This window comes from Chlorocebus sabaeus, chromosome 8 (assembly GCF_047675955.1).
Source record: "Chlorocebus sabaeus isolate Y175 chromosome 8, mChlSab1.0.hap1, whole genome shotgun sequence".
NCBI lineage: Eukaryota > Metazoa > Chordata > Mammalia > Primates > Cercopithecidae > Chlorocebus > Chlorocebus sabaeus.
In genome coordinates, this window is record NC_132911.1 from 90142399 (window position 1) to 90392166 (window position 249768).

The following is a 249768-nucleotide window of genomic DNA, read 5'->3' on the forward strand; positions in this document are numbered from 1 at the left end:
AAAAAGGAAGACACCAGGAGAGCTTGTTAAGAATGTAAAATACAGCTTCTGTAAAATAAAAACTAATAAGTGCCTAAGACGTCATCACTATGAAGGACAAAGTTCACCTTAATTAAGGTGAGGACAGTAAAGTGTTTTGAGGAGGGGCCTGGTTGTAGGACTTGTGAATCTCTTATAAGTAAAGAACACTGTAGAAGTGACGCAGCTTGACTTTTGAGGCTAGGAGGGAAAAGGCAGTATAGCTTCTGCCTTAGTGGCTGGGATGCTTATCCTTGGGGTCCCGCGAGCTTCTGTGGAAGAAGCCTAACTACCTGAGGCTGTCATAACATGAGGAAGCCCAAGCCACGTGGAGAAGCTGTGTGTAAATGCTCTGGTCAATCATTCTGGAGGGATTAAGGTCCCAGCAAAAAGCCAGCATCAATTTGTCTCCTGGTGATTCCAGCCTCCAGCCATCAGGTCACCCTCAGCTTTCAAGTCTCCTTGGTTGAAGTTCCAGATACTGGGAAGCAGAGACAAGTCATTCCCCTGAGCCCTGTTTTTGTTTCTTACCCACAGAATCCATGGCCATAAGGAGCAGTGTTGTAAGCTACTAAATGTTGGTGCAATTTATTACACAGCAATAGTAACTGTAACATCACTGAAATACATTACATCTCCAGAGGGAAAATATATAATTTTTATGATACAACAATTTTTAAAGGATGTTAAATTGCAAAATATCTTCCCAACTCAAGCTCTAATCTTTCCAAGTTTTGGGCATAGATAAAACTCAGATCTGCTGTATCTTTTCACACGTTTCCCAGGATTTACAAGAAGTAGCTCTTACTATAATTTCCTGTTACCTAATCTCCAAAGCCTATCTTAAACGCTATCTTCTCTCTGAAACCTTTAGTGACCACTTTTGATAGAAGTCATCATTCATTTCTATAAACTCCCCACGTTTTTTTTTTTTTTTTTGGTAAGAAATATATAGCCTATCCTATCAAATAGATCTAACAAATCTGGGGACTCATTTATGTTTCTTTGTATCATACAGATTAACGATCACAGGACACTGTCTATAATACGTGGTCAATAAATATCTGTTTATCTATTGATGATTATTAACCATTAATGCAAATATTATTAGTGGATTTTAAAGCTGATTGTTTTTTCTTGCAACTTAATAAAATTTACTCTTCTTGCTTTTAAAGAAAGAGATTGTGCGCATAGTCATCATATAAAGTATACATCCTCTTAGTGTCTTCAAAAGTTACTTTTGTTAATAGAATATTATTTTCACTTTGATTATGCCACCTAAAGAGACATGTATTTAAAGGATGGTGGTGTCCATGCTAATAAATGCAGTCACACAACATATTGAGAAACATTGGGCCAAGTTGTTGTTTTGTTTCGTTTTTCCCTGTTTTCCTTTTTAGAGACAGGGTCTCACTCTGTCGTGCAGGCTGGAGTGCAGTGGTGCAATCGTAACTCACTGCAATTTGGACCTCCAGGCTAGAGTGTTCCTCCCACCTCAGCCTTCGGGGCAGGGTAGCTGGGACTACAGACCACCATGCCTGGCTAATTTTTTGTAGAGACGGGGTTACATCATGCTGCCCTGGCTGGTCTGGAACTCCTGGGCTCAAGTGATCCGGCCACCTCGGCCTCCCACAACGTTGGGATTAGAGTCTTGAGCCACCACGCCTGGCCTGGACCAAGTTTTTATTCACTCAAACAATTTTCTAAGAATGGAAAAGGAAATTGGGAGAGGAAGGAAGACTGACTCAGCGGGAGGCTGTTTGTTAATTAGTAAACAAGTGCTGTATACATATTGAGCCAAGTGGCTGCTTTTCAAAAAAGCAAAGTACATGAGAAATCTCAGCTGTTTCCTGAAAATATGCTCACTTACACTTCCCTGATGGAGACATGTTTTATTATCTGTGAGAACTGAGGAGTTTGTTTATCAAGAAGAAAGAGACAAAATGGGATTGGGGGGTGGGGTGAGGAAGTTGGAGAGTCATCTCGGCAGCCGGCTGGAGAGAGAAAGTGTTTGTTGCTGAGGCTTGTTCAACAGAAGCAAGCAGATAGCATATTCTTCTTACCAAAAGAACGGTTATTCTTCATTCTTGGAAAATTTGCAATATCAGAGTTGAGGGCAGAATTTGGGTGGGGACTGGGTGGGAAGTCAGGGACAGTTGTTTTCCAGATATGTTTAAAATGTAGACATTCTAATCAAGGACTGTCTGGATCTCCAGGACTCTTACACTGTTCAAAGTCCATGACTGTATCACCAAGTTCATGGCCTTTTGTTTATTTATTCAATAAATATTTACTGAGAACATACGAAAAGCCAGACATTGTTCGACATGCTGAGAACACAGCACTGGGGGAGAAAAACCAGATTAAAGTCTCTACTCTAAAGGAATTTATTTACATTTTACTGGAAGGGGCGGGAGACAGACAATAAGCAAATAAATACAATTTTCAGATGATGATAAGTATCATGAAGAAATTAAACCAGAGTAATGTAATGGAGATTGACCTTGACATTCAGTAAAATGAAATCCTCTTCAAGGTACCAGACTGGCTCCACTGAGTTCTGACCCATTGGAGCCCCTATAGGAATTAGAAGACAATGCATTCATCCTTATTGGACAATAGCTCTGAAGTCTCCTAACTAGTCCTAGACCTCCTTGATAAGAGGTTCTTTAGGAGCCAGAAGGAGGAATGTTGTCCAGCAACTCTGAGCTACTATGAAATTATAGGCCTCTTTCAGCAGACACTCCTTGATTGAAATAATGGCTCCCTCCAAGCGTGCACTGATTTATGGTCTGCTGGATTATTTTTCTTGATTGCCTTAATGTTGTTGATATCAGATTCCATTTAGCTTTGAGCCTCCTCTTCTTTCTCTACTGCCATCCCCAGACTATCCCACATGCTTTCTGTTGCAAGTCAAGCTTGCCTAATCCTCCGCAGGGCCTAACCCTGCCTAGCTGTTGTGAGTTGGATGGAACACGCTGCTAACATGGCCCACAATGATGACATCCATGATTTTTTGCTTTCCTTGTGTCAGCACGATGATTTTGGCCAACATGTCTATTCTTACAAATGTTGCAGCAATGCCTTCTAAATCTATACTACGTGGAATGTTTTGCCAACTGAAGTTAAGATGTTATTATTTGAACACTTGGTGGTAGGTCATCCTGAATAAGATATCTAAACACTGGGCCTGCTAATTGGCAGAGGAAAACTCAGTGCATTACAAAAAATATCAACAGTCTGAGAGGTATAACTGTGGGCACAAGTAGAGGAAGTAGAGGCAGCTGTGGGAATACCTAGTTAAGACCTGTTAGGTCAAGGGCGTGGCCACTCTACCAAAGAGTATAGGATTCCCTGAAATAGCTAAGCAGCTTCTCATTCCAAAACCATTTGCCTGGGGTGCTGAGAAAGACATTCCAATAGACAAGATGAAAAGGGAATTTATTTGAAGGATACATGGAAATCTTACATAATCCAACTGTAAATGCTGCCACTAGGCCTCATAAATGTTGAAAAAAATCTTCAGACAAGCTACTTTCTCTGCTTTTTCTTTCAGGAAACATGATTTCTTTTCTGGATCCCTCTGTACTTGAATTTCATTCTGCTTCATGTAGCCAGACTTCTTTTACCAGGCTCTCATTTCACTTCCTGGGTAAACTTCAGCTTAACGTGAGCCCCTGCCCTGCTGTGAAGCAATTTGGTTCAGACTTGACCAGATGTTACAGCTCCAGCCCACCACTGATTACCAAGTCAAACTCTATGGCTTTTAGTTCAAATTCTTGTGAAAGAGAATCTAATTGGCTCAAGTGAGCTTTGGGTTGTTTTTCCCTGGGTTGTTTTTCCACTTACCTGTGACTAGCCACTGGGCTAGAGAATTTATAATCCTGTGCTACAAACAATAGCCATGTGTGTGGTTGAGAGAACATTTTCTTAGATGGTGAATAGGAAGGAAATGATCAGCATTCAGGTACAGTGAAGCTATAAAGTCTAGCCACCACCCACAACTACCAAAGAGGCCACTCTTTTCAGGCCAACTGCTTGATAGGTGGTAGTTACCATAAAGATTCCGATGCCTCTAAGTTTTTTTAGTTTTTTTTTTTTTTTTTTTTTTTTTTTTTTCGGAGACGGGGTTTTGCCATTTTGCCCAGGCTGGTCTTGAACTCCTGGACTCAAGTAATCCATCTGCCTTGGCCTCCTAAAATGCTGAGATTACAGGTGTGAGCCACCACACCCAGCCACCTCTAACTTATATGAATGTTGGAATTGCTCATTGTTGGGACAGAATGTACTTCTAATTTGTCCACTTTCCAAAGGAAATTAAATTGAAGACATGCTAAAGATAAACATTTTGTAAATCTTGATCTAACAGAATTAGCATAACAAAGCAAGAACTTGTGAAGCGATAGTGAACAACAATGTAAATAAAAAATAGTTGATAGTTTCCAGCTTCATCCATGTCCCGGCAAAAAACATGAACTCATCCTTTTTTATGGCTGCATAGTATTCCATGGTGTATATGCGCCACATTTTCTTTATCCAGTCTATCATTGATGGGCATTTGGATTGGTTCCAAGTCTTTGCTATTGTGAATAGTGCTGCAATAGACATACGTGTACATGTGTCTTTATAATAAAATGATTTATAATCCTTTGGGTATATACGCAGTAATGGGATTGCTGGGTCAGATGGTATTTCTGCTCAGCAAACTGACACAGGAACAGAAAACCAAACACCACATGTTCTCACTCATAAGTGAGAGTTGAACAATGAGAACACATGGACACAGGGAGGGGAACATCACACACTGGGGCCTGTCGGGGGATGGGAAGCTAGGGGAAGGATAGCATTAGGAGAAATACCTAAATAGCTAATGTAGATGACAGGTTGATGGGTGCAGCAAACCACTATGGCACAAATATACCTATGTAACAAACCTGCATGTTCTGCACACATATCCCAGAAGTTAAATATTAAAACAAAAAAATAGCTTATAAGAGGCTAAAAAGGGGAGTCAGGCTTCCTTGCACTTGTACATGCTCCTTAGCATGAAAAACTGAAGTGTTCTCTCTAGCATGCCTTTCCCTTTACCATCTACTTGGCAAAGTCTTATTCATTCTTCAAGAACTATTATAGATTAACCATCACTTCTTGTAGAATGCCTTTTCTTACAGGGTTTACTTTCCTCCCTAATAGGCAAAAAGGATTTCTCTTCTTTTGCCACAGACATTTAGATTGAATTTCTATAGGGCAGAAATCTTGTTTTATTCTTCTTTGAATGCCCCTCACCATATACTACAAAATTTACATGGATTTTTAATGAATACCTATTGATTAAAATTATATAACCAAATGGATGTGGTTAACAACCTCACTTTACACAGAAATTAGGCCAATATACTATAGATAAAGGCTCTAATGAAGTGCTGCACACCTAATTTTAGACAACACACATCACCTACACTATTCCCATTATTTCATCCAGTTGAGAGATATATTATTAAGAGAATAATTCTTATATTTGTCTTACCACAAAGAGTGCAGTTGTTTGTACTCAATAGGATCAAAATAATACAGAATAAAATGAAAATTGTATGAGAAAGTAATTATTATTTCACTCAAGTAATATTTATAGTGTACTTACTTTGTGCCACACATTAGCTATAAATGTTGTATACTAAAGCAGAAAGTGGAGAATGTAAGCTAAGAACTTGCTAAAGTAAACATGTTATATAATCATCAGATAATAATTCATACTGAATAAAGGCTAAAAGAAATTATTACAAACTCTCATAGAACTATTCACGTCTATTTTGCAACAACAATGTGCTTATAAATTATTTGTTGAATATCTGCCTGTTTTTCTCCCTGGGCTATAAGCTCCAGTGGAGCCTAGTCCAGGTCTAACTTGTCAGTATTCTACTCGTGGTGTGTAGCACAATGCCAGCACATAATCAAGTATTTAATAAGCATATGCTGAATAAATAGTGAATAGATGGATGTATAGGGAGAAAAACAACACCAAAACTTGCATTTAAAAAAAATCCCCAAATAGGAAGAATTATAAAAGGTAATATCAAGTTATCCTTTATTGAAGACAATTTGAGAAAAGCAAGTTGTTCAAGAATGTGAGTCTTTAAAAGTAAATTTAAAGAATAATTTGAAGGCTTAATTTATATTGGACGTTGGCAAAGACCAACAAGCTCAATAATTTAGTAATTTGCTTAACAACTAGATGTTGAATCCATACAAAGTGCCAGACATTGTACTGAGTGCTAAAATGCAGAAGAGAATAAGATAAATTTGATCTCTGTTCACATGGAGCTTATAGGAATTCAGAAGATACTATAAGGTTTGTAGATTATTTTCCTAACATGTAAAATAAAGCAAAACTCTAGTATAAAAAATAATGCATATCCGATCAAAAAATACCTATTAGATCTTTGATAATATTTGGACAAATATACTCACTAGTGCCACAGTAGGTTCTATGGTTTCCTGTACAGTCTGTGACTGTTCATACTATTACTCCTTGTTGGAATCTTTTCCCACCTAAGCCTCTCTTTTACTTGTCTAAATCACCCATTCAGCCAGGGTAGTGGCTCACACCTGTAATCCCAGCACTTTGGGAGGCCGAGGAGGACAGATCACTTGATGCCAGGAGTTCATGACCAGCCTGGCCAACATGGCAAAACCTTGTCTCTACCAAAAATACAAAAATTAGCTGGGCATGGTTGTGGACACCTGTAGTCCTAGCTGCTTGAGAATCACTTAAACCCAGGAGGCAGAGGTTGCAGTGATCTGAGATTGTGCCACTGCACTCCAGCCTGGGTAACAGAGTGAGACTCTGTCTCAAAAATAAATAAATAAAATGAATCACTCAACTTTCAAATTTATGAGTCATAGACATAGTCTCCCACCAGCCCCTCCACATCCCCTTAGCTACCATAAGCTTCGTGTACATACCCCATTGTGAGTTTACCATAGTATATTGAAATCATGATTTGTTTGCCTGTCTCTTTTCTGAACTCTAAGCTCCTTGAGGGCAGAGGCTAATTTTCATTGATTTTTGTGTGTATAATGTCTGGTACATAACAGAGGATCAATGTATATGAAGTTGAACTGAAGCCTGTATGTTTTCTCTTTAGAAACCTGTATCTGCCTAATATAAGAGCAAGGGCTTCACCTGATATCCTATATTTCTAAAATTTCTTTAAAAGACATTCTACAATCTAAGTCATCAAGAAAGTTCATCACTGAAAGCATTCACAGGCCCGAATATCTCCTCTCCTCTCCTCTCCTCTCCTCTCCTCTCCTCTCCTCTCCTCTCCTCTCCTCTCCTCTCCTCTCCTCTGCTCTCCTCTCCTCTCCTCTCCTCTCCTCTCCTCTCCTCTCCTCTCCTCTCCTCTCCCCTCCCCTCCCCTCCCCTTCCCTCCCCTCCTCTCCCTGTCTCTTCTTCCTTTCTTCCTTTCTCTTTCTTTCTCTTTCTCTTTCTCTCTCCCTCCCTCCCTCCCTCCCTCCCACCCTCCCTCCCTCCCTCCCTCCCTCCCTCCCTCCCTCCCTCCTTCCTTCCTTCCTTCCTTCCTTCCTTCCTTCCTTCCTTCCTTCCTTCCTTCCTTCCTTCCTTCCTTCCTTCCTTCTTTTTCTTTCTTTCCTTCTTTCTGGGTCTTGCCCAGCTGGAGTATAATGGCACAATAATCATGGCTCACTGCTCACTGCAGCCTTGACCTGGGTTCAAGCAATCCTCCCGCCTCAGCCTCCTGAGTAGCTGGGACCACAGATACGGGCCACCACACCTGGCTGATTTTTTTGTAGAGATGGGCCTCTCTATGTTGCCCAGGCTAGTCTTGAATTCCTGGGGCTCAAGCCATCCTCCCACCTCTGTCTACCAAGGTGCTGGAATTACAGGTATAAGCCACCACACTCAGCCCATTATTTTTTCTTCTTACCCGTAGCTCAAATCCACATGAAAATTTCAGGCAGAGATCATCACTGTCTTTACAGTCCTGATCATGTAAAACTTATTTACATTTTTATACCTTAAATGCTTAAATAATTATACATTAGAAAGTCAGGCCTCTTTCTTGGCAAGCCCAGTGTTAGAAGGAAACATTCTCTGGTACCACTATTGCTCCTGGAATAGTAAAACAAGATGAAAAAAAGCAAAAGGAGATGTAAATACATGAGAATAGGCCAGGTACAGTCACTCATACCTGTAATTCCAGCACTTTGGAGGCAGAGGCTGGCGGATCACCTGAGGTCAGGAGTTCAAGACCAGCCTGGCCAACAGGATGAAACCCCATCTCTATTAAAAATACAAAAATTAGCCAGGTGTGGGGGCAGGTGCCTGTAATCCTAGCTACTCAGGAGGCTGAGGCAGGAGAATCACTTGAACCCGGGAAATGGAGGTTGGAGTGAGCTACGATTGTTCCATTGCACTGCAGCCTCAGCAACAGAGCAGAACTCTGTCTCCAAAAAAATTTTTAAAAATTAAAAAAAAATCTGCCATATATAAATGTTGTCTGTGACTGGGCACCTCACAAACACAGTGAGTTCACCTCATTGATTAATTACTATTTGAGCATCTCTGCATTATCTATGTCTATTGCCACAATAATGCTTGATAACAAACCATTCCAAATTCAGTTCCTTAAAATAATAAACTTATTTAGTTCACTAGATTTTAAATGCAGTTAGCTGGAAAGTTTTTCTGACCTAAAAAAGCTGACTGGCTGTTGGTTGATCTAGGATGGCCCTGGCTGGGATGTCAGGGGTAACTCTGCTTTCTTCCACATCCCTCTCGCATCCTTCCTGCAGGCTAGCCCAGAAGATGTATGTTCTCATAGCATAACAGAGGAAAATAGTGGTCAGGCCCAGTCATACAAGAGTGCAATGAAAAAGCGCATGCCCTTTTCAAGCCTCTGCTAACATCTGTTTTGTTTTTTTTTTTTTTTTTGAGACAGAATGTCACTCTGTTGCCCAGGCTGGAATGCAGTAGTGAGATCTTGGCTCACTGCAACCTCTGCCTCCTAGGTTCAAGCGATTTGCCTGCCTCAGGCTCCCGAGTAGCTGGGATTACAGGTGCGTGCCACCACACCTGGCTAATTTTTTGTATTTTTTTGTAGAGACGGGATTTCACCATGTTGGTTATGCTGGTCTTGAACTCCTGACCTCGGGTGATCCACCCGCCTCAGCTTCCCAAAGTGCTGGGATTACAGGCATGAGTCACTGCACCTGGCCTGGTAACATCCTATTGACCAAAGCAAATCACATGCCCAAGGCCAGAGCAGGGACTGGTTCGCGGGACAGGGGATACTTTAAAGTTATAAGACAAACATTGTGATTTCATGGAGGAAATTAAATGGGGTCATTAACACAACCAATCTGTGGGACATCTGGATTCCTAAAGCTACTATGATACTAAACTTTAACAGCCTGTTCGGGAGAAATAGCATAACATTTCCATATTATAAATTCCAGATACTTCAGAAAGTAGAGTAGTCTAAAAAAATGTAACACAGTGTTTAGAAGTTTGGAATTTTTATTTGGAATTTGGCACCTAGTTTTACAAAACTAGAGAGTTTTTAAAAATATGGATTCAGCATCTGAGGTCCACTCATCAAATATAAGAGTGAAGATAAGCTATGCAATAATAGCAATTGTAAATTGCAACTAATTTTGTTGAACCCATCAAAGTGAACTGATAAGGCGGATAATATAGAGGATTCACTAGAGAAGGAAATAGGAGGTAACATAGCAAAATTCAGCCTACAAAGATAGTGTGTACATGTGCAGACACACACAAGAAGGCTGTAGCCAAATTCTTCAAACAAATCTTTTAAAAAGTTACTGGAAAAATTGAACCTAGCAGCATTTTAGGAGAATAATTCTACTGGTTGGTATTTTTCAGGCAGCAAAAAAGCCATATGTAAGTAATTTCAGCTGATACAGGGGATATATGCAAAATAGTCTCTCCACAGTCATATGACCAGGTCTCCTGAAAGGCTGGAATGACATTCAGGATGCACTGATGCTCCAGAGCTTCACAACTACAGTAATCAGCATGGGAATTCCATTTGTCCTATCATCTCTCACAGCAATTACCTTTTGCTCTCTATTTTTGCTACTCTTCCATATTTGTGGCTAAATGTATCTCTGCTTCTACAGTGTCTGTTTCTGTTTTACCACCACTTCAATCTAACTGTTTTTACTCTTACCCCATGGCTTCTGATTATTGCTTCTCTCTCTTTGTTTCCATGCCAGTCTGTTTTCCATATCTCATTCTGAGTGTCTGATACTGCCAGACTGTCATCTTCCAGGAGAGGGTTGGCAAGCTCTTCTCCCAGGCCCTGTGTTAGGCAACAGGCTGGTTTTCTAAATGAACATCTTTGGGTCAAGAACTCATCACTGCTCTGCTCAGCTGTTGTCAGTGTTGGTGTTATTGGGCAAAAAGGAATCCCAGAGATGGAGGACTACAGGGACTTGGAAGTCTCTCAGATGAGGATGATCTAGCTGTCAAGTGCTTTCCATAGACTGTTTAATATAAAAACCATGACAAACAAGAAAAGACTAATCTAGGAATGCAAGGATAAATCATTATGAGGAAACCTATCAATATAATACAACTTATCAATGAATAAAAAGGGAAAAATTATACATCATCTTGAAAGAGGTTGGAAAAAAGCAATTGAAGTGCTAGTATAGATTTAATATTATTCAATATAGTTTTTCTAGCCAAATTTTTAATATGGTGGATCTATACAAAGAAAAATATAACATTTTGCTGGGGAAATATAAGTGGATGTAATAAATGCCAAGAATACTATGTTTTTTAATGAAGAGGCTGTTAGAAGTGATAGTGAAGCCAGGCATGGTGGCTCACATCTGTAATCCCAGTACTTTGACAGACTAAGGCAAGAGGATCACTTGGGTCCAGGAGTTCAAACCAAGCCTGGGCAACATAATGAGACCTCACCTCTACAAAGAAATAAAAAAATTAGCTAGGTATGCTGGTGCATGCCTGTGGTACCAGCTACTCAGGTGGCTGAGATGGGAGGATTCCTTGAGAGCCCAGAAGGCTGAGGCTGCAATGAGCTATGATTGTGCCACTGCAACACTGCACTCCAGCCCTGTCACTAAAAACAAAAAGAAGTGATAGTGGAATAATTAAGGTGGTATTACAGGACACAGACATACTTAAATCTAGTTGTGGTCCAGACACTTCTTCTTCCTGAAAGGTCCCTGAGGAACATAAATAGATGACAATGACAATGACAAAGATGAGCAAAGTAATACTTTATTGTTAAGGGCCGTCATCGTGATACTAATCCCCAAATATTTTCTGTTTCCCACCGCTTGGACTACCACTAATGTTGCATTAAAGGAAAAAGTAAAAAGAGCAATGAGGAGTGGAAAAATGGAGAGAGAGAGAAAAAAGAACAGTAATGGTATCTAGGCCTGCTCAAAGGAAACTGTGTACACTGACCTTTGAACACACTGTCACCATTTCTGCTCATGAATATGGCCCACTCAGTGTCCTGAAACCCCATGAAACACATTAGCTGCTTTATTCAGGATCATGAGGAAGGAAGGGAGAGGAAAATAGAATGGAGAGTCGAGTATTATAAAATATCAGTTCTTCCCAAATTAAGTTCAGTGCAATCCCAAACACCATCTTGATGAGGTTTTTTTTTTAAAAAAAAAATAGACAAAATAACTAATATAACCAATAATAATAATAATGTGAGAATAAGCAAGAAAAATTTGAAAATAGAGGGTAATGAGAACCTGTACACACACTTATGATCATACACTGTGGTATGTGCCGTGTGCCCTCTTGTGATTGGTCAGTTCATTTGCTCTGATTGGTTTATGGTTGTGCTTAACTAGCTGTTAAACATTTGGTATATCAAGCTTGCTTATAGGTATTAAATTATATAATATAGTTACAGTAATTAATAGTGTGATACTAACAGGTGAAAAAAACAAAAAAGGGCTGGGTGTGGTGTCTCATGCCTATAATCCCAACACTTTGTGAGGCCAAGGCAGGAGGTTTACTTGAGGCCAGAATTTTGAGACTGGTTCACATAACAAAGTGAGACCCTGTCTCTACAAAACTAAAAAAATTAGCTGGATGTGGTGGCACGTGCCTGTGATCCCAGCTACATGGCAGGCTGAGGCAGGAGTTTTGCTTGAGTCCAGGAAGTCAAGGTTGCAGTGAACTATGTTTGCACCACTGCATTCCAGCCTGGTCAACAGACCGAGACCCTATCTCAAAAACCAACCAACCAAACAACAATAACAACAAAGAAGAAGAAGAAAAAGAAAAGGAACAGAATAGATGACCTAGAAATAGATCCTTGTTTTGTGAGATGAAAGAAAGTAATTTTGACATTTTCTGTGAGAATTTCTCTTGGGAAATAAACAATTTTCTTGAGAAAGATATCTTAATATATTTCATGAAAGTAAGAGGCAAGATCCTAGCGGCATAGTTTGCAAGAACATAATGAAACAAAGAGACAAGCAAACTACTCTGCTTAAGAAATAAAAAATAATTTATATGAAAAGAGAGTGAAGAGAAGAAGCAGCACCATGTGTGTGGAGAGAAGCAGCTGGTGAGAAATTCCTGGCCATGGGTTGGCTGAAGGGCTTCTGAAAGCAGGGAGCTCCTAAAGACCACTTTTAAATTGGTTGCATTGCTGTATGCAAATCCCTTTTGTCTCCCCTGTCAGTGGGGAGGATGCTACAAACAAAGAACAACTTTTATAAGTGAGGTTTTCTTTTTGAGGGGATAGGGTGGTGAGAAGAAATTAAAGAGTCTTGAGATTTGTGTCTAGTGTAGAACAGAGAAGAGACCAGCCATGTGGGATGTGTATGTGTGAAAGCAAAAGTTAATTAGGAGCTTATTCACACAGCCAGAAGAGACCATGCGAACATAAGTTTTTGGGAATTCAGAGAGGCTGTAGGAGGGAGAGAGACTAGACTTCCAATGGGCTGTTGGCTAAGGGGTTGGAGCCAATTTTATTTAAATCTCAAGGGGTGGGCCTATGTATGTAAATATATAGCAAATCACACAAAGACATACAATAATCAAACAGTTCAAAACCAATGATACAGAAAAATATTTTGAAAGAAACAACATCAGAATGGTGCGTGTCTTGGTCCATTTTGTGCTGCTATAACAGAATACTTGAGACTGGGTAATTCATAATGAATAGAAACTTATTTGTTTGTGAATCTGCAAGCTGGGAAGTCTAAGATCAAGGTGCTGGCATCTGGGAAGGGCCTTCTTGCTGTGTCATATCATGGCAGAATATGGAAGGATAAAGAGAGAGTAAGAGGGGGGTGAATTCACCATTTTATAAGAGCACCAATCCCATCCATGAGGATAGAGCTCTCATAGCATAATCAGCAACTAAAATTCCCAACTCATTTAACTTACAATGGCAGTTAAATTTCTTATCTTTCTTTTTTTTTTTTCCACTTTTTGAGACAGGGTCTTGCTCGTCACCCAGGCTCAGTGTAGTGATGTGATCATGGCTCACTGCAGCTTCAACCTCCTGGGCTCAAGCAATCCTTGCACCTCAGCTTCCCCAGTAGCTGGGTTTATTTGCAAAACAAGAGGAAATACACCCAAAGTAAGTAGAAATGTAGCAATAATAAAAATGAAAGTCGAAATAAATGAAATAGAAAATAAGCAGACAATAACATTAATGAAATCAAAGCTCTTCTTTGAAAAGATCGAATTGAAATATGTTTAACCAAACTGATCATGTAAAAGAGAATATACAAATTACAAATATTAGGAATAAAAGATTGGACATCACTACAATCCTACAAATATTAAAGAATAACAAAGAAATATGATTAACAACTCTGGGTCAACACACCGGAAAACTTAAACAGAATGGACAAATATCTTAAAAGACAAAATTACCCAAACTGGCATAAAAAAATAGAAAATGTGAATTGTCTTTAATTTGTAAAAGAAATTAACTTCACACTTTAAACTTTCTCAAAAAGAAAACTCTAGTGTAGGTAATAGATAAGGAGGATATACTTCCAAGCTCATTTTATCAGGTCAGTCTCACCATGATAATATAGACAAAGATTTTACAAGAAAACTACAGATCAATATCCCTAATGAATTTGGATTCATTAACATCCTTTAAAACATTAGCAAAAAAAAAAAAAAAAAAAAAAAAAAAAAAAAAAAAAACCAGCAATATATAAAAGGGAGAATGCATCATGACCAAGTGTGGTTTATCCCAGAAAAGTAAAGTTAGTTTGACATTTGAAAATCAAAAAATTTAATTAATCATATTAATAGTCTAAACACAGAAACAAAAAGATCATCTCAATAGATGCCCCCCCACCCCCGACTGCCAAGCATTGATAAAAATTTAGCATTTATTCATGATTTAAAAGTTATCGACAGGCCAAGCACAGTGACTCATGTCTGTGGTCCCAGGACTTTGGGAGGCTGTGGTGAGAGGATCACTTGAGTCCAGAAGTTCGAGACCAGCCAGGGCAACATAGAGAAACCCTGTTTTTACAAAAAATGAGCCGGGTGTGGTGGTATGTATCTGTAGTCCCATGTACTCAGAAGGCTGAGGTGGAAGGATCACATGAGCCCAGGAGATTGAGGCTGCAGTGAGCCATGATCGTGACACAGCACTCCAGGTTAGGTGACTAAGATCCTATCTCAAAAATATAAAAAAAGCTCTCAGCAAACTAAGAAAAGAAGGAAACTTCCTCAATCTCATAAATTACATATATACAAAAAGCCTACAGATAGTATACTTGATGGTAAAACACTGAATGCTTTGCCTGAAAATCAAGAACAAGGTAAGGATGCCTTTCTCATCACTTCTGTTCAACATTGTACTGGATGTTCTAGTCCGTGCAACAGGGCAAGAAAAGGAAATAAAAGTATACAGAATGGAAAGGAAAAAATAAAACTCTTTATTTGGAGAAACATGATTGTATACATAGAAAATCAAAAGACATCTATAAAATGCTACTAGAACTAATAGGTTTTTAAACAAGATCTCAGTGTACAGGACTAATATTAAAAAAGAATTATATTTAAATACCCTATTAATGAACCACTAACAATGAGATATCATTTATAATATGAGGGCACTTCAAAATGTTCATGGAAAAAATTGAATTTAACGATAAAGATAAAGAATATAAACTTTATTTCTCAACATAAGCTCCATCCAGGTCAACCATGGTTGTAAGTGATGATACCAGTCATTTAATCCATCCCTAAAAAAACTGGGAGTCCTGGAAATTCAACCATGTCTTTTTTACATGATTAACTGAAGAAAAATGGGAGCCCTTTGCAGATTTTTTAAGATTAGGAAACAAAAAGAAGTTAGAGCCGAATTAGTACTGTAAGGTGGATGCCTAATGATTTCTCATTGAGAGTCTTACAAAATTGCCCTTGTTTGATGAGAGGAATGAGCAGGAGCATTGTTGTGGTAGAAAAAGACTGTCCAGTGAAGCATTTCCAGGAATTTTTCTGCTAAAGCTTTAGCTAACTTTCTCAAAACACTCTTGTAATAAGCAGATATTATTGTTCTTTGACTCTCTAGAAAGTCAACAAGCAAAATAAGCATCCCCAAAAACTATTCCCATGACCTTTGCTCTTGGCAGGTTTGCTTTTGCTTTGACTGGACCACTTCCACCTCTTGGTAGCCATTGCTTTGACTGTATTTTGTCTTCAGGATTATACTGGTAAAGCCATGTTTTATCTCCTGTTACAATTATTGAAAGAAATGCTTCAGGATTTTTATCTTACTTCTTTAAAATTTCCATTAAAAGCTCTTCTCTTGTTTGCAATTGATCTGGGTACAATGGTTTTGGCACCTGTTGAGTGAAAAGTTTGCTCCACTTTAGTTTTTCAGTCAGATTGTATAAGCTATGAGATTTGAGTTTTCTATGGTGTTGGCTGTTGTTTCTCCTGCTAATTGTCAGGCCTCTTGAATGAGGGTATGAACAAGGTGAATTTTTTCCTTGCAAATTGGTCTTAAAGTCTGTCATTGCAGGCTTCATCTTTTACATAATCTCTTCCCTTCTTAAAATGAGTTACCCATTTGTAAACTGCTGATTGCTTTGGAGCATTGTCCCCATAAATTTTTCATAAAGCATTAGTGATTTTATCATTGTTTTACCCAAGCTTCTCCATAAATTTGATGTTTGTTCTTGCTTCAACTCTAGCAGAATTCATGCTACTCCGCTAGGGGCTTTTTTCAAACTGATGTCTTATTCTTCTTAGTGACTCAAACTACATCCTGTTCATACATGTTATAACAAGTTAGTATGAGTTCATCTGGGGGCAAAAAAATATAAAATTCATACATAGTCTTTTTTCAAAATATGCATATTTCTATGAACTTGTTGAAGATCCCTTGCAGCATCAAAAAGCATAAAATATGCAAAGAACCTGGAAGAGTCAAAATCATTTTGAAAAAGAACAAATTTGGAAAATTTACACTTCCCAATTTTAAGACTTTCTAAAGTTATAGTAATCAAGACAGTGTGATATTTGTGTAAGGATAGACATATGGTTCAATGGAAGGAATAGAGAGTCCAGAAATAGACATAGAGTTTTACAAAAGTTCCAAAGTAATTCAATGGGGAAAGGATTGTCTTTTCAACAAATGGTGTTGAAACAACCATATATCCATTTAGAAAAAAAAATGAACATTGACTCTTTCCTCTCACCATATGCAAAAATTATTTTGAAATAGATTATAGACCCAAATGTAAAAGATAAAGCTATAAACTTTAAGAAACAAAAGTATTAACAAATCTTCACTGTCTTAAAGTAAATAAAATTTCTTAAATATGTCACAATATGATGTGAACTTCTTCAGAATGAAAACATTGACTTTTCAAAACACATTGTTAAGAAAATGAAACTGCAAGTATATTTGTTGTATAAAAAAATTTCTCCAAAACCTAGTAGCTGAAAACAATAATAAAGGTTTATTATTTCTCACAGTTTTTGCAGATCTGGAAAATACGAATTTCTTGGCTAGCTACTTCTGGCATAGAGTGTTACGTGAGACTGCAGTCATCTGAAGACTTGCGAGGGATTGGAAGATCCATTTCCAAAGTGCCACATATGGCTAGCAAATTGCTGCTGTCCATTTATCAACAGCCTCTGTTCCTGTCTGAGGCAAGACAGCAAGGCAAGAGCCTTGATAAGGACTGTCTTTCTCTAGAGCAAGAGTAACCCACGGGGGCAAGGTGGGAGCTGCAATATCTGTTATGATGTAGCCTCAGAAGGCATGTACTATCACTTTTAAAATTTTTTCTTGGTCACACAGGTCAGTCAATAGGGGAAAGTACTGTATAAGAATGTGTACATACCAGGAGTCCAGGATCAATGGGGTCCATCTTGGAGGCTGACTGCCATAGCAAGCCATAATCTGGGAGAAAATATTCACAACACCAATATCTGACAAAGGATAGTATAAAGGACAGAATATACACACCCCAATAATAAGAGGAAAAAAAAAACAATTTGAAGTAGACAAAAGGTTTGAACAGATACTTCTGTTCAAATATGCACATACCCCTTAAGGACAGGAAAAGATACTCAACATGACTAGTTATTATGAAAATGCAAGTTTAAATACAATAATTAAAAACTAGAAAGGATTACCAAGCATTGGAGAAGAAATGGAGCAACTGGAACTCTCATATATTGCTGGTGGAAATGGAAACGGTACAACCACTTTGGAAAATGGTTTGGCAATTTATCATAAAGTTAGATACATGACCATATGACCTAGCTGTTTTACTCTTAGGCATTATTTATCCAAGAAAAATGAAAACATACTTCCACACAAGGACTTTTAACCAAATGTTCATAGAATCTTTAGTCATAGTAGCCAAAAACTGGAAACAAACCAATTATCTATGAATAGGACAAAAATAAACAAATTGTAACAAATCCATACAATGGATCACTACTCCACTAGAAAAGAAGAAATAACTACTACACACAATATTATAAATAAATCTCTAAAATGTGCTGAGCTGAACCACAAACAAGAGAGTATATACTGGATGATAACATTTATATAAAATTCGTGAAAAAGTGGGCCTAGGTGTAGTGGCTCCCACCTGTAATCCCAGCACTTTGGGAGGCTGTGGCAGAAGGATTGCCTGAGGCCAGGAGTTTGAGACCAACCTGGGCAACACTGCAAGACCCCATCTCAACAAAAAGTTAAAGAATTAGCTGGGCCCTGTGGCACATGCCTGTAGTCCCAGTTTCTCGAGGGGCTGAAGTGGGAGGATCCCTGGAGCCCAGGAGATTGAATCTGCAGTGAACTGTGTCCATGCCGTGGCATTCCAGTCTGAGTGACAGAGCGAGACCCTGTCTCAAAAATAAAAAACGAAATTATGTAAAAAGTAGAATAATTCTACAGTGACAGAATGCAAACAAATAGTTACCTAGGACCAGAAGTAGTTGGGGGGAGGGAGGGCTTGAGAATACCTTTTACTGTGTTGGAAATGTTCTGTATAATGATTGTGGTAAATTTACACTGGTATAGTCATTTGTTAAAATTTATTGAACTGTACCATTTAAATGAGGTTAGTTTAGTGTATATAAATAATACCTCATTCAAGTCAATTAAAAAAGAGTATCGCAAAAATATAAATAAAAAGGCTAGGCATGGTGGCTCATACCTGTAATCCCAGTGTTTTGGGAGGCCAAGGTGGGAAGGCCTGAAGTTCAAGACCAGCCTGGGCAAAATAGTGAGACCCTGTGTCTATAAAAATATTTTTAAAATAAAAACAAAGAGTATCACTAAAGGCTGAGTGTGGTGGCTCATGCCTGTAATCCTAGCACTTTGGGAGGCTGAGGAAGGCAGGTCACCCGAGGTCAGAAGTTCAAGAGCAGCCTGGCCAATTTGGTGAAACCCCGTCTCTGTAAAAATATTTTTTAAAAAAGACTATCACCAAAAATAATTTCCTTCATAAGATATAACTACTTTAAAGGCTGGGAACCCCTTAAGACTCATATACCTGATTACTTTGTTTGGTACTTATAGGAAGATAAATAGGAGAGAGGACCCTCAGAAGAGGAGAGGACTGCCTCATGTTAATATTTCACTCCTTCAAAGGAGTTCTTAAGGAAGTCCAGATTGTCCTAAGGGGCACTGCTCTCTATGTTATCTGAGTTTTGGGCTTTGACCAGCAGGGGAGCATGAGAACGAGGAGAATACTAAAGAGCGTTAAGCAACAAGCACTTGTGTGACAGGATCATTTGTACATCAAGCCTCAGTGACACGCAATTTACACATGTAACAAACCTGCACATGTATCCCCTAAACCTAAAAGTAGAAAAAAGAAGAAGAAAAAAAAAAAGAAACAAGTCAAGCAGCATTTAAATGAGTAACGGAAATGAAGCAAACCCCACCTCTTTCACAAGTACAGGTGAAATAGGAAACTTTTAAGGTGCAAGGGAAAATAGGTTGGGGCAGAGTTTCTCAGCTTCAGCATTAATGCCATTTGGACCTAATCATTCTTTGTTTTTTGAGTGGGGTGATCGGGCTGTCTTGTGCACTGTAGGATGTTTAGCACCATCCATCACATCTACCCACTAGATGCTAATGGAACATCCAAACTACCCCCATGAAAAATGTTGTAAGCCATTGCCAAAGTCCCCGGGATACGAAATGGTCCCAAGCTGAGAACAACCGGATTAGTGTATTTGTTATCTATTCTTGGATAGCAAATGATCTCCCAAATTTAGTGACTTAAAACAATAAACACTTATTTTACAGCTATAGTTGCTATGGGGTAAGCATTTGAGAGTAATTTAGTTGGGTGGTTCCGGTTCAAGGTCTTTGATGAGGCTGCAGTCAAGATGCAATCATCCGAAGGCTTGACTTAGGCTGAAGGATCCACTTCTAAGATGTCTCACTCACATGGTGATGGCAGCAGGCCTCAGACTCTGGTGGTTGTTGGCAGGATGTCTCAGTTCCTTGTCATATGGGTCTCTACATAGGGCAGCTTCCTGTGTCTTTGCCATATGGCAACTGAGAATGATCTGAGAGCGAGCGGGAGAGGCTCCATGATGCCTTTCTATGGCCTGGTCTTGGAAGTGACACACTGTCACTTTTGCTATATCTATTAACAACAAGTTACTAATTACAGTCTACATTCAATTTGGAAGAGAATTAGGCCCCACTGGTTTATTTTTTAAAATTTTATTTTATTTTATTTTTTTTTGAGAGGGAGTCTTGCTCTGTTGCCTAGGATGGAGTGAAGTGGCGCGATCTTGGCTTACTGCAATCTCTGCCTCCTGGTTTTTTTTTATTTATTTTTTTTGAGACAGAGTCTTGCTCTCACTCTGTCACCCAGGCTGGAGTACAATCATGATGCACTCATGACTCACTGTAGCCTTGACTTTCTGGGCTCAAGTGACCCTCCCACCTCAGCCTCCAGAGTAGCTGGGATTACAGGTGCACACCACCATGCCCAGCTAATTTTTTTATTTTTAGTAGAGATGAGGTCTCACTGTGTTGTCCAGGCTGGTCTCAAACTCCTGGGCTCAGGCAATCTTCTCACCTTGGCCTCCCAAAGTCCTGGGATTATAGGCATGAACCACTGTGCCTGGCTAGGCTTCACTTTTTGAGGGCAGAAGTATCCACATATTTGAAGACATATTTTATTAAGAAATTAAAAAAATTCTTAAAATTATAATAGAGACAGGGTGTATTAGTCTGTTCTCATGCTGCTAATAGAGACATACCCGAGACTGGGTAATTTATAAAGGAAAGAAGTTTAATTGACTCATAGTTCAGCATTGCTGGGGAGGCCTCACGAAACTTACAATCATGGCAGAAGGGGAGGCAAGCACATCCTTCTTCACATGGTGGCAGCAAGGAGAAGTGCTGAGCAAAAGGGGAAAAAGCCCCTTATAAAACCATCAGATCTTGTGAGAACTCACTCACTATCACCAGAACAGCATGAGAGTAACCGCCCCCATGATTAAATTACCTGACACTGGTCCTTCCCACAACACATGGATATTTATGGGAACTACAATTCAAGACAAGATAAGGGCTGGGGATGGTGGCTCATGCCTGTAATCACAGCACTTTGGAAGGTCGAGGCAGGAGGGTCACTTGAGATCAGGAGTTCGAGACCAGCCTGGCCAACATAGTGAAAACCCATTTCTACTAAAAATTAAAAAAAAAAAAAAATTATCCAGGCGTGGTCGCATGTGCCTGTAATCCCAACCACTCAGGAGGCTGAGGCAAGAGAATCACTTGAACCCAGGAGGTGGAGGTTGCAGTGAGCCAAGATCACACCACTGTACTCCAGCCTGGACGACAGAGCAATAATTCATCTCAAAAAAAAAAAAGATGAGATTTGCGTGGGGACACAGCCAAACCGTATCACGGGGTTTTGTCATGTTGATCAGGCTGGTATTAAGCTTAAGTGATCCAACTGCCTTAGGTTCTCAAAGTGTTCGGATTACAGGTGTGAGTTACAGTGCCCAGCCTGTAGACATATTTTAAAACCACTACAGTTAGAGAACAATTTTTTAAACAAATGGTTTGGGGGAATACCCTGAGCTATTTTTAAAAGAATAAAAGTTCGATCATCATGGCGAAATAAATCTTAGAAAATTAAATTATTTAATGGAAAAAGTAAAATGTCAATCAAGTAGAAAAAAGTAAAGACAGAAGAATTATATAATCTCAGGATGGGAAAGATGTGTGAAGTAAAAAATAACGAAAGAATACAAAAATGGAAACGATCAATAGTTTCACAAAGGATTAATATCTACATTGCGTGAAGCACCCTTTTGTGAAATACCTCAGTAAGAAAATGGACAAAGGACAAAAAATAAGCTACCATGCATATACATATGAAAACATACCGTGATGATTTGGGCACATGGAAGAAGGACAATCACATACTGTCATGTAGTGCTGTGGGAAAATTGATAACCATTTTGACAGTAATTTCTTGATTATGTGCCAGGCTCATGTGTTAAGTAGCACTATGCGTGTTACTTATAGCAATTTATATATATTTTTTACTACAACACGTGGAAGCACTATACTAATTTTCTAGTTGAGGTACAATTAGATTAAGCAATTGGCCAAATCTCTCAGCTCATAGGTGGCAGGTGGGTCAGGTTATCCATTAGGCACAGCAGACACAGTGCCTCAGGCTTATAACACTTTCTGGGGCCCACAAAAATATTTTAATTTCTTTTAAAATCAGAAGGCAAAAAATTGAATGCTTAGGTCAAAGAAAATATTTTAATGTATAATGGTAATATCTTTGTCTTCATACCAATGCAGTAATAAAATATATTATATAGTATTATTTTATGGAAGATGAGGCCCACACAGGTATAACACCTAGGGTCTGTGAAAGTCAGAATGTGGCACTGGGTGGCAGAGCTGTGTTTTGATGCTGGGTGATGTGATACCTGAGCCTATGCTCTTTCTGAAAGGTAGTTGCCAATATGTTTCAAAAGGGCTAAACTTGTTCATACTTTTTTATTACTTTTAATAATTTATCTAAGATAGTGAATAAGGACATGAACAATGGTTATGGAATGCTATTTATAATATTGTTCATTTGAAACCAAACAGATAGTCAATAACAAAAGGCTGGTTAAATATTGGGTGTCAGCTTGGGGACTAGGTGAGTACTAAGAGCTTCTGAACAAGGGAGGAAACTGAGAAATGAGGGGAGCTGAAAGTGAAACACAGAGCAGGAAGCAGGAGGCCTGCATGCATTCTAGAGAAGGAGTCCAGATCCCTGCTGGGGAATACCTAAGGAATTTCTGAGGACGTGTTTGTAAGCACATTATTGCATTTATTTAAAGGGACTGGACAGCAAAAGAAAAAGATGAAGAAAATCTTAGTACATGTTTAAAGCAGAGATGAGTGGGCACATATGGGGCACTGTGAAGAGTTTTTCATAACAGGAGAGAGAGAGCATGTGAGCATCAAAGGAACCTTGAATATCACGTTAATCTTTGTCAGGAGAGGTCCGAAAAGCCAACGAATGATTTCAAGCAGTGGAGTGACACAGATGTACATTTTCGAATGATCTTTGTGTATATAATGTGCACCAAAGTGTGAAACCAGACGGCAAGAACTAATGCATGGAGGTAGGTGGGAATGTGCATTGTTCAGTCAAGATATACTTGTTGAATTCTGTACACACTGATGAAGTGATGGCGCTGTTTTTGGTACACAGTTCAAAAGCTCAGTTAAAATGGAAGGGGAGAGAGAACCACAGGTTTTAAAATCAAGGGAAAATTTAGGACCTAGTCTTAAAACGTGAGTATGGTGAGAGTTGTAGGCAGTGGAGACGGTGAAGTTAAAGATGTGCCAAGGACCGCTCACAATGGGGAGCAGACAGTGGAGAGGGGCAGGGGCATCCGGCCCTAGATAGAAGGAAAACTAGTAAGTCTGGGTGTGGACGTAGATATAATCTATGGGGGTTGGTCAGGTGGTTGGGAAAGCTGTAGAAATCCATGCCTGAAGGCTTCTGCTTCTCTGAAGTAGGAACCGGGTCACCTGGTAAGTAATGTGGTCCCACTGACTTCTATTTGCATATTGACCTCTCTTCTAAAAGCAATACATATAACCAACAGCACTTTTCTAAACCAGTTGACTTTTCTGTAAAACGCAGACAGTAGACGCTACTTTATCAGATTGTTGTGTGCGTTAATTGTGCCGACACCTGTACTTGGTCAGTAAGTATCTGCTTTATCACTGGCCTGACGTGAGTGAGGACTAGGTGGTGGGACTTCCACAGATGAACGTTTTGATTAATAAAAAACGGACTGAAAGTCTTCGGGTATGACCAACGGCTAAATGCAATTATTTACTCTTGCAATGGGTTCGAGGTCAAACACTCAGGTCACGGAGTATTTATGAACAGCCTACTTTTGCCCCCGGATTTTAAGAAGTCCTGTTCCGGGCTCGACCGCGGACCGGAAAGTCAAATTAGCAGTGCCCAGAGCGCGTTTAGAGCAGCCTCTGCCCAAATCTCAGCGGCGGCCCCGCCCCTTCCACAGGTTCAGGCCCCGCCCCTCCCTGCTATTGGCTGTCCCTCCCCCTCCGCTCGACCGCTCGGAAGACCAGGAGGAGCGGAGTTCTCCTAAGGCAGCATCCGAGCGCCCTCGCTGCGCATGCTCGGGGGAGGCGGATTCCGGGTCCGGAGTTGGAGGCTTTGGGTGGCCGCGGCGTAGCGCGCTGTGCCGGGGCCGGCGGGGAGGCGCGCGCTCGGGGCGCGGCGCCGGCGACGCGGCCACGCGGCGCGGTCCCGAGGAAGGGAGGTGTGGGGTCGGCTGGGGGTGGCGCGTGGCCGGGGTGGGGGTGGGGGGAGGGTCGGGTGTCGGCGAGCTCCGCGTGCGGGTTCCGAGTGGCTGCTGGCGGCCTGGGCTGCCGGGGCCGACGCCTGGGTGGCTGCCGCCGCCGCGCCTGCTGCGAGATGGCGATCTTGGGCGCGGAAGGGTGAGGGCGCCCGCCGCAGGAGGAGGTGCCGCTGCCGTGGCCGCCCGGCTGCCGGGAGCCGACAGCTTCGCGCCGGGTAAGGACGGCGCGGCGCGGGGCTGGGGGTGCGGGCGCCCAGGGCGGGAGGGGGCACGGGCCCGGAGCCTTGGTCGCGGTGCTGGGCGCCCGGCGCCGTCCGTCTCCGGGCTGGACCCTCCTAGGGGCCGTCGGGGGACGGTCCGCCCTACCTTGGCTACCTTCTCCAGCCAGGGAGTCCGGAGTTTTCTAGGGTGGGGTCACGGGTCTTACCCGGAGTTCGTCCTGGCACAGGCCTGTGCCAGTGATCCTGGAGCGGAGCGAAGTGTTTCCGTGACTCTGCAGCTGCAGTTCTTAGGCTTCCTTAGCCTTCTCTTCGCCTTCCTCCACCTTTCCCTAACACCTCCCTCAAAACACAAATATATGGACTCATTGCCCGTGCCCTGACTTTAACCCCAATTTGAGCGTTGCAAACCAAGGACTCCAGCCTTGGAACGTCTTTTTCTGACATGTTTTTATCACTCCCGGTTCTTCACCGACTCTGCAGCTCCCCATCCCCCGCCCCCCATCGCAACCCCCACCTCCACCTTTTGTGACCTGGTAGGTTCCAGTGACCTTGCAGATTTTACCAGTCCTTATCTTGTCTGTGACTTACAGACTCTCCTTTCATCTTCGTGTTCTTTTTTAAAAAAATTAATTTTGTAGTTTGCTCCTTACCTTTATGACCTTTAAATGATCAGTCTTGTTCCCAGTCCTTTCTTTGCTCTGTCGATTTGGGGTTTTCTTTGCTCTGGTAAATATATGAAACCTTCATTACCAAAGAAGAGTAGTGTCTGTTATAATTTTGACATTTTTACTCTTCCAGAATAAAAATATTTTTCAGGGGCTTGATTTTGCTTTCTTTTTCTATTTGATAAGTTTAACAAAATTTTGTGTGTGTGTAGGTTAATGTAGAACAAGATTTTGTGTTTCTGCTTTAAAATGTTACTAGTAATAGTAGTGGGGAAAAAAATCATGTCCAAAGTTATATTTGTTTTCCCCATTTGGTGTTTTTACCTGAAATACTTGGTTTACAGTTACCTGCATTTTTTTTTTTTTAAACAAGAGTTCATGTGTAAATCCACTTTACCTGCCTCACCAAATCTGTGTGTATTACGCAAGCAAAATGCACCTTTTAAAAAAGAAAGTCATTCTTTTATTGTGTGACTTGTTTTTAGCCATCAAGTAGTAAATTAGCTGCGACTAGAAATGATCATTTTTTATAAATGGTTAGTATGTTAAAAAATGGAAAGTGTAGTGGCCAAGTGTTGGGAGCTACTCAGATTGGGAATTGTAAAGTATTTGGAATAGTTCTTTGGGACATAGCTTATTAACATTTTCAGATAGTTCTTACCTTAAAATGCGAAACTGCTGGGTTTTGAAAAGCAATAATTATGAGCTACCGGCATAATACAGGATGTCACAGATAAAGTCTCTGCCTTCAAAGAGATGGTAATCTTTGCTGTTTACCCCACGGTGGCTGAAATTTCCTTTACTTCCTTGTACAGTTGTTAAGCATTTACTGCATACTTGTGGGAGGTATTTTGGGGAATACAAAGATGAACCGATTAGCAGTTTCTGCCTTCACACTAATTAGGTAGATAGTGCTATACACAAATGCCTATTTGTCTTTTAATATATAAGTTTCATAAATGGTACCAAAATCCTCTCAGAAGTAAACTTCAAAGAGTAGAGCTCAGATCTTACTTGGCAAGGTAGGGATAAGAGGGTTAGTTTGTAGAGCTTATGGCTTCTGAAATCATGGTTTTGAAGGACGATTATGACTTTGGATAGGCAGGAAAGGTAATCCAAGCAAAGAGGTATCTCTAAGAGAGCACAGAGTTCCTATTTAGGGAGAGGCACGTACTTATGTTTGGGTGGAACATAAGCTTATTTGTACCAGGATAAAGGATGATAAAACTTGAAGGGAAAATTTGAACTAGTTTATGGGTTGTTTTTAATGCCAGGCTTATGACCTTGGATTTACTAGGTGATGGGGCTTCCACAGATGATTTTGAGTTGGGAGTGAAACAATTTGAACACTTTGTTTCAGAAGGATTAGTGGGATAGCGGCCTGTAGTGTGAATTGAGGTAGGGAGAACCTGGAGGTAGAAAGACCTCCCAGTTGTTGTAGTCATGGGTAGTGAGGATCTGAGCTGTGGTGCAGGCGAATGGAAAGGAAGAAAGGAAGTCGAATAGCCAAAATGGATGAGAGGGCCAGTGAAGAAAGTAAAAATAACTGATTCTGATTCAGGTTGGTTGGGAGAACAGTGGTACCATTTTGAGCAAGATCATGAAGCTTTACCCTCAGCATATGTGTGCTACTTTACAACCTTTTGGGATTACTAATTCTTGGTAAAACTTATGCTGGCCTGGAAATTTTCCATATGTGCCTATGCTTCATGGATATAATTTTAGCGGAGTCCATGGGCCACCTGAAGGTCATCCACAACGCTCATCTCGGAATTACTTGGAGCTTTTTTCTATTTTCGAGGCAGGATTTCTTTTACTCCTGTCCCTATGGTTGGAGTGCAGTGGTGCCTTCTAGGTGCATTGCAACCTCCGCCTCCCAGGCTCAAGAGATTCTCCTGCCTCAGTCTCCTGTGTAGCTGGAACTACAGGCACTTGCCACCACACCCGGCTAATTTTTGTATTTTTTTTTTTTTGTAGAGACGGGGTCTCACTATTTTGCCCAGGCTTGTGTTGAACTCCTGAGCTCAAGCGATCAGCCTGCCTTGGCCTCCTAAGTGCTGGGATTACACTTAGGGCGTAAGCCACCATGCCAGGCCTACTGGGAGCTTTTTAAAACAGTAGAACCTTCAGATTCCTCTATGTATTGATAAGAGCTCTTACTGTAGAGATATGCCGTATACCAGGAGTTTAAATGATTTGCCTGAAGCATTATTCAGCTGGTGGGTAAAGTGGAATCAGGAGATTGTTGACAATGATGGTTTTCTTTCATGTATGAAGATAATACAATGGCTTTACCATCAATTAAATATAGTTACTGCCTTTAAGTGACCTTGTCAGTAAGACTAGATGATCCCATAAGATTCCTTCTAGTTTTTGACATTTTGTGATTCTCGGGTCCTAGACTTTCGTCAGAGTATCTGCCCTCCTTGTTTAATATGTGCATGAGAGCTGGTGAGTCTAAGGGATGAATTGGGTAGAGAAGAGCAGTTAGCAATATCAGATGATTTATTTGGATTGTTACTTTCTTTGTATGTCTCACTTTGGGCTGGGGAGTAGGAAGGAGAGAGGTGATGTAAGTGAAATAAGAAACTTTAACAACTTTATCGGGAGGCTGAGGCAGAAGAATGGTGTGAACCTGGGAGGCGGAGCCTGCAGTGAGCCGAGATGGCGCCACTGCACTCCAGCCTGGGCGACAGAGCGAGACTCTGTCTCAAAAAAAAAAAAAAACACACAACAACTTTATCTTCTCTATTCATTTATACCTTCAGAATACTCTTTTCTTTCAGGAAGGCTTTATCAAATAAAAATGGAGACTTTACAAAGTAAATGAAGATTCCTATTCAATTTTTTTTGGGTGGATTAAGTAGCTAGCTAGTATGGTTAAAACATAGTGTGATTGGTAAACAGTTGACCTTTCTGTACCTATAAGATTATCTCCCTGGTAATAGGTTAGCATGTTATTGCATGTTAATACACTTTGATTTCATAATTTTAGAAAGACTGGGTTTTTTACTCTTTGTATAAAAATGTGATACGATTATAATGAGCAGTGGAAAATCCAATAAATTGCCCTTTATAATGGTATCCAAGGAACTAGTTAATAATACTTAATGGAGGAAAAATGATACAAACATACATAGATGAATTTTACTGTTTTTGCTGGCATTAAGAAGAGTGTTATAGCTTATGTTAGTATAGCATTTCACATTTGTAAATAACTATATTTATCGTTTGGTTCTCATGACAACTGATAAGTAAGTGTGTTAGTAATAATTGCTTTATATTTTATTTTATTTTATTTATCTATTTTTGAGACAGGGTCTTGCTTTGTTGCCCAGGCTGGAGTTTAGTGGCGCAGTTATGGCTAAACTACAGCCTCGACCTCAGCCTCCCAAGTACTTGGGACTACAGGTGTTTGTCATGACACCCAGCTAAATTTTTAAATTTTTTTGTAGAGATGGGGTCTTGCTGTGTTTCCCCAGGCTGGCCTCTAACTCCTGGACTCGTGGCCCTCCCACCATGGCCTTCCAAAGTGCTGAAATTACAGGCATGAGCCACCGCTTCTGGCCAGTCATTGCTTTTTAGATGAATATGCTGAGGCTAAAAAAAAAAAGTTTAAAAAGTTACATTTCCAGAGTGGCTAGTTAGTGGCCACAATTAGAACTAAAACTAAAACCTTATTTTTGTTCCTATGTCAGTATTCTTTTCCTACCCGACTTCTTGCTCTTCATGTACAATGGAACATTAGTTAAGAGCTGTATGTGAAGGATTTGAATTTACCTATTTGGATTGTGTTAAACTTTTGTACCGTGTAGAGGTGAACTTGTCAGTTTTTTTCCTTTGTGTTAAAATGGTAATCTCACTGCAGTGGCTACTTACTGGTAGGTGATATTTAAATTTGTAAGCATTGTACCACAGAATAGTTATTCTGTCAAGGATAAAGCAGAAGTTGATTTCTTATCTGGAAAAGTACATTGGTGGAATGTAGATATTTATTTTATTTTGAAAATTTTGAATTCTGTTGCTTTTACAGATGAAGTTTGTGTTTCCCTTTTATAAAAGCTTAGTCTTTGAAAATTTGCATTTTTTGAGCATATGAATCAGGATCTAATTTCCAAAAATATATAAAGTGGGTATCCCTAATTCAAAGTTTGAAATGCTCCAAAATGGGAAACTTTGAGCCACCTACATTACTCAACAGAAACACTCTCTGGAGTATTTCAGATTTTGGATATTTGGATTAGGGATACTCAACCTATATCATGATATTTTATTATTTTTGGTATTAGATCATAAGCTCTACCATTGAAACAAACCCAAAGATATTAAAAAGCCCTCCTTAGTGAGCACTTCAATTCATACGTTTAAACAACTCTTTTAGGGAATGTATAGTGTAAAACCATATGTCAGATGGTTTTTAAGTTATAAGGAAGACTAGCATTTGTTGATTTAGTCTTGACATTTCTTTCTCTTTTTTTTTGAGATGGAGTTTCCCTCTTGCTGCCCAGGCTGGAGTGCAATGGCGCGATCTCAGCTCACTACAGCTTCCGCCTTCCGGGTTCAAGAGATTCTTCTGCCTCAGCCTCCCAAGTAGCTGGGATTACAGGCATGCACCACCATGCCTGGCTAATTTTGTATTTTTACTAGAGATGGGGTTTCTCCTTGTTGGTCAGGCTGGTCTTGAACTCCCGACCACAGGTGATCTGCCCACCTCGGCCTACCGAAGTACTGGGATTACAGGTGTGAGCCACCACGCCCGGCCTAATCTTGACATTGCTTAAACCTGTAGTTCACTCACAGCACATACTGGTGTACCTATTATGTGCCAGACATATTTCTAGGTGCTGGGAGTACAGTGTTGAGATGACAGACATGAAGTCTGTCCTCTTGGAACCTGGAGTTTAGTGGAATCACTGACATTAACAAGGGCATAGGACTTTATCTTCTCAGGTTGTAATTTTGCAGAGTGTAATTAATTGTACCTGTCCTTTTTCTGGGATTTGAAGAAATTATGCAGAACACACAAGGAACCAGGTGAGCGAAGTTTCAGTTATGTGTTGCTGCGTAGCAAACAACCCTAAACCAAGTCACTTAAAACAACCATTTTCTTTGTTACAGTTTTGCTTTCCTGAGTTGGGCTCATTCGGACGGGTTTTGCTGGTGATCACTCTGTGGCTGCTTTTCTCTCCATGTAGCCTTTCCAGAAGAGTTGCTGGCCTTACCTGGTAGCTGATGACTTAGGGCTCACAAGAGTACAAAGCAGAAGCAACCAGATCTTTTGTTTTGAGAGGGAGCCTCACTCTGTCACCCAGGCTGGAGTGCAGTGGCTGAATCTCGGCTCACTGCAACCTCCGCCTTCCAGGTTCAGGCGATTCTCCCACCTCAGCGTCCCGAGTAGCTGGGATTACAGGCGTGTACTACCATGCCCAGCTAATTTTTGTATTTTTAGTAGAGATGGGGTTTCACCCTGTTGGCCAGGCTGGTCTGGAACTCCTGAGCTCAGGTGATCTGCCCGCTTCGGCCTCCCAAAGTGCTGGGATTACAGGAGTGAGCCAACGCGCCTGGTCTGCAACCAGATCTTCTTAAGGTTTAGGCTTATAAGGGACACAGTATCATTTCTACCTCATTATACTGGTAAAAGCAAGTCAGAAATCTAGCCCAGGTTCAAGGGTACAAATATGTGAATCCATTTGGGGCCATCAGTGTAACAGATTACCAGAAATTTTATTTAAGTATAGCATCAGCTTTATTATACCAAAACAGGACTTCCGGAAAACTGTTTTGAAAGCTGAAGCTTAGGCAGCTTACTACTTTCTGCAAATCTGGATTTTGAGTCTGAGCCTGCCACAGGGAAAGCTGAGTCTAAAAAGTGCAAATGACAGCACATCTGGCTTACTACGCAGATGGGAATAGCTGGCACTATCCTTGGTTAGAAAAGAAGAGAACATTTGCGGCCTCTGAGGTTTTTCCTAGTATGCCACCATAATGGGGCAGGATTGACTTGCTTTCTACTTGAGGGCAGTGGATCTAACAAAGTACAGGACCCAATAGTCCACACTACTCGGAAGTAGTGATTTACCCGATCTCGTGAATTGGAGCAGACAGCATCCCATGCAGAGAATGGGCCACAGATGGGCAGAGATCAATTCCCTCTGCCCTTGTGATTGGATTTGAGACCTAGGGGAGCAGGGTGTCTTCACTATCACTCTGGCCTTGACCAGAGTGAGCAGCCTTTCACCCCGTGCTCCCAGCCCCAATGGCATTTTCTGTTTGCAATGTCTTGGAAAAGCTTGGGATAAGCTACTCTTCTTTGAGAGGTGTCGTTATAGTGGAGGGAAATCTCTTTCCTTCTAGAGATTGGAATGGAAATCCTCTCTTATGGAAATACAATGAATAAGGTGCTGCTTCTCCTTTCCAAGAACAGGTAGATTCATTGCTTGCTATCTGGGTTTTTCTCGCTTTATCTCTTAGCCTTATCCATTATTGCTTTATTTTAGTCTCAGCAGTATTTTTTGTTTGTTTGTGTTTAGTTCATGTTGGCTGCAAAGTAATGCCATGGTTAAAGGTGAAATGAAGAAAATGAGTGTTTAGTTTTTATTACATTATAGCTTCTGAGTGGAGTAGTGAGTGCATTTCATTTTGAGAATTTAGGTTATTAGTGCATAGCTGCGAAGCATTTTTGAAGCATTTCGTGTACACTAAAAACGGGCCCCTGCATCCTCATGCAAATCTCTTTGCAAATTTCTGAAAATAGTACATTGGCTGTTGCGAGGAGGAGTTTGGTAATTGGATGTACTGAGAAACATGATTTATAGAAATTGGAAAGGCCGGGGCACAAAGAAGGGCACGGATTGAGTTACATGAAGGTGCTTCTTGATGGCTCTCCTCCCTACCCTAAATTACTTGGGTAGTTAAAAAATATCCTAGCATTAACAATGTAGGTATGATAGCCTTTTAGGAAACAAGGAAAACAAGTTCTTTTGGTAGCTATTCAGTATACTCATAAATCTGATTGACTGGGCTAGGTGGAAGCTGACTGTTGAGTCCTGACTTGAAATTAGGATACTGTGGTTATATATTAGCCCCAACTTGCAAAGATGTCCTATTTTTTGTCTGTGTTTAGTTAGACTGGGGAAGAGAATTAAATGAACCTGTTTTGGATAAAGTAGGATATTCTTTACCTTAGAAGTAAACAAACTAGATTGCTCTTCTCTTTTTAAGTTTTTAACAATAGAGGCACTTTTGGCATATAGGTTGAGAGTTACAGTTTAAAGTCAGGCAGACCTGACTTGTGGTAGTACTGTTTAATGGTAGGATTGACTCAGTTTCTTCTTTTGTAAAATGTAAAGAATACCATCCTTAATGGATTTTTGTAAGGATTAATTGAAATAATGTTTATAAAGCAGAAAGCATGGTGTGGTGGCCAGAACATAAGCCCTTAAAGCAAGTTTATTGCTCGTAATTCAGTATTATTAAGTTGAAAATTCAAACAAGTATTCACTTTGCTGTGAGCTACTCATTTCTCAAAGACAGTTCTAGCTTCGTTTTGGCATGGGCAGAGCTCCTTATCAAATTTTCCACCCCTCACTTTTTTTTGAGACAGGGTCTCTGGCAACTCTGTCTCCCAGGCTAGAGAGCAATAGTGTGATCATGCTTATAACAGCCTTGACCTCCTGGGCTCAAGCAATCCTCCAACCTCAGCCCCACAAGTAGCTGGGACTACAGTTAAGCACTACCATGCTCAGCTATTTTTTTTTTCTTTTTCTGTTTTTAGTAGAGTTGTTGCCCAGGCTGGTCTTGAATTCCTGGGCTCAAGTGATCCCCCCGACCTCGACCTCCCATAGTGCTGGGATTTACACGTGTGAGCCACCATGCCTGGCCAAATAAAAAACAGTTGCTAAAAGGGTAAGCATGAAATCTGGCATACTCACTTAACATGGCTAGCAGTATATCAGGTAGTGATGGTTTTGCTGTGCAGCCTGGGAACAAGAAATCATTAACACCATCATTAGATGAAGTATAGTATAGACCAGTGTTTGTCAAAGTGCAATCCTTGTGTAACAGTCGTTTGGGATGCTTATTAAACATGCTGATTTTGAGTATCCTTTGAGATCTCTGATATGGTCCTTGAGAGTGGAGCTTAGGAATCTTCATTTTTTGCAAATGTCTCAAGAGATTTTATGCACATTAGTTTGAGAACTGTTGGTAGAAACTGAGTTGGTTATTTGGGGTCCTAGTGTGCTCTGTCAGAGGTCATTTTTCTAGCTAGCTAAAATATTCCTTTTTTTTTTTTTTTTTTTGAGGAAAGGTCTTGTTCTGTTACCCAAGGCTAGAGTGCATTGGCAAGATCACGACTCACTGCAACCGTAACCTCCTGAACTCAAATGATCCTCCCACCTTAGCCTCCCTAGTAGTTGGGAGTACAGGTGTGTGCCGCAACACTTGGCTAATTTTTTATTTCTATTTTATTTACTCATTTTTTAAGACAGAGTCTTACTGTCACCCAGGCTGGAGTACAGTGGCACGATCTCGGCTCACTGCAACCTCTGTCTCCCAGGTTCAAGTGATTCTTGTGCCTCATCCTCCCGAGTAGCTGGGATTACAGGTATGTGTCACCACACCCAGCTAATTTTTGTATTTTTAGTAGAGATGGGGTTTTACCATGTTGGCCGGGCTGGTCTTGAACTCCTAGCCTCAAGTGATTCACCTGTCTTGGCCTCCCAAAGTTCTGGGATTGATTACAGCCATGAGCCATCGTGCCCTGCCTAATTTTTTATTTTTTGTAGAGATGGGGGGGGTGGGTCTTACCTTATTGCCCAGGCTGGTCTCGAACTCTGGGACCCAAGTGATCCTCTCACCTTGCCGTCTGTCCAAAAGTGCTGGGATTAAAGTTACGAGCCAGTGTGCCCAGCCCTCAAGTATTCTTTAAGTACACATGTATAATGTAAATACAAAGAGAGCTTAACATCTGAACCTTCCAGACATTTAAAACAGCCTAAGATAATTGCCAAGGACTTGATCCAAACAAACTCTAGAAACTTGATACAGGGTGATTACAGTGAAGAGTAGGCAAGAGAAATGATACCGCAAAGAGACCTCCATTAGGCTTCCTTGTTCAAAACATTTCTTCCGTACTTCTTTCTACAAAAGCAGAAATTATTTTGAGCAAAGCTAATTCTTTTTTAAAAATGCCTACTGAGAGTTCAGCTAGAAGTTATGATTCATTATTAAATAGTCTGATTGCTTTTCGCTTAGCTAAGGTAAGCCACTTAAAAATAGAGATTTTTAACTGAAATGTGTCAAATTTGGAATTTGGTCTTTTGACTAGAAAGTAGGTTGGTTGGGGGCATGATGTGTCCCTTATAGGGAAAAGCCTTTGCTTAGGGTAAGGGCATTGACTTGGAAAGTCGTGAGAAAAGGTTTGAATTTTAAATTAATGAAAGAAACAAAACAAATTTCAAGCTAATCTCTAACTCTTATTTAGGGCCACAGTGATGACACCTACGGGCTCTCTCACTTAAATCCTCCTCAGACCTATGACCAACAGAACCCAAAATCTGATCCTGTCATCAGAAGAGTAGATCTTTTTTCCTGGAAAAACCTAAAAATATGGTTGAAATAAACATAGGTTGCTGTGTTAGTAATTTTGTGGTCAAAAATGTGCCAAACCCATGATTTTTTTTTTTTTTTTCTAAATTTGAGTGGAAAGGATTAGTTGACATTTCTTTTTGAGGAGCCTATTGTTTTTTTGTTTTTTTTTTTTTTTTTCTGAGACAGAGTCTCGTGTTACCCAGGCTAGAGTGCAGTGGTGCAGTCTCAGCTCGCTGCAACCTCCGCCTCCTGGGTTCAAGCAATTCTCCTGCCTCAGCCTCCCAAGTAGCTGGGATTATAGGTACCTGACACCCGGTGGCTAATTTTTGTAGAGGTGGGGGTTTCACCATGTTGACCAGGCTGGTCTCGAACTCCTGTGACTTCAAGTGATCCGCCTGCCTTGGCCTCCCAGAGTGCTGGGATTACAGGCTTGAGCCAAGGCACCTGGCCATGAGAAGCCTATTGTATTTGTGTTTGTTTTCACTGTCTCTTTGAGCCCTTTCTCTCGGGGAAAACAATAGCCATCTCTTTTTGTCTATGCTCTGTGAAATATTGTGTCGATGTTTACAAGTGAATACGGAATGGAAGGTATATATTATACTTGGGAATACCATTTTTCTAGGTTAAAAGTGGTAATTGTAACTTGTTTTAAAACTTTCTTTGTGATTTAATTTTCCATTAATGTATTGGCTATTTAGAGCTTGGGCCTTAAATAAAGTAAGACAAACCTAGATTTGAGTTTTGGCACCCATGGGCTGAGTGATACTGTTTAAGTTAACTTCAGTTTAAGCCCTAGTTGTATCATATGTAAAGTGAGATAATATGCCCAATTCATGGGTTTATTGTGTGACTTAAAGCTGGCACTTGGTTTTCAGTACATATTCACTTGGCTGGGTCTATAATACCTTCTCGCTGATGTCAGATCTATTTCAGAATTTTCTTGAATTTTGGAAACGTAATTCGTTCCACATACTGTTAAATAAAACCCAGTGAAGTCTAGGGCAGTGCCTGTACTTTGTTTGGCAAATGCCTGTGTGTGGATAAGTAAGGTTAATAAATAGCCACATATCAGGTCAGATTTTGTTGCTAAATGAACTTTCAGTTTTTTTTAGTTTTTTGCATTTTGGGTCTATGGATATTGTGTCCCTGTATTTTGGATTCTAATACTTTCCTCTAAGAATGAGGACTATCTGATGAAAATTTATCCTTTACAGCATGCTTTAAAATGCTTAGGAAGAGTATTTGTAAATAGTGAATTAACAATGTGTATCTATTATGTAAATAACTTGAAAATATCTTGAAATTGTGTATTTATAACAGATTTTGTGGCAGTACTGTATTCCTTTCAAGTTCTTAAATGTAATTTCTAATCCTTACTGCAGGTGTGTGAGGGGCTTTCTTTACCTACTTTTCTCTATATGTTGTGGAAGTGTAGAAGAAAAATATTGAGAGTTTCTGTGCCTTAGAGTAATTGAGAGTGTGGTTAGAGTGGTGGTGATCAGGGTGGGATGGGGTTAGGAAATTAACTGTTATTGGGCACCTTCTATATTCCTGATTCTAGAAGAGTTCCACTTTCCCACAGTTAATATTAACACCTTTTTTTTTTTTTAAAAAAAAAAAAACCCTCACAATACTATATTAATTTGGTTTTAGTATCCTCATTTAACAAACAAGAAAACTGAGACTCAAGTTAAATACGCACAAATAGAGTTGAAGTTTGCACGTAGGTCTGTCTGACTTAAAAACTGTTCTCTACATTACATTACCAAAATGTGCTCTTCTCAAACTCGAAATTGGCACTTTGGAATTGAAGAGTTAGGACATCTCCATGGCTGCTTAAATGCTGATAAATTAGAATTCTTAATGTATTAAGAAACAATCAGAAGATGTTTTGAGGTGAACATAACTTCGAGTCATGATATGCTGATGATGAGCACACTGTGGAAGAGTGCTGGTTTCATCAGCAGTTCTGGGTTTGGCCTGCCGTTAAGAAGCTCTGAGTTTCTGAGTAATTCTCTTTAATCACCTCTCATCCTCAGCTCAACTTCGTGACTCTGCTTTCTGCTGCTTCATAAATGCAGCAAGTATATGTGTTTCAGGAATGCCAAAATATTAAAAATTTTAGATTTAAGGAAAAAAGTCAGTTAAGCAAATATACTATTAAAATATCAGTTTGAATCAAGTGACCAATTACTTATGGAAATGTTTGTGTCATTTTGAAATAAGAGATTATACTGAAGTTTGATCTTCATAGAGTGTGAATGTCATGTTGTCCTGAATGCTTTCCCAGAATACATGGAAATTATTTGTTAAGCATGATCTCTAACAGCTTACCTACTCCATTATTTATGTGCTTATACTTTTACACATTTATCTTTTTACGATTAATTGTTCTTTCTCTCTTAACCTTAAGGAAAGATATTTTCAAAGGCTAGCTTAACAGTCCACAAAACCACCTGACGTAAGCTTTAGTTGATAAAATAAGAGAATAGTAACTTCAGATTGATACAGCAAACTTCTCATTTTAAGGCATGGGATTAGCTCAGCATTTCTTATTATATATTTTGTTTCTGCAGTGCATATGTAGTGAAAAGAGCATTAGCTTTGAGCTCAAGAAAATCTGGCTTCAAATTCAAGGTTTTACTAGTTTCATGGCCCTGGGCAATTTACTTCAACCTAATTTTTCTTATCTGTTCATAAGACTATTAATGATGACTCTAATAGATAATTGATAACGTTAGAGAGAATTTTTTTGTAAAGTGACTGACATATAATAGGAGCCCAGTAAATGTTTGCTGCTGCTGTTATATTTTGGAGTTAGAGGCCTGGTTCAGGTTCTGTGTTTAAGACTGGCTATGTTTTCTGCATCACTCAGGTGCCCCACCTGAGTGTATGAGGTCTTGGGCTTTATTAATCTTACCTTTCTGTCTAGCAAGTATCTACGCAGCTCTTTTTATACGTTAACTTACGTTGATTCTGTAAGTTTGGAACCCAAGTTTTAATGTACTTAGTGTTATTTGAATTATATTGTCTTCGGAAACCTGCAGCATAGGAGTGGGAAACCTGTTTCTGATGTTCACTAGGGTAAGGGGAAAAACTATCAAATGCATGCTTTTATATATACACACACACACACACACACACACACATATATATTTACTGTAAAAACTTTGGTGTAATATGCAAACATAATATTGTATAAGAAACTGAGAAATTATAGCAAATTAAAAGAAAAACACTAGCTCATTCTTAGTACTGTACTGACACCATTTAGGTTTATCTTTTGTTGACATAGCTAAATTTTAGTATAAATTATTTTAAGACAGAGAAATAAGAATCTTAAGGATGGGAAAAATAAAGTTCATCAATGCATGATAAGTAAAATTATATTTCGTTCTTTTTAGAGGTGGAGGAGGAGATGGAGCTGGGAGAGAAGGAAAGATCAGTGGGATAATAGAGTAATGATGCCAAAGAAAGCCCTATGTTTTTGTCTTTTAAAGGCCTATAGCTGCTTAGGTTAAAAATTGGAATAGTTGCTGCTAAGTGTGATGAATACATTTTCTTTTCTTTCTAATGTTTTCTAGTAAACATAGTAACTGATATCCTTTCCTGCAATGGAGGAAAACTGTCAATTTCATTTTGGGGAAGTTGGTATAATCTATTTTATTTTTTTAAAAAGGTTCTTTTTATGGTGCAACATCACCACCTTGTGGCTGTCTAGAATATTGTTTCTAAGTTGTTTCCACCACTAAGCATAAATTAAATTGTTCTTTGATGTTGGCCAGCGACTCTATCTAGTTTGTAATGTGTAGCTTTTTACTATAAATAGGGGTGGAGAGAAGAAAATAAAATGATTTGTATACAAGGATTACAACTTTATAGAAGTGTATTTGAGGAAAATAATTGTGTAAATCATTGTGAGGTTGGTATAATTATGGGTGGTTTCTGTGTATTTCATATTTTCTTTCTTTTTTTTTTTTTTTTTTTTTTTTTTTGAGACAGATTCTCGCTCTGTCGCCCAGGCTGGAGTGCAGTGGCCGGATCTCGGCTCACTGCAAGCTCCGCCTCCCGGGTTCACGCCATTCTCCTGCCTCAGCCTCCCGAGTAGCTGGGACTACAGGCACCCACCACCTCGCCCGGCTAGTTTTTTTGTAGTTTTAGTAGAGACGGGGTTTCACCGTGTTAGCCAGGATGGTCTCGATCTTCTAACCTCGTGATCCGCCCGTCTCGGCCTCCCAAAGTGCTGGGATTACAGGCTTGAGCCACCGCGCCCGGCCATATTTTCATGAAATATGCACTATTTTCAGTGAAGTAATTCTAAGCTAAAAATTATCAATATGTTCTATGTTCCAGTTCTCATTTAATAAGAAAACTGAGGCCGAGTGAAGTTTAGATGCCCCATCTCACTCAGCCATTTAATGTAGGACTGTTTGTTGTCTAAAACAGTGTTTTCTAGACTGATGACTCTTGGAAGGATATTTTCTGCATGAATTTTTACACTTTTTTCTTTTTTTTATATGACTGCTAACAGCCAAATACTTTTTTCATTTTGATGATAATTTTAAGGGGACAAATCAGAATGAAAAGTATGATGGTTAATTTAAAAGAGCATCTAGAATAAATAGGCCATTTGGTTTTACTCCTCGTATTTACTTAGTTGTTTGGGGATTTGGGTTGACACAGTATTCTTCAGTAGCAAATATGTATTAAACACTTCCAGTATGCCAGGCTTTGAGGGAGGCAAGTGGTGAGGACTTGCCCTGGCATTCTTGGAATTTAGTATTCAGTGAGATAAATAAAGCTGTTTTATGACAAAAGTTTAATATCAGAGGTTCTGGATAAAAGTAGCTATAATTTGTTTTGTGTTAGGCGTCATGCAAAGGGATTTAGGTACTGCTTTTTAGTCTCAGCAATTGATTTTGGAATTTTGCTTTGATTTTGCAGGAACAGTGTATATGCACACAAATAAATATTGGTGGAAGCCCTGGCATACCCCATGGAATGATGGTTTTCCTCGTCAAGTATGAACAGTTTGGCTGTTCCAGTGGGCTTTCCTGGCTTGGTCTTGCTATCCTGCCACCATTTGTCACATGTTTCTCTGGGAAAATTTGTCTTGTATTCCAAGAAGCCATCTTTTCCTTAAACTTTTGGGGTCTAATGTTTGATAGTTTGGGGTTTAGCATACAACTTCTAAAGTGTTTGGAATGTTTAATTAGGGTTGGGGAGTATCCAAGTGTAATAAGCCTCTGTCCTATATTTTGTTTCTTTGAGTATTTAATAAGTCAAACTAGCATTTTAGATCCTTTATTTTTGTATTGGACGTTTTTCTATTGAGCATTTGTTTTGGGCTGTGGAGGTGAAATATTGGTGAGGTGAGCATGGACTTGAATCTTAGAATTAGGGCAGAGATGGGAGAGGATGTAGGTGGGTATTGTCCCATTTGCATAGTATTTTCTTAATGATATTTTAATTTAAAATTTCAGTTCTGCGCTATGTAGGTATTTTCTTAACCTAACCACTCTAGCCATCTTTTATTGTTGTTTTAACAGTTAACATAATAATATGTTGTTTTGTTAGTTGTGTATCTGTGTGTCTTCATTTAATACACATTTATTGAGGGTTTTTTGTTTTTTCTTTTTTGGAGACAAGATCTAGCTCTGTCCCCCAGGCTGGAGTGCAGTGGTGCCATCACAACTCACCACTGCCTCAAACTCCCCAGGCTGAAGTGATGTCCTACCTCAGCCTCTTGAGTAGCTGGGACTACAGGAACGCACCACCACACCCAGCTAATTTTTTTTTTTTTTAATTTCCTTTATTTTGGGTATATATAATTCTATTTTTTTTGTAGAGACAAGGTTTTACCGTGTTGCCCAGGCTGGTCTCGAACTCCTGGGCTCAAGTGATCCACCCACTTTGGCCTCCCAAGGTGCTAGGATTATGAGCATGAGCCACCCCATGACTGGCCCATTTATGGAGTATTTAGAAAGGGCCAGACATTGGGCTAGAGGCTAGAATTACGATGAAGCTTAGTAATAAAGACTTTAATAGTACAACGGGAGATAGAGAAAAAAACATGGTTAGAATGCTCTGAAGACACATAGCAACTAGTTCAAAATTGGAGAGATGACACTTGAGCGGACAGATGATTAGAAGTGAAGGAGAAGAGCAGTGGAAGGAACATGTGGGAAGTCGTTGGTATCTAAATCTGTGTGAGAATCACCTAGAATGCCCAACACAGACCCCAGGTGATTCTGCCATGCAGCCAGATTGGGGACAATTGGCAATGAATTAGAAATATGTGCGAATAGTGAACTTTTTTTTTTTTCTGGAGAATCATCTTTTTTTCTCTACCTAAATTTTAATGAATGGAGGTGACAGAGGGAGTGTGTATAAATAATGAATTGGAATGACCAGGACTAGTCTGATAATAGTTGGAGTGTGCCCTTTTCTCTTCTGGAACCTATACCCTAAACAACTCTAACAGTTTCATTGTTTCAAATCGTGTACTATTAAAATGAGCTGGAAGAAAGTTCTTGTCTATGGGGATTGGTGCCACTAGTCAGCTGGGTCCAAGTTTCTCCTCTGTCTGCCTCAGATTCCTTACCTTAGTCACATACCTGGTAAAAAGGAATTTTGTCTATTCTCATTGACCGTTGTATTGCCAGTGCCTCAAAGAGTGTCTCCTACTTCTCTGAGAAAATTGGAGACATTAGGGACCATATCCTTAATTTTCTTTCCGGACATTTTTAAAGATACCTGCACCCACAAGCATCCTTTCCTCTTTGAAATCTCAGAGTAAGAGCAGTTTTTGTCTCTACCTGTGTTTAATCTCAGCCAGTTCTGCCTTCTCAGGGATTTTGTATTAGCGGTCATCATCCAGCCAATGACTACAGCTTCTGCTTGCCTGTAAAGAATACTCAGGTCTCTTTCATCATTAAAAACAATCCTCTAAACATGTTTACACTTATGTTTCTCTTTTGTTTGCTAGTCAAAATAATCTGAAAATAAGTTTCTGGTTGTTCTTTTTACTTCATAAGCCGCAGGCTGCTGGTCCTACCTTTCCGTGAAAATTGCTCTTGCTAAGGGCCTGGAAACTTTCACATTGTCCAGTAAACAATTTGCTGTTTTTACTGATCTTACCTTGGTGGGGTTGGTCACTGTTTCCTCCTTCTTGAAATTCTTCCTTGGAGTTTTCTTTTGGTTTTCGTCACCCCTTTTCATAGTTCCTGTCTGCTGTCCAGCTTATTAGTCCTGGGGTTACCTAGGTTCTGCTCTATGCAGTAGGCCTTTCCTGAGTGAGTGCATGTACACTGGGTACCTGTCACAGCATGGCTGGCTTTCAGTTTACTCTCAAGCTCTGCTCATAGGTTGTCATGTGCAGAATATACCTCCAGAATATAGCTCTTTGCTGTGCTGTGTCTCAGTCAGTAACTCCCCAGCCAGACTCTGGCATAGGTTCTAGGAATAGAATGACAAATAAGATAGTCTCTGTCCTCAAGGATCTTATCTTGGCAGAGATGGGAATATGGATAGAAGTGAGAGGACAAAATATGTGAACGTCAGTAATTGAGAATTACTAGGACAGATAAAATAGGGCGAGGTGGTAGAGTTGGCCTATGGTGATCAGGAATTCTTTCTGAAGAGATCATGTATAAGTTGAGTCCTAAGACTGAGAAGGCAGCCAAAGGACTGTTGGATGCAGCAGTGAATGCAAAGACTCCTTAGCAGCACTTGAGGTAATTAGGTTGAGGAATGGCAGGAATGGATACAGAAGAGGAGGAAGAGGTGGGGCAACAGATTATATAGGGCATTTATGAGTTTGGATTTGTTGTAGTTAAAAAGAGAGAACATTGGAAACAGAGTTACCGTGATGTATCCTGCTTTAGAGGGATCAGTCTGACTGCTGGGTAGAGGATGGATCTAGGTTGGGAGTGAAGAGTGGGGCAGGGAGACCATTTAGCAAGCTATGCTTAGTTTGGATGAGAAATTATGGGCTTGGAGATAAGAGCTGTAGTGGTAGTGATGGTAAGAAGTAATTGGCCTAGTCAGAAATCTGGGACGTCTTAACGTCTCCCCTTCTTTTACCCCTGCATCTCATTAGTCCACCTCTTATTATAGATTCTGCTCCTCAATATCTCTGCTTCCTCTTCTCTTGCCCCTAATTTCAGGCCATTTTCTGCCTAGACTACTTTCAGGCTACCCTCACAACACTGCCAAAGGGGTTTTTTCTAAAATACACATATATTCCTTCTCTGCTGAAAATGTAGTGGTTCTGTATGGCTTTCCTGGTATTCTTCATGGTGTAGCTTCTTTCTGCCTTAATAGTTTTGTCTCTTAAATTTCTCTCCCGTACCCTTCCTAACAGAACTACTATTTAACCTGCTTATGTTAGTCATCTCACCTCTCTGGGCACGGAATGTCTTGAAAGCATGTCTTTCCTTTCCACTTCTTTTCTTTTGTATGTGCAGCTGCTGCGTTGGAGTCCTCTACAACTCATCTCAACTGTTACCATTTCTCAGAATTCTTTCCTGATAACTCTTTACCTCTTACCTCCAAATAATATAAAGGTGCTCCCCTTTTGTTGTGTAGTTACTCTCTGCGCAACCTTTTCTGTCAATGAACTTAAAATTGAGTCACTTGTCTGTTTCTGCTACTAAATTTTAAACTCATTGAGAGCAAAGAGCATATTTTATATGGTTTTTATATTTCTAGTGTTTAATATATCACCTCAAAATATGCCTTGTGTGTGTGTGTGTATATATATATATATATATACCAAAAAACTTCATTCAAAAAATTGTTAAATTGCCTAATGCCTAGTTTGTTTAATTATTGATCACCTTTTTTTTTTTTTCTTTTTGCAACATGGTAAATTGATTTACTAGAAAAATTAGAAGCTTATGTCAGTATTTTTCAGGGAGAGAATGGAGGCCACATCAGTGTTTATTAAGTGATTGAATTGTAGTCTGATGGTGCAGACAAGTCCAGGAGAAAGTGGGTATGAGGTGGCCACTGTTTGGCCTTGGAAGAGGAGCGGAAATATTTCAGTAGAGTGGTGAGGGCAGCAACCAAATTGCAAAGGTAGAAGAGTGGGTGACAAAAAAGCTGGACATTATTTTAGGAAGTGAGTTCATCAAAGGAATTTTTTTCTCCCTTTTTCTTGTTGCTCTTGTTTTTTAAAGTAATGCATGAGCCCCAAATCTATTTGATGACCCAAAAAGAAGGGTTTAAATGAGGGAGGAGAAGTGAGGGAAGACATTATCCTAGAAGATGACAGTGTGTAGGTATACCAATTCAGAAAGTAGGAGGGCATATTTAATTTCAAAGACTTAATGCTAGGACAGGATTGAGTGTAGTGTCTTTTTACAGAAATTTTCATCAGAAATTATTTAAAAGCTGGGATTAGTATCTCAAAAGCACCTCAGTGTTTAGAATTAACTGATACAAATCGTATAAATGTAGCAGGACTATTATTTTTCTATAAATGCATTATTTAACTTTCATTATTTAAAATTGTTCCTTGTATTTAATATTATTTAATATTGCATTTTTCATGCTTCGTAATTTAGCATTTATATAGTACTTGATAATTCACAAAGTGCTTATCTAATCTTACCTTGAAGGTATCAAAAAACAAAATTATCACAAATTTAGTTATAGATCTAATTGGCTTTTATTCACAGTCTGTTATAGATCTAATTGGCTTTTATTCCGTTCTACAAAATAGAGTGAGAACTTCTGCTGGGTAGTGGCAGAACACTGGGTTTTGTAAGATGGGGACAAGGAAACAACAACAGAGAAAAAGCTGACTGATTAATGTCAGGATTAAAGCAGAGGGGAATTCTTTATTATGTTGACTCAGACAGACTGTTACCTGTTTTCAGGGAAAGATGGTCTGCTTTGACTATCTGCTTCCTTGAACTTTTAGTTTGATTATGTGGCATTTAGCATGAGTGGCTTCATTTTGTCTTGGTCTGGTATTTTGGGTTCTAATGCAGGAGCTTAGTCCAAAAACAATGGCTCCCCTAAGTTTTGCTTAAGAAAGGCTACTGAAAGAGGTTAAATTATATGTCTATGGGCCGAGCGTGGTGGCTCACTCCTGTAATCCCGGCACTTTGGGAGGCCAAGGTGGGCCGATCACTTGAGGTCAGGAGTTCAAGACCAGCCTGGCCAACATGGTGAAACCCGGTCTCTACGAAAAGTACACACATTAGCCGGGTGTGGGCACCTGTGGCCCAAGCTACTCAGGAGGCTGAGGCAGGAGAATCACTTGAGCCTGGGAGGTGGAGGTTGCAGTGAGCCGAGATCACACCACTGCACTTAGCCTCGGCGACAGAGTGAGACTCCATCTCAAAAAAAAAAAAAAAAAAAAAAAAATTATCTGTGGTCTTGCTCATTTTATTTATTGTGCTTTGTCACTAAAATGACAAAGGTAGTATATGTGAAACACATTTTCCTTGAAAGGGTGGTTAGTTTAGTTTTGCTTTGGGTATGTAACTTTTGTCATTAATTGGAACAAGAACTCTGATAAGAAGAGCACATTAAATTGCTCTGATCATATTTTCTGGTATTACTGAAGCCTTGCTGTGATGCAGGGCTATTTAGAAAGCAAGGACATAGATGGAATTTAAAGTACTCAAAAAGGTACTTGATTAGAATTAATGAGAATGAAAAGAGAATTGAGTTAAATAGTTTCACTAGCTATTGGACTTGAATTTCTGTAAATAAAGTGAATTTTATGTGTTGGTTGCTTTGAGAGAGAGAAATAAATTTGTATTCATTATGTAACTAATAGTTTAGAGTAGATTGATCATAGAGTAATTTTGAGAACAAGGCTTTCATATAGCTTAGAAATGGTTAAAATTGGCATTAAAAAGGGAATCTACAGAAAAATCAAGATTTGGTGCTTCAAGCTCAAAACTGTGATATGTATGGTGCATTTTAATGTAAGAATATTTTTTGCTTACGTTATACATGTTAATGAGAGGTAAATTTTGAGGTAACTTACTATAAAGCAGAGGAGTTTTCTGTGTAATTGTTTGAGAGGAATAAAACTTTAAAAATAAAAAATACTTCAGTGCTTTGGGAGGCTGGGGTGGGAGGCTCACTTGAGCTAAGGAGTTCTGGACCAGCCTGAGTTAAGTGCAGAGAGACCCCATTTCTACACAAACAAACAAAAAAATTAACCAGGCATGGTGGTACATGCCTGTAGTCCCCGAGACTCAGGCAGGAGGGTGGCATGAGCCCAATATTAGACACTGCAATGAGCCATGATCATGCCACTGCACTCTATCCTGGGTGACAAAAGTGAGACCCTGCCTCCAAAGAAAGAAAGAAAATAAAGTAAAATTAAAAATTAAAAATACAATCGAACAGAAGCTTACTTTCTATAAGAAAATGAAGTGGTTGAAAAAGAGGAAGATATTGCATTTATGAAAGGGGAGATGTGAGATATATCTGAAAAAGAAGAGTCAAGAAACAAGGTTTAGATTTATGTTACTGGAAAAGAAGACGTAAAAATTAGAGAGTAAGAGAAAACAGAACTAAAGGGCTCAGAAAAAAATTAATGTATTAATGTTAATTAAAAATTAATGTATTATCTCCCTCTGGCTGAAAATCTGAAATTGGGCGATAATGAATAGTAGGAGTTGGGTATTCATACTTATTCATACTAACTTAGGAAATTGGGCATTTTGAAGAAAAATATATTTTTCTCGCAGAAATACTTCCTAAAGGGCCATATATTGTACACTTAAAGGAACTTTGAAATTGACCAAAAATACAGAAAGATGTAGGAAAGATAGTCGAAATTATTAGATCCTGTGGTTAGATAGGCATTTTTAGGTTAAAATAAACACCCAAATTAAAGTCAGAGGCTAACAAGTACCTGTAGATTCCATGTTTATTTGTCATTTTTCTGGTAGATATTGCAAGTACTCTTCAAGTCACTGGAATGGTACAGCTCAGAAGTGCTATTCTGCAGCACACTTGAAATGATCAAAAGAGGGGCATTCTTGTATTTTGAGTATAAGTGGATCAATCCGTGATATTTATTGGGCGAGGTCAAGTGTGGACAAGAAAGCTTTAATTTTTTGGCTGGTCACAGTGGTTGATGCCTGTAATCCCAACACTTTGGGAGGCCCAGGTGGGAGGATCACTTGAGGCCAGAGGTTAAAGACTAGCCTGGGCAAATAGTGAGACTCTGTCTCTATTTGTATATAAAAAGCCTTAAAAGAAATCAGATAGCTTCTTTCCCAAATAGTTAGATGTATACATTGAGAACACCAAGTTTATTTGAAGGTAGAGACAGAGGCACAATAAAGACAGAACCTGGGAAGAAAAGCCCAATGGGAGATAGAAGTGAAAAGTGATATTAACATGGCACTGGTAAAATTGGAAACAATTGTACTTAGCCTGTTTTCTTGACATAACGTGAAAAGTTGAAACTATGAAGTGCTATGCAAATGTAAAGTATTAATGACATTGCCAGTAGGGCCCTTACAGTGAAGGAGTGTGGGAGAGTGCTGGAGAGACTATAGTTCCTGAGTTAAGCAGACCAATTCTAAGGGAAGAGTGCAGTGGTAGAGATTACTGTTGGGAGATTGGGAGAAGAATAGGACCCATCAAGTCCAGGATGGGGTCATATGAGCTGGTGAATGGAACGGAGGTCAGCAAGATACAGGACAGGTGAGTTGTTGGTATAGATGCATAGGCTGCGATGGCATGGGGTCTGATGGCATGGGGATGATGGATGATGGCATGGGCCAGGGAAGAACAGTAGCACTAGTTGGAAATGCCTTGATTAGAGAGATCAGTGGTGATGATACGGACAGAGAGTCTATTAAAAGTAAATGATTCGGAGGGCTAAAAGGTATTGAGAAAGCCTCTTACTGTTCCCTTCTCCCGACATGCAGTCCCAATGATATGATTTTGAGCCCTAGTGATGAGTCGTTCCTATAAAATTGGTTTTTCCTTTCTGAATTTGCAGGTTGCATGGAAATGAAAAATCTAACAGAATTATACTTTTATAACAGGATTCCACTAGAAAAGTTTCTTTGAGATACATCAAAAGAGCTGTCTAGGCAGTTAGAGCCATTACACTCTTCACTAGGATTATCAAAAACCCCAGTTTGGCCAGAACTGAGAGGTTTCCCAGGATGCAAGATTAAAACCTGATGTTCCTGAGCAAACTGGGACGAGTTGGTCGCCCTCCTGTTTACTGTCTCGTTTTATAAAGTCATTGAAATGACCAACAGTATTTCTATGTAAAAGTAATATTTCTATATTCCTATATATAATTTAACTTAAAATTTAATCCTCTATTTTGTAGTTTACATTTTAATGAAATATTTATTTTATGCTTTAGAGTTGCTGAATCTTAGCCATATTGAGGGGGGAGACTGCGTGGTTCATCCATTTTTATCTTTGCCACATTCATTGAGTTTTACATTTTATGCTTGATAAAATAGCTTTGCCTAAGTGCAGGCTTTCTAACCTTTTAGGTTCCACATTTATTGGACTAAACTGCTCTGTTACGTATCATCCTATCTTGTTACTGAGTTTTTTCTTGTGTATTAGTATTGTCGTCAAAATTAGACTCGGTATTGAAGCCAGGACTTTGTCTTCTACAATTTCTGTATCCTTGCCATACCCACTTTATAAACTATGCAGCCAATAAGTATGTTTATTAATTGATCCAGGCACATAGATATGTGACAGTATTTATTTGACTTTTCCAAAGCTTTAACACTGCAGAATGTGCAGAATGAATCAGATCTGTTCAAATTGGATCTTCCCTTCCCTTCCCTTCCCTTCCCTCCCTTCCCCTTCCCTCCCCTTCCTTCCCTCCCTCTTTCTTTCTTTCACAATTTTGCTTCTGACTTAAGAAAGAGATTTTGAAGTAAGCAGGCAATTAAGATATACCTTCTAAATGAGAATTTGATAGATCTATAACCTGAGTACTGGAAATGTAGTTTATTATCTACATTCAGGACTTTTTTCTGTTCTTTGCAGTTGAATAATAGTGAACCTTTATACAAGCCTGGGGATTTTCATAGGGTTGGACCGACATAATTAGCTTAGATATTACTGACCATACCCTCTGAGAGTAGATTATGACCTAAAACTCAGACTTCGTTTTTTCTTTTGCTAACCCTGCTTTCTAAATTCCTGAGCCTAAATTGATCATACAGTTTTTTTGTCTTCTTATATGCTGGGGACCAAGGACAACTTGATAAAAGTCATACTGTTATGCAGATTGTTGTCCCTGAGGGCCTGTGATAAGCACAGTATTAATAGGGCTCAGCAGAAGTTGATCAGCACTCTCTCATTCTGCTCAATATTCATTCCAAAACATCTCCAGTGTGAACACGCCCGTTGTCATCCATGGAAGTTAATACCACTTACATAAACTGTGACTCCAAAATATTTCTTCCCCATGGACCTGTTTCCTCGACTGCATGCTTTTCTAACTAGCTGTTTATTATACCTGGTTGTTAGCAACTTTCTTTTGAACTGCATATCCAAATGAAACTTGTATTTTTAACCTCCTCCTTCCACAGTAAAAACAATAGGTAGTCTTTATTGAGTCCTTACTTCGTGCTGTATACTCAAAGTGCTACGTCTTTTACATATATTATCTCATTTAATTCTCATTGTAACATGAGATAGATGACTTTGTTTTTCCTATTCTACTGATACAGGAAATGAGCCATGGAAAAGTTAACTTGGTCATACAGCTCTTAAGTGGCAGAACTGGAAGTGAAAAATAGTCTTACTTAGATCCGTAATGGATCTCCGTTCCATTCACTAGCTCATATGACCCCATCCTGGACTTGATGGGTCCTGTTCTTCTCACAATCTCCCACTAGGAATCTCTCCCACTGCACTCTTCCCTAATAGTCAAATAGTCAAATAGTCTTACTTTTCTCTCTGTCCTGGTTAGGGAACCATCATCCACCCAGACAACGGAGTGGGAAATTTTAGTTTTTCAGATTCTTATTTTTTTTGTAACCCTCAGCCATCCTATAGCCATCTGGTCAAAGACCTTACATGTATCCTGAGTTTTTTCTTTCATACTGCCAATGCTCTAGTTCAGATAAGCTCACTATCTTAAATCTAATCCCCACAGCTTCCAAAGTTATTTTTCCAAAATGCAATTCTCATCACTGAAGCCATCAGGATAAACTTTAAAGTACTATACATGGTATATTTTAAATACAATATAAACTATTACATAGGATCCTATGCAGTTTAGACCCTCTTTGTTTGCCTGATCACGTTACACTGTCCTTATGTTCCATTGTGCACTATGCAAGCAGTTGTCTGGACGTTCCGTTCTTTCTCTAATTCTCTCTCGAAGAATTACGCACTTCAAGATGCAGTTCCCTCAGAGGTTATCTTCTCTGTGATCCCTTTCTTGATCCCTGAAGGATGGATTGTCTACTTTCTCTTATGTGCCCCAGATGTAGTACTTTACCTTTTGCATCTGTTTTAGGAATTATCACACTGAAAGCTATTTATTTGTTTACAGGGTTGTCTCCTCACAGACTATGAGCTCCTTGAAAGAGGGAATCGTGTATTACTCATCTTTGTATCCCCAGTGTCTAGCAGTTCCTGATACATAGTAAGTGATTAACGACTTTTTTAAACTAAGACTACATTTAATAATCAGACTTCATACATTTTGATAATTATGTAGACTTAGTAATATGTTGTCATAAAAAATACTATAGACTTCTAATACTCCTGAGACTCAGTTTTCTCATCTCTAAGATGCGTCCCTCCTCACACAGTGTTACTGTAATGCTCAGATGGGAGAATATATGATAGTACATTATCTTTTAAGTGCCATATAACTTTATTAAATGAAGTGTAGAGAATAATTGTTGAAATTGATCATTTTATTTGCTGTATTTCTTCCCTTTTAAGGCAAGATAGTATCATTTTTTGAACCATCTTTCATGGTTTTAGTTTAAATTTGCAGTTACTGGTTACCAGAACGTGTGCTCTTGAGTCTGGGGATTGGGTGATATGAAAGAGTTTATATAGAATAAGGGGAGAAATAGATTGGTGGTGGGGATCAGAGTACACAGAGAGTTTCATGTAATAAAGTGACTAATTTTTTACCTGGTTGGCACTGTTCCCCCGTCTGCAGAGTATTCTAAACTTTTAAGATTTTTCTCAAATAAGTAATCTATGCCTCTTGCCCTTATTCTCAGTAGTTGTCTTTGTGTTTAGTTCCCTAATAAGGGTTTTTGATTTTTTTTTTTTAATCTACCTCCAGATGAATCAATATCTTCACCTATCCTTAAGTCCCTCATTTACTGCCTAGAGGAAGAAGTGTCTTTTTCTTGGAAGACTAAATGCCATCTGTGAAAGCTGTATCTGTCCTCCTTTTGCGTCACAGTCTCCAGTAATCACACTTGATTAATTAGTGATTTATACCTTACTGTGTCTACTTCCGTGCCTTCCATACATTCTTTAAATTAAACAAGAAAAAAAAACATGTAATTTGAATGTACCAGATTATATGTAACATATAGAAGTCAATAATAAAATCCATTTGTGAACCGACTGCTCAACCGAAGAACTAGGTCAATCCCAGTGTGGTTAAAGAACTGTGAAGACCTCTCTGATTCCTTATTCTTACCTTTTCCCAGCCCCTAAAGTAACTGCTATCCTGAACTTGTTTCCATCTTTTTTTTTTTTTAAAATACCACAAATATGATTGTTTGATTTGAGTTTCATAATCATGTTTGTAGGCTTTTTAAAGCTTGCACATATGGTATTTTATTATAGAGGAAAATCTAATTTACAAGTCTTTATACATTTCAAGGAAAGCATTTAAACATCATAAAAGATGTTTGAGCAGACGTAAAAATAGACAAATATCTCAGTAGGCAAATTCAAATTTATAACCAGAAAATAATTGTGAAGACTTATTTTTGGACTCTGTGGATATTGCTATATCATAGACAAATAAACATTTCTGTACACTAGTTTCTTTATTGTGTGCAGAAATGTTACCATGAGATTCACAGAGTACTCCTTGGAAGACTGACAGCTTGTTATTTGGTGGCCGTTTGGACCTTAGCAGTTCTTTACTGGGCTTCCTGTAATTGTTCGTTGGTCAAACTCTTGAGGCTCAGGATCCACAGTACCCCAGGTTTCTGGATTTCTTTTTCAATCATGGAATCATGGTGTTTTCAAAGAAAATGAATAACAAAAGATGAGGTCACGATAACCGTCAGAAGAATTCATTTCTTCTTTGTCTTTAGGAGTTGGAAGAATTTCTTATGACTTCAGTGTAGAATGTTAAATCTTGGAGACAGAACTGAGAGGAAGGTGTTAATGCTCAGAACTCATCTGTCTCTTTTCTATTTACTGTTCTTTTTCTTAGATCCATTCATGTTGTTGCTTATAGCCATATTCATTCTTTTTTTTTTTTTTGAGGCAGAGTCTTGCTCTGTCACCCAGGCTGGCATGCAGTGGCACGATCTCGGCTCACTGCAACCTCTGCCTCCTGGGTTTAAGCAATTCTCCTGCCTCAGCCTCCCGAGTAGCTGGGATTAGAGGCACCTGCCACCTCGCCTGGCTAATTTTTGTATTATTATTATTTTTTTTGGTAGAGGCGGGGCTTCACTGTGTTGGCCAGGCTGGTCTTGACCTCAAATAATCCACCCGTCTCGGCCTCCCAAAGTGCTGGGATTACAGGCGTGAGCCACGACCCCCACCTAGTTCATTCATTCTCACTACTGTATAATGCTCCATTGCATGAGTTAGCCTAATTTATGTAACCATTTTCTACCAATGGACATTTGAGTATTTTTCACTTTTTTTGTTGTTATGAAGAATGCTTATACTTGGTACACAGGTATAAAAAATTTTATAAAATTCAAAATCGCTCATTGAAGGAAATGCAAATGTTTAGCTTTAAATGATAATGCCAAATTGTTTTCCAACAGGATTTTACCATCTGAAATGCCTACCAGCGGTATATAAGAGCCACCACTGTTGCATGTTTTTTGCCATTATTTGGCACTATCAACATTCCTAGTTTTTACCATTCTAATGAATTTAAAAATGACATCTGTGTGGTTTGCATTTCTCTGATGGGCAGTGAGATTTGGCATTGTTTCATCTTTGTTGACCTTAGAAATCTCCTTTTCTGTATAATTACAATTAAGCCTTTTGCCTGATATGTTGTCTTTTTCTTATTTGTAAGTATTATATAGTAGTTTAAATACTAATCTTTAGTTTTTTGTTTTGCAAATTTATTCCAGTTTCTGGCATATCTTTTCATTTTCTTTATGATGTCCTGATAACAGAAGTCTCAATTTCCATGTAGTCAAAATATTCCACTTTTTTTTTTTTTTGAGACAGAGTCTCACTCTGTTGCCCAGGCTGGAGTGCAGTGGTGTGACCTTAGCTCACTGCAGCCTCCACCTCCCGAGTTCAAGTCATTCTCCCTGCCTCAGCCTCCTGAGTAGCTGGGATTACATGTGCCCACCACCACGCTTGACTAATTTTTGTCTTTTTTTAGTAGAGACAGGGTTTTGCCATGTTGGCCAGGCTGGTCTTGAACTCCTGATCTCAGGTGATCCACCTGCCTTGGCCTCCCAAAGTGCTGGGATTACAGGTGTGAATATTCACACTTCTCTTATTTGGTTAGTATGCCCCTGTCACTTAAGAAATCCTTGCATCCTGGGAGGACACAAAACAATAGTTTTCTGCTATAATTTGTTCTAAAAGTTCTACTGTTTCCCTTTCATATTTATGTCATTGGTCGATCTTGAATTGGTTTTATATATGATGTGCAATAGGGGTCCAGTGTCATTTTTTTTCCATATGCATAATTCAAGGTTTATTTAAGTATCCCCCTTTTCTCGTGGATCTGCATTGCTACATCTCTTAATGGCTGTGTCCTTACATGCATTGGTCTGTTTTAGGGCTTCCTATTTTGTTTCATTTTTTTTCCCCTTCATTAGTCTTATCAGACATTTATTTATCTTAGTGTTTTCTAAGAAGTAGCTTTGACTTTGTCGATCCTTTCTGTTACCTTCTTTCTACTTCATTCGTTTCTGCTCTTTATTAACTCCTTTCTTTGGGTTTGTTCTGTTTTTCTCTTTCAGACTTACCAGATGACCTACTAACACATGAGTTTTCGACCTTTCCTTTCCTAGTATGTCTTTAAGGCTATAAATTTGCCTCTAAGTATAACTTTTCCCATACATTTTTATATGTGTTATTTTTGTTTTTCAGTTCTTAGTTTTGTTTTTTTGTGTGTGTGTGTAATTTCCAACATGGTTTCTTTTGATTCATTAAATATTTAGAAGTGTTTTTAAATTCTGTTTATATTTTTCAAGTTTTATCTTTTGTTACTGATTTTTAACTTAATTGTATTACGGACAGAGACTTAGAACAGTTTTTGAAATTTAATGAGCTTTTCATTATAACTCAGTGTATGTTTTTTTGTATGTCACTCATGTCTCATGAGTACCTGAGAAAAATTTTTATTTTCTAATAGTTGGTTGTGAGGTTCTGTTGATGTTATTAAATCCTGCTTGTTCATTATTATTTTTTGTCTGCCTGACTTATGATTAATTGGGATGTGTTGAAATCATCCACAACAATGGCCGAGTTGTCAGTTTCTTCCTGTAGTTTTTACTGTATTTTGAGGCTTCCCACCCACCCCATGTAGATTGTGAGTTTTATTTTGTCTTGTTTGGATACAGATTCTCATTGTTGTTGTTGTTGAGACGGAGTCTCGCTCTGTTGCCCAGACTAGTGGCTTGTTTTCATATAAATTTGATTTTTAAGATTATAGACTCAGACTTGGTTGGTCTTCATCTTGGGTACTCCCAATGGCTTAAATTGGGGTACCTTCCTAAAACATGTATATATATATGCTTCTGCCGTATGTTAGGAGTTTCTACTGACTTGGGCCCTTGCTTAGTATGGGAATCTCAGCTCCTTCCCCTTGTAGCAGGCCCAGTGCTTTGTCTCTGGATCCCAGCGTTCCTGCAGCAGGCATATCCAGGGCAACATTCTAATGTTTATTTTTATTTTTGCTTACTACTCACCATTTTTTCTGTTATTTCAACTAACTTTAGGGTTTGTTTTAATGGGATGGTAATAGGCTTGATAATTTCCCTGTACTTTTTGAGAACTTCTTAGTTGATTTAAAAAGTAGTTTTAATATCTTGAAAATTATTAACTCTTATCTAACACATGAATAAATTCCCTTTTTTAAAAATAGGTTTTAGCTGAATTTTGGGACATGGCCACTGCTTCACCAAGGTCTGATACTAGTAATAACCACAGTGGAAGGTTGCAGTTACAAGTAACTGGTAAGTTATTTTTATATTTAATATGGTGATTCCCTGATAAACTTTTCTTTTGAATACCTAATTCAGCAGACTTATTCCAGAAATATAATTTCTTTTAGATTCATACTATGGCATATTTGTTGCAATAGGCCTCAAAGGTAGATTCCCTCCAAAAGTATGTTATTTATTCAGTAAATATTTATTGAACCTATGCTGGATGAAGAGAAGATACAGCCTCTGTAATGGTGGGAGAATTTGGGCTTTTGAAAAGTATCATTGAGTTGACCCTTAAATGATTAATAGGATGGAGCAGGATGCTAAAGGCCTTCTTACATACATTTAGCCATTTGTTCAATCATCGGGCAAATATTTAAGTGGGATTACACAGTGCTGTAGTTCTCATGGTACTCATTACTGTAAGGTTAGTTGTTTCTGGGAGGTTTCAGTTAACAGCTAGGAAATGTTTATTGTAGAAAGCAAAAAATAAAAAATATTTTAACATCCTTAGTTCATGCTGATATTTCCAATTCGTAATAATAACTGTAGTCTGTAAGTACCATTTTCTACTAAAAGGAAAAAAAATTAAATTAATTTGACTTTATATTTATGTCTTTTTTTTTTTTTTTCTTTTGAGATAGGGTCTTACTCTCTCTCCCTGGCTGGAGTACAGTGGCACAAACATACCTCCCTGTAGTCTGAAACTACTGGACTGAAGTGATCCTCATGCTTCAGCCTCCCAAGCAGCTGAGACTGCAGACGTTCAACACCTTCCCTGGCTAATTAAAAAACAATTTTTTTAGAGACAGGGTCTCACTATGTTGCCCACGCTAGTCTTGAACTCTTTGTTTCAAGCAATCATTTTGCACCACCCTCCCAAATTGCTGGGATTACAGATGTGAGCCACAGTGCCTGACCTGTAACTCTCTTCTCTTAATCAAAAAATCTTCATTCAAAATGACATTATCATATTATCTGTTTTATCCTATCACACCAGTTCAAAATAACATGAAAATTGCCAAAAACAGAGGAAGGAGGAGATGAAAAAAAGGGGGAAAAAAAGGTAATTAAAAAAATTACCAAAAACAATAGGTCCACTCATTGCAGTTTAAGATTTTTTTGTGCGTTTTCCCCCTTTAGGATGTATAATCAAAATACCATGTTTTAAAGTACCTTAGTAATTCTCTATTTGGTTATGTCACTAAATTGATAATTAGTTAAGTTCATTTTTTTTTCAGTGTTTTTTTTGTTTTGTTTTGTTTTTTTAATTTTGTTTTATAACCTTGTAAGACATTTACATAGTCCCAGAGTCAGAACCAAGGTACATTCAGAGAGGTCTGGCTACTTGGTCCCATTTTCCCACTTCTCTCCCTTGCCCTGTAGGTTCACATTTTTTATTAGCTTTGCTTTATCTTTCTGTTGCTTCTTTTTGAAAATATAAGCAGATATGTGTTCAGTATATGTATCTCATCTCTCCTCCTAATCCCCTAATTCTTACATACTTTTCTGTGCTTTGCTTTTTTTAACTTTATAGTATTATTCTGGACTTTGTTTCATGACAGAATATTCTTTTTTATTATTGCACCATACCTTGTTGAATAGATGTAAAAAAGCTGACTAATCTATTGCTGGACATTGGAGTTCCACTGTTTGCTATTACAAATAGTGCTGCAACAAATAACTTCATACAAAAGTTGTTTATTATTTCTGCTCATGTATCAATAGGATAGGATCCTAGATTGCTGGGTCAAAGGGTAAAAACACATGTAGTTTTGCTAGGTATTGCCAAGTTCCTCTCCATGGGGCCTGTACCATTTTGTGTCTACACCAGCTGTACATGAGAGTGCCTGTTTTCCCAAAGCCTAACCAAAATCTATTGTCAAGCTTTGGGATTGTTCATAATTAGATACTAAAGTGGTATCTTAGTGTTATTTAAATAGCATTTCTCTCACTGTAGGTAAGGATGAACTATAAGGGATATTTGTATTTTGTTTTCTGTGAATAATGGGCATGTATTTTTGAAACAGTTCTCTTGATGAAGCTGATAGGTACTTCACTGAAGAACCACTTACATAATTCCTTCTACTTTTGTTCTGTATAAGAAACTTAGAGCCTTATTTTCACCACATTTTCAGTTCATTGTAACTTGCCTAGGACCAATGGACAGTACACCCGAGGTTTAACTTTCAAATGATCTTGATCTATGTGTAAGAGTTCTTAAAGTAAGAAAAACCTAGGCTGGGCATGGTGGCTTATGCTTGTAATCCCAGCACTTTGGGAGGCCAAGGCAGGTCGTTCACGTGAGGCCAGGAGTTTGTGACTGGCGTGGCCAATATGGTGAAACCCATCTCTACTAAAAATACAAAAATTAGCTGGGCATGGTGGCACATGCATGTAATCCCAGCTGGTTGGGAGGCTGAGGCATGAGAATCACTTGAACACTGGAGGTGGAGGTTGCAGTGAGCCGAGATGGCATCACTGCATTCCAGCCTGGGGGATAGAGTGAGGCTCTGTTTCTTTTCTTCAAAAAAAAAAAAAAGAAAAGAAAAAAAAAAGAAAAACCTGATCTGGCTAATTTGAGCTGAAAAAGAACTTATTGAAAGGCTATCAGGTGAATCACATCTGGAGAACCAATTGGAAAATAGATGTGGACCAAGGGAGTCTAAGTAACCAAAACAATGCCACGACAGTATTTATAATTTTGAGCATCAGTTGCTGCTCTCCTTTGAAATACAGTGATCCTCTTGGGAAATAATGATCATGGATCTGTGCTAAATGGCACCAGGTTTTAGTACCTTCTTTTCTTTTTGTCTTTGTCTTTTGTTTTGTTGATCTAATTTTTAAAATAAAAATCACCTTAAAATTCCCAGTCTTACTGATCTCACAATCACTTCTTAAATAAAGATTACGACTCCTGATTTGTCATTGAGGACACTGAGAATCAGAGGGATTAAATTAAGTGCCTTGGGTTAATAATGAGAAACTAACAGAGGTCTTAGGACTCCAAGTTGTTTCTCCTTTTATTAGATTACAATGACCTCTGTATTGATTTTTCTTTTTTTTTGAAATGGAGTCTTGCTCTATTGCCCAGGCTGGAGTGCAGTGGCATGATCTTGGCTCACTGCAACCTCCCGCTCCTGGGTTCAAGTGATTCTCCTGCATCAGTCTCCCAAGTAGCTGAGATTACAGTTGCATGCCAACATTCCTGTCTAATTTTTTTTTTGTATTTTTAGTAGAGACGGGGTTTCACCATGTTGACCAGACTGGTCTCGAACTCCTGACCACAGGTGATCCTCCTGCCTTGGCCTCCCAGAGTGCTGGGATTACAGGCGTGAGCCACCACACCCAGGCTTTTCTTTTCTTTTTAAAAACAATAAGTAACCAGGTTAAGGCCCCTCTAATATTGCAGTCTGGCTGTTTATTGTCTGTAAACTGAGGTACTCTGCCCTAAGCTGAATTATTAAAATCTCCTAATTTATTTTTATTATTAGCATAGTTACTCTTATCCTCATTTCTGTTCTTAACCCTTATCTGATTGGCAGCAACTTATAAGAATAAGAGCATTGATCATGGAACGCAGGGAAACTGATGGAAAAAATAAAACAGAAAACTACCTATTGTCATATGGTGATATACTGTAATGTACCAGGTACTTAAGGATAGTAGCATATAGAAGTGTGTTATCTTCGATATTTTAGATTTTAGACTTTCAACAGGAAAGAGTCAGAAGCATAAAGTGTGCAAGATATATTAAAAGGATGAGATTGAAGAACAAATGGGATGTTATATTCATGTTTATAATTTTTTTTAGCTATTTTGTCTTCTAGAGCATTAATTTCATTTTTTAAAGTAAAAATGCCAAATCATATGCCACTTATTTTTGTATGAGTGGTGTGAATTATAGACTTCATTCTTTTCAAATGTTTCAACATTTATGGACTAATCTATCTTCCCATTGATTTGAAATGCCACTGTTAGGCATTAGTATCTTGCTTGTTCTCTTTACTTCTCTTTTACATCACTGTCAAATCATTTTAATTATTTTCACTTTATGGTGCTTTTTAAAAGACTATTTTGATAAATTTCCTTTTATTACTTTGCATTTTAAAATATACCTTTACTGTTCTCAAATTTTCTTTGGCTTTTGTTTGAATATTTAAGTCTCCCCTCCTTTTCCTCTGCCCCCACCAAAAACACTCAAAACCAATGAGTTGGTGTTTTTATTTTAAAATAATGTATTAAATTGGAGCTAATTGAAATATTTCAGTGTTAAATTTTTCAAATCTAGGAATATATCATATCATTTTTCTTACGTCTTTGTTTCCATTGGTAAAGTTTTATTGTTCTCTTCATGTCACTCTTACGTATTAAGTTTATTACTAGATTTTTTGAAGAGACGTTATTGTGAGTGGGATTTTAAAGTTAATGCTCCCTACCCTCCCACACATGACTCATTTTCTGAGAGTTTAAAAATACTTATATAACCTTAGGGTGGAGGACAGTCTGTGTATAACACCAAAGGAAATTCATTAAATGGGAAAAAAAAAAATCTATATATTCTACTAACTAGAACAACTTTTTGAATTAATAAGATTGTCTTCTAGTTATTTAAAATCACAGTATTGTATTTATATGTACATTTTTGCTAGCATATTTATAAATTCCTCATGAGATTAAAGATTATTATCTTTTCAAAATCTCTTTTCTTACCTTACCCTCTAGTATTGTTGAGTATTTTGCCAAGTAAGGGTATTCAGTGGACGTATTTTGGATGGATCTGCAATGAACTCAGAGAAGAGTTAATACTATATAGTCAGTAGTAATAGAGTAACAGCTACCATTGTTGGATGCCAGGCATTCATTGATGGTGATAGTGCTTTGCATGCCTTCACTCACCAATCCTAAGAATCAGGTACTGCTGTTCTTCTAATTTTTCAAGTAAGGACGGAGAAATTAATTGACTTACTATGGTCAGGCTTTTAGTAAGTGGCACAGTTGAAAAATGAACCCAGATATATCTAACCCTCTGCTTTTAGCACCGTCATATACTGACTTTTCCTTCTTCCAGTCTTCTACTATATGGATAAGACTTACATATACTGAGGAAATATATGAGCACTTTTATTCAAAGAATCTTGGGGAGTTCTTGGGAGAGAGCAAGTCTGGGCCTTCTGTGTTAGTTCAGTGACACTGAACTTAGAGCAGTTTGGAACTGTGAAGGATGGAAATGAGTTTTGCTAAGACCCTGATAGTAGCAGTTCAGACATAACATTGAACACTCTTTAATTGCTATGTTGCCAGTACTTAAATATAGTATTTGTTTTACATCTTGCATTTATCACATTGTATTTCAGTGGTTTATTTGTGTGGCTCTTTATTTAGATCATTATTCTCTCACAATAGAATGGAAGCTTACATAGCTTTGGTTGTTTTTATATCCTTAACATCAGTTGTGTATGACATGAAAGAGGCTTTTCCCTTCCTCATCTCTGACCTAGGGTGTTCATAGGTAATTGGTTATAGAGGTGATCTTGATAAGTTGTTCTTACTGCCTGGTCATCAGTATTTTGCCCAGAAAGTAGATAGTCCCTGATTTCTTCATATGTCAGGTATGTTAGATTTAAAATTCACTTTCTGGAAGGGGTTATGATTAACTTTTATAATGACATTTTGATTTTTAAGTTTTTATTTGAAAATGCAAATACTACTTTTCTTCTTTTCGAAGCTAACTTTCCAGATAAAACATTAAAACATTTTTTTAATGCCACAGTTATGTAATTTCAGAAAGATAAGTTAATAGTACCTGGCAAGGGTGTTAATGGGCATATTGAATCTGAAGACACTTTTCCCTTGATCTTTACTGCAGTTGTTGGGTGAGGATGTGGAGAAATCAGTATATATTGGTGGTAGGAGTATAAAATGGTGCAGCCACTTTGGAAAATAGCCTGACAGTTACTCAACAGAGGGTTATCATACGAGCCAGGAGTTCTACTCCAAAGTATATGCCCAAGAGAAATGAAAACTTACGTCCACACAAAAGCCTGCACACAAATGTTCATAGCAGCTTTATGCACAATAGCCACAAAGTGGAAGCAGTTCATATATTTATCAGTTGATGATAGATAAAATGTCATATACCCATATAATAGAATGTTACTTGGCAATAAAAGGCGTGGAGTACTGGTGCATGTTACAATATGGATGAACCTCAAAAATGTAATGCTGAGTAAAAGAAACCAGTCACAAAAAACCCGACATTATATGATTCCATCTATATGAAATGTCCAGAATAGGCAAATTTAAAGAGACAGATAGTAGGTTACTGGCTGCCTAGGGATGGGGGTGGGGAGAGGGTTGATTGGGAGGAGAAAGAAGGGGGTGACTGCTTAATGGTATGAAGTTTATTTTTGTGGTAACAAAAATGTTTTAAAATTGATTGTGGTGATGGTTGTGCATTCTGAATATAGTGAGACCATTGAATTGAATTGTACAGTTTAAGTGGGTGAATTATATGGTATGTGAATTATAGCTCGATAAAACTGTTTAGAAACATTCAAATGGCTCTCAGGCATTATCAATAGCCCTTTTGTATTGTTCCTTCATTCTGCCAATGAGAAGAGTTCTAGTTGCACAAGAATCACAATTCCATTCTTACTGATTGATTAGTGCGCAGTACTACTTTTTGGCAGCACATACTCACTAGTGAATTATTTGTCTGTTAGTTTCTAGTGCCAAACTTAAAAGAAAAAAGAACTGGTTCGCAACAGCAATATATACAGAAGTAGCTGTAGATGGAGAAATTACAAAAACAGCAAAATCCAGTAGTTCTTCTAATCCAAAATGGGATGAACAGCTAACTGTGTAAGTACCTTATATAAAGGATGGAAAATCTTCACAAGAGAGTATATTTTTTGGAATATGTTTTTTATTTTGTAAAATGACTTCAAAGTAATGAGTGTTTTTTTAAAGTGTGGATCGACAATTTAAAGTATGGAGAAATTTTTGATTAAATTATTTTTCAGGAGAGGATGCATAATAATGCTTGCTTTTGCTTTATAAACCAAATTGTTTCCATATAGACATTTTCTCTGACTGTTCTGACACAGAAATAAATAGTACTGCATATTAGTCATTCTTAATTTTGGCATTTCAAAATAATAATGGCATAAATTTGTGTATAGTAAAAGTATTATGTAAGTCTTTAGACATTTGTTCAAATAGAAACAGTGTTACTGTGAAGTCTTAGTAAGACTCTTGTGTTGGTGTTTTGGCTTGCTAATTCCAAAAATCCTCATCTAGTTATTAAAGTCCTAATGTATTTGAAAGTAAAATATTTTTATTTATGATTCAAGTAGTTTCCTGTTTCATACAATATTTCTTCTCAAATAAATGGAATTCATGGTCTTTAAAACATTACTGAAATAAATGGTTTAATAGGAATTGTTACTTATTAATAGAATAACGATATCTGCTCCTGTGTTTTTGTTATAATTTTACCCTTCCAGAAATGTTACACCACAGACTACATTGGAATTTCGAGTTTGGAGCCGTCACGCTTTAAAAGCAGATGCTTTATTAGGAAAAGCAACGATAGATTTGAAAGAAGCTCTGTTGATACACAATAGAAAATGTAAGTTTTTTGTTCTGACCTTTATTTCCTTATAAGTTTATTTTAGACACTTTGAGCATATCCTGAAGCCTAAAAGCAAAAACATAGTTTTGTATTCATAAAGAACTTCAGTTATTGCTTGTGATTGATTAACTTTGTGGCATTTTATGAAATAGGAAATATTTACCATGGCCTTTCTCCAATCTGCACATTTACAAGGTGATCTAAGTCATCCACAAGTACCCTATTATCAGTGACTGTCAGTCATTTATTATCTGCTTGTTATTATATACTTTAAAACTTGAGAAAATTATCATTACATGACCCTACTCTATTTCGTCACTTGACTAATAACAATTTTATTTGGCTAAAATAAATTGTAACTCTTAAGTTTTCTTTTATTATTATATAATTAGTTTATTGTAAAAAATAAGAAGATAGAAAATTATAGAGTAATATAAAAATTTTCTATAATTTTACTGTCCAAGGATAACCAAGCTTAATAATTTGGTCGCTGTTCTTTTTCATAGACACAAACGCAGATTTCTTTTCTTCTTTGCATCTACTAGTTTATCTTCTGCTTTCTAGAAATTTAACAATATACCAGAAATATTATGTGTCCATGATAGTTTTTCTACACTGGGATTTTTAAGGTAGTTTAGACTTTAATTATTTGTAAACCTCCTATCATCATATGCAAAATATAGGGTTATATACATATATGTGTAATTCTGGGGAGAGGGTTCATAGCTTTTGTCAGATTCTCAAAATGTGTGATCCTCTGAATATTAAAAACCAGGGTTCTGGCTGGGGGCAGTGGCTCACTCCTGTAATCCCAGTACTTTGGGAGGCCAGGGTGGGCAGATCACTTGAGGTCAGGAGTTCGAGACCAGTCTGGCCAACATGGCGAAACTTCGTCTCTATTAAAAATACAAAAATTAGCTGAGTGTGGTGGCATGTGCCTGTAGTCCCAGCTACTTGGGAGACTGAGGCAGGAGAATCACTTGAACCCAGGAGGTGGAGGCTGCAGTGAGTCGATATTGCACCACTGCACTCCCAGCCTGGGCGACAGGGTGAGACTCCATCTCAGAAAAACCCGCAAAAAACCAGGGTTCTAGTTTATGATTTTTAAGTACCATAAAATAATTTCTCACACCACAATTTATTTAGTTTCCTGTTGTCTGACACTTAAGTAGCTTGTAACAGTTCACTAAAAATACACTCTTGCTTAAATCTGTAAATATTTTTGCTCTTCTTACTTCCTTAGAGATTTTCTTATTGATTCCTAAAAGTAGGTTTGCTGAATGAAGTAAAGGATGAAATGCTAATGATGAAAATAGCAAGTTGATCTTTAAAAAAGTTCTTTCTGCAAATCCACATGCAACTTAAAGATCTGTTTTGATCTAGTGTTTGGAAATGAAGAGTTATGAGCTAAGAAAATATAATGTGATTATGGCGTATAATAATTAGAACTAGTAATTAGTAGTTAGTATAAACCATAATAATTTTTATATATTCGGCTTAAAACATTTTTTTTTTCTCTTAAAGCATTGCAAGTTTGATTCTCTGCTGTGCCATGGCTTTTTTTTTTTTCTTTTTCTCAATGAGTCATGCAATTCATCTTGATTCAGAAATAAGTAATAGGTTATTTAAGTATACAGTACCTTGCCTGGATTATTACTATTATTTAACCATATTCCCATTGTTGGACATATAGATTGTTTTCAATTCTGTTATGTTAGACTCTACTGAACCTCCATGTAAAGATAACTATCCACTTATCTGCCAAATGATCTTCTAGGTAGGTTGTGATGTCATTACACTTCGAAATGAAGCCCTCACAAATTGTTAAAACTAAAAATTACCTTGGCCGTGTGCAGTGGCTCACGCCTGTAATCCCACCACTTTGGGTGGCTGAGGCAGGCGGATCAGCTGAGGTCAGGAGTTCGAGACCAGCCTGGCCAACATGGTGAAACCCCGTCTCTACTAAAAATACAAAAATTAGCTGGGCGTGGTGGCGCATGCCTGTAATCCCAGCTACTGAGGGGGCCAAGACAGGAGAATTGCTTGAACCGGGAGACGGAGGCTGCAGTGAGCTGAGATTGTGCTGCTGCCTTCCAGCCTGGGCAACAGAGTGAGACTCCGTCTCAAAAAATAACTAACTAATTAAATACAAATTATCTCTATGATTTAATTGAGTAGGATATGCTCAGGAAAAATAAAATTTAATAAACATACAGTGAGTAGATGGCTTCAGAAATTGTCGTGTCATCCTGCACACCTAAGAAGTCAGTAAATTAGTTTGCAAGGGCTGCCATAGCAAAATACCACAGACTGGGTGTCTTAAACAATGGAAATTGATTTTCTCACATATCCGGAGGCTGGAAGTCTGTGATTAAGGTATCAGTGGAGTTGGTTTCTTGTGAGGCCTCTCTTGGCTAGTAGATGGACATCTTTTCCCTGTATCTTCACGTGGTCTTTCCTCTGTGTATGTATCTGTGTCCAAATTTCCTCTTATCAGGACACCAGTCATTGGATTAGGGCCTACCCTAATGACGTTATTTTAACTTAATTACCTCTTCAAAAATCTAGTCTCTAAAAACGTCACATTTTGAGGTACTGGGGAGTAAAACTTTAACATACTAATTTGGTGGGGGACACAAATCAGCCTCAAAAGGTAAATAAATTTATTTGGAGAATTAATCTCATGATAGTATCATAATCCTTTTATGATAGAAGACATTTATAGGTATTAGTTTTAGTCATTTATAGACAAATGAGTAACAAAATAATTTAAAGTAAAATTAGATTTTAATCTAAGTGAGTTGTTCAAGAGTATACACATAACTTTGGGTTGTGATTAAAATATAAGTTTTCTGATTCTTAGCTGCCTAATTTTGATTAGAAGTAATATAAAATTAATAAGGTTCAAGACAGCCTTGAAGCAATTTATAAATACTTTTATAAATGATAGCATTCTTGGTTGCCTTTGATTCAGTCTGTTAGTTTAGCACTTGGACTCTGAGTTTTAGTTGGGTATCAGTTGAATGAACTCTAGTTAAATTTTGGGGTTATTGTATATTTATCTTTAAAAAGAAGTAAACAGGCTAGGGGTGGTGGCTCACGCCTGTAATCCCAGCACTTTGGGAGCCTGAGGCAGGTGGATCACCTGAGCTCAGAAGTTTGAGACCAGCCTGGGCAACATGGTGAAACCTCATCTCTACCAAAGATACAAAAAATTAGCTGGGCTCTATCAAAGATACAAAAAATTAGCTGGGCACGTGCTTGTAGTCCCAACTACTTGGGAGGCTGAGGTGGGAGGATTGCTTGGGCCTGGGAGTTGGGGGTTGCAGTGAGCCAAGATTACACCACTGCATTCAACTCTGAGTGACAGAGTAAGACACTGTCTCCAAAATAAATAAATAAATAAATAAACAACTGCTAAGAACAAAATAGGTAACCCAAGAAAAACATGACATCCCAGTGATGAATAAAAATATTCAGTACTAAAAACACTTTCTGTTCCTATCCTTAAACTCTGATTTGAGGGGCAAGGCTATTGATAGAGATATTATGTTTCTGAGGTGTGCTCTATACAGAAAATGTTTGATAGTCAGCACCTTGAATAGAATTGTGTATATTTGTGTAGAAGGCTCCAGTGGAGGGATGTTCTGCAGTGTGTCTGTGTTCCTCGTCTATTTGCAGAGGATAGATTTTTTAAGGGATGAAGTGAAAGAGGAATCTCCTGAGAGGAAAGAAAGTAGGCTGAGTTTTTAGGTATTGAGGCAGTGAAAGAAGAGAACAGCGAAAGACAATCCAGCTGTTCAGGAAGAACCCTGGATCTAGCATGCATGAAAACTTCCAGTATGATTTCTGGCAAGACATTTTTTAAAAAAGTTTATGGTGTGAATGAATGGCAGACAGGATTAAAGTCCTTGAAGGCAGGTTACAATATGGAGCAGGTGACTGTTACCAAAAGTATATGTGGGGGCTCTCAAGAGTAGTTTTAAAGGATGAAAGAACATGGTTTGGTGGTAGTGGGAAAGTTATTGTAGGAATCCGAGGTAACATTTGTAACAGTTGTAGACCACAAACAAAATGGAATTAATGAGCAACTTGAATGCAGACACTGTCTTATTCACTTGTGTTTTTTTCAGTGCTTCCCACAGTCCACAGCCAAAGATTTTTTAAAAATGTTAACAGAGAAACTGGCTTATTCAAGTAAAATCTTACCATGGAATCTTATTCTATATAAAAATTTTACTGTATGTAAAACATAAAGCAGTATGGAACAACACAGGCATGCACATGCTCATATGTCCTTACTCTTGTTATCCACAGCAATTCCTGAGTTAATTTCTGGGGGGTACCCTGCTCCTGAAACCAGTTTGAAAATCACTTTTCTATAAGATCAAGTTCAACTCCTGTTTTCAGTGCCTTACAGAGTCTTAGTTCAGTTTGTCTAATTTCCTACCTACACATTCATACCCTGACTGCTGTGTTCAGCTAGTCTTTTCATTATCTTCTGAGTATGCTTTGCTGGGTCTCCTATACTGAAAGCAGCCTATCACTAATCATGTCCATGGTATTTTCAATAATTATACATTTGTTTAGTGTGTTTTTAATTTCATTCTTTAACATAGATGGAATTATTATGGAGAGTGCATAAAAAATTATATCTAAGGTGGCTACTAAGGAGGCTGAGGCAAGAGGACCTCTTGAGGCCCAGAGTTCAAGGCTGCAGTGAACTATCATTGTGACTGTGAACAGCTGCTGTACCCTAGCCTGAGTACACATTTTATCATTTTATGTTCCACTCATATAGCAGGCTATTCTGTCCCTTCCTTTCCTCCTCGTTCTTTGTGTGTGTGTGTTGGGGGGGTGGTCTTGACAATGATGCAGGCCCTGTGGTATATACTCAATTATTTTTGTCTAAGTGCTATTAGAATGTAACTTTTACTTAACTATCCTTACCTTTCAACATAAATGTACTTAAGCCTGCCTAAAATTATTTTTGCAGTGGGTTGGAGGTACAATGAATAATTCCACAAATGAAAACATAAACTAATTGTAATGACTATAACTGAAGAAACTTTGAGTATCATTCAGATGTGGGGATTCAATTTTTTCTGTACTGTCTTACTGCATTTGTGCTGCTATAACAAAATACCTGAGACTGGGTAATTTCTAGAGAACATAAATACATTTATCACAGTTCTAGAATCTGGAAGTCCAAGATCAAGATCAAGATGCCAGGTTCGAGTTTGGAGAGGATCCAGTTCCTGTTTCCAAGATGGCACCTTGTTGCTGCATCCTCTGACGGGGGTGAACACTATGTCCTCACATGGCAAAAGGGACAGAAAAGGGCACACCCACTCCCTCAAGTACTTTTATAAAGGCCCTAATTCCATCCATGAGAGCTGTGCCCTTGTGATTTAATCCCTTCCTAAAGACCCTAATTTTTAATACGATCACAGTAGTGATTAAGTTTCAACATATGAATTTTGTGGGGTGCCATCAGACCGAAGCAGAAGTGGTCCAACTTTTTGTTAAGCTAAATTATTTTTATTAGTTGCCATATATATCTTTTTTTTTTTTTTTTTTTTTGAGACGGAGTCTGGCTCTGTCACCCATACTGGAGTGCAGTGGCCGGATCTCAGCTCCCTGCAAGCTCCGCCTCCCGGGTTTACGCCATTCTCCTGCCTCAGCTTCCCGAGTAGCTGGGACTACAGGCGCCCGCCACCTCGCCCGGCTAGTTTTTTTTTTTGTATTTTTTAGTAGAGACGGGGTTTCACCGTGTTAGCTAGGATGGTCTCGATTTGCTGACCTCGTGATCCACCCGTCTCGGCCTCCCAAAGTGCTGGGATTACAGGCTTGAGCCACTGCGCCTGGCCGCCATATGTATCTTAAATGACCTTTATTTTCACATTCTTTTATTAGCAATGGTCCTGTGTATTAGGCATTTATCTTTTATTGGAAATATATTTATATTAGAACCACTTAAAGGATAAAATACCAAGAATCTTGTGAAAAAGGTAGAAGGGAGTGCCAAAATAGTCAGCCTGTGAATAATAACAGAGATTCTACTTTGTATTACCACTTGTCTTGACCATAACCTTGATTTCTAATCTTTTAAAATATATTCTTTTGTAATCCCAGTACCATTGAATTTTACTGACACAGTCTCTCATATATATATATATATATATATATATATATATATATATATATATTTTTTTTTTTTTTTCCCCCCTTGAGACAGGATCTCACTCTGTCACTCAGGCTGGAGTGCAGGGGTGCAGTCTCAGCTCACTGCAGCCTTTGCCTCCTGGGTTCAAGCAATTCTCCCACCTCAGCCTCCTCATTAACTGGGATTACAGACGTGCGCTACCATGGACCACCATGTTCGGCTCATTTTTGTATTTTTTGGTAGAGACGGGGTTTCACCATGTTGGCCAGGCTGGTCTCGAACTCCTGACCTCAAGTGATATGCCTGCCTCAGCCTCTGAAAGTGCTAGGATTATAGGCATGACCCACCACAACCTAGCTGGTGTTTTATATTTTTATATAATTTTCTTCCGTCTTCATAATGAAAAGTTAGCTTCATTTAAGCACTGTTCAGTAAGGGCTGCTGTCCAATAGAACTTCTGCAGTGATGGTTATGTTCTGTATCTCTGCTCTCCAATATGGTAGCCTTTAGTCATGTATGGCAGTTGAGCATTTGAAATGTGGCATGTAGAACTAAAGGCTTTAGTTTTAAACCTGATTTATTTTAATTAAATTTACATTTAAATAGCCATATGTGGCCACTGGCTACCGTATTGGTCAGTGCAGTATCAGACTCTTTTGTGTTTGAATTGCAAAATCAGAATTTATCTCTGCCTTTTTTTTTTTTTTTTTTTTAATAACTTTGCTTTCTTTCCTACTTACTTTTATATTTCTCTTAGGTAGAGTTTTAATTTTATCACTAGATATCAGGTTGTCTTTTTTTTTCTTTTCTGAATGTTGCCCAGGCCAGTGACTGTTCACAGGTGCTATCCTAGTGTACTGTAGCCTCCAACTCCTGGACTCAAGCGATCCTCCCACCACAGTCTTCTGATGCCACTATGCTTGGCTAGGTTGTCTTTTTTGTAAGGAGCAATTCTGGAAGCTCCTTGAGTATTTTCTTAATTGTTAGTTTGAAATCTGTGTTTGTTTTCTCCTTCATTATGATTTGCTGCCATTTGTCTTTTGTGTTTCTCCTGGCACACTTCCTAATATAATCTAATCGTATTGCCTTATTGCCTTTTCTTCCCCCTAGGTATTTCACTGTGTCATCTGTTTGGTCTGTGTTCTGGTTTTGATTGATACTGTTTGTCATTCCTTTATTTCTTGCTTACAATGTTGTTTTGAAATTTTCATGTTTTCCATTGTATTTTTAGTCTTCAAAATGTCATTTCTTTTATAATAGTTCTTAATAATTTTATTTAAACATCTTGGTAGATTATATTAACCAATAATTCTTATTTTATTTGCCTAAGATTTTAAAAGTTTTTCGTAGAACATAAGGATTTATTCTTTTGACTTCTGCAGTCTTTTAAATCAGACCTGAGTTGCTTTTTAATTTTATATTCCCATTTGCTAACAGCCAGTAGAATTCTCTTCTTATTTATGATTTTTTAAAAATAAAGATGCCTTTGTTGTTTTGATATGTTTGGTTCAAAGCTTCCTATCTTCCAAGAAGTTGCATATCTTACCTCAGATATGCTTTGATAACTTGCTTAAAGTTAGAAACCCTTAAAATTAATTGTATTTTTTACTTTCTTAGATCTGGGACTTTTCTTCATTAAATAAACATTTATTGAATTTTAGGAAGAAACGTACAAAACATAGAAAGAACATGTGGTTCTGACCACTCCCCCTTCTACCATAATGGGAACCCAACAGTCTACCATATCAAAATAGATTTTGCAGTTGTTGAGGCCATTTGTTCCTTTTCAAATTTATAAGGCTAATTTCTTCCTTTGTTCAAGGCTCCCTATCGTTTTCTCCTATATTTCATGGTTTTTCATCTGTCTTTTCTGATATATTTGGGGTAATGGTGGGGGAGCGATTTATATGAATAGGCATTTTTTTCTATTTTTGAAGTTTTTTTTTTTTTATTTCTTCACCCTTGATGGCATGTGTTATTACAACCATTTATAATCTTAAATAAAACCCAAAACTCACCTCACATAAATTATTTGTATTGTTTTCCTCAGAATCCAACTCACTGCGGCTTATTAGGGAGATTGTTCCACTTCTTCACATTTAAGGCCTAGTGAGCTTTCACTGCTTAACCTTCATCTGTTTTGTATAAGCCCCGTTGGTTGATGCCCAAAGCTTTTGCTCCTTTAATCCTCTAATACATTGTCTCAGAACCTTCAGTTCTGTGTTCAGGTCACTTGAACAACATTCCAAACTATGGAAATTATTTATTTGGCTCTGCAGAGATGTGTGGTATTTTTAACTTTCTTTCCTTCATGTCACCAGTATGAGATACTGATATCTGAGGTATGTTTCACTTACTCAGCCTCACTATTTCTTAAAGTACATAGGAAAAAAAAAAAATCCCTTTATTGTCACAGATAAACAAAGCTGGGACACTGTTTAGAGTGGTTAGGACATACTTTAATCAGTAATATGTTTTTGCAATAAGGAAGAGATTCTAGCATGAACCGAACCCAACTTTGATTTGTATAGAGGTTACTGGGTCTTTTAAAAGGAGAATGAAGGAGTGGGGGCGAGGGGTTCAATGGAGGCTCAGTAGAGTCAGCAAAATGAAAAATTACAAAAGCTCGGTCAGTGTAAATGCAATTAGGCCCTTGTGTTTGGTAACTGGCAAATAACAAAGTCAGGATTCTGTCCTCCCACAGAGACAGGGAGACAAAAGCCCTATCCTTCCCAATGATTGCATTTTAAAGGAATGTCTTTCAGGCCCTTGAGAAAGACACTCACATGTTATAGGAGACAGAGGAAGGATTTACCATTGTAAGCCCTTTTTAGTAAAAGCTCTAAGAAAGAGTAGTCGGGGGCCTATCATCAGGTGTTGGCTACAACAGGCAGTAAATTCTTTTGGCAGCCTTAAGTTTTCTCAGGCAGGTGCTTTAAGGGGAGTTAGGGTTATCCCTAAGAGCCTTGAACTGTTAGGAACTATGGTAGTGCTTGTTGAATTCTTCCAGTGTGTGTGCAATGGTGGTCCAAGTGGTGCTTGTGGTAGTGAAGTTGTCGATGAAATAATTTGGGCTGAGTTTGCAGTTTTTCTAGGCCAAGATTGAGGCCTAGTCAAGAAGGTTCTGAGGACCCTGACTAGAGTTTGATTAAAGAGAGAATCTTTGTCACTATACCCATAGGTGAAAACTGTAGGAATAGTATAGCTAACATACACATTAGAGTATATTCAGAACTTCACTTTGTGTTTCAATTTTAAGGCTGAGAGAACCTCTTTAAATATTCCAGAGAGGAGTGAGATGGCTGCCATTCAAATACTGGTAATTAGACTGAGGTTTTTTATTTATTTATTTTTTATGGTGTTAATAGAACCAAGAACTTAGTTTTTGTCAAGGAAAGCATTTTGAAATCCATTAAGGTCTTTTCAAAGTAAATTATGTCCAAAATGATTTATAATGAATAATTCTCTCTTTATATTGAATGGTGGGGAAATACGGCAGAGAAATGTGTCATTTGTGGTACTGGACAGAGCATAATCAAATTTGATTTTATTTTATAATTTTCTTTAGCCTTATTAACTGAGTGAATTTGCTTATTTAGTTTATACTAAGACAAATTTTGTTTTATAAATTCACTTACTATCAACACAAACTCAGACATTTTGAAGTCAAAGCTTTGAATAAACAGTATTTTCACGTTCAGTGATATAAGTGCCTCTTTATTCTTTAGAAATTTTTTTTGTATTGAAATTACTGGGAGGTAAAAGGGAGTGCAAAGTTTTCAGGAAGTTCAGCTGCCTTCCTGAAAAGTTCTGCTAATTTATATACACAATGTAGCATATGGCAATGTCCATTTGTAAATATTTGCCACATTAATAGGTATAAAAGATGATTTTTATTATCAAAGCATTTCTTTGATTATTAATAAGGTCAGATGTTTATTAATCATTCATACTTCATCATTTATGATTGTCTCATGCTCTGTACATTTTTTTATTGGTTTGTTTAGTTTTTTTCTCACTGATTCGTAAGAGCTCTTATTTTTTTTCTCTCAGTTAATCATTAGTTTTTTTATTTTTTAATTTGTATTTATTTATTTTTTTTGAGACAGGGTCTCACTCTGTTGCCCAGGCTGGAGTGCAGTGGCATGATCGTGGCTCACTGCAACCTCTGCCTCCTGGGTTCTAGCCATTCTCCTTGCCTCAACCTCCCCTCAAGGCTCTTAGGGATAACCCTAGCTACTTAACTTTGTGAGTAGCTGGGACTGCAGGCACGTGCCACCATGTCTGACTAATTTTTGTATTTTTAGTTGAGGCAGGGTTTCTTTGGGTTGGCTAGGCTGATCTCGAACTCCTGGCCTCAAGTGATCCACCCACCTCAGCCTCCCAAAGTGCTAGGATTACAGATTTATTATAAATAAATAAGTAAATAAATTCTGAAATTTTTTGTTACATGGTAGGTAGTGGGAGCTTAACTTTGTGAGTTGTTGAACATTGACTCATAGCATGATATAATGAAGAGACTTAGGAATTAGAAAACTTTGCTATTATTGGGACTGTCACTTACAAGCTATGTGACCTTATGTATTCATTTTGTTTCTAAAAATTTGGTTTTTCTCATACTTACGAGTACGTTGGCCAGCCTCTAAAATGGCCTTCAAGCATTCATACCTTCTGGTGTTCCAACACCCTTCTGTAGTCCCCTCCCACACTGTGTCACAGATGATCTGTGTGATCACTAGATTGTGGCAGAAGTGATGGTGTATGACCTCTGAGACTTAGTCATATAGGCATTTTAGCTTTTGCCTTGTTCTCTTGGAGTACTCACCATGGGAAATCAGCAACCATTGGGAAGACTCTCACAAAGCCCTGTGGAGGGGCACTGAGGTCTCCTCTCAGCAGCCAGCACCCCCACCTGCCAGATGTGTGTGTGCCCCTCTTGAATTCTTGGCAATAATGAGTGATTATTGTTATTTTTAGCCAGTAAGTTTTAGGATAATTTGTTACTCAGCAATAGATAATACATTGAGCAGTTTTTAAAAACTGCTTCAGAATGTGGCTCTGAGCTAAATAGAAATCTGTGAAACATGTTTTCAACAAATCCATGATTTATAGAACAAATTACCTACTTATATACCTGCCTCCTCAGAGACTCAAGTTGTTCTGTCTTAAATTGCTAGGAGGTACGAAAAAAATCAGCTTCTGCCTTGTAAGAGTAAGTTCCCCTAGGACAGGACTACCTTAATCACTTAGTTTAAATGTTTCTTAAGCACTTACCTTCTCTCAGCTGCTGAGGATACATCACTGAATTAGTTGGACAAGATCTCTCTGCTCTGCTAGAGATTTCAGTTCGTTTGGGGAGGTCGACTGAAAAACAGAAACATTCTTTTTGTGGTAAGTGCATTGAAGGAAATGAGCAAAGCAGTGGTAAGGAGATCTCCTTTAGGCTAGTCAGGGTTTGTCCTGCTTCTTCCCCAGCTACAGTGCCTGGCACACTGTAGGCACTCAAATATTGAATGGATAAATATGTCTGAGTTGGTTTGTTTATACTATGACAGAATAATATCTTTTTCCCTCTGACACACACATATACATTCACATGTAGATGGGAATTATTTATGTGATTGTCCTTCCAGTTTTATGATCCAAAATGTTATAACTCAATCTTCCATGTTCAGAATTGTGAAATAATATATACTGTAACCCGTCCCACTGCAGAATACCTAGATACTGGATTGAACAAATCTTTGTGGCATTGATGATTTTGCAAAAAGGTAGAGGACTGTTCTTCTTTAAAAAAAAAAAAAAAAAAGCCAGGACATGAGGGGATTGGGGTAAAGAAAACCTCATGAACCAGAATTAGAATAGTCTGCCATACCATTAGCAGATTTAATGATGCTGAGCTTTTGGCTAATAGCCAGAGATAAGGGAGCTGAACTTGAACTCCTCTAGTCTACACTCTTGGGTGTACAATGAAACCACTGTAAAATTAGGGTGTATCATCAAACCACTGGTAAAAATTAGCTTTAAATTAGTTTAAGCTAACGTCAGATAATAAACATAAGGGAATAAGCCACTGTAAGCAGAGGTTTTCCGTAAAGAGACAGATTGTAAACATTTGAGCACGTAGGCCATATATGGTTTCTGTTACACCAATTAACTTGCCATTTTAACGTGAAAGCAGCCATAGAAAATATGTAAATGAATGAGTGTGACTGTGTTCAAATGAAACTTTATTTATGAAAAATAGGTAATGGGCCAGATTTTTGAGGAGATATTTTAAGAGAGAATGGCTGCAAGTTTTTGAACACTAATGAAAAACGTGAGTCCACAGATTCATACTGTCCCAAACAAGAGAGCAAAGAGAAAGTCATGCCTAGTGACCAGGCCACTAGGTGACCAGGTCAGGATCAAACCCTGACCAGCCTAAAGGAGACTTCCTTACCACGGCTTTGCTCATTTCCTTCAATGCACTTACCACTAAAAGAATGTTTTTGTTTTTTAGTCTACCTCCCCATATCATAGTGAAATGCATAATACCAAAGACAAATAATTTTAAAAAGCAGCTGTAGAGAAAAACTGGGTATTTGCAAAGATTTATGAATTAGAATTGCAGAATTAGTAATAGGAGAAGATAGTGGAAAAATATCTTCAAAGAGTTGAGAGGAGATCATTACCAATATAAAATTATATGCCCAACAAGTCTGTCTTTTGAGGATGAGAATGCAGACATTTACAGATAAATAAAATGAAAGAACTTACCAAGAAACACACACTAAAGAGATTTTAAAAGCCCGTTCTTTAGGAATCGGGTCAAACAGCTTCATATTTTCAGGAGAAACCAAATCACCAAATTCCAGACACTTGAAATCATGGGAGATGACAAGAATGCAATTGTATGTCAGTCAATATAGTTTTCTTCAGATACTGATTATTAGAGAAAGCTGAAATTTGTGCTTTTGTAGTTTTCTTTTTTTTTTGAGAAGGAGTCTTGCTCTGTCGCCCAGGCTAGAGTGCAGTGGTGCAATCTGGGCTCACTGCAGCCTCTGCCTCCCAGATTCAAGCAATTCTGCCTCAGCCTTCCAAGTAGCTGGGACTACAGGTGCCTGCCACCACGCCCAGCTAATTTTTTTGCATTTTTAATAGAGACGGAGTTTCACCATGTTGGCCAGGATGGTCTTGATCTCCTGACTTTGTGATCTACCCGCCTCGGCCTCCCAAAGTGCTGGGATTACAGGCGTGAACCACTGTGCCTGGCTGCTTTTATAGTTTTTGTGTGTGTGTGCTTTTGTATTTCCTTTAGTTTTTCTAGTTGTTTAATTGGTGTTTTTTTTGTTTGGTTTTTTTTTTGGGGGATGTAAAGTAGAATTGAGGTCTGTGATGTTACAAATGGTTGGGGTATTCTATAAGGTCTTCTTTTATTACATGGTTTAAACTATTTTTTTTGCAAACAATTTCTTTTTCTTTCCTTCTTTCTTTTTTGAGACAGGGCCTCACTCTGTTACTCCCACTAGAGTGCAATAGTGCATTCATCATTTGCTGCAGCCTTGAACTCCTGGGCTTACAGGATCCTCTCATCTCAGCCTCCTGAGTAGCTGGGAATACAGGCACATGCCACTGCACCTGGCTAATTTTTCATTTAAAAAATAAAATAGAGACAGGGTCTTGCTATGCTGGCCAGATTGGTCTTGAACTCCTGGGCTCAAGTGATCCGCCTACCTCACCTCCCAAAATGCTAGGATTAGAGGCGTGAGCCACCATGCCTGGCCTTAATTTTTAAATTTTTTATAGAGACTAGATCTCACTGTGTTGCTGGTATCGAACTCCTAACTCAAGTTAGGAGGCCTTCTGTGTCGGCCTCCCAAAGTGCTGGGGTTACAAGTGTGAGTCACCAGGCCTAGCCACAAAGAATTTCTGTCCAGTGATTAGTAGTTCTAGATTTTTGTCTTGTCTTTTCTGTACATAGATAACTGTGAACATATTTATTCTGGGCATTTGGTAAATGGAGAACCTCCCCTCCCCGCCCAAATTTGTTAAATATAGGAAAGATCAAATATAGGAAAGATCAAAGTTAAGGACTTCACCTAAAACGTGAAATGTTCCGTAATTGCAAAAACTGCAGAAAGCCACTGAAGATCAGATTGAAGTATTTGGCCTCAGTTTGAATAATAAAGTGATCACTGATAACTTTCTCTTTTAGTTTTTATTTTTAAATTATAAATTGACAAATTGTAGTTGTATATATTTATGGGATACGGAGTGATGTTATGATCAATGAATACAATGTGGAATAATTAAACTAAGCGTATTAACATATCTGTCACCTCAAATACTTATGTTTTTTTTTGTGATGAGAACATTTGGAATTTACTGTTAGCAATTTTGAATGTACCACACATTATTTACTGTGTAAATCACACTGTACAATATCTCAAAGAAACAAAAATTCCTTCTAACTGAAGCTGTATTCTTTTACCTTCATCTCTCCTTTTCTCTAAGCCCCTTCTAATAACTATTAATATATAGTCTAATATATAGAAGTATAATATATCACTTAATACATAGTCTAAATATATAGTCTAACAGAAATTGAAGCAAAATGACCTTGAATTTAAGAAAGAACTAGTTGTTCTAATAATGGGAAGGAAGTATTTATCCTTATATGAAAATGATGATAAACGATTGTCACAATACGTAGCATTTATCGAGCACATAAACTGTGCCTCAGAAGTGGTGCTAGAGCTGTCTGTATGGTTTTGCATTTGGTCCTCAACACTGTCCCTTTAGTTTGAAATCCATCGTCTCCATTTTGTAATTAAGGAACCAAGGCTTAAAGACGTTTGAATAAGTTACTGAATACACGGCCAGTAAGTAGCAGAACTGGAATTTGAAACCAAACTTACCTGACTCTTGCGCAGAAATTTTGCCTCAGCCACAAGAGTCCTCTGTGGTACCTTGAGCTGAAAAGCAAGTTTAGATAATTGCTACACTTATTATTTAGATGTATTTATATGTTCTCCAATATTTATAATATGCACAGAAGCAATTAAAGGTGATATTGAAAGCATGGGATTGAGGGGGAACGAGGAATTACTTAACTAAGTGTCAAAGGCATGCAAAGAATTCCTTCCAAATGTCAAGTACTGAATTAGAGTGATTCTTGAAATGTAATTTTGATTTCTGAAGCATTTTTATATATGGCAAAAGCTTTTAAATTAGAATATTCTTCTTTCTAGTGGAAAGAGTGAAAGAACAATTAAAACTTTCCTTGGAGAACAAGAATGGTATAGCACAAACTGGTGAATTGACAGTTGTGCTTGATGGATTGGTGATTGAGCAAGAAAATATAGCAAACTGCAGCTCATCTCCAACCAGTAAGCTAACTTTATATGTTTGTAAAATTTAAAGGAAAAAGAATGAGCAAGAAGTATATAAAAACCTAGTTTCTTTCTTTCTTGTTGTTCAGTAGAAATACAGCAAAATGGTGATGCCTTACATGAAAATGGAGAGCCTTCAGCAAGGACAACTGCCAGGTAGAATATTTTATTTGAATATGGGTGGCGACATGATGTGGAACGTATTTCCTGAATAAGAAGTTTTATATTTTACCTTAGTTTAGAATTTGCCACAGAATTTAGAAACTTATGTCTAAACATGTCATTTGGTTAATTCTTGTGAAAGTAGCTTTTTAAAAAATTACAGCTTTATTGAGATATCATACATATATCATGAAATTCACTTTTTAAAAGTATGTGTTTTAGTAGTTTTTAATATATTAACATAGTTGTGTTACCTTCTCTACTGTGTGATTTCAGAACATTCTACCCTGAAGAGAAACCATGTATGCATGAGTACTCACTCTCCATTTTTCCCTGTACCCATAAATCTACTTTTTCTGTGTCTGTGAATTGTCTATTCTGGCCATTTTATATACATGGATTCATACAGTATGTGATCTTTTGTGACTGGCTTCTTTTTCTTAGCATGTTTCAAAGTTCATTTATGTTGTAGCATGTACAGTGCTTTATTTCTTTTTATTGAAAATGGCTTTTTGAAATCTGTATTTAGATGTATTTTATAAGTACAGTCAGTTACTATGGATAAATAGGTATCATACCGCTCTCTGGATTGGCATTATGCTATAAATCATGAGAAGGTAAATGCTCCACAGATTGTGGCCTTCTTTCAGACATCATTGTGGCCTTCCCTCAGATATATCATTCTAACATTTCAGAAATACCCTGGCATTCACAGTTCGTGACAATTAATAGAGTTTTTTTTTGTTTGAAGTAATTTAAATTGGAATAAAAGTATATAATAGATCAAATAAAGTGGAATTAGCACCTGAAAATATAAAAATATACTGTTGTAAAACAGACTCATTACCTTTGAAAAAGCATACTGGTATATGACAAAGTGTGACCTTTATTAATCTATAGTTATTAGTATCATTTCTTCTAACTTGCCATTTAGTGATTCTCCTTAGACCACTTGAACAGATAAGTATGCCTTCTGAATGTATATTTGGCTTAAGTAAATATATTTAATGTCCATGTAATTAAAAAAATTTTAGATGGGTAGAGGAGCTTGAATTACTACCAAATATTGTCGATTGCATAGTAAGACTCTTTGAATTAAAGATTAGTTCTATAGTACCAGGAGAAATTCAGATGGGTTATTTTACCTAGACTTCTGAATCACTGATTCTTGCTAGTTGCCTGGGGAGGGGTGTACAAATCACAATCATTTCAGTCTTTACCTGCCCAAACTTCCTAAACACATCTTGTTCCAAATGTCTAGGTGACAAGGGAAAGGAGGGTGGGATTCATTAATCATTTGTTCATTCAACAGATACTTACTGAATGCCTGTTTGATGCCAGATATTAGTTCAGGTACTAAGAATACCAGCCGTGTTCCCATGAAATTGACATTCTGTTGAGATAAAGGTAGATAGTAGGCTGGGCACGGTGGCTCGTGCCTGTAATCCCAGTACTTTGGGAGGCTGAGGCGTGCAGATCATGAGGTCAGGAGTTCCAGACCAGCGTGGCCAACATGGTGAAACCCCGTCTCTACTAAAAATACAAAAAAATTAGCCAGGCGTGGTGGTGCGCACCTGTAATCCCAGCTACTTGGGAATCTGAGGCAGGAGAATTGCTTGAACCCAGGAGGCAGAGGTTGCAGTGAGCTGAGATCACGCCATTGCACTCCAGCTCTGGGCGACAGAGCAAGACTTCGTCTCGGGGGGAAAAAATATATATATACACACACACACACATATATGTGTGTGTATATATGTATATCTATGTATAGTAAACAACAGAAGACATAAATACACTAATTGGACATAGCAATAAGCACTATGAAGTCATTTAAACGGGACAAGATGACAGGAATGGAAGGGAGCCTATTTTTAAGAGATGCCAAGGAATCATCTCTGAGGAAGTGTGATTTGAGCTAAGATTAATAAGCCAAGAATGAACCATCTGTGCAGAGTTCTGAGGGAAGAACTTCAAACTTTTCTGATAATTTCATAGTTATTATGTTTTACCACCTGGCGTATCATAATTTGTAATAAACATTTGAAGACTGTTCAGTATGTTTTTGATATTCAGTAAAATCGATATCTGCTGCAAAGTGAGCAGGGATGAGCTCAGAGAGAAATAGGTTAGAGAGAAGATGGGATAAAGGTGTGGTTGATTTTCAAAAGATTTGTTGGCTAACCAGGAGAGTGACATGATGATCTGGTTTATATTTTTAAAACAATGCTCAGGCTGCTCTGTGGAGAGTAGATATGGGATGACCTGTGTATTTGGAAAAGCACTCCTGGCCACTTACAACTTCCAACTCCTTTAAAATTTTTTTGTTTTGTTTTTTTTAAACACTGTGTCTCACCAAATGGCCCAGCTCCTTCCACTGCCAATAAGACTTAAAATGTTTGATTTTGTTGTTAGAGTTACTTATTTGCTAATGTATATACTACACATTTTTATAGTTCTGGGGTATAATATTTAGCTTTTTTTGATCATCCTGTAGTCATGATTTTAGTGCCTCGTATATGCTAATTTGTAATCAATATCTGAAGACTGTTTTTCACTTATTTTTCAAGATTTAATAAAGTTATAATAGTTTCATGCCAGGTACAATGGCTCACACCTATAATCCCAGCACTTTGGGGGTCAAGATGGGAGGATCGCTTGAGGCCAGGAATTCGAGACCAGCCTGGGCAACAAAGGGAGATCCAATCTCTACAAAAATTTAAAAAATTAGCTGGACACTGTGATGCATGCCTGTGCTCTTAGCTGATCAAGAGGCTGAGGCAGGAGGATTATTTGAGCCTAAGAGGTTGAGGCTGCAGTGAGCCACTGCACTCCAGCCTTGGTGACAAAGTGAGACCCTGTCTCTAAAAAAAAAAAGAAAATTTACAGTAGTTTGTACTTGATTTTTATGATTCATATAATTTCATGAACTTTTTGAAACTACTTTCTTTTAGAGCTTTTAAAATAGATTAATATTAGTCTTAAATATTTAAAATGTACAATTTGAATATTTTTGTGAGAGACCTTATTTATTTTGACTTAGTATGTTTGTATACCTCAGTATTTTTTTATCTGCAGAATGGCTATACTTAGAACTGAAAAGTAATTAAAACTTTAATATAAAACATGTCATATCTTTGTTCATTACCTCTCATTTTACTTGAAATGTAAGAACTCAATTGTTTGGAAATAGAATCTAAAAAATTTTTAAAAAATAAATAACAAAAAAGAAACTTAAGAGAACTCAATAAATAATTCTTATGAAAATTCTCATGAAATGTTGTTGACTTGTACTTAAATGATTGAAATAAGGCATTTTTTTTTCAAGGTTGGCTGTTGAAGGCACGAATGGAATAGATAATCATGTACCTACAAGCACTCTAGTCCAAAACTCATGCTGCTCGTATGTAGTTAATGGAGACAACACACCTTCATCTCCATCTCAGGTTGCTGCCAGACCCAAAAATACACCAGCTCCAAAACCACTCACATCTGAGCCTGCCGATGACACTGGTAAGCAAGGCTATTTTTGACACCTTGTTTAAAGGAAAAGTAAATAAAGTTTATGTATCCATCCATGCCTACACTTCCCTTTTTGTGCAGCCAGTCTTTTTGTGTGTGTGTGTGTATGTGAGATGGAGTCTCACTCTATTGCCCAGGCTGGAGTGCAGTGGTGCGATCTCGGCTCACTGCAACCTCTGCCTCCTGGGTTCAAGCAATTCTCCTGCCTCAGCCTCCTGAGCAGCTGGGACTACAGGCACCCACCACCACGCCCAACTATAAGTTGTTGTATTTTTAGTAGAGACAGAGTTTCACCTCTTTGGCAACTGGCTGGTCTCGAACTCCTGACCTCAAGTGATCTGCCCGCCTCAGCCTCCCTAAAGTGTTGGGATGACAGGCATGAGCCACTGCACCCAGCCTGTGCAGTCTTTCTTAATATTCTGGTCTATGATAGGAATTTAAAAATTGCAATGCCTGAAATTTTTCCTAATAATTTGAAACTTTCTGGATTGTTTAGGAAGATATTTCAAAAATATTTTGGAGGTCAGAACTTTTACTAAGCAAGTGCATATATGAGAGCTAGATTCTTAAGCTTTACGCCACAAAAAGTACTGTGTAATTCATGGTATAAAATATACTTCTGAAAGAACTTTAGTTAATTCATTGATTTCTTAGTAAAAGTGAGTAATGAATGGTTCTTTTATCCCCTCTTTCAGTATATAAATTTATTATTCTTGGCATCTAACTTGGTGGAAAAATGTACTAGGAGTTGAATAGCTCTCAGAAAGTTTATTTTCCAAAAGTAAGCTTTACTGTATTATAGAAGGAATGCCTAAGGAAGATGTCCTCTATAATCCTTAGTGGACTCAGTTATAAGATTCATAAATGTTTTGTTTGGTCATTGTATATTAACTCTTTCAGGTGAGTCTCCTGAAACTTAAACATCTTAGGATGTTTTTAAGATTATTAGCATACATGTTGGGAATTAAGTTGAAATCCTGGTCTTTTTATTCAAGAGCCTGTATTCCTCTCTGTGTTTGTCCATTTCTGGGAAAGTATTCAGAAGTAGAAATACGTAAAGAAGCAATTCAGTATTTACATTAAAATAGATGGACCTTTTTGATAATGAGTCTTTTTTTTTTTTTTGAGACGGAGTCTCACTCTGTTGCCCAGGCTGGAGAGCGGTGGCAGGATTTCAGCTCACTACAACTTCTGCCTCCTGGGTTCAAGAGATTCTTGTGCCTTTAGCCTCATGAGTAGCTGGGATTACAGGTGTGCGCCACCATGTCCCCCTAATTTTTGTATTTTTAGTAGAGACGGGGTTTCATCATATTGACCAGGCTGGTCTCAAACTCCTGACTTCAAGTGATCCACCTGCCTCAGCCTCCCAAAGTGCTGGGATGACAGGCGTGAGCCACTGTACCCAGCCAGTAATAAGTCTTAATTATGTATTTTTATCCAAGGTTGGTATTTGGGGGATGTTTACCAGGAGTTGTCTGAGAGTTTTCGTAAACATTGAGAACTGACACGTGAATGATATTTTTAAAATTTAATTTCTTTAATAATACTCCCCTTAAAAAAAAAAAAAAAAAAAAAAAAGAAGTAGATTAAAAGATGGTTTCCCAAGTACTCACAGTAGGTAGAATTTTTTAGTCTTAATTTAAGGTGGCTAGAAAACAAAGAGAATAGATACAACTATTATGAAATTAATGAGCAAAGTTCATGTATTTTCTGATTTTCACCTACTTTCTAGTAAGAACATTTGTCTCTGAGAGTTCTGTTAGCAAAGCAGAAAAGGGAATATCATCTTGGATTATTCAGATTATTTCTAAATTAAGAACAGATCAGTTAAAATTGCTACTATTTCTAATACAGGTGGAGTATCTCTAATCTAAAAAATCTCAAATCTAAAATGCTCCAAAATCTGAAACTGTTTGAGCATTGGCTTGATGCTGAAATTTCAGAAATGCTCACTGGAGCATTTCAGATTTTGCATTTTTGGATTAGGGATGCTAAACTGGCAAGTAAAATGCACATATTCCAAAACTTAAACAAATATCTGAAATCTGAAACATTTCTGGTTCCAAGCATTTTAGATAAGGGATATTCACCTCGAATATGGATTTGGAGGTTTTGCTCTTATTCCTAAAATATTCAGCTGATTGAATACATCTGTGCAAATATCCATTGACCACTAATTAGTTGTATGTTTTGGCATGTGGATGTATTCAGATGTTGATGTAAAAAGGAGAAGAAATTGAGGCTTTCCTCATCGTAGAATCTTAATTTATACCTCTACAGCTTGTCTGATACTGTATAGATTCTTTCCATTGGTAATAAGTTCAGTTCTCACATTTCTTTCTTATTTATCCTTGCCTAAAATTTTAAGGTAAAAATAAAATGGATGTGAGGAATTAGAAATGAAGGTCTTATCATAATTCTCATGACATTTCATAGTAACTGTAAGGAAATCGATGACAATCTGAAAAATAGTGATAATAGCTCCTATTTGTGCCCTGCATGTTTTAAATAGTATATATGCATTAACAGATTTATCTCTCTCACAATAACTCTTTGAAATAGGTGGTAGTATTTTTCCTTTTCTCTGATGAAGGAACTGAGGCACTGAGAGGGCACAGCTAAGAAACAGAAGAACTGTAATTGACATTCCACTATCTGGCTATTGATTCTGTGCACTTTGCTTTCTTCCTATTCATTTTGATGTATGTGATTTTTATAGGATCTCAAAGCTATACTGTTCATCTTTTATGCTGCTAGGCTTCAAACAGCATTCCCCTAGCCTTTTCACCACCTCTGATTATTGCTGGTGACATCTGACAAAACAATCCAACTGTCATCATTCTATTGGCTGGTTTACAGAGGCTTCCGGAACCTGTTCTGTTGGTAGCAGCCATTTAACTGATGGCTTTTTGGATGATTGTTCATCACTTAATAGGAGGATGAATTCAGGTATCTTTTCAAGGAGTGGGTAATCCCTGTCCTTCTAAGGTGTTGGTGTAAGATGGCATTACTTTTTCTAATTAAGGATTTCAAAAATTAGCTTTTGTTTTTGGAGATGGGATGGAGGTGTGTATATTCTATGTATAACATGTTAAATGTTTTTAATCCCTTAATCTGCAATTCCACAAGTTTGAAATCTCTGAAACCAAAAGGTGTTTGTTTTTTATTTTTATTTATTTATTTTTTTGGTAAGCTCATTTGGTGGCAAAATGACTAGAACTGATGGAAGGCTATTTATGGTTTTTACTTATCATGCTTACTATGCATATCTCTGCATTTTGCTGCTGAAATATTAATGTATTTAGTCATGATGTGTGACCCCTAAACCCCCTCCAGGCATCGTGTAATATACAATATATATGCCTTTACCTTTGTTTGTTTGTTTTTTTGAAACAGGGTCTTGCCCTGACTTCCAGGCTGGAGTGCAGTAACCCCATCATGGCTCACTGTAGCTCCGACCTCCTGGGCTCAAGTGATCCTCCTGCCTCAGCCCCCTGAATAGTTGGGACTACAGGCATGTGCCACCATGCCTGGCTAATATTAAGATTTTTTGTAGAGATGAGGTCTTGCCATATTGCCCAGGCTGGTCTCAATCTCCTGGCCCCAAGCAATCATACCACCTCAGCTCCCCGAATTGTTGGGATTACAGGGGTGAGCTACCGTGTTGTCCACTGCTACCTTTCTAAATTCCAAAAAGTTATGAATTCTGGAACACACCTGGCACTTAAGGTTTCAGATTAGGGATCATGGGCCAGTACTAAGGGGTTTAAGACAAATGATATATTTTTGTCAAAGACAGTATTATACATGAAGGCTTCCCCCTCCCCCAACTCCTGTTCTTTTGAAGCTTAAGTAAGGGGATCCATTTGACAGTTTAGTTGCTATGAAGATTGGCAGGTATTCCAGGTTAAAATGGGAGGCAATCATAATGTAGTAATCCTAGCACTTTGGGAGACACGTGGATCACGAGGTCAGGAGATCGGGGCCATCCTGGCTAACATGGTGAAACCCCATCTCTACTAAAAATACAAAAAATTAGCCGGGCGTGGTGGTGGGCACCTATAGTCCCACCTACTCAGGAGACTGAGGCAGGAGAATGGTGTGAACCCAGGAGGCAGAGCTTTCAGTGAGCCGAGGTCGCACCACTGCACTCAAACCTGGGCGACAGAGCGAGACTCTGTCTCAAAAAAAAGATATAGATTTAGCCTCTGACAGGAGGTAACGTGGTGTCTCAGCTCAACCACTTACCATGTTAACTCTGTAACCTTGGACAAATTTAGCATCCTAAAAATTTATGAAAAGAGGATAATATGCGACTACCTTATAGAACAGTTTTGGAGGTTAAATGAGATAATCTAAAACATAATAGTCCTTGGAGAGTGGTATTTAAGGAAAATATATTCTTTTCTACTTTGTTCCTCTGGTCATAACTTCTAGTGTAAAATAACTTTTTCTAATATGTAGTTATTATTTTATTAATCAAGTAGATCAGAGCTCAGTGTGATAAGTTTCGTAGAGAACTAAATGATATCACAAGTTTATTGTATTTTTTTAGCTCTAAAGTTGCAAAGAAATGTATAGGAAGGTCTCATGCACCCTTCACCAGCCTCCTCCAGTGTTAACATCTTGTACAACTATTTTGTATCAAAATCAGGAAATTTACATGAATATAACCCATAGAGCTTGTTCACATTTCACCATTTCTACCTGCGTGTGTCTGTGTGTTTCTGTACAGTTTTGTCACGCATATGGCTTCATGTACCACCAGTTCAATCCAGATACAGTACTGTACCATCACCAGAAGACTCCTTCATGATGTACCCTCTTTAAAGCCACATCCACTCTCAAGTGTGAACTGAATATTAAAGAAACTTGCTGTGTATATGCAAACAGTTATTTTTCATGTCGTAATTTTAAAATGGAGAAAAAATGGTATTTACTCTAGTATTTCTACTTTTTTCTTCTTTATATTTGAATGTACTTTTAGAGTGAGGACAATTGCATGGTGCTTTGAAATGGATATACCATAAAGTTCATGTGAAAATTAACCTCTCAAAGGCTAAACATAAAGTTAGGAAGATATGTCTTATAACCCAGATGTCATAATGGCTGCAAGTAAGGCTTGGGATATGTTCATTAAGAAACCAAGTCAGTGAGTGTGGTCTTATGTCTTGTGGAGATGAGATGGTTTGCATAAGCTTCTGCTATCATACCTGTTACATAAGATTGTAATTTTTTGCCCCATGTTTCTGCATGAGCAGGGAGCCTACCATCCTGTCCTTCCTCTTTCCTTTTTCTTTCCTTCTTTTTTCGGTTTTATCTGTTCAGTCTTTCTTATATCCATTTGTCAACAGATGTTTATTTTGCAGCTACCATAGGCTGCACACTGCCAGGTGGCTGGGCACATAGGTATCAGAATTTCTCAATTTCAGCACTTGACATATTGGCCCAGGTAATTCTTTGTTGTAGGGAGCTGTCCTGTGCATTATATTAATAGCATATTTAGCAGTATTCCTGACCTGTATGTACTAGGTGCCAGTGACGTCTTACCTTCTTCTAGTTGTGATGACCAAATGCATTTACAGACATTACTAAATGTCTTTGGAGGTGGGGAGAGCAGAATCTTCCCTAGTCAAGAACCATTGATATGTATGAACAGTAATCTCTCCAATCAAATATTATTGTGGCATCTTAATGCAGTTCTGAGCAGTATTGAAGAACAAACATTTGTTGAATTATTGAATAGAAATAATTTGTTTCTAAGCTAGCTTTTTTAAATTAATAGATTTTATATTTTAGAATAGTTTTAGATTTACAGGAAAATTGGGCAGATTGTAGAGTGTTTCCATATGTTCTCCCACCCCACTCAGAGTTTTTCTCTTATTAACATTTTGCATTACTGTGGTATGTTTGTTACAATTAATGAACCATTATTAATACATTGTTATTAACTAAAGTCCGTAGTTTATGTTACCTTACATTAAGGTTCCTTCTTTGTGTTGTACTGGTTCTGTGGGTTTGAGAAATTCATATTGTCATGTTTCATTTATTCATCCCTCAAACCCTTTGCAACCACTGTTTTTAAATACTGTCTCTGTAGTTTTGTGTGTGTGTAGCCTTTTCATATTGGCTTCTTTCACTTAGCAATGTGCATTTAAGGTTTCTCCATGTTTTTTTGTGGCTTGACTTCTCATTTCTTTTTATCACTAAATATTCACTTATTAAGTCTCCTTGGTCACTTCAGTTTTTGGCAATTGTGAAAAACATTGTTATATACATTTGTGTGCAGGCTCTTACGTGAATATAAGTTTTCAATTCATTTGTACTGAGGAGTGAGAGTGGTGGGTTGTTTTTAAAGTATGTTTACTTTTGTAACATATGGCCAAACTGTCTTTCAAAGTGTCTGTACTCCTGCATTCCCACTGCAATGAATGAGAATTTGTAGTGCTTTGCATCTGACCAACATTTGCATTTCAAGGAGAGTTTATTGTGTATTATTATTTTAACAATACTGAATCTTCCCATTGAGAGATATTTTATGTCTGTATTCATTCTGTCTTTTTAGTAATGTTTTTAAAAATGTTTTCTTCATGCTGGGTGTGCAGTGAGTGGCTCATGCCTGTAATCCCAGCATTTTGGGAGGCCCAGGCTGGGGAATCACTTAAGATCAGGAGTTCAAGACCAGCTTGGCCAACATGATGAAACCCTGTCTCTACTAAAAATGCAAAAAAAATTAGCCGGGTGTGGTGGCACATGCCTATAATTCCAGCTACTTGGGAGGCCGAGGCAGGAGAATCACTTGAACCTGGGGTGCTGAGGTTGCAGTGAGCTGAGATTGCACTACTGCACTCCAGTCTGGGTGACAGAGCAAGACTCTGTCTCAAAAAAAAAAAAAAAAATTTTTTTTTTTAATGTAATCTTGATGTTGATCTTGTGGCTGTTCATTTTGCTGAAATGTTTTAGCTCCAATTAATTGGTTCTAATGGGTTTTTAAAAAAATTTTTCTTGTGTGTTCTAAATAAATAATCTATTTGTCATTTTCATTACTAATGAGTTTTACCGTCTTCTTTCCAATGTTGTTATGACTTTTCTTAATGGATTTTCAAATATAATCAATATTGAATTGGCATGGTAATTGTGATCTTCTTTGTTTTGTTGCTGATTTTAATTTACTCTTTTTCTTTTTTTTTTTTTTTTTTTTTTTTCAGATAGAGTCTTGCTCTTTTGCCCAGGCTAGAGTACAGTGGCGTGATCCCGGCTCACTGCAACCTCCACCTCCTGGATTCCAGCGATTCTCCTGCCTCAGCCTCCTAAGTAGATGGGATTATAGGCACACACCGCCACACCCAGCTAATTTTCCTATTTTTTGACAGAGATGGGGTTTCACCATGTTGGTCGGGCTGGCCTCGAACTCCTGACCTCGTGATCCACCCGCTTCAGCCTCCCAAAGTGCTGGGATTACAGGCATGAGCCAGCACGCCCAGCCCTGATTTTAATTTATTCTTGATCTTAATAGAAGTTCTTACAATAGGCTGTAATCCCAGGCATGTAAAAACATGCCTGTAATCCCAGCACTTTGGGAGGCCAAGTCGGGTGGTTCATTTGTGGTCAGGAGTTCGAGACTGGCCTGCCAACAAGGTGAAACCCCGTCTCTACCAAAAAAATAGGAAAATTAACGGGACTTGGTGACAGGTGCCTGTAATCCCAGCTACTAGGGGGGCTGAGGAAGGAGAATCGTTTGAACCTGGGAGGCGGAAGTTGCAATGAGCTGTGATTGCACCACTGCATGCCAGCCTGGGCCACAGAGCGAGGCACCATCTCAAAAAAAAAAAAAAAGAGGTTCTTAAAATGTTTTACAATTATTGTATATTAATGACTATAGGTTTGTGATAGATAATCTAGATTACTTGTGAATTTTTCCTGATTCTTCTTGTCAGGTATTTTACCAAGATTTTCTTGAATGCTTTTGGTTTGTATTGAAAATAATCATATGATGTTTATCCTTTAATCTGCTAACATAGTAGATTTTCTAATGTAGTTTCCTAATATCAAATCATCCTTGAATTTATACATGATGTTAGTCTATAGTCTTCTTGTTCTGTTGTTGTTCAGTTTCAGCTTTGAAAGGTTACATTACATTACCTTCCCAGAATGAGTTAGGACATTCCTTTTCACTTTTTCTCCCCTAATGTGTTATAACACCTTAAATAACGTAGGAATGATCTATCTGATAAAGTCTTCATAGAATTTTCTCAGAAACCTTTCTGAGCCTGGGGCCTTTAGGAGTGATGGTATTAGAACTTTCATCATCTTTTCCATTGCTACTCTGATTTGTCTTTTTTTTCTTTCCTTTGAGCTAGTTTAGCTAATTTCAAACTCATTGATAGCAAATTGTACGTGGTATTTCTAATGTTATTTATATTAAACATGTTTTCTTTATAAAACTTGGAAAGGTATATTTTATGGTTTCTCCAGCTTTCCTGATTAAAAAAATCATATGCATTTGTTGAAAATACAGATCCCCAGGTTCCTCCCTAGAGATTTCCCCTAGAGATTCAATAAGTCTAGTATGAGGACTTAGATATTATATTTTCAGTAAGTTCTTGAGTCATATCAGGTGCATTAGGAAATTCTGATCTTTTTTTTGGGTCTTTTGACCAAAATTCATTTTCTTCTAGTTACTTTTTTCTTTTTTTCTATATCTGGAATGAATTCTAAGCTCTTTTATTACCTTTTTTTCTTACATCTTTGGTACTTCTTTGGCCATGTCCAGTAGCATTTAATCTGAGAGGGTTTTTTTGTCATTAATTCTCCTAAAATTTGTGATTATGTCTCCCTCTGCCGTTTGATATGTGGTTTTCCAGTAGGTTTTATTCTGTAATCTATTCACCCTTACAGTTTTAATTTGACTCATTTTTATAGTGACACATAGTCGAACTAGAGCAATCAATCACACTTAAAATGAAAATTAGGAAAACTGTGTCACTGGATTGCAGTACTGGGTTATTTCTTGAAAAAGTGTAGAACAGGTTGTTGTAACCCCTATAGTGCTATTTTAAGAATTGATGCCATCATATAGTTCCTACTATTGGCAAAACAGTTTGTTTGACGTTAGCTACCATTTACACAAGAGAAGAGCAATTGAAAGGGATCTTTTTTCAAAGTTTAGATGGCCCATACAGACTTCTCAGAATTGATGATTTGGAGGGAAAACATTGGTTATCTTAATGTTGGTGCCTCTCTCCTTAAGGCTGTTATTATTATACATACTTAAATTTTTATCGTTTACATATTTATCCCTGAAATTTGAGCAACAAAAAAAATCTCCATTTTATTTTATGTTACATATTTTGAAAAGATTACTTTGTCTGCTGTTTGGAGAATGGATTGTAGTTGCTTAGTCTGGATTAGGCTCTGAATAAGGGTAGTCAATTGATTAGGTAATTGATGGCTTTATCATTACTTGATAGATTGTTTTATTAATTTTCCCTTCTCAGTTAATGGAGAATCATCCTCATTTGCACCAACTGATAATGCTTCTGTCACGGGTACTCCAGTAGTGTCTGAAGAAAATGCCTTGTCTCCAAATTGCACTAGTACTACTGTTGAAGATCCTCCAGTTCAAGAAATACTGACTTCCTCAGAAAACAATGAATGTATTCCTTCTACCAGTGCAGAATTGGGATCTGAAGCTAGAAGTATATTAGAGCCTGACACCTCTAATTCTAGAAGTAGTTCTGCTTTTGAAGCAGCCAAATCAAGACAGCCAGATGGGTGTGTGGATCCTGTACGGCAGCAGTCTGGGAATGCCAACGCAGAAACCTTGCCATCAGGGTATGTTAAATTTTTTAATGTCTGACTTGCATTTAAGTAGCAACTCTCTGTTAACATATGACTATTGAATGTGTGTATAAAATGTTTTCATTGTTCAGAACTTCAAAATCTAAGTTGGGTTCTGAATCATACTATTTATTTACTTGCTACAAAGAAGTACTTTTTGAAACTAAGAACAATTGCTCATCTGGTTGAAATATATGTAGCATGAAGAGAAAACAAAAAACCTGATGTTAATTAGCAAAACCCTCTTGATTTGATTCTTGGTTTATTTTTACTTTTCATAATAGTGACCATGATGCTCCATATAATATCTTCAGTTCTCTAGCATCCTTGGTGGTCTGTTTCCAGACCTCATGCTGGGGAGGAAATAGCTCTTCTTTTCCTCAGCTAATAAATTGAGTGCTGGAGAGTCACATACCTTGCTGATTGACTATTAAAAACATGGTTTTTCATTGCTGGTTAGTAATTCTTAAGCTCTTTTAAGTTTCTCATTATAATTATTTAGCTCCCCATGATTTTCCTTAAAGAGTATTCTATATGTTTATTCCATTTGGTCATCTCCTCTGTATTCATGTAACAATTTCTTTGACCTTTGGCACTGGTAATACTAATATTAATTAATGATTAATTGTCTCTGCCTTCAAGAAGCTTATGTAGTGATTCACAGTTGTAAACGTGTACAGTATATACAATACGGTCAGAAAGTGCTGCAATAAAAATATGGACACAGTGCTTTCCAACACAGCTTACAGTGATCAGAATGTCAACTCTTGTAGCTGTTGCAACTGCACTTCTAGATGTCTCTACACTATGGTCTTCATTTTCTTACCTCAGTCACTGTTAATGTGCCTTGGTTTTTTTTAGAATTGTTTTTTCTCAGTGCCCCTTACTGGCTCATCTGATGTTGTCCACTGCATAATTATGGTTTCAACCTTTGGTCTTCCTTTGTGTGCTTACCCCAGTAGATCTAGCACTCTCCATTATTATTGTTTTGGAATGGAGTTTCACTCTTGTTGTCCAGGCTAGAGTGCAATGGCACAGTCTTGACTCACTGCAACTTCTGCCTCCCAGATTCAAGTGATTCTCGTGCCTCTGCTTCGTGAGGGGCTGGGATTAGAGGCACCTGCCACCATGCCCAGCTAATTTTTGTATTTTTAGTAGAGACAGGGGTTTCTCCATGTTGGTCAGGCTGGTTTCGAACTCCTGACCTCGTTATCCACCCGCCTCGCCTCCCAAAGTGTTGGGATTACAGGTGTGAGCCACCACACCTGGCCAGTGCCTCCATCATTTTAACTATTAAATCTGTATGTTCAGGCCAGACTTTTCTCTGAACTTATTTTCAACCGCTTTTCCCTCTTCTGTTTCCTGCAAATGTTTCAGCTTTCCTTTCCCTCTCAAGAATCTCTTGTCCTGTGTCCTCTGTCTTTGGTAAATTAGTCATTTATCCTAGTCTCTCATGTAACAGTCACTGTGGCAAAGACATATAAAAAGCTATTCTTAGCCGGGCGCGGTGGCTCATGCCTGTAATCCCAGCACTTTGGGAGGCCGAGGTGGGTGGATCACGAGGTCAGGAGATCGAGACCATCCTGGCTAACACGGTGAAACCCCGTCTCTACTAAACATACAAAAAATTAACCGGGCATGGTGGTGGACGCCTGTAGTCCCAGCTACTCGGGAGGCTGAGGCAGGAGAATCGCTTGAACCCGAGAGACGGAGCTTGCAGTGAGCCGAGATTGTGCCACTGCACTCCAGCCTGGATGACAGAACGAGACTCCATCTTAAAAAAACAAAACAAAACAGAACAAAAACTATTCTTACTGTCAGAAACCTCAGCATCTAAGTGCTGGGGGTGGGGAAGAGGAGTAAACAATCAGCCAGTATACAGTATAATTAAAGCTAATACCAGAGGTAAGTTTACGATGTCATGACAAGGAACACATGCAGAGAAGGAGTGGGAGGAGTCACCTGTGCTGTTGACATCGAAGAATACTTTCTGAAAGCTGTGACACTTCAGTGGATTCTGAAAGAAGAGGAGGAGTTATAGTTAGCACAGTGGTGAAAAGTTTCATTTTCAGTAGAGCCGACTGCACATTCAAATCCCTAGTACCCATGAAAATGAGTATGCTGAACCCAGGAATTATTATTTTGTTATAGTTTGAGTTCAGCATTTGAGGCAGCAAGATATATAATGCTGAAGAGAAAACAGCCCTATGAAGAATTTTGTGTGATTGCGAAGGGTTTTGAACTTTTTTCTGAAAACCACTAATAAGCGTTAAAGAATGTAAAGCAGGGGAGTGACATAATCCTCTGCTTTTATTAAGAACATTTTTACAGTGGTATAGACAGCTGAGGAGTTAAGGAGTTGGGATAGCAGCCAGGCTGTTTTATAAATGAGGGAAGCAGGCATTCCAGTTCAAAACAGTAAGTACATACACCTAATTCTGTCGGGACCAGATAAATGCTTCAGCAGGCTTGTTGCCACCATTTATGATCTTTGTATTAGAATTTTGCAGTAATCTAGATTAGTGTTTTTCAATTTGTAGAGTGCAACCCATTAATAGGTTATGACCAGCATTTGAATAAAGAAATATAGGTGAGAATAGGAAATACTGGAAAATGTTAAATGTAGTAAGAATAAGCATTGTTTCCTGAAAGTTTCTCTCTCTCTCTCTCTCTCTCTCTCTCTCTCTCTCTCTCTCTCTCTCTCTGTCTCTCTCTCTTTCTGTGTTTGTGTGTATGTGTGTGTGTAAGTAAAATCAGTAAATAGCAATCTGGTATACACAGAGATGTTTATATAAAACACACTTCTGTGTAAACTGTGGTCAAAAAAAGTTTAAAAGCCACTAATCCAGGGGAGAAATGAAGAGAGCCTGAAGTGAGGTAAATGCTAATATTTTAGGTTGACGTAAGATGGGTCTTGGTAATAAGTTGTGGGGAGATAGAATAGAAAAGAGTGGAACCAAGGTGGATTCTTCTGGCATACACAGCACTAGGCTGTGTAACCCTTTGAGTTAGCAGTTTTCAACTCCACATCATCTTCCCTCTTTGCTTAAAAATCTTACCTTAGTTCCTGTGTTTTCTTTTGTTTGGTAACTTACTGAGTCATTTAGCTAACAACAGGATAGGATTATGGGTGCCTAAATCCTGTTGATTCTAATGCACAGCCAGGTTGAGAACTGCTACTTCAAGTTGTTTTGTTAAACAACCCTTTACTCTCCATAGTTTTTTTTAATTCACTTTCTATAGAGATATGTAGATGAAATAAAAAAATTCTGTGTATCAAAATCTAATTTAAAGTGCGCATCAGTGAAAAATTGGACAGTGTATTGAGTTACTTTTCAGAGAGATTAAAAATACATTGTGAATCTGCACCCCTCCGCCCCGCCCCTAAATAGTGGTTAGGCACCTGGGTCGTGGCATATTTGACCAAAATAATGATAGAATGTTGGACTTGGGGTAGGAGAGTGAAGAGAAAGCGTTCTGTATTTTGTAGGACATCCGGTTGATATATGTTACCTCATGCCGTATACCAAGGAGGCAGTTATATGTATAGTTCCAAAACTGAAGAAGAGTATTCTAGCCTGGAGATAACATTTGAGTGTTATGCCAAGCATGATTTCACCTAAAGACCTTTCCATGTGCTCTTTTATGTATTCTCAAATATACTCAGGTTTTGTTAAAATGTTACCTCATTCCAGAGGCCTTTTTTGAGTCTCCTGTCCAAATCAAGCCAGTCTCCCCACATTCCCCTACCCTGCCTTATTTTCCCCAACATTTTATGTTGAAAATTTACAAATGTACAGAAAATTATAATTTTGCAGTGAAAACCCATACACTTCCCACTAGATTTTAAAGTTGACACTTTATTGTTCTTGCCTTATCTCATTTCTTCATCTCTTTATCCATCTGATTTTTAGTGCGTTTCAGTGAGTTTCAGACATCAGTATGTTTTGTTCCTCAACACTTCAGCTTGCAAATCATTAACTGGAATTCAATATGTTTTTAAATTTTTTTAGATAAAGATTACAAAGAAAGAAAAACACGAGTCTTGAATGTACCATTTTGATGAATTTTGGCAAATATGTATGTCTTTGTAACTCAAATCTTTATTGAGATATAGAACATTAATATCACCCTAGAAAGTTGTGATTCTGAGGCAATCACTATTCTCATTTTTTCTACTGTAGATTACTTTTCCCTGCTGTAGAACTTACTATAGATGGAGTAAGTATGAACTCTTTTGAGTAGGCTTCTTGCAATCAGCATGATGTAACCTTTATTATTTTTCTTTTTAATATTTCAATTATGTGACACACAGTGTTATTATCTGTTGTCTCTCCACTAGATTGAAGAGGGATTTTATTTTGTCTATTTATATATTCTTCGTGCTCGGAACTGTGCCTGCCATATAGCAGGCACTCAATAAATATTTGTTAAATAAGTGTATTTGTGTTACATTAAATGATTTAGAATGAGCAATTGGGCAAAAGCTCTGACTGGTAAATGCCTCTGGAAGAAATGGTTACCAAGGTCAGAAGCCACTGAAAAATTCTAGTAAGAACTGAAAGGCACTCATTGAACTTAATTACAAAGAGTTTATTTATTGTTGACCTATGACAGAGTGTGGTTTCAGGGAAATAACGAGAGCTGTATTCAACTTGCTATGAGTTGAGAGTGAATGAGAGGGGAGGAAGTGTGATAGAGGACACTTTGGAAGAGTGTGAACTAATGTAGAAAACTTTCTCTGTGAAGACAAAGGGAAGGAGGAATGTTTGATAGAAGTGAGCAAGAGGACATACAGAACTGAGGAGTAGATTGTTTTGTAAAATGGAAGAGACTGACAGTTGATCTGCTGATGGAGTGGGTCGGTGGAGGCAGAGATTGGCCAATACTAGACAGAAAGAGGATTAACTCTGGGATTGTGGTTATGACAAGGCAGCAGTCTTACTGCCAACCCCTGTTACCTAAGTTTGAAGCCAGCAGTTGCCCAATCAGTCACCAAATTTTATTATTTTTATTGTAATATATTTCACAAAATTCTTCCACATTTTTTTTTTTAAGCAAAGTCTTTGTTCAGTACTAGGCTTTGAAAATTTGTATATAATGTTTCAGTGAGACAGAGAAACCATACCTAAATACTAGGCAGAAGAGGGTTGTGGTTGAAGGTGAAGTGTGGCAGTTACAAATTAGAGTTCTATTGAGAATTCTCAGTAATCAGTAATTTGGTGGTTTGCACCTATTTGCGGGGTGTTCATGAATTTTCACTACGGGATTATCTGGTCTCTGGCCAGATCCTGTCCACCACTTTTATAGGGCCCACAGGTACAGCTCTAGCAGGCTGTCACTGTGAGTCATGGAGACAAAGCCAGAGTACCCCCTTTACCCCTGTACCACTTCCCCCTAAAAGTACCTTCCTCCCTTATTGCTGCCCAAGGCCTGCTCTGGTCACCACCAGATTTTGGGGACTCACTCTTGGCAGCTACCAGGTCCCAAGCAGTGGACACATACCCTGGGAGTGACAGCTCAGCATGGTGATTCCCCTTGGGCCAGCTGCCAGGGGAGGAGAGAAGGACACACACAGGTATTCAAGAGTCCCTGGGGCAGACGGTGAAATTGGCCAGGCTGCTCCCTTGTGGACCAGGAACTCTGTGTTCTGAGAATGTTGTCAGCAGAGGGAACTGGGTAGGCAACAGGCCCACAACTCCGGATGCCCCAGCATAGGCAGAGAGGGTGGAGCCGGGCAGGAGTCTCTTTTTATGTAAGTACCTATATAATTGTCTTGATTATATCTTTGGTTCACAAAGCCTGAAATATTTATCATCTGGCTCTTTGTAGAAATTTGCCTACTCCTTATTTAGTGCATTATAGATCTATTAAAGTGCATTCTGTGGGTCTAGAAAATTAGAAATAAGATAACCGAAAGCAGTTCTGAATATAATGTTCTGTGTAGCAAGAAATTTAGTTTGAGAAAGACAAATTCTATTTAGGACAAAAACACTGAAATCTGGAAGTGATCTAACAAGATCAGCGACTAGCATTGTGCTTGGAACGTAAGTGCTTACTGAATATTTGTTAAATGGTAAATTAGAAATACTTGAAGTTAGCTCAGGATAAAACAGAAAAGGGCTTTGTAGCCCATTATATGGATGGAGGGCTTGGTTGTGTTTATTTTTTCCCCCAATATTAAAACTGTTTCTGATTACAAAATTAAGACATGACCAAATACAATATGTAAGTCATATAGAAATATTAATACTTCTTAAACTCACAGTGAAAGTGGTGTCTATATATATTATTCCAGCAGGAAATATTTGAGAGCCTTGTTCTAGGCGTGTGCAGCAGAGCAAGAGAGCCCAAGGCTCTGTTGTGTAGCACCTGTTGTGTAGAGCTTGTATTTCAGTGGGAAGACAAACAGTGGTCTTCTGTAAAAAAACTCATTGAGTAATGTCCGGTAGTGACACGTTCTATGAGACAAGATAAAAGTGGATGAAGAGGCTATAGACCAGTTATATACATTATTATTTTGCATAAAATATTTTCATAAATAGGATCATACTGTGTATAGTTTTTCAGTTGGTTTAAAAAAAAACTTAGTCATATTTCCAAATCAGTACAAATAAATTCACACATTGATCAAATATTTAATTGACAAATATTTATTAAACTCTTTGTCTGTGGCAGCCTGTGTGCTAGGTGCTGTTAGTATACTGATTAGCAAAACAGATGAAGGCCCAAACTTTGTGGAGCGTATGGTCTAATATGTAGGTCTCCCTTAATTCTTTTGACTGGTTTGTAGTGCTTCCTTGTGTATTATTTATTGCTATATAATAAATTACCCCAAAACTTATCTCACATAGTTTCTGAGCATCAGGAATAAGGAAGTGCATTCGCTGGGTGCTTCTACTTGGGGTTCTTACGAGGTTGCCATCAAGCTGTTGGTGGAGGCTGCAGTCATTTGGAGGATGGTTAAGTGCACCTCAGTTAGCAAACCCAAGAGAGCTGGATTCTGGCCTGTCAGTGGGAAAAGCTCAGAATACGCATTGGCAGCATCGGATACCTTTGGAAGTGGTAGTGAAGATGACACTATAAATGGCAAGATTGAATGTTTGAGAAACCCTAATTCCCTTCCCTGCAGCCAGAATTTCTGCTCTGCCTAGGGGTTTCCTCACTGGAGATACTTGACCCTTGGGAACACCAGGCACATTGGACATCAGAAATACTGTCCTAAATCAGCAGACATAAGTGAACTTTTGAAAGGTTAATAAGTAAAGAAGGTTGTAAAGTAAATTTTCAAATACCCAACCCACATCCCAGAATATTGACACCCAGGATTTTACCTCTTCACCCAGGAGACTGACAGTATCTTCTCTTGAAGACCTCCCCAAAACACTGAAAATACTAGTATAGATTGTTCTCTAACAAAACAGCCCCATTATTATCACTCTTTAATTAATCCCGCAATCCACAAGCCCCACCCAGGCACATAAAACTCCCAGTTTTCCGTGCCCTTCTCATTAGACATCTGAGGGAAACCTCTTAATTTGTAAGATAGATATCAAAACAAACAACCTAGAAAATACTGTTTTAAGATACCAGACTAGGGCTGGGCACGGTGACTCCTGCCTGTAATCCCCAGCACTTTGGGAGGCCTAGGCGGGCAGATCACGAGGTCAGGAGTTCGAGACCAGCCTGGCCAATATGGTGAAACCCTGCCTCTAATAAAAATACAAAAATTAGCCAGTCGTGGTGCCACGTGCCTGTAGTCCCAGCTACTCAAAAGGCTGAGGCAGAAGAATCGCTTGAACCTGGGAGACGGAGGTTGCAGTGAGCCAATATCGCACCACTGCACTCCAGCCTGGGTGACAGAGTGAGATTCCATCAAAAAAAAAAAAAGATAACAGACTATTTTAATATCCTCTGAAGGATAAAAGTAGATATGACATACATAAAACAAGAACCCAGTGCTATAAAAATGGAATACTCAAAGGATTAAAAATTCTTGGAAATTTAATTCAGTGGAAAATTTGACTGATAAAGGTAAAGAAATTTGCCAGAGAGTAACACATAAGGATCAGTTCAGATAGTCTGATAAGAAAAGTTCTAGAAAGAGAGAAAATGGGAGGAAGTCCTTAACAAAATAACAAACACAAAATTTCTTTATTGAAGAATAAACACAAATTTCTTATCGAAAAGGCTCACTAAAAATCCAGGATGATAAATGAAAACAGATCTATTTTAAGACAATTGGTTGTGAAAATTTTAGTACATTGGGGCCAATTAAATTCTAAATATTTTCAGAGATTGAAAAAATAAAGCAGGTTTCATAATAATCAGAATGGCATCAGATTTCCTAGAATCAACACAAAAAGCTAGAAGACAGTGGGTCCATGCCTTACATGCTGAAGGAAATTATACCCAACATATAGTTCTGTATCCAGCCACACTGTTTAGTGTTTGCGTAGAATAAATACGTTTTTCCCTATCCTAGGTTTCTAAAAGTTCACTTCCTAAGTCTTCTTTCTTAGAAAGCTACTAGGACTTGTGTTTTCCCAAAACTAGGTAGTGAAAGTAAAAGACGTTGGATGCAGGAATTAGAGGCTCTGCTAGGAGAGGAGTGAAAGGAATGCCTGCACAATGGTAAAGGAAAGCCCAGAATGGCCTCAGACAGCAGACAGTCTAGACTAGAAGCTAATCAGAAGGCAGGTGCAATCATAGAACAGCTAACGATCTTGAACGTTTTAAGAGATTTATGCAACTGGAAAAGTATTTGGGGTTTAACGATAAGAATGTAGACAATAAGCAAATGGAAGTGGAGATAATTTTTCTAGCTAATAGTATTTTTTAAAAAAAGAAATCGGGGTATGTTCTGTGCTCAGCTGTGGGGCGAGTTTACATAGTCATAATGATAACTGTAAGGGAAGGTACAACATAAGTATATATATGGAATGGTTGGGAGGAGGGTAAGTGTAGATGTGTGTGTGTGCAGGAGAGAGACCTGCAGCTTCACCTTTCCTAGTAAAATGTCAATACATTATGTTTGAAATTAAGTTACAATAAGTCAAGGAAGTTAATAAGTAAAAGAAATAAATACCAAAAAAAATGGACTGAAACAAAGTTGAAAATGTTGCCTTGGGGAGTGGAAAATGAAGTGAAAGAGACAGTAAGTACTGTTGTTTTTTGCAATAAGTCTCATAGACTATATGACTCTGTTTAAACTATGTGAAGGTATATGTAATTACATAGCTATGAAGGTATATATTAAACTATCTGAAAGTATATGTAATTTTGATAAAAATTAAAGCTAAATTAAAAATAGTAAAGGATATTTGTGAAGAAACAGTTGAAACCAGGAAATTTTGCTATAGGATAGCAATAAAAATTCAAGGACTGCATGTGAGAATTATTACCTAAAAATAGCAAAAGTGAAACTTGATCAGGTTTTTAGGTATTCATTCGGTTTTGGTAGTTAAGCTTTCATACAGAATAGCCCATTGGTACATGTTAGACATATTCCTGAAAGGCCTTTAAAATGAAATTTTACATTTAACTCCTTTCCCATGAGCTTTTTATATAACCAAATAAAGTAAATCATAACTTTCAGATTGTCTGATTTTAGTGAAATGCTTTATAAGGAATATCTAAGTTTTTACAGTACTGAATATCATGAGTGTTCCAGTGTAGGATATAATAGGCAAGTTTAATAATTTCTGTGATCTTAAGTCAGTTCTGAACTTGGGAATCTTTATTGTTTATGGTTATTACTTAAGCATTTTGTGACTTAGGTTTGTTAGATGCAGACTAAACAAATTTTTTAATTTTTTGTGTGTATTTGTCATTTTAAGTATGTATGTGTTTATGGGTGCAAACTAGGGAGTAGTTTCAGTATATATAGTTACCGTGTATAAAAATAAAGAAAATAACTTCCGCACTCTTAATAAAATAAATTTAATTGGGTTCTTTTTGGGGGGGTTCTCACAGATTGATTTAATATTTGAAAATATAAATTTACCATATTAACAAATAATAGGGACAAGCGATTTGATCCTCTCTCAAAAATTTGCAGATGGGGAAGGAAGGTAGAACGGAAAAGTGCTGGATTCTTTATGGGAGATCCTTGAACCTCCCTCTTGGTGCAGGACAACTTATCAAAACTCACCATTCCAAGTTAGGGCTTCTTGATAAGCACTCACATTAAAAACAGAATCTCTTATTGTGAGACATCACATACACACAGAAAAGTACTTTCCTTCAAAATATATAGATGAAGCTGATTTCTCACAAAATACACATTTGTAACCATCACACAAGTCACGAAAGAACATTGACAGCACCCCAGGAATGCTCTCTCATATCCCTTCTGAAACACTACCTTCTTGAGTTCTTGTGTTAAAGAAAAAGGAAAATATTTTCTAGTTATTCTATTTTAAAATTGAAAACAAGAGTCTTAAACTCAGAAGTACGAGTTTTTGTTTGTTTGTTTGTTTATATTTTATATTTTTAAGACAGAGTCTTACCCTGTTGCCCAGGCTGGAGTGCAGTGGTGCAATCACGGCTCACTGCAACCTCCACCTCCTGGGTTCAAGCAATTCTCATGCGTCAACCTCCCAAGTAGCTTAGATTACAGGAATGTGTGCCACCATGGCTCGCTAATTTGTGTGTGTGTGTGTGTGTGTGTGTGTTTGGTAGAGACGGGTTTCTCCATATTGGCCAGGCTGGTCTTGAGCTCCTGACCTCAGGTGATCCACCCTCCTTAGCCTCCCAAAGTGCTGGGATTACAGGCATGAGCCACCATGCCTGGCCCACCAGTTTTTATTTTTAAAAATTATTTTTCTATACCATATTAAGAAAAGACTGAAGAGAAATTAACAGGAATCACAGAAGAAAAAATGAGAATGGTAGAAATAAGAGATTGAGAGTCTTCAAAATAGAATATGAAAAAGATAAAATGTAATTTCCATAAATTCTGAGACCTACCAAAATGAAAATTGGGATAGATATGCACAAAGAAAAGACACTGTGCATGCAGATGAAAGAATTTTCATGAAACAGTATCACCACATACTTCTTTAAGGCGATTTCGGCTAAAAATCTTTTAGATGGATACTTTTGAAATTATAGCAAAATCAGTATATTACTTCATAGACATTTTGTGCCTTGGATTTAATATTAAGCTGAAAGTTTCTTTATTCTTGATTCAATTTCTGTTTTCTGATAATTTGGAATTCTATAAGTAACTTTTTAAAATGTGGGGTATTGTATTCCTTTTTTGCTAACTATACTTTTTGAGTTTCCAATACTGTAATAAAAAGGGAATAATTAAGAGGTTAAAAAAGTACTAATAATTGAGAAAATGAACACTTATGTATATATATAATAGCCTTTGTATATAGCTGTGTGTGTGTGTTTATAGTCTTTTAATGTAAAGCTTATCTGTAATTTTTCTGATTATAAGGAAGAGTCATTCAGTCATTCTGATTACTAAGAAGATTGTCCTAGTGTGTTGTCTCTTACTGTTATTTTTGTATTTTTATTAAAGGTGGGAACAAAGAAAAGATCCTCATGGTAGAACCTATTATGTGGATCATAATACTCGAACTACCACATGGGAGAGACCACAACCTTTACCTCCAGGGTAATATAGCATCTTTGTGCATCTGCAGTTATATTTTATCACATATGTGGTTTTCAAATTTATTTAGTACAGCATAATTTGATTCTTTCATCCTGCATATATTCAGTTTCTTTAAATTTCCTTGTGTAAATACTGAATGTTCAGTCAATGAGACTAGATAATCTGTAGGGCTTCTTCAAGAGACTGTCAAGCACTGGCATGAGTTACTGAGAGAAGTTGCAAAATTTGGTCAGTTATCAGTCCTTCCTTGTAATTTTTTTAAGGAAAGAAAGGTAATATTTAGGACAGTTTATATGTATGGTCTGCAAGGATAGTGATCTAAAGTATGTTATTTCATAAGATTTAGTGACTTAAATATTAAACTGGCCCAAAACTATAATCTACAAAGGTCTCCATGAGTGAACTTATACCTAAAATTGTAGAAGGTTTTAAATTAATAAAGTTTTCATTACATACTATAATTCATGCTATTAGGCTGTCATTCAAGGCCATTCACAAACGAGTCTTCCTTTACCTTTGTATTTTTTCATAAATGTCTACATAACTGCACTGATAGCTAGTCGAATTGTACTATTTGCATTCATTTATCTCACACATTCTGTGTGTACCTGAAATATATTTCTTAGATACTCAGATTTCCCTTCCAGATTCAATTTAAAGCCCACCATTATAAAACACATTCACAATCTAGAAAATTTAAGGCAGAGAAATGTTATTTTTGTGGGATATTTTTCTCTTTTATGGAACAAAGCACTCAGGCCTTGATTCTACAATATTAAATGAGAACTTATTGGAAAACATGGCGCCGATATTGCAATATAGCAAACCGTGAAGTTCATGTTGACTCTGACAGGATCATCAAGTTATAGTCATTCATTTAGCCCCTTCATTGAGTGCCATGACATGGGGTTTATTTCACTGAAACTGTTGTCCAAAAATTAGGCAGAGGTTGTCTTTATTTTCATCTTTAGCGTCTATTATTCTCTTTGTGACCCCATTGTATTTTTAGTAATAAGTTTAAGGAATTTATAATTGCTTGCTGAAAGGAGTTTACAATCATTTTATAAATTAATGATAAAAATTGGTTTAATAGATCCTACATGTGTAGAACAGGTGGGAGTTGGCGTGAACCCTCGAGGAGGAGTAGAATTCTGGTTGGTAGAGAAATAGGGAAGGGTATTCTGTGAGGCAAAAGCATGACAAAATTCAACTCATGACACCGTTGGAACCAGCAAATAGTTGGTTAGACTCTCACATGAGACCCTTGTAGGATCTCAGGGAGATGAGACTGAAAATGTGGACAGTACATTTTTATGCCATGCCAGTGAGCCATCATGGGTGGAATGACATGGAGTCCACCTGCGTTTCAGGAAGAAAATTGGCAGCAATATAATGGCAGGAAGGTGAGTTAAAAAGTAATAAAAAGAGTTCAGTTAACTCATCCTGAACATGGTATTGGCTATAGAGCAGATTGCTTGGTATACAGCAAGCACTGTCAGTAAATGCTTGTCAAAGAAAGAAGGAGAGGCCGGGCACGGTGGCTCATGCCTGTAATCCCAACACTTTGAGAGTCTGAGAGGTGGGAGGATCACCTGAGATCAGGAGTTCAAGACCAGCCTGGCCAACATGGTGAAACCCCGTCTCTACTAAAAATACAAAAAATTAGCTGGGTGTGGTGGTCTGTGCCTGTAATCCCAGCTACCTGGGAGGCTAAGGCAGGAAAATCACTTGAACCTGGGAGGCAGAGGTTGCAGTGAGCCGAGATCACGCCATTTTACTTCAGCCTGGGTGACAAGAGCCAAATGCCGTCTCACAAAAAAAGAAAGAGAGAGAGAAAAAGGATAGCCAGATTGATACTGAAACTGTTCTTTCAGTGGCCTCTTTTTAGACAGCCTTTAGAAATTATATTAGGGCTAATGCTCTCCCTCCCCTTGAGGGGCTTAAAACCTGTATGATGGGTTAATAGCTGCAGCAAACGACCATGGCGCATGTATACCTGTGTAACAAACCTGCATGTTCTTCACATGTGTCCCAGAACTTAAAGTAAAATTAAAAAAATAAATAAATAAAAATAAGCAACCTCTTCTAGTGAGGGACTAAACATTACAGTGATTAAAGGAAATAAAAAGGTATTAGTGGTAGAATGGGAAGGTAATGTAGCAAAAATAAATAGTTCATAGTTTCGTATGTTTTAGGTATTTTAACATGTCTTGAACTTGATATTTAAAGTGAGTGAAGTAATAACTGCTTTTCATTTTCTTATATTGAGAGATTATTGTTTATTTTTATTATTGTTTATTTGTGGTAGTTGGGAAAGAAGAGTTGATGATCGTGGAAGAGTTTATTATGTGGATCATAACACCAGAACAACAACGTGGCAGCGGCCTACCATGGAATCTGTCCGAAATTTTGAACAGTGGCAATCTCAGCGGAACCAATTGCAGGGAGCTATGCAACAGTTTAACCAACGATACCTCTATTCGGTAATTAGCAAATTATAAGATTGTTTACATAACTTCCTCCCTTATTTGTTTGTCCTTCTCTATTATGGTGATTTTTCTTTTCTTTTCCTTTATTTATTTATTTATTTTTTGCTATCCCTTGACCATACTCACATATTTGTTTTGGTGATTTTTAGAAATGGTATAGACTGTGTTACAAGATATTTTTTAATCTCTAATAAATAGTGTTTCTGATACATATATATATAAAAGCACTTTATAATATTTTAAAATATTCTAGTTTACTAACATAACTTATACACTAAGTTTTATATCCTTACTAAGGGGTAGTTTCATAAATGCAGTTCTTAATAAAATAATATTTTTGCTAATTTTCAATCCTCCATTTTATAATAATTTTGTTTGCTTTCAACAGCATACCAGCATAACCAGTTACCTTATGATTTTACTTAGAGCCAGTCTCGCAGTATTATAGCTATTCTGATTCTCTTCCCAGATTCTAAGAAGCAACGTTCATCTGTTTTGTCCCATAAGAGATATTTCTAGAACTTGAAAGTTTTGTCCAAAAAGTCTAACGCTGTCTGAAAATTTGACCAATTGGGAATTTACTTATTGCCATAAGCAAACATCCGTGAGAGAAGTGGAAAAAACAAAACAAAACTCCTCTGATAAATGGTGTGATCATAGGAGGTAGAAAAGATAAATTTTAAAGTACTGGGCAACTACAGATAGTGTTTTGAGGCACCTTGAAGAAACCTAAAGTGTAGAAGTTAGCAGATAGAAAGGAAGTAGGAAAGAGACACAGAAAGAAAATGTAAGTAACTTCCTCCAAAATCCTGTTACAGTCTGACTCTTTCGACCACATTTTTTTCAGAGGTTAAATAGTAAGTCCTCATTTGCAGGTTGACCTACTCTCCCGGTTATATGTAGCTAGCAGGGAGGGAGTGGGCAGCCTAGTTTCTATAGCGTTTCCTGCTGCCTTCAATTGCTGGTTCTTCCATGACTTGTACAGAAATCAGTGGTAAGGTTCCATAGTTTAGCTATATATATATATAGTAATTATACCGTATGGTATATATAGAAATATATATAGCTATATACATACATAAAAAGTAATACATATAGCTTTGTTTTTGGTTGGACTTACCTGTACACTTGAAAACCTTTGGTGAACAGGGCAGAATGAGGTAACAGATGTGTATCAGAACAATGTTATCTTGCAAGTAATAGAATCTCCTTAAACACATTGAGGTTTAATTATCTCAGTACAACATCAGGTCTGGGGTAAAAGTCTAAGTGCTGCATTGACTCAGTAGTGTCATCAAGGACCTGGGTTCTTTCTGCCTTTTTGCTCTGCCATCCGTATCACACTTCAGGCCTTTTACTTCGTTTATATGGAACTCTACGCTGTGGGCCTCACATCCACAGTCTAGGCAAGAAGAAAGAGAAAGAGGAATTGAAAGGGCAGATGGCTCTGTTGTTGCAAGCCCTTGCCTTTTTTACTTAGTGAAGGATGCCCTTACCATGGCTTCTGCCTATACTTCATTGGCCAGAATTGTTCACTCTACCAGCTCAGCTGCAAGGGAAGGGGGATGGAATGATCTTTATGGCCACGTTTCTACCTCCAACAAAGCAGGGATTTGGTTCTCAAGAACAGGTGGGAGATAAATCTTGAGTATAATTAACAGGGTCTGTTACAAGATTATATTCATCAAGATGCATTTACTTTAAGAAATTATTTTTCAGGTAATGATTTTTACATTTGTCATTATAAAATCCTTGATAGAATGCTTATATTTTCCTCAGAATATATTTCTAGGTTATAATAAGAATGGAGGCATACATAAAAATGTGTTTTTATGTATGTATGAAAATATAAAAGATAATAATTAAAAGTTTATTTCTATAAATGATACTGGAGTTGAGTGTTTTATTAGTGGGCATTTGTTTTAAAGAAAATTGTGATAATTGGTCTATTTTTAAACAAATAATATTGCCTCATTTAAACATCAATTTCCTGTATGTTCTTCTCCCATTTCATCTTCCCTCTATAGTTTAGTATGGAAGGACTGGGAGAGTAAAGTACTGATGCCAGTGTATTATTTTTAAATCATTTTAGAAAAACTAATAATTAATTTGATTAGTTGATAGTCTCCTCTTCATGACGTTTTATGAACTTTGTGTCTTGGCTGGGAGTGGTGGCTTACACCTGTTATCCCAGCACTGTGAGAGGCCGAGGCAGGTGGATCACGTGAGCCTCGGAGTTTGAGACCAGCCTCAGACACATGGCAAAACCTTGTCTCTACAAAAAATACAAATATTAGCCAGGTGTGGTGGTGCATGTCTGTAGTCCCAGCTACTTGGTGGGGCTGAGGTGGGAGGATTGCTTGAGCCTGGGAAGCGGAGGCTGCTGTAAGCTGAGATCACACCACTACACCCTAGTCTGGGTAATAGAGCAGGAAGATCCTGTCTCAAAAAACAAAGAACTTTGTGTCTTGAAATTGCTACATTTCCTTATTATGTAGATCGATCTATCTATCTATCTATCTATCTATCTATCTATCTATCTATCTATCTAATAATATAGATATATTTTTGAGATAGCTTCTTGCTCTGTTGCCCAGGCTGGAGTGCAGTAGTAGTGTGATCACAGTTCACTGCAACTTCCACCTCCTGGGCTCAAGTGATCCTCCCACCTCAGCCTTCCAAGTAGCTGGGACTTTAGGCAAATGTGCCAACATGTCTGGCTAATTAAAAAACAATTTTTTTAATAGAGACAGGGTCTTCCAGGCTGATCTTGAACTCCTGGGCTTAAGTAATCCTCCCACCTTGCCCTCCCAAAGTGCTGGGATTGCAGGCGTGAGCCACTGTGCCCAGCCCCTTATCATATTTTTAGAAAATTATTATAAAATGTGATTCTGCCATGCACTTGGCTTATTTCCACTTCCATATTAAAATACTGTTATTTTATTTCTCTCCCCAATCTTTTCTCCAATCAGGCTTCAATGTTAGCTGCAGAAAATGACCCTTATGGACCTTTGCCACCAGGCTGGGGTAAGCCGTTATGTTTTTGCTAATGATCCGTAAGGGAGAACAGATATCTCCATATATATATCCCTTATTTTATATGTATATCTCCCTTATATATATCCCTTAATATATACCCCTTATAATATATAATATATATTCTATATTATATATAGAATAGATTATATATTGTATATATTCTATAAGACATAAGCAATACATATATCCCTGATATATTTTTATATATATTTATATATAATATATAATATATAATTATATATATTCCTTATTTTATATATAGATCCCAAATAGTTATTAAATATTATGGTCACTTTATATTTCAGAGAAAAGAGTGGATTCAACAGACAGGGTTTACTTTGTGAATCACAACACAAAAACAACCCAATGGGAAGATCCAAGAACTCAAGGGTATGTATATACAGCAGCCTTAAATCATCTTGCATGTATCTGTAGGTAGAATCAACCAACCTTGAATGAGATATTTTTAGTACCTAGAAAATGTTCATCTTGTGATTTTAACTTTATCTTTTAGCTTACAGAATGAAGAACCCCTGCCAGAAGGCTGGGAAATTAGATACACTCGTGAAGGTGTAAGGTACTTTGTTGATCATAACACAAGAACAACAACATTCAAAGATCCTCGCAATGGGAAGTCATCTGTGTGAGTGAAAACTTGAAGTTCTCCTTTAAATGTTGCTTAGTGAGCACATGAGAGTTAGTCTCTAACTTATCCTCAAGTTTAGAAAAATATTTTACTTTTTGGTTCAAGAAAACCTACACAAGTGATACCTTAGTATAGCTGTCTTTGCTCTCATTTGACAATGGATTTGCAGCATATCATTCCTTAATAATAGCAATGGCAACTATTTATGTAGTGATTACTATGTGCCAAGGATTGTTCTAAGTACTTCATAAGTATTAACTCATTTTATCTTCCAATAACCCCTTGAGGTAGATACTATTATTTTTCCCTTTACCAGGTGAGGAGAGGTACAGGGAGTGTAACTAACTGTGCAAAGTTATAAGGCAAGTAATGGAGCTGGTTTCTAACTATCTGACAGTCAGTCTGTCTCTTGACTCTGTGCTCTTAACTGCCACATGACACTGCTGCAATGAGATGGTCAGTGAAACGATTTTCCAGATTTAAAGATACCTTAATTAAGCAGTTGACAGATGTCTCCTTCATTCTTACTCTAAGGTGTAATGTCTTTGCATAACTAAGAAAGTAGAAGCAATCATAAAAGGTCTTTTGCAAATTTGTACCACCATATCTGTGCATCTCCTACCACCTCTCCTCCCTCCTGTTCCTGTAGATGAACTGTCATTGTTATTATCAAAGTCTGCTCCCTCTGCTGGTACATTCCATTCCTACCACCACTTTTCTACTTAATTGCTCCAACAGTTACCACCTTTGTCTTGCATTATCAGGTTTTATTTCTCCACTAAATTATTCTTATCAGCTGTTATTTCTCCTAGATTTAAAAAAAAAAAAAAGCAAAAAAAAAAATTATAACTCTTCCCTTTACCAAACCAATGTGTTCGATTACACAGTTCATTTGTGTGTGTGTTTTTTTTTTTTTTGAGATGGAGTTTCGCTCCTGTTGCCCAGGCTGGAGGGCAATCAATGATGTGATCTCAGCTCACTGCAACCTCCGCCTCCTGGGTTCAAGCGATTCTCCTGCCTCAGCCCCCCGAGTAGCTGGGATTACAGGCACCCGCCACCATGTCCAGCTAATTTTTGTATTTTCAGTAGAGATGGGGTTTTGCCATGTTGGCCAGGCTGGTCTCAAACTCCTGACCTCAGGCGATCCACCCGCTTTGACCTCCCAAAGTCCTGGGATTACAGGCGTGAGCCATCACACCCAGCCCACAATTCATTTTTATTGCTCCCGTTTACAGGAAAGCTGCTTGCACGGTTGTCTCTGTATTGCTGTTCATAGTTTCTCCTTTAAACCAACTCCAGGAAGTTCCTGTGACACTGAATTTGCAAGGGCACCAATGATCTTCCCATTGTTAATCCAGGCATTGGTCTGCAGTCCTGTCTGATTTGACTTATCAGGAACATTTGACATAATACATTTCTCTCTCCTGGCAAAAGTAGTGCTGTGAACCATACTTTCTTGATTTCCCTCTGCCTTTCTGGTCTTTTTTCTTTATTTTGCCAAGTCTTCCTTTTTTTCCTCAGCCCTTTTTTTTTAAAAAAAAAAAAAAAAAAAAACTACATTCATTCTCTTGGTGCATCTTATTCAGTATTACACTTTTAAAACACCTGCCTGCTAATGACTCACAAATTTAGCTCAGACTTCTCACTTGAAATTTTACTTTCTATATTCAGCTGCTTATTGACATCTCCACTTGTAACTCCTTCCTGATAGGTCCTGTAAAACCTGCTCTCTAGCCAGGCATGGTGGCACACACCTGTAATCCCAGCACTTTGGGAGGTTGAGGCAGGTAGATCACTTGAGCCCAGGAGTTTGAGACCAGCCTGGGCAACATAGCAAGACCCCATCTCTAAAAAAAAAAAACCAAAACTAAAACAAAACAATAACAAAAACCCAGCCCTACCTGTGATATTCCCTGTCACACAGTTGATGATAACTCCACTCTAGCATGTACTTGGGTCAAAAATTTTTGAATCACCTGGGCATGGTGGCTCACGCCTGTAATCCCAGCACTTTGGGAGGCCGAGGTAGGTGGATCACCTGAGGTCAGGAGTTCGAGACTAGCCTGGCCAACATGGTAAAATTAGCTGGACGTGATGATGTGCGCCTATAATCCCAGCTACTCAGGAGGCTGAGGCAGGAGAATCACTTGAACCCTGGAGGCAGAGGTTGCAGTGAGCTGAGATTGCACCATTGCACTCCAGCTTGGGCAACAAGAGCGAAACTCCATCTTAGAAAAAAAAAAATGTGGAATCATCCACAACTCCTCTTTCTCTCCTAGCTTACAAACAGCCCATCAAGAATTCTAGTTACCTCAGCTTCAGAGCATATCTAGAGTCCAGCTGTCTCACCACCCCCATTGCCACCATTTTGGTCCAGGCTACCATTGTCTGTTGCCTGGCTTGGTAGCAGAGTCCTCTCCCTGCTTTCTTCCCATACCTTGTACAATGTTGTGTTATTCTCCGTACAGCACAGAGGCTGACTTTCCAAAACAAAAGTTAAATTTAAAGCCATTTGTTTGCACAAAACCCTTCAGTGGTTTCCATCTCAGTTGGAGTAAAAAGCACACTAATGGCCTTACAGGATCTGACCCCTCTCATCTCTTCAACCTCTTCTTGGTTTTCGCTCCTCCTCATTCACCATGTTCCAGTTTCATTGGCCACTAGCTGTGCCTTCAACACCGTCAGCTTCCACCTTGGGTCTTAGCCCTTACACCGTCTGCCTGGTATGCTCTTTTCCCAAATCTCCATATGGCTTATGCCCTCTCCTTCATGTTTTTGCTCAAATGTTGCTTTGTGTATGAGCTCTACTCTTTTTACCCTTTTGAAAATTACAAAATACTTGTCATATCACTCCTTATCCTTTGTCCTTTTAACAATGCCTTTTTTATTGTTTTAGGTCAGGAGTGATAAGACATTTGTACTTTACTTATCTCTTCACTAGTGCATAAGCTCCACAAAACAGGCATTTTTACCTATTAATAAGTAATGCTGTCACTGTCTAGAAGAAAGCCAGGTACCAGCTATCCTTTCAGTAAATGCTTGAATAAGTGAATTCACTTGAACCTGATAATGCAAGAGAACATTTTTCATCTGTTCCAAAGTGTTCCTTAAAATTATGAAAGTGATTTGTGCTTGTCAGGCCCTCAGTCAATAGGCAAGAGATCCAGGCTCTGTTACTGTGAGTCAAACCATATTGTGAAACCTGTATTCCCAGGTGCCATGCCACCAACTCTGCCTTTTCTCTCACTGACCGCCTGATCCGTGTCATCTGGATGACAGTGTTGTTTCTAGGAATTTGATTTTGCTCTGCTTATTATCTCCAGGAATATTTGTTTGAGTTTTAGGTTAGACTTAGGATGGGATAGAATTTCCTTCCACGTCTCTTCTGTCTGGAGCCTCTGTCCTCCTTAGATTTAAGGATTATCAAATATTTTCTTTGAAATAGTCTGTAGTAGACTTTGGTATTTCATTTAACTCACTAACCAAAGACCCAGCATAAATACAGTGTCCCTCTTTGTGTATGTGTGTGTCCTGTTGCTGTAATAGTCCCCATTACTTGAGCTGCTTTTGGCCCACCACGTGTGTATACACTTCTCTCCCAGCAAAAAACTTCCTGTAGTATTTTGTAGGACTTTAGGACCTCTGATTTCATACCGAATACTAAGTATTCAATTTTATTATGAGTTAATTTGGTTTCTTTTTGTTTTTCTTTAGAACTAAAGGTGGTCCACAAATTGCTTATGAACGCAGCTTTAGGTGGAAACTTGCTCACTTCCGTTATTTGTGCCAGGTACTACAGTGGTAAATAAATCTTATACTCAAAATAATTTAGTCTTATCTTTATACAATACATATACTATAACTTAGATGATATTATGATATTGTTTTTGTTTTTAGTCTAATGCACTACCCAGTCATGTAAAGATCAATGTGTCCCGGCAGACATTGTTTGAAGATTCCTTCCAACAGGTAAGGAGGATTTTAGCAGAATAAAATACTATTTGTCTCATTGTATTCTGTACATCTAAAGAAAGTTAGGGTTTTAGAGATTTTTAAACCACCCAGAACACAGCTATAATAATAATGACTGCCACCGCCACTTACTGAGTGCCTTTTTTTTTTTTTTAATAGAGATGGAATTTTGCCATGTTACCCAGGTTCTCGAACTCTGGGCTCAAGTGATCCACCCACCTTGGCCTCCTAAAGTGCTGGGATTACAGGCTTGAGCCACTGCATCTGGCCTGAGTGCCCATTTTAATAATAGTTATACTAAACCCTACCATAAACTGAGTGAATTATCATTTGTAAAACACCGGCATCTTACATTTCTCATTTTATTTCATTCGTCCTCACAGTATCCCTTTGAGATAGCTCTTATTGTATCTCCATGTTATAGGTGAAGGTACTGAGACTGAGAGACAATCATTCTATCATGAATTTAGATGTGTATTTACTAAAATAAAGCCTAAACAGCTTTTGGAATGAGTTGATTCTTGTTTCGACACTTAATACTTGGCTAAGAATTTATTACCTCAAAGTTTTGATAATGCTATCAAATTAAAATTAAATTGGTAGATACTGTATTCCAGCTGAGTATTCCTTTAATAACTGTTTATTCTCACCTTTACGTTTCTGTTTAAATGTGATCTCAGAGAGACCTTCTCTGAGCTTACTATTTTAAGATGGCAGTCCTGCTCTTCTCTCTCACAGTCACATTCCAGCCATTTATGGTGCTTTATTCTTTTTCATAACCACCCAACATAGTGTATTTTGTCTTCCTTACTAGAATGTGACTCCATGAGAGCAGAGACTATTGGTTTACTGCTGTTCTGCCTAGTACCTAGAATAGTGCCTTTGCACATAGAGGGTATTCAATAAATATTTGATGAGCGAATAAATGAATGCAGTATTTCTACCTTTCTTGAATCATCTGCAGAATATTTAAGGATAAATAATCCAAATACTGTATTGTCAGTCTTTTTCCGATGGAGAATTTTTCATAATGAGACGTCTTGTTCCCCCTCTAGTATCACAGTGATGAACCAAATTTTGCTGTGTACTCAGGCATACAGGGACTTTTATTTATACTTTGTACAAGCCAGAATGGAGTAATGATACTCTGAGCCCCAAGAGAATTTCAAGCCATAGCTTAATTTTACTATTGGATTTTAAGCATAATACTTAAACTATTATCAAGTTGATTTTTTTCTTTTGAGTTAATAAATTCTTGGCAAACTAAGTGTAAATAGGTCAACCTCTGTTTGGGTTGATTTTAGTAAGTGTACATCTGAATTCATAGAAGACTTTATTTTGCTTTTTACCCTGTCTTGGTAAGAATCATGGTCTATTTAATGTATAACACTGAGCCCATGACTGCCCTAAAGGAGGCATGCTGGTGAGCTATGCTCCAACCCAGACCTGCCAGTCTTGCTCTGGTCCTGACATATGTGTGAAATGTAATTTATTTCTATCCAAAAGTAAAGCCTACTTGCTAGTAACCTTGATGTAAGCTATTAAAGATTATGAAAATTTGGTATAGGTATTGTTTTTAAGTTATACTAGCCTGTGAATAAATTCATCATTGTATAAATAATTAGTCATTATAGCTGAGTTTCTTTCCTACTGAGAAATGGAATGTTCGGTATAAGCAGGATGCAGAACAAAGTCTTTTGCCTCTAAGTGCTGCTAGTCAGAAAAATTTACAAGTCACATGTTGAAAGATTTTGGTACGGTTTGGGGAAACCAGCAGGGGAGATAATATTTTTAACCTTAAAAGCCTTTTGTGTCAAGCTCTTCCTGTCTTGACGTTAACCCAAAGTAGAACTATCATTTAATACCAGAAGGGGGAAAGAGTATAGTTGACCCTTAAACAACACAGGAGCTAGGAGTGCTGACCCCTTGCACAGTTGAAAAACCACATATAACTTGACCCAAAAACTGAACTACTAATACCTATCATTGACTGGAAGCGTTACCAATAACATAAAGAATCAGTTAACACATATTTTGTATGATATATGTATTATATACTGTATTCTTAAAGTAAGCTAGAGAAAAGAAAATGTTTTTTAGAAAATCATAAGGAAGATAAAATACACTATTCATTAAGTAGAAGTGGATCATCATAAAGGTCTTCATTTTCATTGTCTTCACATTGGATAGGCTGAGGAGGAGGAAGAGGACTTGACCTTGCTTTCTCAGGGTTGGCAGAGGCTGAAGAAAATTCAAGTATAAGTGGACCTGTGCAGTCACCATGTTGACATAAATTCATGTTGTTTACGGGTCAACTGTATGTGAAAGTGAGTCAGGAAAAGCTTAAGAGATTGATATGTATGTCTTTATCTAGTTTGTGAAACAAACCAGTTCATCTCTTCAGTTAAAAGCATTGTATAAGATAAGGAAATCTGTTATTTTGAAAATACAGTTTAAATTTAAATTGTTTTGAAAGGAACTTGTACTGCATGTATTTAATATTCATGTTTTTGTTTTTAATTAGATTATGGCATTAAAACCCTATGACTTGAGGAGGCGCTTATATGTAATATTTAGAGGAGAAGAAGGACTTGATTATGGTGGCCTAGCGAGGTAAAATAAAAAACACATATCTGCCTTGAAATAAGTGTATCTCATATGCAGGGAAAGTATTCTTGAAAACATATGTGTGAATATATTGTATTAAATTTTTGAATTAACAATCCAGAATTTTTCTCAAAAATACACAAGGTAACCATTATTATTATTACTTATCTTGGTTATCATTCTATACATCTTCTTTACATATGTGTAAATTCGTATATATGTGTATTATATATTTGCTGCTTTTTTAACAATCATACAAGTGTACAAAATGCAGGATCTGATTTTGGTTTTTTAATGTAGTGTGGACATCTTTCTATGTTAGCATATATATATGTGTGTACATATATGTGTGTGTGTATATATATATACAGTGAGTGAGTGAATTTATTTCTTTTTTCTTCCTTTTTTTAAAAAAATTTTTAAAGGCTGGGTGCAGTGGCTCACGCCAGCAATCCCAGCACTTTGGGAGGCCAAGGCAGGCGGATCTTGAGGTCAGGAGACCGAGACCATCCTGGCTAACATAGTGAAACCCCATCTCTACTAAAAATACAAAAAATTACTCTGGAGGCTGAGGCAGGAGAATGGCGTGAACCTGGGAGGTGGAGCTTGCAGTGAACTGAGATCACGCCACTGCACTCCAGCCTGGGCAACAGAGCAAGACTCCATCTCAAAAAAAAAAGAAAGTTTTTAAAGCTTTTTGTACAGATGAGGGTCTCATAATTTTGCCTAGGCTGGCCTCGAACTCTTGGGCTCAGGAGATTCCCCTCACCTTGGTCTCCCAAAGTACTGAGATTACAGTTGTGAGGCACAGCACTCAGTCTGAATATTTTCTTTTTTAAAAATGTCTGTGTAATATTCTGTTGTATGGGAATATCATAATTAATGGATTAGTATGCATACATTCTTATTTTTTGCTATTGTAACATCATATGTTGGTTTTATATTTATGTTTTTAGTCTAATCTGAGTCTCTTTCGGGAATGTTTTCTACATTCACTAAATATATTGTTAACAGTAGACACTTGTGAAGCAGTATGGGTGGAAAATCCTTTCTTTTTATTTTTTTTATTTTGTCCCTTATTTGTTCTGCCCCAGCCTAATTTGGCAACAATCTATTGTTTAGCAAAACATTTTGATTAAATCTTTCTAAAGAATTCAAACTTGCTTTTCATAAAAACAACTCGTTTTTTGAACTCATTTTAGAGGTGCACAGAATTACAAAATCACAGTTTTAACACAGCTGGCAAAAAGAGATACAGAATCAAGTACAACTGGTGGGAACAGATATGTGATAATATATGTGGAATTATCAGAGTTTTGTTTATATTAGCATATTTCCTCATTACAACATCATTAGACTTTTCCAGAAACAAAACACTGCCTATCACAATAAATGTTCATATTGCATCTATTGTGAGTTTATCTCAATTTCAGAAATGTTCAGACATAAGAAAGGTACATCTTAGAAATGAAGAAGTATGGTATGTTTACAATGTGTCTTTATTAACATTTACATTCTTGTCTGAGCCCTTATTTGCCTCAACTATTTTGGTCTAAGTTTTATATTTTGATGGTTTTAATGAATATAGCCAGTTCCTCCATAACATGATTTTTTATTCCTAAATTTTTTATTTAATTCGTGTATTGGCAGGTTAGATTCATCAAATGGTTTATTAAAGAGTTTACAGGGTTGATATATTCCTACAGTCTTTGCATAATGTTCTCTGTTGCTTTTACATATAAACAACAATTTCACTAGATATAAATTTCTCACACACTTGTTTTTCTAATACTCAGACATTGCTTTACTGTTTTCTAGCATTGAATGTTAGTACTGTGAAGTGTGAGGCCAGCCCCTTGTAGGAACCTTATTTTTCCTCTGGGTGCCCACACAGTCCTTTTTCTTGAAGTTCAATAATTTCACTGTTGATTGTTTTGTATCTTTTTTTAGGAATGTGTTAAGATCTTCCTTAATGTCAGGGAAGTTTTCTTCTATTATGTCTTTGAATATTTTTTCTGTTCCGTTTGTTCCATTTTTCTTCAGGAACATCAGTCATGGGTATGTGGAATCTCCTTTGTCAGTCTTACATGTCTGTCATCTTTTCTCTGATCATTTTTATCTTTGTGCTTTTCCATTTTACTTTGATTTTTCTCAAGCCTATCCTCATGTCACTGTTTGCAGTACTGCCCTACGTTTTGCTGCTTCTAATGTGGTTTTTCTTCATTAGTGGTTTTACTGTTTTCTTCATTTTCTTCTTTAGGCTCTGCTAGTTCATCTGTTGTCTCATAATTTTTTCAACCTCTTGTGTCTCTTCAGTTTATTTGAGAGTATTGAGAAGAATATGTTGAAAGTTAATTCTTCTGCCTCTTGCTAGTTAGGAATTTTTCTTCCTTTTCTGCTAGCATCAGGGGAAAGTTTAGATGCCATGTTTTAGCCATTCTTCTTTTGAATTGATTCAGTTTCCTCTGGGCTGTTGTTTGCTAAAAATTTTCTGAAGCATCTGGAGGATTTATTCCTAGTTTTTATACATGTGTCTAAACACACTCTCACTAGACCTGCTCCGTCCTCTTACCTGGGGCACGTCTTACTTCAGCCTCATCATAGGGGGACGTCACTTGGTTCAACTACTACTATGTTACAACTGGACTTAGTTTTAAGAATTGGTGTTTACCATTTCTAGTTGATTTTGTTTAGGGACTCCCTTCTCTACCCTTCAGGCAGTATCAGCGATTGTGTTTTAAAAGTTTTAGAAAAGCATTTATTAACAGACTGCCAGACCAGATCTAGCCTACATAGAGGTGGCCCTCATTGTGATTTTATAGTTTTTAAATTACTTGATGACATTTGAAAATCATTAGCTTATGCTTAAGAATGAAGATTTCTGACTTCTCTTTAAAACACTCAGCCCACAATCCTGCCTTCTCACATGGCGTCAGTGGGCTGAATCAGAGTCACTGTTTCCCCTATAGGTTAGCATATGCTCTGTTTCACTGCAGTGTCTACCGCTGCCCAGTTGTCTGAGGACTACGATAATATGCCTAGAAATTCTTCTTCCTTAACACCGATAATTTAGCAGGGATGTAAGGAATGGAGGATTGTGGCTAAGCAGAGAATGTGAGAGAAGGAAGCCCCTTGTACTCACAGATAATTGTAAGCATTTGAGTTTGGAACCCTTCTTTAGAAGACATTGCTATTGAAAAGAATCTTTTAGAGATTGGGTTTATCTTGTAATACCTTTATCTAGTTGAAGATTTTGTATATTGGACTTTAAAATGGGTGGTAAAAGGTTAGAGATTGCTTATCATATTTAAAGATTCAACCTTTTAAATGTTAGTTTCCTTTTTAATGCAGTGACAATAAAGTTAAAACTGTTCTATAGCAGCAGTGCTGTGTATCTCAGTATCACCTGCGAATGTATATTAAAACCTATTGTATATATGTCCTGGAGTGCTTGTAAGAGTTAAGAATACAAAAAATACATGGCTTTTGCCTTTGAGAAACTTATAGTCTGATGAATGGGGCAAGTCATGTGCATAAAAATGAATTAATATTGTGAGATTGTTACCACAGAGTATTCAGTGACTGATATTAATACATATACACTGGAAATTGCTTCAAAAAATTGTTGAAGTGGGATTTAAGCTGAGTTGAAGTTGAGGAGACATATCCAAGCAAAAGTGTGGCATACAAATAAGCATGTTATATCTGTATGAGGATCAGTGAATTTGTAGTTTGGCCATATCGAAACTAGCAGGTAACTTAAAATGGAGAGCCAGATCATAGAAGAACATGGATGGAGGGCTGAGGAATTGGGCAGTGGAGTTCTTAAAGACTATTGAGCCAGAGGTATGATGTATATATGAGTATATTTAAGATCTGTTTTTAAATTCACATATTAATGCTAAAAAATAACCTTGACTTACTTTCTTATAGAGAATGGTTTTTCTTGCTTTCACATGAAGTTTTGAACCCAATGTATTGCTTATTTGAGTATGCGGGCAAGAACAACTATTGTCTGCAGATAAATCCAGCATCAACCATTAATCCAGACCATCTTTCATACTTCTGTTTCATTGGTCGTTTTATTGCCATGGTGAGTTCTTGACTTTATTGTTTTTATTTATTTAAATTCGTTACAAATGTATTAGAGAAGTCTTTTTTTTAAAAAAAAAGATAAGCATTATATTTGCTATTCACAAATTTTATTACCAAGAAAGTTTCCCTGGAGAGTATAAAAATACATTTTTTGAGTACCTGTATAAAATCAAGATTATGAATATGAAGATTATGTTTATACAGCCACTTAGTCTTTAAAAGTCCTTTCATTTTTAAAATTAAAACTCATTTATAATATGACTACTTTTATTTATTTATTTTTAATAGAAAAAATTTTAATTCTTTTGAGACAGGATCACACTCTGTTCCCAGGCTGGAGTGCAGTGGCATGATCTCAGCACAACTTCCCCCTTGCGGATTCAAACGATCCTCCTACCTCTGCCTCCCAAGTAGCTGAGACTACAGGCTCATGCCACCATGCCAGCTAATTTTTTTGTAGTTTTAGTGGAGATGGGGTTTCGTTATATTGCCCAGGCTGGTCTCAAACTCCTGGGCTTGAGTGATCCACCTGTCTTGGCCTCCCAAAGTGCTCAGAATACAAATGTGAGCCACCACTCCTAGCCTGCTTTTCAATACAAGGAAAATCTTAGCTATCTAATAATTGTATTTGATTGTTTTTGGAATTTTTAGAGCTTTGCAGAAGCCTTTATGGAACTATTGTCTTTTGGGAAGTGTTTGTATTTATTTATTTACCTATTTATTTGCACTTTATTACCTATTAATTCATTCAGCAAAAATTTATTGACAGCCTACTGTAATGCCAGGCACTGTTCTAGGCTCCAGAGATGAAAAGAATACACAGTCCCTGTTCTTGGGGACCTAAATTCCATTAGATAGAAACAAATAATCAATAGATATATTCTGAAGGAAAGAATGTGTTGCTTTTTTTATATGGTTAGAGGAAGCCTCACTGATGGATGACACATGAACAGAAATTGAAGAAAGCTAGGGACTGAATTATGCAGATATCTTGAAGACTATTCTAAGCTTAGGGAACAGCAAGACAAAGGCTCTAATGCGGGAGTGCATTCTTGATTGAGAAAGAGACCAGTATAGTTGCAGCAGAGGATATGAGAGAGAATGTAGTAGGAGATGAGATTGAGAGATGCTGTGTTGGGACCTTTAGGAAATTCATGTAAGAGTTGGGTAGGGCAATGAGTGACATGATCTAACTAACATGATCTGACTTAAATTTTATTAAGCTTGCTTTACCGGCATGTAGAAGACAGACTATAATTGGGGGCGTAGGAAAACATGGATAGAAACAGGAAAATCATTTGTAACAATCCAGGCGAAAGATAATAGTGGCTTGGACTTGTGTCTTCTAGCAGTGGAGGAAGTGAGAAGTGGTTTGGATTCTGGGTATATTGCAAAGTTAGAACTAACAGTTTTCTGACAGATTAGATGCAGGGTGTGAGAGAGAGTCAAGTATGGCAACAATACTTATGGCCAGCTTGTCTGGTTGCAAATTTTGGGGGTGGGAGAAATCAAGAATATTTAGGTTTGGCTTGTTAAGTTTGAAGTAGACATCCAAATGGAGATGTAAAAGAGATAGTTGGAGGTATAAGTCTGGCAATGAAAGGATATTTAGTTTGGAGATAGGCATTTGGGAATTCTTGGCACACAGAGAGTATTAAAAGGCAATATGATTGTTTACAGAGTGAGTATGGATGAAGAAGTTGTTCAAGGACAATTATAAGTCAGGGAGATAAGTAACCAGCAAAAGTTCTGAGGTAGTAGAATCAAATAGGAGTGGTCCCCAGAGGACAAGGGAAGAAGGAAGTGTGTTTCAAGAAGGAAGACATGATCAGCCCTGTCATATGTTACTGATAGGCTGAGCAAGATGAAGCCTGCGATTTGACCATTGTATCTGCAAAGGTGAAGGTTATTCATGAGTGGTAGGGTGGAAAGACTGATGAGAGTAAAATCAAGAGAGAATGGAGGGAGAGTGGATACAGCAAATATAAACAAGGAATCGTAGAGAATTGGTCACTAACTAGAAATGCTTATGGAGTCGAAATGGGAGGAGAATAAAACATTTGTATTGCTGATAGTGATGACTAAATATCTTAGTCTGTTTTGTGTTGCTATAAAAGAATACTAGAGGATGGATAATTTATAAAGAAAAGGCGTTTGTTTGACTGTGCAGGCTGTACAAGAAGCATGTTGCCAGCATCTGTTTCTGGTGAGGGCCTCAGGCTGCTTCCACTCATGGCAGAAGGAGAGGCAGCGTGGATGAAAGTCACATGATGAGAGAGGAAGCAAGGGTGGGGAGGAAGTGCCACACTCTTGTTAACAACCAGCTCTGTAGGGAACTAATAGAGTGAGAACTCACCAGGGCATTAATCTCTTCATTGCAAGTCAAATTTCTTTGTTTTTCTGGTTTAATTTTAGAATCGGGGGGTACATGTGCAGGTTTGTTAAAAAGGTATATTGTATGATGCTGAGATTTGGGGTGTGATTGAATCCATCACGCTCAGGTAGTGAGCATAGTACCCAATAGGTAGTTTTTCAGCCCTTGCCTTCCTCCCTCTCTCCCTCCCATAGTAATCCCCAGGTGTCTATTTTTCCCATCTTTATGTCCATGTGTGCCCAATGCTGAGCTCCCACCTGTATGTAAGAACATGTAGGATTCGGTAGTTGACTTGAGAAAATGGCCTCCATCTGCATCTGTGTTATTGCAAAGGATATGATTTCATTCTCTCTATGGCTGAATAGTATTCCATGGTGCTTATGTACCACATCTTCTTTATTCAGTCCACCACTGATGGGCACCTGGATTTATTCTGTCTTTGCTATTGTGAGTAGCGCTGTGGCAAATGTACAGTGCATGCGTCCTTTGGTAGCACAATTTATTTTCCTCTGGATATCTATACCCAGTAACTGTATTGCTGATTCTTATGGTGGTTCAACTCCTAGTTCATTGAGAAATTTCCAACCTGCTTTTCAAAGTGGCTGAACTAATTTACATTCTGAACAAAGTATATGTCTCTTCTTTTTCTGCAGCCTTGCCAACATCTATTATTTTTTAATGTTTTAACAAAAGCCATTCTGACTGGTATGATGGTATGAGATGGTGTCGCATTGTGGTTTTGATTTGCATTTCTCTGATGACTAGTGATGTTGAGCATTTTTTCATGTATTTGTTGGCTGCTTATATGTCTTTTATTTTATTTTTTTGAGACAGAGTCTTACTCTGTCACCCAGGCTGGAATGCAGTGGCATGATCCCAGCTCACTGCAACCTCTGCCTTCTGGGTTCAAGCAATTCTCCTGCCTCAACCTCCTGAGTAGCTGGGACCACAGGCGTGCACCACCAAACTCAGCTAATTTTTGTATTTTTAATAGAGATGGGGTTTCACCATGTTGACTGGGCCAGTCTCGAACTCCTAACCTCAGGTGATCCACCCACCTCAGCCTCCCAAAGTGCTGGGATTACAGGTGTGAGCCACCACACCCAGCAGCTGCTTATATATCTTCTTTTGAGAAGTGTCTTTTTATTCTTGCCCACTTTTTAATGGGGTTCTTTTTTCTTGTTGATTTGCTTACGTTCTTTATGAATTCTGGATATTAGACCTTTGTTGGATCCATAGTTTATGAATATTTTCTCCCATTCTGTAGGTTAGTTTACTCCCTCTCTTGCTGTGCAGAAGCTCTTTAGTTCAACTATGTCCTATTTATCAATTTTTGTTTTTGTTGCAATTCTTTTGAGGACTTAGAAGTTTTTTTCTCAAGGCTAATATCAAGAGGGCATTTCCTAGGTTTTCTTCTAGGATTTTAATAGTATTAGGTCTTACATTTAAGTATTTAGTCCATCTTGAGTTAATTTTTGTGTATAATGAGAGGTAGCACTCTAGTTTCATTCTTCTGTATGAAGAAGCCAGCTGGGGGATCACATTTCAACATGAGATTTGGAGGAGAGAAACATCTAAACGATACTACCAAGTTAGAGGATAAAGAATTTGATAAAGTCAGAATATCAGGAATATGAGAGCAATGGACTTGAGTTGGAGAGAGGAAGAGATTTATTTAGCACACATACTAGTTGATAGAAAGATTATCTGTAATAAGATTATATGCATTCAGATGCTAGTAGTGAGCAGATATAGTAGAACACACAAAAGTTCTCTTGTGGTTGCTTCTGTTTCCTCTGTGAAATAGGAAGTAAGATCATCAACTCAGAATAAGGAGCAGGGAGAAGTAAGTATTTGAGGAAAGAGGAGTAGGAATGAAATAGTCATCTAGGAAAGTGGGAGAGTGAATGCAGTAGGGAAATGTGATTACCAGGAAACAAACCAGTGATGAAATATGACTGTTGGTCATGGAAGAGTCAGCTTGGTTGTTTATGCATTTCTAGCACGTTCCATTGCCTAGGTACAGACATTGAGTAACCTGAGAGTTGAATTTAGCTGCACTTGGGATTTTGCTAGAATACACTGGCGGAGGTAGGGTTTGAAGGGAGTTATTTTATTTTATTATTTGAGACAGAGTCTTGCTCTGTCACCTAGGCTGGAGTGCAGTGGTGTGATCTTGGCTCTCTGCAACTTCCACCTCCCAGGTTCATGCAGTTCTCCTGCCTCATTCCCCTGAGTAGCTGGGATTACAGGTGCGTGCCACCATGCCCCTCTGATTTTTTGTATTTTTAGTAAGGACAGGGTTTCACTGTGTTAGCCAGGATGGTCTTGATCTCCTGACCTCATGATCCACCTGCCTCAGCCTCCCAAAGTGCTGGGATTACAGGTGTGAGCCACCGCGCCCCACCTTGAAGGTAGTTATTTTAATGATTGACTATGGAATCTAAACTGAGTAAGGGAAGACATAACTTCATGAGGGGGCTAAGGTAGTATTAATAGCTTCAGTGGATTTTTTTAGTTCCCCCACATTGCTGGGAGTCTGGGGCTTCCTGGGTTGGCTGTTGTGAATAGGAGCAAAGGCACAGTGAGGTTAGTCCTAAAAGCCTCACATGCAACAGTGAGAGTAAGAAAGGAACGGGGGAGCTGCCTTTTCAGGTGCACAGGGCCCTTTTCTATTTCGTTATCCAATTAGGTTAATTCAATTTATAAAACATTTAGGAAGATTGAGGCAGGGTATGGTAACAGAAGTCTTGTATCATCCTATACAGTTTTTGATATATGTTATATAGCTGTATGTATAAAATAGATTTTGTTTTAACTTTGTTTTTCATACCTAGCATTTTATATAATATTTTAGTTTTCATGATTTATGCCATTCACTTACTGAATGCTTTGTTTACTTGTAAAGTCTCATGATTTTTCCGTTATCATTGTTCTCTAAGAAATTGTTATTTTGCAAATTTTAAATAAAATTTTTCATTTTTCTTTGCAGGCACTATTTCATGGAAAGTTTATCGATACTGGTTTCTCTTTACCATTCTACAAGCGTATGTTAAGTAAAAAACTTACTATTAAGGATTTGGAATCTATTGATACTGAATTTTATAACTCCCTTATCTGGATAAGGTTTGAAGATTTTGTTTTGCAATGTTATTTTTTTGAAACTCATTTTGTTTCATTTTGTTAATTAGTGTATATATATTTATTTCACCCAGAGATAACAACATTGAAGAATGTGGCTTAGAAATGTACTTTTCTGTTGACATGGAGATTTTGGGAAAAGTTACTTCACATGACCTGAAATTGGGAGGTTCCAATATTCTGGTGACTGAGGAGAACAAAGATGAATATATTGGGTAAGGCGATATACCTTATTAAGCTTAATTTCTAGAACACTTCAGAACTAAATCCTTTCTCTGTACCCTTAATTTCATCCCCTTTTCATGCCTTTGGGAAGTTCTTCTCACCAGTACCAGTGCTCTTGAAAAAAGAGAATGTATGTTGCTTCATTTTCCCACTGCCATTTGCTGTAACCATTCTACCATTTCCCTTTCCATGTCATTTTCCCTTTTTTAACTTAGGCTTTTAAATAGTGCTCACCATAGCCTCTTTCTTGAAACTCAGTGTTTTCTTGAATTCCATGATCCTATGTCATACTGATTTTCCTTACATTCTCTTGTTTTAAAATTTTGTTTTCAGAGAGGGTTTCACTCTGTCGCTCAGGTTGTAGTAGTGGCGTGGTTGACCACTGAGCTCAAGCTATTCTCCTGCCTTAGTCTCCTGAGTAGCTAGTACTGCAGGCTTATACTACTATTCCCAGCTAATTTAAAACAATGGTGTTTTTGTTTTTGTTTTTGTTTTTGTAAAGACAGGGTCTCACTGTATTGCCCAGGCTGGTCTCAAACTCTTGGCCTCAAGTCATCCTCCTTCCTCAGCCTCCCAAAATGCTGGGATTACAGGCATGAGTCACCACTCCTGGTCACTTGCGCTTTTTTAATGGCAGTTCTCTAAATCTCCTATTTCCTAAATGTAGGCATTTTTCCAAGATTTTATTTCAACCTGCTTATCTAAATATTCTGCTAACATAGCTTCAATTTTCTGTTAAAGTTATATCTGAACTTTAGAAATAATTTCCATTTGCCAACCAGGTAAATCCAGACATTTTCAGGAAAGAACCAGGCAGTAAACTTGTTAGGCTTACAGGCCACATTTCTTATTGCAACTACTCACCTCTGTGGTATAGTGTAAAGGTAACCATAGACAGTGTATAGATGTGTGGCTGTGTTCCAGTAAAACACTTGTAGACACTGAAATTTGATTTTGTATGATTTTCATATCCCAAAATACTTTTAATATTTTTCAGTCATTTTTTTAAAATATAAAAACTATTCTTAGCTCAAATGCTGGACAAAAATCCAGATGATTAGGCCCACGGGCCATAATTTGCCAACCCATCGTAAAATGTCATGGGTCTAAAATCAAACTTTTCATTTTTCCTAGATATTTTCTCCTACTGATGTCTTCTATGAATAATACTACCATTTTCACCCTCTTAGATGCTAGCTGTCATCTCTGTCTCTTTCAGATTTTTTTTTTTTTAATTTGTTTTGAAAATGGGATTGGATTATACACATTACTCTGTATCTTAATTTTTTTGTCTTAAGGACGGTACAGTTAAATCTAGCTCATTTTTTAATAGCTAGGTAAACTGGGGTGGTTTTTTTCCTGTATTTTTCAGCTATTCCTGTCAATAGAGATCATTTAGGTTGTGTCCAGTTTGGGCCACTGCAAACAAGACAGCAGAAAACTTCCTTGAGCATGAATCCATACATCCTGCTACTTGTTTTGTGGGCTAGATTTTTAAAAAGTGAAGTTACTTGGTCAAAAAGTATCTAATAGATATTGCTATGTGGCTTTTGTAAAATGTCACAGCCATTCTTTTTTCCCTTCTTGTAAATTGCTATGGCCTTTCAAATTTACATCCTTAGTGTCTCTGCTTACCAACTTCAGTGTACCCTTCTTAGCTTGACATTCTTGGCCTCTTCTTTTTCTGCTAAACCAGTCATCTCTGAGTGAGAGAAATTAGCAATAGCTGATTTTCTTCTTTTGTACCTTTGTACTCTGTTAGATATTTTTGTTTTGCTTTGTTCTGCAGTGTGCATTTATTACACTAGTTGGAAAAAAACAGTAACACTAGATTTTGAGGAAAATATATTCACAAAGATCATGCATAAGGCACTGGACTTTTTTCTTATTTGTTAAGCCTGAGCCTTCCACAAAGTCCAACAAAAATAAGTACCACAACCTGCGTGGTTAAAAAAATGCTATCAGTGGTTTCAAATATCAAAAGCAGTCTAAATAAAATCTTACCATGTAAGATTTATATTCACTTTCTGTAAAGTTAAGCACTGTTTCAAAACATTTTATCACTGTAATACTATTCATAGCTGATCATGAATGCAGCAATTTTTGGAGGATTTTGTTTGTTTCAAATAATAACAGACTTTAGTTATTATTTTAGTTTATTATTTAGTTATTATTTTAGTATTATTATGTTAGTCTTATTTTTTAATCCTGCTTTTGAGAATTATATGATAACACTCTTGTTTAGTTGTGATACCTTATTTTTAGTGCACAAAATAGACCATCAGTGAAGCTATAAGTAAATGAATGGTAGAAATATATATGAAGTACTACTGGAATCCAAAGTAGGAGGAGAGGTATTGTTTCTACTGGGAGGAGTCAGGAAAGTTCTTCATAGGACATTATGTATTAGGTTATGTCTTAAAAGATGCATGAGAGGCTGGTGGCTCCTGCCTGTAATCCCAGCACTTTGGGAGGCTGAGGTGGGCGGATCACTTGAGCCCAGGAGTTCAAGACCAGCCTGAGAAATATGGCGAAACCTCATCTCTACAAAAATAAATAAATAAATAAAATTTTAAAAATAATTAGCTGGGCATGGTGGCATGCACTTGTAGTCCCAGGCACTAGGGAGGCTGAGGTGGGACTATCACCTGAGCCCAGGGAGGTCAAGGCTGCAGTGAACCAGGCAACAGAGTGAGACCTTATGTTAAAAGAAAAAAAAAAAAAGATACATGAAAGCTTGCCTGATAGAGGGAGATTTTGGTACAGGGAAAACAGCAAGAGCAGAATTGACGTATTAAGGGGATAAGTTGATGGTGAGAATTAGTGGCTATAGTGAAGCCTACAATGATAGCCAGGTTTAAAATTACCTTGGTTTAAAATTTGGTTGAATAGAAGGTGAGCAAGTGAAAACACTGAGAGTGGTGTACTCTTATAATGAGTGTGGTGGTAAAGAGAGGACAGAGAGTACTTTAAAAGAGACACTGGGTTAAAGGCAGGGTTTTTGGAAAAGAATAGTCTGAACACGTTTGTGGACAAATGGGAAGAAAAGTTGGAGTTGGAGTTGAGGATACGGGACAAAGAGGGTTTAGGAATTGAAGAAGAGTTTTAGAGGCAGCCTTAGAAAAGCATAAGGCCAGCTTCCTCTAGAAAACAAAAAGAAGTGTTAGAAATGGGAGGAGTGGGAACAGCTTGGCTTTCTTTTCATCTGCTAGAATCTGTGGCTTCTCTGTATGAGGTGGTGTATGCTGCTTGTCTAGGTAGTTCTTTCCAGATCCACCTCCTTTTGGAATCTCCTTTTACAGATTTTGTGTCACTGACACATTTTCTTCCTTATTTCATTTCTATCATACTTCCATGCTCTTATAGCTGCTTTATATGTGTCTCTTCAGAATGTTTTGTTTTCATCTTGAGTTCTTCTATTCTAGTTAGGAAATCTTCATGTTTTCCAATAAACCAGCAAGTAAAGAACCTGTTCTCCAGCCTTAAGCCCTCTCAGACGATAAGCCCTCACCAGTCCATGGCCTGTGGACGTATGGTCATTACATACTACTGAGACAATCCCTTGCCTCCCTGGTGTGGAAGGCTTTGAGTCAGAGTCCTCAGGTCTATCATGGCAATGCTTGCTGTCGCCTGTTAAATGACTAGCTATTCCTTTCCCGGTGAGCACATGATGTTTGGATGTATTTGTCTAGATATAAACAGGAAATAATTAGTGCTAGGATTTGGCTATCTTACTAAATAGTGAGGAACCTCCTATTTATTTTCTTTCTTTTTTCTGTTTTTTCTTTCCTATTTATCTTAAAAGCATCCTTTTTAATAGTTGCCAATGTGCTAGAACTATTTCCTCGAATGTATTAACTCTAAAATTATGTGCATACATACATATACACACACATCACATTTATATGTATATATATATGTGGCATATTTAGAAAAAGAGAAAGAACTATAGAAGTTCTTAGTGTTTTTAAGTATTTTACTTCACATATAAATTACCTATTTTTAAATACCATCTTTATTTTCAGTTTAATGACAGAATGGCGTTTTTCTCGAGGAGTACAAGAACAGACCAAAGCTTTCCTTGATGGTTTTAATGAAGTTGTTCCTCTTCAGTGGCTACAGTACTTCGATGAAAAAGAATTAGAGGTTAGGCCCTTTTATTTTGCTATTGTAGGGAATGTTAGTGGGAGGAGGGACTAATTTTGTGCTTTTACAGAACAGTGTTCACACATTTTAAAATCCTGTAGCACAATCTTGAATCCTCATTTGTCCTGATGTCAAGGTGGTATTTAGTCTAGCATTGGGTAAGAGTCTTAGTTATGTTCTCTGAACTATATAATGCCATGAGCACAAAATCATCAATCAGTGTCAGTTGTTAGGGGTCTTGAAGAGTTATTGGAACATTATTAATAATTCTGAAATTTCAGTTTAGTAGTGAGTTGCTTCAAAGATCAGAGTTTTAAGTCATGAGTTGTTGTGGTCTTAACTACATTTAGACTTGGTAGAAGTATATCAGGTGTGCAATAAAATATATCTTAAAATATACCATCTTAACTATTTCTAAGTGTTCAGTAATGTTAAATATATTCACATTGTGCATCCAATCTCCAGAATTTTTTCATCTTGCAGAACCGAAACTCTATATCCATTAGACAAGTCCCCTTTTCCCCAGCCCCTGGCAACTACCCTTCTACTTTGTTTCTGTGAGTTTGACTACTGTTGACACCTCCTATGAGTGAAATCATACAGTATTTTACTTTCTGTGAGTGGGTTATTTCACTCAGCCTAATATCCTCAAGGTTCATTTGTCCTGTAGCATGTGTCAGAATTTTCTTCCTTTTTTAGACCGAATAATACTCCATTATAGGTATGTACACTACCACATGGTATTATCCGTTCGTCCCTCGAGGGACCTTTCTGTGGCTTCCATCTTTTGGCTGTTGTGAATAGTGCTGCTGTGAACACAGATGTACACATATCTCTTTGAGATCCTGTTTCTTTTGGATATGTACCCAGGAGTAGTGTTGTTGGATCATATGGTAAACCTCTGTTTCATTTTTTGAGGAACTACCATACTGTTTTCTAGATCAGTTGCATCATTTTACATTCCTGTTAAACATGTAGAAAGATTCCTGTTTCTCCACATCTTTCCCAACACTTATTTTGTTTCTTTCTTTCTTTTTTTTTGCTTGTTTTTTTTAATAGTATCCACCCTAATGGGTGGGAGGAGATATCTCATTGTGGTTTTGATTTGCATTTCCCTAATGATTAATTATCAAGAATTTTCTAAGTCTTATTTTCCCATATAAGTTAGGACATAGGCCGGGCATTTGAATAGTTCTTGGCATTTCCTCTCTGCCTGCTTTGGGTGTGCTATTTTAACTGTAGCCATATTGGGCCTTTTATTAAGAAACTTGGTTCTTTCATGTAATCAAATGTACATATGAAAAACAGTACTTTAAATTTCATACAGTAATATTCCTATGTAGGAATTAGCCTTCTAGCAACTCTGGAAGTACAGTCATCCCTAGGTATCTGCGGGGGATTGGTTCTGTAGGGCACCTGTGGACACCACAATCCATGGATACTCAAGTCCTTACGGTTACAGTATATAATAGTATAGTATTTGCATATAACCTACACACTTCTCCCTTATACTTTAAATCATCTCTAGATTACTTATAAATACCAAATGCAATGCAAATGTTATGGTAAATAGTTGTTATACTATATTTTTAATTTTTTTATTTTTTTAATTGTTGTGTTATTCTTTTTCTCAAATATTTTCAATCCACCATTGGTTGAATCTGCCGATACAAAAGCTGTGGATATGGAAAGCCAATATATATGAAAACCAGGACTCTGAGCCTGGCTGACATAGACCGTCACTAATCCTGGTTAACATCTTTCTTAACAGTTTGCTTACACAAATTAACAGAAATATATTAGAAGATTAGCATGGAAGACATTTTTAGAGTAGTATTTATTAATCTTTTTAAAAACCACAGACTTCATTTTTAATCTGAAGACAGACATCTTGCATCCTCTAAATTCATACACCTAAATACTCCATACCTCCAATTAAGAATGCCTATTTTAGAGGTGCACTCAAAGAGGGACGTTATAGTGGGAGCCTTATATTGAAGTGGAGATGAAACTAAAACAGGAGATCAAGAAGCATAAGAATAGGAACATGTAGTTTATGTACCCTTGGCAGGGTGTATAATGTTCTCACATACTGCCGTGTGTGTGGGAAGGCCATATGATACTTTTCTTTTACATATAAGGTGACTGAAGTCCTTAATGATTATTTGCCTTGACCTAATCAATTAAAAGTACAATTAAGAGTGCTAATCAATTAAGAGTGCAGAGCTGTATGAGAAAATACAGATTTTGTCTTGTTTTGCTTTGTCTTAAGTTTTACTCCTAGTCTGTTGTTTTTCCGTCTGCTGCCATTCATTGGCTCTCTTATCACAGTAATGGTTATTCATACTATTATTCACAATAATGGCTATGCATAATCACACCACCTTTTATAGGTTAATATCTGTTTAATGCTTAAGAAGATATAGTAGTCATTCTTTATGAAAACCCCTACCACACTAGGAATAGAAGGCAACTTTCTTAGTTTGATAAAGGGAATCATCATCAACAACAAAAAACCTTAGCATTATTCTAAATGGTAATAATTTGAAAGTTTCCCATTGAGTTTCGGAAAAAGGCAAAGATGTCCACTCTTACCACTTCTATTCAGTATTTTACGAAATACCCTAGCCAGTGGCAAAAGCAGAAATAAGAAGCATAAAGATGGGAAATAAGTAAAACTGCCTATATTCACAGATGAAAACATGATTTTCAGCTTAGATTAGAAAAGCCTAGGTAACCCACCAAAAAACTACTAGAAATAAGGTGAATTTAATAAGGCATGGGTACAATTTTAATACTTTAAAAATCAATTGTATTTTTATGTATTAGCAACAGACACTTAAGATTTTAGTTTCATTTGTGAAAGCATCAAAAAATGAGCAAATTTAATCAAAAACACACAAGACCTCTATACCAAAAACTCAAAACTGCTCAGAAAAATTAAGGAAGACCTAAATAAATGAAGAGATATACCATGTTATATTGTTAAAGTGTCAATTCTCTCCAAATTGATTTAGAGATTCAACATCTCAGCAGAATTTTTTTATAGAAAGTGACAGGCTAATTTCAAAATTAGAAGGAAATACAGAGGCCCTAGAAGAGCAGAGCCAATTTTGAGAAAGGACAGACTTGGAGGATTTACATCACCTGATTTTAAGACTTATTTCTAATAGTAAATAAGATAATGTATTTGTGAAAGAATAGACAAATTGATGGAACACTAGAAAGTCCGGAAGTAGACCCTATATTGTCAATTGATTTTCAACAAAAATGCTAAGGTATTTCAATGTGGAAAGGGAATATCTTTTCAACAAATGATGTTGAATCAACTGAATGTCCATATGGAAGAAAATTAACTATGAACCTACTTCAGTCCATATTTAAAATTAACTTTGACCTTACCTCTGCCCAGAAAATTATTCATGCTTACAATTAAAGAGAATTATAAGTCTGAATGTGAAAGTGAAAAAGAAAACATGAGAGAAATCTTGATGCAGGCAGAAGTTTTTTAGAACACAAAAAGCAATAACCATGAAAGAAAAATATGGATAAATTGGACTTCTTCAAAACTAAAAACTGCTCTTGAAAAGATACCATTAAGTGAAAAAGTAACCTACACACTGGGAGAAACTGTTGAGACAAAGATCCTATATCTGGAATATATTAACAAAAAAACTCATGGAACTCAATAAAAAGACAAGAAAACATTTTTAAATAGACAAAGGCTCACTTCACAATAGGAGATACACAGATGACAAGTAAATACATGGAAAAATGCTTATTAGTAATTGGGGAAATGCAAATCAAAACACCACTTTGAGATAGTGTTGGTAGTTTCTTATAATGTTAAATGTACATCTACCTTATAGCCTACCAGTTCTACTGTTAGGTGTTTATTAAAATGAAATAAAATATATATCTAAATAAAGACTTGTACATAAATGTTAATCACTTTATTCATCAATGCTAAAAATTGAAAGTAACCTAAATGAATTAACAAGTGAATGGATAAGCAAATTGTTGTATATTCATATAATGGAATACTACTCAGTGATAGAAAATATGAACTACAGCATGGATGAATCTCAAAAACATGTTGAGTGGGAAAAACAAAAGAGGATGTGTGTATATGTGTATGCACTATATATGACACAAATATGGATGTATGCATATACATGACATTCTTCAGAGGACAAATATAATCTGTGGTGAAATCACTGATCACCTGAAACTAGAGATGAGGATATGGTTTTGATTACAAAAAGGGATATGATGGAAATATTCTATATCTTGATTGTAATGGTGTTTACACAGGTGTATACATCTGTTGAAAATCTTCTAACTATATACCTAAGTTCGTGCATTTTATTCTATGTAAATTATAGCTCAAAGTTGACTTATGAAAAAACCTAAGAGATAAGTATTACATATTTTACTATGCCTAAAATAATGTTCATTTCATATACAAGTTGAGGTTGTTTGAAAATTTCACATGTGTAGAATATTCCTAGAGAAGCTGGATAAATTATTAATAGGAGGTTAGTATTTTTTTATTTTTAAGTATATAAGATAGCATAGATTTTTTAAAATGAGAACCAGAAATAGGTTTGGAACTAATGAATTTGGATACCCAGTTTGGGGGAGATCGATTGATCTATCTATGTATCTAGATATATATCTATGTATATATATAGATACATATATACACACACACATATCTAGATATAAATCTATATATATAGATGTGTGTGTGTGTGTAAATACACACACCATATATATACACATGGTAAAGGAGACATGCTTTTCAGTATAGCTGTTTTTCTTGAAAATACTCTAAATGTAGTTTTTGGTTTAAGTTCAATAAACATGGGTAAAGTACCAGAGAATCCTTTATGCTAAATTGCCACAGGTTTGTTCAAAAGATTTGCTTATTGTGATCATTATATGCCGTGCACGTAGTTTTTCACATAATTTGCCATGTGCATAACTGCATTAGGAAATTTCAGTCATATAATTACTCTCTTCACTAAATCTTTATTGTAGCCTGATTCTGTGCTCCTTTCCCAGGTTATGTTGTGTGGCATGCAGGAGGTTGACTTGGCAGACTGGCAGAGAAATACTGTTTATCGACATTATACAAGAAACAGCAAGCAAATCATTTGGTTTTGGCAGGTATTTGCTTCTATCTTTTTTGAAACAAAGTACTCAACGTTTTTGAAACAAAGTACTCAACATTTTTGAAACAAAGTACTCAACATATTTGAAACAAAGTACTCAACATATTTTCTAATGAAATGGTGGTTTTAAAAATAGCTTATTATTTTAAATTGAGACTGCTTTTGGACACAGCTTATAATTTTCCAATTGTAAATCTAAGAGAATAGTGTGAGCACTTGTCAAAGTACTTTCTATTGCTTCTTTGACTGTCTTGCTAAAATGAAGGAGTGAATGACGGAATCTTATTTAAGTAATAGTTTAATGTTAATAGTTGTAGGCATAGCAATTTTTTTCTAGTGGTATCTGTAGTCTAAATTCCACTTAATTCTAGAAGTAAATGAGGAAATATGTTTGTAATGATAGTCAGTGCAGATATTTTAATTCCTCTGAGGTAATATATACTAGGGAATTAGAATGATCGAGGGCATAATGTCATAAGAGTGACTTTATTCATTTATTTATGTATTTATTTTGTGTGTGTGTGTGTTTTGCTTAAACTATAATAGGATGGTCTCAGGAATCCAAGTGTACCACACTAATCTTGAACATTTTATTTTAATAGACTTTTGTTTTGTGTGTTTGAGAATTTAAAATCTCCAGATCAGGGATATTCTTCAGATAACTTCTCTACTAATTGGGACTCATTTGAGCAATTTAACGACGGGACTTCTGGCTTACTTCTGCTTAACTGTTTCATTTTCAGGTGAAGAGTAATGCTAGGTTTTGTGTTACAGTATACTTTCCAAAAGTTGCATCTTTTCATAAGGATGTATGTCATGAGTTTATTGCTTGATATTTTAAAGAGATGTAGACACTTCTAGAAATTGATCTTAAAATACACTTCCACATGTGTAAAGTGGCACATACCAAAGTAATGCAATATCATTGGTTTACTAACAGAGACTTGAAACAACCTAAATGTCCATCAGGAGAGTACTAAGTAAATAAACTATCATACATCCATTCTGTATGTCTACACCTTGGAGTCATTCTTTTTTTTTTTTTTTTTTTTTTTTTTTTTTTTTTTTTTGAGACAGAGTCTCACTCTATTGCCTAGGCTGGAGTGCAGTGGCAGGATCTCGGCTCATTGCAACCTCTGCCTCCCAGGTTCAAGTGATTCTCCTGCCTCAGCGCCCCCACTCCAAGTAGCTGGGATTATGGGTGTGTGCCACCACGCCCGGGTAGTTTTTGTATTTTTAGTAGAGACAGGGTTTCACCATGTTGGCCAGGCTGGTCTTGAACTGCTGACCTCAAGTGATCCACCTGCCTTGGCCTCCCAAAGTGCTGGGATTGCAGGTGTGAGCCACTACGCCTGACTTTTCTTTCCATTTTTAAAAATGCAAATTAACAAAAATATTGGAGAATAATGTTTCAATACAGTATTAAAGGGAGAAAGAACATGCTAAACAATGTATATAATATGCTGCTTTTTGTTTAAAGACATCATCTGTATAGTAAAAGTGTATGTTAGTATGGAAATATATCATCTTTGAAAAGGCAGAGAAAAAACTGGAAACAGTTCTAGAGGGGTGCTGAGCAGTTGGAAGCGAAGGTAGGAAAGCTGCTTTTCATTAAGTAAAAGTCTTTTGCATTCTATACTATTACCTATTATAAAATAAATACATAAATAGGAAGGAATAAATCCATTTTCACGCCTAAAATACCTGAATTGCATTGCATGCAATATGCATACTATTGTCTGTAACCTTCCCTTTCAGGCTTTTTACTAGCTTCGTTACATTTCGTGTTCCCTGGCTTTCTGTTTACACATTTGTACCTACACAGCCAATGAGCTTAAGCTTAGGGTCATATAAATCCAAATGAATACTTGTGTTTTCTGAAGTGGGTTTCTTTTAGTGGAAGTGCTGAGGTTTATGCCAGACCTGGTAATAAGTTTTGTTTCTTGTGTTTTGTTGAAATACGTGCCTCAGCACAGTTCTTCACTGAAATATTTTGGGACATGATTAGCACAGCTGTTTTATCTTATCCTTAGCTAAAGTTTATTCCCTATTTTTAAGATACATTTCTACTCTTAATCTGCTCCCTATGTTCCTTGCTTTCTGTTATACTCAAACCAATCAAATTAGTATTTCACCACATTGCCCATTTATGTCTTTGAAAATGACTAGTCAGTGAAATAGATAATTTTAGAGGAATGTGTACTTTGGTTTTTCAGGTACTAGTCAGGAAGAACACAAAGTGTTAGGAAAATGGTATTTCTTGGGAGAAAATACCATAGACTATTAAGAGTGGCAGCAGAGAGGTGTTCATTTGTTTTCTGTAGCTTAAAGGGGAGATGGGTAATTGACTCAGGGAGGAATAACAGTGGTTTAGGGCTCATCTAGACTTGAGTTCAAATGTTAGTTCTGCCACTTTAGCAGTTTAAGAAGGACAAATCATTTAAACTCTCTAGGCCTCCATTTCCTTATGTGTACAGTGGGGATGCTAATGATTCTACTTATCTCATAGAATTGTGGGAACTAAATCCATGAAAACCAGTGGCACACTATTTGGCAGGAACCTTTAATAGCTGTTATACTACAGCCCAGCAACAACATCTATCTTGGTTGCACCTTTTGTTTGACCTTACATAAATGACTTAACCTTGCCAAGATTCTCGTGTCTTTGCTCGCTGTAAGATGGGCGTAGTAATGATGGTGGCCAGCCTCCGTGTTCTCATGAGGATGACCTGAAGTGAGGTTCACAGTGTGCTTAGCATGATGCCCACCCTTATTAAATGACAAACCCTACAACCACTTTTTCACACGACTTTTGAACCAATTCAGTGTTATTTAATTTCTTCAAGTGTGTACTAGTTTCATGATTGAAGATAGTTTAGCATTTATTTCATATTAAAGTACATTGGATTTCATTACAGTTTGTGAAAGAGACAGACAATGAAGTAAGAATGCGACTACTGCAGTTCGTCACTGGAACCTGCCGTTTACCTCTAGGAGGATTTGCTGAGCTCATGGGTAAATGTAGTTTCACTGTAATTTGTCTGTAGATAATTTTGTGATAATAATGGCCTTTGGACATACAGTAGACTTGAACTAAAGATTACTCTTCTGTGCTGTAGATAGGACTTCATTTAGAAGAAAGAAAAATGAATGGCTAATATCAAAGCACTTGTAAGACAAAAATGAATGTCTCCTCATATAGCTGAGGTGGCCATTGCTTTGCTCCCTAGGGTGACTGTGAAGGGAGCGACATTCTGTATAAATAGCTTTCTTCCCACTGATTTAATTCTTATTGCTGGATCTCTGCAACAGTAAGAAGCTTCTTCAGGCAGAAGCAGCTTACATTGTGAATTTCTTCTTTATTTCGTATCATTCATATGATTATGCAGCATGTTCTATTATTTAAGTAGTTGTCAGAAGAAAAAAGTTTAAAGGACCGGATAAACTTTGTCTTCTTTTCCTGGTGTAGGAAGTAATGGGCCTCAAAAGTTTTGCATTGAAAAAGTTGGCAAAGACACTTGGTTACCAAGAAGCCATACATGGTAAGTTCAAGAATCCTAAATACGAAGGTGAAAGCCACAGAGAATCTTTTGTTTTGTTCCTTTAAAAATATGTAAGATCCAGTATAACTGCGTATTCATTAAAGTAGTCAGAATTTCAATTTTGAGAACACATTGATTAATACAGCATTCTATAACTGAACACTTTAGCGTGTTCTCATTAATAGAAATACTTGAGAAATGCATCCATTGATTCAACAAATATTAGTGTACCCACTATGTATAAAGTAAGATTTAAGTATTCCCTGTCTTTTATGAAGTTTGTGCCCCACGGTGGGGCGCAAATGACAAACAGATAAACAAATAACTATTTGCAAATCCTGTTAAGTCCTTCGAAGGGAAAAATGAGAGTACTCTAATAGAGAACAACTAATGGGAACCTACTCTGGGTTGAGTGGTCAGGGAGATTTCTTGGAAGGGGTAATTTGTTTAAGTTGAGTTTGATAAAGAGCATGCTGTGGGAATAAGCAGAGAAAGAACATTCTTTGCACAGAAATGCCAAAGTAAGCAAAGACCCTGAAGAAATTGTTTTTCAAGGAAATGAAGATGATAGGTATGATTGGAACTTGGTAAATCAGATGAAAGGGAGATGAAAAAATTGGGGGATGTAGGCAGGGATTAAATTATGTACAGCCTTATAGGCTAATATAAAGAACTGAGATATCAAAGAAAAATTAGACAGCTTTGAAAAGTTTTAAATAGCAAGTAACAAATCCCAGAAAAATCGGCCGGAAAACAGTATAGGGAAGGAGTTGGATGCAAGGGTGAATGCAGGGAGAGTAGTTAGGAAATTGTTATAGTTACCCAGGCCAAAGATGACAGCCTGGAGATAGGTGATTCTTTCAGGAGGTCAAAACTATTTTCATACCAAGCCATTATTTGCCTTTTTATCATTTTGAAATTTCTACTTGTGGTGCAAAAGCAATGGTTTGTAAACCTGCTTGTGCCTTAGCATAAATCCAGGCAGTGGCACCAAACTGCTACTACCTCTGTATTCTTCAGCACCATATACTTGAGGTTTAAAGCAAGGGGAAAAAAAAAAAAGCAAAAAGGCAGGTTCATTGAAGTTCTTTATGAAGCAGTAAAAATTACTAACTTTATTCAATCTTGATGCTTGAGTATATGTTTTTTTAACATTTGTGTGACAAAATAGGAAGTCTGAAATAGCACTTGTGCACACCAGAGAATGATTTTCTTGAAGGAAAGCTCTTGGGCAGTTGTTTGAGTTGAAAACTGAACTAGCTTGTTTTCTTTTATGGAACACTATTTTTACTTGAAAAAATGACCCGCCAGCAGTTTATGCAGACTTAGGTATTTGACAGACATTTCTTGAGAAGTAATGTTGTTAGCTTGTCATTTTAAGGAAAACAATAGGCATTTGTTGGTGGTGATAATTACCACCATGAGCTTGAGAGCTTCTGAAGACTTTCATCAATGAGATTAGTGAGATTGTTTGTTTTTTGTTTTTTTGAGACGGAGTCTTGCTCTGTCACCCAGGCTGGAGGGCAGTGGCGCGATCTCAGCTCACTACAACCTCCGCCTCCCAGGTTCAAGCGATTCTCCTGCCTCAGCCTCCTGGGTAGCTGGGATTACAGGTGCACACCACCATACCTGGCTTATTTTTGTATTTTTAGTAGAGACGTGGTTTCACCATGTTGGTCAGGCTGGTCTCGAACTCCTCACCTCGTGATCTGCCCGCCTTGGCCTCCCAAAGTGCTGGGATTACAGGAGTGAGCCACCATGCCCGGCTGATTAGTGATATTTTAACAAATGTGATTTTTTTTCCTATTACATAATTAAATGAGTCAACATTTAGAAAATCCTTATAATTCAATGAGTCATTATTTTCAAATGATCAGTGAATGTTACAACAAATGTTACAAAATGACGCATGAGTAAAAGATCTATTCAAAGTGCAAGAGAGTCTGGGCACCGTGGCTCACACCTATAATCCCAACACTTTGGAAGGCCGAGGTGGGAGGATCGCTTGAGCTCAGGAGTTTGAGACCAGCCTAGGCAACATAGTGAAACCCTGTCTCTACAAAAAATACAAAAATTAGCCGGGTGTGTTGGCACACACCAGTAGTCCCAGCTTCTCTGGAGGCTAAGATGGGAGGATCACTGGAGCCAGGGAAGTCAAGGCTGCAGTGATTCATGGTCACACCACTGCACTCCAGTCTGGGTGACAGAGTAAGACCCTGTCTCAAAAAAAATCAAATCAAATCAAAAACAAAGTGCAAGAGAGAACAGTAGATTTTGTATAACAAAGTACAAAGTGTTCTTTGACCTGATTTCGAACCATATTGTGCATTCCCTTGTCAAATTTAGTATCAAAGAATAATATCGATAATTATCTGACAAGATGAATAGAGTATATCTCTATTTCTAACTATTTTTCTGTGTGGGGCTGTAGATTAAATGTACAAGTAGATATCAGAATCCAGATGTTTTCTGTTACACCAGATATTTAAAAGATTTCCAAAACTATAAAACAAAATCACTCTTTCCACTATATTTTTTTGGAAATACTTGGGTTTTTCCCATTAAAATGTTTATTTTCATATCAAAATGAATTAATACTTTTTAAACTTCTGTTTTAACTTTTAAATATCAGTAGCTATAATTCATATAAATAAAATATGTTTTAACTTTTAAATATCAGTAGCTATAATTCATATAAATGAAAGCTCTTTGCAGTTGGAAATTTTTTTTCCGAGACAGTCTTGCTGTGTTACCCAGGGAGTGCAGTGGCACAAACACAACTCACTGCAGCCTCAACCAATCTTCCCACCATAGCCTCCCCAGTAGCCGGGACCACCAGTGTACACCACTATGCCTGGCTAATTTTTTAATTTTTTGTATGGACTAAGTTTTGCTATGTTTTCCCAGGTGGGTCTTAAACTCTGGGCTCAAGCCGTCCTCCTGCCTTGGCCTCTGAAAGTGCTGGGGTTACAGGCATGAGCCACTGCTCCCAGCCAAGGTTGACAATATTTTTAAGAGTGAAAAGGAGTCCTGTGACCAAAATTTGAAGACCTCTGCCTTCAGTTAAAGTGGTAGATCCAATATCTACCACTTTTGAGTGATTTTTGAGTCAAGGGGAGAATTAAAATAGATTTCAAATTTTGTGAAGGGAAAGCAATTACCACCCACTGATTTCTGTTTTCTCAAAGTATAAGGAGAAGTCACTGGCTAAGAGTGAAGAAAGGAAAAACTTTCGAGAGAAAGAAGGAATTGGGAGAATTGTTAGAGAATAGGCAAGTATTCATTAGAGGAACACGGCTAAGATTGCTAGGCAAAATTGGATTGTTCACTTGGATGAGTAGTATATTTGAAATGACAACAGTCTACTTGAATGCATGATTTCCTCCCCCAGTAATTTTCAGCTGTTAAGTTGAAAGGAACAAGAAAGCAGAAGATTGGGTTCATCAGAATTTGAGTTTATGAGTTCAAAAGAGGGAGAAGCATGAGATTTAAAAATATTTGTAGGCCAGGCAAGGTGGCTCACACCTGTAATCCCAACACTTTGGGAGGCTGAGGTGGGCAGATCCCAGGAGTTCAAGACCAACTTGGCCAACGTGGTAAAACACCGTCTCTACTAAAAATACAAAAATTAGTTGGGCGTGGCTGTGCACGCCTGTAAACCCAGCCACTCGGGAGGTTGAGAGCAGGAGAATCAGTTGAACCCCAGAGACGGAGGTTGCAGTGAGCCAAGATTGTGCCACTGCACTCCAGCCTGGGATACAGAGCTAGACTCTGTCTCAAAATAAATTAAATGAATATGTTGTAAATACTTTTACAAATACAAATAAAATGCAAATACATTATGATGTATAATGATGGACCATGATCTCTAATCATAGTGATGGGCTATAGGTAAAGAAAATAGGGAGGACAAGAAGAGGTAGACAGGATAGTATGATGAGGTCAACAGGCTGGCATTTTAATTGAAATAAACTGGAAAGACATGGTAAGAGAACAGGATTTTTAAATTAGAAACTTCCTTTACTGGTGATATCAGGGTTCAAAGTATAGCCTTGGGGTCAATAACTGAAGAAAGCAGAATCGATTTTAGCTTGTCTGTCTTTTTGTAAAACAGCACAAAACATAATGGCCAATGTTTTAAAACAGAAGCCTGTTTTGGATGTTTTCAAGTAACCCACTTTCATGTTTTTCAACTCGGCATTTACTAAATATCTACTGTATGCGAAACAGATCAGCATTAAGAGAGTGCAGAGATGACTGCCCTCATGGATTTTAGAATCTAATGGGAGAAACCAGTCAGTCCTAATGCAGAGTAGATTAAAATAGATGCTAAAACAGAAATAAAAGGAGCTTACGAATAGGGAAATTGTATGTATAAGATGCTCAGAGGAAGTTGTAGCATTTGGACTGGTTCTTGATGAAAAGTGTATTCCAGACCATAGAGAGCAGGGTTACAGAAAGAGAAAGGCATGTGGTATGCTCAGGAGAGCGTGAAACAAGTTGACGGTAGAGAACAGAAGCTTCCTTTCCCCACCACAGCCCCCTCCCCACCCATAGCAACTCAAAAGCAGCAAAGGTTTTTGAAGAGTAGCATAAACTGGTATGTCATTTTAGCAAAAAGTAAAAAAGAAACAAAACAAATGGGCCCAAAGTTGAGTAGCAGGAAATTCTCTGATGGTCCAGATAAGAGATGATGAGGAAGCATATACAGAGGGATGTAGTGGCAGTAGAAATGATCAGGAGGAGCCTGGGCAACATGACAAAACTTCATCTCTTCAAAAAAAATACAAAAGTTAGCTGGCCATGGTGGCATGCACCTGTACTCCCAGCCACTCCGGGGGCTGAGGTGGGAGGAGGGAGGATTGCTTGAGCCTGGGAGGTCGAGGTTGCAGTGAGCCAAGACAGTGTCACTGCACCCTAGCCTAGGCAACAGAGCCAGACCCTGTCTCCAAATAAATACATAATCAGGAGAAAAAATGGAATATTTGGTAGATAGAATGACAGAATTTGACAGAGGCTATATGTGAAAGATGTAAGAGAACAGAAAGTGACTGGTTGTCTTATATAGGAAGTATTGAAAAATAATATTCTTTTGACCTTTTTATCATACTCTACCTTGAAGTATAGTTTAAAGGGGAGGGCAGTAGATGATCTGCTTAGTTGCTGCTATTAATATCTTTAACTTCTTTTAAAATACAAAGAATATAGTCTTAGAATAGCACTGTTTTAATTAGATGCCTTGTTTCAAAGGCTCTTTCCTGACTCTGACATGGGAGGGTCAAGGGCACATGGAAAGTGGTGGGAGTGGTAAGAGGATACTTGGATAATCTCTAGAAAGCTTCCACATGGGAAAATGAAGGTACAGAAGGATTCTGACTTACTCAGAGCTATCTCACTAGTCACTGCTACTGTGGGGACCAAAACCCTGAACACCCAAATCCTAATCTAGCTACTCAGTGCTGTACCTCACAAAATGAACTGTGATTCCACTTTTGTAAACTGAAAAATAATACATTGTTATTTTAAGCATTTTTTAGTATTTTAACATTTTTCATCAGTTAATCCCAGAATGGAATTATTTGAGTATGACAAGGCTGAAAAAGTATCATTTTAGAAGTTTATATATGTGGTTAGATTATTTGAAAACACAAACATATATATTTGTTCACTGACTTTCTCCACCCCAGAATGTAAATTCCATGAAGACAGGGATTTTAGTTTTCTTCATGGTATCACTAGCTTATCGGTTATGTCAAAAAATCTCAGTAAATGGCTGACGAATGAGTGATTGAGTGGATGAAAGAAATGGACTCTTATCCTAAGAGAAGTTAGGAGGACTCATGACACATGTAACAGGAATAGTAAAAAGAAAACTGAATTTTTTTAAAAAAATTGTCCTTATCCAAATTGCTACACTTATTATTTGTAATTCTATTTTCCTCTCGGAGATGTTAAAATAGTTTTTATACGTAAGTCTTAAATTTGGATTACTCTAAGAAATTTAGAAATGTTAATATACCAATTAAGTAATATTATAGTAGTAAATTGTCTGTTAGAATAATTCTGGCAAAATTTTTACATACATAGTATATATTCATATATCCATTTAGCTTTTCTATGTGCTTTGAAAAATATTGTGGTTTTTTTTTTTTTTTCATTTTATTGAAAACATCTGATTTTGTTTTTGTTTCTGTTCAGTTTTAATCGCTTGGATCTACCACCATATAAGAGTTATGAACAACTAAAGGAAAAACTTCTTTTTGCAATAGAAGAGACAGAGGGATTTGGACAAGAATGAATGTGGCTTCTTATTTTGGAGGAGCTCTTGCATTTAAATACCCCAGCCAAGAAAAATTGCACAGATAGTGTATATAAGCTGTTCATTCTGTACAGTGAATTTTCCGAACCTCTCAAAGTATGTTTTCCGTTCTTCCACAGAAATATGCAAAACAGTTCATCCTTTTCTACTTTATTTATTGTTCCCTTGAAATGACTGACCAGGAAAAAGATCATCCTTAAATTTTGAAGCAAGTGAGAGACTTTATTAAAAATACATATATATCTATAAAAGCATATATGATAGTGGCTCTAGTTTTATAGAGCTCCAAGTGTATGAAACATGACAGCCGTTCATTCATAAAGATCTGGATTTGCTTTACCTTGTTAATATTATCTAGGGGAAAAAGTGCAAATTGCTCCATGTTCTTCTCTCCCTTATGTAACATCTCCTGAGGGTGTTTAGTTGCATGGCTGTTCAGGAAGGTATTAAGGGCTTAGGCCAAATCTTACTTTGAGTATGTTTAAAAAAAAAAAAAATGCTGCTGGCTTTTCTGAAGACAGGTGCTTGAACCTGTCAGTTTGTTTTAAATAAATACAATAGTTGAAAATTTTTCTCTGTTACATCAGTAATATTGTCAAAGTAATGGATAAAACCGTAACTTACACATGAAAGTCATATACTAGATCTGATACTATTTAGTTTATTATCGAAATTGGAAAGATTCATTGAGCAGCATAGAAGTTTGTTTACATGTTGAGATGCTAGGTATTTGTGGAATTAAAAAGAATCAGGCACTTTTGTACTTTGTTTTTAAATCTGTGATGTTTTTCAAATTTAATTCATAATAAATTGATGCAGTTTCATACTTAGGAACATACAAAAGGTAATGTGAACTCTGCCACTTTTTTTGTGTTCAAAGTTTTGGATTTTATGAAGCCAGATGGATTGAAGAGTTAGATAAGCATTTGAATGCTCTAATATGAGGCTAATGATTTTCTGTTAGTGTTTGAATATCTTCATTCCTCTCAAATTCATAACAGTTCTATTTATCTGAATTAAATAAGCATATAAAAATCTTTTGGGTCGCCCCCTTTTTACACAGATAATTATTTTTGTCATAAGTAACACTTTTTAATTGTTTTTCATCATAAGGCCTTTGCTGAACTACAAAAATGTGTAACAAATTAAAATCTGATGTGAATGATATTAATGCTACTTTTAGCAAACTGGGCTTCCTAATACAAAATTTTAAATTTCCATTTGTATCATGCTTTTAATATGCACTGTAAATTTCATCAACTTAAACATTTTTTATAGCCATGGAACTGACTTCTTAAAATATGTTGCCTATAAATATTTCACTGCTAAGTACATACAGAAAAACAGTAATTATTGTTTGGCCAAAATTTTATTTTTCTACCTATTGAGAGTATGTTCTGCATTTTATTCAGAAATCATAGTAAAGACGAAAGAAAGGCAGTGATCTGCTTGGTTGAATAGACTCCTTTTCCAAATCCTAATTATGAACACTGGTTATTTTCAAGCCCAAAGAATTTTTTTAAAATTCTAATGTTATGTGATAGAGGGTAACTGGTCTTCAAAAAGGACTGCCTTAATTATACTATAAGAGTTAAGTATTAGAATTACAAATGGTACCACTGCTGTATAAATTTTGCTATGACAGAAGTTATTGAATATCATTCATTGGAGGTATGATTTAGCAGATTTGACTAAAGAAGGTGGCTTTCCAGTTCGTTTTCAGGGTGCTGGTCTCCCTCCTCGAGTAAGAAATTACAATGCACCAGGTGAGGCCACACAGAACGCTGCAAGAGACCAAACCAGCTTTGTTTTGGAGAATTCATCAGGGTCTTCCACTTTTCACACCCAGTTATAGATATCCAAGACCTACAGGCAGAGCTGTCTTGATTTATCTACCCAGTAGCAGTCAGAAAAATTGTAGAAATATGGTCCCCCACTCACCTTCTCCCCTTCTTCCCTTCCCAGCTGGACCAACCAGAAAGAAATTAGGGAGTGCAAGACTCTGTGCAGTTCATGAGGAAACAGACAAAAGGGAGGCTCAGAGACAGGTTTATACTGCTACTTCATTTTGGTGACTCACCCGCCCCCACCACCAGTAAATGTCCAGGGAATAGATCACAGACCTGATACAATTCTGTCTATTAGATCAGTTAAGCTATTTGTCTTCCAGGGAAAGCAGCTTACCACTGTTTGGGGTTCCCCCCCGACCCCCATATTTCCCAAGTAGTTGAAAATGAAAAGGTTAACAAAACCTTTCCCACTGATGACTTCTGTTAACTACCTACCTCTTCCTACCCTGACAACTAAATAGGATGTATTGCCAGGCAACTTTGCTTCTGGTAAGTATGACCCCTAGGACTGGTAAGTTGCATCAGGACTGGGAAATCTCCAGATACATGATAGAAAGCCACAGCTTTGGGCATACCTGAGTGGAAAAGTCTTGTAACTGCATGTCCTTTAAGGAGGACCCTGAACTGTCACCTGGGGAGATACCGTTGCATAGACTGCTGTTAGAATATTGTCTTCTGAAAAGGAGGTTAAAAACTGTCCTGCTGGTGAGCTGTGGTTCCTGTCCTATAGCCTTCTGAGTAAATTGGTACCAAATACAGCCTGTTGTAGACTTGTTAAGTCTGAATATTTGGTTGAACCTAAGAAGATTGGTGGATGATGCAGAAGTAAAAATCTTCCTTTGTTGAAATACGCAAATAAAAGTTGTCCTGTAACACTTAATTAGTTGGCCTTAAAAGCCAAGCTTTAGGTCAACTGGGGATTTGATCTAAGTCCAAAAGTGACATCTCCTAAATTCCAAAATTTCTCTGAATTCTCAATCAAGAACAAAATCAGAGGTAATAGTAGTTGTATTTATTGGTATTCATGGTAAATCCTTTACATAAATTATTCTTTTAATCCTTACAATTCCATGAAATTGGTGGGGGTTGTCTTTAATGATGCTTTTTTTATAGATGAGGAAAGTGAGTATGAGAGAAGACATTTTTACAACATCCACGGCTAGTACACAGCCTGTGATTAAAAACTCAGTTGAGATAACTTGGCCATCAAGAAATTGAGGACTTTTACGTTCCTATAGGATCATGGCCACTTTCCAAAATCAGTATTCTACTCACATCCTCAAAAGGAAGGAAGGAAACATCTATAAAGGAGAGAGATAGCGTATGTAATACACTTAGAAGACAGAATACTACCAACTTCTATATACATGTATATGGGGAAATAAGCATCTCAATCCAGCAGTCAGCTCTGGAATCCACACAAGAACAGAATCAGGTGGGGGCTGCAGGGGAAGGAGAATGTAAGGGATTCCTGGGGTTCCTTCTCAGTAGTGAGTCTCATCCTTAGTGGGGAAACATCAAGAACCAATGTGACGTGGGGAATCAGGCTCCTGGGAAGTCAAGTGGAAGCGACTTAGTGCACAGAATTAGAATCTTGGGAAGGCACCATGTCTTGCAGAAGAAACCTAACCTTCAGAGAGTAAAGGGGAAAAATGAAGATAAGGACCCAGTAGCCACACTCCTGGACATGTATCCCAGAGAGAGAGAATTTATATAGACATAAAAACTGGCATATAATGCTCATAGCAGATTTGTAACAGCCCCAAATCAGGAATAACCTAAATGCCCCTCAGCATATGATTGATATGGTATGCCCATACAATTAAATACTAGTCAACTCTAAAAAGGAACAAACCATTGATAGAACTTAGGTCTCAAGGGAATTATGCTGAGTGAAAAAAAGAGTGTCACAGGGTCTCACTGATTCCATTTGTATAACACTGTTGAAATAAAATTATGAAGAACAGATTAGTGCTTGTCAGAGCTAGGGATGGGTGGGGGAGAGGAGGTGGATGGGCATGACTATAAAGGGACAGCACTAGGGATCTTTGCAATGATGGAACAGGTCTGTATCTTGATTATGGTGGCAGTTACCAAAAATCTACATGTGATAGAACTGCATACAACTATACACACAAGAGCATTTAAAAGTGGTAAAATCTAAATAAAGTCTGTGGTCTGTACCAATGTCAGTTTCTGGGTTTTGCTCTTGTACTTTAGGTTATATGAGATGTTAGCACTGGGACAGGCTGAGAGACAGGTACACAGGACCTTTTTTTTTTTTTTTTTTTTTTTTTTTTAGTTTGTGAATCTATGATTATTTGAAAGTAAAAATATTTTTTAAAGTTCTAATAAGGAATCAGGAGGTAAAACCTCACTGCATAAAAAGCTTTATTACTGAATGATACCTGATCTCACAAAAAACAACTTAGCAGAAAGTATTCTTGAACTAACCCAGACCCTTTCCTCCCATTTGATGACTTAGTATTGCTGGTAACTCAACATAAAGTTGCATCCCTAGGGAAAAAAATAAAATCACTAAAGAGAAAACTGAAAATGAGAAAAAAGTAAACTTTAACACAATATGCTAATATGAATTAAATTATTAGATATTTTAAAAATCCAAAATAGCAACTTAAAAACTCAGAACTGGACAAACAAAATGCAGATGTGAATGACTGGCTAAAATCAGGAAAAAAATTCAGAGAAAAAGACAAACATATCAGACATGAAGGCAATTATAAAGTATCTAAGGAAGAAGAGATACAACCAAAAGTAAAATAAGGGATATGGAAGATATAAATGAAAAGAGCCAAGAAAATGAAACAAAAAGGCTAAAACAAAAATCAGTAAGTGATAAATATGAAAGTCAGGCAAAGATCTAATAGAACTAATTTGAGTCCTGGAAATAAGCTGGAACAGCGGTTCTCAAGGTGTGGTCAGTTAGGCCAATCTGGAATGTGACAGAATCTATGACAAATGGACTGGCCTATTCAAAAGGTCAATGTTGCAAGAAGAAAAAAATGGGGAACTGTTCTAGACTGAAAGATAAGCAACAAATCAAATGCAATTTGGATCCTGATTTTAAGAAGCATGAGACATCTTGGGGACGTTTGAGAAAATTTGAATATGGGTAGATATTAGGTGATGTTAGAGCACTGTTAACTTTTCCAGTTGTGATAATGGTTTTGTGTTTGTTTAGGAAGATGTCTTTATTCTGAGAAAATGCATGCTGACACATTTAGGGATGAACTATTATGATGCTTGCAATTAATTTCAAAAGGTTTAGAAATGTATGTGTTTGTACACACACAGACATACATATAAATACAGTTTGAACATCCCTGAATCCAAAAATCTGAAACATGAAATTCGTGCTCCATAATTCAAAGCTTTCTGAGTGCCAAAATGATGATACAAGTAGAAAATTCCACATCTGACCTCATGTAACAGGTCACAGTCAAAATGCAGGTGCACAACACAGTTTATTTGGTTTCCCTAAAGGAAAAAACCCATTTTAAAAAGCCATCCAGCAGAATGCCACCACATCCCTAGAAAGACCCACTTCTGGCCCTTCAACTGCTTCTGTTTCTCCTCACCTACAAAAATAAAACACAGTATACAATAACCTTTTAAAATACAGCATCATAAGCGGGAGACTGAAAGCCTGCCATTGTTTGTTGCTGCCGTTAAACAGCTGATACAGGTTTCTGGTGATGCTACTGTTGCCTAGCTACCCTGACCACATTATTTTTTCACTGTATCAATGGTATGTCTTTTTTTTTTTTTTTTTGCCATCTTTGTTCCTATGCGAATTATATCATTTTTTTTACTGTTAAGTAGTTATGCATGAATAAGTATAGTAACTGCTTATTGGTAGCATATAAATTCAGTCAGGAATGATGGTGACATCAAACCACAAATTGACCACATGAGTGGCTGAGATGACACCTTTGCTTTCTGATGGTTCAATGTATGCAAACTTTGTCTCAATGCACAAAATTATTTTAAAAATATTATATAAAGTTACCTTCAGGCTATGTGCATAAGGTATATATGAAACAAGTGAATTCTGTGTTTAAACTTGGATCCCATCTCCAAGATGTCTTATTGTGTGTATGGAGATACTCCAAAATTTGAAAAAAATCCCAAATCCAAAATGCTGCTTCTAGTCACAAGTATTTCAGATAAGAGATACACAACCTATATAGCAAAATTGTTGAATCTGAGATGGGTGTACAAAGATCACTACTTTCGGTCTTCCTTTTTGTTTGAAAATGTACATGATAAGCATATCCATACAGTTCATTGTAACATTACAATTTCCAAATCCTTTGGGAAAAATCCACCTACACACAGTCTCTCTTTATCCAAATGGATTCAAGATGATGCTCCTTTTTACAAAACTTAAAAAGATTTTGCAGTGGTGGCACTCCAGCCTCAAGTGAGTAGCATAGTCCTGCCTATTTAAAAACATCTTAGTATTCCATTTCACTCTTAAGTTTTGTGTTCCTTCCATTCCATTAGGGAATAGAGCTTTGTGTCTGATAAATTCAGTCTACCATGAGACTATACACCACATTTAGAGGAAGCTGGCCAGGCGTGGTGGCTCACACCTGTAATCCCAGCACTTTGGGAGGCCGAGGTGGGCAGATCACTTGGGGCCAGGAGTTTGAGACCAGCCTAGCCAACCTGGCAAAACCCCATCTCTACCAAAAATATAAAAGCCGGGTGTGGTGGTACAACCCTGTAATCCCAGCCACTCAGGAGGTTAAGGCAGGAGAATCACTTGAACCGGGGAGGTGGAGGCTGCAGTGGGTCAAGATTGTGCCACTGCACGCCAGCCTGGGTGACCGAGTGAGACTCTGTCTCAAAAAAATAAAAATAAAAAAGGAAACCACTCAATTTTTAGTCGTCTCCTGACTTAATTCTTTCCTTATACAGGTTAGCTCCAAGATACATCATTTAACTACTTTATGTCAGGAAACCACAAAATCCTAACCACATTCACCACACCTTCTCTGCAAAGATCTCAACTTAGAATCAATCCAACTTGAAAATCCATCCCCCTGTGTATCCCCTATAGATACATTTCCCCTCCTCTACAAAGCTTTCTTTGCTTGATCTCCCATCCCAATGTGATCAGTCCTTAGAAATCTCATACCATTTTGCATTGCTAGTATCCAGGATGCAAAATAATCTTTGCCTGAGCCATGGAGATTTATTTCTACCACTCTTACGGCAGTTATTTATTTTACTTTATTATTTGTGAAGAAGCCTAGAATTTTTTATATTTACACTGTTAAATGGTCACAACATTTTGAAAGCCGTAGAACAGTTATAGTTCACATATTTTTATAATTAAATGAAAAGGCAATGTTTATTAGCTGTTTCATACATTGTCTCTGAAAAGTTCTCAGTTCTTCTCACTGAAACTTGTAAGCAACTGAGCAGCTTCTGTCTGTATCTAAAATGGAAAAATATATGTTATAAGTAAACAGGAGAGCTAAGAGACTAACTTGTGAAATTTAAGTTTATAAAGTGGGGTTTCTAAGAGTTTCCAAACACCAGATAGGACATTATAACAATAAAATTTCTTGACAGTGACCCGATGAGACTCTCAGCTCTTCCACTTTAGTACACATCCCTTGACTTTTATGTTTTAGAAATCTTAACTCCATCTGCCATGTGTGTCAAAACAGGAATAATTCTGCATTGTAGTAGGCAACCCGTAACATCTATTTGGTGACAGTAACTAAACATTTCCTATATAGAAATATAAATGTCAATGAATTTACGCTTGAAATGAACACACCTGTTTTCAACAATATTATGCATTTAGAAAATTATGCTTTTAAAGTTCTTAATTCAACATTTAATAGTGCCTCAAAACATTTCTGCCTTACTTTATGGGAGATGTTTTACCTGTTTATCCTCCTCTGTGTGTGCTGGATAGTCCTTGGCTTTCATTAGCCAGAAAGCAGCAAGCTTTTTGTTGTGTAGTTTCAAGTATGTCTTTCCTAAAAGAAGTAAATTTTTGCTGTAGAAGTTTGGATCCACTGCACACAGGAAAGAAAAAATGATCTCAGATGAAATAGTGTTGCTTTTATTTATAAAGGTTTGATTTTGAGGTCTAAATTTCAATAAATTTGGTCAATAAGTGATTAGACTAATGGAAATTCTCTTTTGTTCAACTGTTTATATCTCAAACAAATATTTGTAAAATAATAATTACCGTTTAATGAACATCTACAAATGTGCTAGGCACTGTATTATACACATTTCTGATTTTCATAATTTTGCAAGTGGGTATCTCCATTTTATAGATGAGAAGCTGAAGCTCCTGATAGAATGTACGCTATTTGAGGACAGTGATACTCTTTTTAATCTCTTTAGTTCCCTATGGTACCCCAAGTGCCTACAACAGTGTGTGAAACAACATACATTCAGTGTACATCTGCTGAATAAGTGAATGAAATAATGATGATGACATATATATATTTGATCAACATTTACTGGATGTCAGCTATACTTAAGCATAGAGGATGAAACAAAAGTTCTGCTTTTTTCAACTTTATAACGAAAAGGAGAAAGAAACATGAACACAACTAAATGTAATATAAAAATGAAGGGAATGCTTTGCTAGATATACAAACTTTGAAATGGTATGAGAAACCAAAAAAAAAAAAAAAAGTGGAGAACATTCTTGGCTGAGAGAAAAGCATAAATAGAAAACCTATGAATGAAAGCATAGAATTATCTCACCAACTTAATTCTCCAAAGTTTCCTAACAATCTGAGATCCTCTGTATTCAAAGCATACTTTTTCCTGTATACAATTAATGATTGATTCCATGTGCTCCTTAGCCAAAATTGTTTTACTTCTTTTATTTGAGCAGATTTGTGTGATGCCATGTTGATATACTTAAGTTGTCCTGTGGTTAAATATATTCTTAAATTCATTCATCCAATCATTCATCTATTTACTCGGTCATTGAACAAATTTGCCAAGCATTGTGCCAAGTAATGAGTGTGCAATTGTGAGCCAGAAAAGACAAAGTTCCCGTCTTCTCTGAATGTACAATCTTAGACATGTAAGTGTTATAGTATTGAGTGATAAGTGTCACTGGAGAAACAAAAGATACTAAGGGCATCGGAGGAGCTTCTGAACTGAATATGGACCAGAAAGAAATAAGGTAAGGTCACTGAAGAATGATTGAAGTTACCACAGATTTATTTTAGCTCCATGAGGGAAGGACCATGTTTTTCTCAACACACCCAACCCTTAAGTCTCTAAGTCCTATATTTTTACTTTGTAATTAACTTTTAAATCTCTTTTAAAAAAAAAAGTCATTCCTAGATTCATATTTATCGTATGTGAAACAGTATGATCATGAAAGGGTATTAGTAGAAGGTAATAATGTAAGTCAGAATTGATAAATTACAGAGATAAAACATTCAGATAAAATTCTGTAGAAGATAACTATTATCATGAAATGAACTCAAGTCTATTATGTGTGGGATCTCAAATTTAATAAACATGGGATCTTCTTAATTTTCTCCTGAATAAGTTTTATAGAATATATTTCAATGGTTTTTATGGTCTATTTGGTAACATATGCTTATGTCTCTTATCTCCCCCACTTAGTGTATGAATATTAAAAAGGATAAATTTAGGATGGCCTGGTGACAGTTTCATAGGACTAGTCACTTTTCAAAACAAACATGACCTGAAACTCTTTATCACAATATCTGCAAGAGAACTAACCTGGCTGAATAGCAGAATTCCCATTTAAATGCCTCTAATGAGATACATATATATATACATATATATTTTTTTCCCCCCAGACAGGTGTCACTCTGTGGCCCAGGCTGTAGTGCAGTGGTGCAATCACAGCTCATTGTAGCCTGGAACCCCTGGGCTCAAGTGACCTTCCTGCCTCAGCCTCCTGAGTAGCTGGGACTACAGGTGTGTGCTGCCACACCTGGCTAATTTTTATTTTTATTTTTTGGTAGAGATGAGGTGTCACTATGTTGCCCAGGCTGGTCTCAAACTCTTGGGTTCAAGTGATCCTCCTGCCTTGGCTTCCCAAAGTGCTGGGATTACAAGTGTGAGCCACCACATCTGGCCAATATGTGCAGTCTTGAATAAGACAATTACCATGTCAGAGACTCCTCTCAAAAAGGAAGGCTGAATTACATCAAATGATGGATATTCCAGAACTGTAGCTCAAGTTCAGTAGTAGCCTATTTCTCATTCAGGTGATCTTTACTGAATAAAGACTTTAAAAATTGTTTTACAATATCTAGCACAAAAATAAGCGTAGCAGAATAAATAACTTTGCTTTAGAAATTGCTATTATAGTATATATATACAGCATTCATACAATTTTACTGTATTAATATGTGTAATCAAAAATACCTTACCTTGTTCTGCCCTGTGAAAGTAGCCTAAGGCCTGTCAAAAACACAAAGAGCCCAAACATAATAAAAAAGATTAAAACAGACAATATTAAAAAAGCATTGTCTCAAAGACCTATTCCTATATTAAAGTCAGGAAGTAAATCATCTTAAAATAATGGTCACTTCTTCAACAGTGAGAGTTAACACCCAAACTGAACGTAACACTTAAATCATCATTAAGATTACAATATATGGACTACTTCTGGTAATAACTTGGTTGCTGTTTAGAACTTGTACCAAACTAACATAATGTGCAAAAAGGAAAGAACATTATCATGTGTAACTCAGTTATTTTGACAGTTCTCTTAAATAATAACTAGTGATTTCTAGTAAAAATGAAATATAATCAAAAGCTGAATTGATTCAGGTTGTACTAGTGAATTTTTAAGAGTCCATTATTATTGAAATTCCTACATACAATGTTATTGTGGGTCTGAAACACTTTTTGTCCTACTTAAGCTACGGTTTTTGTAATGCATTCTCTAATGACATTTGATTTCTTAGAAACATAACTAATTTGATAAAATAGAGCTGACTATATTTTTTGTCCTTAAAATGATTTTTTTTTTTTTTTAAGATAGGGTCTCACTCTGTTGCCCAGGCTGGAATGCTATGGCACAATCACTGTTTATTGCAGTCTTGGCCTCCAAGGCTCAAGATCCTTCTCCCTCAGCTTAGCTGAGTAGCTGGGACTACAGGCACAGGCCACCACACCTGGCTAATTTTTGTATTGTTTTCCAGAGGTTTTGCCACGTTGCCCAGGCTGGTCTCAAAGTCCTGGGCTCAACTGATCCACCAACCTCAGCCTCCCAAAGTGCTGGCATTACAGGCACGAGCCACTGTGCCCAGCAAATGGGCATTATTTTAACAATGCCATTATAAAATAATGTATTATAAAATAATGCCACCAAGTGCATTATTTTAATAATATTTCTCAACTGTGTGTAAAGAATACAACTATTTTTCTACATCAATTTCTACACTATAGCTTCCCAGAAGAAAGAAAAGTTCCTTGTTACAATGTAAGTAATATAAGTACAGCTTCTCAATTGCCTGTTTTCTTACTCTGAAAAGCTTGTGATGAGTAAACCTGAAGTTTAACCAGAAATTCCTCTCAAATTTTATTTTTAACAAGAAAAACAAAGGCCTTGAAAATATGACAGAATATGAACCTTTCATATGCTTTTTAAAATCAGAGTTATAATGAGTGTTCTTCTTTTATCAACTCAAGCATGTGCTTTACTTTTCTATTATTGTGTATAATACAGCTAAAACATGCTGGGTAACAGTTGCTGTATTTCTTGTTCTATTTTTGTGACTTCAATATGGTTTAGATTTCAAACAGAAAATGAAGGTAGGTTTTAGCCACGAGCCATTTTAAATGACAGTATTCCAGAATCACCAGCCACTCACCTAACGGGGAAAAAGAAAACCGCTCACCAGTCGTGAATAATACGTTTTAAGCCTTGTGATAACATAGTTGAACTGGATCATTAGAAATTGCTCAAGTCCCTCACTGAATCAGAGCTCCACATGTGTGAACACTGTGGAATGGCGCTGTGGTTAATAAATCGGTACTAACTTAACAAAGGACATCATACTACCTTCTCATAGGTGGAACTCGGAGGAGTTGCAAACAGCATTTCAGCAATTCTTCTTTGATACCAAGGCATTTCAGCAAATGTATAGCACCTGCAAGGAAATAATACAATTTTGTACATTCAAATTGTACCTTCTTTTCGCTTAAAGATAACGAAGCATCTTAATACTATAAAAGGAATCTTGTACTGTATGTTTAAACAACTTGTGCTTTACATGATATCTATTAGGTAAACCAGAGATTGACATAGTGATCCGTTAGCTGGGATGTGTATTTTGTGATTAAATATAAATAGTAAGCAGTCATACTAATAACAGTAATATAATATACATCTACCATTGAATGCATTGTGCCAGGTACTGGGCTGATTATTCTCTCACTTATTCTTTGTAACAATTATATATGAGATAGGATAATTTCCCCTATTTTTTTATAGAAGAAAAACTCCGAGAAGTTAAACCTTACTCAGGAAAAATGACAAAGCTAAACATCAAATGTATAAATAACAGCAACCAACAACTTAAATCCATTTTTAAAGGGGCAAAGCAAATGATTAACCTCCAAAGATCTTTACAACTTTCAGAAATAAGTAGGAAAGAAAGTGTTGGATCTTTGACTAGGATCTGAAGTCCTTAAGGCAGAAACTGCTATTTCATTTAGGTTTGCTTACTAGCATCTGACTTAGTGACTGCCCCTCAATTATCATTAATCCTCAGTGAGTGAGTGTTAGCTTAATGTGTCCTTTATCCTGAAGAATATATTTCTCTTTTTAAAGAGTTTGACACAGGACAGTTTACACTGGTACCCTTCTTAGATGGCAGTAAATATTTAGCTCTGCAGACCATACTCAAAAGAGTGGCCCATCGATCTCAGACTGTTAAACCATCAAGTACAGAACACTTTGATAAAGCCTCATACCAGCACAATAATAATCTACAGTGGACATAAGATCACATAAAAATGGACAGATACTGAAAATCAGATTATATCATTCCTCAGATTAATCCAGACTATATCTGACACACTTTGAAGATACAAAGACCCTCTTGGGGCATTCTACTGTTTTACTATAGTTACATTAATCTAATTTCATTTAGCATGGTAAATAAGAACAGTCTTTTCAGTCTGTACATGTTTCTGAATGACCTGAATAACAATGTTTAACAGGGTCATAATCAAATTTAGGATGTTCTAACAATACATATACAAGTGCTAGTTAATGGATTTAGCCCTCTAAACTCTGTCAGATAATATTTTAAAATATTTAATATCTTTTATAAATACATACTACAAAATAATATCACACTAAATACTACTGAAATATTGAAATAAATTTTCTTACCAAATACCCATAAGGTGAATTGAAGTCGCATCTTTAGGGTTCAGTTCAATTGCTTTCTAACAAGAAATGAGAAAAATAAATTGTATTTATTTTCTAAACACCAATAAGTGCTTTACTGTGTTTGCTGAAGAAGCCATGATTTTTGTAAAAAAAAAGCAATCGTGTGTTTCAATTCTCCCATTATAATATTAATAATTAATAATCCTGATTCTTTGATTAAATTCACTTCAAAACACTATTGATGACTTGTACTAAGGTTACTATTTTGTAAGGTTCAGACATTTATAGTGTCTATCAAGATGAGAAAAAACATGAAATACATAAATGAACTGATTTTGCAAATTAATAATCTATAGCTCTTAATGTTTCTTCCAGATTAAAGGAAAAATGAATAAGGAAGTACTTTCTTGGCAAACTGTAGACGAATACTAAATAAAAGTCATTATTTCCTAAAGAAGAACTAAAAATGCATTTTAGTTTTTTAGAAAAAATCTAGTTTTAGAAAGTCTCTTCTATGTAGATTTTAGAAAGTCTTTTCTATTTTTAGAAAGTCTCTTCTTGTATGCAGATTTTGTTCAACTTCCCCATCTGTACTTACCAAAGGAAAAATAAACAGTTTATAGAATAATTATGTGCAATGTAAAAATGTTGAATCTCCCTAATTTCTATTTACTATGTGAATTAGTGTGAAGCATAAACTACAGAATACCTTTAAAGAAACTGTTTCTCCTTTTATCCATTATTTTGTTGAAAACCACTAAAGAAATCTTACAGATTAATGCTGATCATATTAAAAGGACTTTTTTTGAAAAAATTAAGATTTCCTAGTTTATGCTTTTCTATAAACCCACATTTTTGCTTTAGTTTAGTAATGTGTGAGGTACACATTTTCAAATATTTGTAATGGTTAAGAGCATGGTCTCTGAAGCCAGACTGACAGGATTCAAGTCACAGCTTAATGACTCTGAACTGGCTGCAACATCTACATTGTTACCACGACTGAGTTTTTTCTCTTTTATAGAAAAGTCATATACTTACTTAACTCATAAGGTTGTGGTAAAAAATAAAAATATTTTAACATGTTTATATGCAACTTATACTCTAAGCAACCTTTCCCAATTGGAATTCCACTAAAAATTAAGCCCTTCAAAAAACTGTGTAAGTAACTATTTTTTCCATTTCCTAAGAATGATACAGAGATACTGTAGTCCCATTCTAGATGCATAGGAAGGAAGTCAATTCATCACAATGGATGCCTGGGGGGATCAGGGTTTAATTTTCCTTTTTTTTTGCCTTTGCCAAAATAAGGTCTTATTTTGAAAGTTACTTGAAAAACACCGAGGAAAGAAGGAGAAGACCTAAGACCCAACGGATATAAGTTTCCAAATTTGTATTGACAGCCTCACCAATGGTCTGTCTCTGTCAAGCCCAGAAGGTGCTGATTTCTTTGGTAATTCCTATTTTTTAGCTTCCTGGGGAAGAGATCTTTTCCCACAAGCCATCTTTTTTTTTTTTTTTTTTTTTTTTTTTTTTTTTTTTTTTTTTAAGAGTAGGGCTTTATTTCCAGGAAACTGTGTGTTAGTTGGAGCAGTATTTTTTTAAAAACCATCAAGGTAGATCTAATATGTTCAACAAAGTGGGACGGCTCAGCCAGACACAAAGTGGAAAGATTCTCTAGTATTTGCTTGTCATCCTCCTGCAAGCAGAAATCCACATGTGGAAATGGCGTCCAGGAGTACAGTCCTATACGAAGTTGTTCTGTCTTTGCATCGTAAATGCGAATCATTGGTCCTCCTGCTAAAACTCATGCGGCGTGCAGCTGCTCCTCCAGACCTCGATCTTGAAAGGAGGCTCTGTAGGCCGGGCACAGTGGCTTACGCCTGTAATCCCAGCACTTTGGGAGGCTGAGGCAGGCAGATCACTTGAGGTCAGGAGTTTGAGAACCAGCCTGGCCAACATGGTGAAACCCTGTCTCTACTAAAAATACAAAAATTAGCTGGGCATCGCAGCAGGCGCCTGTAATCCCAGCTACTCGGGAGGCTGAGGCAGGACAATCACTTGAACTCTGGAAGTGGAGGCTGCGGTAAGCCGAGATCACACCACTGCACTCCAGCCTGGCCAACAGAGGAAACTCTATCCCAAGCAAAAAATAAAAGAAAGGAGGCTCTGTAAATCTCTGCAGTCTCAAGTTGACAGCAATGCCATATATTATTAGAAAGTGATATTCATTTTCTTCCCGGTCATTTAATTGCATCACACATAATCATAATACCACTAAGTGAATGTCATCTTCTTTCCTGTCAGATTCACTAAGAAGTTAATGAGTGAGTTTTTGTGACAACTGCCTCCCACGAGGTATACTTCCAGCCTTCCACATTGAGCGTGGTCGGAAAAGGATTTTATGGAGTTCATGATCAAGGGGACCTCAGCTTTGGTGTCAGTTCCATCACAATGTGTCAAGCAGGTGGCCTCGTTACCTGTGTGCCACATGACCACAATGTGACAAGTAGTGGCATTATCAGAACCCAGAATGGAGATGGAGCCATCCTTTGGGGAGGTCACTGCGAGCTCTCTTTGCTGAACATACAGAAGGCCCTAGGGTCCCACTTGTTGAACAGACTGACCTCTGAGACGTCTGGCTCTTTCCCAGAGGCAGGTGGGCTCGGACGAGGTCCCTGGCAAACTGTGGCACCCACACTCGCCGCCCCTCAACAAGCAGTGGCATTGCAGAGGCAGCCACCCAGGCCAGGGTTTAATTTTCTTATGGGAAGGGTTGAGAGGGGGTACTTTCAAGCAAACTCTTTCATAATCAATCTTTCCTGCCATTGGTCTTTCAAAAAGAATCCAAAGATGGTAATTCCTTGCCACTTTGGATATATAATGGAATTTGAAATATAAGTAGTATAAATGATCCTTGTAATATGTAAATACTAAATACTGCCATTTAAAATATATTTAAACATGTACATTTGAAAGCTTATATAAAACACTGTTTTTAATAATCTATGACCTTCACTGTTTTGTTAAAAAAAGAGAAAAGTATACATTTGTATTTTTTCTACAGTTCTTCATTATTCACTTTGGAAGTTACGTCATGTATTTCTACATCCTGAGACACAGAGAAATTAAGTGATCTATCTAATGCCACTGAGAAAATTACTGTATTTCCCTGAATCTAAAATATCAAAAATGACACACCATTAGTTTATGTGCCATTAAGAAAGAAAATACCACTGCCAGCTACAATGTAAGGTTCCAGTGATTACATCATGTAATCTCATTTCAAGGATTTTAAACTGTGAAACAGGTAAAGTGTTACATTATAAAATGTCAGTTATTAGGTATATATTACTATCCATACCTGAATAAGAAAAGCTAGGTCTCTTGACTCCCAGTCATTCTTTTTCACTAGTTGTTATATAAACTAGGAATTGACACTAAACCATAAAATTCTGAAAAACTATTTAAATAGCAAATTCAGCACTATTCCTATGTATGTTTCCATCACTTTTCCTTCCTATAATCTCCAAAGAGCAATAAATATGCTGTTTTTTGTGGAGGTTTTTTGTTTGTTTGTTTTGAGACAATGAAGTTCATACACGTTAAGAAATATACAGACTCCTATGCAATTCTTAGCACCTAACAGCTAACTATAAACTTTAGAGGAAAATACTTTTAATAAAACACGCATACAATACACACACGGATATCAATCTTAAATAGAATTATTACTACAAGGAGTGGTGTGTCAATTGTGTTAAAGACTGTTACACTGGACCACACTTTCCATATTCAGGAACTTGGATCACTGGTCCCCTCCCACAGAAACTGGGCTTGCCCTTGTGACTTGTTTAGATTAATAGGATATTACCAAGTATGATGCAAGCAGAGGCTTGCTAAAGGTTTGCACACTGGATCTTTTCCCACGGAACGCTCATTCTTGGAAGCCAACTACCATGCTATAATGAAGGCTGAGCTAGACAACTAAGTGATAAAAAAAAAACAAGTGAGGAGAAACTCTCATAGGTGATAGGCCATCTTGGACACTGTAGTCTCAGCTGAGGGCCCAGGTGACTGCAGCTGTCTAAATGACCTCAGCTATACCAAGCGATGTGGAAGTGCCACTGAGCTCAGTTAACCCACAGAATTGCAAGAAATAACAAACTTGGCTGGGCGCAGTGGCTCACACCTGTAATACCAGCACTTTGAAAGGCCGAGGCAGGTGGATCGCCTGAGGTCAGGAGTTCGAGACCAGCCTGGCCAAAATGGTGAAACCCTGCCTCTACTAAAAACACAAAAATTAGCCAGATGTGGTAGTGTCCGCTTGTAATCCCAGCTACTCAGGAGGCTGAGGCAGGAGAACTGCTTGAACCCAGGAGGCGGAGGTTGTAGTGAGTCGAGATAGCGCCATTGCACTCCAGCCTGGATGACAAGAGCAAAACTACGTCTCAAAAAAAAAAAAAAAAGAAAAGAAATAACAAACTGTCATGGCTCTACTCCACTGTTATCATAGGTGGTTTGAAATACAGCAATAGATAATGAAAACAAAAACCTATTCAGAAAAATTTGACTTTTAAAATTCATGAATTTGAATAATTCATCAGTACCTCAAAATGCTCCTTGATAATATACGCATTTGCAATTTTAGCCTTGATGCCTTCATAATCTCCAACATCACTAAGGCAGATTGCATACCACTGAAAATTAAAGAGAAGTGTAAGAATAATATTCTTAATATTCCATTCAATACAAGGTAAAACTGTATAATATTTATTCTTTAAGTCATTCTCATCCAACAAAAAGTCATCGAGCATAAAAACTGTATTAAATGTAATGGAATACATAAAGAAAAGTGGACATGGCCCTCTAGAAACTCAGGAATAGGGTTGGGCGCAGTGGCTCACGCCTGTAACAGTACTTTGGGAGGCTGAAGTGAGTGGATCACCTGAGGTCAGGATTTTGAAACCCTGGCCAACATGGTGAAACCTCGTCTCTACTAAAAATACAAAACTTAGCTGGGCATGGTAGCATGCACCTGTAATCCCAGCTACTTGGGAGGCTGAGGCAGAAGAATCACTTGAACCCGGGAAATGGAGGCTGCCGTGAGCCAAGATCACACCCCTGTACTCCAGCCTGGGCAACAGAGAGAGACTATGTCTAAAAACAAAACAAAACAAAACAAAACAACCTCAGGGATAGGACATGTTTATAGAGAACTATAATACAAGGTAGAAAGTGGTGAATTTTCCAAGAAAGTTACCAACACAATGAGATAATGGTTCATGTTTATGGTCTGAATATCAATTTAGAAGAATATGTAATTGAATGTTTTATTTTCTCATTCTCTTTTCTAGGAGTTCCATCTCCTCCCATATTGCATTGTTATAGTAAGAACAGCCACATTGTCAACCTTATCTCCACAGCCACAGTTGGACAGCAGACCCAAACTGAGACAACCTGAGTTTCTTTCCCAAGAAATGAATCTAAAATGGCCATGCTTCAAAAACCCAGGTGCTGTGGAAAGTCACAAGACTTAGGATAAGGAGAAAAAAAATGTCTGCAATGAAAAAGATTTTCCGGTAACAGCAGAGTAGAGAAACAATTAATGAAGCCTCGGAGCAATCAAGCCAATTTTTTCCCAAGGTCCAACTTTACCCTGCCTTTGGGTTCTATGAAGTCCAACAATCCAGAAGGCTAATGATGACCTCGTCTCCTGTACAATTTACTGAAAAACGTCATTGTGAACCAACAAGAAATCCTGAGTTACATGTGAAAGTCATTCTAGGTCTCAGTTGTCTAGCTGTTATATTCCTACCTCTAAATAAAACAGAAATATAACGTGAGGAAAATGAGAAAATATTTGTGAAGCGCTTATACTAGTAAGAATATAGATATAGGTAATTCATGAAATTACTAAACTTCTGTTTAAAAATAAGCATTCACAAAAGTAATTTATCAAATACACATGAAGTTAGACCAAATGTTTACAAAAACAAAGACTTCTTTTTGAAAAACATAAAAATAACTATCTTCCCTACTTCTTTAAAATAGAGAAATTATCCTTAAGACATAAGATTGAATAAAAAGAAAAAACCTTAAAATAGAGAAATTGTTCTTCCAATGTAAATTAGGGATAATAGAAAAATATAGAAAATGTACCTCTCAGTACATGGTAATAGCTTAGTTAAGCAACTCACCTTATGAGCTGCAAAATGTGATTCATTTTTCTCTAGTGCTCTTTTTGCATACTCTAGGGCTTCATACACCAATAGCTTTTTCTCCTGTTCTGAGGTTCTGCTAAGCTGAGCAACATCACGTGACGCCCGTGCCAAACGCCACAGTAACTCTGCATCTTCACTAATTTGAAATAAAATATAAAACAACCATTTTCGCTCACATTTAAAAATTGTTAAGGGTTACATTACTAATGAATACATTATGGTCTTTCAGCTTAGGAAGCTAGCAACATGGTATCAAAAGCCATTATTAATAATGCTAAATTTGTTATTTTCGTTAATACAAAACCTTTATTTGCTAAAATTTCCTATAAAAATGTCTAATATTCATAAATATTAACTTACCTCTAGTATCTACAACACTGACTTCTTTCAAAAATATCTTTGTATTCAAATTCTCCAAACATTTGCCCTACAAAACTCAACATATTAACTTAAGGCTTGGCCTCACTGGCACTGTGTTTCAAATAGCTCACTCGGTAGTTCATACGGTATCATAAAATACGTAAATTTTATAGACAGGGTCATGTTCTAAAAATACAAAACTGCTGAATCCCTAGTCTCAAATATAGCACCTGACACACAATAGTTTTTGACAATTATTTGCTAATGAATGAATAGTTGAATATAATGTAATCTCCAAATATAATCCTATGTTTGAATGCTATGCCATGATGCATGGGTTACTTCAAGTAAGAGCACTGGATTCTCTGAAGAACTGCCATTTCCATATAGTGATATAAGAAATGGTTAATAAATTATTAACCATCACAACTGACAGAAATAATTGTAAAAATTAAATTCTGGTCAGGCACAGTGGCTCACGCCTGTAATCCCAGCACTTTGGGAAGCCGAGGCAGGCAGATCACCTGAGGTCGGGAGTTCAAAACCAGCGTGACCAACATGGAGAAACCCCCGTCTCCACTAAAAATACAAAATTAGCCGGTCATGGTGGTGCATGCCTGTAATCCCAGCTACTTGGGAGGCTGAGGCAGGAGAATCACTTGAACCTGGGAGGTAGAGGTTGCAATGAGCCAAGATTGCGCCATTGCACTCCAGCTTGGACAACAAGATCGAAACTCCGTCTCACAAAAATAACATAAAATAAATTCCTTTTTTGCCTTTAATCCTAACTTTACATTTTTTTAACAAAAAATAAAAATTTGAAACTAAAGGTTCCTTAAGATACTTATTATTCAATGAATATGGAGTAACTACCTTACAGCTTATTTTTCAGGCTATCAATGACATGACAATAAAATGACAAACCAGCCACCTTGAATTACTGAGGGGAGAATGGAGAAAGATCAATCCTGTAGATATCTAGAAAGTAAATTTGGTGGGTCCTGGGGAGAAAACTGGTTTTGAAAATCTCAAAAAGGTAGATGAAAAGGACTCAATATTTTTAGTTTAGGAGATGCGTAAATTAGTTATCTAGAAATGCTATTTAGCCATATGATTTACTTTATAGGTTGAGTCTTTCTCTCACTCCACACTCCTCCCAAAAATGAGTACACACTGATATTCTACACTGAACATACAATCTAATACTAAAAATAGAAAAAGGGGGTATTTTTGATTTCTCTGACTATCCTTCTAAAGTAATACACGGTTACCATTCAATGGTGGCATACAACATCCTAAATCTCAGTGAATTCATTTAATCTATACCAATAAATAATTACTTTAAAAGGAATGAGAAATATGCAATATGGCTAGAATGGATAAACATATATTCAGTAACTATGCTGTACAATCTAAAGCAAAATGGAAAAATCAACATTCCACTAGAGTAAGTAGTAACACCTTTTCTAAATCAATGAGATACATACAGCATTTAACGTAAGAAATAAATAGTATATTATAAATTAAACTCTAAGAAATATTTTGAAGTAAAAACTACAATAATCAATTTTTAAAACCTCAAGCACTAAGGGTCATTTTAATTGTTAAATAAAAATTTTGAGGAAACCACAAGCCTAGGCCTATCCTACATTGCTTACCTTTCCTTGTATTGGGTTAGCAACTGATAAAGTTTTTCTGTTTCTCCGCTTTCATACAGGTAGTCTGCTTGTTCAAGTATTTCTTCAACTTCAAAGATTATAAAGGAAAAAAGACACAATAAAATATGTCTTCCCAAGTCAGATGACAATAATTCAAAGAAACATAAACACTTTTATATATAAGCAAATGAAATTAGATACAGAAATGACCTATAGTGAAAGAGCAGAAATTATGAAGAACCTAGATGGAAACAAAGTAGCAATAAGCATAACGCTATCATAAAAAATGATTTATTGAAATCATGGGAAATAAAAAATTAGAAAACTTATTCTGGTACTGATTAAATATGAAACACTAACAATAAATATAACAGTAACGATAGCTGATGAGCTAAAAAAAATTCCAAAACTCTCATAATATTTTAAGAACGTTTACTTATCTGTGTTGGGCCAGATTCAAAGCTGTCCTGGGCTCCATGTGGCCTATGGGCCGCAGGTTGGACAAGCTTGCTGTACACAGTCTTTGTTGTTGCTGCTGTTAAGTACCATCCATTGTAGAAAATAAAAGTCATCTACTTGCAGCACTGAATGTTAGTAATGTGCATGAACCAAACTACACTGTTTTAATAGATTCTCTTTATACACAGATGTTCAAAGAGTCAGAGCTGTCATCAGAAATTTAGATGAAGCTAACTACACACTGAACCTGGAACTTACTGATACCATGCTCTGACTGACTCTTAAAACTAATTTATATATGACTACAAAATACATAAACATTATTGACAGTGTAGTGACCTAAGAAAACTGTCTACTTAATGAAAAAACAGTCTAAATTTCAGGAAATTCCAATTATTACTCAGAAACATGTACATTTAATTTTGTCTTCTATAAGGGTACTGTACTACTTAGTCCTAAGCCAACATTCCAATGTGTATACACTTGGTATACTTTAATCAATCATGGTATACTTGCGGTTAAAAGGGTTTCTTGGCCTGGCGCGGTGGCTCATACCTGTAATCCTAGCACTTTGGGAGGCTGAGGTGGGAGGACCACCAGGTCAGGAGTTTGAGACCAGCCTGGCCAACATGGTGACACTCCGTCTCTACTAAAAATATAAAAATTAGCTGGGCGTGATGGCATGCGCCTGTAATCCCAGCTACTTGGGAGGCTGAGGCAGAAGAATCACTTGAACTCAGGAAGAAGAGGTTGCAGTGGGCCAAGATCGCGCCACTGCACTCCAGCCTGGGCAATAGAGCAAGACTCTGTCTCAAAAAAAAAAAGGGTGGGGGGTGAGTTCTTAGGTTTTTAAAAAATTAGCCAAAAGAAAAAAACCATGCAACTTGTGATGCAATCATGTATTTTTTAACATCATAATGTAATAATTATACTAGTTAAGAAATTAAATGACAATAGCAGGAAAAAACCCTAAAATTAAATAAAGACTATTTTTTTCAGTAATCCCACTTCATTCTGATTAGGTGTTATAAAGTTTAATAATATTCATATGGCTGGTTAATTTTTAAAATTTTGCTTCCATTCTATTCTGTATTTTTATCTAGTAAGTGGCTGAATCACAAAGTTTGTGTTTTAACAACCCAAAGGATAAGTAGTAGTCTTTATTCTTTAGTTGATATTTACAGTAGGTAGAATAATGGCCCCCAAAGATGCCCCAATCTTAATCCCTGGAATCTGTTTGAATGTTGGTTACACGGCAACAGTGAACTGTAGATAGAATTAAGGTTGCTAATCAGCTAATCTGAAAATAGGAAATTATCCTGGATTATCCAGGTAGGCCCAATATAATTATAGGAGTCCTTAAAAGTGAAAGAGGAAGGCAAAAGTCAGAGAAGGAGTGTCAATAGAAACGAGGTCAGAATGATGGTTTGATGGTGGTTCTGAACATGGAGGAAGGCGCCTTCAGCCAAATAATGCAGAAAGCCTACAGAAGCTGAAAAAAGCAAAGAAAGGGAATATTCCCCAGGGTCTCTGGAATGCAGCTCTCCCAATGCTGATTTTTGCCAGTCAGAACCATTTTTGGCTTCTGAACTGTAAGATACAGAACTACAGAACCCTAAGATAATAAATTTGTGTTGTTTAAGTCACTGAGCTTGTCACAGCAGTGAAAGAAAATTAATATTAAATTAAATATATTGATCTGGCATATTTGAATGTGTATATAGTATATATAAGGAAAAAAGTTACTTTTAAATCTATTCATTGATTATTCTCTGACTTACTGAAAAGACTGATTACTGTCCTTAACATGATCTAGGAATTCTAAATCACATTACTCATGCGATTAAAAAAGTAGAAATTGTCAGCCAGGCATGGCAGCTCATGCTTATAATCCCAACACTTTGGGAGGCTGAGGTGGAAGAATCACTTGAGCCCAGGAGTTCGAGACCAGCTTGGGCAAGATGGCAAGATGCCAAGATGCCATCTCTTTAAAAAAAAAGTAGAAATTTAGTGAATAATCTAAATCTTTTTTGTGTGCATCCTTTTATAATCTCTCAAATCACTTAGCTCCAAATTCTTAATTACATAGTAAAATACTGTAAACTATAATACAATGGCTTTAAATATATATACACATATATATATTTATTTATTTATTTATTTATTTGGGACAGAGTCTCACTCTGTCACTAGGCTGGAGTGCAGTGGTGCCATCTCGGCTCACTGCAACCTCTGCCTCCAAAGTTCAAGCGATTCTCCTGCCTGAGTCTCCTAAGTAGCTGGGACTACAGGTGTGTGCCACCAGTCCCAGCTAATTTTTTGTAGTTTTAGTAGAGACAGGGTTTCACCATGTTGGCCAGGATGGTCTTGATTTCTTGACCTCGTGATCTGCCCACCTTGGCCTTCCAAAGTGCTGGGATTACAGGCGTGAGCCACCACGCCCAGCCTATAAATTTACATATTTAAATATATATATGTATATATATAATTCTAAAAAGGATTTTTCTAAAATCATACACTGTACAAGTTATAAGAAAAAGGTACACTACCTATGGTACTACAGACTGACGTAGGCACTCAGGTGAGAGCTTGTAGACAACTCCACATATCTGCAAATCAGTTGTTTTCTAACCTAATATTTTAAACTTTCTTGAAAATATTTAAAACTAAGTTATGTTACTAACATACAGACCATATTCTATAAAACAGACTAAACTTTTAAAGTAAATTATTTTCAACTTAATAAGCAAGCATTCTAAGATGAAACGAGATGTTAATTCACCTAAAACTGTAGAGTGAAATCTTAAATTTAACCTAAAATAGATATGTGCAAGATCAAAATAATTAGAATTTTTTAAAGAAATGCCAATGATGTAACCTCCTACATATATGTTAACAAACTTCGATTTTCTACTTTTCTAGCTGACTGTACTCCAGCCATGTGAGCAGTGTCAGGACAAGAATACTCTGGCAAGATAAATAGCTATATTCCTGAAATTTCTCTACATAAGACTTAAGAAGTAGAAAATCTGAGTATCTAGATTCAAGCCTCTAAGTAGCAGTAACATCATCAAAGTTTAAGGCAATTCTTTCATACCAATAATACTGTGTCTCAGCAGTACCAGAAACAGTGCAACCAAAAATGCACTGAAGTACAACAAATAACTACATACATACAAAGGAACACTGATCTCAGTTCTGTAGGTTCATCAATAAAGAGGAATTTTGAAAATATATATGAAAACACAAGTGAAGTGATATATAAAGAACCTTTAATGACTGTGACAAAAACAGAAATTTAAAAAAACACAAAAACAAACTAAAAAATAAAAGAGAACCTTTAAGTTGGGCACTTGTAATTATCTTTTAAGCATTTTACACGAGCTTTCATATGCACAAAGAGTACTATGAATGTATTAGCATACCTTTCTTCAAGGAGTTTTAAATTTGGTCTATTTTAAGGAGCTAATGAGGCCAGGCATGGTGGCTCACACTTATAATCCTAGCTAGCACTTTGGGAGGCCAAGGCGGGTGGATCACCTGAGGTCAGGAGTTCAGGACCATCTTGGCCGACATGGTGAAACCCCATCTCTACTAAAAATACAAAAATTAGCCAGTCATGGTGGCGGGTGCCTGTGATCCCAGCTACTTGGGATGTTGAGGCAGGGAAATCGCTAGAACCCAGAAGGCAGAAGTTGCAGTGAGGTGATATTGCACCAATGCACTCCAGCCTGGGGGGACAGAGCAAGACTCCGCCTCAATAATAATAATAATAATAATAATAATAATAAGATAATGAAACATTCCTATAGGAGTGCTTCAGTTCCTGATAACAAGTGGATATCTGGTACCACCTTGTGATAAATACAGATATAACCATTTTAAAAGTCAGTTCTATAATCCCATCCAACTAAAATGTCAATGATATTTATGCCCTTAAACTTCAACTCATTTCCAAAAAACTCCCATTTCAGAATGTAACTTAGTTCCAGAAAATGGAGGAACTAAAAGCTTTTAAATTTGCTTTAAATAAGCATAAAGCAGATCAAAAGAGAATCAAGCAGAAATTTTGAAGCATGGAATTATTTGAAGACCAATTCCTTTAAAAAAAAAAAATAGCAAATGGAAGAGATATAAGACAAAGAAAAACTTGTAAGGGCCAGTGAAGTTATATTTTTATAGAAACATATGGATCATTTTCCAGGATAAAAAAAAATGTTTCTGTATTTTTCAATTAATCTTTTTTCAAGGGCTATGGTCTGTAGTCTCACAAATTATACAAGCATGCCAATCAACTAATTACAAAGTGATTTTCTTGTTTTAAGAAAATAAAGCTATTGCATTATGGAAAACAACAGCGAGGTTCCTCAAAAACTAAAAATGGAACTAGTATATGATCCAGCAATCCCACTTCTGGATGTATATCCAAAGGAACTGAAATCAGTATGTCAAGGAGATATTTGTACCGCCACATTCACTAAGGCATTAGTCACAATAGCCATGCCTTAGGAAACCACCTAAGTGCCCGTTAATAGATAAGTGGATTAAACACAAAAAGTAGCATACATACACAAATGGAGTATTATTTAGCTTTAAAAGAGAAGAAAATTTTGTCATTCTGTCATTGGTAAGAATGTGGATGAACATTATAGTAAGTGGGGGACATTATGTTAAGTGAAATAAGCCAGGTACAGAGAGAAAAATGTAGGTTGAACATCTCTAATCTAATCTGAAAATCCAGAATTTGAAATGTTTCAAAATCTAAAACTTTGTGAGAGCCAACATGATGCCACAAGTAGAAAATTCCACACCTGACACTTTTACTTTTTGATGGTTCAATGTACACAAACTCTGTTTCATGCAGTTATTTAAAATCTTGTATAAAATTACCTTCAGGTTATGTGCATAAGATATAAATGCAACACAAATAAATTCTGTGTTTGGACTTGGGTCCCATTCCTAAGACATCTCATTAGGTATATGCAAATATTCCAAAATCCAAAAAAATGCAAAATCGGAAACACTTCTAGTGCCAAGCAGTTTGGACAAGGGATACTCAACCTACACTATATGATCTCACTTACATGTGGAATCTAAAAATGTCAAACTCACATAGGTAGAGAGTAGAATGGCGGTTACCAGAGGCCGGGGTTGAGTGGCAGGAGGGAATGGGGCAATGGTCAAATGGTACAAAGTTTCAGTTAGACAGGAGGAATAAGGTTTAGAGATCTGCTGCACAGCATGATAACCATAGTTAATAAGAATGTATTATGTATTTAGAAATTGCTAATGGAATAGACTACAGAACTCCATAGCTTAGCTCACTTAAGAGGTAGAAAAGAGAATGCTGGAAAGTGGCATAAGAGCTTGTTGAGGCTGGGTGCGGTCGCTCATGCCTGTAATTCCAGTATTTTGGGAGGCCGGGGTGGGCAGATCACTTGAGGCACAGAATGCGAGACTAGCCTGGCCAACATGGTGAAAACCCATCTCTACCAAAAACACAAAAATTAGCTGGGCATGGTGACACGTGCCTATAGTCCCAGCTACTAGGGAGGCTGAGGCAGGAGGATTGTCTGAGTCCAGGAGGTTGAGGCTGCAATGAGCTGTGATCATGCCACTGCACTTCAGCTTGGGTGACAGAGCGAGACTCTGTCTCAAATAACAAAACAAAACAAAAGCTTGTTGAAGTGTGAAAGAAACCAGTGATCATTTGACTCCCTCACCCATCCCTACTGTGGCTAAAAAGGCCTCATCCAGCTTGTGCAGGCCTCATAGAGGTCTAGGACCTTAAAATGTTATTTTTAACTTAACAAATATCAGCTGGGTGTGGTGGCTCATGCCTGTAATTCCAGACTTTGGGGCAGGTGGATCACTTGAGGTCAGGAGTTCAAGACCAGCCCAGCAAACATGGTAAAACCCCGTCTCTTCTAAAAATACAAAAATTAGCTGGGCATCGTGGCACATGCCTGTAATCCCAGCTACCTGGGAGGCTGAGGTGGGAGGATCACTTCAACCCAGGAGGCAGAGGTTGCAGTGAGCTACGATCGCACCTCCACACTCTAGCCTCAGGGACACAGCGAGACTCTGTCTCAAAAAATAAAAATAAAAATAAAAATAAACATGTAGTAACTTTTTATGTTCTCAAGACACTTTTGAAAAACTAGAAGAGCCAAGATGGCTGACTAGGCACAGCCAGGAAGACATTCTCCCACTGAGAGAGACCATCATCAAGTAGACTGGCACATGCTGAACAGATACTCAGAAAGAAGACGTTGAGAGTGGATACAGGGAGGACACAGACCCTGAATCTGAAAAAGGAGGGAGCTGGGAACCCTGCATGGGGTTGCCAAGCACCATGACTCATTCCTGGAACCTAGCAGCTCCTAGGGAAAGGGTAAGTGAAACCGGTTTGGAGTGGCCCACTCTCATCACAGACCTTTGAGATCCTAGCTGCAGGAGACCCTAAGACCCCTCCAAGACATTTGAAATGGCAGGGAGAACTATCTGGAGAGCTGCCAGAGACAGACCTCTAGTCTGTGTGGAGAACAGAGGGTTTAGCATGGGAATAGCAACACTGCAGCATGGTCATAAGTATCCATTTCCCAAGGCTCACCATACTCCTCTAGGTCGCCTTAGCCTTTATTAGCAGCCAGACATGGAGACAGCATGGCTGTCTTGTGCATGGAATGGGGCCTGTCTCATCTGAATATCCCCGTCTGCCAGTCTCTCCCAGAGTCCCTGCCTGGCCACACCCGTATGCAGCATAGCCTCAGCAGTCCTGGTGAAATACTTGCCAGTGGCCCCCACCTTCCCAAGGGAGGACTTTTGCAGATGGAGCCCCACAGGTGCACACTCACTCATAGCCTCTGTCCACTGCCTTGCCAGCATGCACACATACAACATGCAAACTTAGGAAATGCAGAGAACCCCTACAAGTTGGTATACAAAAGAACCATCCTCGAGACACATAGTCATCAGATTCTCCAAGGTCCACATGAAAGAAAAACTCTTAAAGACAGCTAGAGAGAAGAAGCAGGTCACCTACTATGGCAATCCCATCAGGTTAACAGTGGACTTTTTAGCAGAAGCCTTACAAGCCAGAAGAGACTAGGGGACTATATTCAACATCCTTAAAGAAAAAAAATTCCAATCAAGAATTTCATATCCAGCTAAACTAAGTTTTATAAGCAAAAGAGAAATTAAATCGTTTTCAGACAAGCAAATGCTAAGGGAATTTCTTACCATCAGACCTGCCTTACAAGAGGTCCTTAAAGGAGTGCTAAACATGGAAATGAAAGACCAATACTTGCCACCACAAAAACACACTTAAGTTCGTAGCTCACCGATACTGTAAAGCAACTATACAATCAAGTCCACATAACAACTAACCACATGATGACAGGATTAAGTTCTCACATATCAGTATTGACCTTGAATGTATACAGGCTAAATGCCCCACATAAATGACACAGAGTGGCAAGTTGGATAAAGATGCATAACCCAATTGTATGCTGTCTTCAAGAGACAGATCTCACATGCAATGATGCCCACAGACTCAAAGAAAAGGAATGGAGAAACATCAATCAAATGGAAAACAAAAAAGAGCAGGGGCTGCTATACTTGTTTCAGAGAAAACAGACGTTAAATCATCAATGATAAAAAAGGACAAAGAACAACATTACACAATGACAAAGAGTTCAATTAAACATGAAAACAACTATCCTAAACATATATATATAATTAGCATTGGAGCACACAGATTAATAAAACAAGTTCTTAGAGACCTACAAAGAGACTTCGATAACCACATCGTAATACTGAGAGACTTGAACACTCCATTGACAGTGCTACACATATTATTAAGGCAGAAAACTAACAAAAATATTCAGGATCTAAAGTTGAGACTTAATCAAATGGACGTTAACAGACATCTACAAGGTACCCTACCCAAGAACAACAGAATGTACATTCTTCTCACCTGCGCATGGCACATACTCTAAGATAGGCCACATGCTTGGCCATAAAGCAATTCTGAACAAAATTAAAAAAAAAAAAATCTGAAATCAAACCAAGCACTCTCTCGGACCACAGCTCAATAAAAATAGAAATCAATATCAAGATCTCTCAAAACCATACAATTATATGGAAATTAAACAATTTGCTCCTGCATGATTTCTGGGTAAACAATGAAATTAAAGCAGAAATCAAAAACTTCTTTGAAATTAATGAAAACAAAGATTTACCATACCAGAATCTGTGAGAAACAGCTGAAGCAGGGCTAAGAGGAAAGTTTATGGCACTAAACGCCTGCATCAAGAAGTTAGAAAAATCTCAAATTGACAACCTAACATAATATCTAGAGGAAGGAGAGAAACAAGAGCAAACCAAATCCAAAGCTAACGGAAGAAAATAACAAAATTAAGAGCTGAACTGAACAAAATTGAGATGTGAAAGCCATACAAAAAAAACCAACGAAACCAAAACTTGGCTCTTCAGAAGAATAAACAAAATTCATAGACTGCTAGCTGGATTAATCAAGAAACAAAGAGAGGCTGGGCATGGTGGCACATGCCTGTAATCCTAGCACTTTGGGAGGCCAAGGTGGGTGGATCACGAGGTCAGGAGTTCAAGACCAGCCTGACCAACATGGTGAAACCCCGTCTCTACTAAAAATACAAAAATTAGCCAGGTGTGGTGGCATGCGCCTGTAATCCCGGCTACTCGGGAGGCCAAGGCAGGAGAACTGCTTGAACTCAGGAGGCAGAGGTTGCAGTGAGCTGAGATCATGCCACTGCATTCCAACCTGAGTGACAGAACAAGACACTGTCTCAAAAAAAAGAAAAAGAAACAGAGAAGATCCAGATAAACATAATCAGAAATGACAATGAGAATATTAACAGCAACCCCAGAGAAATACAAAAACCAGGCCAAGTGCAATGGCTCACGCCTGTAATCCCAGCACTTTGGGAGGTTGAGGCGGGCAGATCACCTGAAATCGGGAGTTTGAGACAGAGTGACAACATGGAGAAACCCCGTCTCTACTGAAAATACAAAAAATTAGCTGGGTGTGGTGGCACGTGCCTGTAATCCCAGCTACTTGGGAGGTTGAGGCAGGAGAGTCACTTGAACCCGGGAGGTGGAGGCTGCAGTGAGCCGAGATTGCGCCATTGCACTCCAGCCTGGGCAATAAGAGTGAAACTCCATCTCAAAACAAAAACAAAAACAAAAACCCTCAGAGACTATTGCAAACACCTCTATGCATACAAACTAGAAAACACAGAAGAAATGGATACATTCCTAGAAACATCTGAAGACTGAACCAGGAAGAAATTGAAATCCTTGTAATAGTCCAATAACAAGTTCCAAAATTGAACCAGTAGTTTAAAAAAAAAAAAAAACCTACTGTCATGCACGTCCCTGTGGAGAGACCATCAAACAGGCTTTGTGTGAGCAACATGGCTGTTTATTTCACCTGGGTGCAGGCGGGCTGAGTCCGAAAAGAGAGTCAGCAAAGGGAGATAAAGGTGGGGCCGTTTTACCAGATTTGGGTAGGTAAAGGAAAATTACAGTCAAAGGGGGGTTGTTCTCTGGCGGGCAGGAGTGGGGGTCACAAGGTGCTCAGTGGGGGAGTTTTTTGAGCCAAGATGAGCCAGGAAAAGGAATTTCACAACATAATATCATCGCTTAAGGCAAGAACCTGCCATTTTCACTTCTTTTGTGGTGGAATGTCATAAGTTAAGGCAAGGCAGGGCATTTGCACTTCTTTTGTGATTCTTCAGTTACTTCAGGCCATCTGGGCGTATAAGTGCAAGTCACAGGGGATGCAATGGCTTGGCTTGGGCTCAGAGGCCTGACACCTACCAACCAGAAAAAGCCCTGGACTAGATGGAGTCATAGCCAAATGCAACCTAATGCACAAATAAGGGCTGGTACCAATCCTATTGAAACTATTCCAAAAAACTGAAGAGAAGGGACTCTTGCCTACTCATTCCATGAGGCCAGCATCATTCTGATACCAAAACCTGTCAGAGACACAATGGAAAAGGAAAACTTCAAGTCATTAACTCGCGTGAAGGCAGATGGGCTGGGCATGGTGGCTCATGTCTGTAATCCCAGCACTTTGGGAAGCTGAGGTGGATGGATTGCTTGAGCTCAGGAGTTTAAGACCACCCTGGGCAACATGGAGAAACCCCAACTCTACAAAAAAAAATACAAAAAAATTACCCAGACGTAGTGGTATGCACCTGTAGCCCCAGCCACTCAGGAGGTGGAGGTGGGAGGATCACTTGAGCCTGCCTGGGAGGTAGAGGTTGCAGTAAGCCAAGATTGCACCACTACACTCCAGTATGGGTGACAGAGTGAGACCCCATCTTAATAAACAGAGAAAGAAAAAAGAATATAGGCATAAAAATAGTTAAATTAGTATTTGCAAACTGAATCCAGCAGCACATTGAAAAGATAATATAACACAATCAAGTAGGCTTTATTCTTGAGATGCAAGGTTGGTTCAACATGCAGATCAATAAATGGGATTCATCACATAAACATAACTAAAAAGAAAAACCACATGATCATCTCAAAAGACACAGAAAAGGCTTTTGATAAAATTCAACGTCACTTTACGTTAAAAAACATCAACAAACTAAGCACTGAAGAAACACACCTCAAAATAAGAACCATTTATGACAAACCCACAGCCAACATCATACGGAATGTGCAAAAGCTAGAAGCATTCTCCTTGAAAAATGGAACAAGACAAGGATGCCCGCTCTTACCACTCCTTTTAAATATAATACTGGAAGTCCTAGCCAAAGCCATCAGGCAAGAGAAAGAAATGAAAGGCATCCAAATAGAAAGAAAGGAACTCAAACCATGTCTCCTTACAGATGATATGATTCTTTAACTAGAAAACTCCAAAAACAGTCTTTGCTCAAAGGCTCTTGGAACTGATAAACAGCTTCAGTAAACTTTCAGGTTACAAAATCAGTGTATGAAAATCAGTACATTTCTATACACCAGTAACACTCAAGCTAACAGCCAAATAAAAAATGCAACCCCATTCATAACAGCCACAAAAATAATAAAATACTTAGGAATACAGTTAGATCTTTTACCAGAATGAAAAGGAAATCAGAGATGACACAAACAAATAGAAAAACATTCCATGCTCATGGGCAGGAAGAATCAATATTGATAAAATGGTCTTACTGCCCAAAGCAATTTACAGATTCCTATTTGTTATTCCTATCAAACTACCAACATCATTTTACAGAATTACAAAAAACTATCCTAAAATTTGTATGGAACCAAAAAAGAGCCCAAATAGCCAAGGCAAACCTAGGCAAAAATAACAAAGCTGTAGGCATCACACTACCTGACTTCAAACTATACTACAAGGCTACAGTGACCCAAATAGCATGATGGTACAAAAACTGACACATAGGCCAGGGAACAGGTTAGAGAACTCAGAAACAAAGCTGCACATCTACAACTATGTGATCTTCAATAAAGCTAACCATAACAAACAGACAACATGGTGAAACCTCGTCTCTACAGAAAATACAAAAATTAGGCAGGCATGGTGGTGTGCATCTGTAGTCTCAGCTACTCCTGAGGCTGAGGTGGGAGAATCTCCTGGGCCCGGGGAAGTTGAAGCTGCAGTGATTTGTGATCATGCCACTGTGGCCTAAGCATCAGAGTGAAACTCTGTCTCAAAATAAAAAAGTTCTAATATCCACTCTAACATTTTGACTTTCAAGAAGTTTAACTCTGAGCTTTTCAAAAATTATTATAATGTGATAAGATAATAAGACTTGTACTATTTTATAAGGCTGCTGTGAGAATTAAAGTCTAGGTTGCTTTAAAAAGATGAATTAAGTATTTGCCAAAATACATCATTCGGCCGGTAACAAAACAAGTCCTTCTTCATAAATACATTAAAAAAAAAAAAAAAAAAAAAAACACACACACAGTGCAGGGTTTCTCAATTATCTGCTTTTTAAAGAAGATAATCATAGATAAATGAAATCAATAGATAACTATCAACCTTTAGATCACATTCTCAAATTCTATCAGAAGTTTAATAAGACCATCTATTCAAATTCAAGTCTCTGCTTCTTTCCCCAATCACCTTCTCCTTTTTAAAAAGTGAGAATTGTAAAAAACAAAAAAGCTTAAGCCATTAATTCTTTCATATGATATTGCTGTAATATACCAAAATTTTGGTTCACAATTGGTTCAACTAATTTTTTTAAACTGGCAAGTCTTTTTTTTTTTTTTTTTTGAGACAGGGTCTTGCTCCATTGCCCAGGCTGGAGTGCAGTGGTGAGACCACGGTTTACTGCAGCTTTGACCTCCTGGACTCAAGTGATCCTCCTGCCTCAGCCCCCTGTGTAGCTGGGACAAGCACACACCACACACCCAGCTAATTGTTCCAATTTCTGTAGAGATGGGGGTCTCAATTTGTTGCCTACACTGGTCTTAAACTCCTGGGCTCAAGTGATTCCCCCACCTCAGCCTCCCAAAGTGCTGGGATTACAGGCATGAGCTGCCATGCCCAGTCAAGTTTTAATATATGTTTACTTATCTATATTATGCCAATAAAAAATGTGATGGATTTTTCTTTTTTTCACTTTCTACCTGTTACTTACCAAGCAGCATTCTGTTTGTAAATAAAAATCTATCTATCTCAAAGTACTTGGGCCTTTTGTTAACCATATCAAGAAGAATATAACACCCTGGGATTGGTTTCATTTTGTCATTATAAAGCAGGGATTAGCAAACTTTTTCTGTAAAGATCCAGAGAGTATAATATTTCAGGATTTGTGAGTCATACATGGTCTCTGTAGCATGTCCTTTTTCTTCCCCCCAGCTCTTCAAACTTGACCCTTTAAAAATGTAAAAGAATATTCTGAATTCTTAGGTAAAGGGCTCTACAAAAATATAAACTATTAATAAAGCATCACTGAGGCAGCTCTAATTTCTAGGAAAAATATATATATATGGTCTTAGACTGACAAGTAGAGAAAGGCAGAAAATAATCTAGACCATAGCAACATTAGTTTCATTATCTATATAAAAATAACTAAGCTAGGCCAGGCGCAGTGGCTCACGCCTGTAATCCCAGCACTTTGGGAGGTCAAGGCGGCCAGATCGCAAGGTCAGGAGTTTGAGACCAGCCTGACCAACATGGTGAAACCCTGTCTCTACTAAAAATACAAAAATTAGCCAGCTGTGGTGATGCGCACCTATAATCCCAGCTACTCAGGAGGCTGAGGCAGGAGAATGGCTTGAACCTGGAAGGCAGAGGTTGCAATGAGCCAAGATCACATCACTGCACTCCAGCCTGGGCAACAGAGCAAGACTCCGTCTCAAAAAAAAAAACTAAGCTATTAGCAAAATAACAAGCAAAAATAACTTGAGAGATGCTGTAATGGTGAGAGTTTAGAGCATTCCTGAGGACCTGGAGAAAACCTGTTGCTGAGGACAATTTGAAGGTTTTATTGGCTGAAAAAGGTGTCTGCAATCCCACTCCTAGATCTTTTTTTTATTTTATTATTATACTTTAAGTTCTAGGGTACATGTGCACAACGTGCAGGTTTGTTACATATGTATACATGAGCCACGTTGGTGTGCTGCATCCATTAACTTGTCATTTACATTAGGTATATCTCCTAATGCTATCCCCCTCCCTGCTCCCCCCAGCCCACAACAGGCCCCCGTGTGTGGTGTTCCCCTTCCTGTGTCCAAGTGTTCTCACTGTTCAATTCCCACCTCTGACACACTCCTAGATCTTTCTTGAAGACTTGAAAAGAATTAGATTAGGGCCATGGGGACACAGAAGGTCACCCCTGCTCTGATCTTCGCCATCACAGTTGCTACAATCGGCTCTTTCCAATTTGGCAATGCTCCTGAGATGATCATAAAGGAATTTATCAATAACACTTTGAGGGACCAGGCAAATACCCCTCCCTCTAAGACGCTGCTCATGTCCCTCTGGTCTTTGTCTGTGGCCATATTCTCCGTTGTTGGTATGACTGGCTCCTTTTCCATTTGACTCTTTGTCAACCACTTTCACAGGTGCAATTCAATGCTTATCGTCCACCTGTTGACTGTCTCTGGTGGCTGCCTTACGGGATTGTGTAAAGTAGCTGAGTTGGTTGAAATGCTGATCCTGGGCTGCTTGGTTATTGGCCTCTTCTGCGGACTGTGCACAGGTTTTGTACCCATGTACATTGGAGAGATCTCACCTATTGCCCTGCAGGGTACCTTTGGCACTCTCAACCAGCTGGGCATCATTGTCGGAATTCTGGTGGCCCAAATCTTTGGTCTGGAATTCATCCTTGGGTCTGAAGAGCTATGGCTGGTGCTATTGGGCTTTCCCATCCTTCCTGCTATCCTACAAAGTACAGCCCTTCCATTTTGCCCTGAAAGTCCCAGGTTTTTGCTCATTAACAGAAAAGAAGAGGAGAATGCTAAGCAGATCCTCCAGCGATTGTGGAGCATCCAGGATGTATCCCAAGACATCCAGGAGACGCAAGATGAGAGTGCAAGGATGTCACAAGAAAAGCAAGTAACCGTGCTGGAGCTCTTTAGAGTATCCAGCTACCGAGACCCAATCATCATTTCAATTGTGCTCCAGCTCTCTCGGCAGCTCTCTGGAATCAATGCTGTGTTCTATTACTCAACAAGAATCTTCAAGGATGCGGGTGTTCAAGAGCCCATCTAGGTGTGTTTTATACTACCTTCACTGTAGTTTCCCTATTTCTGCTGGAAAGGGCAGGAAGAAGGACTCTGCATATGATAGGTCTTGGAGGGATAGCTTTTTGTTCCATGCTCATGACTGTTATTAAAGGATGAGTATAATGGGATGAGCTTTGTCTTTATCAGGGCTATCTTGGTCTTTGTGACCTTTGAAATTGGACCAGGTCCCATTCCCTGGTTTATTGTGGCCAAACTCTTCAGCCAGGGCCCCCGCCCAGCTGCGATGGCAATGGTCAGCTGCTCCAACTGTACCTCCAACTTCCTAGTGGGACTGCTCTTCCCCTCTGCTGCTTACTGTTTAGGAGCCTATGTTTTTTTATCATCTTCATCGGCTTCCTCATCACCTTCTTGACCTTTACCTTCTTCAAAGTCCCTGAGACCCGTGGCAGGACTTTTGAGGATATCACATGGGCCTTTCAAGGGCAGGCACATGGTGCAAATAGATCTGGGAAGGACGGCATCATGGAGATGAACAGCACCCAGGCTGCTAAGGAGACCACCACCAATGTCTAAGTCATGCCTCCTTCCACGTCCCTCCCAGCATGGGAAAAGCACCTCTTCCTGAACGAAGGAGACACGTCATCAGGATGAACCCAGGACTGCTTCTGAATGCTGCTACTGATTCCTTTCTTATCCCGTGCATTCCATGCACACCTCAAGGCTGTGGTTTGTTGGATTTTCAATGGTTTTTTAAATATTTTATTTTCTAGACATTCTCTTCTGCTAAAGAGAGACCACGTGAACCTACCTTCATTTCAGGAGGCACTGGCCGCTTGGCATATGACAACTCGGCCAGCTTTTCCTTCCTTGGTTTCTAATATTGCCGCACTAGGGGATATAGGAGAGGAAAAGTAAGGCGCAGTTCCCCCAACCTCAGACTTATCAGGAAGAAGATACACACACGAGTGTGGAAGGCAGAGGGGGTTTATGTAAGAGCACCTTCCTCACTTCCGTATAGCTCTACGTGGCAAATTAACTTGAGTTTTATTTATTTCACCCTCCCTCTGGTTTAATTACATAATTTTTTAAGTTCTGGGATACAGGTGCAGAATGTGCAGGTTACATAGGTATACATATGCCATGGTGGAAATGTTTTTTTTTTAAGTGTAATTTTGCCAAATAATAAACACAGAAGGAAATTGAGATTAGAGGGAGGTGTTTAAAGAGCAGTTACAGAGTAGAAGATTTCATGCTGGAGAGGTTAGCGTCCAATACGAAGAATTTAGGGAGAAACGTAGTTCATTATTGGAGGGTATATTATGTGGTGCCTGAGGTCTGCATGTTACCTCTTAACAATTTCTGTCCTGCAGATGGAAACTCTTAAGTTTAATTTCTGATAAAAGTCATATGCCTATATAATTGTTATTTATTTCCTTTGGAACTTTTTTCTTTAAGATAATAGTTTACCTGTAGTAGTACTTGAAATCTAGGATTATTAACTAATATGGGCCTTGTAGTTAATGGTGGTTGATAGGTTCTAATTTTGAATGCAGGTGAGGGAAGAGAAAGTTATTTCTAGAAAGCGTGTTCCCCCTCACTGGACCAAACAGCCTCTCCTTGTAGTAGACTCATTACTATTGAAGTAATCCCACCACCTATCTGGTGGGAGAGCCATCCAAATGAGAAACCTAAAATAATCGGTTCTTGGTAGAGATTCATTATTTCTCCATTTTGTTCTTTAGGAGATTTTCTGTTTTATTTCAACTCATATCTTTAAAGGAATTCCCCAAAGAATGTTTATAGCTAACTTGGAATTTGTAACCTCAGCTCTGGGATTTTTTTCTGAACACTTATTATCTAAAGCTGTGTTGTTGCCTTTAGGGTCATGCCATGCTTGTCTATGTCTGTTACCTTGTCACTGTGGTCCTATGCCAAGTGCCCTTAGGGGGCCTGAATCTTTCCAATAGACCATGTTTGAAATAGTATGAGTCAATGTACAGTGTAGCCCACACTTGAGAGTATGAATATATGTGCACTATCCCTTTGCTCTGGATGGAAATAGGTTATTGTTGACTTATTTTTTTCAGTGTTTGTTCCTACAGCCCCTTTTTCATATGTTGCTCAATTTCTCTTTCCCTTCTTGGTGCTAACACATCTCAGACCCTTTAGCCAAATCCTTGCCAAAAACAGTATTTTAGTTCTCAGTTCTCAACTGTTTCCGCTGGTTGTGGAGACTTCAAATAAAAATGCACATAGCTACGGAGTGGGGTTTAGCTGGAAAAGGTGACCTTTTTCCAACTTCATGTCAACTTCTGGCTCCTCAAACAGTAGGCTGGCAGTTAGGGAAGTTGTTTTCCCATTTCTCACTGAGTAGATAGTGAATATTTCCATATGGATTTTCTATTATTAATGTTACTCTGATTATTTGTATTAAAATAAAAATTCTGAATGTACACACACAAAAAAAAACTCTAAATGTTCCATATATCTAATTTATGCTTACCTTTGGCTGCGGCATGAACCACAGCAGCCTGAGAGATAACCTGGTAAGTTTCAAAACCCCAATAAGACAAAGCTGAGAGTAAAAGGCCTCTTTTGAAAGTTCCTGGGTTTCCCATTACCTATGGAAACAATTATGTTAAGAGTTACAAACTTTGAAAATTTGAAGGTACTGCTACCCCAAGCAAAAATTACATTAATCTTCTCCCATCCCCAAAGCAATCGATCATGATATTGGAAGCTTAAAAATTACTTCATCAAAATCTGTAGTAAAACGATCTCAAAGCGTATCTTATTAAGAAAAAGATATCGCCTGGAGTCGTAGCTTATCTAAAAATCACACTCCTGCTGGAAAGGAAGAGCTACAACTTATTTGCAAATGCATGAATATTGCAAATTGCATGAAGTAAAATATGAGACAACAACACATCATAAAAATGAATCTTACCGACAAGATTAAGAACACAGACAAGAATAATATAGTAATCTTACAGACAAGTAATATGGTAATTACTACATATAAAAAATGTACATGGCTTTTAAATTTTTTTGCAGAGACAGGGTCTCACTGTGTCGCCCAGGCTGGTTTCAAACCTCTGGACTCAAGCAATCCTTCCGCCTCGGCTTCCCAAAGTGCTGGGATTGCAGGCTAATTCAAGGGACCAGGTCTACAATGGGACTTAAAACTCATTGTTCTAATTTGAAAACTTAAGGCTAACTAGTTTCATACTTAGAACTCCTCCCATCTCTCCGCCTATATTATCTATCACCTCCCCATTTGGTTATAAACTTCCAAGGAAAGGGAATATGCCTAACTTTTAACCATCCCTCCCCACCATCAGTCCCATAATAATTCTGAAAGATTTTAACTGAGCAGTTAAAAATTTAAGTTTAAAATAATGAAACACCTAGTTCATGTGAAATATATCATATACACTAATGCCATTCCCCAATTCCCTGACAAGAATAAACAGAGGCCCACGAGCAGTCTAATACCAGAACTGATACTACAACATGCCGACATCCTTCATTGACATCATGCTGATAAAATAGGCAACTCAGAAATAATCATTTTTAAACAAAAACCTAAACAGGATGAAATCTCTGCTTCTGAGTTGTTGAATTTTTTAAATCACACCCCACACTTATCAAAGTCTGAAAGTTGCAGCCTCAAGCGCTGTTGCTGTATCTGTCATCGCCTACAGTGAGAATCATTTCACAGCGCTCAAGGTTCTTTCCCGTCCTGTTCTATGTTTCGCACAGGATGGGCAGGTAGGAGGCAGCTTCCGGGGCGCGTGGGGGCAAACCCCACTCCTTCTCTGACAGCCCCAGCTTAGGATAGTGAAGGTTTGCAAAACGGAAGGGACCTGGCCAAGCGCTCCAGGCACAGTGGCCCCGAGTTCCTTCCTCGGTTCACCACATTCCCGTAGAACCGTAGGCAGCGCGGGGCCGCCAACCCTGAAGAAGTTAAGGGAGAGCAGGAACCCACTGGGTAAGAGGTGGGGGGCGGGAGCCAGGACCGCGGGGGTACCTCGAAGCCACGGAATCGACAGCGGCCGCAATGCCCACGGCTGCCCGAAGTCCCCGCAGGGAGCCGAGGCCCCGGGGCGGCTCCACGTCGCAATGGCAGAAAGCGCCACAGTCGACCGGCCAGGACCATGACCTGCAACTCGCGGGCAGACCCTGCACTACTTCAGGCAGCTACCGAGGCGGGCGGGGCTAAGGAAGCCACAGCCCTTCCGGAGAGAACCGTGTCCACCCGCCTCCTATCCAGCACCTCTTCCGCCCCTACGGTTTCCAGACCACGGGCTTAGGGGGAGGGAAATACTCCGAGTGGGTGGGACTTAGTGGATCTTTGGCGCCTGCGTCCAGCGGACTGAGGCCGTGAGAGCGCTCTCTGTAGGCTCACTGACTTGTTTCTGCTCCATCTCTCCGGAGGTTTGGGCACAAAGATAAGTCGCCAGAACAGAACTGAAAGCTCAGAAATAGACCCAAGAATACAAGTATGCAAGAAAAAAAACTTGTCATTTTAATTATCTGCTGCTTTCAAAAGTACATTGAATCTTGGCACTAGTCTTTTTTTGGAAATAAATAATTGGAAGAATTAAGTTGCCCAACATGAAGAAGGGAAAGGAAGAGACTGAGCGACTTAAGGGGGTAGATTCAAGAAAGAGTCCAGAGCAGAGGAACAAAAAATGCAAAGCGTTTTGGGAAGAACTAGCGGAAGGAGGCCTCTGGACAGGATATTGATGCCTTTTAATGCTAGGGCATGTGTAGTAAAAAAATAAAATAAATAAAATTTTTTTAAAAACCTGGTCTCCCCTAAAATTCTTCAATAAGATGTTTTACTTACTCGAGCAAAGTATTTTATTTTACTAGAGTAAAATAAAATTTCTTGCTCAAGTGGAATTCTTTTGTGGGAAAATGAAGAGGTTTTGGATCCTACTTGAGGCCTGATAGTGGGTGGAAACACAGACTGCAAATGGAGTACCTACTATAGGTTTCACAAAAAATGTTACGGGTAATAAGGGAGGCGAGTCATGGTTTTAAAAAATTAGGTTGCATCTCTATGGTACTTTTAGTACTGTATAGAGAATTCATACATAATTGTATTGATCTACCAAACTACCTTGTGAAGTAACTGGTATCCCAGGTTTACAAATGAAAAAACTGTAGCTCAAAGAGATGCATTAACCTAACCAAGAATATGTTATAAGACAGGAATCCATGTCTTTCTACTCGAGTCGGGTGCTCCTTCCACTATATGATTGCTACCTCCACTAGTTCCTATTAAACCAGCTGTATTTCTTTAGGATTATGTCTTTAAAGTCTATCTTTAAAAATATATAGATCTCCTTCCCAATTTCTGAAACCTACCCTTTTTTTCCCAAAGACAGAATCACTTTTATTTTACGCATTTCTACTGGTAGCTACCCCCTCAATATTGCTAAATGTTTATGCCACTGGATACCATGATAACACTGAAATTAAGTTTCTGATATCTCTGCTAGAGTGAATTTGTAATTAAGTTTTCAGCTTTGAAAAAAAAATTAGATCTTAAGAAAAGTTGCAGGAACTCCCATATATTCTTCAGCTAGTCAGCCATTGTTAACTTTCTCTCACATTTGCTTTACCTTTCTTTACATATATTACCTATAATACGCATATTATATTCCTAGTATTTTCTGTTGTTAGGCCTTTTGAGAGTAGATTACAGATATCATGACTCTTCAGTCTTAGAAACAAGACATTCCCTTATTTAGTCTCAGTATAACTATCAAATTCAGGAAACTGAAACTGACAGAATACTATTATTTAATATACAAATTTTGTTTACTTCCCAATGCTGTCCTTTATGCTAATGATTTTTTTTTCTAAATTCAAGATCAAATCTTGATAACATCTTGCATTTGTTATGTTTCTACTTTGTTTAAATCTTTAAATCATCAGCCTTGGTCTTTCATGACATTAGTATTTTTTAAATGTATAGTCTCATTGGTTTAAAGCAGGGTTTCTCAACCTTGGCACAATTGAACTTTTGGGCTGAAGAATTCCTTCAGCCCCAGTCAAGCCATCAGATGATTGCAGCCTTGGCCAAAATCTGACTGCAACATCAAGAGAGACGATGAGCCAGAACCACCCAGCCAAGCCACTTCTAAATTCCTAAACCACAGAAGCTATGACAGATAATAAATGATTGTTCCTGTTTTAAGCCACTAAATTTGGTGTTATCTGTTACAGAGCAACTGATAACTAATACAACAACCGAGTAAAGCATAGAGAGTTTGAGCATGGAGTTTCAGAGGAAAGGTGTGGAAGTTTGATAACCTTAACAATATAGGCTGGGCATAGTGGCTCACACCTGTAATCCCAACACTTCAGGAGGCCAAAGCTGGGGAACAGCTTGAGCCCAAGATGCTCAAGACCAGCCTGGGCAACATAGTGAGACTCTGTCTCTACAAAAAAATGTTTGTTTGTTTGTTTCTTGTTTTTTAATTTGCTGCATGTGGTGGTGCATGCTATAGTCCCAGCCACCCAGGAGGATGAGCTGGGAGGATCATTTGAGCCCAGGTGTCTGAGGTTGCAGGGAGCGGTGATCACGCCACTGTACTCCAGTCCAGGCAACAGAGTGAGACACCATCTTTAAAAAAAAAAAAAAGAAAGAAAGAAAGAAAAAAAGAAAAGTGGCCAGGCCTGGTGGCTCATGCCTGTAATCCCAACACTTTGGGAGGCCGAGGCAGGCAGATCACGAGGTGAGGAGATCCAGACCATCCTGGCCAACATAGTGAAACCCCGTCTCTACTCAAAATACAAAAAAAGGTCAGGCGCAGTGGCTCATCCTGTAATTTCAGCACTTTGGGAGGCCAAGACAGGTGGATCACGAAGTCAGGAGCGAGACCATCCCGGCTAACACTGTGAAAACCTGTCTCTACTGAAAATACAAAAAAGTAGCTGGGTGTGGTAGCACGCACCTGTAATCCAGCTACTCGGGAGGCTGAGGCAGGAGAATCACTTGAACCCAGCAGGCGGAGGTTGCAGTGAGCCAAGATCACGCCACTGCACTCCAGTCTGGCGACAGAGGCTCAAAAAAAAACAAAACAAAAAAAAAACAAAGAGAGATAAAATACAGATGGAATTCAAAGCTCTGAGACTAACCCTGGGCGTGGTGCCTCATGCCTATAATTCCAGCACTTTGAGAGACTGAGGCCAGTGGATTTCTTGAGCTCAGGAATTTGACACCAGCCTGGGCAACATGGTGAAAACCCATATCTACAAAAAGTACAAAAATTAGCCAGACGCCGTGGCTCGTGCCTGTAGGTCCCAGCTACTTCAGGAGGCTGAGGTGGGAGGATCACTTTAGCCTGAGAGGTTGGAGCTGTGGTGAATCATGCTTGCACCACTGCGTCCCAGCCTGGGTGACAGCAAGAACCTGTCTCAAAAAAAAAAAAAAGCTATAAGACAGGATGAGGTAATTAAAAATGTGACTGAAAGAGTGAAGATAGAAATATGATGATCAAAATACATAGGAGAAAGAATATTTTGTGAATATCTCATTCATTTTAACATGCATTTAACTCTCCACCAGGTGTTGTTTTATTTCTAGAACCTTGTTAGGCTTGGTATCTAATTCAACATATGTTAAATTAATGGGTGAATGAATAAGAACAAAAGTAGAATGGGATTTAGACTCTAGTTAAGGAGAATGAATAAATGCATTCAATAGCTATGGCACTATGTATTTAAATGATAGATTGCTGTTTGGATACTAAAAGTACAAAACTATCCCCTTGCCTCCACTCTTTCCCTATTTTAGTGGAAAGAAAAGTTTTGAAGGTTGGGTATGGATACTATATATTCTGGGAAATTTGAAATTTCCAATCCAATTAGTGGTGCCTGAGGATGTTCATTTACATATGAAGGCAGAATCAAAAATAGAGCCAGAAACCTTTAGTAAAAACAAAAACACTTCTAGTACCTCCCCAGTACACTTCAGCAACAAAGGCCTTGTTTCCGCACTTGCAGTTTGTTCTTGTCTTTTTGCCCCTGCTATCATTCCTGTGCCCCCAGATATTTGCATAACTGGCTGCTTCTTATTTTTTCAAATTTCAGGTCAAATACCACCTTAGAGAGCTCTTTTCTGATCCCCAGTCTAAATAAGCTCACACTATCCTCAAGTCCCTCTAACACATCACCCTGCCTTAACTTTCATCATGGCACTTCTGGCTGTCTGAAATCTCATTTTGTCTTTAACAACTAACTTATTCAACCCTCCTGTAGGATAGAAGTTCTTATCTGTCTTGCTCACAAGTATAGAACAATGCACATAGTAGGCAATCAGGATGTGTTTGCTGAATAAATAAATGAATCCTCACTGGCACTGATACGATTTTTAAAATGTTTAATTTGCAGGCCAGGTACGGTGGCTCACACCTGTAATCCCAGCACTCTGGGAGACCAAGACTGGCAGATCACTTGAACTCAGGAGTTCGACACCAGCCTGGGCAACATAGTGAGACCCCCCATTTCTTAAAAATAAATAAAATAAAAATGTTTAGTTTGCATTTTTTGGATTAAGAGTAAAGTTTTTACTTAGGAATGTCTATGTTTCTTCATTTGATACCCTTTCCATTTCTTCTGTAATTAAAAAAAATAAAACCCTTCACCCATTTTTCTATTGAGTGTTGTTTTTTTTTTTTTCTTATCAATTTAAATGAACTTAAGAGGCCAGGTGCGGTGGCTCACGCCTGTAATGACAGCACTTTGGGAGGCCGAGATGAATGGATCACCTGAAGTTGGGGGTTCAAGACCAGTCTGACCAACATGGAGAACCCCGTCTCTACTAAAAATACATAATTATCTGGGCATAGTGGCAGGTGCCTGTAATCCCAGCTACCTGGGAGGCTGAGGCACGAGAATCGCTTGAACCCGGGAGACGGAGGTTGCAGTGAGCTGAGATTGCACCATTGCATTCCAGTTTGGGCAACAAGAGCGAAACTCCATCTTAAAAAAATAAAAATAAAAAATCAATGAACTTAAGATACTAACTCTGTCAGGTTTGGGACCAATATTTTTCCTAATGTGTTTTATTGATTTTGTCCCTGTTTCCTTGGGAAGAAGTTCTAAATTATCGAGCAGTCATGTATCAGTATTTTCCATAGCGTTTTGTTTAGTTGCAGGCAGCATGGAGTAGCAAACAGTCCAGCCTGCACTTTGAGGTTAGTTTACTTACAATCTGTGACTTCAGAAAAGTAGGCCAATTACTTAGCTTTCAAATCTCATGTTACTCAAATGCAGTTTTCATTTGTAAAATGGGGATACTGGCACCAAATACATTACAGAATCATGAGGATTAAAGGTAATGAAGGATTTAAAATGTCCTTGGTAGTGTGCACATTAAGAATGCCCTAAATAAGCATATAAGCATGGTTAAGAACTAAGATGTATTTCGCTATTTTCATGTTGATAATTCGTCTTAGTAACTTTTTTTTTTCTTTTTTGAGACAGGGTCTCTCTGTCACCCACGCTGGAGTGCAGAGGCACGAACATGGCGCACTGCAGACTGAGCCCGTGATCCTCCTGCCTCAGCCTCACGTGTAGCTAGGACCACAGTCGCGTGCCTCCACGCCCAGCTATATTTTTTTTACTTTTTGTAGCGGTGGAGGGGGTCTCGTTTTTTTGCCCCAGGCTGGGTTGGTCTCCAACTCCTGGGCACAAGCCATCCTCCCACCTCTGCCTCCCAAAATGTTCGGATTACAGGTGTGAGCCACGGCGCCGTCTTCCCAGTTCAGATATGGTATAAATTTTCTCAAATATTTAAATTATTTAATCCTTAAGGAATTTATTCTGGTCACCAAACCACTTACCTTAAAGTCAGCTTTGCCTTTTCAGTAAGCGACTGGCCCCCAGAGTAGCCATGAAGCGCCAGCCTACTGGCAGGGAGCGGGCCTGCAGCCCAGAGTCGGCTCCCTGCGGATGGGCGGATCCTCGCGCAGGCTGTGCAGGGCTGGGCACACACTGGACCCGCCCCCCTCCCAGGCCCGCCCCGCCCCGCCCCGCCCCGCCCCGCCCCGCCCCTTTGCTCTGCCAGTCGGGCCCTAGGTTCTTTTGAATCCCTGCGGTCCCGGCAGCGCTGTGGACGCTGCTGGCCTGTTCTCCACCGTCGCTCGACTTCCACCTCTAAGACTCGCACGTGAGTGCGGGCCTTTCCCAGTTCCTGGGCCGGTGAGGCAGCAGCCCAGCAACCGTACCGCCCGGGGGAAAAGGAAAATCCTGGCCTGGAGAATCTAAGCCCGCAGGCTCCGTGCGGCAGGTCCCGCCGGGCCTTGGTGCTGGAAGTGCTCCGTAGCCGGGGATCGGCAGGTCGCGCGGGGGGCTCCCGAGCTAGGTCGCGGCCTGGCGGGGCCCAAGCACCGCCGGCACCTCCTGGAGCAGCCCGGGCTCGGGGCTCAGCTCTGGGCCGCAAGGCCCCGCCTGGGCCTGGCGCTCGCGCACCTGGGGCTAGGGATAGGCTGGGATCCGCCCTCCTTCCCTGGGCGGAGAGGGTCGGGCTTGTGGCCCAGAGAAGGGTGACAGGCCCCGAAATCACTGCAGCACCACGCGGGGAGAGGGATAGGGTACCCACACTACGTCAGTGGTGAAGCCAATGCCCGATTGAGCAGGGGGCGCGCGCTTCAGAGCACCCGAGAAGCTAGCAGATGAGGTGGGAAGAGGTGACTCCTGATTTCAGAGTAAACAAGGAGGTTGTGAGAAGTAGTCTAGCAGCTCCCGTTTCTCCTCCAGCTTCAAGCTTCTTCTGTCTAGTGTTTTGGGTTCCCTATACCAGGATTGTGGAGGAAGCGCAGGGCCAGAACCCGTTGGGACCGAGCAGACCAACCATTTATGTTGCGCTTAATGATCGTCTGCACTTTTTGCATATCCTTAGCGTTGTCTTTTTGAGGCCGCCTCTATAATGGATAATCAAATAGAGGGAAGGGCAGGATTGAATATTGTAACTATTGATTGCAATGTCCCACAACAACTGTGCTAGACAGTTTTTATATGTTAGCTTATTTAACACTCCCGAGCACTTATTGAAGTGATGTTACTCTGTTTCATTCTCCAGGAAACTCAGGTTGAATAACTCATCGGATTACACAACTGGTAAGTGGTGGCATTGGGGTTTGGAATTCAAGTTCGTATGGTTTTAGGGCACAGGCTTTATTGCTTAATGTAAAAGAACGTTATTCTTTGGGATAAGCCAGATACCTAGGTTTCAAATCTATGCTATGAAGGCTGTTAGCTGTATGACCTTGGGCAGGATACTTCACCTTTTAGGGCCTGTTTCTGCATTTGTGAAATAGAGATAAAATGTCACAAGGTTGCTATGAGAATTAAATTAGATCCTACTTGTAAAACATTTAGCAAAGTGCTTGGCACATAGTTAGTGGTAAGCTATATATAGCCACATATATCCTGATGTCATTAATTAAGGTTAGCAAACTAGCTCTCTGTGTCTGCTGCCAGCCAGAGCCAAACACAACTTATACAAGCCTAGGACACAGGTAGAGGGAAACAGCAAAGGATGGGAAATGGAAAGGGAATGAAAACAGGTGACATATATAATGGCAATTATAATGACACCAATAGATGTCTCAGTTATTAATCTGTGGTACCCAGGGCCACTTTTTGCCTTTGTGAGAATTTTTAGGAAGTCCGTTCCTTTTGGCTGATGAATTGGAAAAATACGTCCCACTCCGGGCTGAAGAATTTCAAACTCTGGGACTGGATCATTTTGAGACTCTAGATGTGAGGGGGAGCTGGATTTTAGGACCCCACAGACCAAAAGGTGGTTTGTGCCTGGCACAAACCCCACAGTGAAGTCTGCAGTTCTCTTTCAGGATTTCTTCTCTCAGGTCTAGTCCCTGAAGAATGGGAAGGGAGAAGAGGCTCCAGTATGGGAGAAGCAAAAGAAGTGTTTGCCATTAAGGTTTGCATAATGACTGGACACCCCTTCTAATTTTATCTATAACTGTGAACAGTTTATAGACAATGGTCTTCATTTTCACATAAGTTTATGGCAACCTATTCTACTTTTAAAATATTTTATTTTCTATGCTCTTTATGATGACATCACTGCTGCCCTGAGTATTTCCCTTGCATCATCTGTTTCGGTACCTAGTTCGTATTGTACTCCAACACCTATCAATTATTTTATTTACTTATTTATTTATTTTATAATAAAGATAAGGTCTTATTATGTTGCCCAGGCTGGTCCTGAATTCCTGGGCTCAAGTGATCCTCCTGCCTTGGCCTCCCAAAGTGCTGGGGTTACAGGTGTGAGCCACCACACCCAGCCTTATCAATTCTTGGAATAGCTTTATCCATAGTTTTCTTTGCCCTCTTTGTTTTTTGGTACTATCACTGGACTTTTTTTTCTTACTAGTGTTAGAGTTTTCTTTTTTTTCTCCTTTTCAAATGTTCTTTAGTCAGTGATTTATTATGCTAGAAAGTATGCCTGTGGCCGGGCGCGGTGGCTCAAGCCTGTAATCCCAGCACTTTGGGAGGCCGAGACGGGCGGATCACGAGGTCAGGAGATCAAGACCATCCTGGCTAACATGGTGAAACCCCGTCTCTACTAAAACAATACAAAAAACTAGCCAGGTGAGGTGGTGAGCGCCTGTAGTCCCAGCTACTTGGGAGGCTGAGGCAGGAGAATGGCGTAAACCCAGGAGGCGGAGCTTGCAGTGAGCAGAGATCCGGCCTCCGCACTCCAGCCTGGGTGACAGAGCGAGACTCCGTCTCAAAAAAAAAAAAAAAAAAAAAAGAAAGTATGCCTGTTAGCAAAACTAAGAAAGTAAATGTTAGACGTGAAAAATGATTATATGTCATTTGACCTTCAAAGATTCATAATGCCACCACTGCTCACCAAAGCATGATCTTTCAGGTGGATCTTTTAGCAAGACTCAATGTCACTTCTATGGGTTGTACTCAATGACCTGCAGGAGTCCTAACTAGAGCATTCCTTTACTGTTCCCACCATCACCTTCACCCGACAATCTAGCTTCCTTCCCACCAATATTTTCCCTTCTTGTTCTTACTTGTGAGTGGGAATCATTGGGGGTTTTTTGGAGAGACTGTTTATTCTTTTAATATAACAGCTTAGCAGTATGCAATCCTAACTTTTTAAAAGACATTAAAATTCATCAGTATTATGGTCACATTTACCAATATGAATTAGGTGGATAGCATATTAGTAAGTGTCCTCATGAAAAAAATAGAAGGAAATACTACATACTGATTTTAGTAAATAATTTTGAAATGTCCTTTTGCAAATGGTTATATTATATCTAGTTCCTGTGAAAATTACCGGAACAACTGTGTGGTTTCTGGACACGTTGTTATCAGGCTATTTCACCTTCCCCGGCTTTTAGTTTACCATGCCTCTAGACTAAGGTGATGGTCAGTACTTGTTAAAAAAGGTACCTGCAACTGTAAAGAGGAACTTACTTATCTGTCCACATTTTCATGTTTATGTGTCAGAATTTTTTAAAAAGAAGTGAAAATTAAGACAAATACTTCCTGATGATATTGTCAAAACAATTTTATAAAATATATAAAATTGCACCCCACCTTCAGTACTTCTTGCTCTCCTTCTTTATTGTTCCCTGTAACACTTACTGCCACCTAACATACTATACATGTTACTTATTTGTCTTTATTGTTTTCTGCCTCCCTGGAGTGTAACTCACCTCTCCCTCATGGGGATGGTTGCCTGCTTTGTTTATTGTTGGCTCTCCAGCACCTTAGAACAGTGCCTGACACACAGTAGGCAATCTATAATATTTGTTCAATAAGTGTTGAATGAATTAATAGTACTATTAAACTGCTCATGATTGAGAAATATAAAGGGATTTGCCCTAAAATTAAAAACAGCCACAATGTATGTGTTAAGTAACCAGGACATGAATATTCTTGAAATCAGGAAATGTATAAACATCTCAACCGTCTTTGCCCAATATACAAACTTTTAAACCTTGGGAACCACGTGGTTGTAGTTGTTGCTACTTTAAACTGAAGACATTTTTATATGATTTGTTCACCGTGAACTAGAAAGGAGCACATAGTGATAAATTGTGAAGTGGTTCCCCTACAAAGAGAAGGAAAGGAGTCAAATTTTGGAAAGCATGCATTTAGAGTTGGGGCATAGTGGACACCAGGGCAGGTGAGAGGTTCTGATGGCTGGTTCAACATCTGGGGAATTCCAGAAGGGGGAAAATTCTTAATGTGCTCTGAGGCGAATGAGAACCCCAGGAGACTTCAGTCTCCGCAGGTTGGTGTGCCTTAATATCAGATCCAGCCTACCTGCTGCACAGCTGGCCAGCAGCTTTACTTAGCCCTTATAATGAAAAACTTTTTTTTTTTTTTTTTTTTTTTTGAGACAGAGCCTCGCTCTGTGCCCCAGGCTGGAGTGCAATGGCGCAATCTCGGCTCACTGCAAGCTCCGCCTCCCGGGTTCACGCAATTCTCCTGCTTCAGCCTCCCGAGTAGCTGGGACTGCAGGCGCCCGCCACCGCGCCCGGCTAATTTTTTGTATTTTTAATAGAGACGGGGTTTCACCGTGGTCTCGATCTCCTGACCTTGTGATCCGTCCGCCTCGGCCTCCCAAAGTGCTGGGATTACAGGCGTGAGCCACCGCGCCCGGCCATAATGAAAAACTTTTCAACTGAACACTTGGGATTTTCAGGTAGGGGATGCGGCTCTGATTTTCATTGAGGGTAAAAGATGATTCACTTTGTAGACATGTATTCCATAGCCAGCTTTGCCAAGATGCATGTTGCATAAAGTGAGGCAATAGTGAGAGGTTGCCACTGCTTCTTTTTTTCTTAAGCCAGTCAAATTTAGCAGTAGGGGATTGTATACCAATTTTAGTGACACTGATGTTAGTAACTTCTTATTTGTAACTTTTTAATTTTAATTTTATTTTTTCTGCTTATGTAGCTAATAAGTTCTGATAACCCTTCTTTTTTTAAAAAAAAAATTATTTATTTATATATGAGATGGGGCCTGATTCTGCCACCCAGGTTGGAGTGCAGCAGCATGATCTCGGCTCACTGCAACCTCCACCTCCCAGGCTCAAGCAATACCACCTCAGCCCCCGGAATGACTGGCACCATAGGCACACCCCACCATACCCGGCTAATTTTTGTATTTTTGTAGAGACAGGGTTTAGCCATGTTGTCCAGGCTGCTGTTGAACTCCTGAGCTCAAGCCATCTGCCTGCCTCAGTCTCCCAAAGTGCTGGGATTATAAGGATCAGCCACCATGCCTGACCCAACCCTGCTTCTATTAATAACTTCTATTAATACCTCACTAAATGAACCTATGATGAACTGTTCATTTGATGGGCTTGAAAATACAATCAGTGATACTTCTAAAATGTATATACAGTAACCAAGGGATTAGAAAAGTGGTATAACCTGAAACACATGTTAAGTAAACTTTGTAGCCAGTTATGAATCATGGAATAGAACAATATCAGGATTTTCTAAAGAAATTAATGAAGAGTCCTTAGTTGATTGCTTACTGTGTAATGGTAAAGACAAGGTAAAACTGCACCTACTTTTTATTTTTGAAGTTAGAGTGATAACATATCAACCTTTTCATGTTAACTCCTGCTTTCCTCAGTTCTACATGTCCAAGCATCAGCAATGGTATCACTATTTAGATTTTGCACAAGATAGTTTAAGAATCTGGAAACTTTTTAAAGTGTGGCTAAAAGCTGATTTATTTTGCTGTCATGATAGATGCTAAGAGCTTAATAATGTGAGATTTCATGGATGCTAATAAAATTTATTTCCTTATCATGCTGCATCTACTTAATAGACTGGGCCCTGTGTTTTGTTTGTTTATTTAAGTCATCTGAGCACTTAATAACAATTTTGAGCCAAGATATCTAACTAGTGGAGAAGTTTCTAGATTCATATTTTTTCAGGTATAGCTTTTTGTTTGTTTGTTTTGAGACGGAATTTGGCTCTTTTTGCCCAGGCTGGAGTGCAGTAGCACAATCTTGACTTACTGCAACCTCCGCCTCCCTGGTTCAAGCAATTCTCCTGCCTCAGCCTCCTGTGTAGCTAGGATTACAGGCGGACACTACTGCGCCCAGCTAATGTTGTATTTTCAGTAGAGACAGGTTTTACCATGTTGGCCAGGATGGTCTTGAACTCCTGACCTCAGACGATCCGCCCACCTCGGCCTCCCAAAGTGCTGGGATTACAGGCACGAGCCACCGTGCCTGGCCCCAGATATAGCTTTTTTGATAGAGATGGAGACTGAGTTTGGAAAACTTTATCCTTTTGCTTCCATTTCTTCTTTTTGTCCTTATAAATATTCTGATGTTTTCTACTCATTTTAAAAAATTCTTTAGTACCACTTCCTAAACAAGTTACATATTCATTGTAATTAAATCAGGGTCACAGTACATTAATGGAAAAGACCTTAGTAATTACTTAAAGAAAGGGATTGACTCAACTCTTAGTTTTAACAGCTGAAGGCTGGATGCAGTGGCTCACGCCTGTAATCCCAGTACTTTGGGAGGCCAAGGTGGGCGGATTGCAGGCAGATTACCTGAAGTCAGGAGTTCGAGACCAGCCTGGTCAACATGGTGAAACCCCGTCTCTACTAAAAATACAAAAATTAGCCGGGCGTGGTGGCGGTGCCTGTAATCCCAGCTACTCAGGAGGCTGAGGCAGGAGAATCATTTGAACCCAGGAGGCGGAGGTTGCAAGTGAGCCAAGATCACCATTGCACTCCAGCCTGGGTGGCAAGAGTGAAAGTCCATCTCAAAAAAAAAAAAAAAAAAAAAATTTAACAGCTGAAAAAACCTGAGGCCCAGAGAAGTGACATCAGTTGCCTAAATGCCCGCCATTGTGGTGTGACTAACACAGAACCAGTCCCTTTCTTTTTTTTTGTTTTTTCGAGATAGAGTGCACCATGCCTGACTAATTTTTATGTTTTTAGTAGACACAGGGTTTCGCCATGTTGACCGGGCTGGTCTCAAATTCCTGACCTCAGGTGATCTGCCTGTGTTGGCCTCCGAAGTGCTGGGATTACAGGTGCGAGCCACCACACCCAGCCCAGTCCATTTCTTTTGACACCTGATCCAGTGATTCTTCCTTTTTGTTTCTTTTTTTGTTTTGTTTTATGTATGTTTGTGCTTGACCTTATTCCCTATCTTCATTTCTAGTATCCTGTGGTAGTGATTAAAAAAATAAATCTGGGCATCACTTTCTTACTAAATACAGAACAAGCTTAGTTTAAATTCTTTTAATGTGAGTTTTTTACTCTCAGAGTCTGGGTATTAAGTGCAGTATATTCCTGAGAGTAAGTGTTGCTGCTCTAAGATGATCTAACGGCACCTACGTACATGGTAGACCTGTGTGTGTAGAGACACACTAGCAAGGAGAACATGCTTTCTTAGTCTTAAGTAATTTACAATTTAATGGGTTATCTTGAAGAGGAACTGCTTTGAGGTAAATAAAGTATAAGCCATTCCAGTTCTTCCATTCTTTGGCAAGCTTTTGTTATTCTGGTTACATTTGTTTAAGAACCATATAACTAGTTTTAGCCTCAGTATTAATCTTGTAATTTTAAAGATATTATTTTATTAATTTGTGTCAGGCTGAATATTACTTTTGATATTAACAAGCCAAAAGGAAATTAATTAGAGAATATTGCTGTTATACTAAGTAACTATTTTTTGATACTGTTTTTAATTGAAAAATCATAATTGTGTGCATCTATGGAGTTTATTTTTACGAATACTATTTTTACTTGACAGCTAAGTAACTATTAATTAGAGGCTTTAGTGCCCTAGAGGGATTTTGGCATAAAGGGGAAAATACATGAGTTTATGCTGTGGTGCTGACACTTAGTAGCTTTGTGATCCCATGTAAGTAATTTAACCTTTTTGAAGAAATTTATATTTTTTTCCTAGTAGATATTATGCATTGTTTTGAAGATTAACAATGTGCTGAAAATTATCAACATATTCTGGGTCAATCAATTCAGACACTGGAGTGCCTTATATTAAAGTCATACCTGTGACACATGGACCTTTCACCATGTAGTAATCATTATCCTGCCTAACTCACAGAGTGTTTGTAAGGTTCAGAAGATAATATATTATTTGGAAGCACTTTGAAAGCTGTAAAAGAAATAATATCTGTCTAGTTGTATGAAATTATTACCTATCTTTTCTTTCCCCTTATTCTTCTACTCCCCACTCTCTTACTGTCTACCCTTAAATGTAAGGGTGAAAAAGAAATCCAGTAGTCAGTAGCAATAAGATTGCACATTTTTTTTTAGAGTGGAGTATAGTTTTAATCGTCAGTAAAAGTAGAAATCTCTGGGGAGCTTCTTCAGCTCCAAGAGCACTAATTGTTCTCTGACTGTACCACACAATTTTATACTCTTGTATACTCTTTCTGTGTATACATAGTTAGCTAAGTAGCTAAGTATTTATTTCGTTTTGGCCTCCTCCCCAAAACCCACTTTTGGAACACCTAGAAAGTATTCAATAAGTAATTGTTTTATGAATGGATCTCCCCAATTTGATTATAATGAGCTACAAGCTCTTCTGTTGCTGTATAATGTCCCTGCTGTCCTTAGCAAAATAATGGGTTTATAGTAACCTCATAATAAATGCAGTTGCTAGTTTGGCCTGGGAACTCTCAGGAACTTAGCAGCCTTGGGATTTACAGCCGTATTACCTGCTCTGCTCCCCCACTCTTTTTTTTTTAAGTAGGGGAACACTTACTACTGTTCTGAGCAACACAATTGGAGAAACACTGCCTAGGGTGTTTATTGCTGATGTTGCTGGTCTGGTTCCAGCTGCCCCAAGGTTGCCCTTGTGTGCTTTCAGTAGCGGTCAGGCAGGATATACTGCGGAATAGCAGTTAGTGAATCATGGTATTAGAAACAGAAGGAACATCTGAGAATTTTTTACAGTAAGCCAGTCTCTTCATTTTTCAGCTGAAGACTGAAGGAACTTTACTAAAGGGATTGGTAGATGGGCACTGACTTCTGCTTCACAATTGTTTTAGGACACATTTTGAGTCACTGACATGAGCCTGCACTCCCCTCACCTGCGTACCTTATCTATGCTCAAGGCTGACTATTTTGCCAAATTAATTTTATGTAAATCCCAAAAAGTATTATTGTTTCAAGAAGCTTTTCATAAATAAGGATGAGAAAGCTGCTTTATGTCTTACTACTTAATAATAAGCCATCTATGCTGAGGCAATCAATTAAAATCCCTGAGTCATTAATAAAATAATTGCTACAATTCATGGAGTGTCTATTATATGCTGAGCGTGCTCCAAACCTACAATTGTCAGGGTTTGTATTAAGTTTATTTTTCTATTTTAACCTTATTTCCATTGAAGGATAAGTATCAGGGTTTTTTAATATCCCCATTTTATAAATTAGGAAATTGAAATTCAGATAGATAATTTGGCAGAGGTGACACATCCAAATTAGTGGTGGGAAAGAAATTTGAACAACACACACTGACTCCAGAGTTATTGCTCTTTCTGCTGCAAATAACCTGTGCCAGATGTCATGCTTCAGGAAGAAGAGGAAGTGGTAAAATATGATCGCTGCCCACAGTTCACAGCATATAGACGGAGTGATGAGCCACAAATACAAGTAACAATAGTGGAAAGAAGATAGAATCAGTGCCATAACAGCATGAGGGGTATCAGCAGGGTATCAGCAACAGCTGTATGAAGGAAGTATCATTTGAAGTGTTTGTTTTGTTTTGTTTTGAGATAGAGTCTCACTCTGTCACCCAGGCTGGAGTGCAGTGGTGCCATCTCAGCTCACTGCAACCTTCGCCTCCTTGGTTCAAGCGATTCTCCTGCCTCAACCTCCTGAGTAGCTGGGATTACAAGCACCTGCCATCACGCCTGGCTAATTTCTGTATATTTAGTAGAGACAGGGTTTCACCCTGTTGGTCAGGCTGAGTGTTGAACTCCTGACCTCAAGTGATCCCCTGCCTCGCCCACCCAAAGTACCATGATTACAGGTGTGAGCCACCGTGCCCAGCCTGAAGTAGATCTTGAAGAACTTGAATGGGCAGAGGTAGCTGTTCAGGTAGACTAAGGGTAGATGTTGGCAGAGCCTTGAATTCTAGGCTTAATTTATTGGACTATCACTTTTTAATCAGAAGTGATAAAATCATAATGTGAATGGAGAGAAAATGGCAGTGGGAATACCCATTAGGAGACTATTATATTAGGCAGGTGACAGATATAGAAGACCTAAAGTTAAGGTTGTGACTCTGGGGATGGGGAAGGGGCTGTATCTCCATGTTTGGGAGAGATTTGGGTTTCTACTAGGCAGAATCTGTGTGACATCTTTACTGGATAAATCTAAGAGTAGGTTTAAGGAGGAATGAGAAAAGAGAAAGTAGATAAGACTTCAGGATTTTCAGCCAAGGCATGGGAATGACCAGATGCCTTAAATTTCACATATCAGATACCACTTTAAATATTAGGTCTTAATTCTCAATTCCTTAGGTTTATTTCTGTTATAATACTGATTCAGAACATTAGGGTGAATGGGAGAATGATTGATACGTTTGGTATTTCTAGGGATTATTTGCATTTCAGAAGAGGTGTTTGGATCAAATTATTGTCCAATAAGTAATAATCTGTACAGTAGGAAGCCATTGTCTGATCCTAGGGATTATTTGTGTTTTCTATCCTGCTCTTTAAGGAGTAAAATACTACATAGAATTATTCTTTAGTTGCTCGTTTATTCTTTGCCAGGTGACTTATCCCAGCCAAATCTTTCACACTAAAAGAGTATAAAACATTTGCTTTATTTTCCCTCATAATTTTTTTTTTTTTTTTTTTTTTTTTTTTTTTTTTTTTTTGAGACAGGGTCTTGTTCTGTCACCCAGGCTGCAGTGCATAGCTTACTGTGGACTTGAACTCCTGGACTTGAGTGAGCCTCCTGCCTTAGCCTACCGAGTAGCTGGGACTGCAGGTGCATGCCACCTTGGCTGGCTAATTTTTTAAATTTTTCTTTCTTTCTTTCTTTCTTTTTTTTTTTCTGAGATGGAGTCTTGCTCTGTCACCCGGGCTGGAGTGCAATGGTGCAGTCTCACTCACTGAAACCTCCGCCTCCCAGGTTCAAGTGATTCTCCTGCCTCAGCCTCCTAAGTAGCTGGGATTATAGGCACGTACCACCATGACTGGCTAATTTTTTTTTTTTTTTAAATAAGAGAATGAGGTCTCTGTTGCTCAGGCTGGTCTTGAACTCCTGGGCTCAAGTGATCCTACTGCCTCAGCCTCCCAAAGTGCTGGGATTACAGGTATGAGCCAATATGCCCAGCTCCCATTGTGATCTGTGGATAAAATATGCTATTGCTCTCTTAAAAAATTGTATATCATGTACTGGATAATTACATTAAAAGGAAATGAGAACAGCATCTTCATGAATATTACTATTAACAAGATTCCAGACCCTAGTGTTTATGTAATTTCTTCCATTTGCCATTCAGCCATAATGGTTTCAGGATAAAATTGAGGCCACAGTCAGAGTCATTTTCAGAGGGGAATGCTGCTAATAGAGGACATTTGTTTCCTGGCAGCAATGCAGTAGTGTAACTGTCAGCAATTTGTTAAATAATCAGCTGTGCCTGGCATGTTGTTTTTGTAAGCTTTTGTATAAGCATTTTTAGGGAAAAAAATAATGCTCTTCTGATATGTGGTATCTCTTTGCTGTGAGACTGACTTCACACATAGATGTCTGCATTCTCTCTTGAATTCTCCCCATCCTTGAAAATTTGAAGACTTTTCTGCTGGCTGGTAGAGAATCCTCTACATGTTTTTTTTTGGAAGCTTTAGCAATCATTGCTCATTCTATGTTCATCCACAGGGCACTGCATTATGCTTGTTACTGCTGACATACAACTTACAAGACTCTAAACTACATTATGCAAAAAAAAAAAAAAAAAAAAAAAAAATCTTACAACTAACATTTATTTTACAGATTCTGTATTAGATACAAAAGACAGGATGCCTGGCACATGCCAGATTTACAAATTTACTTGCAGTATCTCCATTTTTACTGATGAGGAAATCTAGGCTCAGGGAGTTGAAGTTACTTATATGTGGTCACACAGCAAGTGCCAGATGGAGGGTTCTACAGGGCGTGGTGGCGGGCACCTGTAATCCCAGCTACTCGGGAGGCTGAGGCAGAGAATTGCTTGAATCTGGGAGGCGGAGGTTGCAGTGACCTGAGATTGTGCCACTGCACTCCAGCCTGGATGACAGAGCAAGACTCCGTCTCAAAAAAAAAAAAAAAAAATTGGGGGGTGTGCATTACCCCAAATTTGATCTTGTTCCTGTAATGCAGTAATCTGTTACTATTAGTGCAATAGGAATTCAAAGGAACACCTTAGTATGGATTGGAATAATCAGGATAATCATGCAATGGAATAATAAAAAAATAAGAAACATGGGATAGATAAGAAAGGATCAGACCCTAGAGGCAGATAGTGATAAAATAATAATAATGATAAAATGTGAGCACTTACTGTATACTAGGACTGTTTAAATATATATATCTTGTATATATTTTGTTTGTTTTTGTTTTTTTTTTGAGATGGGGTCTCACTCTGTCACCCAGGTTGGAGTGCAGTGGCATGATCTTGGCTCACTGCAAACTCTGCCTTCCAGTCTCAAGCGATCCTCCTACCGTATCAGACTCCGGAGTAGCTGAGATCACAGGCTCATTCCACCACACCCAGCTAATTTTTGTATTTTAGTAGAAATGAGGTTTCACCGTGTTGGCCAGGCTGGTCTTGAACTCCTGACCTCAAGTAGTCCACCTTCCTAGGCCTCCCAAACTGCTGGGAATACAGGTGTGAGCCATGGTGGTCGGCCAGCTTTGTTTTTAAATGGGATTTCTAGCTACTTCTAAGACTATGCAACCTACTTCATTTTTCTTAGTCTTTATTTATTTAGGAATCTTAGTATTGATTTTTGACATGTGTTAAGAACTGCTACTATTTTTAGAGAGTTCAATAGAATTATCAATTTTTTTTATAAGACGTTAGTTGTTTTTGACATTACAAAGGCTCTTCTAATGGTAATCTTTCTTATTTCAGATTTGCTTAGGCATTTTATACAGCACAGGAATCCTACTGCCATATTTAAATACAACAAGATAATGAGCGGATTTGTTTCTGTGGTCCTAGAACTTCAGCTAAATCTCAAAGTGAGGGGCAAAGGGCATTAAATCTTACCCCATTGTAAGGATGTTTGCCAGTAGCTCTAGGGTAGTAGGTACCTTCTCTCCTGCAGAACCTGCCCTAGCACCATCAACGTCCACTGGCTAAGTGGACATCCAGATGGGAAATGCAATGCCTAGTTCCTTTTCTTGGTGACACCTGCAGCCCCTTTCATTCCCTGGGTTCACGGATGAAGGCAGCTCACCTGCAATACTGCATTCCTTCTCAAGTCCAGCCCCCATCATATGCTCCACCCTATCCCCAGTCCTTTTCATATTTTGATTGGATACTGGGGAAGGAGGGGTCTATGGAAGTTAAGCTAACTCTGATATTTCTTAGCAAGTCATAAAGGAAGATGGACCACACCTTCTCTCTGTAGAACAGTAGGCTTGTCAACCTTGTCTACACATTCGAATCATCCAAGGAGCTGATGTCAAGGTTGTACCCTAAACTAGTTAAAATCTCTTTAAGTGGAACTCCGACATCATTAGCTTTGAAAGCTCCCCCAGATGATTCCAGGAAGCAGCCAATATTGAGAACCACAGCTGCAAAATATTGAGAGCTGGGGGTAGAGTGGGGGGAAAGGGGGCTTGGGGTTTTTGGTTTTAGCCAAAAAATCTGTGAAAACAGAAAACATCCCACTCAGTGTCTTGTTAAATAAACAAATAAAAATAAAACTTAATCTGTTTTGTAGTATAATGTTAGGCATACCTTTAAGTGAAGGATCAAGATAATACTTGGAGTTTTTCTGAATGATAAAATTTATAGTTAAGGTAAAAAGAAGATTAGTTTTTTCTTTTTTTTTTTTTAGACAGAGTCTCTGTTGCCCAGGCTGGAATGCAGTGGCACATTATAGCTCACTACAGGCTCAATCTCTTGGGTTCAAGCAATCTTCTTGCCTCAGCCTTCCTAGTAGCTGGGATTATAGGCACACGCCACCATGCTTGGCTAATTTTTTATTTTTAGTAGAGACGAGGTCTTGCTGTATTGCCCAGGATGGTCTCAAATTCCTAAGCTCAAGCCATCCTTCTGCCTCAGCCTCCCAAAGTGCTGGGATTACAGGCTGAGTCAGCCCAGCCAAGAAGGTTAGTATGTCTTATTAACCATCTTAAAAGCTGCATTTTACTGTCATTCAGTAAATGAATTTTATCCTAGCAAGAGAATCTGATGGAGGCAGTATCACTGGAATGAGCTAATAGACACCTACATCCCAAGGAGGCACATATAACAGTCGGATTCTAGCAAGTTCACTCGATAAGCTTATTGTGACAATTGATCTTAAGAAATCACCTGTTTTTGTTAGGAATGAGTGTGCTTCTTAAAGGCACTGTTTCACTTGCTTTCTCTTTTTATTGGTTTTCTCAGAACTGAAGACATGGCTGCCCAGTGTGTCACAAAGGTGGCGCTGAATGTTTCCTGTGCCAATCTTTTGGATAAAGATATAGGGTCAAAGTCAGACCCTTTATGTGTGTTATTTTTGAATACAAGTGGTCAACAGTGGTATGAGGTAATGTTAAATACTCTACCTAAAAAGTCATCTGAATTACCGTTTTAACAATGTGAGGAGTTTTTTTTTTTATGTTAAAAGTAATAACACTATCTCATCTGTTAATGAGTTTTTTCTGAAAGTTTGCCCTTGATTGTAGAATTTTTCATACACATATAGAAACTTCCTTTAGTTGTCATGCCTGTGTTTATGTTTAGTACATAAAGATGTGAAAATCCAAGTGCACCTTTGATCTGAACAAACTTTTTTGTTTTGGGGGATGGGTGTAGGTTGAGCGCACAGAAAGGATTAAGAATTGCTTGAATCCCCAATTTTCCAAGACATTTATTATTGATTACTACTTTGAAGTGGTTCAGAAATTGAAATTTGGGGTTTATGACATCGACAACAAAACTATTGACCTGAGTGATGATGACTTCTTAGGGGAATGTGAATGTACCCTTGGACAAGTAAGTATACATAGCCACTGTACTCTATTTTGTCTAAGTTTTAATGAATTTGGTGTTTTAGGTAAGAATCATTTAATTTTTAAAGTTGAAAAACATGTAATCACTTTAAAGACAGTTTATATATTAATATGCTTGGCTTGAACATTATAGAATTCATCTTATATTTTGTACGGGCAGGAACTATGTATTTATGGAAAAGTCTGTTAATTCTTTTGAGTAAGGAAGGCTTCATGAGGCATTTCATTAAGTAATACCAAAGCTTTAGCTGCTGCAGAGTTCTCTATGGTTTTGTTATGTTCAAGCCATAAATGCTATCAAGATAACAGCAACTTCTCTGTTCTTCTAACTAGTGAGACTGGCACCTCCTGACTCCCAGTGCCCCAACACCACCCACTTTACCTGGCTTGCTCTTACTCAGCCTTATTCCCCCCATAAACCTTCTCTGACCCTCTAGATTAGTTTGGAATCCTTTCCTGAGCTCACTTGGTACTGTCTAGTACTTCTTATCATACTTTTTAATAGTTGCTTAATTATGTGTCTTCCCGGTATATGACAAGTTTGGTCAGGGTAGGGACGTGTCTCGTGGCTCACCATTTTGCTCCTATTTTAATCTGATTCATAAGGAGAGATTATGACCATTTGTATAGACTGAAGAAGGTTTTAGGAGGGAGGAATAATTTTTTTTCAATATGTGACATTTGTCAGTCACATATGTCTTTTACAACTTTATTTTTCAGGGTTGAATTGTTTGGAGATTATGGGTGTTTTCTGTATCTCAAAAGCAATATGAAACTGATCAGTTTTCTGGAACTTTGATAAATAATATCAAAGAAAAAATTAAGGAAGTATTTCTTTTTTGGGGGAAAAAATCCCAGTGTAGCTAAAATTCCTATGAATTTGTGAGATATATCAGAGGTATATCTGTTTGACAGAACCTAGGTATACTATATTCCTTCAAGCAATATGACATTTTATGGGAGTTAAATATTGAAGTTGTGTCTCAGTAGAAAAATCGAATCCTTTTTTTGTTTTGTTTTGTTTTTTTTTTTTGAGACAGGGTCTCACTCAGTCACCCAGGCTGGAGTACAGTGGCTCAATCACAGCTCACTGCAGCCTTGACCTCCTGGGTTCAAGTGAGCCTCCCACCTCAGCCTCCCAAGTAGCTGGGACTATAAGCACACGCCATGGCACCTGGCTAATTTTTGTATTGCTTTGTAGAGACAGGTTTTGGCATGTTGCTGAGGCTGGGCTTGAACTTGTGGGCTCAAGCAATCCTCCCACGTCAACTTCCCAAAGTGCTGGGATTATAGGCATGAGCCACTGCACATGGCCTTGAATCTTATTTATCGAGTGTTCTGAAGCCCACCTTTTACCTAGAAGGTTTCAGCTAAGTGATTTGTTTATGCGATGAGAATCTGGTCCTCTTTTTCCATTACAAGGAATGATTTAAACTTTGACATACAGAGGAGATTAAGAAACTAGTGGATAGGGAGATTGTATCTGCCAGGGTAGGCTCCTTAGAAGTTTTTTCCAATGGGTTTTAAATATGTAGATGATTTTTTTTTTCTTTTGTTTTTTTTTTTTTGAGATGGACTCTCGCTCTTGTTGCCCAGGCTGGAGTGCAATGGTGCGAACTCAGCTCACTGCAACCTCTGCCTCCTGGGTTCAAGCGATTCTCCTGCCTCTGCCTCCTGAGTAGCTGGGACTGCAGGCACCCACCACCACGCTTGGCTAATTTTTGTATTTTTAGTAGAGATGGGGTTTCACTATGTAGGCCAGGCTGGTCTCGAACTCCTGACCTCAGGTGATTTGCCTGCCTCGGCCTCCCAAAGTGCTGGGATTGCAGGCATGAGCCACTGTGCCTGGCCCTAAATATGTAGATGATCTAAATCTTTAAGAAACCAACTTAATGTTTCTATTTCTAATGACTTTAAGTGAACCTTGTACTCAATCTTTTTTGCTGAAACTATTTCATTTAAAAATTCATAGGTTGAAGGGAAATGACTCTTCGTATCACTTTCTAATTCTAACAGATTGTTTCCAGTAAGAAGCTAACTCGACCACTGGTGCTGAAAAATGGCAGACCTGCAGGGAAAGGGAGCATTATGGTAAAAATAAGATATTTGTCTTTTGTCTCGAAAGATTTATCATAATAGGACATGCCAAAACTGTGCATATCAGACAAATAGTCTGCAGCCATGCTTTGCCACTCAATCTTGAATGTTGCACTCCGTCCACCCTTGTCTTGTAGTTATCACAAACGGAAAATGTATTGTGCAATCCAGGAGAAACATACAATGTGGTAATCCCTTCTTTCAGTTTATTTAAGTTGCCCATAGAGGTCCAGTGCACCTTGGTGATACCTGCCCCTCCTCTGTGGAAGTAAACTGCTTAATAATCTGGATCAATTTGGTTCTCTACTGGAGAAACATAGTCCTCTCAACATGACAGAAATTTTCCCTAGTGGATTTTATTCCAGAGGGATGTTATATTATGACATGGCCATTGAACCTATAAACTCTTTACCTTCATTTTTTGTGCTTGCTATCTGCTACCCATCCTCCCACCTGGGCTTTTCATTGCTGATTACTGACTTCAAGCAAATTAATATATGCGTTATTGTATTTTACATTTCCCATTATATAATGCCAAGCCTGTAAACCTTATCTTCTAGAGTGTCTGTACAGATAACTGCTGCCTGGAGTGATAGTATTTTAACTTTAGCTCCCTCTGAGAATGTAAGGCTAGTTCCCTGAGAGAGCTATGTTTCAAGGTTATCATGATCATCAAATACATTTCTCTGAGAGCTGTTTTGCTATAGTTTAGATTTCCAAAGGTGTAAGAGTGTTCAGGGGTTTTGATTTTTGTGGGAAAGAGAACATTATCGGTAGTTAGCTTCCTTGCTGTGGGGCATGATAGACTGATACTTATTTTTAAGTAGAATGAGTTTTTCAGTTACATTGGATAAAAAACATTGATCTGATAATATCAATGTATAGAGTTTTCTAGGTATGATTTATTCATGCTTCTCAGTATTAGGGAACTTCAGTGTTGTGCAGAGGGTGTTCTCAGTCTTCTGGGGTTTTGACATTTCTCTTGAGTGGGGAAGATCCAGTTTGGGCAACCACATTTCAAAAGACATTGCTTAATGCAGACCTGGGCATATTTTGGGCAAATCTTTATTTCACACACATAAAAGAAATAATGGTAGATCTTTCTTAATGACGCCATTTTCTTATGAAACATTTTAGAATTCATTTATATTAGTGTAGGCTTTATATTAGATAACAGAATAAATCAGTGCTTAAGTGTCTATCAGAATTCCTAAAACATATTTTCTTTCACTTACTTTATCTACTCATAGATTTCAGCTGAAGAAATAAAAGATAATAGAGTGGTCTTGTTTGAAATGGAAGCCAGAAAACTGGATAATAAGGTGGGTAGACTATGCAGATTTCAGCAAGGTTGTCATGTTTTGCCTGTTTTTTAAGAAAATTAAAATGCAGTTAATATCATGAACTTCATCATCTGAGCATCACATAGGGTACTAGTTACTTTCAAATTTTGCATGTGTGTGTGTTGTATGTTTAAGCAGAACCCATTTCTCTTCACCTCTTTCATCTAGATGTAATCAAAGGTTTTGTTTTGATTAAGAGAGGAGTTGAATAGAAGCATTAATGTTACTGTAAAAGCATGAAAGAGTACAGTTGAATTACTTTCAGGAAAAAAGTGAAAACTGTGCTTTATTAATTATAGGTCAATTATCCTCTTTTCATTCAAAGGTCAATTTCTTTTTATGAAGGATGAGTATATATAATATATAATAACACAACAATTTAGTATATAGCATGGATTATAATTCTTTTATCTATCTTATCTATCTATCTATCTATCTATCTATCTATCTATCTATCTATCTACCTACCTACCTACCTACCTATATTTTTTAGAGACACGGTCTCACTCTGTTGCCCAGGCTGGTCTGGAACTCCTGGGCTCAAGCAATCCTCCCATTTCATACTCCCAAAGTGTTAGGATTACAGGTGTGAGCCCCTGAGCCCAGCTTTTTGTACTTAATTCTATAATCTAGTCAATATTCTTCATTGTTTGCAGTTCAATTTGAAAACATTTTAGGGCTAGGCGTGTTGGCTCATGCCTGTAATCCCAGTACTTTGGGAGGCCGAGGTGGGCAGATCACTTGAACTTAGAAATTTGAGACCAGCTTGGGCAACATGGCAAAACCCCATCTCTACAAAAAATGCAAAAATTAGCTGGGTGTGGTGGCATGTGCCTGTAGTCCCATGTGAGGTGGGAGGATTGCTTGAGCCCAGGAAGTCAAAACTACAGTGAGCAGTAATCATACATTCTCACGTGCGTAATGGAGCAAGACTCTGTCTCAAGAAGAAAAAAAAAAGTAAAGAAAACATTTTAGACTATAGGCTGGGGAATTTTTTTTTTTTTTAATTGTGGAAAAATTTAAATATATACAAAACTGGAAGACTATTTTTAAAAAATTTCTTGTTCCCATCACCCATTTTCCACAATAATAACTCATGGCCAATTTCATTTAATCTCTACCCTCATCTACTTTCTCTCCTCCCAGACTTCATATCATTTCATCCCTGAATGTGTTGATGTATCTCTGAAGACACTTTAAAAAATGTAATTGTTTAAAGTGTGTCTTAAGTCCTTTTAAATCTATATATTTCTTTCTTTTTTTTAATTCTTTCTTCCCTTCCTCCCTCCCTTCCTTCCTTTTTATCAATTCTTCCATCCATCGTGGAATTTATTCAATGGAAAAAACTGATTTCTTTGTCCTGCAGAAGTTTCCACATTCAAGTTGGGCACAGGTAGTGTACACCTGTAGTCCCAGCTACTCAGGAGACTGAGGCAGGAAGATGGCTTGATCCTGGGAGTTTGAGGCTGTAGTGCATTATAATTACAAGACTCCATCTTTTTTTTTTGTTTTCAAAAAGGAATTTTCCATATTTTGCCTATGGCTTATTAAAGGTGTCATTTAACATGTTTCTCTCTCTACTTTTACTTTCTGATTTCTGTAACCTGGCAATTGAATCTAGAAGTATGATCTGCTGGTATTTTTAATTGTTGGCAAGACAGTTTCATCATGTAATTCCATCAGGAGACTCACACTAACTTGTGTGTTTTGGGAATGTTTGTGATCATTGATGATAACTACCTGGTTTTATTATTAAGAGCCTGGGCCAGGCGCAGTGGCTCACGCCTGTAATCCCAGCACTTTGGGAGTCCGAGGTGGACGGATCACGAGGTCAGGAGATCAAGACCATCCTGGCTAACATGGTGAAACCCTGTCTCTACTAAAAAATACAAAAAATTAGCTGGGCCTGGCGGCAGATGCCTGTAGTCCCAGCTACTCGGGAGGCTGAGGCAGGAGAATGGTGTGAACCCGGGAGGCGGAGGTTGCAGTGAGTCGAGATCGCGCCACTGCACTCCAGCCTGGCAACAGAGCAAGGCTCTGTCTCAAAAAAAAAAAAAAAAAGAAAGAAAGAAAGAAAAAAAAAAATCTGTAAAATAGTGATATCGTCAGTCTATCATTGCTTTTGTTTCTTAGCAAGAATGTTTCTGTAGAGAGAAACTTCCCCGCCTTAGGTGTTTATTTACTTTGTGGTATAGTTTATATAGGAAAAACAAGTTAAACTGTTTGACTTTTCCCTCATATTTGCCATTTTTCAAAATTATTAAGTTGGTTCCCTAGTATCCCCTAAATGTGACCAGTGAAGTTTTTTTGTTTGTTTTGTTCTGTTTTAGAATTGCTATAAAGTAATAGATTTAAATATTAATAACTGCAATGGATTACTTCTCATAGATGCTTAAGTTATTCCAACTTTGGCCTGAGGGAATTGGTTTAAGTTTGTGCTTGAGACCATTTGGCACAACTCCAGGAGTCTTTGAATAGTTTCCTTGCTCTGTGGGATGACAAGAGCTTCAAATAACTTCTTTCTGAAGTTCTTTTTGTCTTTAATAAGCCATGTTCCAAGCTTATTTTATCTAGTTTCTGCCTCAGACTGGCAGATTAAAAGGAACCTTACTTCATTTTGGTGGAATTGGTATTTAGAGACCACAGTCCAGTGCTAGGGGTACTCACTGTTGCGGGTTATTGTCATTCATGGTTTCGAGGACTTTTCAGTGGACAACAGAAAAGACTTTTTTTTTTTAATTTAAGAAAAACTAAATCATGAAATTACACAACTATTTCCAATTCAAATATAGAATTACTGGCTGGGCACGGTGACTCACGCCTGTAATCCAGCACTCTGGGAGGTGGTGGGTAGAACACTTGAGGTCAGGAGTTCAAGACCAGCCTGGCCAACATGGTGAAACCCTGCCTCTACTAAAAATACAAAAAGTAGCTGATCATGGTGGCATGTACCTGTGGTCCCACCTACTCAAGAGGATGAGGCATGAGAACTGCTTGAACCCAGGAAGGGGAGGTCATAGTGAGCTGAGATTGTACCACTGCACTCCAGCCTTGGTTACGTCTCCAAAACAACAACAACAAAAAATATTTATAGAATTACAGGGACCTATTTTATATTCATACCTCATTTCTCTTGGTTGCTAAAGATATTAACATAATTGCTTATCTGTTTTGTCTCACATGACATTAATAGTTTTAGAATAAAAATATTATTATTAACAGTATTTTTACTGAAAACAGTTTGAGCTTTCTTTGAAGTTCTTTTTGTCTTTAAGGTGTATATATTCCACTTTTGTTATATAGTCACATTCTTACGATTTGAAGAAATAATTCTTTTGTGTGGTTATGCTGTCACAGTCCTAGTTTCATTTTGCTTTTTATATTTAGGGATTGCTTTGTAAAAAAACCATTTGATTTAATTTTCTTTTATAATCATATAAAAAATTTACATGGCTCTAAAATCTGCAAAACAAGGTATTTAAGAAATTTAACTTCTCTCCCTGTCTACCTTGCTTCCACTTTCCTCTGTGCCGATAATAATTTTTAAAAAGTTGTGTTTTATAATTTAATCATTCTGTTTCCTAAATATCTACGGGTTTTTCTGTGTGTATATATACTCCTGTGTGTGTGTGTGTATGTGTTCATATGTATATGTGTATGTATGTATTTGTATTTATGTTCCCCACCTCCAGCCCTTAGATAAGCGTAGCATGCTAGATGTACACTTTCCTCCACCGTACTTCTTTTACTTAACATATCCTGGAGATTAGAGCCAGGGAGTTTAATTATTGTTTTAGTTCTAATACTAACAACTTAATGAATCTTTGAACAAGTATTGGTTTTTAGCCTTCAAAATGATAACAAGGATATTCTGCCTTTTCCATAGGATTATTTTTAAGATAACTCACACAGGGCATGTTAATGTGTTTTTGAAAAGTTAATTTCTCACTGTTACGTTGCTGTTATTTATTGTGTTTAAATATAAACACAAAGTCTTTGTGTTTATATTTTTGACTGTACCAAATATCTTATTTGCTTGACATTAAACTTTGTATTCAAGAGAGAAATAATTTTATTTTAGTTCTTAATGTAATGCTGAAGTTAATTCAGAACTAAAGAAATCTTCAGCTCAGGGATATATCTGCATATATTCCTGTGAGATTAACAAGTGTCCTTTCATTTTCAAAAATAACAAGTCATATATGTTAAGGAATATGCAAATTTCAAAATGAAAATGAGAAAAAAATCATCTGTAGTCTTACCACCTGAGTTAATCCATTTTCCCTGAATTTTATCTCACTGTATGTGTGTGAATATGTGTGTACTGAGGATGGTGATAACGGTATTTTTGAGCACTTAGTGTGCTTGAGCATTGTATAGGAGTTCTGTGGTGAATCACAGAGGAAATGGAAGGTGCAGTTTGTGCCCTTGAAGTGTTTCTATTATGCATTCCACGTATCTAATCTGGTCATTTGTGCATGCAAAGAAATGTGTAGTATTGGTGAAGGGGTTTTGGATATAGAAGGGTGAGATATGAAGTTAAGGCCTGGATCCATTAATTAATTAGATATGTGATCTTGGGAAAATCATTAACCCCTCTGAATCCATTTTCTCACTGATAACTTCCCTGTCTCCATAGAGTTGGTATGGCTAATGTTTGTGATGTCATTTATTTAAAACTACTCAGTGATATGTGAATGAAAATGGTTAAAGGTGAAAACAAGGCAAAAACATATGTTATGGTATATTTGACCACTGCATTTTAAAACCGTCATGTTTTTGAGAAGTCAGGGTATGATATACAGCATTATGAGCATTTATCACAAGCACTTTGATAATTCTCCCTAGTAGACTTCAGTAAGTTGCTAAGTTAGGGAGAAAGGTGATGAGATGTGTATTTACTACCAGTACTATAGAGTTAGACTTTAGGGGGTTGCCAACATGTGTAAAGTATGGTCACACATGGTTTCATGGGTTCAGAGGAGAACAAATGCTTTTTGTTGTCTGTTTTAATTGTAGGATCTATTTGGAAAGTCAGACCCATACCTGGAATTCCACAAGCAGACATCTGATGGAAACTGGCTGATGGTTCATCGGACAGAGGTGAACATCTGAATTTGAAAAGCAGAGTGGAGGTGTTCTTTGGAATTATTGTAATCTGAGTTTTAGAAAGCTTATATTTATAAAAATATCAATCTGAGTTCAGACTTACATATAGCCAGAGATACAAGTTCAGACTTACATATAGCCATGTTCACATTTTTTTCTTTCAGTGAGGAGGTGCTACCATACTTTATGATTTTTATTTTGAAAAATTTTAAGCCCTATGAAGAACACTAAATGTATTCCTCTGCACCCCTCACCTAGATTCACCAGATGGACACACACTCCCACACACTTGTTCTCTCTGTCTCTGTTTCTGTCCCTCTCTGTCTCTCTCTGTCTCTCTCTCTCTCTCTCTCTCTCACACATACACACACACACACACACTTATGCACACATATATTTTCCTTTTGGAAAATCATCCTAATGGAGCTACAGACATAATAACTCTTATCTTTAAATGCTGCAGCAGGCCAAGTGTGGTGGCTCATGCTTATAATCCCAGCACTTTGGGAAGCCAAGGCAGGTGGATCACTTGAGGTCAGGAGCTCGAGACCAGCCTGGCCAACATGGTGAAATCCCGTCTCTACTAAAAATACAAAAATTAGCCAGGCGTGGTAGCACTTGCCTGCGGTCCCAGCTACTCAGAGGCTGAGGCACAAGAATTGCTTGAACCCAGGAGGCGGAAGTTGCAGTGAGCTGAGACTGCACCACTGCACTCCATCCTGGGCAACCGAGCGAGACTCCACCTCAAAATAAATAAATAAATAAATAAATTTCACAGCAGGTATGTTTAAAGAACAGGGGTATTCTATACAATCAGACTTGAGAAAATTGACATTTGACATAGCTAAATGTATCATCATTCGGTATACCATTCAACTTCAGATTTCCTCGGTTGTCCCACAGGTTTTATATGTATTTTGTTTTGCTTTGTTTTGTTCAGAATCCAGTCAAGGCTCATATTTTGGATTTGACTATTATATTCCCAACAGAGGACTCTTCTCCCTATCTTCCTTGGTGCCACTGAATATCTTGAAAATCAAGACCAGAATGTCCAACATTCTGGATTCTTCTGTTTCCTCACAACTAGATCCAGATCAAACATTTCTGTCAAAAACACTATGTGTGTTCCTTTTCTTTACATTTTCAGGAGGCTCATGGTACCAGTCTGCCCAGCATTGATGTCAAGCTTGGCTACTTGGTTAAAATGATGACCACCAGATCTCACCATGATAAAGTCTCATTTTTTTCCCCTTTTTAATTAATAAGTGATATGTGGTGTGAAACTATGAGACTGCATGAATTACCTGTTCTCTAGCACTTCAACCAGTGGTTTTAGCATCCATTGATGATCCTTGCCTAATGAATTATGGGTAGTAAAATAGTGATTTTTCAAAATCTTTCATCCTTTTTACTTATATTAACAGACGTTCCTCTTTCATCTCTTCTCTCTCCCTTTCTTTCCTTTTATTTTTAGTATCATTATAAATTCATGGATTGTTATAACAGTATATGCTTTGTGTTAACTCATTACTCTATTTTTGCTGCTCAGATTAATCCAAGTTTGACTAGAGAGAGCTCCTAGTCTCTAAAATGGCTCTTGGTTTTTCTTTTTGACCTCATTTGTCTTTAAGCATTCTCTTAAGTTAGAGTATGTTCTCAGTTCTCCTTGTACTTTTTCTGTCCCAGAGCTGGTACGAGCTTGTCTCTTAATAAGCTCTATTTCTGCAGGACGGTAGTAGTATTTAGACACTGACATCTGAGTGCTAAATGTGCTCATTGCTACTGGATATCATTGCTTTTAGGCCTTTTCAGTGGACAAAGCTAAGAAATTTGTATATTTGTGTTTATCTGTTTATTATGTATGTTGTATATATGGTATTAAAATTTTATATTATAAATGTGGACTTACTTCTCCAATTCAATTCCGACATAGTGAGTTTCTTATTCTGTATTACCTTTTCTTATTTTGTATTTGAATCTTCTGTGCCCTGCAATAAAACCGTGGTTGCTAATAAGATCAATAATCCTCTGTAGTTTTTTTGTTTTGTTTTGTTTTGTTTTGTTTGAGATGTAGTCTTGCTCTGTCACCCAGGCTGGAATGCAGTGGCATGATCTCCACTCACTGCAACCTCCACCTCCCGGATTCCAGCAATTCTCCTGCCTCAGCCTCCTGAGTAGCTAGGATTATAGGCGTGCACCACTACACCCAGCTAATTTTTTATTTTTTTAGTAGAGACAAGGTTTCACCATGTTGGCCAGGCTGCTCTCAAACTCCTGACCTCAGGTGATCTGCCCGTCTCGGCCTTCTAAAGTTTGGGGATTACAGGCATGAGCCACCGCGCCTGGCCATCCTCTGTAGTTTCTAAGTGCTCCTTGTAGTAGGTAGATGTATTTTCCAAATAGTTTTCTACTTTCCTCAGAATGTACCACAACTGTACAATTTATTACATTTTTCATGTAACAGTTGTAAAATATTGTTCTAGGTAGATTTTTTGTGGAAATAGTTGAGTTGATGAAAAGGTGAAGGATGAATGGTGAGAGTATAGCAAGAACCTAGGAAGGGCAGGAGCAAAATGTTAATGAACTGGAAATTTTTTCTAACAGCTCTTTGAAACCACATTTTTATAGGTTGTTAAAAACAACTTGAATCCTGTTTGGAGGCCTTTTAAGATCTCTCTGAACTCCCTGTGTTATGGAGATATGGACAAAACTATTAAGGTAATTTGAAATTTTATATATATATATAAAAAATACATAAATATATACATGTGCACCTATTTTATAAAATTAATACATAAGATAGTATCTAAAGAAAGTAAATGATATAACAGACACCTATAGAGTTAAATTTTATGTGTGTAGAATAATACTAAAATAGAAATGTCTTCTGATCAGTGGCATAGTTTGAGGAGTAGGCATGTTTGACTAATCTGTTGACCTAATGCTTGGTCAAACAGTGTCGTTTCTATTTAATCTTTATTTTAAAAAATCAAATGTCCAGTTTAATATTTTTTCCTTTTAATAAGATTCCTCTGCTCTGCTAATAGGAACCTCGAACTACATTATTTGCCTTTGGTATGTCTGTTGCAGATAGAAGCAGATGTTACCCTAAGAACTCAGAGCTTGCTTCTGCCCTTAGTAAAGGAGGGGAGTGCTGATGGCATTTTTCTTCCTTATTTTCAGAATGAGATAAGTAATTAATTGAAAGCCTTTAGAAGGCTTTAGTTTTAGAGTATCAGGGAAGTGAAGTATGAACAGCAAATAGCAGATGTCTCGGTATTTTTTAAAATGTTTTTATTCATAGGCATTTATTTGAAAAAAGAGTAAAAAAATAAAAGAAAACTCATGGAGTGGTGTTGAGAATGAAAAATATTTACATACATATACATAAAAAACACTTTTGTACTAGAATTATTATCTTTACATGATTACAGATAGAAGTGTTTTTTATGTTCAGACATCAGTAGATCAAAGGGATTTTTTGGTTTGTCTTTCTCTTTTTTTGATAATGAATAGGGTAAAAGCAGGCAAGTTAATGAGGAATAAGTATAAGATTTGGAGTCAGACCACAGTTCAAGATTTGACTTAGTCCTGTAACCGGCTAAGGGATCTTGGGCAGGTAACCAAACTTCTTCACATTTACTTATTTATTTATTTTGCTTATTAGTAGGAAACTTCAACTGGATTCTTCACTTTTATAGTAGAGTTAAGAATTTCTACATTGCAGAAAAGCAAAAATTAAATGAACAGAAGTGAAAGTTTTGTGAAAATTTTGTAAAGGTGCCATTGTTACTGAAAAACTGCTTCATTTTTGCTGGGTGTGGTGTCTCAGGCCTGTAATCCCAGCACTTTGGGAGGCTGAGGCAGTTGAATTGCCTGAGCTCAGGAGTTTGAGACCAGCCTAGGCAACATGACTAAATACTGTCTCTACAGAAAATACAAAAATTAGCTGGGTATGGTGGCGCACACCTGTGGTCCCAGCTACTCGGGAGGCTTAGGTGGGAGGATCCCTTGACCCTGGGAGGCAGAGGTCTCAATAAGCCAAGATTGCTTCACACTGCACTCCAGCCTGGGTGACTGAGTGAGACCCTGTCTCAAAAAAAAAAAAAAAAAAAAACAACCAACTGCTTCATTTCTGAGATCCATAAAAAATTGCTTCAAATTTGTAAAGAACTTTAAAAATCAATTTAAATATGATTTGTAAGGTATTTGAAACAGTAGTGAAAATCCAGGTCCAAAATAAATAGTTGAAAACTAGCTATAAAATTATTTTTTATCATTATACCAAATCCAGACTTTTGCTTTTCCTATTAAAAATAGTAAATATCATTAGATGTCAGACGGCAGGTAAATCTGGGGAAAAATGTCTAAGCCATGACTATTTGATTGTGTGTAGTGATATGTTAACAACAAAACAATGTTTTTTAAACTTTTTTGCTCACAGTGGCATGCTTACAGGGCTATTTTATTATAGTAAGTAAATTGATTTTCTGAGCTTTCTCTGATGAATGTCTTCCATTCTTAAAAGTTTCTTGGTTTGTTTTTATTTGTTTTTAACTATACACAACTTGGTTTGCTACGTCATCACTGACTTTATTTCGTTTAGTTCTGCATTTCTTTGCAATATCAGAAAAGTCATACATTTGTGATTCTCTTACTGTTTGAAAATTGCTTGTAGGGATGGTAAAGAATTATAAAGCAGAGAATAGAGTCAGAATCCTCAGTAGTTTCTTTGCTGTGGTGTGTTATTATTCTAGCATGTATTATTTTCATTAAGATCAAGTGAATACGAGAAATAATCATGCATGCTGCCACTTTGCCTAAAATGGGAATGCCTTACTGAATGTAGTGTTGTGTGGTGTGTGCATTCTCTTTCATATATACATATGCCCATGTGTATATATGTATACATTTATTTATTTATTACACATATGTTTATTACGTATACTATATATGCATGTGTATATGCATATTACATATCCATTAAATGTATATGAATACATGTATATATTATATACTTGTATATACATATGCATGTGTATATATGCATATATTGTTATGCCTACCATTGTTTAAAAAGCCAATAGTACCGGTCTTTGAATTCTTGAAAAGAGAAAAATTAAATTACACAAATCGTCTTATCTCAAACAGTATCTGAACATATTACAGCATTATAAATATCATGTCTGCCTTCAAGGGGACAAGAGGCAGCTTTTTCTATATATTTATTATAGTGAGTAATCAAAACTTTCAGTTTAAAAATATTATTTACATTTCCTGAAATTTTAACGTACGAATAGTCTAAACATATGAACCGTTTTAGCCCTTCATAATCTTTACTTAGATAAAATCTTGGCCTTGTCAAAGCTTAATCTTGTCTTAGATATACATTGGTGTTCCCTGATTGCAAATCTAAACTGCAAGGTTCTATTTTCCATAACTGAAAATATCTGTTTAAAAAACATGAACTTATTAAAATATTAAGATAGTTTGTTTTCTACCTTATCTAAATATTACTTCCTATAAAAATTATGGAAATTTTTACATTTCTTTTCTCTTGGCACATTAAAGAGTCATATAAAAGGTTTTTGGTTTAAAAATTGGATACTGAGTAGGGCAAGAGTCAAACTGTCAGACTCAGTCAGTGGCCAAAATACCTGCAAAGCATTTTCTTAAAAAAATAAAATTCCTTGTTGTTACTCAAAATTGAAATTCTCAATGTCGGCTGTTTTGATTGATTGATTTGTAGTTTTCCTGAAGAATAATGAAAATAGAAGTAGGGAATGAAAGACTTCCAGTTATGATAAGCATTCATTTCACAGAACTAAGGGGAAAAATAGTCACTTTGCCAAGTAAACATATAAAATCCTGAGCATTTTAGCTTGGCAGTTAAGTTCGAGAAGGATATTAGCAAGATAAAACTCTCTATTGGCTGATGGTAAATACAAATTGCTTCTTAGTTAAAAGGTTTTTTTTTTAAAGTATAGGTTCTAAGATTTCAAAGTGTCCTTAGCACAGCTTTACTTTACCTGTGTTGGTTACCACACAAGGCATACCATCTTCTAAGACTATTTAATTCCTCTAAGTTTTAGTTCTGCAAAATGGGCATCATAGTAACAAGATTCCAACTCTGTCTACCTCACAAGACTATTTACAGAATGTGCACAGTGTATATAATAAATGTTTGCAGAAATGAAATAATCTGTTTTGAAATAAAATACTATAAAAACATTGGTGTTAAATGTTCACAATCATGGTCAGTTTTCAGCTTCTCTTGAACACTTCTGCTTGCTAGTAGTTCATGCCACCTAATTTTTCCCATTGCAAATAATATTCTAGTATGCTGGTGAATAGTTACTCTTTGACTGCTCTGTCAACCTGTCACGAAATTACATGCAACTCAAATACTCTCACCTCTCCTCTGTCTCCTTTCAGAGAGAGAAAGCATTTAATCAGAGCCAGATCTAAGACTAGAACTCACCCTGTCTCACATGGAAATAGAGTAAATATGACCCGGTATAGATACTTCCTCAGTGGACTAAGTACTCTTAGCCTGGAATTGTTCTTTTCATTGTAAGAGTTGTGATCTTCACAATGATGCAAATCTGGCTTCATCATATGTAACTTCTAATATAAGCCTAACCTTACCAAACTGCAGCTAATGAAATATATTTTTCATGATTCTAAATTATCTAGGATTTAATTATATAAATTTTAGCTTTCTAGAATGTTAACTTCCTTTCCTTCTCCAGATAATGGCTTTTAGCCATTGCATAGTAATAAGGCAAAGAAGTAGATGAGAAAGAAGGTATACCTCCTTTTTGCCCTTTATCAGCACTTATAGAAGGCATGATAGAGGAGCTGGAAACTGCTTAATGTGGAATTGAAACAGTATTTGTGTTTTTCATCTGCCTGTGGTTTTAGATCTATTTAGATCCCCATTCCAAGGATAGCTGGGGTTTGAAAGTGTTTCAATATTGCTTCTCTAGGATATTAATTCCTACTTTCTCAAGTAGGGACTGCATATTCCATATTTTCATTTACTGTAATTAAAAGGGCACTTCATGATAGATTGTATTTATCACAGCCAATACTTTTTAATTGATTTTTATATATTTTTATTATATTTAATTTCAGGTGGAGTGTTATGATTATGACAATGATGGGTCACATGATCTCATTGGAACCTTTCAAACCACCATGACAAAACTGAAAGAAGCCTCCAGAAGCTCACCTGTAAGTTACATCTGTGCATTTTCATATACTTTATAGTTGGGCTGTGTATTTATTACTGTATTTCATTTTTTTCCCACAGCATCAAACGGTTTACTATGCTTTCACTCTATATTGCATAATGCCCCGAAATGTTTAGTCATCACATAATCCACAATTCATACTTGGGGTATGAATTTTATTGAGCAGAACACCACATAACAGTTACTAATGCCAGATGAGGACTCCAACTACATGGAGGACAGCAAAGATGATCACAATGTCAGTCACTAGGAATAGAAGTCCAAACCTTTTGCCCATTGTATCATGGTATTGGAGTCAAGGCAAACACAATGCAGGCAAGCACTAGAGGGAACCACACTTTACTCACAGAGAGAAGAGACAGAGCAATATCAGCTTTAAAAGTAGGCATTGATTTCCATGGCCAGCAGTTCCATCCAGCAGCTAATGCAGGGCAGTTGGCCCCAGTGCGCGCTTGTCTAGAAGAATGACCCTGCCCCTCTCAAATAGACTAGGAAATACTGAAAACTGGGGGCAGGCCTGAGAGTCATTAAGCACAGGCTTCAGCAGGACCAAAGAGCACTTATTGAGCCTGAAGGTATAAACGAATAAGTGAAGTAATCTAGCCCTTTTTCAATAAGAATTCAGTTTGTGGAATTTCTGTAGCTCTAATATACAATAATTTTTTAATTGTTTTTCCTTTTTTAAATTTCTAATACTCAATAATTAATACTTATTATTGTGAACCATCAAAGAATGGTTCCTGAACCATCAAAGAATTTGTTTAACATAATTTTGTTTTACATCATCGTATTATACCACATGTATTTTTTAGTGTTTGATTCTTGGAAAACTAGTAATGACCGTCTGAAGTACATAAGTGGCTTTGTGTTAACCAGAAGAGGTGACTTATCAAGTATTTATTGAATATCTCTTATATTATTATTAGGCAAGCCAGTGAGAATTTGAAGGTATAACTTGGAGTTGATTATAACGTCACTGTGAAGAAAAAAATTAAATGAGACACTTGAGAATAACACAGAGTATGTAACTAAATTTCATATAGTTGTAGAAATTTAAAGAGATAGAGATCAGAGAAGACTAGAGGAGTAGTGGAAGTTATAGAGGAGAACAACTTGAGCCAAGCCCTCAAGATGGATAGGGAGATAGAATGGGGGAAGGAAGATCATTCTTTTGGGAGAAGGAAATATAAAGCAAGAGGAGGTGTTAGATCAATTTTTAACATGTATTCCCAGTGGAAAGAGAAGATCTTTGCTGCATATTTTACCATAGAGTTGGGCTTCATATATTTGTTTTATGATGTTACTTTTTTTTTTCTTTCCTTTGCAGCATATTTTCATTCTTTATGTTGGTAACAGCTAGGAGTAATATTTTATTTCCTTTATTATACCATATTATACCACAGAGCCCAACTCTATGGTAAAATATACAGCAAAGAGAAAATATTATGCCTCGGAACATTTGCAAGAAAATTACCTGCAGAGGTAAAATTTATTTGGGGGAACTATTTTGAAAGGTATGCAATTTTAGGAATGCCTTAATTGTTAGAAATTTATCTGATAAATATTCCACATATTTAACATATTTAATTGTTTCAGAGTTATATTTTGCAACAGACCTATATCAGTAGGTAGTTTGATTCTAAAGGGAAAAAAGTCATTCACTTAAGTTCACACTGGCATTTCTAATATTGCTAATAAAAAGTAACATTTTTGTCTTCTCTTCCTACAGGTTGAATTTGAATGCATAAATGAGAAAAAAAGGCAAAAGAAAAAAAGCTACAAGAATTCAGGTGTTATCAGTGTCAAACAGTGTGAGGTCAGTTGGCCTTGGCTACTTATTTTTGTTTATTTATTTTTGAGCTGGAGTCTCGCTCTGTTGCCCAGGCTGCAGTGCAGTGGCACAATCTCGGCTTACTGCAACCTCCGCCTCCTGGGTTCAAGCAATTCTCTGCCTCAGCCTCCCAGGTAGCTGGGATTACAGGCGCCCACCACAACACTGTATTTTTTGTAGAAACGAGGTTTCACCATGTTGGCCAGGCTGGTCTTGAACTCCTGACCTCATGATCCACTCGCCTTGGCTTCCCAAAGTGCTAGGATTACAGGCGTGAGCCACTGCGCCCAACCCAAGCCTTGGCTACTTATAATATAATGAGATCATATTTCAAGTTCTCCTGTTAGTATGATTTATATTAAACAAATCCTTGAATTTCAGGCAGTTGAAAATCACATGAGCATCTGGTCACCTTTAGCAAAAAGAATCAAGTAGGGAAGAGGAAAAAAATCAAGTAACCTGTTTCTAAGGTTTGACAAGTTATTTGCAAAGGACAAGGATAAGTTTTTCATTATCTTAGGAAATATAAAGAAGCATAGTATTTTCTCAGCTGTTTAGTGGAGATGACCTGACCCAATGCATTTATCCTCTTCTTAATTTCAATAGAAAATGTTATGAGTAGAGGGGAAAAGCCAAGATTTCTTAGGTTGAACAAGTGGAGTGGAGTTTTTGTTTTTTAAATGTTGACTACTATGCTTATTAAAGCCCTCAACATATTGGATTCATTACTAATATCTTAAAACTTAAAATTAGTATATTTCATCTTTGGCCATTAATATTCTAATCTTAACATTGCTGTAAGTATCTTGAAGTAAAATCTTACAGGTTCATGGCACATAGGGGAAGGGATATCTTAAACCTGAATGCAGGGGTAATTTCCATGTTTATATTATGTCCTGTTCAGTTTACAGACTTTTAAAAATATATGCCAAAGAGTTTTTTGCTTCTCTTGTATAGTAGGAGAGTTGTAATTTTAACAGTTTTCTCTTATTATTAGATTACAGTGGAATGCACATTCCTTGACTATATAATGGGAGGATGTCAGCTGAATTTTACCGTAAGTAACACACTGAATTTTTCAGCATAGGCTTTTTCCTCCATGTTGCAGTATATTTTCTTCACTGCAAAACTGACTTTGTAATGAAATTTTCACAATCTGTTTAGCATAGTCTTCTTAGAGTCCTCAGGCAGGTTTTCTGGGCTCATCCATCGTGAAGCTCTCTGCTTTGTTGATGAGATCTCTTTCTCCTGAGAGAAAGCAGATGTATACAAACCTACAAACCAGTGATTATCCTGAAGTAATTTAAGGACTAGAAAGCATTAGTGAGACAACCTTATAAAAGACAACCCCTAAGCCTAAGTAGTGGATATAGTAATTCATTATTTAAGCCATCTAGAGAAGTAGAGGCATCAGGTTGTTTCACATTTAGGCTTTACTTGTTTAATTGTCTATGGAAATAAGTGGTAGACATTTGTTAGGAAGTCGGCGCCAGGATGCATGATTGTATCCCATTTCTTGAAGTTTTCCCGGACATCAAGCACAGGTGTCCCTGCCTTCTCCTCAGTAAGGGCTGCAATTGTTATTTGGCAGGTGGGAGTGGACTTCACTGGCTCCAATGGTGACCCAAGGTCTCCAGACTCCCTTCATTACATCAGCCCCAATGGCGTTAATGAGTATTTGACTGCTCTCTGGTCTGTGGGACTGGTCATTCAAGATTATGATGCGTGAGTATGACTTTGGAAAAACTAAAATACATGTTTCCACAATTCCCCAGAAAGGGTAGTTTGTTTCGTCGGCTAGTACTCTGCTATAGGTGGTAGGACGATGATGCTTTCTCCCTAAAATCCCCCATCTTATCTTCTATTTTTCTCTTTGTGGCAATCTTGCTCTTTACCTTAGATCTCTAATATCTTGCTGTGATTAGTTATAATATATTGCATGTACTTTGCTTTATAGTATATATAGTTTGCTATTTACTTCCTGACTGATGTCAGCAAGGCTCTTGTTTCTTTAGTCTGGTTTCCTTGGGGCTTATTCATTAGGCATAAGTTGTATGAGTGATTGAAGCCCAGAAGACATGTTTTATAAACACAAAAACTATTTCTTAACATATCTATCTCCTTGGCAGTTGTCAAATTATTTTTTTAATGGTGACTTTTAACAAGTGCTGAAGGATAACTAGATCTAATTGCTATGAAATATTCTGAGTGGTTATCGATGGTTAGGTTTTGAATAGATTTAAATAAGTCCTCTTGAGGGTTTACTGAACAATATGGAAAACATCTGCATTAGTAGTGTTTTTCCTGGATGTGTTAAGAGTACAGAATAAAGTTTCTCTTGTTTTTGTCTATTATTATTTTATTTTCATATTGATGGGGCTTTTAATTAATCTGTAGCATTTAAAGAGGTGAAATTTGTAGGCACATGCAAAGAAATCTAAAGCAAGGTAGCAGTTCCAATTTCAGGCTAGTAAGTTTTAAGGCAAAAATCATTAAATATATTTAACATATATAGAAAGTTACTTCATTAGAAAGTAGTGAGAGCTTAGAAAGGTGGTCAGATATAACACAGAATTAAAAAATTAATAATTTCTCACTAGCAGATATTAAAAGTATTTTTGCGGTTATCTTAATTACAAGTATGGAATTAGGATATGACCAGTGGAACCAAGCAAACAGTCCAGAAATAGACCCATGAGTATAAGTGAATTTAGGGGAAGGAGTTATAAGAACTGTCAAACTGGACAAGAATTAAATTTGGATCCCTGACTCACACTTGCATGTTTTAGGATATTATTCTGTATAAATTAGAGTACAGACCAAACTGCTGAAATGGACACCCAAAAACAAAGTGACTTTGACAAAATAGAGGTTTATTTCACGTTGCATGTCTAGGGGTAAGTATAATAGTTAAGAACTGATAGGAGAGTTCTGCTATTCTCAATTCACAGCTTTCCTCTCTGGGTCCATAGCTCTGGTTCTCATCTTCTCCAGCCAGTGGGAAGAGAAGAAAGGGACCAGGGGGTGCATGTGCCTTGCCTTTTAGGAGTATGATTCAGAAGTGGCTGGCAAATCACTTCTTTCTCACATCTCCATCTCTAGATTCCAGCCACCTGATCACATCCAGCCCAGAGAAGCTAGGAGGTACAGTGTCTAGCTCAGGTGTTCTATTATTAAAGGAGGGAATGGATATTGCCGGGGAGCAGCAATTTCTCCTTCATATCCACTTCAAAACACTTTCCAGATGAATTAGAAGTTTAATATCAAAAGCAAAGTTCTAGAAGTTCTAGAAGAAAATATATGTGAATTGTTTATAATCTTGTAGTGAGGAAAACCTTTAAGCAAGAGAGCAAAAGCAAAAATCATGAAACCTTTTTTGTATTCACATTCATTAATATTAAAAACTATGAAAAGAAAGATGCTTTAAACAAAGTTGAAGACAGAATACAAACTGGGGAAAAATGTATCTTTCTTTCTTTTGAGAGAGAGTCTCGCTCCGTCACCCAGACTAGAGTACAGTGGTGCAGTCACGGTTCACTGCAACCTCCACTTCCTGGGCCCAAGTGATCCTCCCACCTCAGCCTGGGAGAAACATTTCTGACATGGCATAGGCTCCATCTTCAATGCAAAACTAACTGTTAGGAATAAATAAGAAAATAATATTCCTCATAGAAAAAAATATGTTCATTATGGTGTTTTATAATGGCAGAACATTGGCTATCAGACATCTGGGGGAGGATATCCATATTGTAGCATATTGTATGGAAGATACCTATACTCAGTGGCTATTCACGTGATGTATATATTCGCTCCACTGTCCCTCTCCCTAATATATGAATGTTTGTATTAAGTGGCATAAATAAAAGCTACCAATATCCTCTGATCATCTGGGGTCAGGTTGTGCTACCAAATGAGTTTGCTTTAAATTAGTAAAAAAAGAATTGTGGTTTTCAGGACTTCGTGTATTTATTTACCCATTTGATCACTGAAATGATATACAAGATTTAAGTAGAACACAGTAGATTATAAAACATGCATGTAAACTCCATTTCTACAAAATCTATAGAAAGAAACATTTTTCTTCCTCAGTGCACAGAAAAATATTTAGGATGAGAGTTGTCAAATATTAACACTGATTCTCTTTGGCAGTTAATATAGGTAATCTTTGTTTTATCTCCATACTTTTCTAAGATTTTGAAAAATTGTTTTTGAAATGAGCTCATATTGATTTTATTGTGAGCAAAGATAAAGCTTTTTTATTTTGGAAAAACAATATTTTATTAATGTTTTTTTTTCTTTTTAGTGATAAGATGTTTCCAGCTTTTGGTTTTGGAGCTCAGATACCTCCTCAGTGGCAGGTAAGAGGAAATCTCATTTTTAAAACTTTACCTCCTAGAAAAGCAACCCAGCCCTCATCAGTCCTTTGTCCATCTTTGACAGGTATCACATGAATTTCCAATGAACTTCAACTCATCCAATCCCTACTGCAATGGTAAGTTAAAAACTAAACATGAAGACTTCAAATGGGAAGTCTCACTAGTCTTTGTTACTTTGTTCTTTGTTTTTTTTCTTGTGATGAAAACTACTCAAATTTCATCTCTAGGTTTTATTTTCTTACATATTTAACTTTCTGTTGTATAAGGTAGAAGAATTGCACCAGGTTGGTGGTTAGGGTGGTAATGGTAATTATGGGGCAAATCAGTATTATGATGATGGAGGTGGTGAGCTAAATCCTCCTACCTTAAGAACTTCAGTAGGACAAAAAAATTCTCAATCTTTGGAGCAGATCAGTAAAAATAATCATATATTAAAAAGTATTTTCACATGTAAATTTATTTAAAAGCAAACCTTCAATAAAATAAGTAATTTAATATACAGATCTTTTGAAACTTTTTTCAGAGTAGTAGTCACTCTCAACAAAGAGAAAAGTATCCAGCATCTAATACTTGTTGCTCACACAGTATTCTGTAAGTAGCTGGGATGGGCAAAAGGAACAAAGAATTGAGCTTCTATAGCAGCTTTCCTCCATGTAGAGAGTGGGAGGCACATATGTGTCTTTCATTTCACGTTTTTCTTTTATCTATTTAAAAAAATAGAGACAGAGTCTCACTATGTTAGCCAGGCTGGTCTTGAACTCCTGACCTTAAGCTATCTTCCTGCCTTCTGCCTTGGCCTCCCAAAGTACTGGGATTAGAGGCATGAGCCACCATGCCCAGCCACGTTTTGCTTTTTTCCTTATACCTCAAGTATCCAAGTGCTGCTGCTTTTTTTTTTACCACATTGAGCAATCAATCAGAAATGCCAGGTCTTCCACTAAATTATATATGAGACTAAAGAGTTTGGAAAAGGGAAAGTAGGTGTGGGAGCAAGAGGCATAATTTAAAATTCTAGACAATAAGCTAATTTTCTGCAAAGGGTCCTTTTGACAATTACAAATGTATAGCTTTCTAACAGAAGAAAGTGTTTTTTTCTTTTCTTCCTAAACAATATTCATAAGGTGGAAGAGCCTGAACAATTTTTGTGGGGGCAGTTTGCAATACGGTTTTGTTCTTTTCCCCAAAACACTTTTTCCATACTAATTCAGTGTTCCTTTGAGACACTTTCAGTGACTGGTTGTGACCTCTTTTATTCCCTAGCCATTTGAAACTGGGAATGTTATTCTTTTTAAGAAATATGCGGCCGGGTGCGGTGGCTCAAGCGTGTAATCCCAGCACTTTGGGAGGCCGAGACGGGCGGATGAGGAGGTCAGGAGATCGAGACCATCCTGGCTAACACGGTGAAACCCCGTCTCTACTAAGAAATACAAAAAACTAGCCGGGTGAGGTGGCGGGCGCCTGTAGTCCCAGCTACTCAGGAGGCTGAGGCAGGAGAATGGCGTAAATCCGGGAGGTGGAGCTTGCAGTGAGCTGAGATCCGGCCACTGCACTCCAGCCTGGGCGACAGAGCCAGACTCCGTCTCAAAAAAAAAAAAAAAAAAAAAGAAATAGGCTTCATTTTTATAATGAAAGTGGAATAATTTTTAGAATTTGTTGTCATTAGCTTTCATTTATTATAAATGAATATGGATGACATATCATATGATAATTCATTTTAGAAGTTCAGTCATTCTGTGAGTAATGTCAGCCCATCCTTGGGCTGTTCACCAAGTGGTTTACACTCTGGAAAAAGATCAGTTTGGTTTTTAACAAAGGAGATACTATACAGCAAAAAGCTCAGAGCCTGATTTTAAGTCAAGGAAGTTTAATCCCCTTTTCCTAACTAATCATTGAACCTAATTGCCTTAGAAATAATATACCTTAGAAATAGCTTGTGACTTTGATGCATAGAAAGGGTTTTTGGCATAATTCAGTTTTAATTAAGGAATTGAAGGCTCTCGATATTTGTGAAGAAATTACATTTTTGTTTTTGTTTTTTTGTTTTTTTTTTTTTTTTGAGATGAAGTCTCGCTCTTGTTCCCCAGGCTGGAGTGTGATAGTATGATCTAGGCTCACTGCAACCTCCGCCCCCCAGGTTCAAGCGATTCTCCTGCTGTGGCCCCCCCAAGTAGCTGGGATTACGGGCGCCTGCCACCACGCTCGGCTAATTTTTGTATTTTTAGTAGAGACAGGGTTTCACCATGTTGGCCATGCTGGTCTAGAACTACTGACCTCATGTGATCCACCTACCTCGGCCTCCCAAAGTGCTGGGATTATAGGCACGAGCCACCATGCCCAGCCCTAAATGAATTATTTGTGCCTTTGTTACTACTGAATTGACTACTAGTTACATGGACCTTATGCATGTAAAATCACCTCTGCATATGAATTAGTTACATTCTCAAACGTTGTTCGTAAGACTACCTGTTCCTAAATTCAAATAAAATAAGAGGAGTTTATTGGAACTCTTACATTTTAAGAGGAGAGAGTTGGTTTCATGAAGCTTTCAAGCCAAGTATGATCATGCACTAAAAGTGACATTTTAGTCAATGACAGACCACATGTGTGACAGTAGGCCCATAAGATTTTAATATTGTATTTTTATTGTAAAGACATAGAAAAGGTACAGTTGTTATAATTCCCTACATTATTCAGTATAGCAATATGCAGTACAGGTTTTTAACCTAGGAGCAATAGGCTATACCATATAGCCTGGGTATGTAGTAGGCTATACCATCTAGGTTTGTGTAAGTATAACCTTATGATGTTCACACGATGATGAAATCACCTAACGATGCATTTTTCAGAATTTATCCCCATTGGTAAGTGACACTTGACTGTATATGCTTCTCTTTTTTGTTGATCTGTGTTCTATTGGACATTTTAAAAGCAAGAGACCTGTTTTGATTTACATTAAGTTTTTTTTTGTGGCAAGTATCTGTGATGATCTCAGCATATATTGTTGGAAATTCTTTAGAATTTCTGTTATCCTATCTGCATCCTAAATGCTCTGATATTAAGGGCAGATTCAACAGGTGCATGTGTGGGATACAAGTTTCATCAGCAGTGCTTTGACCAGCAATGTCAGTCAACTTTCACTGGGCTGTGCTATTGTGATAAATAATCTCCAAATCTCAGTGGCTTTAATGACAACGGTTTATTTCTTGCTCATTTTACATGCAGCTAGGCTGTAGTTCTCTCCATGTTTCTTATATTGGGACTCAGGCTAAAGGAACAGCCTTATCTGGGATGTGCTGCTCCTATGGCAAGGAAAGGAGCAAGAGAGCTGGAAAAAACAGGCAGGAGTTCTTAAGACATCTGCTTAGGCATGGGTGTCACATGCATTGGTCAAAATTAATCAAATGGTCCTGTCCAACTTTCTGTTATAAAATGTGCCAGCAGGTTTAGGGGCAGTACCCCTAAACAAACACATCAGTGCTTCTGCAGCAAAATGGATAAATAACTTGGAAGTGAATATTTGGAACTAATACAGTCTGTGATACAATGATTAACCTTTAACTTATTGAATAAACACTTGTATCAGTTAATTGACTAGAATTAATATTAGTTTTATTGCCATCTGGTATTTTTGTAGAACCTCTGGCCACATATGCAAATGATTTTTCATTTTATTAATAACTCTTTCTTACCTTTTATCATCCGTTGTATGGTGTGGAACCTTTTTCATGGTTTTCTATCAGAGTCACATTCCCAACATGTATTAAAATTAAGCACAAATGTAACAGTCCTACTGTAGACTAATGAGTAACTTGACTGAGATGAAAGTAAATCCCTTCTACTGGGGGAGGACAGAGCTTATAGGTTTTTGCAATGGAGCATACCTATGGAGTTATGTAATACATAGCTTAGAGGAACTCCTGCATATAGAACTTTTGACTATTTAAAGTACTATATGTTGATATATATAATCAAATTAGCCAGAATAAACACATTGTGCTTGAGAATTTTTAATACTGTTTTTTTTGTTCTAGGAATCCAAGGCATTGTAGAGGCATATCGGTCTTGTCTTCCTCAGATAAAACTCTATGGACCAACTAATTTTTCTCCAATCATCAATCATGTGGCCAGGTTTGCTGCTGCAGCCACACAACAGCAGACAGCTTCTGTAAGTGCTCTATGGCCAGGGAAAGGGAAGAATGTGGATTGGTAGCAGCTCGTGGTGCCATTTTTCTATTTTTTTGGTTTGTCATAATACAAAGTCAGGGCAAGATACAATAGCACAGTGACTCTTGATTTGCGAGTAACTTTTGTTGTGGTTATACTAGTGATTGTTAAAAATAAGGCAACAGCAAAACAACACTTGGCATTCATGAGTCTTTTATCCTTTGAACTAACTTCCATAGATAGGTTCTACCAAAAAAATTGCATATCATCTACCTTTTTGAAGTAGACATAACAAATTAAGGCTTAAGAAAACTTACCACATCAGATGCTGTTACAAGATTTCTTATTGTACTAAAGATATCTGAATGAGCTAACCATTACCTATTGGACCGTGGATACCAAATCTCTCTGAGCTTCAGCATATTCAGAAGTAAGTTAGGGGAAACTACCTCATACTGTTGTTGAAAAGGTTAGATAAGATAATTCATATAAAGTGCACAATGCCTGGGTCAGAGTAAACACTCAACGCATGTTAGCTAATATTGTAAATCTTATTCCTATTCTAGACTTAAATGGCCCAAAAGATGGAGTCACTACTTGTAACATTTTACTGCTCTCTGAAAAGGTTTATCTTGGGCGACACAATCTGGGGGATGATTTCATCACTTAAACCATATCTATTTTTTTTTTTTTTTTGTATTTTAGTTTGTAAAATTTTTGTATTCTAATTCTAATACTTTTATATTTATTTGCTCTTCTGAGAAAGAAGTTTTCCACTTGCCTCCTTGACATATTTAATACTTGAGTTAAACTGTTATTCCTAGCCTGACTGAAAGGTTAATCTTTGACATTTAGATGTCTTGCTTCCATATATTTTGCCAACCCTATTTTGTGGACTGCTGCACTTTTAATGAACCTGCAGTTTTTGTTAAGAGTCAATTTCCTTGTCATCAGAGGAGCTTAGAATATTTTACGTAGTGGTAACCAGGGTAGAGACTGGCAGGAAAATGAACAAGAAAGACGGGATGACTTATCAAGGCAGAGATGCCATTAGCCATTGCTTGACTTGCTCAGTGGACATGTTTTCTTTTTCTGGCAGCAATATTTTGTGCTTTTGATTATTACTGATGGTGTGATCACAGACCTTGATGAAACCAGACAAGCTATAGTTAATGCCTCCAGGCTGCCTATGTCCATCATCATTGTTGGAGTTGGAGGTGCTGACTTTAGCGCCATGGAGTTTCTGGATGGTGATGGTGGAAGTCTCCGCTCCCCATCAGGCGAAGTGGCCATCAGAGATATTGTCCAGTTTGTGCCTTTCAGACAGTTCCAGAATGTGAGTACCACTCCTCCCTACTCAAACACTAAAGTGAGTGAACACAGACCTTTGCCCATCTACAACCAGGCAGTTGAGTAGGTGTGCAGGGTTAGAGGACGTGTGAACACTGTCCTTTGTCCATTTGAGAGCTCTGATTTGGTTTGGCAGTGTTGCTTCAGGATGTACATTATGTGCTTCTTACAGGCTATATGATAAATTGTTTTAAAATAGTATTGCAACTGTCTCAAGTATTTTATCTTTACCTTTGTAACAGCTGGAAAAAACTCTTATGTAAGTGTACGCCAAATCCCCCTCAAGCTGGAAGTTTAGTTTGATGAATATCTCTTAGAAGACTATTTTACCCGGTTTACTCCAGTGGTAACATATTGCAAAGGTATAATACAGAATCACAACCAGGATACTTACAGTGGTATAATCGAGATGCATCACAAGGATCCCTCTTGTTGCCCTTTTATAGCCACATCCCCTCCTTTCTCCTTCTAGCCCTTCCTTAACCCTTAGAAACCACTTACTAATATGCTCTTCATTTCTATAATTTTGTCATTTCAAGAATGTCATATAAATGGAATCATAAAATATGCAACCTTTTGGGATTGGCTTTTCTTCTACTCAGCATCACTGTCTCGAGAATCACCACGTTTTTGCAAGTACTCCTTTTTATTGCCGAGTCATATTCCATGGTATGGATGCTCCACCATTTGTGTAACTGTTTCACCACAGAAGGACATCTGGCTGTTGCCTGTTTTTCTCTCTCATACACAAGGCTACTATAAACATTTATACATGGGTTTTTGTTGTTGTTTGTTTGTTTTGTTTTTGTTTTGAGACAGAGTCTCACTCTGTCACCCAGGCTGGAGTACAGTGGAGTACTGTCACCCAGGCTGGAGTACAGTACTGCAACCTCCACCTCCTGGATTCAAGTGATTCTCGTGCCTCAGCCTCCCGAGTAGCTGGGATTACAAGTGTGCACCACTACACCTGGCTATTTTTCCCTATTTTTTAGTAGAGACAGAGTTTCACCATGTTGGCCAGACTGGTCTCAAACTCTTGACCTCAAGTGATCCACCTGCCTCGGCCTCCGTAAGTGCTGGGATTACAGGCATGCGCCACCACACCCAGCCTGTGCATGGGTTTTTGTGCAAACGTAAGTTTTTATTCCTCTGGGATAAATACCTAGGACTACAGTTGCTGGGTTATACAGTAGTTGCATGTGTAATTCTCAAAGCAGTTGTTAAACTCTTCCAAAGTGGCTGTATCATTTAACATTCCCACCAGCAATGGGAAGGGAGGAAGTGGAGTGTTGTGATTATAAAGTAGTAATTTTAGGTAGGGATCTTTGTGGTGTTGGGGCAGTTCTGTATCTCAATTGTAGTGATGGTTACACAGATCTACCCAGATGACAAAATTGCATAGAATTATACAGAAATACACACACACACACACAAATAAGTACATGTAAAATTATAAATCAGAGTAAGTTCTGTGAACCGTACCAATGTCAGCTGCCTGGTTTTGATACTATGCTGTAGTTATGTAAGATGTTACCTTTGGAGAAATCTGGGTGAAGGATACATGGTACCTTTTCTTATAGTTTTTGCAACTTCCTATGAATCTGTAATTGTAAAAAAGAAGTAAAAAAATATATATACACCAAGTGAATGAAAGATCCACATTTAAAAGTTATAAAACAACAAAATCATCAAATGTTAGAATGCTGGCACCAAAAAAGGACTTGACAAATGTTAACAGGGATAGTAATAGCAATCATAAGTAACTTTGGCTAGTTAGGTCATTCCATATTTCATGGACTGTTCCTAAGAAAAGGTACAGGCCTATGAATTAGAATTGCTTCATTTTAGTGGCTGCTGAAGTATCCCTAGTCTCTTTTATGAAAATTCAGTTGCTAATAAAAGTCACGTTGATTTTGTTTTTCACAAGGCTCCAAAAGAAGCACTTGCTCAGTGTGTCTTGGCAGAGATTCCCCAGCAGGTGGTGGGCTACTTCAATACATACAAACTCCTTCCTCCCAAGAACCCAGCCACGAAACAACAGAAGCCGTGACCACTTCAACAGAATTCTTTTGTGTTATGTGGAGCAATGCCATCTCTCACCCTAAATCATGTATCTGTCATTCTGTGTACTTTTTGCCCCCAGCATTTATGATGTAAATCTCTTTCTCTATGGATTATATCTGTTTAAAGCATTCTTTCTAGGCTCTTCTGGGGGGACAGTGCCAAGTCCATCTCTGCCCAATCAATTCAGTGATTGATAGTGATTTACATTAATTGCAGTAAAGCTCTTTGAATTAGAAATTAGCGTGAGGAAAGCTTATTTTGTTGTTGTTTTTGTTTACTTTCATATGATAAAAATGCTGTTTTTAAATGTTTCTCAATAGGAAGAATGGAAAACTGTTGGGATGATGTGGTTTGCAGGTTGCTGTGCCTGATTCACAGTGTATGTTTTATAAGCCAATGTCCATACCTGGTTATGAGAGCTCCTTAAATTATATGATATCAAATTTATTCCTCACTCTGTATACAGTGCTTTTCTGCAAGGTAAAAATTACCTTCCTGTGCATCTGATTTTTGCTACAGTTTAGACACTATGGTTTACAAAACAGCATGCACTCAACTTGGGACTTTATGAAAAATACTGAATGAGCAGGAAAAACCACATACTCAGTTTTTTAAATGTACAATCAACAAGTAAAAATAACCTCATGTAAGTAAACCATTTTTATTTGCCTTTCTAGATATTTTATTTTATTGTGGAAAACTGTAAACATGTTCAGATTTGGCTTTTTTTTTTTTTTTCATTAACTGAGCATGACTTTCAGGATATTGTAGATGCACAGATGGTAGGTTGTCCTGAATTCTACATTATTAGATTACTTTAATTGAGATTTGTTAAAACAGTTAGGACTGTTTTGTCCAGGAAAGATAAGAGGACCAAACATAAGGTGAAATTCAGAATTCCATTTCCTTGTAACTAATGAAAAACTACTTACTAAAAAAAAATTTTATACTTTCCTTGCTAAGGTCCCACACGTTGATTTGTATAGATCCACTTAGTCATTTTTTTCCTTTTTTTAAGTGCCATTTTCATCTGATTTTTAAACTTATGATACCAGTTATCTGTTAATCAAAATTGCGTTTTACAATTTAATAATGCGCTATTTCCTATGTCTAGAACAGACTTTATTAGGTATAAAACCTACTGCAACTTAGAAAAAGGAAAGAAAAAAGAAAACTTTTCCAACTGCTGCATTAAAATAGAGTGGATTTTAGGTGCTTTTTTTTTTTTTTTTTTTTTTTGAAGAGTTGAATTTCTTTTCCTGATTTTACCTTTTACAGCGTATTACTTAGTGAACATTACATTTTTGGAATAGATTCAGTAATATTTTATTGAGGGCCTATGTGCTAAAAACTATGCATATCTATACATTGGCCAATTATCTTTAATAATTTACCTTTTGAAATTGTATGTTTATCATATATCCTTAAGTGGACGCATACAGTGCCACGTTGATGTGCCTCTCAGTTTTACTGAAAAGCTGCCCCACAGCCCATGTCTCTTGTTCTCTGCAATGCCTCAAGGGAATGAGCTCTCAACCACAGATAGCTGTGGCTTCTCAGAAGCAGCTCATTGCCAAGGCCAGGCTGAGAGGGGACCTGCTTGCTATGATGGTTGCCTAGCCCAGGTGAGCATTTACCTACCACCTTCCCACTTGGCTAACTGTCCTTTGGATATGTGCTGTTAACTGGGGAAGGCGCCTAACTAGTAGCCTGCTACTCCATAGTATGGCTCAATAGATGACACATCATTTTGACATTATCAATAGGAGAAAAGAAAACTAACCCTTCTTCTGATTGTTTGGAACCATAGTTGTCTCAGATGTTCTAATTCTCTTTGTATGCTTGGAAACAGCATAGATATGTTGCTGTGGTTTTCAGAATTTTCTCTTTTAATCACAAGAAACCTTTTAAAAAAATGACTTACATATATTCTCAATGTACAGTAAAACACAGAAGTGAGCTTATCTGTTTGATGCTGAGGCAGGGTCCCAGTCACTGGCCGTATTCTCCTTGTCCTTAACCAACTCCTCAGCAGCCCCTGAGTCACCTACACAAGGTACTTCGGAACTGCTGGTCACGAGCATTCCTGGTTTTCTTCATCCAAATAACAGTTAATCACTGTCCATTGGATTTGGTCTTCATTATTTTATATTCTGATTTTATCAAAATTATTCTATTTTAAAATTGTTTTAAAATTTAAAAACATTTAATTCATATCATGTTCATCAGTAGATGCTATTATTCATAAGAACTGTGATTCCAGCAAACTAGGGTAATTGGTATCTTTTTACAATTTTGAATAAAAGCGTTTATAATTTCTAAATTATCAGTTTTCACAGTTTCAGCACTCAACCTCATTACATGCTGATTTAATATTGTTTTATATTAAAATAGTCCTTTTCCCTGTTGTGCCACCATTCATTCAAGTGCTATTTGTTCTTAAAATGCATTTAAAGAAAAATTACACATACTGACTTTCACACCTCATGTAATCAGATCTATTACTAATATGTATTGGAGTGACAGTGTCCAGCATAGATGTAATATTTCTTACAGATGCTGGCACAGAGGAAATAATATACCAGCTAATCTAGTCACCTAACTTTGTGGTTAGAATTGACATTTTAAGACCAGAAAAATTTGAAGTCTGATCAGGGATTTACAACTGTTCATTATAGTGGTGCCTTAGGCAATCTTTCCAAAGTAAATTCAGGGTCCCATTGCTACTTATGCTGTATTTTGACATGCCTTTTTTTTTTTTTTTTTTTTTTTTTTTTTTTCAATTTTATAAACTTCCTGGAAAGCCGTCTTCACTAAGTATCCCCTAGTCTCTGTATGTGTGGTTGGTAGTCATGGAAATGACACATAAAGTACGCCAGAAGTTTGGTGGAACGTGTTAGAAACTGTTTTGTGCTTTTATGGATGTCATACTTGACAATACATGTATAAGTTACTAATATATGAATTGATGCTAAATATATCTTACATTCGAATTCCTTTTGGATAAAGTTATTTCTTGATGTGACAAAGTAGTGTGTTGTTTTCATTTTTATTCTTTACATGTGACCAAAACAATAGAAAAGTTAAAAATAAAATATAGTGTTTTAGGTGGCCTCGACTTCATATTTTACTGAATTAAACAATTTGGGGGATATTATTTTATGGGATTTATTTGTTTAAAAGATATTGAGTGGGTCCAAGATACTCTTCTGGGTACAGTAAAGGAAAGATTCTTAGCTTATAGCTAGAATGGCCTGAGATATGTAGCACTCACATTTTATCAATCATGTTAAGAAGGATAGTATAACCACCTAACTTTAAAAAAATTTTTTAATTGCGTTTGTCATAGGCATTGGGCAGGACTTTGCCAGTGGTGACCAAGACAGCCACAGTAGCTGACTTGTAGAAATAATGGTCTAGTGGGGGAGAGAAAACATTGAGCAAGTAATTATAGAGATGTGAGATCTGTGTGTGAAACAACATACAGTAGAGAGAGACCTAACCCATCTGAGAGGCAAGGAGCACTTCCCTGAGGATGTGCCATGTAAGCTAAGACCTGAAAGTTAGCCGGGTGAAGAAGGTTAAAAGCACTTATGAAGCTGTCAGGCCAATAGCAAGTATAGAGTTGAATGTTTTAGGAGTGGACAGAAGTTTGAGTTTGTTGGAATATAAAGTATACGAGGGAAAGTGGTAAAAGAAGAGCTAAGAGATGAGGTGGAGTAGTTGGTGGTGTTTACGTCCTGAGGGCCTTTTGGGGCAGGTAAGGGAGTTCAGACTGAGGCTTAGGGTAATGGGATGCCACTAAATGGATTTAAGCAAATGAATGATGTGATTATATTTGTGCATTTGAAAAGCCAGAGGACCATATTTTTAGGGCAGACAGATGAGTTCAGAAGCCCACTGAGTTCCATATGGAACCCTGTGACCAAATGTGGGTCTAGTCTCAGTGGCTTTGCCTTGGTAAAGGCCAGATGGCAGAGCTGATAGTGGTCACCTTCTGGCAGAGACTCAGCTGTTTGGTCACATACTTTCTAAGTGTCTGATTCTAGGTCTGTTTCCAAATTCTGAGCTTTTCCTGCCTCACTATCACATTGTCTGGTAGACCCATATCTTGTTGGTTCCTTAATGGTGCAGAGGCTGGTTCAGACCCGGTGATAACAGATCTCCAGGATGGCCAAACCCTTGCATGTAGCAAGACCATCATCCTTGTCACTTATCACCAAGTAACATCACTTCTTGATCATCACTACATTTGGCCAGATTCTCCAGAAAAACCACAGTAGGTTGAAATGTCCATACAGAAGTATACTTTGGCTTGGCTGTTGATTCCCTCCTCCGCAATGATGGCAAGTATTATTATAAGCAGAATTGTGACTTCTTACTGCTTGGGAAAGGAGAGCTATCTCTGGTCTTTCATCAGCAGATGCTCCCAGAGCGTTTATTGGTGCTCACAAAGCACCAAGTTTTATAGCAGCACCTGGTCTTCTAGGACTGGACTCAGAAGAATTTCAAGGATGTGGAACTTTAAGGAGTTCTCAGAGAAAAGTCTGAGTAGGAAATCATTTGTTTTTTTCCAACCTTCCCTTCCTTCCAGTAAGAAGTATTCAATTTTTCTTTGAACAAATATTTATTGGGTAGTCTATTACTGGCAATCAACAGGGGAATTCAAACAGCATAAAAAAATATATTTGCTGACTTCAAAGCTTATGATCTAATATGGAAAAGGAGACAGTATATGATGCTAAACAGAACAAGAGTGAGCAAGATGAGGGACTCTGCTGTGGTTGGAGTAAGACGGGCCTTTCTCGTGCCTTCAGGCATCCATGGTGATGAGTAAAGAGGGGCGCTTGAATACTGCTTGTGGAAAGATTCCTCTCCTGCTCATCCCGCTATCATTCATTGCACTCCACTGCCATCCTGTGATCGCTGTTCATGCCAGTCCTCACAGGAAGCCAAGACCATTAGTTTCTAACTCCTGTATTCTGACTCCACATCCTACCTCTCTCCAGTGCCCCATACCCTTCCACTCTGCCTTCAAAAACTGGGTCATTCATTAGCACAAATTTCTGAGGTCAATGTTTTTTCTGAACAGTACCTTCACCTTTTAATTCTAATTAAAACCTGCCTCTCTTGAAGAATGTTGCCTCCTCTGCTGCCCTCTCAAATGATGGTAATTTCCTCTCCCTGATCTACCACTGGGCTTGGAGGCTGCGTAGGTCCCCTCCTTGATCCTCCCTTCTGCTTTCAGATAGCTTTTCCCTCCTCTTTAAAACCTCTGACTTTGAATCTCGCATCATTAGATTAGATCACTCTCTCTATCCCTCCTTATAATAATACTGCTCTCTATTCAACCTCAGCCCACACTCTGTGGGTCACATGCTAGACCTTATCGTTATTGATTTTTAAAAACCCCTCCCTGATCGCATTTTCAATTATTCAGTTTTTCAATAACAACCCCTTTTGTAGTTCCCTCCCTTTAGTACCGCAGCTCTAACAAGTCTCCTCTGTGCCTTCAAACCACAAATCCTACCAACTTCTCAGTGTCTCTTATGGTCTGGCCCCTCCTGCTCTTTCCTTTTCTAAACTTCTACTAATCTCTTGTCATTCACTCCAACCGCATGGGCTTTCTTGTTCTTACTTGAATATGCCTGGAATATTCCTGGCTCGGGGCTTTTGCACTTGCCGTTGCCCCTTCCTGAAAACGTAGCCTCCCATAGCCACTTGGGAACCTTGTTCCCTCACCTCCTTCAGGTCTTTATTTAAACATCACTCAGTGAGGCCTTTTCTGATTACCTTATTTTAAAGTGTACTTCTTTCCCTAGTACTTTTTATTTTTCTTCTCTGTTTAAAGTATATTTATTTTGGCCAGGTGCAGTGGCTCACACCTGTAATCATGGCACTTTGGGAGGCTGAGGTGAGTGGATGCGTTTAGCTCAGGAGTTTGAGACCAGTCTGGGCAACATGATGAAAACCCATTGTATTAGTCCGTTCTCATGCTGCTAGTAAAGGCATAGGCAAGACTGGGTAACTTACAAAGGAAAGAGGTGTAATTGACTCACAGTTCAGCATGGCTGGGGAGGTTTCAGGAAACTTACAATCATGGCAGAAGAGGAAGCAAACACATCCTTCTTCACCTGGTGGCAGCACGGAGAAGTGCAGAGCAAAGTTGGGTAAAAGCCCCTTATAAAATAATCAGATCTCATGAGAACTTACTATAATGAGAACAGCATGGAGGTAACCACCCCAATGATTCAATTATCTCCCACCCGGGTCCCTCCCATGACACGTGGGGATTATGGTAACTACAATTCAAGATGGGGGCACAGCCAAACCAAATCACCTGTCTCAATACAAAAATTAGCTGGCTGTGATAGAGCACACTTTTGGTTCCAGCTGCTTGGGAGGCTGTGAGGTAGGAGGATTGCTGGAGCCTGGGAAGTTGAGACTTGCAGTGATCCATTATCACGACACTGTACTCCAGCCTGGGTGACAGAGCAAGACCCTGTCTCCAAAAAAAAAAAAAAAAAAAAGTGTTTTTTTGTTTTTTTCTTGTCCTCCCTCACCCACTAGAAAGTCAGTTCCAAGAAATCTGGGATTTTTGCCTGTTTGTTCACTGCTTTCTCCCCAGAGCCTAGAAGTTACCTTGGCATTTAGAAGGCATCCCCTAAATAGACACGGAAAGAATGAATGAATGAAGTATCTGCTAGAGCATATATAAAAACATAGAAGTTAGTTTAGTAATCCCAGCACTTTGGGAGGCCGAGGCGGGCGGATCACGAGGTCAGGAGATCAAGACCATCCTGGCTAACATGGTGAAACCCCATCTCTACCAAAAAATTACAAAAAATTAGCCGGGCGTGGTGGCGGGGGCTTGTAGTCCCAGCTACGCAGGTGACTGAGGCCAGAGAACGGTGTGAACCTGGCAGGTGGAGCTTGCAGTGAGGGGACATGTGCCACTGCACTCCAGCCTGGGCAACAGAGCTAGACTCTGTCTCAAATAAAAAAAAAGAAAAAGAAAAAGAAAAAAAATATTGAAGCTTAGAATGGGAAGATTTTCTATTCAATGTGGAGAGTGGTGAGGGCAGTGGGAAGATCTTGGAGAGCTTCATGGATGGTTTGATATTTCATCTGGGATTTAAAGGTTTTTACGGAGCTTTATAATGTAGAGAAAGTGGAAGAGCCTTTCAGCAAAGAAATTGGCATTGTCAGTGGCATAGATTAAGAAAGCGTGGGTTGAGGAACATTGTTAGTATAGGCAGATGAATGTATGAAAGAACCCTTTTGTTTCATAACTAAATCTATTCGCTTTTACAAATGTGACATTGAAACTCAAACAATATTAATCTTCCACATGTTTTATTTCTTTATTTTTTGTAGAGACAAGGTCTCAAACTCCTGGACTCAAGCGATCTGCCTGCCTTAGCTTTCTAAAGTGCTGGGATTACAGGCATAAGCCACCATGCCTGACCACACATATTTCTATTTTAACGAAATCTGTGGTTAGTCCTTTTCTGAAGGACATGCTAAATCTGATTTTTTTCTCTCAGATTTGGAATATAAATATGGTCCTAACATGGCAGACTTGCTCATCATTTGATCCCATAAGATCTTGGCAAATGTACTTGTTTATTTGAAAAAGGCCTTCTTTAGGTGGATGCTACTTTTATTAAGCCAGTCCATGGGCTTCACTTTCGAAAAGCATGTGTTGTCTTTTGACCTTGAACTCTGCTTTACTGTGGCGTAGCCCTGGACAAAGGTTCTTATTTAATGTTTTGTAAAATAGGACTTGGAGTAGGAATCTTTAAATTCCCTTGCAAGTCTAGTATTCTGGTATAAACAACAGAGCTTGATTTATTCAAAGCTGGATGCAAGAAGCTGTATCATGAGCCCAGTTAATAACCCTTAGCATACACTGTAAGCTGAATTCTGTATTACTTAGGATTCCCGGCAGAGAGGATTCTCATAAATTTGTAGCAGAATCATTGTGTGCAGTGGGCAGAGATGACTAGAGGTGCAAAGGGACAGTAAGGGGGCTGTGACCTTTCAGGTATCACTCCCTTTCCTCATCCGAGGGAGTTATTATCTAGAAATGTCAGGTTGCATTGCTTAATGATGCACATTTATTTGACCTTGGCACTGTCACTTCTAGTCACAAAAGTTATAGTAGGAAAAATACAGTCAGTCATAAAAGCCCACAGAGAAAAACATCAAATTTTACTACAGCGTATGGGTATGGTACTTAAAATATCAATTTCAAGTATCTTTGGTCTGATTAGTTCTAATAAATTCCAGAACAGCATAATGATTAATTAACACCTTCTAAAGATTTAAAAAATTCCTCGTAGGAGGGTAAAGGCATTATTGTAAATATAGAACAGGTCCAAATTACTAAAAGTACAGATTCTTCTCTTATTGGTTTTCTGTGTAGCAATTTTTAATCTGCTACACAGATTAAAAGAATCTAAAATAAAATAGATTCTTATATATCAAGGGTGTTCAATCTTTTGGCTTCCCTGGGTGACATTGGAAGAATTGTCTTCGGCCACACATAAAATACACTAACATTAATGGTAGCTGATAAGCTAAAAAAAAAAAAAAAAAATTACAACAAACCTCATAATGTTTTAAGAAAGTTTACAAATTTGTGTTGGGCTACATTCAAAGCTGTCTGAGCCACATACGACCTGCTGGCCACAGGTTGGACAAGCTTATTATGTATTACGTTAAGAGGGAACCAAGTTGCTCCTTTCCTTTGGGTATACTTAGAGCTTTCGGCCCATTCTAACACTACAATTGGTGAAGTTGTGCAATTTATTTTATTTTTCTTTTTTAAATTTCTGTTTTGTTTTTAGATGGAGTCTCACTGTGTTGCCCAGGCTGGATTGCAATGACACAATCTTGGCTCACTGCAACCTCTGCCTCCTGGTTCAAGTGATTCTCCTGCCTCAGCCTCCTGAATAGCTGGGATTATAGGCACCCACCACCATGCCCAGCTAATTTTTGTATGTATGTATGTATGTATGTATGTATGTATGTATTTGTTTATTTATTTATTTATTTATTTTGAGACGGAGTCTTGTTCTGTCGCCAGGCTGGAGTGCAGTGGCGCAATGTCAGCTCACTGCAACCTCTGCCTCCCGAGTTCAAGTGATTCTCCTGCCTCAGCCTCCCGAATAGCTGGGACTACAGGCACGTACCACCATGCCTGGCTAATTTTTTGTATTTTAGTAGAGACAGGGGTTTCGCTATGTTGGTCAGGCTGGTCTCAAACCCCTGATCTCAAGTGATCCACCCACCTTAGCCTCCCAAAGTGCTGGGATTACAGGTGTGAGCCACCATACCCGGTGCTTTTTATTTTTTATTTATTTTTATTTTTATTTTTTTGAGACAGAGTCTCGCTATGTCACCCAGGCTGGAGTGCAGTGGCATGATCTCAGCTTACTGCAACCTCTGCCTCCCGGGTTCAAGCAATTATTTTGTGTCATCCTCCGAAATAGCTGGGATTACAGGCGCATGTTACCATGCCCAGCTAATCTGTTTGTTTCTTTGTTTTTTAAGTAGACAAAGGGTTTCACCATGTTGGGCAGGCTGGTCTCAAACTCCTGACTTCAGATGATCGACCTGCCTCAGCCTCCCAAAGTGCTGAGATTACAGGCAGGAGCCACCGCACCTGGCTGAAATTGTGCAATTTAAAAGTAATTTCTAGTTTCACGTTCTCTCTCTTTTAAAGAAAGGTTTTGCTTATTTTTGACATGGTCTGTGTGTGGGGTTGGCAGATTTAGCAAACAAAAATACAAGATGTCAAGTTGAATTTGAATTTTGGATAAAAACGAATATTTTTTCATACAGGCAAGTCACAATTATGGCATGGAACGTATCTATACTAAAAAATTATTCAGGCTGGTCATGGTGGCTCACGCCTATAATCCCAGCACTTTTGGAGGCCGAGGTGAGCAGATCACCTGAAGTCAGGAGTTTGAGACCAACCTGGCCAACATGGTGAAATGCCATTTCTACTAAAAATACAAAAATTTAACCGGGTGTGGTGGCACATGCCTGTAATCCCAGCTACTCAGGAGGCTGAGACAAGAGAATTGCTTGAACCCAGCAGGCAGAGGTTGCAGTAAGCTGAGATCATGCCACTGCACTCAAGCCTGAGTGACAGTGAGACTCCGTCTCAAAAACAAACAAACAAAAAAAAGTATTCATTAACTGAGTGTTTTATGTGACAATTCTGTTTGATAGATTGCAAAAATGGCCAGAATCCTTCCACTGCCTCTGGATCCACTCCTTTTGCAGTGTGGCTTTGCTGTCCCCCTATTAAGAAGCGGGTTTTATTTCCCTACCCCTTTAATTTAGGCTGGTCTTGTTACTTACTTTGGCCAATAGAATGTGTAGACATAATGACGTGTGAATTCTGAGCCTATGCCTCAAGAGCCTGGCTCACTTCTGCTTTCTCTCCTCTTAGAACCTTGTGCAGTCTCCACACCCAGCGTACCCATTTTCAGCATGACAGACCATGTGATTAGAAACAAGCTGTCCCATCTGAGACTGTCCTGAGACTGTTCTACACCAGCCAGCCCCCAGTCAATCCAGCAACTGACTATAGAGCATGAATTAGCCCAGCTAAGACCAGAAGAACCACCAGACCAGAAGGTTCTACTGGCAACCTATGGAATCTAATAAATAATTCAGGAGCTAATAAATGATTATTTTAATTCACCACATTTTAGTTAGCAAAAGCAAATTAATGTAGTTTGACAATGAAATTAGAGCTGGGCATTTTTAAGACCAGAGGACAGCTTATAAGTTGTGCTGAGTTTTGGGAGCCACAGATAAAAGTAAAATAGAAGGTGATATTGTACTCAATTTTGAGCAAATTACACTTGGAATGGCTTCAGTGAATCAGAGGAAATTACTTGTTGAAATAAACACTTGTGCCCACAGGGTGAAAAAATGACTTCTTATAGAGATATTGTTTTCCTTCTTTAACTATTTAATATTTAAAATATGGAACCTCTGCTGAGTGGCTTCTTCCTTCTTTCTCTGCAGATCTTATCATGATACATCTCTTTTAACCAGCCTATGCTGCACTGTATTTCTGGTGATTAATTGTTGAGGTCAGACCTGGGCAGTGAGGAAAGACCTGGTGGGGGAAGAACTTTCATATATAATAAGTCTTCTCTTGACATTAACCAATTTTACCATAGGCTAATTAGTATAAACAAGAGCTAAGTTCCCATGGCATATTTCTGGTCATAAAAACATCACCAAACTTCAAAATAATGACCAAGACACCTATAATATTAAACATTGAAGTAAGTGTGAGCTGTACACACATTTAAGAAAGATTAATTAAAACAAGATAATTACTTACTCAATTATTCCAGTTCAGAGTCTCAGGTGACCTGAGAATATCCAAGCAGTGAAGGACATAGGTGAGAACTGACCCTGGAAAGGATGCCATCCATCATAGGGTACATTCACACATACCCACACACTCACACCCACACTCACACACACAGTCACACACACCCACACCCACACACACCCACATTCACAAACACATACACACACCCACACACACTCCCACACTCACTCTGACTGGGACCATTTAGACACAGTAGCCCACCTAACAGGCACTTCTTTGGGATATAGGAGAAAACTGGAGAAACCCACACAGTCGTGAAAAGAACATGTAAAATCCATGTAGACAGTGGCTATAGAGAGGAATCTATTTTTTTCTCATTTATGTTATAACAAAACAACATTGTATGTAATTACATTACTTGAGGACCTGCTGTATCTGTAAATCAATTAATTAGTCAAATGATTAATGAACATGGATTATAAGGAGTCCAGGGAAGAGATATATGTGGATTAGCAGTAGCAGGGGAAGAAAGAAGTAGGGAAAAGCTCACCTTTTATCTCTGGGGACCCCTGGATGTCTGAATTCTGACTCTTGGCCAAGATAAGGGCAGTGAGAATAATGTGGTGTTTAAAGTGCTAAACTCTGGCGACTCCAAGAGTCAATTTCTTCACTAAAGGTTTTCTAGTGATCTAATTGGTTAGGCAGCGTACCTTTGATACGTGGAGAGAGGGGTATATGAAGCCCACTGTTGATTTTATAGCTTTGAGCTCTCCCAAAGCCTAGATTCCATGCACAGATCTTGGTGGTTCAATCCCTGAGATAGAGTCTGGTCGGATCCTTGGGTAACCACCTTAGGGAACTTGCTCATGGGATGATTGTCAGACTCCCACTGCTTGCCTGTGCTCTTTTTCTCTTGCTGCATCGTTTCCATGGCCTTTACATAAAAGCCCCACGTGTGTATGAGTATGCTCTGTGGAGTGTGGTGAGCCCTTTCCAATATCCGGACATGGGAAATCTTTGCATTCACAGTGCCTAGGGAAAGAGATGCCTCATTTTCCTCATTGGAAAAATGATGAGGATGATAAAAATAATAATTACCTTATGGGGCTATTATGAAGATTAAGTGAGCTAATAGAGGTACAACAATTAGAGCAGTATATGGTACACGGTAAATGCTGTATAAGTCCTAGTTATTATTATTTTGAGCCTGTCTAAACCTTAGTGATATGGTTTGGCTGTGTCCCCATCCAAATCTCATCTTGAATTGTAACTCCCACAATTCCCACATATCATGACAGGAACCTGGTTGGAGGTGATTGAATCACGGGGTGGGTTTTTTCATGCTGTTCTTATGATAGCAAGTCTCAGGAGATCTGATGGTTTTAAAAACGGGAGTTTCTCTGCACAAGCTCTCTCTTTGCCTGCTGCCATCCATGTAAAATGTGACTTGCTCCTCCTTGCCTTCTGCAGTGATTGTGAGGCCTCCCCAGCCATGTGGAATTGTAAGTCCATTAAATCTCTTTTTCTTTCTAGTCTCGGGTATGTCTTTATCAGCAGCATGAAAATGGACTAATACAACAGCATGGGGGACTTCTTTTGCCT

The 249768-nt window shown here is 37.9% G+C and overlaps 3 protein-coding genes and 2 pseudogenes across 14 annotated transcripts; 3 read left to right on the forward strand and 2 right to left on the reverse strand.

Annotated features, from left to right (window-relative positions):
- The first annotated feature begins 24230 nt into the window (after positions 1-24230).
- On the forward strand, positions 24231-146517 carry WWP1 (WW domain containing E3 ubiquitin protein ligase 1). 3 transcript variants are annotated; one of them, XM_008001017.3, is made up of 25 exons: positions 24231-24615; positions 50410-50502; positions 55138-55228; positions 61927-62065; positions 62710-62834; positions 78237-78374; positions 78467-78533; positions 81865-82049; positions 91556-91892; positions 103432-103527; positions 105836-106010; positions 108989-109043; positions 109361-109445; positions 109570-109698; positions 113416-113491; positions 113599-113670; positions 116198-116286; positions 120214-120373; positions 125742-125875; positions 125965-126105; positions 130141-130261; positions 135329-135433; positions 138357-138453; positions 138908-138980; positions 145179-146517. In XM_008001017.3, exons 3-25 carry the CDS (start codon positions 55159-55161, stop codon positions 145276-145278), a joined length of 2769 nt encoding a protein of 922 aa, XP_007999208.1. In that variant the 5' UTR covers positions 24231-24615; positions 50410-50502; positions 55138-55158; the 3' UTR covers positions 145279-146517. The 3 variants fall into 3 exon arrangements, with proteins under 3 accessions (XP_007999208.1, XP_007999211.1, XP_007999210.1); XM_008001020.3 differs by having other exon boundaries at positions 24404-24615; positions 78470-78533; XM_008001019.3 differs by lacking the exon at positions 50410-50502 and having other exon boundaries at positions 24404-24615.
- A 5877-nt stretch (positions 146518-152394) lies between these two features.
- On the reverse strand, positions 152395-191935 carry RMDN1 (regulator of microtubule dynamics 1). Of its 6 annotated transcripts, none has more exons than XM_038000328.2 (10): positions 191818-191935; positions 184458-184575; positions 166793-166880; positions 164751-164910; positions 163161-163250; positions 158554-158609; positions 157216-157303; positions 155576-155606; positions 153075-153169; positions 152395-152616 (listed from the first exon to the last, which is right to left on the reverse strand). In XM_038000328.2, exons 2-10 carry the CDS (start codon positions 184570-184572, stop codon positions 152566-152568), a joined length of 774 nt encoding a protein of 257 aa, XP_037856256.1. In that variant the 5' UTR covers positions 184573-184575; positions 191818-191935; the 3' UTR covers positions 152395-152565. The 6 variants fall into 6 exon arrangements, with proteins under 6 accessions (XP_037856256.1, XP_007999216.1, XP_037856255.2 ...); XM_008001025.3 differs by having other exon boundaries at positions 153075-153208; XM_038000327.2 differs by lacking the exon at positions 191818-191935 and adding an exon at positions 185943-186250.
- On the reverse strand, positions 158618-163148 carry LOC103237081 (protein N-terminal asparagine amidohydrolase-like; annotated as a pseudogene).
- On the forward strand, positions 180977-182527 carry LOC103237080 (solute carrier family 2, facilitated glucose transporter member 3 pseudogene; annotated as a pseudogene).
- Positions 191936-192034: 99 nt separating the features above from the next.
- Positions 192035-239824, forward strand: CPNE3 (copine 3). 5 transcript variants are annotated; one of them, XM_038000321.2, is made up of 18 exons: positions 192035-192143; positions 193056-193093; positions 193831-193919; positions 206598-206739; positions 207009-207188; positions 209222-209296; positions 210553-210624; positions 215665-215748; positions 218383-218472; positions 222892-222990; positions 224740-224826; positions 225839-225898; positions 226433-226566; positions 229145-229199; positions 229282-229333; positions 233249-233382; positions 234481-234717; positions 236659-239824. In XM_038000321.2, the coding sequence occupies exons 4-18, from the start codon at positions 206608-206610 to the stop codon at positions 236779-236781; spliced, it is 1614 nt and encodes a 537-aa protein (XP_037856249.1). In that variant the 5' UTR covers positions 192035-192143; positions 193056-193093; positions 193831-193919; positions 206598-206607; the 3' UTR covers positions 236782-239824. The 5 variants fall into 5 exon arrangements, with proteins under 5 accessions (XP_037856249.1, XP_037856250.1, XP_007999217.2 ...); XM_038000322.2 differs by having other exon boundaries at positions 193846-193919; XM_038000323.2 differs by having other exon boundaries at positions 192067-192175.
- Positions 239825-249768: the final 9944 nt, after the last annotated feature.

Coding starts and splice junctions, on each gene's coding strand:
- WWP1 (XM_008001017.3), top strand. CDS start 55,159: ATGGCCACTGCTTCACCAAGGTCTGATACTAGTAATAACCACAGTGGA. Junction 55,229..61,926: donor GTTGCAGTTACAAGTAACTG/GTAAGTTATTTT, acceptor TTTGTCTGTTAG/TTTCTAGTGCCAAACTTAAA. Junction 103,528..105,835: donor CCACAACCTTTACCTCCAGG/GTAATATAGCAT, acceptor TATTTGTGGTAG/TTGGGAAAGAAGAGTTGATG.
- RMDN1 (XM_038000326.2), bottom strand. CDS start 186,113: ATGGTCCTGGCCGGTCGACTGTGGCGCTTTCTGCCATTGCGACGTGGA. Junction 164,911..166,792: donor CTAACCCAATACAAGGAAAG/GTAAGCAATGTA, acceptor ATTTCAAATTAG/TGAAGATGCAGAGTTACTGT. Junction 163,251..164,750: donor CACATTTTGCAGCTCATAAG/GTGAGTTGCTTA, acceptor TTTAATTTTCAG/TGGTATGCAATCTGCCTTAG.
- CPNE3 (XM_038000321.2), top strand. CDS start 206,608: ATGGCTGCCCAGTGTGTCACAAAGGTGGCGCTGAATGTTTCCTGTGCC. Junction 215,749..218,382: donor TGATGGTTCATCGGACAGAG/GTGAACATCTGA, acceptor ACATTTTTATAG/GTTGTTAAAAACAACTTGAA. Junction 224,827..225,838: donor TCAGTGTCAAACAGTGTGAG/GTCAGTTGGCCT, acceptor TCTTATTATTAG/ATTACAGTGGAATGCACATT.